At 38.2% G+C, this 288,358-nt stretch overlaps 1 protein-coding gene and 1 long non-coding RNA gene across 2 annotated transcripts; one reads left to right on the top strand and one right to left on the bottom strand.

Annotated features, from left to right (window-relative positions):
* Window positions 1-112,988: 112,988 nt before the first annotated feature.
* On the bottom strand, window positions 112,989-129,746 carry LOC107651706 (uncharacterized). Its single transcript, XR_001628556.2, has 2 exons — window positions 129,572-129,746; window positions 112,989-113,203 (listed from the first exon to the last, which is right to left on the bottom strand). It is a non-coding gene; the product is annotated as an uncharacterized LOC107651706 (long non-coding RNA).
* On the top strand, window positions 126,990-210,045 carry SFRP1 (secreted frizzled related protein 1). The gene is made up of 3 exons (XM_007476947.3): window positions 126,990-127,914; window positions 135,375-135,452; window positions 205,825-210,045. The coding sequence occupies exons 1-3, from the start codon at window positions 127,371-127,373 to the stop codon at window positions 206,145-206,147; spliced, it is 945 nt and encodes a 314-aa protein (XP_007477009.2). The 5' UTR covers window positions 126,990-127,370; the 3' UTR covers window positions 206,148-210,045.
* Window positions 210,046-288,358: the final 78,313 nt, after the last annotated feature.

Raw genomic sequence — 288,358 nt, 5'->3', positions numbered from 1 at the left:
TGAGGCCAGATTTGAAACTAGACCTTCCTTATTCCAGGCCTGGATAGTCTCTTGACTGGGCAATCTTACTGCCTCCAAATAGCTAAAATTTGTAAAATGCTCTATGTTGTTGTTATTTAGTTGTTTTCAGCCATGCCTGATTCTGTGTGACCCCACTTGGGGTTTTCTTGGCAAAAATACTAGAGCAGTTTGCCATTTCCTTCTCCAGCTTATTTTACAGATGAGGAAACTGAGGCAAACAGAGTTAAATGACTTGCCCAGGGGTCACTCAGCTAGTAAGTGTCTGAGTCTAGGTTTGAATGCCTGAAAATGAGTTCATGACTCCCGACCTGGTACTCTATCCACTGTACCACCTAGCTGCCTGATATAGTCCATTAATGCTCATTATTATCATTATTCTAGGTTGGCCCATTGCATCATTGCTTTCAGAGATGATTTTCTACAAAGGAGGCAGAAATATTCACATGGGATCTGGTTATAGTGGAGTAGAGCAACTGAGGAGATGTCATATTCTGGGCAGTTTTTTTTTTGTGTGTGTGTGTCTTTATAGTCCCTTATTTTTTGGGTGTTCTCAGATGAAGAAATAAAAAAAAATACCTATAGTTGTATGAAAAAAATGCTCTAAATCACTATTGTAGAGAAATTCAAATTAAAACAACTTAGGGATACTATCACACTTATCAGATTGCCTAAAAAGACAGAAAAGGAAAATGATAAATGCTAGAAAGGATGTGGGAAAATTGCTGTTGGTAGAGGTATTAACTAATACAACAATTCTGGAGAGCAATTTAGAGCTATGCCTCAAAGGCTATAAAATTGTGCATATCCTTTGACCTAGGAATATCATTACCAGGTCTATATCCCAAAGAGATCATAGAGAAAGGAAGCTCTCTTTGTAGCAGCAAGGAATGTCCCTCAGATGGGGAATGACTAAACAAGTTGTGGTATATTGTTACAATGAAATATTATTGCACCATAAGAAATGATGAATGGGATGATTTCAGAAAAACTTGGAAAGATTTGTATAAACTAATATGAAATGAAGTGTGCAGAACCAGGAGAACATTATATACAGAAATGGAAATATTGTATGATGATCAGCTGTGAAGGACTGAACTATTATCAGCAATGGAATGACCCAAGATAACTCCAAGGGACCCATGATGACAAGTGCTATCCGTAGCCATGGAAGGAATGCTAGAGTATGTATACAGATTGAACCATGCCATTTCTTACCCTATTGCCTTCATGAGTTTTTTTCTTACATGCGTGATAAATATTTTGCTTCACAACATGAGGAGTAGGGAAATTTGTATTGTATGTTAACACTGGACTAACCTAAATCAGATTGTTTGTTTTCAGGGGAGTGGGGAAAGGAGGGAGGGAGAATGAGAATTTGGGTTGCAAGAGGTCAGAAAACAATTGTTAGACAATTGTTTCTACATGTAAGTGGAAAAATAATAAAAAGGATGAGCTGGTATTAAAAAAATCCAGTGCTCAAACCACTGGGCAACTTGACTACATCTCAAATCAATTAGGTCACTCTGTAATTGTATTTTGAAGTTACTCCTTATAAAATACTTCTAAGCACCCAGAGTTGCTGCCTCTTCCTCCCCTTACCCCAGCCAACACTTTGTTCTTTGTTAAGATTTTTAGGAGACAGGAGGACTTAATCTAGCTTTAAACCTAGCAATACTCTCTTGTCCTATTTAAATTCAAGACTTTACTGTCACTCTCTCATTGGCATCCCTACTTTGACCAATGCTTGTAAAATATGATTGGCATTTCCTTCCATTATTCATTCCTGTATTCCTTCCTGTATTCAGGGGATCTGAAGGCAGGGGGAAAAGAAATGATATCACCTCTTCATTAAAGAGGTTGGAGATATTAAGAAGTCATATTTCTATAATGTCAGGTTTCAAAACACTTTTATTATAGCTACTCTGAGGTGGACAGTTTGCAGTTATGATTCTACGAGTATCCCTTCCACATCATGGGAGGTAGGGATGTAGTGCCCCTATAATCTGGAAAACCTAGGTAATAGTTTGGCCTTTCATACCAGAGAAGAAGTCTGATTTTTTTCTTTTTCCTTTATGGGGTATTTACAATACCTTATGTTGCATTGATATGAGGTACTAAACTTTTTAAGATATCTCTACATTTCACACCTTTGTGTATCATCAGCTGGCTTTCAGGTTCTTTTTGCAAACTTAAAAACTTTTTACTTATTTTAACTTTAAAAAAGAAATTGGGTATACTTATGATATTGAAAGAAAAAATACTATGTTTTACAATGCTGTACATATGTTTTATACATTTCTGAGTTTTAAAATTTTTTCTGTCTTTGTGTATCTGTGGTTTCTGCAAACCTCTCCTCAAATTCCTATTTAATTTTTCATGTTGACCTGTGATATGTCAAAACTGTGATGGGGAAAGTTGTGATGTAGAAGGAATATCTATACTCATTTTATAGAAAAGGAAATTGAAGCTTAGTGAAGTGACTTCCCTGGGGCCACTCAGGTAGCGAGTGTCACAGCTCAGACTCCAACTTAGGTCTTTGGACTCTAAATCTAGTACTCCTTGAACTATACTAGAGTTGGCAAAGACATGGCACATGCAGAGCCAGCACTCAGGGAGCTGCTTTGTTCTCCCTCTTCCCAGAGCCGGAGGACATTTTTTGCATGCCCCACCCTTCTGTCCAGTAGCCCAAAGCAATCACTCTCTTCCTTAACTCTCTTGTGGGGCTCTCAGACAGCTTGAATTTTTCCTTTGGGCACTCAAACTCAGAACAGGTTCCCCAAGGAGGAATTTTACCATGCCATTTTGTGGTAAAGTGATTCCTTAACATTTACTTAAGAATGAGCTCTGGGAAGCAGCTAGGTGGCTCAGTGGTAGAGCCAGACATAGAGATGGGAGGTCCTGGGTTCAAATTTTATCTCAGACCCTTCCCTGTGTGATCCTGGGCAAGTCACTTAACTCCCCCCCTTCCCTGTCTTTCCTGGCCCTCTGCCTTGGAATCAATTCACAATATTGATTCTAAGACAGAAGGTAAGGTTTTTTAAAAATGAGTTCTGAAGTGAAAGGCTTTGTGCCTCTATCTCTGGGCATGTGGGCTTTGACTAAAAGCTTCTAAAATGAATAAAGTCTATCTTACAGTTAGAAATGCCAAGCTGGACTCTCTAACTGCAATGTCTCATCAGAGGGGCCCCCTAAGAGTCTTCCAGGAACTTTACAAGAGAAATCCAGCGTCCTCTTATCTTTCTGAAGTATAACCCTCTTTGCTGTTGCTGACAGCTGTTATCTGAAAACAGTCTAGACTTCAGAGCTGAACCAGCTAAGAAAAAGGAAAATGAAACATCTCTTGACATTTGAGGGAGGACACTGTGAAATATTCCCATTCCTGAACTCCAGGGCTGTCCTCCTGCACACTCAGCTGGGGCCCTTATGACTTGGACAGTGAAGTCCCATCACATAGAGGATGGCTGCTGTCTACTTTCACAAAAGATTTCTGCTGAAAACACTTCCTCTGGGGCAGAAAAAGGGGGGCAGGCTGGGGAAGAAGGCTTTTAATCTTGCCTGTTACATAGCTAGTTCCCATTTAGGAGTAAATGTGACAGGGTTAGGATGATGGGCCTCTGAGTGCTGTATAGCAGCTAAGTGGGATGGGGGTGGGTGGGTTAAATTCTATTGGAAGTCCTTCTTTTGAACTCATTTCAAAATTAAAACACACACACACAATTCTAGTCTCCCAACACCCTTTATCCCAAAACTCATCACATTGAGCACTGGGCCAGAAATGAATTTTTTCCAAAGTTTATTCAGTATGTTCCTTTTTAGATCTTACTTTAAAATCAACTTCCTTTTTGTAGAAAATTGGCCAAGAGCAGCAAAATAGCCTAATAACTTTTCCACTTTGACTCCTATGTTAGCAAAGGGCACCTTTGTCTTTCTGTTGGAGTTAAGGAGCTATGTGTAGGAAGCTGCAGCTATGGTGGAAAGTATGTTGAACTTAGAGTTAGGAGACTTGGATTCAAATGTTGATTCTTCTCCTGAACTAGCTGAATGATTGTGGACAAGTCACTTTTCCTCTCTTAGTTTCTTCATGTGTAAAATGAAGGCATTCAGACTTGTACTACTTGCCTTATAGAGCTATTGTGGGGAAAATAATGTGCCAATTTTTAATTTCAGTTTATCCATGGTCTCATAGCTATGGGTCTTCTCTTCAAACAGTCAATAAGCATTTATTATGTGTTTCCTATATGCCAGAAGCTGTGTTCATCTCTGAGGTTCTAAAGAAAAAATGAAAATAGCCTCTGCTCTCAGAGCTTACATTTAATGGTAGAGGGATAAGTCCTGTACCTGTGATCTCACTGGTGGAAAGAACCCTAGGATGAAGAAACTCCATATATCAATACAGACAGCATTTTCTCTGCAATTTATAGCTTTACAGAGTTACTTGGGGGCACTGAAAGATTGAGTGACTTGCCCAGAGACCCACAGCCAATATGTGTCGTTTTCTTGGCTCTCCATTCATTATAACTCAGTAGTCCCTTGGGCCAGACAACATTTAAACTTGTATCTGTACCCAAGATACATAATATACAGATAATAATTGTATTGTCTCCCAGACAGAAAGCATGTTGTAAACTTTAGGTTGCTTTATAAATATATCTACTGAGCTACTAGGTGGCTTTTAGTGGATAGGGAGAAAAGCCCAGAGACAAAGGGTCCTGGGTTCATATCTAGATATAGATACTTCCTAGCTGTGTGACCCTGAGCAAGTCATTTAATTTCAGTTGCCTAGCCCTTACTGCTCTTCTGCCTTAGAACTGAGAGAATCAATTCTAAGATGAAAGCTAAGAGTTTAAAAAAGAATAAATGTATCTACTGTATATATAACTTTATTTTACAACTAGAGGATGAAGGACAAACACGTTTGGTGCAGTGACAGTGAGGGGAGAGACACTGGCGATGCCAATTAGTGACAATGTGAATGAGTCAGGATCCCACCCCTCATCCTGCATTTGACCTTATTTGTTCCTTCTCTGAAGATCAGAAATTACAGAAGTGTTTGTTGTGGGTGGAAATTAATTTTTTTAGTGCCAAGGAAGATATCATTATTATCTACCAATAGTTGCCACAGATTTCACTCTGGAGATGGGAGTATAGAGGGAAACCAGGGAAGGAAACAAACATTTATTAAGCACCTACTGTGTGCTAATCTTTGTGCTAAGTGCTTTACAAATATGGATTTCATTTGATCTTTACAACAACCCTAAGAGGTAAGTTCTATTATTATCTCCATTTTATAGTTGAGGAAATTGAGCCAGACTGAGATTGAGTGACTTGTTTAGGGTCACACAGTTAGTAAATGTCTGAGACTAGAGCTAAGCTTGGGTCTTCCTAATTCTAGACCAAGTGCTTCATTTACTGTACCATCTGGCTGTTTCTACAGTGTAGATAGATTTTGTTGTTGTTGTTGTTGTTTAATCATTTCAATTTTGTCAGATTCTTCATGAACCCTTTTTAAGGTGTTCTTGGCAAAGACACTAAAATGGTTTGTCATTTCCTTCTGTAGCTCATTTTACAGATGAGGACACTGAGGCAAATAGGCTTAAGTGATTTGCACAGGGTTACACAGGTAGTTGGTACCTGAAACCAGATTTGAATTCAGGAAGATGAGTTGTCTTGGTTCTAGTCCCAGTACTCCAGGCTGCGCACCACCTCACTTACCTGGCATATGTAAAAGTCCTTGTAATTATAAGTACTTCAATATAATTTCATCATTGTGAATTGTCTTTCAGTCAGTCTGAACATTTATCAAGCAATTACTATATGCCAGGCATTATGCTAAGATCTGAGGATATAAAGAAAGGCAAAAGATGGTCCTTGCTCTCAAGGAGTTCTCAGTCTAATGGGGGAAAAACCATGTGCAAACAATTATTTCCAAGCAAATTAAAGATAGGATTAACTGGAAATAATCAAGAGCATGATTTCACTAGTGGATCAGGAAAGACTTCTTTTAGAAGGCAAGATTTTAGCTGGCATTTGAAAGAAGCCAGGAGGTAGAGATGAGGAGAGAGTGAATTCCAGGCATCAGGGACAGCCTGGGAATTCACCTATATAGATATCCCCACACCTTCCCATACCTTAATAGATGATCTTCAGGAATTTTTGTGACTAAAAGAATCCATCACCTGCTCTGTGTTTTATGGATAGAAATCATTATTGTCATGCACATATTTGTATTTGGCAAATAGTTATGCTTGTCAATAGTAATAAGAGAAGAAAAAGAAATAAAAGGGATCAGGAATGGGCAAAGAAATACTAAAACTATATCTGCTGATGACATGATGATATATATAGAAAATCCTAGAAATTCAACTAAGAAGCTGAAATTATCAATTTTATCAATTTTAGCAGTTATTTAGCAAAATTATCAATTTTAGCAAAATAGCAAAATATAAAATAAATCTACATAAATCATTAGCATTTTTATATATTACTGACAAAATCCTACAAGAAGAGATAGAAAGAAATACTTTATTTAAATAACCACAGATAGAATAAAATATCTGAGAGGACCTGCCAAAACAAACCCAGGAACTCCATGAACATAATTATAAAACACCTTTTACACAAAATAAAAAGATTTAAGTAATTGGAGAAATATTAATTGTTCATTGGATGGGCAGAGCCAATATAATTAAAATGATAGATCTACTTAAACTAATCATCTTATTCAATGCCATTCCAATTAATATACCAAAAATTATTTTGAGTTAGAAAAAAATAATAAAATTCATTTGGAGGAATAAAAATCAAGAATATCAAAGGAATTAGTGAAAAAAATGTAAAGGAAGGAGGTCTAGCAATACCAGATTTTAAGTTTTATTATAAAGCAATAATCTTCAAAACTCTCTGGTAATGATTAGGAAATAGAAAAGTAGATCAATGGAACAGAAAAGACATATAAGAAACCTCAATAAAAGATGATAGTAATCTTACATGTGACAAATTCATAGATCCAGGTTTTGTAGAAAATAAATCAGTTTGGTAAAAATTGCTGAGATAAGTGTAAGCTAGTTTGGCAGAAGCTAGGTATAGATCAATATCTAATATTATTGATGGCGTTTGGGGGTAAAAGAGAGAGAGGGGCAAGATTACACACAAACTTTATCTCCAAAATGTAAGGACTTAATGGGATGCTGGTATTTCGAGTCCTGGAGAGAAGATTCTAATTATACTGTGCCAAAGATGGCATGCAGAGCACTCTCTATGTGGGCACATGGGCCATGGTCCCACCAGTTCCTTACTAGAATGGCAGAGGCATTCAGGTGGAGCTGCTCTCCTCCCCCTCTCTACATACCCAACCCTCCCTCCCCTGCCTGGTGTAGGTGGGCTGTGGGATGTGGCATGGCACTCAGTCTATGGGGGTGGGGTTGGGGCAGGGCAATGGCATTACTGGGTCTGTTTCTCAATAAGATAAGGGAAAGAGGAAAAGAAGCCATATGTACCAAAATATTTAGTATATGATGGTGATGGAATACTACTGGGTCTTAAGAAATAATGAATAGATTGATTTTTAAAAAAAAAACGAACAGTGAAATGAGTAAAATAAGGAAAATATTATATGTAGCCACAGAAATAATGTTGGAAGACTAAATTATAAATGTTACCTCCAGAAAGTGAATAGATAAGTGAAACATGACAGACTTAATTTTTTTGTATATTAGCCTTTTTAACTATCTTTTGTGATGAGGAGTGGGTGAGGATAGGATGAGACTTTTGAATGGGATTTATTATGTAGATATGAAGAAAAGTAAGCTAAATATCTAGGAGGATTGTGATTTTATTTGTGTACTATCTTCTTTTTCATTGTATATGGAAATGCTTGTTTTATTTGGTTTTGTAAAATTTGGAACAATAAAAAAAGAAAAGAAAAATTGGCAATTGGTTCTCAAGAGTTGGGTTAAGGCTGTCCCTAGCATACCCCTGGTACCAACTCCCTGTCAGTCATTTTATTGCATCATTTCTAGTGTAAAGGGGAAAAAATAAAATAAGAACTCAGTTTTAAAATAGTTATGCTTGTTTAGGCCCAAACAGAAACAATTTAGTTGTGTTCCAGAAACTGCTCAAAATGATATGGCCCATCCGTTCCTAAGTGAAATGTTAGGCACATTCCCTCATTTTTCGACATCCATCCTTTGATTTGGAGATAGGAGGCAAGGAGGGAATAGAAATTTCCTTTTTCTTTTTGTAGCCTTTGGAATGTCCAGAGCTTTGAAGCTGAAATTTTACAGTGATAATATAGTTTTAGAGGCTTCTAGGTGGTAGGATGGAATCAGGAAGAACAGAGCCAAAATCTGACTTCAGAAACCTGCTAGCTCTGTGATCCTGCTACACTTCACCTCTGTTTGTCTCAGTTTCCTCAATTGTAAAATGGGGATAATAATAGCACCTATCTCACAGGGTTGTTGTAAGGATTAAATAGTATTACTTTTGTAAAACTCTTAGCACAGTGCCTGACATATAATAAATGCTAAATACATGTCTATTCTCTCCCTTTCCCCTTATTTAGGGTGATTTTATATATATATATATATATATATATATATATATGTATATATATATAAATATAATATACAAACACACATATATCTGGGTGTGTGTGATTGGTGGGGTGGGAGAGGAGGGAGAGAGAGAGAGAGAGAGAGAGAGAGAGAGAGAGAGAGAGAGAGAGAGAGAGAGAGAGAGAGAGATTTTATCTGTTTCTAGACTTTTGAAATTCCAGATGTTGGTAATAAAATGTGATCACTAATTCATGTTAGAGAGAGAAAATGCTTCTGGCCAAGTAACCTGGACTCACTTACAGAGTGTGGCAGATTATTTTGTAGTCCTGCCTGTCTACTCACCCATGGCACCAGAGGATGCATTAATTGTACTACAGAGTGAACATCCAGAAAAAAATTCTTCCCCCTCCTTTAGGACAGCTGGGCATGATCATGTCCAATGAACCAAATCCACTTTCTAGGAAGAGAAAAAGAGAATCTCCCATGAAAGGAAGCCACAGAGGTTGTAAAAAGAAATCCCTGACCAGCAGAACCCCACTGGGCTGAATTTAATAACAAAATTTGGATTAAAAATAAAATGAAAGCTTAAAAATTTCCTCCCTCCTTTCTTGTGTTATTTGCTAGTGACATGAGCAATTTCTTAACCATGTCTCCTTCCAGAGGCCATAAACCAAAACTTTTCTAAATGATGATAGGGATTTGAAGCCTTTCACTGACAGTTTAGGTCCCATAAGAATATTGTCCAAGGTTCTCCCAAAAGTTTGCCAGAGAGGAGTCAACTCAAGGTGCTCAAGGCCTTCCTTCTTTTCTTCTAACTTGTAGGCAAATGTCAGTAGAGCAGTTTGGCTCTTTAGATGACTCTGAAAGACAGAATGTAATTTATTACCAATTAATGTGGAAGACATGGCCAGGCATTGTACTAAGTTCTGAGGGGAAAAAAAAGTGTAATGGTTACTGCTCTCAAGGAGCTCACATTCTATTTTTTTTTAAAATTTTTATTTGGTCATTTCCAAACATTATTCATTGGAAACAAAGATCATTTTCTTTTCTTCCCTTCCCCCCTCCCACCACCTCTCCCATAGCCCACGCGTAATTCCACTGGGTATCACATGTGTTCTTGATTCAAACCCATTTCCATGTTGTTGGTATTTGCATTAGAGTGTTCATTTAGAGTCTCTCCTCAGTCATATCCCCTCCACCCCTGTAGTCAAACAGTTGCTTTTCATTGGTGTTTTTACTCCCACAGTTTATCTTCTGCTTGTGGATAGTGTTTTTAGATCCCTGCAGGTTGTTCAGGGACACTGCATTGCCACTAATGGAGAAGTCCATTACCTTCGATCGTACCACAATGTATCAGTCTCTGTGTACAATGTTTTCCTGTTTCTGCAAGGAGCTCACATTCTAATGGAGGAGCCAACATGTACATACATAAGAATATAAAAGAAATAATATCTACAAAGTACAAATGTGGTAATCTGAGAGAGGAAGGCATCAGCAGCTAGATGGACTGGGAGATGCCTCCTGCAGAATGTAGCAATGAACCACATTCTGTCTTCTATCATCCAAGCTTCATGCAAATCATCTTGTCAGAAAAGAACTTCTTCCTCTCCACTGGACAATCTTCCATAGCTATGGGGAATTGAACAGTCATATAGGGTCAGATATGTGGCTCCAAAGTTGAAGCTGTATTTTCCTTCCTGATTTATTCTGGAACTTGTCTCTAGGGCTGTACAGAATACAACCATGAACCATGCTAGATATCCAAGGACACACTAGCATATCCAACATGAGACTGCTTTCCCTAGAGTTATGGGAAGGAAAACTTCAAACCATGACAGCTGAATCAGTCAATAAATATTAAGTGCCCACTATGTTCCAGGCAATGTACTAAGTTTTAGGGATACAAAGAAAAAGCAGAAGACAATCCCTGTTTTCAAGGAGCTCACAGTCTAACATGCAAATAATTATGGACAAACAGGCTATATACAGGATAAACAGGAGATAAATAACAGAGGGATGGTATCAGAATGAATAGAGATAGGGAAAAACTTCTGGAAGAGGGTAGGATTTTATCTTTTATTTTTAAAAATCCTTTCCTCCTGTCTTAGAATCAATATTAAATATTGGTTCCAATACAGAAGAATGGTAAGGGCTAGGCAATTGGAGTTACTTGTCCAGGGTCACAAAGGTAGAACATGTCTGTGAGAGAAGAATTTAACTGGGACTTGAAGAAAGCCAGGAGGTGGAGATGATGTCTAGGTCTGTGGAAACAATTAATGAAAATGGCCAGTCTGGAGATAGAGAGCTTTGTTTGAGGAACAGTATATAAGCCAGCAGTGATAGCAAACCAATGATACAGTGCCAAAGATGGTGTGCAAAGCACTCTCTATGGACTTGTGGCTGTGCCCTGCCCCCCTCCCTGGGGTTTATTAGTAGAAAGGCAGAGGGACTTGGCAGAGCTGTTCCCCTCACCCTCTCCACCAGGACTGAGGACATTTTTTTCACATCCTCCACCCCTCTACCCAGCTGCCCAATGGGAGCACATAGTGGATAAGATGGGCAGCTTACAGGTGGCAGAGCCGGAAGGGAGCAGAGAGCTCCAGCTACTATCCTCCCTCTCTCTACACTCACTGAGGACATTCCTCACTCATCTGCCCCTCCCCCCCAGCAGCCCAATGGGAACGCTTCCTCTATCTTCTGTGTGGCATAAGGGGAGGGCCATACCCAGCATGTGGGAAGGGTGGCCACTGTATTGGAGGGGTTATTAAGTTGTAATCAAGTGGTTTGGTCTTTCAGTGTAGAGAGGGGGAAAGAGAGGAGACCCCCCTTCTCAAAAGTGGGGTTCAGAGGAGACAGCTGATGTTTAAGGTTGGCTCAGAGAGAGGAGAAGGGGTTTGAAGATTTTCCCCCTTCTGCCTTCCCTCCTTAGCTAAGACTGATCTCCCAGATTCCCACTTGTCCCTCTTGTCCCCCTCCACTACTTGAGACCAAAGGGTCCCCCCTTGATCTATTCACTCACACACACAGCTTGGGGATAACTATTTTAATGTTAACTCAGTCAGGGTAATACAAAAGAATAACTGGCAGGGAAAAAATGGGAAAGGAAGGTGGGAAAGGGGGTCCTTATCTCTATCTAAAACCCTTTTCCTCCCTCCTCAAGTTTGGGGGGGAACTCAGGCTTTGGCAGCCTGAGCAGCCTGAGCACCCTGAGAGAAAGTCAGGTTGACTCACCCTGGATTTGGTCCCTTGGCCACAGTTCAGACTCAGGCAACAGGAGCTAAAGTAAAGTCTGACAGAGATTTAAAATGTCTTTCTCAGGTTTCCTCTTTAATAGTTTTTTCAATTGGGAAATGTTGGGGGGAAAGATTTCTAGTCACAGACAGGAAAAAGTGAGTAACCCTCAGGAGAAAGTCTTTTTCAACCTTCTCTCTTTGGCTTCTCCTGACTGAGAGTCCAACTCCTCTACCAGCCAGAGTCTTCTCCTCCTCCAGATTCCTCACTCCTGGGGCCCCTCCCTATCGAGGTGATCAGTTCCACACACTCTTCAGCTTGGCATTTTTCTTATGTGCCAACCTCTGTCACACCACAGCACTTGGTGGGTGGTGGGTGGGGTGGGTGGGTCCCAGAACTCCATTTCTAAAAGGTTCATCACCACTGTATGCCAGCATCACTGGAAAATATATGGTGGTGGTAGGAGCAGAATGGGAATAGTATAAGGTGTAAGAAGATTGGAAAAGCAGGTGGAATGGATTGTGAAAGGCTTTGAATGCCTGAGGATTTTATATTTGATCCCAGTTATGATAAGCTTGTTGGAAAACCTTTTATACTATCCTTTACCTCACTGTCTCACACAGTACACTAATTATTTTTGAAAGAGGATGGGTTAGTTTGTCCAGAGTACACCAGCATTAAAGCTAATGCAAAATGATGTTAAAACCCAACTTCTTCCCTAAATTAAGTATGGATGGAGTCCATGATACTCATATATTATTTTCTTGGTTAGTGGAATAAACTAGAATCCTGAGTCTTATTGAATTCTTCTTTGGTTCTATTTTTTTGAGTTTTTCAATCTTCTTGGTTTCCTGATATTCACTCTTGGAAGGTCAATTTCTGATGATCAATGACGACGCCACTTCAGCAGGCCAAATACCTGTCCTTCTTTCCTGTCCTCCAGCTACCCAAGGAGTGGAGAGAGCTCTATGGCTTAAAGTTACACCTTCCAGCCCAGGGTCTTTTCTGCTGAGCACCTATGCCTCATTACCAGTTTTTGCATACGGTCTTAAGGGCAAAACCTATATGAGTCTGGAAACTTCTGCCTATACTCATGCGGTCTGAACTTTGGTTGAGGTATGCAAGAGAAACATGAAGGAGCTATGTAAAGCACAATGGAAATGCATCCTCAACAGACCATGTAATTTGCTGAGGAAATTGAAAGCAGGCACTGGGGGGGGTGTTGCTGAGTAGAGGAAGGGAATTGAATGGAGTGCAAGGGCCAGGATGATGGGACAAGGTAGCAAGGTATTGACTAGGCAAATCTTCAAGGGTAGATTAAAAAAAGGTACAGTATAAGCTCAGAGAAATCCAGGCACATTGGTCACCTTTCTAAGGTAGGGGCCATAATCATTCTCCCTCTCCAACCTTCCCACCCCTTATCCTCAGTCTCTTGATTTTAATTTATGCTGGAACCATAGTTGGTGGGTCAAATACTTTTTTTCTCCACTGCTAATGATTTAGATTGCATTTACATTTCTATATTACATTAGATCTTTCAAAAGGTATAATATTACTTTTTCACCATAATATCAGTAAGATTTGAAATAACAAATTATTTTTCTATTTGCTTGCTTCAGGGGTTATATCTAAAGTTCTGTACTCTACTCTCTCTTCTCTCCTCACCTAGCCACCACACTAGTTCAGACCTACAACACCACTCACCTGGACTAATTAAAAAAATTTTTTTTTACCTTTTACATGTAATAAGTTTTCCTAAGTTATAGTATTGAACTTGTTTCCCTCTTTCTTTCCCTTCTCTTCCCCCTCTTGGACCTGGTAAGTGATTTGAGCTGGCTTTTACATGTATTCTCATTCAAAATATTTCTATATTGTTCATTTTTGTAAGTGAACAATAATATAAAATCAAAACCCCAAAACATAAACCCAAATAAACAAGTGAAAAAAATGGCATGCTTTCATTTGCATTCTGACTACAATAGATTTTTTCTCTGGACCTGGATAATATTTTTTGTCAGAAATCCCTCAGAATTGTCCTGGATCATTCTTTTGTTGTGAGTAGCTGTCTATTCTGGTTGATTATTCCATAATATTGCTGTTACTGTATACAATGTTCTCCTGGTTCTGCTTATTCACTCTGCATCAGTTCATGTAGGTCTTTCCAGCTCTTTCTCAAATCACCCTATTCATTATTCCTAATAGCACAGTAGTATTCTATCAGCACCATATACCACAATTTGTTGAGTTATTCCCCAATTGATGGACATTCTTTAATTTCCAATTCTTTGCTACCACAAAAAGAGAAGCTATAAATATTTATGTATGAATAGATCCTTTCTCCCACTTTTTAAAAATCTATCTCTTTGGAATATAGACCTAGTAGAGGTATTATTAGATCAAAGGATATGCATTGATTTATAGCCCCTTTGAGCATAATTCCAAATTGTCCTCCAGAATGATTGGATCAGTTCACAACTCTACCAACAATGCATTAGTGTCCCAATTTTGCCACATCTCCAACATTTATCATTTTTCTTTACTGTTACACTGGCCAATCTGATACATGTGGGGTAGTTATCTCAGAGCTGTTTTAGAGCGTTTAGAGCTGTTTAGAGCGTTTCTCTAATCAAGAGAGTGTTTCTCTAATCAAGAGAGTTTTAGAACATTTTTTCATATGATTATTGATAGCTTTGACTTCATTTGAAAACTGCTTCTTCATATCTGTTGACCATTTATCAATTGGAAAATGATTTGTATTCTTATATATTTGGCTTAGTTCTTTAATAGATTTAAGAAATGAGATCTTTATCAGAGAAATTCTCCCCAGTTTGTTGTTTCCCTTTTAATCTTGATTACATCGGTTTTGATACACCTGGGCTATTTTTTAAATCTTATTTAAAAATTTTTTTTCAGTGACACGTAGAAACAATTTTTGACAATTGTTTTCTGACATCTTAGGATGCAGATTTTCTTTCTCCCTGAGGTGGTAGAGTGTCTGATATAAGTTATAGTAGTACCTGGACTGTTGTAACAGAATCTAAATTGGTCTGCTTAGTTCCATCCTCTTCTTTCTCCAATACATACTCCATACTTCTTCCTAATATACAAGTTTGATCACATCACTTCCATGCTCAGAAATATTCTGTGGTTTCTGGTTGACTCTAGGATTAAATACAAACTCCTTAGTCTAGCACATAGAGCTTCCTGCAATTTGACCTTGATCTATCTTTATATTCTCATGACACTCTGCTATATTTGGCACATTATATAGTACAACCAAACTGGGCTACTACCTCTTCCCCAATCTTGGCCTGTTCTCTCCTTTTTCGGTGCAATTGTTTTAGCTATTTCCTCTACTAGCACTCTTCACATTGACATCTGTTAAAATCCTTCACTTTCTGTAAGACCCAGAGCAGGGAGTTACCTCTTTCATAAACCTGCCTCTGATTCTTCCAGTTGAAAGTGGTCTGTCTTGGTCTTCTCAAAATTTCTCCAAGTCCTTTAGATATCTTCTTTCCCTTTTTCATATTCTACCTTGTATTATGCTTATTTGAGTATATTTTACATCCTTTTCATTAGATTGTAGACTTAGGGTCTATATCTTATCGCATGTAACTGCTGACTAAATCCCTGAACTTTGTAAGTATTTTGTATATGGTTGATGATTTCTAAAAACCCTACCTTCTGCCTTAGAATTGATACTAAGTGTTGGTTCCAAGGCAGAAGAGCAGGAAGGACTAGGCAATTGTGGTTAAATGACTTGCCCAGGGTCACACAACTAGAAAGTGTCTGAGGACAGATATGAACCCAGGTCCTCCTGACTCTAGGCCTGGTGCTCCATTATATCCATTAGTTGATGTTTAATACATATTCATAGACTTACATATTTGAAAGGGTGGCATATGGAGAGATGAGATCACCATATTCAGGAGGGAATTATTCTCTTTGTCCTGAAGAGGTAAGGTCATAGTAATGGTAGACTTTATAGCAAGGCAGATTTTGTCTTGATGAATGTAAAAAACTTTGGAATAATTACAGTTTTGAATGAGTGAATGAATGAAAAGGAATTTACTAAGTACTTTGTATATTCTAAGAACTATGCTAAGCACTGAGGATAAAAATAGAAAAATGAGATAGTGCCTGCTCTCACATTCTAATTAGGGAAAACTAGGCAATATAGAAGAAGAATCAACTGCAGGGCAAACAGAATGGCTCTGTGGACTTTGGTGTGTCATGACATGGTGACTGGCAAGACTCAGGAGTCCTGAAAGTACATTGATAGGTCAGATAGAAACATCTGGCAGTTTGGACAATGTAGCTGAAAGTAGGTGGTAAGACCCTATGCTATTTAGAGTACTTTATCAGGGCACATGGCAAGGTTTGATGAACCTCCATTTTATTAGAAGGATTGTAGTTGGTGACTCCCTTCTCATCCAAGAGGTATGAACATCCATGTGCATCCAACAGGGAGGAGGAGTTATGCAGGGATGTAACTTTAATTCTTGGGAGGGAGATGAAGTGAGATGAATAGAAGTGAGCTCTGGATTCCCTCATGAGAATGTGGGGATAGAGGGTCAACATCCAGCCTTGAGGGGGGATAGGGAAGAAAGATTTGGCAGGAAAATTGAGAATTACTTTCACTGCTCTACATTGAGTTTTCTGGTGCCTGGTGGAATTTGAACAACAGTTGGGTTGGGGTAGGGGAGAGTGGCTATCCCAAAGTAGGATAGACTTCTTTGCAAAGTAATAGATTCCTCTTTACTAGAGGTCTCTAGACAAAAGAGAAATGACTACTAGTCAGGTATGTTGTAGAGGGAATCCTTATTCAGATATGGGTTTGACTATATGGTCTCTGAAATTCTTCAACTCTGACATTTTGTGATTCTGTGATACTCTACCTAGGTCAAATCTTATCTGAGATACTGTAGTCGGATATGGGTACCAAATTTTAGGAAGGATATTGAAAAGCTGGAAATTATAGAGAGGAGAGGGAGCAGAATAGTGAAGGCTTCAAAATCACACCATTGGAAGATTAGTTGAAGAAACTGAAAATGTTCACCCTAGAGTAGAGACTCTTTGAGGACATGAGCGCCATCTTCAAATTTTGAAGGCCTGCCATGTGGAAGAAGGGTTAGACTTACTCAATTTTGCCCAGTGGGCAGAACTAGAGAAAATGGGCAGAAATAGCAGAGATGTTTTTGAGTAACGTAAGGAATAAATCTCTAGTAGTTAAGAGTAGCAAAATTTGAAATGTATCTTCTGTGGAGGTATTGGATATCCCCTTCCCAAAGGTCTTCTTGTGGAAGGTGGATGCTTGCTTTTTAAAAAACTTTTCTTTTTAAAATCTTTATTTTCTGTCTTAGAATTGATTCTAAATATTGATAAGATGGCAGAAAATGGTAAAGGTTAGGAAAATTGAGGTTAAGTGACTTGTCCAGGGTTACAGAGTTAGGAAGTGTCTGAAGTCAGATTTGAACCCAGTTCTTCCTGACTCCAGGTCTGGTGCACTCTATTCACTGTGCTGCCTAGCTGCCCCACTAAATGCTTGATGGGAATGCTATAGATAGAGTCATTGCTTGTTTGGGTGTTAGTCTATCCAACATGGCCTTGTCCAAAATCTTGTTGGATTCCTTCAGAATTATAGGATAAGAGAATCTCCTATATCACAATATAGGAGAATCACAATAAAGGGGGAAAAGCACATTGGTTTTATACTCAGGGGAAATGATGTCTAGTATGCCTACTTATTAAATGGGTGATTTTGGGTCTCTTCTTCCATGAAAAGAAGATTGAACTTGGTAAGCTGGAAGATACCTTAGAAATCTTTATCAGAACACATGGAGTTATATGCAGGCTAATTCCTTCATTTGGCAAATAAAGAAAACACTTAATCAGAAAGAAAACACTATATCTTGTTCTTACCGCAGGGAGTTATCCTGTATTTCTTTTCCTTAGTATATAAAAATGAGAACACCACACAACTGGACCATTCTCACAGTCTTACTATTCAGTAGTTTTTATAAATCATCTTGAGAATGTAAAGGATAAGTAGTAGGTGGAATATCTAACTTCTAATACTTTATTAATCATTGAAAAAATGCAAGATGAGAAATTCTTTAGTTTTCTTTTTGTTTTATTGATTTCTTTTGTTTAGACTACATTCTTTTCTAAGCCTGGTCTCCCCAAATCCCCGATTCATTGAACCTTCCTTTGTAACTAAGATTAAGAAAAAAAAAGGAAAAACAAAGTTAAGCAAAACTATCACTTTGACCACTTCTGATAATACATGCAACACTCCACACCCATAGCCCTTGACTTCTGCAATGAAAGGAAGGAGGTACATTTTCCCAGCTCTTATGCTGTAAAACTTGATCATTATAATTAGTGTTCATTTTCATTTTAATGTTATTTTCATTTATGTTGTTGTGGTTATTGCATAAATTATTCTCCTGGTAATGATGTACTTCACTGTGAATCCATTTGTAGGTCTCATATTTTGCTGAATTTCTCATATTCATAATTTCTTCTAGTAAGATGATATTGTATTACCTTCTTGGGCCTTAGTTGGCCTAGCTATTCACCAATAAATAGGCACTTACTTTTTTCTAATTCTTTGTTACCACAAAGATGCTGTACGAACATTTTGGTTTATAGGATCCTTTTCATTCTATCTTTTACATCCTTGGGGGAGGGTAATGCTTAATTAGTGTTGTCCAAGAATATTGTATTTTCAGGCACTTAAAAGATAATTTCAAGTTGTTTTCCAGGATTGTTTGATTGGTTCATAACTCTATCAATAATATGTACCTCTCTTTCTCTGCCGCTTCTACATTGACTAGATTCATCTTTTGCCATCTTTTTCAACTGAATTTTCTCTATGTATGAGAATTCCTAAAGTTCTAGCTACAACACTGTTCTGAATAGACATGTACTTCTCTAAACTGTAACACCGTGGAGGACTGATGAGAACCAAACCCTTCTATAAGAAGAGGAAGGAGGTGACCAAACAATGAGCAAGAAGCATGGGACTATTGGAGAAGGTGTATTGGTGGTACTTGACCCATGGTGATTAGTGCTTTTCCATCTATAGAGTCAAAAATTGGAGCAGTTAGGTAGTACAGTGGGTAGAGTGCTGAAACTGGAGTTGGAAGGACCTGTGCTCAAATCTGGCCATGGAAACTTCCTATCTGTGTGACCCTGGGCAAGTCACTTAACCCTGATTGCCTAGCCCTTGCAACTCTTCTGTGTTAGAATTGATACCAACAGAAGATAAGGGTTTTAAAAAAATGAAGACTAGGTTTCATTCCTTGTAGTTGAATTTCCTTATTTACCTCCTTAGTGACTTTCTAATACCTGGCCTATAGTAAGAAGATATTTAATAAATGCTTGTTGATTGACTCATTGATTGATAGGCAGAATGTTGCAGACTCTGAACTAAAGCACAATTTCCTCATCTGTACAATGCAAGTGTTGGACACAATGATCTCTAGTCACTTCTAGCTTCAAATCTTAGACCTATTCATCAATTAACTGCCTGTGTTTCCTACCCACTGTGTAGGAAGCAGGAGAAGTCCAGTATGGCTAACTGAGAACTGAGACCCAGAATACTCTGCTGCTGTGGACACTTATCTCCCTCTCCTGCTGAGTGACTTTTTTGTATCCTGCTCCTGCTGGGATGTGAAGGTGACAGCTAGGATCAGTGCTTCCTGCCTCCAATCCCAACCCCAGGAGACACATGTCAGGAGGAGGCCATTTGGGGAATGAGTATAAGAATGATCTAAGTTGATTTAACCCCTTGTTGTTTACCTTTTCCTTTATTTTAATTAGATGCATTTTGTTTTGAATCACTGTTTCTTTTGGCTGATGTGATAAATGTGGAATTGGTTGAGCTGGTGAGTTGTAGTTTTAAGTGGATGCTGATCCAAACTATGCCTTGAAACTGGGGTAGATTTTAGGGCTTACCAGAATCGAGGGGGGCCTAGGCTATATTCCAAATTCCTCATATTCATTTTTCTGATTATACAAAAGCATTTCATTATATCCATATACCACAATTTGTTTAATCATCTAATTGATATGTTTCTTGATTTTTGCTGCTTCAAAGAAGCATCACTAGAAATATTTTGATATGTATGGAACCTCTCTGTTACCAATGATCTTTTCATTTCTACATACTGTGGCCTTTTCTTAGTCTTCATCCTCTTTCCATTTTTGAAGCTTTTATCATTGTCGACTTATCCTGTCTCTGAACACACTCTCCTTACTTAGCTTCTGGGGATGATGATCTTCCCTGGTTCACCTCCTACCTCCTTGATCACTCCTTCTTAATCTTTTTATCTAGATCATTATCCATCTCCCATTCTGTAATCTGGAGTGCCTTCTAAGGCTCCTCTTTTCTCCCCTAATTTCTCTTTCTTTTATTGAGCTCTTCAATTGCCATGAGTTCAATAATCATCAATATGTAGAGGATTCCCAAATCCATATATTCAGACCTAATCCTCCTAAATATCAGTCCCATATCTCTAACTACCTGATAGACATCTCTGGATTGGCACCTCAAATTCAATATATCTTAAGTTGTACTCATCTTTATTCCTAAATGTGTCCTTCCCCTATCTTTTTCTTTATGTTGAAGATACCACTTTCTTCCTTTTCACCAAAGCAATTAACACAGATGTTCTTAACCTGGGGTCTCTGGACTTGTTTTTTTTTTTTTAATTTAAAAATGTTTGATAACTTTATTTCAACTTATTTTTTCTGTGTAAAAATGTGTATTTTATTTTATTCATTTAAAAATAGCATTCTGAGAATTCATTGACTGCTTTAGGGAAATGTGACGGAAAAAATGTTTAAGAAATCTTATCTTATCCATTTCTCCTTTTCCTTATCCCTCAGTATCTATTCAGTTGCCAAGTCCTTTGAGTTCTACTTCTGTAACACTTTTTATATCTTTCCCCTTCTTTCTACTTAACCATCACCCTAGTTCAGGCCTCATCACTTCTTGATGAGACTATTGTTAACAGCCTCCCCATTAGTCTTTCTGCCTTTAGGTTCTCCCTTCTCTAATTTCTAGATTAAAGACTGGAGGCAGTATGATATAGTGAAAAGACTGTTGAATTTGTAGTTGGAGAAGCTAGGTTCAAATACCAGTTCTGGGCTGCATTACCTATACGATCCTGAGTAAATCATATGCCTGCTCTTGGCCTCAGTGTTCTCATCCATAAAACTAGGGGCTCTCTAAACTTATGATCCCATTATCCTTTAATTCTACAAAGAATCCTGTCATTCTTCTTATTCCACTTTGTATGCCCAAAGCCTTCTGGGTAGTAGGTGCCTAGGAAATGCTTATTGAGTGAATGCATGCCCCAAATCTTTCAATCCCAAGCATATCTCATTGGGAGATTTAGAGGATCAACCCTTCAAAGAAGGGGTTAATAGCATCCAATGGACTTTGCACTAGATAATCTTTCATTGATGCTTAATACTGCTCTCTTCCCCATATTCTCCAAGGGGAGTATCACTTTCTTCTGGGTGAAACCCCAGTGTTTGTGAGACCTGCTCCATAGGTGGTATCCCTGGTTGTAATTTTATTCTCACTGCATATATGGTAGCCAGTCTGCTCATAGGGAGAGACAGTCCCCTTCTTACTATCTGCTGGTCCTCTTCTTACCATCTGCTGGTCTCTTTCCCTTGTGGCCCTCTCCCGATTCTCTCCCCTGGTTTATTCTCACTCTGTGTGCCAAGCACTTTGTAAATGTGATAATGATGAGCCTAATTTGCCTTGCTAACAGATAAAACAAGGGAGCTGAGTGGGGGTGAGCAACTCAGCTGCCTGGCTAGTCAAATGTGAGCTGTTGCTAATATGATTTGGGCAGGCACCCATTTCCCTCATTCTCCCTCTCCCTCCCTCTTCCCCGAAACACCTCAGCCTGAATTAATTAGGCCCCAAGCTCCACAAGGCAACCTAATAAACACCTAATGGATGCACTTGAACAAGCAAGCCTTTATGGGAGCCCAGAGGATTCTTCAAGTCCCCCTCATCCCTTATCCCTTGAAACCACCTAAATCTTGAGCCCAGACAGGTGAAGCCATACTCAGAACTCTCTCTTGGATGCAAATGATGAAGGCTGAAAGGATGGGAATGGGGAAAAGAGAACCCCATTACCTGGACTGATTCCCTCCAACCCACAAAAGGATGAACCATTTCCCCAGGATAAACAACTGAGGCTTCTGTATCCCAAATGATTAAAAAGCAGCTGCCTGTGCTGTCAGTTGTGATACCAGCCAGGCGCTCCCCTCTACTTGTCTCACCTGATAACAGGAGTCATGAGGGGGCAGGATCTATCTCCCTTCTCCCTCATCCTCTCTATCCCCCCCTCCCCACCCCTGCCAGGGGCACCCTGCTCTGAGAATAATCTGTTTCAAAGATTGGAACAGATGGATCACATTTTCCCAACTTTTAGCCAGTTCCAATGTGCAAATAGTTAAGATCATAATGTTAACATTTTCTCAGATGTTTTATATGCATATAAAATATTCTGGAAGAATGTGCTTTTGAATGCAAAGTTTGATCCAATTACAATTTTACTAGAGTTTATAAAAACATAAAAAGTATGTTTTCAGGGTGTCTGAGACCCTATTGGCCTTTACAGTAAACTTGGACGCTTGTAAGGGAACATAATTACCACAGCATTGCAGATAGGTCTAGGGTGCTCATGATTGGGAGCACATTGTGTAAATATGGAAACATCCCATTGTCTCTCAAGGGTGAATGAGATACTGATGAATGGAATTAAAAACAACCATGTGGTCTAGTGGCAGATTGGAAACGGTTGTTGTTTTCTGCCTTTGAAGAACAAGGAAAAACCTGCAATCCAAACTGTTGAGGTTCAGTGGCATCAAGGAGCATCTCTGTCTGTCAGCTGGACAGGACAGAAGAGGTAGCTTTAATAAGCTGAGGAGTAGGGGACAACTATAAGATATTAGGAAAAATTCAAAATAGTAATAATAATAATAAAATGATACTGACATTTATGTAGCACTTGAAGGTTTGTGAAATACCTTGCAAGCAGTATTTCATTTGAACCTCAAAACAACTGCCCTTTGAGTTGCACTTCTCCTCCTCCTCCTCCTCCTCCATTTAACAAATGAACAAAGTGAGGTTCAGAGACCTTAGGTGACTTGCCTAGGACAACACAGCTAAATGACTAAGTTGCAGTTTGATTTAGTGGATTGAGAATTGGTCTTGTGGTGGGAAGATTTTAGTTCAAGTTTTATGTTTGAAACATACTGGCTGTGACTAGATAAGTCATTTAACCTCTCAGTGCCCCAGGTAACTTTTGACTTGTAATAAGGGACTAGGATAGGTTGCAAAGTTGTAAAGAAGGTACCTCCTGAATTGGTAGAGATGTCAAACTGCCTTGGGAGTTCCCTGTGCCAATGAAATAACAGGTTTAGTGACTATACCTTTCCCTTATAAATCTAGTGCTCTGACCATCAGAGAATGTGGATTGTGAGAATGATGGGGAGGGAATGGGGGGGGAGGAGGAATATGAGACAGTGGTATAATGAGGAACAAATATCTAGGTCTCCTGATTCTTAGTTCTGTGTTCTCTGAACTCCATCACATTCTCTGTGTGACCTTGGATAAGTGACCTCAAACACTCAGTGACTGACCATTTTCTTTGTTTGTCCCTCATGTCTGGAATTTCCTGCTTCCTCATCTCCTCTCCAAGGATTCCTTTAAGTCTCAGCTAAAATCCCACCTCTACAGGAAACCTTTCCTGATCCTCCTTAATTCTAGTGCCTCCTCTCTTGATTAACTCTAATTTATCTCATTATGAAGCTTGTTTAGATAGTTGCTTTCATGTTGTTCCCCCCATTAGACTGAGAGCTCCTGAGTAGAGACTTTCTTTGCATTCCCAGTGTATAGCACATTGCCTGGAACAAAGTGGGTGCTTCAAAAATGTTTATTAACTGCCTGGCTTTCTCTTCATCTTTATAATGAAGGAATTGTACTAGATGATCTCTGTGTTATCTTTCTGTTATTCATATCAGTTATTAGCTGTTGGACTATATAAGACAAGTAGTCAACATTCTATCTGGGATCCTTTGATTTAAGAGTCCATACTATGTGTCCTTTAATTAGAAGTCTTTGTTTAATTTTTGGAAAACAGTTACTTAATAGACTTGTGTCTCAATATGTTTGCATTTTCTGGTTTTGTCCATAATTTGTTCATAATTTTAACAATTTTTTCCATTAAGTGATATTGAGGTATCCAGAAACAGAAATATTATAGGATGATCAATTGTAGAATCCATAATGAAAAATGCTACCCACAGCCAAAGGAGGAACTGTTGGAGTCTGGTTGCAGATTCAGTTATGCCATCTTCCACTTTATTTCCTTCTTGAGTTTTTTTTTTGTATGTGTGACATGTATCTTCTGTCACAGCATGAGCAATATGAATTGCATGAAAACACTGATATAACCTGGATCAAAATATTTACCACTTTGGTGGAGGCTAGAAGCGAGGGAGAGAGAACATCTGAACCCTAAAGCATCAGAAAACAATTGTCAAAAATTGTTTCTACATGTAACTGAAAAGCTAAGCAAATTAGACAATTAAAAAAAAGAGAGAGAGATTGAGGAGGAATAGCTACTAAACTTGAGGCTACATGCTCATGGAATGGCAAATTGTGATTCCCAAGGGAATGGGAACCAGAACTTCTTACCAAGAGCCTAGCCAACTGTGGCATGTGCCTTGTTGATCTTTCATCTCAGAGTGACAATGTGATGTCATATTATACATGCCTGGTAGGCAGCTTCCATTCACTGTAGAAAGCTTTCCAATATGGAGATCTAGGGTGATTTCTACTTCTTTTCCAATGCTGATGTTTTCTGTTTATAGATAAATGATTTGGAGACATAATTATCATCATCACTGTTGTTTATAGAGTGTTTAAGGTTTTATGAAGTATGTCACAAGTAGTGTCTTGCTTGATCTTCACAACAAACCTGGGAGGTAAGTACTATTATTGTCTCCATTTTACAGCTGAAGAAACTGAGGCAGGTAGAGGTTAAGTGACCTCCCAAGGGTCACTAAGTTAGTAAGTGGCTGAGGCTGGATTTGAATCGAGATCTACCTGATTTCAGGGCTAGCATTCTATCCACTATGCCATCCCTAAGTGATAGAATACACAGAAAGAGAATTTTGAGCTTTGTGTAGACCTTATGGATCTTCTCTATTTTAGGATCTTCATAAGACACTGAGAGGCTGGTCAACAAGACTCAATCATATATAGTCACTCATCCATATAAGAAGTGATGATGATGTGGGCAGGAAGTTAGAACATGAGATTTCACTCTTAGCTGTGATAATTCCCTAAAAGGTTTTAGAATATAGGCAATTCTCATTTGAAAAAAAAATCATTCAAAAACTTGGAAAATTTCAAAAGAAATAAAGAAAGGGATACAATTAGAGGGGCTCATTTAGTATCTTGAAGGATCTGGGATTTCATCATTTTTTCTTTTAATTTTTCAACTAGTTTTTTTAGTTGATTCTCTAAGTATACCACCATTTCATCTGCTAAGAGTGATAGTTTAGTTTCTTCATCTTTAATTTAATTCTGCAATCTTTAATTCCTTTTTCTTTTCTTATTGACAATGCTAGCATTTCAGTTGTTTTTCTATGAACAATCACAAACTATACTTTCTACCAATAATCACAAACTATACTTTAGTAGACAGGCTTCATTAGTTGCTATAGGAAAAAAAATCACCAGTATTCATACTTTTAATAATGAACTTCTTTGAACTTAGCTAGACTGGTCCTAACAGAACAGAAAAACAGTCCATTGTCAGATCACTGACCCATTGAGGGTTATAGTAGTCAAGGATCAGTCTCCAGTTCCTCCTTATCCTAGATAATAAAGTCAGACTTTGAGAATCCTATTTTTCCCAGGTACATGGAAGCTGAGACATGCATACCCTGGGTTAGTGATCACTACTGTTCAGTAGTAGGGCACATACAATTTACACTATCAGATAGGAAGGGACAATTCATCTGACATGGCAGGGGCAGAATTTTTCAGTATGTCAGGCTTTGCACAGACATACTTGCAATGGACCTTCCTGGACCTTTATATTCCTGGAATCTCTCAGAATCCTGAAAAGGTTTGGGGGAAGTGGGATTTGCATAATTATGTTGAGATAACAATAGGTAAAACTCCCTTTTGCTGATTCTGATATTCTGAAGCATGCTGAAATTGCCTGAATAAGGGAAATTTCCACTCTGTTTAAGTAGCATTTATTAAAAAAAATTTTTTTTGAACCCTTACCTTCCATCTTGGAATTAATACTGTGTATTGGTTCCAAGGCAGAAGAGTGGTAAGGACTAGACAATGGGGGTTAAGTGACTTGCCTAGGGTCACACAGCTGGGAAGTGTCTGAGATCAGATTTGAACCTAGGACCTCCCGTCTCTAGGCCTGGCTCTCAATCCACTGAGCTACCCAGCTGCTCCCTATTAAAATTTTTTTAAAGATAAAAATTATTTATTTAGGCCATACCAAACACAAGCATAATAATAAAAGATGAATAAAATTCTCAACATTTGATGCAAGTAAAGGAAAAGAACTTAAGGTCCCATATAATTTTTTGATCCTCATGCAGAGAAATTGATGTGTCAAGTAGCTGCTGAGGTCCCCAGTGGTTGAGTAATATGGTCCAAGTATTCTTTACTCATATTCCTAACTATATGGGAGATGATTGATGTGATGGTTATGAAATATTCTGATAGGAAGGATTTGTCTCAGATGTGAAGGTGGGAGTAGGGATGAAACTGATCCTATTGTGATGCTCCTGTGACTTCAGAGAGGCATTCATGATGATAACCACCACTCTGGGAAATGCTATGAAGAAGGTGTCCTACACATGTATGCTGAGCCTTCTTTACTATGGACACTGCTGAAGCATGAACTTAGTCCAATAGTGCCAGTATCCAGCTGCCCACCATTTCAGCCATCAATTTAAGTTGCCTTTAGAAGGAAGACCTATACGGAAGTGCAGTTTATTCTCCCCTTGTCAGCAGATATCAAAATACATTTATTTATTTATTCATTCATTTATTTGTTTATTTATTCATTCATTTATCCATCTGTCCATCTATCCATTTCCTGGAATTTAAAAAATTAAATATCTCCTAGATGAAATGTGAATATATTGCCTTGAAAACTGGGGCAGATGCCAAGATGAATGCTTATTGGCCCAAATATAAGCTTCCTTTTTCTTCCAGGTTTGACCTATATAAAACATAAGTATGACTGATAATCATTCCTTAAGTATGATAGAGTCTTCTAATATTAAACTCTTTATTTCCCAATGTATAAACTCAATTTGTTGACTATAGTGAATCATCCATTGACATTTCATTAGTAGAGAAAAAGGCTCATGAAAGATAAATGAAGATTTTACTCATATGAAAAATTGAACTTATTTTCATATGCATTGTTCCAGTTTATAATATGCATACATATATATGTACACACACACACACACACACACCTTTAAAATGGATCTTTTTTTTAAAGAGGAAATGGAATCAGACCAGTACTATAAGGCAATATGATTCTGGTTTTCAAGTGGCACCAAGGGCATCACAGTTGCCAATTGTGTCAGCACCATGGCCAGCAGCTTTCTTGGTGGTATATCCTTTGCCCAAATTCATTTGACATTGGGTTAGAAAGTTCAGATGAAAGTTGATGGCTACCGTGGGGGTATACTCATAACTCTGGTATGGGTAAGACAATAGAACAGGAAGGAAGATTGGGAAATTGGAACAAGTCAGGAAGTACAGAGACTTGGCTACAGATCGGCAAATCACAGCCTCAGGAACAGAAGGTCAGGGGCCACTTCTATGCTCAGGGAGCAGCTTCTAAGGCAAGTCAAGGGCATTCTCCTAGAAGATGGATGGAGAAAATTCTATTCCAGAAGCTGGAGCTGACAAGCTACTTTCCAGAACTGATCTGCCAAACTAAATGTAACATGTCAACTCTGATGAGGTGACAAGCCACAGCTTGACAGAGTCAGCAGCAGGAGGGAATGGAGAACTTTCAAATACCAAAACTATAAGTGACTGAATAAGGTTGTAAATAGCTCAGGATATGTAATCTTTGAAACTTAAAAGGTCTAAGAGGAAGTCAAGTTTCAAAAAATTATGGCATATTAGAGTAAGAAGGAAAGTTAGAGATTATGAAGTCTTACCATTTCATTTTGTGTATGGGGAGCAACTTGAGGTCTGGAGCAGGGAAATGTCTTGTTTATGCTCATACCACATATGAGTAGAAGAACTGGGTCTAGAATTAGGTTATCATCTCAATCTACTGCTCCTTCACCATACTATTTTGTGAGGTTATTAGGAGAATTATAACTGAATCAAGTATGTAGAGTACCTAAATATTGTACTCTTTAAAATCTTCAAATAGTATATTATCTTATGGTGTTTAGGTTTTTTGTTGTTTAGTCATTTTAGTACTATCCAACTGTTACCTTACTTGGAGTTTTCTTGACAAAGATACTGGAGTGCTTTGCTAGTTCTTTCTCTTGCTCATTTTATAGAAGGGGAAACTGAGGCAGATAAAGCCAAGTGGCTTGCCCAGTGTTACACAGCTAGCTAGTCTGAGGTTAGATTTGAACTCAGGTCTGGTGTTCTATTTACTGTGCTATATACTAAATGCCTATATAGGTAGATACAAAGAATATATAATTTATATAAATCCTTTAAATAAACATCATATTTCTTTAAAAGTGGCTTCCCTTGGTTTCTCAGCTGATTACATCCAAGATTCATGGAAGTCTCTTTTGTTCCCTTCATAATAAGCAACAGTGACTTTTTGTGAACTGTAGTTAGAAACTTCATGGGGGGAACTAGGTGACTCAGTGGACTGAGGGTCTGAAGATGGGAGATCCTGGTTTCAAATCTGGCCTCACACACTTCCTAGCTGTGTGACATCATAGTTTTCCATAACCAATACTGGTAAAGAAATTTCCAGTCCCTCCAGTCCCTTCCATTCTCTCAAAAATGAACACCATCCTTCAAATGTGGTAGACTAGGCCAAATGACAGGACCATCACCTCCCTTGTTCTAAACTTCTGACTAAACTATGAAAAAACTTAAAGAGTGGTCCCCTTTTTAGGAGTCTTTGCATTTTAAAGGGGATTTTTGAAGACAGTAAAGACAGTAAAAAGGAACTGGGATAGATTTTAGGGATTCCCATGATTAGGTTGGGGGAACCAAGCTTTACTCCACATTTCTCATATTCCTCATTTCTAATGATGTAGCAATAATATGCTTTTACATTTGTGTACCAAAATGGTGGATTTTCTGGGCAAAATAAGGGTATTTTAAGGTATGTGTGTGGGAGCCCCACTACTTTCCCTCAGGCCACTTTCTAGAGGAAGCCACCAACTCCGCCTATGAGTTGAGCCAGTGCTGGCTCCTTTACAAATGAACTGGAGGGTGTTTAGGTTAAATCACTCCACAGGAAATTGGAAAACAAGTTCTTGGAAACGTTGGGAGAAGCCAGCAAGGAGGAGGTGAACAGAGGGGAAAGTGTGTTATTTTAAAAGGAGGAAGAGGAGGAGTAGGGGATGCTTTCATTTAGTCTATAAAGACAAGATAAGCAATTAATAGGTTTAAGCTGCACTGAGGAATGTTTAGATAACAGCAGTTGATAAACTCCCTATCCAGATGATGTTTTGGACCGTAGAGGAGGCTCTTTGCATCTCTCCCCATCAATTTTCATGGCACTGTGGTTGGAGGGTACAAGGTGCCCTGTGATAATGGAAAATAATTTAATGAGATTTGAGAGGTCTGTTTTGGCTAGGGAATTGTGGGATTCAACCAGAATTCTTTGTTAGAAAGGAAATATGTTAATTATCTTGGGCTTCTAGAACCCATTGAAGAATGCTATTATCTTTTCTCTTGGTATTCACACTGTGACACCAGGAAATGGGAAATATCCAATGCTACAATCCATAATTGACTAAGGTTAATTGGCCACAAAAAGAGGTGACCAAGTCATTGTGTCTTAAAATTCTTTACTCCCTCCCCACTCCTACCCCTTGCTACCTTGAGATCTGCCAAGGAAACATGGATGAGGAAAATGGAAGGTTTGTTCTACAGCAGAATTCTGTAACTCCTCTTCAGTCTGTTTTGGTTTCCTTTTCAGCTTCTTTTCTCAAATAAAATTGAGCCAATATGAGTCCATGGAAGGTAGAGTAAGGGGGTTGGAGTCAAACACTCATACTCAGATATCTGGTAACTCCATGAAATATGAGGCATTGGAAAGGAGATTGAATTTGAAGTCAGGAGATGAGGGACAGGATCCTGCCTCTATGTCACTATTTTTCTATGCTTTAGTTTCTCCATCTTTAAAATGAGGAAGTTGGACTAGATGACCTTTGAGATTTCTGTCAGGTCTGAATCTTCAGTTGTGACTTCTACACCTAGCTGTTCCCAAATAAATTTGTTCATGGTGCTCCTTGTTGGCTGGTATTATTTCTCTCTTTCCACACTCCTTACCCTGACTTGCTTCTCCACATCCCCACTCCTGGCACACCCCATCAAAGGATCATGGCAACTATAATGAATGGAGTTTACTGATCATATTTTGTTTCTAGTGACTATGACCTGACCTTGCAGAGTGAAAAGAATGCTAAAATTGGTGTCAGAAGACTAAAATTTTAACTTAGGCTGTGCCACTTACTATATGTTACTCATGGCATACCATTTAACCTTTCAGGACCCATTTCCTCATCTGTAAAATGAGGGCATTGAATAAGATGAGCTTTTGTGATAGATAGATCAAGCCTGTATTAACACTAACTACATGCCCGATATGATGCTTAACATTGGGTACACAAATACATGTAAAAAGAAAACTTAAGGATTTTTTATTTTAAAGGAGGTAAGGGGAGACAATACATATAGGAGTCCTTGAATTAGTGGAGAGGAAAGGGTACTTGATTAGGCAGGCAAAGAAAAAGGGTTGTAGTTTGGAGAGATTCCAGGTGAGAATGTAGTAAAGCATGGATGAGATCCTAAAATGCTGATCTGAGGGAGGGAGTCACCAGTGATGAGCAGGGTGGGTGAATGGTTCTGGGGCTTTAAGATTCCTTTCAGTTCTAAAGCCTGTAAATGTGGCCCTAACTAATTTGGGAGAATGGCTTTTCCCTACAGCTTCTGGGAATAAGGGCAAACCACTCACTCTCTGCCTCTTTTCCTTAATTTACTCTAAACCTCTGACTTTCAGGCTTTCCTCACTTCTCCCCTCTGTCTCTTTTATTCTACTAAGTCAGCTCTCTCATCAGATTTTAGAATGACAGAGTTAAAAATGATTTTCTACTCTAGCAATCTTCATCCCTGCTCATTCCATTTCAGAACCTCTTGAGTGTCCCAACCCCCTGCCCCCCCAACTTCCTTAAGCCCCCACACACTTCTGCATGAGAGTAATTTGAACCTGTATTGTTGGATAGCTCCATCTGTGTTTACAGAGAAAAAGACAAGCTGCAAGAAACAGGATTGGATTTGTTATTCTTAAGTCAAACCAGCTGTGAGCTTTCTATCCTTCCCAAATGTTAGATATCACTACTGGTTGGAGCCACTTTTCTTCATAGGGGGCTGCTCTCTTTTCAGTTTCACAGCCACCCCTGGATCCCATTATTTCTACCAATTGTTCTTTCACAAGGTGTTAGTTTGTTGGACTAGGCTCATCCATAAATACGTATGTTATTGGAGCTGGAAGGTATTTTAGAGGTAATTAATTCCAGAGTCCCACACCTGAATCAGAATCCATGCCTCAGCCTCTCCAAGAAGCTCTAATCCAGCCTCAACTTGAAGACCGCCCCCCCCCCCACTGATAAGGAAAGCATTCCCTTATGAGGCATTCTATTCTGCTTTTTGACTGCTCTAAAGGATGTTTTTACTCATATTGAGACAAAATTTCCATCCCTCAAACACCCACCCATTGATCATGCTTTTGTGTTCTGGCACCAAACAGAATAAATCTAATCCCTCTTCCACATGATAGCCTTTCAAATACTTGAAGACTGTTATTATTGCTCCTGTCTTTTATCCAGATTGGATATCCCTAGTTCCTTTAACCAATCACTCTTTGGCATGATCACTCATTGGCATGATGTCAAATCCTCTCATCATCCTGTATCTCTCTTCTGGATATTCTCAAGCTTATCAACCTCCTCCCTGAAATGTAGTGCCCAGAATTGAACTTAATACTCCAGATGTACTCTGATGAAGGCAGGATTTTCCTTATTCTGGACACTATGATCTTTTAATGTAGTCTATGATTGCATTACCTTTTTTGGTTATCCTTTCACACTTTTGATTCAAATTGAGCTTGCAGTCCATTAAACTCCTAAAGTTTTTAACAATTATTTACTGATGTTCTTTTATTTTTACATTAGTATCATTTCACAATGATTAACCTGCTCCTAGAGCTGTCCTTTGTAAAAAGTAAGTACAATTTAAGGAAAAAAAGTCAATACATTGGCCTTGTCTGAAAATTTATGATTTATTCTACAACTGTAGTCCACCCTTTATCTGCCTGGGAGAGGGAGACATGTTTCACTGTTGGTTCTCTGACATCACAACTGGTCAATGCATTGATCACAGTTCTGAAGTTTTTCAGCATTGTCTTATGTGGAACACAATACTGTAGTCATTGTGTAGACTATTCTTTTTGTCTTTTTAATTCTCTCTGTATCAGTTCATATAAGTCCCAAGTTCTTCAGAGTTCTTCATATTGATGATAGATTTTAGTTCAATATTATCATATTACATTAATGTTACTTTCCTTCCAGTTATTTTTGCTGCTACAAAAAGTGCTGATATAATTATTTTTGTCAGTTATGAGATTTTATTTCTCTCTAATTCACCTCCTTAGGGATAAACCTATTAGTATTACTTAGTCAAAAGTCTGATACAGTTTGTGACTTTTTCTTTTGGCCTAATTCCAAATCATTATCTGGAATGGTTGGACCCAATTCATTATCCCACCAACAGTGCATTAGAGTGTCAGTGTCTACTTCCCATATCATTTCACCACTTATCATTTCCATTTTCTGTCATCTTTGCCAGTCTGATACAGGTTGTGATATGAAACCTAAGTGGTTTTAAATTTGCATCTCTCTTATTATTAGCGAGAGAGAACATTCTTTTGTATTTTGATAGCTTGCATTTCTTCTTTTAAAAACTATTAATATCCTACATATTGGGGAATTTTTTACTTTAATTATCTTTACCATTTTCTTATCTATGTTGCTTATAAGAACTTTATTTATAAATATTTGCTTCAAAGAATTTTCCCAGCTACTTGCTTCTATTTTTCCTGCAAAAGATTTTCATTTTTATGTAATTAAAATGACCTATTTTAGTTTTATAATCATGCCTACCTCTTGATTAGTTAAGAATATCCCCCCAGCCACAATTATACAAAGTATCTCCTTCCATTATCCTCTTTATTTTTATGATATATTTTTATGATATGACTATTTATATAAAGATCACATATCTGTTATAAAATATTGGCCTAGATAAAGTTTTTATCAAACTATTCTTCATCCCCCCTCCCCCCAGAAGTTCTTGTTAAATAATGAATCTTTACTCTAGTAGTTTGTATTCTTGGGATTATTAAAATTAGACTACTGTATTTGATTGCCTCTAGGTCTTGCTTACCTAGTTTATTTTTTTTTTTTTTGCAGAACCTTTTTATTATTAACTATAGCCAAATAGTTTGTTTTATAGTGTAGTTTAAGGTTTGGTATTGCTAAGTTCCTTTTATTCTGATTTTTAAAATTATTTATCTTGAGATTCTTAACCTTTTGTTTTTCCAGATTAATTTTAAAATTATTTTGTCTAGTTCTTAAAAGTAAGCCTTTGATAGTTTGATTGATATGTTAGTAAATATGTAAATTAATTTAGGCTATATCTTTATTTTTATTATGTTGGCAAGGCCTAGCCCTGAACTATAAATATCTCTCTAATTGTTTTTCTTCTGTTCCTGAAAAGAGCATTTTATAGTTATATTCATATAAATCCTTAGTCTAGGTGACTCCCAGATATTTTATGCATTTTTGTAATTATTCTGAATGGAATTTTTTTCTATCTAATACTGCTGAATTGTGTTAGCAATCTACAAAGACTAATGAGGTTTGTGTCTTTATTTTATTTCAATATGTTATTAAACATTTTGATCAGTTTTTATTGAATTGTTATTGATTTATATTTCATTAAATCTCAGCGATTTAAATAAATCATCATACAATGTGCAAATAGAAATAATTTTTCTTTCTCTTTACCTATTTCCATCAATTCCTTTTTTTCTTTGGAATCTGTTTTCCAAACCCTTTACTTAGTAAAAATTATTCTTCCCAATATCTATTAATTCCCAAATCTAAGACCATTTACTTCCTTCTGTATCATTTCCATTTCATAACTAGAGGGTGTTTCCTCTCTGTTCAATTCTGAAAAAAAAATGGAAACAAGTCTTAAGTTTAAATCTAAATAGAATGAATGTAGGGTGATTTTTTTAGAGGACCATCTTTACTGACATTCCTGATTCTCATATCCATATAATGATATCCCAAAATAATAGGAGCATTGGTAATTAGTAAATAATACCTTGTCTATGATAGTCACTTAATGACTACTTGTTGAATTGAATTGGGGAGCAGGTTTGGGTGAGGGGAAGCACTAAGCTCAGTTTTGGATATATTAATTTTGAAATACTGGTGGCACACACACCCAGATGGAGATATCCTGAAGGGAATGGAGATGCAGATCTGAAACTTATAAAAGAGACTAGGGCAACAAATTGAAATTTTGAAATCATTAGTATAGAGGCTGTAGTTGAATCTATAGGAACAAATGTAATTACCAAGGGAGAGATGATAGTGAAATGAAAAAAGATGAGAGCTAAGGACAAATCCATATTAAGGAATATCTAAATTATGACTCTGGAAGAGGATGAAGTACAATATGAAGATTTAGAACATCATTGGTAATCATAGAGAGTGCAGTTTTCCTAGAACAGTGAAGACAGGAACTGAAATGAAAAGATTTGGGGAGAAAGTGAGTAATAAGGAAGTGGAAACGTGAAGGTTAATCAGTTTTTTCCCCAAGTTTAGCAGTGAAACGGTGGAGAGAGAGAGGAAAGAATGACATGAAAGGATGGCAAGTTAAGGAAGAGATTTTAAGATTGAAGAAGGGAACACATTGGGAGGCAGATGTAAGGAAGCTTTGGGAGAGGGAGAATGGAAGATTTGTAAATGCAAAATGGAATTATTGTTAAAGGTTTTAGGACTGACAGGAAGGAAAGAGATCATGGATGAAGGCAGTGGAGATTTTACCTTAATGATTTATATCCAAGGAGAAAGAGAGAATGGAGGAGAGAATGAATGATGAAGCAAAGAAGTTCAGAGGAGGATAGGTGAATGCTAGGAGCTCACAGCAGATAGCCTCCTGCATCCCTGAGAAGACAGTCAAGTCATCTGCTGCTGTGAGTGTGGGGGTGGAAGTGCAGTTTGCGTCTTGAGAAGAGAGAGAAGGGTTTGGAATGTTTTCTAAAGTCACTGTAGGGAGTGAGATAGGGAGTTGATAAAAACAGAACCTAGGGCAGAGGAAGGTCAGATCTAAGGATTTTCACTCTAGCTAAACAGGGCTATACAAACAACTGAATCACAAATGAACTTTTGGAATCCAGACCCTTCAGAAGTTGGATGCTGCTTGTACTTTGGTTTCAGACATGAATTAATCACATGCTTAGCCTCTTCCAAATTGATGTCTCAGCTAAAGTAGTATCAGCCTTCCCATTCATTTTGTTGAATATTTTTTTCCGGTGGCAAGTGGGAGCAGGTGGGGGAGGTGGGAAGCAGATGGAAAACATTTGAGAAGTACTGCCTTACGCCACTCACAAACAAGTTAGATTGGACAGGGAGTAATATTAGTCTTCCCAGAAATACTTTTCTTTGGTTTCCAGTGACTTCAGGTGGTTGGAAATATGCTTCCTATTTCCCCAGCATTTCAAGGTTAACATAACAGTTAACTCACCACAGCATTGTGAAATAGATAGTACAACTATTATCACCCCCATTGTACATAGAAATAATGATTACAGAAGTTAAGTGATTTGCCCAGGATTACACAACTAATGAGGGTCTTAGCTAGAGCTTTAAACTCAGTCTTCTGATTTCAGATCTGCTGTGCTTTCTGATATTTAGTACATCTTTGGACTATCCAGTCCATTCAACTAAGGTCTTGATGAAATGACTGTCTTACACTTTTCAATGCAAATTAATAAATATCTATAGAATATCTAATATGTAGGAGCTTAAATGAGGCTGGCATCAATGAAAAGTCCCTGGACTCCAATTTAAATATGCCTGATGGTAAGTTAGGACAAATGTGTATACTCAGGAAAAAATATGCCTACTGTACCATCCCAGGTAGCGTGGAAAACCAGATAAATCAGAGGGTATGAGGCCTATCTCATAGGCAGTGCCACTGAAACATGTATGTGTTCATCATTTATCACCCCTGTCACAGATAATTAGCTAAAACCTATTCTCCCATAAATAGAATAAAATGCCTGGGAATATACTATATTAAAAAACCCCAGGAACTACATAAAGATAATTATAAAATACTTCCTATATAAATAAATTAATATTTAAATAATTGGAGAAATATTGATTGTCAATTGGCAGGCAGAGCCAAAATAATAAAAATGACAATCATTCCTAAATGAATCTACTTATTCAAAGCCATCCTAATAGGTTACCAAGATATTATTTTATTGAATTAGAAAAAATAATAACAAAATTCATTTGGAAGAACAAAAAAAAATCAAGACTCTCAAAGGAATTAATGAAAAAATTTAATTGACAGATGTCTAGCAGCACCAGATTTTAAACTGTATTATTCTCATAGATTTTTGATGCTATTGTTCTTGATTTACTCACCTTTCTCACTGTAACTTAGGGAGGTATCTTCAGAATGAAAATTCTGTATACATAACTAGTGATGTTCACATAGGACTGAATGAAAATGAAAATAAATACTTCTTTATAGCCACGAATCCATCCTTCAACAGGACTACTGAATGAGTAGTAGATTTGCATAGATTTCTCTGGGTTGATGGTATTAGGGCTTTACATGAAGGAAATTAGTTCTGTTTTAAGTTTCTTTGGCAAACAAGGACACTTGGGTATGTCACCAAAAAAGCAGGCACAATAAGAAAGCCAAAGCAGCTAAGGTTTGTGATGGCAAATGCATCTGCAAGCAATACTTATCAGACCATAGGATCATAGGTCTAGAGTTGGAAAAGATTTTCAAGACCATCTAGCCCCACCTACTCATTTATAGATGAGGAAGCAGGCCCAAGAACATGATTCTTTTTCACATTCAGGGATTTCCAGTACAAACCTACTGGAAAAATAGTCAGTTTGGGCCAATCCCCTTGGTGACTGTCCTCTCCAGTAATCTTAGAATAGTTGCTAAGGACTCCTTTCTTGTTGTTTGATGCTTGTTCCTGCAGCTTGATGAAATTCATTCATCTCTAGGTATCATAGAGCCTCTTTACCTAGAGTTGGGGCAGCTAGGTGGGATAGTGCATAAAGCACCAGACTTGGAGTCAGGAAGACTCACTTTTGTGAGTTCAAATCTAGTTTCAGACACTTACTAGTTGTGTGACTTTGGGAAAGTCACTTAACCCTGTTTGCCTTAGTTTTCTCATCTGTAGAATGAGCTGGAGAAGGAAATGGCAAATTACTCCAGTATCTTTGCTAAGCAAACCCCAAATGAAGCCATGAAAAGTTGATCATGAAATAATTGAACAATAACAACCTAGGGTCTGTGAACTCATTTTAAAGATATTTTAATGATTATATTTCAATAATAATCAGTTTCTTGTTTAGTCTTATGTATTTTATTTTATGTATTTGAAACATTCAGAGAGTCTATGGCTTCATCATATTGTCAAAGGGGATCCATGACCCATATAAGATTCAGAATCACTAATATAGATAGATACTTGTTTCTAAAAGATAAGGAAAGAACATACACAATAGAGGCAGCCCAAAACCAGACTCAGGTTTGCCTCACAGGACAATTATTCATGTATTTATGTTCATATGGAAGCCAAGATAGGGGAGATGGCAGGCCACCCATTCCTATACTCTCCCACTGTAATAGGTGGGTTAAAAGAAGGGTTCAAAACTAACTTTATATGTAAAATGACAGGTTTATTTAGTTAAAGGGAGGAGAGGAAAAGGGAATTAGGAGATACCTAACTTCTAACCCAAAAGAGATTAAAACCCTTATATCTTCATAATTATTCTAAATAAAATTAGCCTTAGCTAATGTTTTGCTAGACACATTGACAGAAAGCCAAATTAGGGGCAGTCCCTTTGGCATAAAAGTGTACATTTACAATAAATGTTCAATCAAACTTCAGTTCAATCAACCATATCCAAAATTCATTCTTGATCTTCTTGATGTAGGGTAGGTTTTCTGGCATCTTTCTGCAACAGTTCATTCTCTGGATTTAGGAGTTAGCAAGCTTCTTCCTTGAAGATCTTTTCTCAAACAAAATAAAAATCTTGGATTTTTATAAAAATACAATCTCAAACAAAAAGTCAAAAGTCTTGGATTTTATATTAAAATATATTCCCCCCTGAAGTAGGTGTTAAAAAACATCCAGTTCAGCTCATGATGCAATGTTGAGTTATGGGAGTATATGAGTTAATTATCAAAAGAAGAGAAAAACACAACCAAAAACATAAGGGAAAAAAAATCAAAATAGGCCCTTGTATAGGTCCAATTGAAAGTAATTTCTATCCCACAAGTCTATAGGACAGAATGCAGTGATATTTCACTTACCTATTTGCAGCCAAGACTACAGGAAGTTGCCATAATATAAGAAGGAAGCGAACTAGAATTCTATTTTGATAGGGAAGTGTCATTACCTCATCTGATTTTTGACATTCTCAGGGATATAGGAAGCCAGCATGATAGTCAAATTTTGTACTTGTATGAGTATTTAACAAAAAGTGTAGATATAAAGAAGTCCTACGACTTAACATGTCAAGCGTTGCAACCTCGAGTCTCACACTAATTTCAACTTCTTCCATATTGGCGTAGAAGTTCATCAATCCCACATGGATTGGTTTCATTTTGACCTGTGTACTTTTTTTGGCACTTTTCAGGATAAGTCTGTGCTCCTTATTTTTATCCCATTTCTTAGAATCAGACACAAACATTTATCACAGTCCCATAACATTTTATCAATACATGGCAGGTTCCCGTAGCTTAAAGCTTTTGGGTATGCATGGATATTATAGCAAGTATATATATATAAAACTTATATTACTGCAGAAAAATATTGATTATATGTACCTTTAGTACAAGAAATGAGAAAATAATCAAAATAAAAGAAAAAGCAATAAAAAATAAGGAAAAAATCAGGAATTCAATGTGTTCTCGAAAAACAGCATCCATTTGTCTATGGATTATTATCTCCAATGCATATGTACAGTCAATCAGTCTCAAAAGAAGATGCTTTACATATGAGCAATGGAGCTAAGAGTCCTTCTCTCCAACTTTTATAGATGTTGGAGTAGTTAACAATATTTGGAATGGTCTTTCCCAGGAAGGCTGAGTTGCTCCAGTACGCTTGAAATTCTTAATATACACTTTATCTCCTGGGTTCAGGTCATGAAGAGAAAAATCTAGTGGTCTAGCTTGTACTGCAGCTCCGGATTCATGAAGTTCATGTAGTTTGTGCTGTAATTCCTGTACATAGGAAGTGATAGTAGTATCTCCCCCTAATAATGATGTATATGCAGGGGAGAAAGGTTTAGCCTGTATAGGCGGATGTCCAAAAAGCATCTCAAATGGTGAGAAGTGTAGGTCTCCTCTAGGCCTGCTTCTAAGATAAAATAGGGTCAGAGGGAGAATTTCAGGCCATTTCAAATGCATCTCAGCGCATAATTTGCCAATCATAGTTTTAAGTTCTTTGTTCATCCTTTCAACTTGGCCTGAGCTCTGGGGATGATATGAAACATGGAATTTGGGAGTTATATCCAAGCAGGAATATATCTGATTTAAGACAGAATCAGTAAAATGACTTCCTCTATCTGAATCAATACATGCTGGTAGGCCAAAGTGAGGAATACTTTCTTTTAAAAGTATCTTAGCAACAAAACCCTCTGTGGCTCAGGTCCCAGGAAATGCTTCTGGCCATCTGGTCAGTTGATCTACTATGACTAGACAAAATTTATAACATCCAGCCTTTGGCATTATTATGAAATCTATCTGTAGATGTTCAAAAGGTGTGTAAGCCAGAGGACACCCAACAAAGGCTTTTCCACAAAATGCATGTTGGTTATATGCCTGGCAGGTAGAGCAGGCTGAACACACTTTAGAGGCTATAGTAGTTATACCTGGGGCTATCCATACTCTCTTAACAGAGTCCATGATGCCCTGGGTGCCAAAGTGACCATTTTTATGAATAGATTGGCAAATTTGGTGATAGAAACTTCTAGGGAGCAGGGGTTTTCCTTCAGATGACACCCATACTCCATTAATCTGTTTTGCTTTGAAATTTTTCTTCCATTTTTCCACTTCCTTTTCATTATTGGAAAGTGATAAATTTAAATCACCAGTGGTTGTTAATGTTAAAATTCATTCAGGTCCTTCTATGGCTGCTAGCTTTGCAGCGGCATCTGCTCGATCATTTCCTCTAGAGACAGGGTCAGTGCCACCTGTATGGGCAGAGCAATGAACTACAGCTAGGGCTTCAGGCAGCTGTAGAGCAGAAAGAACTTCATTAATAATTTCTGCATTAGCTATAGATTTTCCATCTGAGGTTAAAAATCCACTCTGGAGCCATAGCATTCCGCCTGAGTGATAAATGCCAAAAGCATATCTAAAATCTGTATAAATTGTTATAAATTGTTACCTTTTTATCCTTGGCAATTATACAAATGTGCTTCAGAGCTATGAGTTCTGCTCCTTGAGCACTAATGTTAGAGGGTAATGAAGCTGACCACTCAGTGGCAAATTCTGAGACTAAGGCAACTCCAATGTAGCATATGCCATCCCTCATAAAAGAGGAACCATTAGTAAATAAGATCCAATCTGGATTGTCTAAGGGAGTGTTCAAGAGATTATCTCGAGGCTTTTCTGCCATGGACACTAGTGTTTCACAATTGTGTAATGGTTCTCCTGAAGTTGGTAAATCTGGAAGCAAGGTGGCAGGGTTAAGGGTTGTACAGCATTTCAAGGTAATGTTTTAGCTATTTAACAAGGTTATTTCATACCTTGTAATTCTCTGATCCGAGAATGCCTGTGTTCTATGCTTTAGCAATAATGCTTCTACCTCATGTGGGCACAGAATTGTTAATGGACATCCCAATACTAGATCAACAGTTTTTGTCACTAGTAAGGCTGTAGCATCTACTCCTCTAAGACATGGTGGTGCTCCTGATGCTACTGGGTCCAGTTGGGCAGAATAATAAGCAATTGGGCACTAAGAAGGTCCCAAAGTCTGAGTTAAAACACCTGAAGCTACTTCTCTTTGCTCATGTATATACAAAGTAAATGGCTTGTTGTAATCTGGATATTCCTTGGGCATCCCCCTTAAGGGGGCATTAACACCTCGAGTATTTTTTGGATGAGCACCATTTCTTATGTATTGTTGTTGGGTATTATAATTTTCTTTATTTGGAGCATTGTCATTATTTTCCCAATTCCTATTTCTATAATTTTGGTTTCTAAAGTTCTTATTTCTATAGTTATTATAGTTATTTCCATAATTTCTAAAATTCTGGTTTCTATTATTGTTATCATCATTTTTATAGTTATTATTTCTAAAGTTGTTATTAAACTGAGTATTCCTTCCAATAATCTTGAGAAAAGTTCTACATTCTATCATTCTGTGGCCCTTCTCACAGAAGTGGCAGGTTACTGATTTATCCATGGATTCCCGCAAAGGGGCTATGGTCTCTCCCTTATTTTTCAATTGTCTCTTTAACATTTCAATTTCTTTCTTTAAGTCTTCCACTAACGTATTGGGTTCCTCAGGTCTTTTTACATGACCCTTATAAACATAGGTTGCTACTCTCCTCAATTCTTTGAGGTCCATAGAGTCCCAATTAGGACAGCTAGTTTTAAAGTAGTCTTTTACCACTGAATAACAATTCTCAATGAATTGCCTATGTATTTGCCTAATGTCCCTTTTACTGGATAAACCAAGGTCCATATACGTATTTCCTATGTCAATAAGTCTGTCCATAAACTGGGAGGGGGTCTCATCAATTTCTTATTGGGTTCTTTCACATTTTGACCATTTCCAGGTCTATCAGAGCATGCTCTCATAGCTGTCAATAATGCTTCTCTGGCCTGGTTTAGTTTTGTGTGATCTAGTTCAACATTGGGGTTCCAATGTGGATCTTCAGTTGGCCAATAATATCCTCTTCTACCTTGTTTCTGGTTAGCCAGAGAGACGATATTGTTTTTTTCTCTTTTTGTTAAAAATGTCTCTAACGAATTTTCAACATCCATCCAAATGGGGTCAAAAGTTCTGAATATGTTCTCTAATTTTTTTTATAATTAATATTGGTTCTTTCTCAAATGATGGAAGATTTTCCTTAAATTTATTTAAATCCTCAGGGCTAAAAGATGTATGATGTCTTAGAGATACCAAGTTCCCATCTTTATTCAAAGTGGGTACTTGCCTTAAAGGAAATAACTGATCAGAATTTTTCGGTACTCTTATTTCTGTTTCTAGGCTTCTTAATCCATTCTCAATGGGGTAGGTATGAGAAAGAGAAGGGTTGGGCACACTGATGGAGAGGGTTTGTTGTTGTCCCATAGTGCCAGAAGGATCAGAGGTGGGAAGGATATGGGAATTGAATTGGGCAGGGTGGGAAGGAGGGGCAAAGGAAGAAGTATTAGTAACTGGGGGGAAAGATACAGAGGTGTTAGGGTTGAAGAAATGAATTGGGTGTGAACTTAGGGTGGAGGCATTAGGATGGTCAGTATGGGTGGGGTGTGAACTTAAAGTGAAAGGTGTGGGATCAGAAGCATGGGCAGGGGGAGGTGTGGGTTGGTTAGAAGTAGGGTTTTCTGAGGCTGAGGGGGCAGGGGGAGGGGTTGGTTGGTTAGGAGCAGGGGGTTCCAAGGCCGAGTTGGCAGGGGGAGCAATGGGTTGGCTAGGAGGGTTAGTGTCCAGAGCAAGTTGGGACAGAGATTCTGATAATGTTCTTAACTCTCATTTAATGTTTCTCATAAAAGCTATGATCTCCCCCTGACTTTCCTCTATAAGCTCAAGCCGAGTATTTATTTCTGCATTTTATTGAGTAGTAGAGGGAACACTCGGTTGGTTTGACTGAGAAATGAGTTCTTCAAGGAGATCCAATATTACAGCTACAACAATCAGAAACTCAAGGGAAAGTAGTATGTCGATTAGATTTTGCCATAAATTCCATGGGATGAGCCCTTTCAGAGAGACAAGGAATTCTGTATTTACAAGATTGGTCATGCAGCTGATGAGCCAATTGTTAAGTAAGTTGCAGAACAATGTTTGTAGTAAAAAAAAAAGAACAAAGTATTTACTGAAAAGCCAGTTGTTAACTAAGTTCTGAACTGGCTGTAATCCAATATTTCTAAAGTAAACATGTGGGGAGCAGGACAAGGCCAAAAACTCTCTCCAGATTTCCCTTAATCCTAATCTAGGCAGTTGTTCTCTAAAGGAAAGGATATTTAGAAACAGCTCTCCTAGCTAGGACCTTAGGGCCCTGCTGCTAAGATTTAAAACAGCTGTGTTCTATTTAATTTAAGGAGAAATCTAAATGTTTTTTACTCACCCGCTCTTGCAGCTGTGTTTTGAAACCGAGTTAGCACGTTTAAAAAAGACTGACTGACAGAACAAGTAATAAAGAGTGAAAGGAAAGATTTCACAATGGACAGGAAATTCAATCATGGATAAAGAACTCAGGGGCAAAACAAATAAGAGGTATATGATTTTTGCAACTAGACAAGCCCATCCTGCCTAGAACATTATTCTATCACATGTGCAATGCAATATACATGCACAAGGACAATATGGAACCCAAGCTGTGATTGATTCAGTGATATGATTTTGGACTGCACCAGGAATATCCTCATATGCCATAAGGGTTTGTCAAAAATGTAAAATTTGTATGCCGTTCAATCAGGGAGTTTATAAGACCACAGGATTAGGAGGTTATTCCTTAGCATATACTCCATTTGAATGCCAAAAGTATTGCCTTGTCATCATAGACAGACTGACTAGATGGCAAGAAGTTTTTACTACCAAAAAGAAAAATGCATTGTTTGTGGTCAAAATCCTATTAAAAGAAATCATCCCTAGATTTGAGATTCCCACAAAATAGGATTCAGACCATGGAAGTCACTTTACTCAATCAATATTAAATGAAATTTATAAAAATCTAGGAATACAAGCAACATACCACACACTGTATCATCCCCAAAGTTCAGGGCAAGTGGAGAGATTAAATAAAGACATCAAAACATTGATAGGAAAATTTTGTGCAGAAACACACCAAAAATGGACAGACATTCTGCCATTAGTTCTGTTCCATCTTAGAAAATGACCCAGTGGAGATTTGCACATCTCTCCATTTGAGATGCTATAATGGACTTGTAATTTGGCAAGGAAGGAATTGTAAACCAGTTTACATTGCAATGATAGGTGAAGATTGTCAATTAACAAAATACATACAAGCTTTACACACAAGAATAACAGAGTTGCACAAAATGGGCTTGATACAACAAACAGTATTCCTGTATTACAATTTGCACAACATCAAACCAGGAGACAAAGTATACTTAAAAATTTTCAATAGAAAATTGACTATAGACATAAAATGGACTGGACCACATGAAGTATTGCTTACTACCCCAACAGTTATAAAAATTACAGGGAAAGACTCATGGTTCCACTGTTTCCACACAAAACCAGAAAAAGTTCAACATCACTGTAACAGACAGAAGATAATTAGAGAAAAGATAGTGCTGAGAAATGAACACAAAAACTGATTAACATCAAAAAGTACACCACAAAGAAATAGTGACACATAATATTCAAGACAACAAGATCCTGGCAGTCAAGCATACCACAGCAACAAGGAGAAGACAAGTTTCCAGCCCAGAAGAAAAGCATCAAGAAAAGCTGCTAGAGAGAAGAAACAAAGAGAAAAGCTGAAATGGACAGCTAAGACTTTGAACTTTGTAAATTTGTTCAGTAGCTACTAGAGAGAAGAAACAAAGAGAAAAAGCTGAAATGGACAGCTAAGACTTTGAACTTAGTAAATTTGTTTATATAAGTAGAGGACAGATGGAAAATGAGACTTATATGTAAGACTAAGTATGGCAAAATCATAAAACAAAATTAATTTCATATATTAGGGAAATGGCTTGCAACACTACATAACTAGAAAGAAAGAAGAGATCCATCAGTCAACATGAGAAGTGAAAATCTGAAGAAACTTGATTAGTATTCATTCAACACAACACTATTATACACAAAATACAAAATCACAAACTGGCATATATTGGGAGATCTTGTTTAAATAAAAAAGTGTCTGAAATTGCATTTATGAAAAATGTAAATATGTATATAGTTAGTTATAGATCTTTCTATTTGACTGACATCAGGATGTGGGAACAATGTATATTATTGTATTATATTGTATTATATGTAAATAATCTCTATAAATTATGTATATACTATAATTAGGTTAGTAACAGTGATAGGGTCTGTAAAAATGTAGCATACTATGTATATATGTTGTACATAAGATTAGGTTATAGATTATACTAGGTACTTAGAGAATAGTTATAAGTAGGGAATAGATTAGGAGTAAGTTAAGCATAGCATAGACAGTTAATTATACTTAGAAATAGACTTAAGCTGCATTTGCAGATAGCAAACTTTTAATTGTTTATTGTAAAGCAGATGCTGAAGTTGTGTTTAATGGAAATATGTATAGATAAAATAGTTTGCAAATAATTATAGATATATAAAACAGGAAAATATTTGTATTTAACTTAGCAAGAGTAAGTAGTATTAGCACTAAGATTAAAATTTCTTTGTAATGGTTTTGTTCAAACATTTATTGTATTGAATTTATTGTGAAACCCTAAAACTACCTTTACCCAAACTTTCCTGCATAGAATTCCTTAGAGTAGATATAGTTAGCATAGAATAAAATAGATAGAGTAATTGAGGGAAGTTTATTATTTTTGGGGGAGTAGTTAGTAATTGGATTTTGTAGATTGGTAAGTATGATAAAAATAAGTGACCTTGGGAAGGTAACAACAAAAAAAGGGGACAATTGTGGAAAGGAAAACTGAAGAATGATTTGGACTTTTTGCCACTTTTTGGAACAAACAGCAGCTGGAATGTTAAGAGTGAAGATATTGACAAGAATGATCATTGGTGGGGGGAGGGGTGAGTTGGAGAGTGACAGTTGGTCTCCTGGCTCTTTTTCCTGGCCCTCAGACTGGAAGGAGCACTCTTTCCCTGTCTCTGGATAGAAGTATCTCTATTCCTGATTTTCCCAACTGTGCACTCTACCTGGATTCCTGTGATCATGTCATTGAACAAAAGGATTTAAGGGGAGCAGTTTGAATTGTAAATCCAGTCTTTAGGCGTGTCAACCTGAAGAGACAGACCCAAACAGCTCTGAAGGTAGAACCTTTTCTTCCTCTTGCTGTCTATTGCTAAAGATTTAGAACTTAAGGAAACTAGCATAGATATACAATAGACAGAATAAAAGAAATCCTCTACCAGCCTGTGAGACCTGGCCTCAGCTCAAAAGCTGAGAGAGACTCAAACCCTATCTAGGGAAATTTTGATTCCTTCTTCCCTGATACCTCCCTAATCCAAATTTGTTATTAAAATTCATCTTTATTTAAATAACTGCAGTCAGATAAGAGGGCTATCATTTCAGAGGAATATAGAGGGAACTAACCCTGAAGACAGCCATTCAACCATAAACGGTCCTTATTGGACCCCTGCTGGAAGAGCTTGGTCTGGGGGGGTGGCTTATCCCTCAGGAGGGTCCGTGCTTACCTGCTCTGGGATATCTTCAACATCAATCAATAGAGAAGACATCCCCTCAGGCTATCATAATTGTCCCATTTTTCGGGAACCCAATTTTCAAAGATAGCCTCTCAGCAGGGGTATCTCTCTCTTTTTACCTAACCAGCATTCATCTTCCCTCTATCCCTTCAACTCCTCCATTCCCTGTTACAAAATCTTCCATATCCCCTATACCTCTTCAATCCTAAACAATCCCTTTAAAAAATAACAAAGGGCATGGTAGACAAGAGCAAATCCCATCACATAATGATGATCTGGAGTTATTGGACAAAGCTTTATGGGAGAAATGAGACTTGAACAGAATTTGAAGGTTGGGTAAAACTTGGAGAGGTGGAGAGGGAAAATTAAGGCATTTTTATCTGGGAAACAGCATGAAGGAAGTAATCAAGCATTTGTATAGTACATATTTTGTGCCTAGCATTGGGCTAAGCACTTTACAAATGTTATTTCTCATTTGATCCTTATAATCATCCTGGGAGGTAGGTGTTAAATATCCATCCTTATAATTGAGGAAACTGAGGTAGCCAGAGGCTAAATTGCCCAGAGTTACTCAGCTAGTAAGTGTATGAGATGGGATCAGGTTTTCCTGACTAGTTTCAGAACTCTATCCACTTTGCCTCCTGGTTGTTACTCTTGTATGAGCAACAATGTAGAGGTGAGAATAATTCTGGTAAGCATATGGACAGAATGGAGATTAACCTCTACAATTTAATAGCACTTTCATTTAGTTGGTGAACTTGAGATGATGTGTAATTTTTTTTCACCAGAACACAGGAAAAGTCCTTTTTATTTTTCTTCCATCAAGATGGACAGGGGGCTTTTCAGTCTTGAACTAGAATCTAGAAATATGTTCCCTGGAAACCCCAAAGTTCCTGTTTTGTGCTAGGAAACAGAACCTTTGAGTGCTTTTTAAAGGTTGGACCACAGAATTTGATCTGACATTGAGGTCCTTCTGGTATGTGTGGTTCTTCTCCTAAACCAAAAGTTGGATCACCAAAGGGTAGTCCAGCTTCCAACATCAGTAAATGGTTCCCAATCCTTGCAGCTCCATGGAGACTGAAAAGGAGGTAGGAGACCCTAGGACAAAGGTTCATTGGGGACCACCTAGCATTGCTCATATCCCAGAAGACAAATTGACTTTACAGGCATAGCGGAGATCCTGAGATACGCCTGTGAAGCCAATTTGTTCAATTTTATAGGCCCAAGAGAGTCTAAGCCAGGGCTCTATGTATGGTTTGAATTAGATCTGGAGAGTGGCTCCCTGGCAAGCAAAGGATTCAGACTTCTCTTATGCTCACTTTCAATCAGCCAGAGTCATCTCAAGCTTCAAGAGGGATTTAGAACAATACAACACATTTATGCCATGAAGTTCCTTCTTCTCTCTCTCTGTCTTGTCTTTGCCCTTTTGTCTCTCCATTTCTGTCTCTATCTTTCTCAGTTCTTGTTTCTCTTTGTCTTACTCCATCTCCCTTTCTCTTGTGTCTCTGTATCTCTCTCTCTCTCATTTGTCTCTGTCTTGTTTCTATCTTATCTGTCTCCCTCTGCCTACTCTCTATTTTCCTCTTTTTCTTGCTCTACTGAAAATAGATAGAAACAGAGCAAGAAAAAAGAGGAAAGATAGAGGAATCAGAGTTATGCCTTGAAGAAGGCAGACCATTTTTGTTCCTCTTTATTCCTGGCACACCCTCTTATAGGAGGAAATAACTTAAAAGGATGTGCTTGTTATACTATGGTGTGTGTATGTGTATACATGGGAATCTTTTGTCTGAAGCTCCAGGATTTCCTACAATGTTTTTAACAATGCCATACACATCTGGTTCTAGACATGAGGCAAACAGAAGGAAAATGACCTAACATGACAAAGAGCTAGAAATTGTGGTGTAAGGAGGGAGTTCTAGAAGTGGTGGAAACAATCTGCCGCCTTAGGAAAGGGTTTTTCTCCCCCTTGAAACTGAAATCTGTAGCATTTTGTTTGGAAAATAAATATACTTCCCTTTCCTCCATACTTCACATCTCTTTCAAATGGTTTTGACACTCATCTCTTTTGCCTCCACACTCCCCAGTACTTGGCACTCAGAGTGGAACTTTCATAACCTTTCTTCCTGGGCAGCTAATCCATTTTTAAGTTATGGGGAGTGAATGTGCAATGAGCTTAGATGAACTCAATCAGTATAAAACTGGAAGATGTGTTGTCTAGATGACTTCTGGGAGTCCTTTCTACCTCTAAACCTATGATGCCATGAGTTTACGTGAGACTTAGGGGCTCTAGAGATCACCCAGTCTTATTCTCTCATTTTGATTTAGGCCACATTTGTGCAGACTGTGTGCTGAGCACCTCTATTACATAAGAAATCTTTCCTAATTCCTCTTCATATTGGTACCTTCCCTTTTTAAATTATTTCCTACTTTTCTCAAATAATTTAGCTCTAATTTCAAAGATACATTCCTTTACCCTAAACCTAATTTTGCCTTTTTGCTACTTCTACTCTTTGTTAATTGTTCTATTTCTCTAGAGCCATGAAGAACAGACCTAGTCCTTTTTCTAGGTGATTGCCTTGTAAATCCCTTTTTCCTGATATAATATTCTTTTTAAAAAAATATATATATATAATACCTTCTGTTCTTATGTTATCCCCATTTCCAAATGTGTACCTTCCCCTCCCCTACTTCAAAAACTATACTTTGTAATAAAGAACTAAAAAAAAAGAGAAGAAAACATGAAATTCAGTAAAACTGATCAATATATCAATTCATTCTGACAATATATACAATATTCCCTACACATAGTATATCATCTTTGGAAAGAAAGGTTGGAGGTAAATTTTCTCATTTCTTCTTCAGGGACAGACTTGATAACTATAGTCATACAATATTCAGTTTGATTCTTTCTATTCTTTCCATTTTTGTTGCTGATTCATTTCATATAAAAATTCCTATGATTTTTAGAAATCTTCCTATTTGTAATTTCTTTTGGTATAATGTTATTCCATTGCATTGGTTTATCATGATTTGTTTAGCCAATTCCTAATAAAGAGTTGCATACCTATTTTGTTTTTTAGTTCTTTGCTGCTACAAAAAATGCTGCCATAGCTTTTTGGCACCTTTATGCTTTGATTCCAGGGTCAAAGAGTATGTAAATTTGGGTAACATTTTTAGCATAACACTAAACTGTTTTCCAAAATAATTGGATAAATGTATAGCTTGATCAGCTAGGCATTAGTGTATCTATTCTGCCACCCTTCAAAATTGATTACTTCTTTCTTTGGCCATCTTCACTAAGTTGCTGGTTGTGAGATTATGTTGATTTAAATTTATCTTAATGCTTGTTGTTTAGAGTAATCTTTCAAATGACTATTACTATTTTGAATTCCTTCTTTCATTAATTGTTTGTTTATATACTTTAAACTTTTATCTATAGGGGAATGGATTTTGGTTTTAAATATTTGTATTTGTTAACTATATGTCATATATCAAATCTTATTCAGTTATTTGAATCAAAGGTTTTGTGGAAGAGAGAGAGATTGGAAAAGAATGCAAAAAAACAGAAGCAGCTGAGTGATGACCTGTCATTCAAATGAGAATATTCTGATTTGGAATGTTACTGGGATAAGCAGTTGGAAGAAAGGAACAGACTAACTGAAGGGTTATGTCTTTAACTCTGAGGACAGAAGAGAGATGTGGTCTCTGATTTTGAAGACAGAAGAAAGACAAAAGTCCAGATATCTCCCTGACCTGCTCTGTTGTGATAGTGACTAAACATCCAGACCTATCAGCCATTTCTCCCAACTGAACTATAGTTCACCATCCTCCAACCTAAGACTCATTGTAGTATTAGGGAAATCCCCAACCCTCTTACCTCCATTCCTTATCCCTTCCTGTCTTCCCCAAATAAACCCCAAACTTAAGATAAAGTAGAGAAAGAGTATTTCATTTGAAACATCATAAACTCACCCTGAATTGATTTAGAAGAAGAAGAGAGAAGAAGGAAGGGGGGGTGGGAGGAAAAGAGAAGCTGAAGGGAGGGAGGTAGAGGGAGGAAGGAAGGAAGAAAGTAGGTAACAGCCTGATCTTTTAGTTATCAATTACCAATCAATATAGTACCTTATTACTACTTATTACAATTTGGCACCCAGACTGACTGAATTCACAATTCTTAAAGGCAAAGATGTTCAAGCAGATGATCTGTGGGGTAGTAGTACTGGCAGCTATTGCAGGCTATTGGATTTATAATATCTTATATAGCAAAATGACAAATATGACTGTAGATTCTGTAGAATACATAAGCAACACCACTATGTTCATATTACAGATGCCATTTCGAAAAGAAGCCATTCTCTGGCAAATTCTGACACTGATCTACATCATTTCCATGACTGCAATACAGATGATGACCTATCTTAAGAACTTTTACAGATGTGTGATTCCTAAATATACAGCACAGATCATGGTAGTGGATACAAACTTAGAGACTCTAGTTAAGAACATGTTTGAAGAATTCCTCAAGGCAAAAGGGCTAGATCAGATAAAGAATAAGGGAAATGGTCAGGCAGATAATGCACCCAAGGAAAAAGACAGAAAGGACAAGAAAGCAAAAGCCAGTGCACAGGGCAATGACAGTGACAAGGACACTAAGGCAAATAGTGAAGCTGAGAAAATTTTTCCATTCAAAGACATTTCCAAGATTTCAAACACAGCTGGTGTGTTGCATTTAAAGATTCATAGGCAGTTTACTACCCAGGAATTAGATTCCCTGAAGAAAAGGTTCCCAAAGTTTATCTACAAACCCTATAAAACTCATAAAGAGCTGAAACATGCTTTCCAAATTTTTGAATTTAGTTTTCAGGATGGGGAATTTCTTTTGGCAGAACTTTTTAGCCCCCATGAGCATTGCCAATTCATTGATAAGACTAGGTCAGAAACTGCACTGACAATTTGGCCTATAGAGGAGCAATGGGAGGACTTTGATTTCTCTAATCCCATCAGCATGACCTATCTAAGGAAATGCAGGGAGGACTTGCTCCAAGCCATTAAAATGTGTTGCTCAAAACCAAATGCTTGGAGAAAATTTGACAGATTGGCGCAAAATAAAGAACATCCAGCTTCCTTTATTGATCACCTGTCTGAGATGGCTGAAGCTATAATGGGTGTAGAAAGGGACACAGAAGAGTCTGTAAGCCATGTTAGGAGACAATTTTTGAAAGGATGCATACCACACTTAAAAAGCTTTTTCAAACATTATTTTCCTAAATATGACACTGAGTTTAATTGAATTAAGAGATGCTGCATCATATATATTTGAGAGTCACACAGATCAAAGTAAACAGATGACAGATTTACAGCAAAAATTGGAAGAATCACAGAAAAATTTAAGAGACAAGGAGATTGAAGAAATTAAAAGTTGAATACTGTTGGAACATACCCTAAAATTGTTTATAAGCCAAGAAATGTACAGAGAGAGACTAGGCAATGTTTTTTTCTGCCATTAAGACAGGCCACCTGATCAAAAACTGTTTTCTAAAAAAGAAGTATGAAGTTAGTAACAACAAAAGCACAAAAGTAAAATACAATATGCAAAAGCCCACTTGTGTGCATTGTATGTTGAAATCCACTCAACATGCAGTAGATTTGCAGGGAATGAAAGATGCTATAAAATCAGGTACTAAACCCAAATATACAGACATGGTTAGAAGAGAATTATGAAGCCAGGATTATAATGTATGTAGTTTAGTACATGGAGATGGAGTAAATAGCAAAAGACAGACTGCTGTTATATTAAGGGAAAACAAAAGAAACAGCGAAATGGTGGTGCACGAAATTATATCTTGAGTGATGGAAAATTCAAACCAAGCAAAATGATAGGCAGAGACAAATACTACAGCTTGACAAAGAAGTTGAAAACATTTCTCAAATAACAACAGAGATAGGAGACTTAGAGAAAAACTGTATAGTAACCACACATGAAAGAAGTAGAAATTAAGTCAAAATATACTTAGAGAACCTTTTTCAGTGCAGATTGGGCACAGGGATTGAATTTTGTAAAAGAAAAAGTCAGAAAAAGTCACATAAACTCAAGCAGGAGTTAGTGAAAGATACAGAGAAACAAAATTTCAATTCCCCTCAGCAGAATGATTGTAACAGAAAATCAAAGCACAAATTTACTGTTACAAATGAGGTTACTGTTACTAGAGATGTAAATACTTTGAAAACATTCAGGGATTTTCATAACAAAATCCCACAAAACTCAGTTAATTCCTCAAATAGTTATATGGCACAGATATCCTTAGAAAAACATTTAATCTGAATCCTGAAGCTGAAAGGTTCCAGCCTACAATGACTAAAGTTAGAAAATACAAAATTTAATGAAAATGAAGCTAACATTACATTTGAAAATAATAATCATATTCAAAGTAATGGAGGTGAAATAACAGTTAAATTGGAACAGATGAATGGAACAAAAGACTTAGTAACTGATAGAATAACCAAGGATTCAAATGGCAGAATTGAAACCAACATTCTAAGTGGAAGAAGGGGGTCTGACCAAGTAAAATTATATGAGATAAACCATAGATATGATTTGAATTCATTTTCCAAAGAAGTAGAGGATATAGTAGAATCAACCTCAGATGAAAATCTTATAGGAAATTATTGAAATCAAGAAGATTTAACTGATTCAACCATACAGCTGGCAGAGGGTAGCAAAGAAATGAACAGTGATTCAATAGCAATAAACACCTTAGCTACACAGTAGCTAGAACCATATATATGAATTAAAGTGGGCAAGAAAAATTATAAAGCTCTCTTAGATACTGGTGCTTCAAAATCTGTCCTAAAAACATATCCAGGGGATACTGTAATATTATAGAGAAAGACGGGTGGATATGAATAACAGGGGATATGGAAGGTTTGTAGCAGGGAATGGAGGAGTTGAAGGGAGAGAAGGAATATGGCTGCCGGTGAGGCAAAAGAAGAGAGATGCCTCCTGCCGAGATGTTATTTTTTAACAAAATGGACTGTCCGAGAAATGGGCCACTTATGATAGCCTGTGGGGATGTCTTCTCTATGGATTGATGCCGAAGATGCCCCAGAGCAGGTAAACATGGACTCTCCTGAGGGACAAACCTTTCCCCAGACTTTGGTCACCCAGGAGGGGTCCGATAAGGACTGTCCTGAGGTTCAGCTCCCTCTATGCCCCCTGAAAAGATAGTCCTCTTATCTGACTGCGACATTCAAATAAGATAAATTTTAATAACCAGTTCAGATTGGAGAGGTATCACAGAAGAGGGAAGAGGGATTTCTGGAGATAAGATAAGGTTTGATTCTTTCTCAGCTTTGGAGCTGAGGCCAGGCCTCACAGTCTGGTGGAGGGTTTCTCTTATTCCTGTCTATACTATATCTGTGCTAGTTTTCTTAATTTCAAAATCTTAGCAGTAGATAGAGTTAATTTTAAAAGTCTCCATCTTGGTATAGCACCCAAAATTTGTGCACACCCACACTACACAGGCATGTGCTAGTCAATGACAAATCAGAAATAACTAACTGCTCACCTGGGCTGTCCTAAGTCAAGCTAGAGCCAACCATTGGCACTTGTGAGGCACAGGAAGTGAGGTAGGGAACAGCCTCTGGAATTCGCTCACTTCCTGTGGAGAGAGCTAGACGGGAGTTGGTGTTAGAAGCTTGGACATTTGTATTTTCTTATTTCCTTGATTTCTAATAATCTTTAATAAACCTCTAAAGATATAATATTTTAAGAGAGAAACTAATTTAACTGTTATACTATGCACTGTAATTCATGCAAAAGGACATTACGGAGCGCAAGGGATTTTGGATACCATACAGAGGTTTTGGACAGCACCAGGAATAACAAATGCAATTGGAACTTACTTCTCAGGCATGTGAAACATGCAAAAGTTATAATCAAGGTCATTTTAAGAACATAGCATTGGGAGGTAGACCACTCAGCTATATGCCTTTCCAATGTATTCAAATTGATTATATCAACATGCCTAAAGACAAGATACAAATATACATTGGTTTTTGTGTATACACTGACAATATGGGTTAAAGCATGTCCATCCAAGAAAAATGACACAGCAACTTTTGTGAGATTTCTATTAAAAGAGATAATACCTAGACATGGCATTCCTGATACCATAGACTCAGACATTTCACTTCCCAAGTTTTGCAAGAAATCTATAAGAACTTGGGGATTAAATGCAATTATCATTCAGTTTATTGACCCCAAAGTTTCGGACAGGTCGAGCGTATGAACAAAGAATTGACAACAAAAATAGGTAAATTCTGTTAAGAAACACACTTAAAATGGACAGATGTTATGCCTCTTTCTTTGTTCAACATAAGAACTAGACCTAGGACTGACTTGTAAATACCACCATTTGAAATGCTATATGGTCAGCCACTTTGGCATGTAGGATAGTAGAGCCACCATACTTGTCCATGTTAAAAGGGGAATATGTACTTCATGAATATTTAAAACAGATACAACATAGACTAAATGAACTAAGAAAACTGGATTTGCTTGTGCAAAGAATACCGCTAGATTTTCATTGCATAAGATAAAACCAGGAGATAAGGTATATATCAAGAACTTTAATAGAGAATCTCCTACAGAACCAAGATGGATTGGTCCAACAACAGTCGTAATGACAACCCCAACATCTATAAAGGTTGATCAAAAAGATCCATGGTTCCATGCTTCACATGTAAAATTGCATCACACCCATAACCTTGACTAGCTCTAACAAAAAAATCAACAATAGTCCTTATGAATGAAAGCCTATGAATGGAAAGCTATGAAAGGAAAGCACTTGAGAGTAAGAATCAACAGAAAAGCTCTGCTAAAGCAAATAGAACAGCTCCAGAAAGAAATATAGCCAGTAACACAGACAAAAAGAAAATATGGATTAAAATATTAGCTCCAAAGAAAAGTCTCTACATAATCTATATACAGTCTCTGTCAACAATAGTAACAGCAAAGAAAGTAACAAAGTTATTTCAAATGAAAACATAACTCTATCACCAAACGAAATACATCATATCCAAATTCTATCTCCAAGAGATATCTAAAAGACATCAAACAATAAATCCCCTTATGAAAATTCAAACATCAAAAGATAAGAAAACTTCAAATTAATATTCTTAACATAAATCTAAGAACTTATATATTATACATGCACCCACTCATGAAGATGATCATATGTAAAAGCTTATTTCCACACATGAAGAATAATGAATTCTGACAAGCACTCATGAAGAATTCATAGCTTACTTCCATGCACAATAAAAAGTTTCTATCTTACATACATGCACATGTAAAAACCTTAAACACATGCATGTTACTGATTGTTCCAGTGTGTTCCTGAATATTAAAGAACACAGGACTACAATCAAGAGCGACAACAGACAAAAAGTGGCATGCAGCACAGATGAAGAGAGATCAAGACACACAGTTGTATACAATCAACATCAAAAGACATGGATGGACTTTGAAATTTTGGACTTGTGATCATGAGGTTATGTAAGAATGTGACATACATGTTAACATCACATAAACACATACATATGTTACACATAAATACAACGTCGAAGAAATCTCATGGATTGGGTAAGTATATAACATATGCATAATTGCAAAACACAAAATTCACACTTATATATAAATTTCTGTGAAAAATTCAAACAAAGAAATTTCTTATCTGCATGAGTTTGTACAGAAATCAAGAACAATGTATTATATTTGCACATATGTAAATCTGTATAGATATAAGTTATGTACATGTGTGAATACTAACGTACTAACAAACTAACTATATTAGAATAATTTATTAATGTTCTAATAACTAAACTATAGGAACAGTTTAGAAAAATTTGTTCAAAGTCTTAGGGAAGTAGGGACAGACATAAAAACTACTTAAATATAGAAGTTAGATTACATTATGATTTTAGGTTAGCAATTGTTAGTAATGGAAATTTTATTTAGTGAATTTATAGACATTAGGAGATTAGATAGTTACATATTCAAAATTGTTGAAATTGTTGAAATTGCTACATGATTTGTTATTATGTTCAAAACTGTATTCATGTAAATTCATTACTTACTTAAAAGCATTTTCCTATACCCAAACTTAGCACAGAATTAGATAGACAGAATAGCTAAGATAGATTAAGATTTCTTGTTTTGGGAGGGTAAAGGAATACTTAAAATAGTACAGGGTTAAAGAATTAGATAGTTAGAAACATATATATATATATATACACACATATATATATTAAGTATCATTAACAGATACTGGGTGCATCTTTTGGAAGATGAAGAGGGAGAATTGTGGAAAAGAGAGAGATTGGAAAAGCATGCAAAAAAAACAGGAGCAGCTGAGTGATGACCTATCATTCAAATGAGACTATTCTGATTTGGAATGTTATCAAGAGAAGCAGTTGGAAGAAAGGAATAGACCAACTGAAGGGTTATGTCTTTAACCTTGAAGACAGAAGAGAGATGTGGTCTCTAATTTTGAAGACAGAAGAAAAAAAGACAAAAGTCCAGATATCTTTCTGACTTGCTCTGTTGTGATAGTGACTGAACATCCAGACCTATCAGCCATTTCTCCCAATCGAACTATATTCCACCATCCTCCAACCCATGATTCATTGTAGTAGTAGGGAAATCCCCAACCTTCTTACCTCCATTCCTTATCCCTTCCTGTCTTCCCCAAAGAAACCCCAAACTTAAGAGAAAGAAGAGAAAGAGTATTTCATTTGAAATATCATAAACTCACCCTGAGTTGATTTAGAAGAAGAAGAGAGAAGAAGAAGAAGGGATGGGAGAGGGGAGGAAAAGGGAAGCTGAAGGGAGGGAGGTAGAGGGAGGAAGGAAGGAAAAAAGTAGGTACCAGCCTGATCTGTTAGTTATCAATTACTAATCAATATATACCCTTATTACTACTTATTACAGTTTTCCTCCCCAATCAACAACTTCTCTTCCTATTGTAATTGTATTCATTTTATCCAAAAGCTTTTCAATGTCATGCAATTAATATTGTATGTTATCTTCATCCATGTTTGGTTAAGAATTCTTCCCCTAGTCATTTATGTGAAAAGTATCTAATTTGGCTTGCTTCTTTTTTTTTTTTAAATGGGCACAGATCCATTTTGAACATAGTATATAGTATGAGATATTAATTTATACCTAATTTCTTTTCTTTAAAACCCTTATCTTCTGTCTTAGAATCAAATCCTGTGCATTAGTTCAAAGGCAGAAGAGTGGTAAGGGCGAGGCATTGGGGGTCTAGTGACTTGCCCAGGGTCACACAGCTAGGAAATGTCTGAGGCCAGATTTGAACCCAGGACCTCCCATCTGTGGGCCTGGCTCTCAATTTACTGAGCCATCCTGCTGACCCCTATATCTATTTCTACTAAATCCCTTTCCAATTTTTTCCCTCATATGGAATTCTTCCCAAGTAATTTATAATCTTGGATTTTTAAAATGATGGATTATTAAATTTAGTTGTTTCTGGTTTATTTTCATGTAGCTTTATTTCCTGATATGCTTAAAACATTACAAAAATCAGAATCAAATAGTTTTGATAATTACTTCTTCATAGCATAATTTGAGGTATGGAAGTATTATAATCCATTAAGTCCTACTTTTTTCATTATATCCCTTGAGATCTTAGATCTTTCATTTCTCCAAATGAATTTTATTATTTTGTCCAGCTCTATAAATTATCCCCTTGATAATTTCATTGGTACTGCATTAAATATGATATTTGGTTAAGGTTGTGTTATCATTTCAATTACATAATATAACCTAACCATGAACAATGGAATACTTCCAATGACTAAAGTTCTCCATTACTTCAAAAAATATTTTGTAATGCTTGAGTGTGCCTTTGTAGATTGACTTCAAAATATTTCATGCATTTTGTAGTCATTTTGAAGTGTTTCCTTTTTTATAATTTCTTTCTGAATTTTTCATTGCTATTTAGAAATATCATTGATTTGTGTGGACTTACTTTATGTGTGCTATTTTACTGAGACTATTAATTGTTTCATTAAATTTCTACTGACTGTCTAGGGTTTTTCTAAGTAAAGCATGCCAGCAAATTGATGTAATTTTATCTACTTTTCACCTATGCATCTGCCTTTAATTTATTTTTCTTGTCTTCTTGCTATTGAAGACATTTCCAGATCTCTGCTATATATAAGTTAATTATTTATTTAATTTATTCCTAATTACATTAATAAAAATATTATTTTATTATAATTAATTTTTCAATCAACAAAAGTCTGTGATATTTTCACCTTATCTTCCCTTCTCTACACTGAGAGAGAAAAAGCAAAACTATTAAAAACATGTATGGATAAGTAAAACTAATACCCCCACTGTAAATGTTAAAAAAAAAATCTCATTCTACACACTGAGTCCATCAATTCTTTGTTAAGAGATAGGTAGTATGTTTTTTCATGAGCCTTTAGAACTATGGTTGGTCAGAGTTTTAAAGTTTTTCAAAGTTGCTTGTCTTTATAATAATGTGGCTATATAAATTATTCTCTTGGTTCTGATTATCCTGCTCTGCATCAGTTCATATAAGTCTTCCCAGGTTTCTCTGAAACTGTCTCCTTTGTTATTTCTTATAGGATAAATAGTATTCTGTGATATTCATATAACATAACTTGTTTAGTCCTTCTCCATTTGATGGGCATCCCCTCAGTTTCCAGTTCTCTGTCTCTGCAAAAAGCACTACTGTAAATGTTTGGTACCCCTAGATTTTTTTCCTTCATTCTTTGATCACTTTGGGGTATATAATAATGGTATTTCTGGTCAGTTAGGTGGCATGGTGGATAAAACATCAGGCTTGGGATCAGGAAGACTCATCTTCACAAGTTCAGAAATGGTCTCAGATACTTTCTACTAGTATGATCCTGGGCAAGTTATTTAACCCCGTTTGCCTTAGTTCTGCATTTGTAAAAATGAGCTAGAGAAGGAAATGACAAACCACTCTAGTATCTTTGCCAAGGAAAATCCCAAGTGTAGTCATAAAGAATTGGGCCCAACTGAAAAATAGCTGAAAAACAAAAATTTCTAGGCCAAAGGGTATGTACAATTTAATGATTTTTTTTTTTAGCGTATACTTCAAAATTATTTCCCAGAATGACTGGACCAATTCATAGTTCTGCCCACAGTGCATTAATGTATCCATTTATTTTACAACCACTGGAGCATCTATCATTTTCCTTAACAAAAATAAACCCCAAATTTTTTGCCAATCTGATAGAGCTTCCAAGTTATTTTAATTGTATGTGTTTAATTAATGATTTAGAACATTTTTTTTCACTTAGCTATTGATAACTTGGGTTTCTTCCTTTGAAAATTGCCTATTTAATTCCTTCAACCACTCATCAGTTGGGGAATGGTCCTTATTCTTATAACTTAAATAATTTCCTTATATATCTTAGATATGAGATCTTCATTGGTGAAACTTTCTACAAGGATTTTTTTTTTATCATTTACCTACTTTTCCAATTTTAGCTACATTGGTTTTTGTGTGTGAAAAAAATTTAAGTTTTTTGAAAACAAAATTGTCTATCTTACCTCCTGTGATCTATCTAGTTTGCCAAGAACATTTCCCCTATCCATGGATCTGACAAGAAATTCCTGCATTGTTTTTCTAATTTGTTTATTTGTCATTCTTATTGTCTAAGTCACATATCCATTGGAGCTCCTCTTGGTATTGTATGAGGGAAAGGACAGAAGCAATGGAAAAATTTGAATTTGACAAACTATCTCAGGAGAAGAGGAAATGGAACCCCAGCTACTTTGGGGGATGGTATGGGACTTTTCAGCCAAGCTCAAAAGGGAGCAGTTGGAAAACTGGAAGAGGTTCTTTGCTCCTGGACCTGAGGGGAGAAGGAACTGACCCTTTGCTGTGAAGATACCCATTTTCTCAATCCTTTTGCCTGAGCCATAGAAGATCTTATCTTTCAACTGGTGACACTTTTAGGATAAAGACTTTTGTCCCTTCGGGGAACCTCAGAGCTTATCCTGAAGAAGACCCTAATTCAAATCCCCCAGATCTACATAGGAAATAGCTAGGGATTTCCTTTTCCTCTGTCCTCATTACCCTTTCAACCCGTTATGCCTAAATAAATAGACATCTTGATTTTAATAGAGACTTCAATCAGACTCTATGTGTTAGGAGGGGAACTTCGAACAACATCATTTAAAGAAAGGAAAGCTAAGGGGAAGTTTACTTACCCTTTTAGTCCAGTCAAAACTGACTCCATTTGTTAACAGCCCAACATGGGGGAAGGGGAGAAAGGAAGGAAGTGTTACCTTATATTTATTCCCCAAGTAGTTGGAACTTTGGTTCCTTCTTCAATTTCCCCACTAAATAGAGTATATGGTGTGAGATGATAGTTTTTATCTATTTTCTTTGTTTCAGTTTTCCCAATAGCTTTTGGTGAGTGTTGGTGAGTGTTCTTGCTTCAATAGTTGGAATCTCTGGGTTTATCCAACAGTAGGCTGCCATGTTCATTTGCTTCTGTATCCTGTGCATCTAAAGTGTTCTCCTGATCAACCCATTTCTTATCCAGCATCAAAAGGTTTTGATGATTATGTCTTCCCTTTCCTACTTTGGTCAACATTTCTCTTGAGAGACTTTCTTTATTTTTTATTCCTCCAGATTAATTCTATTATTATTTTTTTCTAGTCTTAGAAACTATCCTAGCCACAGCCTACCTTTCTGGCCTCATTTACTCTTCTTTCCACATTGTGTGATCCAGCCAGACCAGTCTTTCAGTTCTTAGATACAATACTCCATATACTATTGCCATTCCTTTCTTTCCCCTCCTGGTTCTGTTCCTTACTTTCCAAACTTTGCCTGAATGTCTGAGCTACCATTTGTATCACCCTGGAACTTCCCTCACTACTTGTTACTTTCTTGCCCTGGAATGTTCCTCTACTATGCTGGGCCCCTTCTTCCACTAAGGAATTGTTTCCAGTACCTCCATTTTGAGGAGAGGTGCAAACCAGTCAATCTTACTTCTCTTCCAGACTCTGTTTATGATTTTCCAAAATTTGATACCAATACTTCCACCCTCATCCCTTCAGAATTCTTTGTGAATTGTCTTCCTTCATTAGACTATAAGCTCCTCCAGGGAAGAGGTTGTCTTTATTTTTGCTTGTCTTTTTATTTTTAGCACTTAGCAGTGCCTGGCATATGATAAGCACTTAATAAATGTTTGTTGCTTTGCCTTTGTTCTGGACATTCCACATATTTGGAATTCATTCTCTCTTAACCTTTGCCTAATAAAGTCATTCTCTTCCTTTAAGATATAACTCAACTTTGATCTTATCTATGAAACCTTTCCTGATGTCCCCAATCTCTAGTGCCCTCCCTCCTAAATTATCTTGTATTTAACTATTTTGTATTTATATTTATTAAGTTCATGTTTATGCCACATATCTTTGTTTGTGTTTGTCTTCTCCTTTATGATGTAAGCTCCCTGAAGGTGGGGATATTTTTTTTTTTATCTTTGAACTAGTAATCCCATCTCCTAGCACAGGTCCTGGCATATAGAAATCACTTAATGAATATTTGTTGATTGACATAAGCATGTGGCTTGGGCTATTTTTTAAAATATAACTATGTTTCTTATGTTTGAATATTGAACTATATTTTCTCCTTGGCATAAGTCCAATTTGGTCATGCCAAACAGTTTTTTCTTTGATACCATATTCTTTTTTTTTTTACTAGTATCTCATATAAATTTTTAAATCAGTATTCATTAGTAGTATTGGTTCTCCTTCTTTGCTTTATCCTTCCCAGGGTTAGACTATACTTGTGTCATAAAAGGACTTGGTAATAGATTTTCTTCTTAATTTTTGATAATAATTTGTACAAAATAGATATTAATTGTTCTTTAAGTATTTTAATCTCTATTCAAGCAATATAATTCATCTTTCAATATGGACTGCCCATGTTTTCTTCTTCTTTAGTTTCTTTAAAGATAATTCAATTTCATTTTTATTTTAAAAAATTGAATAATTTAAGAATCTCTATTAAGAGTTTTGTCAGTTTGAGTGATTTACACTTTTGTAGCTCATTGTCCATTTCTCTTTTTCTTACATTTTTTGAACATGTAACTACTGGGTATAGTAGATTCTGATAAATCTTTTAAATACAGGAAGAGAGTACCATTCTTCTCTTTTCCTAGAGAAATGTCCATATCTATGTAATGGGAGCCTGCCCTAGGGATCTTCATCTTCTGAATATGTGCAGCATGTTCTACACATTAACAGTCCATGCAATAGGAGCTGGAGAGCCTGCCTCTGGAAAGGCATGCTGATATATAATGGACTTCCCTACTCCTGAATTTGGAGCATTTGCTATGTGGTTTCAGTCTGCTGGCTACATGATGCAAATGCTCTTGATTGGCTGGTGAGCCAGAAATGGGGTGAAGGCATGAATTGATCCGGGTGGGTAAACTATCTCTCCCACCCCAGCCTTTTTGCTAAGCTATACTGTTCATAACTTGGAGTCAACCTGAGCTCTTTTTTCTTTCCCCTTGTCACCCCCTACCCATATCTAGTCATTTTTGAAGTTGTATTAACTTTCTTACATCATATTTCTTATATTCATCCCTTTTTCTCCACTTGAATGACCACCACCCTAGTTCGAGTCCTCATTATTTCTCATCCTGACTACTACTAGACTACTAGAATAGTCTTCTAATTGGTTCAATTGCCTCTAGTATATCTGATCTGCAAACCATTCTTCATTCATCTGTTATAGGATCATATAATATAATAGATTTGAAGCTAGAAGGGAACATAGAAACTATCGAGTTAATCCTTTCACTTTCCAAATGAGGAAACTGAGGCCCAGAGAGATTAAATCACTTGCCCAGGTTTCATAGTTAGAAAGTGTTGGAGGCAGGATTAGTACATACCTATGTATTTTAGACTCTAGGCCCAGAATTATATCCACTATGCCACTCATTCCTGTTAAATTGATATTTTTAAAGCCCAAGACTGATTAAAGAACTCCGTAGTCTTCTCTTGCCTCTAGATGAAAAGCAACTCTTCTATCTGGCTTTAAAAAAAAAAAAAAAACCCTGTGTATTGGTTCCAAGGCAGAAGAGTAGTAAGGGCTAGGCAATGGAGGTTAAGTGACTTGCCCAGGGTCACACAGCTGGGAAGTGTCTGAGTCCAGATTTGAACCTAGGACCTCCTGTCTCTATGCCTGACTCTCAATCCACTGAGCTACCCAGCTGCCCCCTTCTATATGGCTTTTAAAAGTCTTTACATTCTGTCTCCAGCCTGCCTTTCCAAACTTAAAGTACCCTAGCTTCCATCATAAACTTTCAGTTCTAGACTAATTAATTGGCTTCCTTATTGCTGCCTGTAGGCTCCCCATTTTATCTCCTATCACTGTGCCTTTGGAAAATCTGTACCACATTCCTGGAATGTACTCCTTCTTTGCCTCTACCTTGTTATATACCTAGCTTTTTTCAAAACTTAGCTCAAATCTCACATCCTTTTGAAGATTTTTCTCTATACTTTTTTACTTAGTGACCTCATTAACTCCATAGATTCAAGGACCATTTCATGCAAATGACATTGAGATCTCTATCCTTAGGTCTAGTCCCACATTACCAGCTTTGGATTGGACATTTCAAACTGAATGACCCATAGGCATCTCAAACTCATCCTATGCAAAACTGAACTCATTGTCCTTCCTACAACTCCTCTGCCCCAGTCAATTTCTCTTCTGAATTTTTAAAAATTATCTTTTTAATTTAACTTAAAAATTATCTTTGAGTCCATCATTATCCTTCTAGTCACTCTGGTTTGCATCCTTGGTGTAGCCTCTACCTCCTCACTTTCCCTCACCACATATTCATAAATTGCCAAATCTCATTCTATTTCTTCTACATCTCTTTTGTGTGTATATTGTATAATTGAAAATCTATTACCCTAAAAAAGAACTCCATTTCCCCGGAGTCCACTGACTTCTTGTCATTATGTACTTCCTGGAGATAGGGAATATTAGGTGGGGGCATGGAAGGTCCGTCCTCTTTACTTCCAGTCTCAAGCTTGGTGATGGTAAGGTGAGTGTTTTAACTGGCTTATCAACCATGGGGACATGGTCTTTATTTTGAATCTTCTTTATGCCTTGATTTCTAATGATCATTAATACATCTCTTAAATTCTAAAATCTCTTAAAATATAATATTTTTATTAACAAGATTTAATTTTAACTTTTACATTGAGTGTGTGTGTGTGTGTGTGTGTGTGTGTGTGTGTGTGTGTGTGATGCCATTCACTTAGCCACCATTCCAGTTCAGGTCCTCATAAGCTCTCCTTTGGTCTATTGTAATAGTCTCCCATTTGGGCTTTCTACCTCTAGCACCTCTTGATTCCAAGCTATCCTTCACAGTCACCATTGATTTTCTTTACTAAAGCATAGGTCTGATAGTGCTATTACTCTATGCAATAAACTTTTGGGGTTTTTATTACTTGTAGGACCAAATGTAAACTCCTCTGCTTGGCATTTAAAATTCTTCCCAACCTGGCCCCTTTCTGTTTTTCCAATCGTCTTATATTTTACTACTTTACGTGTACACTGTAATTCAACCATACCAGCCTACTTTAAATCTGGTCTCAGGTACCTCCTAGCTGTGTGACTTTGGGTAAGTCATTTAACCCTGATTAGCCAGCCCTTGCTGGTTTTCTATCTTAGAATTGATACTAAGACAGAAGATAAAAAAAATGTTTTAAAGGCAAGGTTGAGATGACCCTAAGACACTGCTGGAATTAATTTTCTTGGGATTATTCATTCTTGCACCAGTTTCTGTGCTCTAATCACAGACAATTACATTTAAATGAATTATTCTTCTTTTTTTTAACCCATACCTTCCATCTTAGAATCAATACTGTGTATTGGTTTTTTAAGGTAAAAGAGTGGGAAGGGCTAGGCAATGGGGGTTAAGTGACTTTCCCAGGGTCACACAGCTAGGATAAATGAATTTTTCTTAGAGTAATTCCCTTATGGAACTAGAAGGAGGTTCAGTCTTGAGTGAGATTCTACAAAACAAGTGGAAGGTAATATTGTAAAAAAGTATGGTATGATGAAGAGTAGGACCTCTGAAGTCAGAGAAACAGGCCTCCAATGCTGTCTTTGATAATTACTACCTACATAACCTTGAGAAAGTCAATTCCGTTTCCTGAGTCTCAGCATCCTCATCCTTCAGGGTGGCCGGACTTTAGGGATGTTTAGGCCTCTTCCAGCTCTCAATCTGTGACTCTGACTGCCAAGTATTGGTAGGGATTGTTACAGAGGGACACATTTAGGTGTGATGAAAGAAAAAAAAACTTCTTAACAATTAGAGCTAGTCCAAAGTGGAATGAATGGCTTCAGGAAACAGTATGAATAGATTCACTGCCAACAGCTGTCTTCCAACAGAAGCTGGATTACCATATGTCAGGGATGTTGTAGATCATATTTTTGTTCATGAAAAGCATCTGAGCAGATTACTCCTAGGGTTTCTTCTGACTTGATAAAATTTTGTGATTAATAGAGCATCAACTCTCAGATATCTGGACAGGAGCACCAGCTGACTGGCAAGTGGGGCCCCAGCCAGGAAGGGGGAGAAGGTTTTTTAAAACATTAGCTTGGAACCTTTGTGACATAAGACTACGATTAGCTGGCAACAGTGTAGACTATGATGAGCTAACACTGAAACATTAAAGAAAGTACTTCTCACACATTGTGTGGTTGTTTCAGTTGTGTCCAATTCTTTGTGATCCCATTTGGGCTTTTATTTATTTATTTATTTTTGACAAAGATACTGGGATGGTTACCATTTCCTTCTCCAGCTCATTTGACAGGTGAGGAAACTGAGGCAAACAGGTTTAAGTGAGTTGCCCAGGGTCACACAGCTAGTAAGAGTCTGAGATCAGATGTTTTTTAGACCCTCTCCTGACTTAGAATCAATACTCTGTATTGGTTCCAAGGCAAAAGAATGATAAGGGCTAGGCAGTTGAGGTTAAGTGAGTTGCCCAGGGTCACACAGGAAGTGTTTGGGGCTAGAATTGAAGCTGGGATCTCCTGTCTTTAGACCTGGCTCTCAATCCACTGAACCACTTATCTGCTTTCCGAGTTCAGATTTGAATTTAGGAACCTGGTGCTCTATCCACTTAGCCACCTAGCCTCCTACCTCTCTTACATAGAAGGTGCTTAATAAGTGTTTGTGTGGTGATATGATGAAGATTCTTCTTTGTTTTCCCCCTCTGGAGGTCCCTGCTACCCTATACCCATTAATAGCTATAATGAGGAAGAAGAGTTAGCAAACTTATAGAGTAAGGTTATATAAATATTTTTATTGCATAAATGTGACATGTGTTTCAACTGCTGTTTGAAGAGGTAGCATAGTGGCTCAGGGTTCAAGAGTCAAGCAATGTGACTGAAACAAATCATTTCCTTGCTGTCTCAGTTTCTTCCTCTGCAACTAAGTGATAGAGCTCTGAACCTTGGAATCAACAAGACTTACATTCAAATTTTGCCTCTGACATTTACTAGCTATGTGACTTACTCTGAGATGGCTGTGCTAGGCAAGTCATTGAATTTCTGCCTGCCTCAGTTCCCTCATCTGCAAAATAATCAGTCAGTACTAGATGATCTTTAAGATCCCCTCCGGCCCTAAAATGCTATGGTTCCTAGAAAATTAGAAAGAGAATTTATCAGTAGGTCAGTCAACAAGTGCTTATTAAGTGACTTCTGTAATCAATGGTTCCAGATATGGTTGGTGCCAGGAGGACTAGTGGAGAACCTGTTTTCTTGGTGTTAACTATCACATCAAAATTAGCCCCAGTGGTAGAGGATCAATCCATGCTCTGTTGTATCTCAGTCTCAGAGGCTCATTAAGAACATAATCATCTGTGAACAGAAAGTCATGTACCACCTCTTTATCCACTTTAGTCTTGGATTGTGGCCAAGCCATTGATTACAGCAAATGAAGAAATTTTGAAGACTGGGTAAGTTCACTTACCTTGAAAGTATACTTTCTAGAGATGCATACATAGATGATGAGGCTGATGCACCCCCAAACCCAAAGAATTTAAGTGACTTGCTTGAGGTTGAAGAGGAAATAAGAGGAAGAGTTAAGGACTAGAACCCAGGACTCTTTCAAATTTTTCATTTTATAGAGACATGTATTTGAGAACTAATTTTCTCCTTCCTCCTATTTCTTTCTCTAAGAACTTCTAAACCTAGTTCATCAGGCAAACTTCAAATTTGAATCATTGCTGCCCTATTAAATCTGACGTCAAAAAAGTAATTTTAATGGCTCATTTCAGTACCACCAAAATATACTCATAGCTCCAACATTATTTCTGACTCAGCGTTTATTTTTGGAATACCTGCTATTTTCAACTACTTCCTTTTTTTCCTTCAGATAAATCTGTACTTCTTTCACTGTTTTCTACCTTCTTCCCCCACACACCCCAAACTTAATTTTGCCATATCTATTCAAGCAACTTCCAATTAATTTACACTGTTCTCTAAAGGCCTGCTGGCTCCACATGTATTTTCCAAAGGCCTCATTGTTTTTTAGAGAGGCCTAAAATCTTTATTTCCAATGACTTATCTGCACTTCTGCTCACATTTTGTTTTCCAGATAGTTGGTATAGTTCATACTGATTTCTAAAACTTTCTGTTTTTTTCATCTTCTACCTTTCCTGTCTCTTGTAGCTGTTGTTAAATTTCTTCCTGACCCTGAGAACCACGGCATGCCAATATGGTCTAGAAAGTTGTTTTGGAAAAGATAATGGAGTGGTTTGCGATTTCCTTCTCTAGTGGACTGAGGCAAATGGAGGTTAAGTGATTTGTTCAGGATCAATCATTCACATAGATAGTAAGTGTCTGAGGCTAACTTTGAATTCAGGTCTTCTTGAATCCAAGCCCAGTGCTCTATTCCTTGTGTCATTTAACTGCCTTGGGATTCTTGCCTATAGAATAATAGTAATAAAATAATTAGGATAAAATGCTTCAACTGAGTTATCTCATTTGCTCCTCACAACAACCCAGTGAAGTAGGTGCTATTATTATTCCCACTTTATAGATGAAAAACAGAACTACAGAGATATGAAGTGACTTGCCCAATATCACATAACTAAAAAAGTGTCTGAGGTGGAATTTGAACTCTGGCCTTCCTGACTACAAGTCCAGAATTCTATTCACTATGACACCGAGTAGCCTTTGTGTAGACATTGCTTTGGGTTTGGAATGGTAGTGGTCATAGAGACATTTTTGTTTTCTTAGGCAAGTCATTAGTATCTCATCTAGTATGCATTTGTATCCTTCTTCTCTCAAAATGTTTTGACCCAAGAAATGGGTTAGAGATATTTTTTCTTCCCAGTTTTCCCAATATAGGAACTATGATCATGAAATCACCTTTGTATATAAGAGGTAACGTGGAAGAGAAAATTCTGATTCTACCATCATAAGCTTTGTCTCTTGCCTTTCTCTCCTGACTCCTTTCCAGCTCCAGTCAACTTTCTAAAACTATCCGTTGCAAAGAAAGTGCAATCTTTGTTGCCAGAGGGAATTTTGTAATCCAGGTAGCTTTCAGTGGAAACAAATGTCCAGTCTCCAGTAATATGATAATAGCTAGCATTTTTATGGGTAGCTAATTGGTGCAGTGGATAGAGTGCTGGACTTGGAGTCAAGAAAATCTGAGTTTGAATCTGACCTTAGACACTGATTAGTTATATAACCTTGGCCAAGACACAGTCCTGTTTACTTTAGTTTCCTCATCTGTAAAAGTGAACTAGTGAAGGAAATGGCAAACCACTTCAATTTCTTGCCAAGAAAATGACTTAAAAACAAATCACTTTAAAAATATTATCTCCTTTTATCCTCACAACACCTCTGGGATATAGGTGTAATTAGCATCCCCATTTTATAGAAGAGGAGATTCAGGCAGATAGAACTTAAGTGACTTAGTCATCATCACACAGCTAGTAAGTGTCTGAGACTAAATTTGAATTCAGGTCTTCCTGACTCCAGATCCATTCTCTGTCCATTAGGCCATCTAATTTTCCACCTAATTAATACTAAAAGCCTTCATTCTCTTCTCTTCCCCACCACTGTTATTATAATAGCTTTCCCACTTCTATATCTTTCTGCCTCTAATCAGCATCCAGGAAGCAGCACCCAGCCTCATCTTCCTTATGTATAACCACAATACTGTACCATAGCAGAACAGGGCTGATTCTGAAACCAGGAATTCTAGCTCTGACATTTACTGACTCTATGATCGTGGTCATGTTAACCTTCCTGAATCTCATTTTCATTATGTGGGAAATGGGTATGATAATATTTGTATTGCCTGCTTCACAGGATTTTTGTATGGAAAATACTATAAACCTTTCCAGATTTTTCTGGTGGTTCATATGTTTTTCAGAAGTGCTCAACTCTTTGTGACCTCATCTGAGGTTTTCTTAGCAAAGATACTGAAGTGGTTTGCCATTTCCTTCTCCAGCTCATTTTACTGATGAGGACATGGAGGCAAACAGTGTGAAGTGACTTGCCCATAGTCACACAGCTGCTAAGAGACTGAGGCTGGATTTGAATTCAAGTCTTCTAGACCCCAGGTCTGGCAGTCTAACCACTTTACTACCTAGCTGCCTGATTTCTCTTGTTCCTGTCTTCCAAATATTCTCAGCTCTAGGCAAATTAGACTAATTATCTTACATAGCTCATGCTTTTATACCTTTACTTGTATAGTTTCTTATAGCTAGACTTCCCTTTTTCAGTTATTCCCTTCCCTTTCCCAGTTATTACCTTTCTACCCTACTTCAATACTCATATCAACCATGTGCCTCTATTGTCCTTTGAGTTTCCTGGGTATTTTGTTGTTTAAAGCCCATCTCAAATTCGAACTCATCCTCAACCTTCCCTGCCCTCCACCTCAACCAATAATGACCTTGCTACCAATCCTCATAGAACAGGTCTTTGTATCTCTCTTACCCAGAATTCTTTCAGTTGGTATATATTTACTGACTAGAGTTCAAATTCCATGAGGCCAGGAGGCTGTGTCATAATTAAACTTTGTTTTCTCCCCAGATTTCAGTACACAATAGATACTTTAAGTGTTTTTTTTCCTTCTTAAGTTGAATTTAAAGAAATAAGTGATTTACAATATTTATGTGTCCCATAAAATATAATTTCCAAAGAAAAGGAGAAAATATATAGACACCAGTGGTAAAATGCTAAAAAAATGTGTAGGCTATGACAATTTATCGGGGACCACAAAATAGTAAAACTTGTTCATTGAATTTTGACTGATTTGATGGACAGATTAGGATATAAACAGGCTAAATTCTGTTTGTCTAGCTTTGTATATGATAACCCAGATGCAAAAGCTAGCTCAATTGCAAATAGGTCAGCCTACCCGTAAGCTAGCAGAAAGGATCTGAAAGAACTTGGACAAAAACTTTTGGGTTCAGTGCTCCAAAAGGAATTCAGTTAATAAAAATGAACAAATGACACTTTTGTTGTTTAAAAAAAATGAAGCCAATTAAAGGAAGTTCATAAATTTGTTAGTGAATTGGGAAATAATTGAGTTAATTAAAAATAAGTTAGAAAAAAACTTTTTTTAGTTTCCTCTTATATAAAAATTTGCCTTTAAAAATGTTTTATTTTCAATGCAATATTAAGGTTTTCTTTGCCATTGGTCACATTCAAATGTCTCTGAATATAACAAGGGCAGCTAGGTGGTACAGTGGATAGAGCTCTGGGTCTGGAGTCAAGAAGACCTGAGTTCAAATCCAGGCTCAGACACGCTTTAGCCATGTGAACTTGGACAAATCACTTAGCCCAGTTTTTTGCCTCAGGTTGCTCATTTCTAAAATGAGCTGTAGAAGGACATAAGAAACCATTATCTTTGCCAAGAAATTGCAAATGGGGTCATAAAGAATCAGACAAAGTAATCCCGACTGAATTGCTTGTCAATTCCCAGAATGGGGAGGGAGGCAACATGAATCATATAACTTTGGAAAACTTATGTGGAAATTTGTTATTAAAATAAAATAAAGATAAAATATTTTAAAAAATAAAAAATATTTTGGCTTCAAGGAGAAAAAAAGGATCAGACACAACCAAAACAACTGAACAATATCACATGAAGTTTTAAAATATGATTGTGTATAGTAAAATTCACAAAACAGCTTTGCTTTCAATACCCAATACTGAGCCTATAAGGATGAAAGTATAAAACAGATGAAAATGTTGTATAACTTTAGCTTGTTCTATCAATGTAAATTAGTATTAGAAATTATTACTTATATTAATTTGTTTTACCTTCATTTAAAATTTTTTTATATTGATTCAGAAACTATATCTTGAGCATCTATTTTATACAAGGCTCTATTCTAGACCCCGAGGAAGGGACAAACATCATAAAGACATGGTCTATGCCTCCATGGAATCATCTATGAGTACGAATATTAATTTTATGGACCTAAAGCTCAATTCCTATCTCAACCTAAATTTTGTAGGTTCTGCTCTGTACAGTGAAGGGTTTGGAGCTCCCACAAGTTCTTTCCTTTTCTGTTTTGGCCTCCTAAAATTGTCATTTCTTGCTTTTTAATTGGACTTGATTCTCCAAATTTAAATGGCCTCTAAAATTATGCTTCCTTCAAGACTCAATTCAAATCCTACCTTCTATAGGGAGCCTTTCTCAGGCCCTTACTTCCTACTTAATTATCTTTCCTTTGAGAGAACCTTCCTTCCACTCTTGTATAAATCTTGTTTTGTTGTTGTAGTTATTTAGTCATTTTCATTTGTATCTGTCTCTTTATGACTAGATTTGGAGTTTTCTTGACAAAGACTGGTTTGCAATTCCCTTCTCCATTTTACAAACAAGGAAGTTGAGATGGATAGAGTTAAATGACTTACTTAAGGTCACATAGCTAGTAAGTGTTTGAGGCCAGGCTTGAACTCTGGAAGATAATCTTTCTGACTCTAGGACCATCCCTTTATCCACTATGCCTCCTTCCTGTCTCATGGTGGTTTTTTTGTTTGTTTTTTTTTGTTTTGTTTTTAGACCCTTACCTTTTGTCTTGGAATCAATAGCGTGTATTGGTTCCAAGGCAGAAGAGTAGTAAGGGCTAGACAATGGGGGTCAAGTGACTTGCCCAGGGTCACACAACTGGGAAGTGTCTGAGGTCAGATTTGAACCTAGGACCTCCTGTCTCTAGGCCTGGTTCTCAATCCACTGAGCTACCCAGCTGCCCCCCTGTCTCATGTTTTTCATAAGGACTTGGCTATTTATACATTATAGACACTTGTACTTTAATGGGAGAGACAACCTGTAACAATATATATCTTGTAGTGACATGATTATTTACAGGTTGTTTCTCCTATTAAATTATGAGTTTCTTGAGGGCAATGACTATGTTTTTGCCATTTTTTTCTCAAGTGATGGGAATATAGTAAATTCTTAAGAAATATTTGTTGATATGAGTGACTGATTAATTCTAGGAAAGTAGACCTGAACTTCAATAATGCTAACAAGAACAGTAATCAGTAATTGCTTGCAGTTGTTAAAAAGCTATCTCTTATTTCTAATTCTTGACCTGGAGTTAGGAAGACTTGAGTTCAATCCAGCCTCAGATACTTTCTAGTGTTTATGATCCTGAACAAGTCACTTAACCTCTGTCTGCCTCAATTTTCTCATTTGCAAAATGAAGATAATAATAGTACTTACCTCTCAGGGTTGTTGTTAAGATGAAATGAGATAAGAATTGTAAATAATTGCCTGACACACAGTAAGTGCTATAAAATGTTAGTTATTATTATTGTTTTTCTGGTTTTCCCCTTCCATTTTTAGGAATAAGAGGACTATCCCAAAAGAATGACTGAGGGTATTGAACCTTGGGGCCAATGGGAATTTATAGTATTCTACTTTCTTCACTTGACTAGCTTCAATAGGAGAAATGAGAACTTGAAAGAAGATGAATCACAGTCACTAAAAATAAGAAAGAATTCCTCCCTTCATTTCTTGTTCAGTTGTTTCAATTACATCCTAACTCTTGAGGATGCTATTTAGGTCTTCCTGTCAAAGATGCTGAAATGATTTACCATTTCCACCTCTAGCTCATTTTGCAGATGACGAATTGAGACAAAAAGAGTTAAATGACTTGCTCATGATTACACAAGCTAGTCAAAGCTTGAGGCTAGATTTGGACTCAGGAAGATGGATCTTCTTGACTTCAGGCCCTTCATTTTACAGTTGAGGAAATAAAACTAATCAGTCCTATTCAAATCCACCAGTATTTATTAAATGCTTACTAAGCACCAAGAGTTGGGGAATAGAAATACAAGCAATAGTTCTTGCCCTCTAGGAAGTTACTTTCTAATGCAGGAAGGCAACACATAAAAGAGTAGCCGGGAGGGCAAAATGTATATATACATATATATGGATAATTAATTTTTATTTATATATAATTATATAGGGTATTAATATTAATTATATAATAATAATAATAGAAAGGTCTAGAAAGTCAGATAAGGTATATGACTTGTTCAAGGTAGCTACAACCCAAGTCATGAATATTGGCTTGGTACTCCATTTATCACACCATGGATCTATCCACTAAACAACAATTGTGGATTGAGTAGGAATGAGAAAGTTAGATGGGGGGTGAGGTCTATGGAAAGTATTTGTGGGTCTCTGTTTTTGTATTTTGCATCTTGGGAAATGTTTCTTCACTCTTTTGGGCAAGAGAGATGGAATTAATCACAACCCCCTTTGATTCCAGGCAGGACAGAATGTTCATTCAGCTCTGGTCCCTTTCTTGTACCCTTTTCTCACCCCCGGCATGTATGTGTGAGAGAGAAAGGAGAGGGGGAGGAAGAGAGAGACAGAGACAGAGACAGAGAGAGGGGGGGAGGGACAGCAATGTCACTGAGTTTCCCAAGTAACAAACAACACAGGTTGCAAGAAGGGAACGGTTATGGAAGTGGTGATAGGGGCAGAGTCACAAAAGTGCTTTGTATAGATTTGAGATGATCTAGTGTGGATTTGAGATGCTGTTCTGTTGAGAGAAAATAGGGCCTAAAGTAAGGATTTGGGAGGGTCGTTTTGTGGTCATAATCTGAGTTCATGTGGCATTTAAGATGTTTTATTCCCTTAGACTTTTATTAGTGATAAAAGTCTATATTTTGGAGGCAGCTAGATAGCTCAGTGAACTGAGAGCCAAGTCTGGAGATGGGAGGTCCTGAGTTCAAATCTGACCTCAGATACTTCCTAGCTGTGAGACCCTGGACAAGTCACTTAATCACCATTGCCTAACCTTTACCACTCCTCTGCCTTAGAACCAACATACTATATAGAATCAATACACACTAAAATGGAAGATAAGGGTTTAAAAAAGTCTTTTTTATTTCTATATAATGTACATATGTGTATATAATATATAAATAAATATATATATAAATTATAACTTGAGACTTTATAATGTACAAGAGTGCTGAATTCTCCTGAGCTTTTAAACCCAGATTATTAAGGATTATGAAAATAGAGTCAGAGATATTATTATAAAATAATAGATTCAAGGAATTTCATTCTGTCATCATGGAGAAGTTTCATTATGTTTGGAAACTCCCTCCACCAATGCAGATTGCAACTCTTGCAGATGTAATACCTTCATGATCTAGGAAATAAGTCATAGGGATTTTTCTGATTCCAGGTTCTTCATTTCTGAATTAAGAAAACAAGACCAATCAAGTCTAGTCAAATCAGTTCAACAAGCATTTATTAAATATTTAGCACACAAAGGTTAAGTGACTTGGCTAAGGTCGTAAAGGTAGTAATTGTCAGAGGTGAGATTGTACTCGAAATCTTCACTCCAAGTTCAAAGCTCTATCCTCTATATTAAATCCTTCCTCTTAATTGTTATACAACCCTGGACAAATCACTTAACCCCAGTGCATTTTAGGCAACCCCCTAGAATTTATGTACTAAGTCAGTCACAGAGGCATTGTATGCAGTGGAAGTTGAGATGAACAAGGTTAAGTGACTTGCCCAGGGTCACACAGCCAGTTAAGTGACTATGACTGCTACCCGATTTGAAGTCAGTTCCTTCTGACTCCAACGCCAGTGCTCTATTCACCATACCATTTAGCTACCCATTACATTCAATCCTTTATTTAAGAGGGATGCTTGGATTCTACATTCTAATAATTCTGATAAAGAGTTCATTTATGAGAGAAGCATGCTACATTCTGAGAGTTTCAGTATTTTTCAATTCAGTTAGTCTGAGTTTTATGAGCAATTTTGCTTCTTCCTCACCAGGGGATCATGATTCCTCTTTTGAGTTCACTTCAATAAGGATTGATTAAATTTATTTTATATGCAAGGGACTACAAGTACAAAACAAACAACACAATGCATACTTGGTCTCTAATGTGTCTATTAAAGTGTTATGACTTGTGATCTGTAAAGTAGAAAAAGGAATATACTCTTTTCCTTCCCATCAGTTCTACCCAGGACACATATAAGCACACAGCTCCATGGGACAGTCAGAGTAGGAAGTATGAATTTACTTTCATATTTTTGCCTGTCTTTTCATCAATTTAACTTGTTTTTAATTCCTTCAAGCCTTCATTCTGATGTAGATAATGGAATTTGACTTGAATGCTTTCAGGGATGGGTCTCTCAGGACTACCTGTAGCAGGGCAGAATTTTCTCCTATGTCCAAAGAGGTTTCCCATCCTAACCTTGGCTTCATTGAGGTAGCATTAGACTTTATGGGACTGGGACCTGGGTCCCCAGGAATGGGAGGAAGGTTGGTACAGAAATAGAAAACAGTGGCTTCTAGATTCAAGACTATGCCAGGTGACCAGGGAGCCACTTTATAAACCTGTAGCTATTATAGATTTTGTTGACATCAGCTCATAACTACTCTTCTCTTAGGGCAATAATCATTGAATTTTAGGGAAAGATAGCATATAGTGGATAAAGGACCAGCTTTGAACACACACAATCTGGGTAACCATGGGCAAGTAATAATCTTTCTGTGACTCAGGCAACTCTTTTAAGTTGCAGAGGAATTGCCAATTTATAGAGGTGGAGGGCATTTCCACAGCAGAAATTTTCTATAACCAGTGAAACCATAAGTTTGCACCCTCTCCCCAGCCCCTCCAAAAGATTTTAGACATTCCTACACCAGGAATTTCCTGTATACAATGAAACCACAAGTTTGTATCCTCCCCACAACCTCCCCAAAAGATTTTTAGATGTGTCAAAGACATCAGAAACCATTAATCCTAACCTACTTGTGTAGAAATATCCTCTATATCATCTCTGACAAGCAGTCATAGGTTCCACTCAAAGACTTTCAGTGATGAGGAGCTCACTACTTTTATAAGATAATTCATTGAAGTTGCTAGACAGCTCCAAACCTTATATTTAATAGAAATCTCCCTCACTGAAGCTTGCCCCAATTGTGGTCTATTCTATTCTGTTGACCCAAGCTATAACTGAATAGCTCTTCCTCAGGACAAACTTTCTCTCCCTAAATTCTATGAAGGCTTAGAGATCTTAGGAGAAAAGTTAGTTAGTTCTCCACCCTTCCCTACTACTTGCTCTTTTTTCACTTATTCAAGAAAAGGGTAAATCCAGAAAAACCCAAAAGGCATTTCACACAAAGGAGGACATCTTCCTTCCACTTGGTTCAATTTTGGGCCAAGAATCCGCACATATCTAAGCAACTTTGGGCAGCCATTAAAATTAGGCCAAAGAGAAGGGAACTAGGTGGAGACTGCTTGGCATCACTTGGTTGAAGAGAGTTCTCTGGTTGTTAATAGAATAGAAACATGTCCTGGGTACTCCCTCCTTCCTTCTCCACCCCCCCCCCATCCCCTTCTTCCACCTCTATGCTGCCAGTAATACAGGATGTGTAATCTCTTTTTGAAACACACAATTACAGAATTTTTTTAAAGGAGGCCAGAAAAGAATAATTAATTTCTGCTTCCTCATGCAAATCCTTTGGCCAGCCATTTAAGGCTCAGGAGCAGGACCAATTCAGTTCCTAGTGCAAATTCCTAACTGAAGGCATTTAAAAAGAAGATGAAGAAGAAGAAGAAGAAGAAGAGAAATTGAATGGGTTTACTTTTTCTAAGAACTAGAATTAACAAAGGTTCCATTTTCCATGGTTATACGTCTGGCTAGACAGACCTCACTGACAAGCTCTCCAAACACATGTGCTAGCCTGTTGAAAAGGCTTCAGTGTTGACTGACAGATAATTGAAGTGACAAATTGTTTCATTGTATCTGGCAGGGAGAGTGCTGTATTAGATAATTACGGAGAGCAGAGAAGCTCTGGGGTCTCAGGTCACAAGACATGCCTGACCCTATTTTCTCAAAACTCTGAATGGGGTTCCCAGTCTCAGAGGACCTGAGTGTGATGCAAGTCTCTGATTTTGGGGGGTATTTTTTTTCTTTTCTACTTTATGCCTCCCCCTCCTTCCTCCTCTCCCCCACCCTCTTTTTCTGATCTAATGATTAAGAGCTGAAGAATATAGAGACCTCCTGAGCTGAGGGACCAGCCCCCCACCCCTTGCCTTTTAGGAAAATAACTTGTCGATTTTTTTTCATGGTAACAGGTTTGCAAACTTGCTTTCCTGGAGACACACATGGTGTCCAGGAAGGAGGTTGGAGGTTTTCGGTCTAAAGGTGATGCCTAGGAGAATGGTTCTGTTCTAGGAAAAGAAGACATTATGAGGTTGCCCTGCTAACCTTGCCCCAATAGCACTTTCCCCTGAATAATACATTTTTAGGTTCATAAAATAATAATAATAATAATAGTAGTAGTAGTAGTAGTAGTAGTAGTAGTAGTAGTAGTAGTAGTAATGGCTTACATTTAAAGAAAGGTTTCTTTAAAATAAGGCCATGAGGTAAGGTTTGCAAATATTGCAAATATATTTGCAAATATTATATCCATTGCACAAAAGAGGAAACATAGGGGTTAAATAAACTAGCAAGGGCTTGAACCTCAGGTCTCCTGACTCCAAGTCCAAGACTCTTTCTACTACCCTGCTGTTTCATCCTATATAATATTTTCTAAATAAGTTCTGATACGCCCTGTACCTCACTTTCAACTGTTAACAAATGGACCAAAAAAAAAATATATGTCCCTCCACCTCCAGCAAAGTTTAGGTTCAGCTTGTTTGCCAGGGAGCATGAGGATCTGGCTTTTGAAAACCACCTTCCAGTTCTTAAGATGGGTAGAAACCTATCATTGGCTCCTGTGGGCAAGGTGGAAGCAAGCTCTTAGCCTGGCACTATGCTGGGTAGATTGGAGGAAATCACTGAGATAGACTAAATCCGGGAGGGCTGGGAGTGGGAGGGAGACAGAAAAAAAAGAGGGGTGGGAGCTAAAAAGTTCTTTAAAAGTCAGGAGAAGAGAGAACAAACAGCAAAAAGGGGCAACAATGAGACTCTTGTGCCTCAAGCCCCTGGCCCTGGGAACCAAATTGAGAGAGAAGAGCCTCCCTTGGGGCGGGGTAGGAGGAGTGGAATACAATCTAGAGACAGTGGGAAAAACAATGGCCTGACTACCCCTGAACAAGTGAGGCAAGGAAGAGCATGGATGGAGCTCCTCCTCAGTAGAAAACAAAAAAAAACCCCAAAAACCCAGAATGCCTGAAGAAACTGGCAGGTGCCAGAGAGAAAATGTTAGCTGCCTAGCACTCTTTCTTTACATAACATATGTATTTTTAGGAGATGCTTTCACCACAAGACATGTTTACAGTCAAATTTGAGAATAGAGGAAAATCTCAAAGTATTTGTGAGGTTATCTACAGAATTTAGGGATAAATAAAATTCCCAGAGGGGATGGGAACAGATCAATATTGATGGAAAGTGTTCAGGATGAAAAAGGCAGAGAGGGTGAAATATTTTTGTTGACAAGCCTAGGTCTACTTTTTCAAGGATCAGAGTCTCAAAGAATGGAGAGTCCAACAGGAAGCTAAGGTCTTAAGAGAGGCAAATCTCCCCACAGTTCACAGATTAATGAAGTCTAAATGAAACTCTTTTGAAGCTAGATTGATGTTCAAACCCCCAAACTTAGAGTGATAAATTAAGGAGTGATTATTCTGGAAAAGAGGATAGAGTGCAGGGAGTCTGAGTCTTGAGTTCAAATTTGACTTCAGACAGTACCTATGCAATCCTGAGCAAGCCACATAACCATGTTTGCCTCAGTTTCTTCATCTATAAAATGAGCTAGAGAAGGAAATGGCAAACAACTCACAGTATCTTTGCTAAACAACAACAACAACAACAAGCAAACCCAAATGGGGTCCTGAGGAGTTGCACTTGACCAAAAAACATCTGAATAACAACAAAATATCAGAGAGTTATTGGGAGGATCAAATGAGGTAATAAGTAAAGCACTTTGCAAACTTTAAAATGCTATTTAAATTCCAGGTATTATTGTTATGATTACTACCAGTATTACTATGAAATGATTTTTAGCTCCAAAATAAAAGGAATTTGTTATTGGCTTCTCAAAAAAATCATAGAATATTGGAATTATTTAATATCATTTTTTTAAGAGCCAGAAGGTTTTTTGGACACAATCTTATCCAGTTCTCTCTTTTTACAGTTGAGGAAACTAAGGCTTAAAAAAAGGTTAAATGATTAGTTTGAGGTCAAACATCTAGTCAGTGGCAGAGCAGGGAGTCCTTCCTATTCCAGATTTCTTCCTTTAATATTAACTCTGTGAGGGAGTATACTTTTTAATATTGTAAAACTAAAAATTTGTAGGAGACTTTATAATCTCTTTACAGAAGTAAACTAACCAATTTAGGGTTTTTCAGTATAAGACAATTTCATTGAGCACTGGCTTTGTGCCTGATCATATGTGATGAAAGGAAACCAAAAGATAATTATTCTATAGGTGTTAATAGTCTAGTTGAGGAAATAGAATGGAAACCTCACAAGTGAATTAGGAAGCAATTCATAGGCTATTTAATACTATTCATAACTCAAGGGGAATCCCTGCAACAACATGGCAAGCCATCACTCCAGTTTTTGCTTAAATATCTCCAGTGAAGGGAAGCCCAACGCTGTTCATTCTACTTTTGGGTAGTTCTCATTGTTAGGAAAATTTTGCCTCTTTGAGACTTGTAAACAGTATTCCTAGTTCTTCTGGGGAGAAGCTGAACAGGTTTATCCTCTCTCATGTTAGCCTTGTGATTCTGAGATGCTGAGATATCTGCATTTCCTACCAGCTCTGAAATACTATAATAACCATGAAAGACATATTATACACATGAAATAAATAGGAAAAATATGAATGAAAAAGGCTCCACCCCACTGCTACATTTATCTTCTGTAAAATTAAGAGGTTGGTGGGGGCAGCTGGGTAGCTCAATGGATTGAGAACCAGTCCTAGAGACGGGAGGTCCTAGGCTCAAATCTGGCTTCAGCCACTTCCCAGCTGTGTGACCCTGGGCAAGTCACTTGACCCCCATTGCCTAGCCCTTACCACTCTTCTGCCTTGGAGCCAATACACAGTATTGACTCCAAGACGGAAGGTAAGGGTTAAAAAAAAAAATTAAGAGGTTGGACTAGATGACCTCTGAAGTCCCTCCCAATGCTAGATCTGTGATCCCCAGGCCAATGTCTTTTCCACTGCCAGAGCAATCTTCATAAAGCACAGGTTGGGCCACATCCCTTTTATTTTTATACTCCCTATTACTTCTAGGATCAAATTCTTATACAATTTGGCCCCTTTCTATCTTTACTTCCCTTTACATGCTCCATGACACTAGCTTCTTTGCTGTATTTTGAATAGGGTGTTCCATCTATTGCTACTGTCCCTTTTCATTGGGCTTCCTTCATTCCTGGAATCCTCTCTTTCCTCCACTCTGTTCTCTGGCTTCTCTGACTTCCTTAAGCTTAAACCGCACCTACCTTCCAGAGTTCTTTTCTTGTTTTCCCCTAAATCTCAACATACTAATGTCTTTACTCTAAGATTATTTACTTCCTATTTATGTTGTACATAACTTCCCATGTATATAGTTGTTAATAATAATAATAACTAGCATTTATATAGAGCCTACAGTATTCCAGGCAATTGTTCTAAGCATTTTATCAATATTATCTCATTTGATTGCCATAACAACTGTGAAATGTAGGTCCTATATTATTGTATTTTACAATTGAACAGAGGCAGAGGTTAAGTGACTTGCCCAGGATCACACAGCTAGTAAGCATGTGAAACTAGATTTGAACTTGTTTTCCTGACTCCAGGACTAGGACTCTATCTACCTACCTGCCAACTAGCTGATTGTGTGTTGTCTCCCCTATTAGAAAGTGAGCTCCATGAGGGCAGGGACTGTGCTTTTGTCTTTCTGTGTATCTCTAGTGCTTAGTATAGTGCCTAGATGTAATATGTAAGTCTAGTAAATGCTTATAAAACTCTTATTGACTGATTGGTGCCATGATCCCATCTGTCCTTTCTGAATTTCCCTGGTCCATTTGTCATTAGATGCATCTTATTACAGGGCAATAGAGGACCCCTTTTCTGCTCAGTGCCAGATGTTACTGTACCAATTTAGACGGGGCATATCCTTTTCTCTGGAGCCATCTTCTAGGCCTTGGATTATGTTGTAGCTCTCTAAAAAAACCCGAAAACTCCTCCACTGTCTGTTGAGCACAAATAATAGTTATTAAGGTCCCTTTCCCACTACAGAAATAAAATACAGCCAGGGGAACGTGAGCACAGCCACTCCATTGAGAGCTCGCTAAAGCAGGGTAATACTAATAATTCAAAACAGATGAGCAGAATGGCAATACTATGGGCTTAGTATCCCAGCCTGACCTGACCTTTGAAACTTGTTGAAAGTTACTCTTGAAACTCCCCAGAACTCCTTGGGTAACTCCTGTAAAAGGGTTTTTTATCACAAAGTCATAAATAATATTTGCTAAATATTTGCTCCATCTATCTCCAAAATGAATTAGGTTAGAGAACATTTATGGGTCCAGGTTTGAGGTAAGTTTTTCTGTGGCAGAGGGGTGAAAGGGGCAGGATGGGGACTCATGGGAAGAGTGTACATACAACCCAGAAATTATCTCAAGATGCCCCTTCCACAGGGAAAGGGTGGGAGATAGGGCTCAAGGAACTTAGTTTTGATTCATTGGTTTTAAATGTCATTGTTCCTGTTCAGAGGTGACTGCATGGTAGTGGTGAATGATGTGGGTAAAATAAATAGACTAGTACTTTCACAATTCTGTGTGGGGATGCACAAGGATCCCTACCCCCCTCCCCCCCAAGCAAAGAAGGAAGGCTATTTCAAGATCACCCACTGTGTTGGTGCGGGGTGTGTGTGTGTGTGTGTGTGTGTGTGTGTGTGTGTGTGGTGGTAAGGTGGTTTTTAGGAGCCTGGGAAATGGTGGCGAGGCTCACTTACACACAGGACAATGGAAGATGAGGAGTAAAACTTTGCTGGTGTCATGTTTAGCCCTTGTTCTTTGTTCCATAAGGCCAGGGGCATCTGGTATTTGGAGTTAGGAGTACTTTAAGCATTTCCTCCTTTCTCCCCTGAGCAGGTAGTTAGGGGATCAGCCTGCTGGATTTATTTGCATTTTCAAGTAGAGCTTCAATGGCTTATGAAGCTGAAACAAAATGAGAATAGAGTTTATTTTGTCAGATTTTTTTTTTTGCTTGGGCTCTGAGACAGCTTGGTCTAGTGGAAAAGAATTCTGAACTGGACTTAGGACAGCCATATATTGCCTCCAGCATGCACTAGTTATGTGACTATTAGGTAAGCTACTTTGTATTTCTAAGACAGTTTCTTGAGGGATAAAATAATACCTCTATGGACTGATTTTACCAGAGGTATCATAGCCTTATGGACAGAGTATCACTAAGTCACAAAGGGCCGGTGTAATAATATAAATGTTAGGGTTTATGCTAAATATGAGAATTCTAAAGTAATATTTTGGTTGCTGATTTAAAGATATTATAACTGAAGGCAAAAATGACTTTAGTAGCTTTATTTACAGAGGTAGAAAAAGTGAAAATTAGAAAAGGTAGCTGAAGAGACAGGTTTCAACAAGTCTACTAGCCCTTCTCCAGTGAAGTGAGGCTCAGCTCCACAGGGTCTTCCAGACATCTGGTGGTGTCTTCAACTAGAGTTCCTGTGGACTCCTCCAAAACCAAGGCAGGAATCTCTGGAACCAATCTCTCCAAAAGCCAGGAAAGGAAGGCCAGCTACTTACTCACACACGACAAACTCCAAAGAAGAAGATCCAGGAGCAGTCCTCTAAGAAGCAGTCCAAGAGTCAAGGTCCCAAGTCCAGGTGAAGATCAAGATGAAAGTCTCCTGGACAGGAAGTTCAGGACCTTTTAGAGTCATTTTTCCAAGCCACTTCCTGTCACTCCACTTTATGGGAACCAATTGTAGTCTTTCAATTTGCCTAGCACTGCCCAGGGACAGGGCAATGGCCTCTGGAGTTGTCACCCACTTTAGAAGTGACTTGTGAACTCTCTTACTTAGTGTTAAGTAGGGATGTTTAAGTTTTTGATTGATTAATTTAAAAATCATTGATTGATAGACAAAGAAAGTGTCACCTCTGAAACTTATTGACTGTATGACCCTGGGTAAATGACTTAACTTTTCGGCACTCTAAGAAACAATACAAGACTATCTAAGTTGCAGAAAAAAATACCAATCTGCACTAGAGAGAAAGTTTCTTCACTTAGGAGTTTCCTATACTGTAAAAATAATAAGTGAACTGTAAAACTAATAGAGTAATGGGTTGATTATTAGTTTATAAACTGATTTAGATACTCTGCTTGCTGTGCTTACAAAATATATTCAATATATGAGTGAAGTGAAGCTCATAAGTGAACTTCTATTCAGGGCCAGGCACAAGGATGCTAAAGAGACTCTTGTTATAAAAAAATGAAATATTTATTGAAAATATAAGGATAAAAAAGGATTTCTAACTCTAAGGGATTCTAACTCTACCCAAATAAAACTCCCTGGTTCCGCAAGGAACTGCTTCTCTTGTTTCCACAGGCTACACTGATCCTTCCTGATCTGACTAACCCTAATTTTTACTATTCTAAATAAACTAACACTATTATCCTTATAATTCTTAACTTCATCTCCAAGCTATAAAAATAACAAAGGTTAGTTGGCTGAGTCTCAGCAAGAACTAAGTTAGGATTCTGAGCCTCAGCAGGCTCAGAGTCCAAACCAAAGATAAGGTCTTTCTTTGGTCTTCTCAGAGTTAAACAATCTATAAAAACAGCAATAGATAGTCACCAGTGTTTCCTAAGTTGGAAAAGGAAAACACTTAACTCCTTCAGGTCTTACCCTCTTTTCTTTCTATGTCAGACAGTGAGAGAGAGAGAGAGAGAGAGAGAGAGAGAGAGAGAGAGAGAGAGAGAGAGAGTGAGAGAGAGAAAAGATGTTGCCTCATCCAAGCCTTCAGAAAAACTGTGACTCAACTCCCTCAGAGCAATAGCTAAGCCCCTAGAGAGTAACTGTCACTCCCAGAGACCAACTGTCACACACAGAGAGCAAATGTCACAGAAAAAAACTGATAGACTTGAAACTGACACTCTGTCTAAGCCATTTGAAACTCCAATTCTTTCTTAAACCAGCTTCTCTACTTCTTATCTCTAAACTAATATAATAAGACTTAATTTCTAATATCATCCTTATAATTTCCCTCCTTCAAGTATATGGAGAGAGAAAAATCTCTCCCATATGCTTGCTAGTCTATGTAATTCTAAAGCTATACCCAACATTATTATTATATACCCCCCCAATAGTCTTATTTTTATGCTTATCTTATCCTTATTGCTACCTATGCTAACTTGCACTAGGGATATAAGTAAAAAAAAAAAAGAAAATTTCAATGAAAACAAATAATCAATGAAAACATACTTGTATGAATGCAAGTGTAAAACATACAATTACAGAATTTCAAAATACAAAATGCAAACTTTTGAAACAATAAAATAGTTACATAAAACAATTTAACTTATGGTTCACAAAAACTAAAGTCTATCTAAAATAATAAGTATGCAAAACTTATGCAAACTACAATTTAGAAATCTTATTTGAACAATTCAAACAAAACTCTTTACTATGCTAAGACTGTATCTTATTGCTAATACAGAAAACGAAAGCTAACTACATCAGAACTCAAAATCAACTTGCTATACTAATAAAATCAAAACTTTGTAACAATTTAACCATATACACATATATATAAATTTACAGATACATACAATTTCTTCACTTATGTATATGCTATGTAAAAATTATTTTAAAGACTATGTACATAGTATTTACAAACTATTTACATTTTGCAGGAGGAAAATAAACTTCTTCCCTTAAGATAGCCTCAGAAAACCTTAAAGATTTTCTTTAGAGAGATATGTATGTTCTCCTGATATTAACTCCTAGCAACACAAAAAGTGTTTCTATGAGATAAGATCTTATTAATTTAATATGTGCAATCATTATTATCTTCCCAAAGTGATTTATCTGTTTTTATTTATTTCTATGAATACTCATCACCTGGTTATGATGTTGCAGAGTTTGTGAGAAATGTGTCCTATATGTGTATGTTATTTTGTAGTGAATACTTGCCAAATCTTTAGTCATCTCCTCTGCTACTGTCTTCTGTCTTTGTGCTGTTACTATGTAGTGTTTGTTTGCATCTATAGTAAAAGTATGTAATGTTAGAATGGTGTGGAAATCTTACGCTTCATGTCCATAATCAGTCTATGTTCTGCTTCTCCATGTTGATTTTCTGCAATGTCTTTGTTACAGTTCAATTGTCCTTTCCACTGTCATCCTCTCTGTTTCTTCTATGTTTTCTTCTTTGTCTTGATCTTGATCTCTGTCTCCATTTCATTCTTCTTCTTCTTGAATAATTTCTTCTTTTGATATCTTTTTGACGGCAGCCATGTTGTCTGATGTAATCTCTTCTGCTGCGGTTGCTTTTTTCACATGTGAGCAATGCAGCCTTATTTCTTTCTCGAATACATGAATAGTTGATGGTGTTGTCAAAATAATATGGAAAGGTCCTATCCATAATGGTTGTGTTGCACTAGTTCTATTAAAGTTTTTATGTAAACTGAATCCCTAGGTTTTATTGTATAGAGTGCATAATCTAATGGACTTCCCTGAGTTAAAAATTCCCATTTCCTGTAATTCTCTAGCCCTTTTTTGTAACTCTGTGACATATTCAGCAAGTGCAAGATCTCCTCCCAGCATAGATCATAAGCTGTCTTTAAACTTTTTGCCTGCAATGGTGAATGTCCAAATAACATTTCATATGGTGAGATATGCACATTTCCTCTTGGGCTAGTGTGTAGATAGAACAGAGCTAGAGTCAAAATCTCTGGCCACTTCAAATGAGTTTCTGTGCATAATTTCTCAACCATACTTTTGATTTCTCTGTTTAATCTCTTCATCTGACCAGAAATTTGTGGGTGATATGGGACATGAAATTTTGATGTGATACCCAGATTCTTATGAACTTGTTTTAGAACTGAATCTGTAAAATGGCCACTTTGTCAGAATCTACTTTCACTGGTATACCAAATCGTGGAATGAACTCTTTCAACAAGATGTTGGCTACAAAGCTTGATATATTTTTGCTAGATTGGAAAAACTTCTGGCCATCTAGTTAGTTGGTCCATTATCACTAGACAAAATTTAAATTGTCCTGATTTGAGCATGTTGATATACTATATTTGCAAATAAATGCTCAAATGATATGTGAGCTAGTGGATGACCACCAAAAGCTTTTTGCTTAAATATGCTTTGATTGAATTGTGCATGCATAGCGTAAGCTGAGCAGATTTTTAGTAGTTTTGTATGTCTGCTACTCTCTTTTGGGAAATGCTTCTGGATCCCTCAGACAGCACCAACCCTAAATACTCTATGCAAGGAAGATACAATTAAAGTTTAGCTTTTGATATTTTGTGTCCCCTCTTGTAGAACTCACACAGAAGATGTTTACTATCATGCAGGTGCACTTTTGCAGATGATGATGATGCTAGAAGTAGATCATCTACAGAGTGAATGAGTTTATTGTCCTTGAACTGAATATTTTTCAAATCTTTATTTAAGATTTGGGAAAATAATGAAGGACTTTCACAGAATCCCTATGGCAAACTGGGCCATGAATATTGATTTCACTGCCACTTGAATGCAAATATCTTTTGTGAGTCTTTGTGTATAGGTATTGAGAAAAAAGCAGAACATAAATCAACCACAGTAAGATATTTTGCATGACTTGGGATAGATGAAATGATGGTAGCAGGACTTGGTACAACTGGGTAAGATTTTACTACATAATCATTAATAGTTCTTAAATCTTGATAGAACTGAAAGACTATTTGTCCTTCAGCATATAGTCTGGGTTTTTTAAAAGGTAAAATTGAGGTGTTATGCATGGTATTATTATGCCTTGCTGCAATAAAGAGCTTATAATTAGGATGATCCCATCAATTGCCTCTTTACTAAGTGGGTACTGTGGAATGCATGGTGGTGGACCTCCTTTAGTCAGTACTTTAACAGGGGTTGCTGATTTTAATAAACTTGCATCTGTAGAATCTGTAGCCCATAAGCCTACTGGAATATCATATGCTATCTGATAGATGTTATTCCCTTCCCCCTCTGACTCTATGGTATCCAGGAATAATACAGGGAAAAGGTTTAGGGATTCTTCTGGGAGTTTCAAAGAAATAGCTCTAGTTGGTATACACACTATGGTTGCTCTCAATTTACAAAGAAGATCTCTACCCACTAGATTCATTGAGGAATTTGGCATTAAGAGGAAAGAGTGTTCTACATTTAGAGGTCCAAGTGAAACCATTCTTGGTTCTAACTTTTTGAGGTTTTCTTGTCACACTTACAACTTCCATTGAGCCCAATGCTTTGCACTCTTCAGGGGATTTCTGTCAGCATCTGTCTCTAAGAGACAATCATAAACTTAGGTTCCTGTTTTTAGGGTTACATGGGGTTCTGTGCTATTTTCTGGAGAATGGATAGGTATTACAAGAGCCAACACACTAAGATCAGGAAAACTTAACACTCATTCCTGTTCCCCATTCTCTAATTCTTCATTGATTTCTCCTTATAATACTAATGAAATCAAAGGTTCTGACTGTACTGCTATCTATTTCATAGGCGTCCTCTGAGGGTCGTATTGTGGCATATTGGATAGGGTGCTAGACTTTGGAATCTTGTTTTAGACCTTTACTAATTGAATGTATTTAAGTAAGTAAAAAATCTCTACAACTCTCAGTTTCCTTCTCTGTAAAACTGGGATCATACTTCCCAGGCTGGTAGTAAGGGTCAAATAAAGTGATGTATGCAAAGTGCTTTGCAAATCTTAAAGAATTATACAACTGCTGACTAATATTGTTAGCAAATGAGATGATAGACATAAAACACTTTGTACCTCTAAATGGGTTATATTAATGTTAGCCCCTATGTTTCTTTTGGGGATTTCTTTATTTATTTATTGTCTCTACTGCATTTAGTTTAGTGGCTGGGATAAAATGGCATTTGATTATAATCTTTTTTACTTCAAAGGGACCTTAATGATTATTTAATTTGGGGTCTACCTCTCTCTTATCTGAATATTTATGATTTGACCTTCTCATACTCCTGCTTGATAAAATCCAGTGGTTTCCTATTATGTCAAGGATCAAATATAATTATACTAAAATGAGGGGGTGTCCCTCGATTGGGGAATGGCTGAACAAATTGTGGTATATGATGGTGATGGAATACTATTGTGCAATAAGGAATGATAAACTGCCTGATTTCCAAATGAGCTGGAAAGACCTCCATAAACTGATGTGGAGTGAAATGAGCAGAACCAGGAGAGCTTTGTACATAGAAATTGAAACATTGTGGGATGATCATGTGTAATCAGCTTTGCTACTAATAACAATGCAATGATCCAGGATAATCCAAAGGGATTTATGAGAAAGAATGCTATCCACATTGAGAGAAAGAACTATGGTAGTAGAAATGCAGAAGGAAAACATTTAATTTATCACTTATTTATATGGGTATAGGATGTGTGGTTTTGCTTTTTAAAAGATTATTTTGTTACAAAAATGAATACTATGGAAATAGATATTGAATGATAATACATATATAACCCCGTGGAATTGCTTGTCAGCTCTAGGAGAGAGGAGGTAAGAGGGGAAGGAAAGAATATGAATCATGTAACCATGGAAAGATTTTAAAATTAAATGTATGTATATATATATGTATATATACATATATATATATATAATTCCACTGTTTGGATTTTAAAACTCTTCAGAACCTAGTCTTTTCCTACCCTTTCTGTCCTTTTATACCTTAGTCCACTCCATGTATTGTTATCCAATGACAAAGGCCTCCTTACTGTTCCTTGAATACTTTTATCTTCTGACTTCATGTATTTTCTTATTTCTTTCTTCCTTTTCTTATTCTTTCTTCCTTTCTTTTTCTTCCTTCTGTCCTTCTTTCCTTCCCTTACTTTCTGGCTTAGTAACAGCTTTAAGATAGAAGGGCAAGGATTGGGCAAACAGTGTTAAGTGACTTGGCCTAAGGTCACACAGTTAGGAATTGTCTGAGGTCACATTTGAACCCAGGTCCTCTCAACTCCAAGCCTGGCATTCTATCCACTGTGTCACCTAAACTGCTCTGACTTCATGTATTTTCACTGGCTCTTTCTCATGCCTATAATAGTCTCCCTTCTCTTTCCCATCTTCTGGCTTCCTTATATTCCTTAAATCTCAGATAAAACTCCCTCCTTCTTCAAAAAATATTTTCTCATTCCCTTCCTTCTGAGATTATCTTCAATTTGTTTTTGTTTTTCTTTGTGTGTGTGTGTATCTATATCTTGTCTATACGTATTTATTCACCTGTTTAGATTAGATCATGAGCTCCTTGAAGACAATGCCAATTTTGGTCCTTTCTTTTTATATCCAGAACTTGGCATAGTGCCTAGGACATAATAGACAATAAATATCTATTTCTGGCAGCAGCTGGGTGGCTCAGTGGATTGAGAATCAGTCTAGAGACCAGAGGTCCTAGGTTCAAATCTAGCCTTAGACATGTCCTAGCTGTGTGATTCTGGGCAAGTCACTTAACCTCCATTGCCCAGCCCTTCCCCACTCTTCTGCCTTGGTAACAATACACAGTATTGATTCTAAGATAGAAGGTAAGGGCTTAAAATATATATATATATATATATATATATATATATATCCATTGCCTTGACTTGACTGTCCCTGCTCCAAGTCTTCAGATAAATCTCTTCTCTTCCTGAGCTTGAGATGAACATCAGAGAAACTTCTCAACAGTATAATGTTGGATACCCTGAAATACTCACTTCCCCCATTTGACAGATGTTTCCTAGTTAAATAAACTGGTCTAGCAAATAGAAGGGATTGCCCAAATGAGATAGAGTCAGATCTTCAACTCTTGAGACTGCTTGTCCAATCTTCTTTCCATATACCAGTATATTTCTCGTCTCCACATTGTTTCCAATCCTATCCAACAAGTAATTTTTAGTGTTCTGTGGGAAGTACTATGCTAGAGAGGGCAAAGGATATTAGATATAATGGGGTGATAGAATCTACAAGACAGTCACTGATTTGATATGTGTGTGAAAAAGAAAGAAGAGTTGAGAATGAACTTCTAGAACTTATATAACATTCCAGTGCTCTCAAGAGAAGGAAGGAAGTTTGGAGAAGGGGAGAGATATTGAGGGGACAGGATATTAAGTGATGCTTTGTACATACTCAATTGAAAATACCTGAAAGACATTGTATCCAGTTGGAAATATTGAACAAGTGAGTGGTGAAGTGGGACTGGAGCTTTGAAAGAATATTAGATTTAGGATATATAGATGTGAAAGTCGTATACATAGTGATGATAATTGAACCCATATGAGCTGAGGTCACTAAGAGAGGATTTGAGAGAGAAATGAATAGGGCTCTGAATGGAGCCTTAGGGGATACTCACAGTAGGTGGTAGGACACAAAGAATCTTGAGACAGTACTGTTGAACAAGTAGGGTAATTATAATAATCTTATTATTAATAACAATGAGCATTTATATAGCTCTTCAAAAATTTCAAAATACTTTATATGTGATAACTCATTATGCCTAGGACAAACAGGAGCAATCAACCTTACCAAAATCCAGAGGGAAGGAAGATTTATTAACGTTGTCAAGTGCTGCAGAAAGTCAAGGAGGATGAAGTATGAGAAAAGGCCATTGGGTTTAACAGTTGAGATCATTTGGAAAAGAGCAGTAGTTTTAATTTAGTGGGGAGATACAAAACCAGATTGCAAGGACTTGAAAACTGAATGAAAGTTGAGGAGGTGAGGGAGGTAAAAAATGCAGACTACTTTGCTTAGGAGTTTGTGAAAATGAGAAAAGATACAGTATAATAGTTTAAGGAGATTTTTATGGTCAGAGAAGGCTTTTTTAGATTTGGGAGAGATTTGACCATGTTTATAAGCAACAAGGAAGGAATAAGTAGACAAGGGACTGAAAGTATGTGTGTGTGTGTGTGTGTGTGTGAGAGAGAGAGAGAGAGAGAGAGAGAGAGAGAGAGAGAGAGAGAGAGAGAGAGAGAGAGAGAGAGAGAGAGAGGAGAGAGAGAGAGAGAGAGAGAGAGAGAGAGAGAGAGAGAGGGAGGGAGAGAGGGAGACAGAGACAGAGACAGAGACAGACAGACAGACATAGGGAGGGAGGAAAGAGAGGAGATGATTGAAACAAGCATGAACTTGGAAGAGAGGTGTTCAAGGGCATGAGTAGAGGTATTAACTTTGGCAAGAAGGGCAATTGTTCTGTCAGAAAATGGAATGAAGAAAAAGTCTGAGAGATTATATTGAAAGGTTTTGAGATACTGTAGGAGAGAAAGAGTTAAAGACAGAGAATCTCTATTTTATTATGGCCTCTATTTTCTCATTAAAGTAGGAGGTGAAATTATCTTCTGGGGCTGTGGATGGGGTGGGATGTGAGGGTAAGTAGAAGAGTAGAGTTGAGGAAAGGCTTAGAAAAACCTTTGAGGGGGGTGTGTTAGAAGGTCAATTAGTAAAAAATAAAGGGCTTGTCATATATCAGAGATTTCCTGGTTAAAATTAGATAACATAAGCTTATACTGGACCCCATCATTATGATTATATGACTCCCCCTCCTACCCTCCAATGTTGTCCAGTAGCATGCTTGTAGGAGCAGAGAAGGCAGATGGTGGTGATAATCCAAGGTTAGAATTAAGCAAAGCATGAGTGCCAATAGAACTAGGGGCAGGGAGATGCAAGGGCATGAATTTTCATTCAAGAGGTGAAAAAAGACTATTAGTCATTCTATGGGCTAGTCATATCATGATAGTACCAGATACCATATGGACTATTCCTGTGCTCCATTTGTGCCAATGTATTATATAATATGTAAATATATGTGTATACTTATATGTTTATATATGTATATACATACATACACATATATATACACATATATATTTGAACTTGTTAACTATAGGGTCAGATTGAAGAAGAAAAAGAATTGAGGCTAGTGAGGTTAAACAGGCATGAAGACCTTGGGGGGAAGAGACAAGGAAAGAGAGACCTGGAGTTGTGGAGAGCTCTTTCTTTGGTAGATAATATTCTGTTTTGAACTCTCAGTTTTTTCTGAGATATAGCCAATTATAGTAGAATTCTGAGAATTCTTTTTAGTCTTTTTCTCATGTGGTGTATTTTGTTTATTTTAAATTTTATTGATTTGAGATTAGATTACTTTAAATCCTTACTTGATGTTTTCTTTCTAAAAGTTTTATTTTATTTTTTATTATACACTTAGAAACCATCAATAACAACAAAAACATTGAAATATATACCAAAAAAAGTAAATTATTACATTTAGTCTTTACCACAACCCTGTTGTGTAGGTACTATTATTAATGCCATTTTATAAATGAGGAAATTGAGTCTTTGAGAGGTTAAATGACTTGCTTAGAGGCATACAACTAGGAGTGTCTTAGGCAGGATTCAAACTTACATCTTTTTGAGTTAGTCCAGTACTCTATCCACTATGCCAACTAGCTGAATTCTGAGCAATTGAAAATGCCATATATAGCAATAGGAAGAGAAGATAGAAATATTTCCTTACAATATAGAATCTTCTGAAATAAAAACAGGGAGCCAAAGCTACCTGAAGCCTCACTCATCCTAATCATTCTTAGTTCAGTCTATATGTTCTTCATATACCCAGGACAAACAACCTATTATACTAGTTTCAAGTTTAGATTGTAGTAGATTCTTTTTTGTCCTCTCAAGCAATTACTTAATATAAATTCCCAATACTAGAGAATAGTAATAGTGACCAGTAATTGTCAGGAAGAGGATAAGAACATGAGGAGAATGCATAATTATGGCAGTGTGCTGAAGATGGCTACAGGGTAAAGTACTTTCCTCTTTTGGTTTATCTTTTCCTATGGAAGCAGAGGACAAAAATGCAGAATCTCAGCCTGAAAGAAGCAAAGTCAATAGTGAGCTTCAAAGAAAGAAGGAAAAAAGATGGATCAAACTAATAAAGAATAGGGAAAATTTGGGTTAGTCAGAATATTAATGAATATTAAGGGAGGCTTATCCAAAAAATGAAAAAAAGAAAAAGACAAATCCCAGATATCTCCTAGAGATGATAGACCTAAAATCTCTGGAAGGTTCAAAAGAGAAATAAGAATTTTAAATGAAGAATTCTGGATGAAAAATAAACTAGAAATAAGTTAGTTTAAAGAAGATACCAGTAATATTAAATAAGAGAAATGACAATGGATTTTTTTAATAATTGAAGAAAGGACTTATTGCTTCTGCATACTATAAGGATGATATTAGAAATTAAGTCTTGGTACATTAGAGGTAAGAAGTGGTCAAGGTGGCTTGAGAAAGAATTGGAATTTGAAACAGATCTGAGATAGAGTTTCAGTTTTGAATGCTGACAGTGTGTGTGGGAGGTGTAATAATTTTTCTGTGGTAGTTACTCTCTCTGGATGTGGCTGTTGCTCTGAGAGAGTTGGTAGTTGCTCTCTCTCAGAGTGCTAGGAGCAGGTGATATCTTTTCTCTCTCTTCTTACTGTCTTAGGTAAAAGGAAAGAAAGAAAAAACTTGAAGGAACTAAGTGATTTCCTTTTCCAACTTGGGAAACATTAGTGACTGTCTATTGCTGTTTCATAAATTGTTTTATCTCTGAGAATAACTAAAAAAGACCTGGTGTTGGTTTTGGACTCTGAGTCTGTTAAGGCTCAGAGTCCTAACTTGGTTCTTGCTGAGGCTCAGCGAGCTGGCCATTGTTATTTTTATAACTTGGAAACAAAGTTGAGTTATGTATTTCATATGTAAGGATAATAGTATTAGTTTATTGTAGAATAGGGAAAATTTGGGTTAGTCAGATCAGGAAGGATCAGTGTAGCTTGTGGAAACAGGAGAAGTGGTTTCTTGAGGAACCAAGGAGTTTATTTGGGTGGTTAGGATCCCTTAGAGTTAGAAATCCTATTATACACTTTTATTTTCAATAAATATTTTATTTTTGTATAACAAGAGTCTATTTAGCATCCTTGGGTCTGGCCTTGAAGAGAAATTCACTTATGAGCTTCACTCATATAAACTGAAGAAGCTTTGTAAGCACAGCAAGCAGAGTATCTAATCAGTTTATAGCCATAATCAATTCATTGGTTATTATTTTTACAGTTTTGGTGAGTTAAATAGGACAAAGAACCAGAAAATCTGATTTCAAGGGGCCAACTATCAACTTGGGCAGTTGGAACCATTATCACAGCAGGGGGTCCATTAAAGCAGTAGCAAGAGCTGAAAGTTTCACTGTGAGCTATAGTAACAGTGAGCTGAACTCTAGGTGGTTCCAAAACCCATCTCCCAGTCAACTTGACTCCAAGGCTCTGTGCTCTCAGAAAAGCTGATGAATTAGCTATGTAAAATCACTGTGGGGCTTTTTCTGTTAGATATAGCTTTTCTGTCAAATCTCTTTTTTCTCTGTTATACCAGATTATATACAAAATTCACTTGCCTATGACTTTCTAATGCCATTACTCTCATTGACACTCCTGCAACTAATCTCTTATGTCCATGTGCTAGTATTGATTTTCTTGTGCTTTTACATGATGATCAAATCTTTGGCAGTCATTTTTAAACATTTAAAAGTAAACATCAAGCAAGCTACTGCAAAGAATGATCTGATGTTAAAATTAACTATCTAGAGACTAAACTAGATAGAATGGAAATTCCATATGAGGAATTACTCAAGGGTAAAGGGACAATGGCAGAAAGCAAAGACCATGAAAAAACTAAATTAGAGGGTACAACTAAATCAGATAAACCAAACTAAAATAGAAATGGAAACTGAAGCATTAGAAAGCACATCAGCTCATATGTTTCCTTTAAGGGAGGTACCCATAGGGTCCCCAGAGCATGGTATATTGAATCTCATATGCCACAAAAGGTTTACACAGCTGATATAGACAGTTTTAAGAAAAATACCCCAAAATATGAAGAAGAACCAATGGGAGTTGTAAAGCAGTTCAAGCACTTAATTAAGCTTTACAGTCCTTCTTATTTTGACTTTGATATCCTTATGGATGAATTATTGACAAAAAGGGAGAAACAGCAGATTATAGAGGACACTAATAGGAACCCCCAAATTGACAATTGGCCAATTGAGTATCCTGAGTGGGAAGCTAACTCATTTGTGGGATACAGAGACTTAATTACATCCAGGGAGGCAATAATTGAAACTATGGAGCAAAATTCCAGATGCCCAGGAACCTGATCTAAATTTGAATGCCTAAAGCAGGAAATGGGGTAGAATTCCTTTCTTTCCTTTCCTTGATAGAATTTCACTTTCCTTGATAGAATTATTGACTGTGCTGAAAAATGGATTGGGTTGGATATTTTAACAGAGGAAAACATAAATCACATTCACAGGCAATTTGTGAATAAGGCATGCCTTATGATCTGAAATTATTTTTGGATTAACTGTCCAAATTCATTTGATACGGGTCTTGATGAAATTTGGAGAATTGCTAACTATGTTTTCCAGGATGAGAAAGATAGGCAATCAGAAAAGAAAAACAACATAATTGATAACTTAATCAAAGAAATCATAGAGCTTAAATAAAAACTGAAATCCAATGAAGTGCAGGAAAAAACAGCAGCTTATAGACAACCCAGAAATTATTATAACCCCACACAATACAGACAAACCCCAAGATGTTATTTTTGTGAGAGACCTGGTCATCTCATGAGAGAGTGCAGATTTAGGGGACAATTCTTTGGACAAAACTTCAGGGGAAACTGAGGCAATAGGTTTAATTGCTTTTATGGATTTAGGCAAAATGATTATGGAAATTATGAGTTTAACAACATATTCAATAATAGGTTTAATAATTCATTCCAGTATGGGAGACCAAACTACTCAAATTATTTTGATACTGGATGCCACCATAATTCACAACAAGCCCCAGGCCTAAATTCCATGCAAGACTATATTAAAGCAGATGCTCATCCAAAATATTCCCAGGTACTGAGTAGGAATCCCCCAAAACTCAAAATACATAAAGGACAGTTCAGTTAAAGATCTAGTATATGGAGAAAATGGACTAGGAAGTATGGGCAATGAAATAATGACTAATGAAAATGATGAAAAGATTTTTTAAAAATGACAAATTGGTAGATGAGAAAGCAATGAAGAATTGGAGAATGAGGAATAGGATCAAGTGTTGAGTTTTCCTGATTTTAGTGTGTTAGCTCCTATAATGCTTGTCCAGAAAATAGCACAGAACCCCATGTAACCCTAAAAACAGGAACCTAAGTTTATGATTGTCTCTTAGACACAGATGCTGACAAATCTGTGTTGCAGAAATCCCCTGAAGAGTGCAAAGCATTGGGCTCAATGGAAGTTGTAAGTGTGACAAGAAAACCTCAAAAAGTTAGAACCAAGAATGGTTTCACTTGGACCTCTAAATGTAGAACACTCTTTCCTCTTAATGCCAAATTCCTCAATGAATCTAGTGGGTAGAGATCTTCTTTGTAAATTGAGAGCAACCATAGTGTGTATACCAACTAGAGCTATTTCTTTGAAACTCCCAGAAGAATCCCTAAACCTTTTCCCTGTATTATTCCTGGATACCATAGAGTCAGAGGGGGAAGGGAATAACATCTATCAGATAGCATATGATATTCCAGTAGGCTTATGGGCTACAGATTCTACAGATGCAAGTTTATTAAAATCAGCAACCCCTGTTAAAGTACTGACTAAAGGAGGTCCACCACCATGCATTCCACAGTACCCACTTAGTAAAGAGGCAATTGATGGGATCATCCTAATTATAAGCTCTTTATTGCAGCAAGGCATAATAATACCATGCATAACACCTCAATTTTACCTTTTAAAAAACCCAGACTATATGCTGAAGGACAAATAGTCTTTCAGTTCTATCAAGATTTAAGAACTATTAATGATTATGTAGTAAAATCTTACCCAGTTGTACCAAGTCCTGCTACCATCATTTCATCTATCCCAAGTCATGCAAGATATCTTACTGTGGTTGATTTATGTTCTGCTTTTTTCTCAATACCTATACACAAAGACTCACAAAAGATATTTGCATTCAAGTGACAGTGAAATAAATATTCATGGTCCAGTTTGCCATAGGGATTCTGTGAAAGTCCTTCATTGTTTTCCCAAATCTTAAACAAAGATTTGAAAAATATCCTGTTCAAGGATAGTAAGTTCATTCACTTTGTAGATGATCTACTTTGTAAGAAAAAAAACTCTGCTTACAGATATTGTTCCAGGGTGAAGGGAGGAAGATGCACAGATGGGCACTGTAAGATTTAGCATGCTTGAGGTTACCTAGAACCCTCTCCCCTAAGAAATCCTTTCTCCCTTCAGGGCCCCCGCACCCATAAAAAGATTATCTGACTACATTTAATTAACTAAAGATGTTTTAATAACAAATTTAGATCAGGAAGGTATCAGGGTAGAGGGAATAAGGATTTGCTCTATACTTTGGCACATATTGGGTTTTGAGTCTCTCTCAGCTTTTGAGCTGAGCCTTGGCCTTATAGGCTTGTGGAGGGTTTCTTTTATTCCTTTCTATACTATGTCTATGCTAGTTTTCTTAAGTTCAAAATCTTTAGCAGCAGACAGCAAGATAAAAAGGAGAATTTGATCTTCAGAGCTGGTTAGGCCTGTCTCTTCCAGCTAATTCCCCCAAAGACAGGTGTTATGGTTCAAGTCATTCCTCTTAAATCCTTTTGTTCAATGACACAATCCCCAGGAATCCAGGTAGAGCAAACAGTTGGGAAAAATCCAGGAATAAAGATAGTGTCTTTTCCGAGAGACAGGGAGAGACCTCCTTCTAGTCCCGAGGTCCAGGAAAGAGTTCCACTGGAGAGCAACTATCCTTCTCTCCCATCCCCTTCCCCCTCCAACTGCTTTCACTGTCAATCAATCTTCACTCTAACATTTCAAAACCATTCTGTCCAAAATTTCCCCCACAACTTCTAGCCTCACCATCTGCAAAAGTGCACATGCATGAAAATAAATGTCTTCTGTGTGAACTCTACAAGAGGGGACACAAAATATCAAAAGCTAAACTTCAATGGTGTCTTCCTTGCATAGAGTATTTAGGGTTTGTGCTGTCTGAGGGATCCAGATGCATTTCCCAAAAGAGAGTATCAGACATACAAAACCTGAATGCCCCTAAGATCAAATGGCAACTCAGAGCCATCTTAGGAACCACTGGTTTTTGCAGACAATGTATACCTAATTATGGTGAACTTATGAAAGCACTGACTGCTTTAATGAAAGACACTGGGAAAGACCCAGTGAAGCTAAAACCAAAGCATTTGCAAGCAATTGCAAAGTTAAAGGAAGCAATATTATCAGCCCCTGCTCTTTGTATCCCTAGTTATTCAAAACCATTCTTATTCTATGTCCATGAGCAAAAGGAAATAAAGTTAGCTTAAAGAAAATACCAGTAATATTAAACAAAAGAAATGACAACTGGAATAACAATGGATTTTTTTAATAATTGAAAAAAGGATTTATTGTTTCTGCATACAAAATTAGAAGAAAATTGCTAATGTAAAGCTTTTTTTTTTAAAAGGTCAATACTGCATGACTCCTGTTCTATCAAAATGTTGTGGAAAACTCACTTTGTTGCCACCAAGAATAGGGAATAGTTACATTCTTTCCAATTTTAACAACAGAACAGAGCCTTTCATTTTGGTATTTCTCAACACAATTAATGAATTTCCCAAATGTGGATCTAAGCTCATCTTCCAAGGAAGTATTTTTTTTATTTTTTGCCATTTTTTCCTTGTGAAACATTTCTTATATTTTACTTTGTGCTTGATTATTAATTCCATAGGTGATATGTCTTTATATAAATATGATCTATAAAAAGGATGCATAGTGTTAAATTTATTTGAGGTTGGACTGGAATATATTATAATTGGTGGTTGCCAGGGATTTGATTACTAAATCCCAAAATTAATTACTAAAGTAAAATGGAATTAATGGTAATTTTGTTTACAATAGAGGGAAGATATTAAAGAATGAGAGAGAGAGAGAGAGAGAGAGAGAGAGAGAGAGAGAGAGAGAGAGAGAGAGAGAAAACTGCAGCTTCCTCTGAGCCATGTAGAAATTCTAAAGTCCTAATCCGGGAAAAGAGTCTCAAGACTATTGGATTTTCTCGGAGGTTCACACCTTCAGAAGGGCAGGGAAACTAAGTTGGCCGGTATACTCTGTAGTCCTCTTTTTAAAGATCTTTATCTCTTGTGTCACCTCCCCTAAATTTCACATCTACCAATCACAGCAGATGTTCTCTCCAGGACTGCCCACTCTTTAGTTCATACTTTCTTTGATTAGATTATACCATTTTTTGTTAGATCACACCTTTTGTAGTTAGTTTGCACTTTTAGTGGTTAGTTCACACCTTTTTGTGGTTAAAATGGGTAGATTTACTTCAAATGCTGAGTTATCACTTTTTGGGGATTAAAATCTAAAAATAGATTGTGGATTACAATTCAATCTTCCCAATAAAGGAAGAGCTAAGTATCTTCATTGTTACAATCAGGAGATAACTAAATCCAATCTTCACAATAATTATTCCCCACCCCAAATCCTGAGTTTCTGCCATAAGATTTAGTTAGAAAAGTCAAAATGGTCCAAACTACATATGTAAGTATTGGGTTTATTTAATAAAAAGATACCAATTTGGCTGTGTACTAAGAGTTCAACATATTTTTTAAAAGATTGCTTTGAAAATTTGCAAATGGTTTCATATAAACATTGACCCAACCCTAGCCCCACAATGTTAAAAAAAAAAAGCCAAACCTACACAAAACCCAACATGAAATGACACAAGGAAGAGACCATCTAATATTACAAAATAACAACCAATATGAAAGGGAGCAAAGTGTAGGAAGACTGTGATGGTGAGAAGGTCCCAGGATAGGAAGGTTTTTAAAAGCCAGACTGGATTTTATATTTGATCCTGGAGGTAATAGGGATTCACTGGAATTTATTGAGTAGGGAGAAGTTGTTTGAATGGAAGGAAGGGAGGTAAGAATGAATGAACAAAGCATTAATTAAGAGCTTACTATGTCACTGTGCTAAGTGTTCAGGATACAAAAAATGAAGGAAGATAGTTCTTATTCTCAAGGAGCTCACTTTCTAAGACTGACAACCAATATAGAAGGCTACAGCTGCAATCAGATGGAAAGGATTCATGTTTCTTAGGGTACAGTGGCAAAACAAATGTTAATGCTTCTTTAATGTCAATTAAGGGATACATCTCCACTGAGGAGAGTTGGAGAGTTTTTACCCAGCTTAGCTGTGTGCATAGAAGGGATAATAATTTCTTTGGTCTCTTGATAACTGTGGAAGGCTATGAAAATGTAAAGTAAGAGAGAAAGGGGGAAAGAATTGAAGTTGGGTGAGAATGGGAGGCTGATTCTGCTATAAAGGAGGAAGCGGAAATGATGCAGTGCCACTGACAAACATTTTCTTGGTAAGGATAATAGGGGTCCCATAATAAGTTTTGTTTAGGGAGAATTAGCATCTTTGGAGACCATCTTCTCTATGTAAGAGTTGTGCTACATAGAAGTAAAAGAAGGCAACTAAGATTTGGAAGACTCCAGTTTCAGGTTGTCTGAGCAGTCACATATATCCCTCTGTCATGTGCTACTGCTACAAATTGCCATTGATCCTGGTGCTGCAGAGAAATCCCTTTCCAATTTACTCACTACGATTTCAAAGGAAGAGAAATCATGTTAAAAATGGCAAGCATCAATAAGGGCAGAGCCATCTCATAGATTAGTCTTATAGGTTACAGAGTGGGGCAGTTACTCTGATAATAGTCTTCCTCCTAGTTCTCAATTGCTAGTAATCAAAAAACAGCCCCATTTACTAGGGACTAATCAGAAGGGCTTTGTGTCTCCCAGTAAGAGGTTAGAATGCATGTTTATTCTCTATAGGAAATTCTCACTTCTAACTATGCTCTACAGCAATTTCATCAGCTTTCTTAGGAGATTTATCAAGGATTCTCCTTCTAACCACTGCTACAACAGTTTCCAAGTGAATAAGCCAATTAATTATAAAGGGTTACTTCATAAATAAAATTAGAGGAGAATAGGAGGATATAATTTTCAAAACTATGGGTAGGGGAAGAATTTTAACCAAAGAAGGAATAGAGGTGATCATACAAGGGAAAACAATTTCAATTACATAACTTCAAGAAAGCTTTTACATTATTAAAATCAATGCTGCTGAAATAAGAGCGGACATGATCAAGTAGGGAAAATATTTTCATCAAATATATTTGATAAAAAGTCTGATAAGTGAGCTATACAGAGAACTAAAACAAAAGTTGACATGTTGATTTTGGAGTGAGTGACCAAATGGTATTTGAATGTAATGGAATATTTTTACACTGGACACAAAGATAAAATTTTGATTTCAGAGACTTGGATACATGCATGAACTGATGTAGTGAAGTGAACAAGAACTCCAGAAATGGACATGAAAAGAACATTAAAACTAAGTAAAAAATTTGAGTAGCTGTAATGACCAATCTTAGCCCTAGAAAACAAATGAGGAAATGCATCTCCTTTCTTTTGATCAAGAGGTGAGGGACTCCAGATGTGGAATGTTGCATATATTATCAGATGTGGTCATTGTGTTAGTTTATTTTGCTTGAATAGTTTTCTTTCTTACTGTAGTGCTCCTTGTGTGGTTGGGGAGTATATGCAGAAATGTCTCTGGGATAAAAAACAAAAGGCATCAATAAACTGTGTTATTTTTCTTTAAATAATCAAAACTGGTCATGATCTATAATTCAGAGGTATTCCAACCAGGCAAAAGTACAATGGGATATCATGTCCCACATTCTGAACATGAGTTTTTATAAATTCTGCTCAAAAATTGCATTTGATATTTTAACTTCTATGTCACTTAAAAAAAAAAACTTATATTGAGATCATAGTTCATGAAAAACCCAAATTCTCCCCACTAAATTGGTGACCCTGAGCTGGGTGGAGATACTCAGCTTTCCCCTAAAGGGTTGGAAGTTTCTTTTGTGAACCACTGAAGCAGGGCATCGTTAGTGAGCAGAGAGGAGGAGAGAACAAAGAGCAAGGAACCCAATTATTAATAAGGCAGCAGTCCCATCCATCTTAATGAGACAGGGCAAAGAAAACAGCAGCCAAGCAGGCAGTATACAATTACAGGCCTTATTGTCCTATAACAAAATTTAATTTAATTGAAAAAAAATCTCTAAAACTAGAAAATAATCCCTAAACCTCCATCTTTTTGATTTCTCAAAGATGGTGTCACTATATGTCAAAGCTATGCTTGCTTTTAAACTATTCAGTATATAGTGACCTTTAGCTGCTCTTTAGTACGTATTTACTAAGTGTTTACCTTGTGCCAGGCTGTATGCTAAGCATTGGGGATACAATGACAAAAACAAAAACAGTACTGCTCTCGAGGAGCTTACATCCTACTGTAATAAATTGTCTATGTTGACCTATATCTGGATACAATGTGTGTGTATGTATGTATGTATCCATCCATCTTTTCATCTATCTATCTCTACATACATATTTATATACCTGTATAATATCATAAATACATATATGCATACATACTATATCTATATTTTATCTACTATCAAGAGGAAACCAAATGCAAAATATATAAAAAGTAAATAGAAAATAACATAGAGGCTTTAGGGTCTTATAAGTTGGAGAAGCTAGGAAAGACCTCGTGTAGGACATGACAGTTGAGCTGAGCCTTCAAGGAAGCTAGGATTCTGAGGGCTGAAATTCAGGAGAGATTATATTCCCAGTGTGAAAATGGAAATGAATGTTAAGCACAGAAATGATCCATGCAAAGGCATGGAGATGAGAGATGGAATGTTGTTTTTGAGGAATAACAAATAGGCTATTGGCTGGAATATAAAGTATATGAAGGGGAATAATTTATGATAAGCCTGATAATGTAGACTGGAGTTAGATGAAGTACTTTGAATGCTAAGAAGAAGTTTTATCCTAGTGGCAATAGAGGTCATGGGAACTTCTTAAAAAGGAAAATGATTTTGGGAACCTCAAAATGCTATAGGAATCTCATTTTGGCAGCATCTGGGAAGGATGGATTGGAGATGGGAATGCCTGGTAGAAAGGACTTCGACTAGAAAGTTACTGCAATAGTTGAGGTGAGAGGTAATGAGGGACTGAATTGGGTTGGCAATTGTGTTATAGAAAAGGAGAGATGAAAGAGATACTGTGGAGGTAGAATCAATGATACTTGGCAACTGACTGGATGAGAGAAAGTGAAGGTTGCAGTCTTGGGTGACTGAATGGATGATGGTGTCCTCAACAGAAGTAGAGAAGTTAGGGGAAAAGGTGGATTCTTGGGGAAATATAATGAGCTCCATTTTGGACATGTTGAGTTGAATATGGGCTATCTGTATAGAAATGTCCATCCAGGACCAGAAGTCATCTGTATAGAGATGACAATTGAATCCATATAAATTGATGAGATTACTTTTGTGAGAGTATAGTGCTGAAAGAAAGAAAAGAATGGGGCAGCTTCCTAGGCTTGATAAGATTTATTGTTGGAAGGGACCTTAATATCATGTAGTCTAACTCTCATTTTACAAGAAGTTGGACATAATCTTTGGTTATCAACATTTCTGACTGTTTTGGATGGGGGGAATCAAAAGGAAAGATTTTATGAAACTAGCACATGTCTAGACACAGTGGTCATTGAGAAGGGAAGCAATTTGTACAAGATCACACAGAGTAGGAAAACTGAACCCATTTGGGCTTTTGACTCAAAATCAAAGAATTTTTGCAAAGATACCATAAGAAGTGGTACTGAGGCCTCTGAATATATCTTTTATCTGAAACCTTCAGACATGACTTAAATGAATGTGATCTGATCTGGGGCTTAAAGACTCACCCAGGCAAGGTATAAAGCTGAAAAATAGGCTCAAGGTATTTACACTTTATAAAATCCACTGACAGGAGAGTATTAGTCCCTTGACACTGGTCCCTTTCCTTCCTTCTCTTCTGTTTAGCTCGGGGCAAAATAGGGTGGAGGCCAATAAAGAGGGCATGAGTGTTAATTGATAATGTTCAATGGTTAGAAAGATGGGGTGGTGAATCTGACAGCATACTGGAAAGAGTGATTCAACTTTGCCCATTGTGCCAGATGTCTGGGGAGGCTTGAAGGGGGAGGATGATGCAATGATGGAAATTACTCAATTCATACATACACATACTTAGTTCTTCTGGGGAGGTTAGGTCTCATTCCATTAGAAGATGGATCATTATCTATGGATGCTAGCTAACATTTATGACTTGTTCCTTGGGAAATGAAATATGAAGATTTCATGGCACCAACACATGTCCAGACATACTGGGGTTCCCTGCACTGCTGATCCTCATTCTTGTCCCTGCCCTTTACCACTGTTGTTGAATAAAACATTGCCTGCCTTGTGTTGCCCTGGAATCTATGCCTCTGCCTGGTGTTTGCCGGAAACTTGGGCATCTGAAGAACATGTTTTTGCCTTGCAGCACCTCTTGCCATCTCCACCCTTCCTGGGACAGAGTCCAGTCCTACAGAGGAGGGTACATTTTAGATGGCAAGTTATTACAGGATGATAAATACCTATGTACTTCCAATGAGCGGCTGCCAAAAAGTTCTCTCCTGGTATGACATGGTCTATGACCATCTAATTCTTTCTGTTTGGCACAGTTCTTAGACCCAGAGGATTACTGCAAGCAGCTATTTAAATAGAAGATAATATAGGGGATGTAGGCATGAGATGGAGAGTCAAGAGGACTAGCTGTTGTCTTTAGTTTCACAGCTGACTTACTATGTGATCTTGGGCACATCATTTAAATTATGTGAGCATGTTTCACTGCCTGCCCTTCAGGGGTTCTTAACCAGTGTGTATTTGTGTGTGCATGCATGCATATGTGTGTGTGTATGTGTGTGCGTATAATGGACCTTTTTGTTAATCAGTCTGGTGAAGCTTATGAACTTCTCAAAACTGTGTTTTTAAATGCACAAAATAAAGTACATGGGGTTACAAAGGAAATAAATTATTGATTTTATATGTTATTACATATATATCAATATAAATGTGTACATATATATTTATCAAAATATTTGAAAACATTTCAGGGACTCTAGGTTTAAAACTCCTACTTTAGAGGTAATGGTGAAAATACTTTGTATAAACTCTTCAGGTATTATTACTATATTTTTTAGAAAGATAGTCCTTTTTGGTTCTAAATCCTATGATCCTATGAAATCTAAATATGTCTCACTTTTGCTCAAAAACTTTTAATAACTCCCTATTGCAAACAGAATGCAATGAAAGCCTTTAGACTTTCATGCCCTTATGTATGTAAATTAGGTTTGAACTTGCCTCTTCAGACTCATTCCAAGGCAGTCTCCTTCACACACATGGAACCCTGATCTCACTCTGTTTACTCCTGCTTTTGTAACCCCATGACAAAAAATCCTGCTTTCCACCCATTGACTTCCTTTTCTTTTTTTTAAGATGCAGCTCAGAAATTGACTCCTTCTTGAAGCCTGTCTCCTTATTGCATTTCTTAGCCCATTCCATTTTACCTCTTCTCTCCACTGGGCAGCTCAGTGTCCCCAGCACTTAGAACAAAGTAGGTGGTTCAATAGCAGTTAGGTCACACAATGGATAGATGCTGAGCCTTGATTCAGGAAGACTCATCTTCCAGAATTCAAATCTGGTCTTAGATACTTACTAGTCATATGACCCTGGGCAAATCACTTAGCCTTGTTTGCTTTAGTTTCTTCATTTATAAATGAGCTAGAGAAGAAGTAAATCAGTCTAGTATCTTTGCCAAGAAAACTCCAAATAGGATCACATAGAGTTGGACATGACTTGAAAAATGACTGAACAACAAAAACAAGTTCATTTTATCCTGGTTTCAGAAGACTTCTCTGACCACAGGTCCCTGTGTGAGTATTTCCTCTTCCCACTCCTCTACTCACTAGACTATAAGCTTTTTGTTTTTTCATGTTGTTCTTCTCATTTCCTATGAAACTGAGTAACAGAGCTAGAAAAACTTTTGAGGCTATAACATACAATTCATTTATTTTACAGATGGGGAAACTGAGGCATGGAGTGCTTAAATGACTTGGCTAGGATCACACAAATAATAGATTGTCTGAAGAAGGATTCAAACCCAGGTCTTCTGGATACCAATTCCAGTTCCCTATCTTCTACATCATATGCTGCTTCTCTATTGCACACTTAATGATTATTCCTTGAATTGAATTGAATTGAATCGAGATCTAGCCATAGAAGAGTCAGGGCATCTCCCAAGTTATCAGATTTTAGGGGGAACTGTGCTTAAAGTATAATGCAGAATCTTTAGGTCTCCTTTCAGAATGAATAATATTGGACAATAAAGAGAGGAATATGGTAGAAGGCATCCAGCAAGTGAAAGAAAGAAAGAGAAAAAAGAAAGAAAAAAGATAAAGAAAAAGAAAAAAAAGAAAGTGTCCAGGAAATGATTATACTAGGCACATCATTCAAATTATTTGAGCATGTTTCACTGCCTGCCCTTCAGAGGTACACTATACACTATTCTCTTAATGTTGGGGAGCTGACCATGTTTATATGTGTATGTGAGGGTGAGGGGAAAAGTTGCTTATCTCCCTGTTCACATATGCATTTTCACTGTGAAATTTTGCCAGTTTGAATCTAGGTCCTGATCTAGACTGTGACTTTTTGTGATACAGCTAGGAGGCAAAATGGATAGAGCTCTAGACTTGTAGTTAGGAAGTCCCAAGTTCAAATTCTGCCTCAGTCATTTACTAGCTGTGTGACTCTGGGCAAGTCATTTAATTTTTTAACTTCAATTTTTCCCATCTGCAAAGCTAGAATAATAATAGCACCTACTACCTTACAGATTTGTTGAAAGGATTGAGATACTCATAAAGCACTTTTCAAACCTTACAGTGTTCTGTAAATGCTAGTTATTCTGATTTTGATTCTTATTTCTGGTACTTGCAAACATCTCAGGGCACAGGTTTTCTATAGCAGAAGCAAATGTCAAGGAGTGAAGGGCAAGAAACAATGGTCAGAGGACCAGAGGACTTGTTTATAGTTTGAATCCATGTTAGTGGATTATCACTCCAGCCTTGTTAAGTCAAGTTGTATGTTCACCTGTGTGTATCCTTCCTTCCTTTAAAGACATCCACAAATACCCTTGAAAGAATAAAGATGAAATGATGCTGGCATTAGCTAATTGTTCTCAGGAGAGTGTTTTGAGTTTGAAACAAGCTTTGTGGTTTGATATTCTCAGAGTGGCTTGTACCTGAGCTTCAAAACTTTCCTGAGTCCTTTCAGGGAGAATAATCCAGAATTGGAAGCACATAGATATCTCAGGTAGAGTTTGAGCCTAGGGATCTGTTACAAGCCACTTTTATATGCTCCTAACCCTGCAACTGAATCACTAGACCCTGGAGAATACCCCTTTGTCATTGGGTTCATGAGATTTTCCCATCTGCAGCCCTGAGAAGACATTCTTTGGTGGTCCTGCCTCTTGCCTAATGAACTAAAATCAGTCATTTGGTAAAAATCATCTCAGTTGCTGCCATTGTCCTTAGAGAGGTAGCACTGAATGGAGCAGGAGGAGGGAGGGAGAATTGGAGAAGGGAGATGGATAGGGGAGGGCCAACAAATACACCATACAACCAGGACAACTAATATATTCTATTATGCTCCTTGAGTCTGACCTTGGAAGAGGGGAACACTTTTAATCTGAAGATTTGTGAGGAGAGACTCTACACCAACCTGTCTCATACGATCACCTTTGAAAGCCTTCTTAACTCAGAGTGATTGTAGATCTGGAAGGTACTTTTAAGATCATATAGAATAATCTCTTCATTTTATAAAAGAAAATCAGAAGTTACTTGTTAAAGTTAAAGAAGTTACTTGCCCTCAGCCTCACAGTCATAGGACTCTGGATCTGTCAATGTTGTAGTCTTGTAAGACACTCTCAAGAAAACCCATAAGAAGGATGAACTGTCCTTATGGAATTTGCAGAGCCAGTGGAGGGAATAGTTTTTCAGGTAGCAGAAGAGGAAGAATGGTTTCAGGGGCCGGTTATGGATGGTATTGATTTAGGAAAGCATTTTTGGACCAAGAGAAAGGATGTCAGAGAGTCCTTTGGGAAGTCTGTCAGGTTCAGAAGTGGAAAGGTGGCAAGTGAATGTGGATGACAAGGATGAATAGGCTGATGAAGGCATGTAAGGAGAAGAGTCAGGCCTATTGGATCTTACCTGCCTGAACTCATCTCTCACTCCCCATTCTTCCTACCTTATAGCTCAAATCTGCAGTGAACTGTGCTGTCTGTTTCTGCTAGCCCTCTCTCTGTGCCCTAAGGCCCCCACCCCCCAGGTATACCTTGAAGTCTGACTCCACCAGAAGCATTCCTCTGCCAGAGAATAATGGGTGGGAGACAGTGTTCTGCACAGCCCACGGATCTCACGTTCCGAGGCTAGTTATCCTTGGAACAATGAAAATATTACGTGTCAGAGACAAGCTGAGAGAGTGAAAGGACTTGGAGAGCGAGGGTCATGTTCTCAAGCCTTTATCATGCCCTTTCAACTTAGGAAGGGGGTATTTGCTTCCCTGTTGTTTTTTTTTTCTCAGCAGTCTGGGTCAATGCACATAGTTCCTTTCCCCCGCCTCCAATGCAACTCTCAGCGCTAAGGACAGTGCCTGGCACATGCTAGGTGCTTAATATTTATTGATTGACTGACTGTCAGATTGGTAGACTTCTTTCCTAAAGGCCTGAAGAGTAAGAGAGTACCCACATCTTCCTGCAGGCACAAGTGGCAGTAGCTTATAGTCTTCTATCTGGATGCCAATTCTGAAGGCAAGAGGTAGAATTTAACCATTGGCTATGAGAGAAAATAGCCTTTACACTTGACTATGGAACCATGTGGTTCAGAGAATGGGATAAAGTATTGCCATAACTCCTTACTAGTCTGAAGCAGAAGAGGAGTGGGAGGGAAAGAAGAGTCTCTGCCTTTGTATTCCATATTGTGAATAAGGGAATGGCCAAAAGCAAAGGAAATCTTAAATTTGAAGAAGATGCTCTAGGAGGGGCAAATGGAACATTCGGAGGACCTGCTAGGGATGGGAGAGTTCCAAGTTCAAAACAGTTGGAGCCAGAGAGAAATTTCTGTTCTTCTTATCTAGGACTCTAAGGGAGCAGGATAGGAGAAGTATTCATCTCAAATCCCTTTGCCTGAACTGAACTGAATGAAATTCTTCATGCCCAACTGAAGACAATCTTTGGAATAGAGACTATATTTTCTTTTCCTTAGGAGAAAATTCAGAGCCATATTCCCTGGAGAGAGTTTTGGTCAAGCCCTCAAAAGTTGCCATAGAAAAGAGATAGTAGGGACTTTCCTCTTTTCCCTCTGCCCTTGCCCTTCTTTTCAAAATAAATTAGATATTTTGAATTATAACAGAAATTGATTCAGAGTTTATGTAATAGAAGGGGAATTTCCATCCATCAAATTTAGAAGGAAAGTTGCGGGGAGTAGACTTACCCTCTAGTTTGATTGACTCCATTAGTGGCTGCTTAGCTCAGTAGAAAGAAAGAGGAAGTGTCACACAGAACTCAGTTCCCCAAAACAGCTGCTCTCTGGTTCCTTCATCTTTTAAGTTCCCCTCGCCATTACAATTCAGCACTCCAGGAAAAGCCAGAATCCATCCCAGGCAATTGAAAGGAGGTTGTCAGTTGGTAGCCATATTTTGAAGGGCTAGGACAGAGGAGCTTGGAAAAGAAAGCATGATGCTGCAATTGATGTTTTGGGCATTTGTGCTAATGGCATTAGTGATTTACTGGGTGTATTATATTATTTACAATATTGTGACCAGTGTCATGATGGATACGGTACAACTAATAACTAACACCACATCATTCATCACCATGATACCATTCTCAAATGCTGTAGTTTGGCAGGTGGTTACTCAAGTCTACATGATCCTCATGGCCACCATCCAGACCCTCTCTTACCTAAGAACTGTTCTAAGGATGCTAACACCTAGGAAGGCTGCACAAATACTTGTATTGGACAACAAATTAGAAGACTTGGTTCAGAAAATGTGCAATGAATATTTGGCTAAAAGAGAAAAGGACAATGCTAGGGAAGGGGATGAAACAGTTAAAGATATGGGTGGGGACAGAGTTGCTTCAGGGAAAGATACAAACAAGACAAATGACACTATGGCTAAGGACAAGGTATCTGACAAGACAGAGGACAATACCAGACAGGAAAACACATCAACTGAGGTCATAGGGGCTCATAAAATCCTGCCTCTTCGTGTGTGACATAAATTACTGATGAAGCTGGTGTGTTACACTCTAAAGTACACAAGTCTTTCACAGCCCAAGACTTGGACTCCCTGAAAAAAATGATTTCCGAAATTCATAAATGAGCCCTATAAATGTGTTAAAGAGCTGAAACGTGCCTTCAAAATCTTTGAAACCGATTTTGATGATATTGATTTGATTATGGGAGAGGTATTTACCCCCCATGAACAGTGGCAGTTTGTAGAGAAGACCAGGCAAGATGAGAGCTTAACAGACAGGCCTAGGGCACAAGAACAGGAGGACTTTGATTTCGCTAGACTGGCTAACTTCTCATACTTAGAGATGCAGAGAAGACCTTCTGCAAGCAATAAAGTCTTTTTGCTCAAAACCAAATGCTTGGAGCAAATTTGACAAGATGTTGCAGGAAAAGAACGAGCACCCTGCAACTTACATTGATAGACTGGTGGAAAACATAGAGTCCATTATGGGAATTATCACTATTACAATATGTACCAACATGTGTGGTATAATGGAAAGAAACTAGGTTTGAATCCCTGATCTACCACTTTTCCTAACTGTGCAGCTAAGGGCAAGTAAATTCTTTAGCCTGATTTTCTTCTTTTATAAAATGAAGAGATTGAACTATAGAATCTTAGAGGTCCCTTCCAGATCTAAAGGTGGGCTCCTCTACCACATCAGAGCCCCCTTGCCTCTTCTTCCTCGGCTTGCTGAGTTCAGACCCAGCTATTACAAGTTGAAGTGGAATCCAGAGTAGAGGTGGGGTGATGTCGAGGGGAGGGGAAAAGGAATAACAAGGAACGATGTGCAGTGACCCATACTGCTAAGAAAAAAAAACCAGGGAAGTAAATCCCTCCTTCCTAAGTTGAAAGCACATGGTAAAGGTTTGAGAACATGTCTGTTGAAGAAATACATATTTCTGACTGCTTCATAGAGCAGGCTGCATTTGAACTAGGTCTTGAAGGATGGATGGGATTCCAACAGGGGCAAGCACAGTGAGGGCTCCCTTGAAGACTATCATTTGGCACTCTTCCTAGAGTTTTAATATTTTGCCCTTGTCTTGATGGTAGCTCAGATGAGGGATGGAGGAAATATATTTTCTAAAATGGAAAAGGAAAGCAGATGGTTAGGTCATTCAGTAATATGTCCTCTGTATATCTCATCTTCCCAGGTTGACTGTACATGAGCCTTTCTCCCATCTCTTCCACACCCCTATGGATTTGTTGGACTTGAGACGTCTAGATCTGCTAGGGACAGATTGCTAGTAGAAGAAATACTTGCACTAGCTGAACCTATTTTGGCTACCCCTCTCCCCTGGCCCCATAATTAACTGACCTTTGCCAGTATTTATCTTCTTTTGTTCTTCATTTCGAAGGCTTACTCTGGACCCTCCTCTAATGTGGTACAGTAGAAAGATCCAGGGGATTTAGAATAGGACCTGCTTTTGAATTCTAATTTGCTTCTAACTTGCTGTGTGACTTTAGACAAGTTTCTCCACCTATCTGGGCTTCACATTCCTCATTTCTAAAATGAGTAGATTAGACTGGAAAATCTTTAAGATCTCATCTGGTTTCAGACCTATCAATTCTAGAATCCTAGGTCTCTTCCTCTCATCTACCTTTTCCATTGCTTACTGATATCTGATTTTCTCTCGACAGCATCACCACATTTATACGTGTCCTTTGTACTCATCAGTTGTAGAGGCCTTTGAAAGTGTTACTCCTGGGGGCAGCTTGGTGACTCAAAAGATTGAAGGCCAAGTCTAGAGATGAGTAGTATTGGGTTCAGATCTAACCCCAGATACTTCTTAGCTGTGTGACCCTGAGCAAGTCACTTAATCTCCATTGTCTAGCCTTCACCACTCTTCTGCCTTGGAACTAATAATTGATTCTAAGATGGAAGGTAAGGGTTTAAAAAAGAAAAAATAAAGTGTCACTCCTATTTTCTTTCTCTTCAACCCCTTTTTCTTAGACTACCACACATCTTGGTGCCCTCTCTAAGGCTTCTCTCATACCATCCTTTGTTTTCAAAGAGGACCAACATCATTGGGTGATGTTTTGATTTGCTCATAAGTCATATTTAAGTGTGGCAGAGTTGCATGAAGTCATAAGCCTCACAATCTCTTCCAGAGTCATCAAAGTCCAATTGCAAGACAGAAGTCAAGAGGACTGGTGATGGCCCAGGATGCAGTGGAGGACATCCATGTCCTCTGTGTTTGACTAAGCTTTAAGTACTCCATACATTAGCCTTAGAACAAATTGTTCTCATTCCACTGGGGGAAGTCTTCACATGGTTGAGGTAGACATTCCCTTAACTCACTAATAGGTTTGAAGCTTGTCTGTTACCCTAAAAATGAGTTAGCCTGTCTCCCTAGTCTGTTTTACTGAAGTGTGGTCACTGTGAATGCTACAGCTTTTTGGAGTCACAGGTGAGTTAGACCAAAAGTGGATGAACAGCTATAAAAAGGCTCAGCCAGATTTCACATCAGAGGAGCTAGTCCTCCCTGAGCATGTCATACACTCCACCTTCGGAGACTTGGGGCTAAGAGGAGGAATTGTCCTATTTCTTGCTTCCTGATGTCATTTTTAGACCTTACTCCTATTGTTTAACTATAACTTCTTCACCATCTTGTCTAGATCTTTGTTATCTCTGGCCCCAGGCTCACTTGCCAGCCTCTCCAATAGGTTCAGAAACTGACTCACTGTCTTCTCCATCATGAGTGGAATATCCTAGTTTCCTAGTTCCTTGACTTCTTCAGCTAGCAAAATCTGTTTCCAATGTATCTTAACTACCCACATTAGTGACCACAGACACTCCTCTTCTATCATTCCTACCTCAGGCTAAATTTAGCCTACTTATCTGCACTAGTTTGATTCCAGTTAGGCAGAAACCCAGACTGTTAGGAAGGGATTTTAGAAAACACTAAGTTCTCTTTTACAGAAAAGGAAACTGAGGCTTAGAGGTGAGTTACAACTGAATTATAGAGCTTTTATATCATAAAATTGGAAATTAATTTAAAGAATATTGACTCCAACCAATCAATTTATAGAAGAGGAAACTGAGTCTAGGGAGATATAATTATATAAGCATCATGACTAATGTCCAGATGACCTGAGTACTATTCCTGCATTCTTTTCTTTTTCTTAAATTCAATTCTATTTCTTTCAATCACAGTAGCTTATGAACTCATTGGCATGAGGACATATTTTTTCTTTTTAAAAAAAATCTCTAGAACTTCACACAGTGCCTAGAATATAGATGTTAAATAAATATGAGATGACTGAATGAGATTTTTCACTCCCTCTCACTCCCCAGCCCCTTACACATTTGAAAAAAAAAAGAAAAAGAAAACCTTTATAACAAGTATGCATACTCAAGCAAAACAAATTCCCATATTGGCCATCTCCATGAATTGGGGAATGGCTGAACAAATTATGGCATTTGAATGTAATGGAATATTACTATGCTATAAAAAATGATGAAAGAAATGAATTTAGGGGAACTGGGGAAAACTAGTATGAATTGATATGGAGCAAAGTGAGAAGAACACGGAGAACAATTTAAAGAGTAATTAGAGCAACATTTTAAAATCAACAACAGATGGTAAAATGAACATCTCTGGAAGACAATAATTCCAATCAATGTAATGACCAACCATGATTCCAAAGGCCTAAATATGAAGAATGCTCTCCATCCCCCGAGATTGAAGTGTGATGTATGAAATTTACAGAATGAGGTACATATTTGGATGTGGCTAGGATTCTCTTAACTGTATCTCCTGCTTTTCCAAGACAGGAGTGGGAGAGAGGTCAAGGTTAAAAGGAACAGACCAGAAATACTCAATAATTCAGTAGCAATTCCAGACAGGTTAAAGTTAAACCTAGATGCTGGAAAAGTAGGGTCCGTTACAATTATGGCAAATGCTACAGGATTTCAAATTTCAAAAAGAATATTTTATTCTCCTCTCAAGGGGCCAAGGATAATGGCAATAAAATAAAACATAAATGATAGTATAAAGGATTATACTGTAATTTAAGAAGCAGCTAGTTATATATTTATGGACTGAAATGATTGGAAAAGCCTTCACATTGGAGGAGTTAATGTAAGACTCAGAAAAAAAGCTCCAAGGCTTAGTGTTTCTGTTTGGGAAGTTGTTATTTATGAGGCTTTATATGGTGTTGTAAGCAATTTGGTGGTCTAGACTGTAATAAAAAAGCAAAAAGCAAAAAAAAATCCTTATTGAATAAATTAGGTTTTGAGGAGGCTTTTTCCTCCAATGTTATGAAGGATTTGATAAAAAGCAATGTTCTTAAAAATGCAGATATTAAATATTAAATCATTGTTGACTTAGTAGTAATACAAGGGACAGAACAACATGAATATTCTAAAATCATAGACAGAAGGGAGAACAAGGGCCACAGACTTACAGGCTTTTTGAATTGGAAAAGCTCCTAATCCAACCACCTAATTTTTTAGAGAAGAAAACTGAGTCCCACAGAACTAGTGATTTATTCAATGTTAACTAGTGTCAGAGTTGGACTAGAATGCATAGTTCCTGATGTTGTGGTAGTTTTCTATTTCTAGGAAGAAGGAAAGAAGTATTTAATGAGAGCCTGCCATGCCTAGGTTCAAATCTGGCCTCATACACTTCCTAGTTGTGTGGCCCTGGACAAGTCACTTAACCCCCACTGCCTCAACCTTTCTACTCTTTTGCCTTGTAAATAATATGTAGTATTGATAAGATAACAGGTAAGGATTTTTTTAAGAGCCTTCCTTGTGTGACAGGCATAGCACTAAGCACTTTACAAATATTGGCTCGTTTATTTCTCAAAACATTTCTGGGAGGTAGATACTATATTTACCCCCAATTTATAGTTGAGGAAACTAAGTCAGTCACACATCTACTAAATGTCTGAGGTAAGATTTGAACTATATTGGAAGGTGTTATACGCTTACATAAACCCTATATAAAAGATGGTTGCTCTCTTATAATCAGAGAGATGCAAATCAAAACAACTCTGAGGTATCACCTCACACCTAGCAGATTGGCTAACATTACAGCAAAGGAAAGTAATGAATGCTGGAGGGGATGTGGCAAAGTAGGGACATTAATTCATTGCTGGTGGAGTTGTGAATTGATCCAACCATTCTGGAGGGCAATTTGGAACTATGCCCAAAGGGCGACAAAAGAATATCTACCCTTTGACCCAGCCATAGCACTGCTGGGTCTGTACCCCAAAGAGATAATGGACACAAAGACTTGTACAAAAATATTCATAGCTGCGCTCTTTGTGGTGGCCCAAAACTGGAAAATGAGGGGATGCCCATCAATTGGGGAATGGCTGAACAAACTGTGGTATATGTTGGTGATGGAGTACTATTGTGCTAAAAGGAATAATAAAGTGGAGAAGTTCCATGGAGACTGGAACAACCTCCAGGAAGTGATGCAGAGCGAGAGGAGCAGAACCAGGAGAACATTGTACACAGAGACTAATACACTGTGGTATAATCGAACGTAATGGACTTCTCCATTAGTGGCGGTGTAATGTCCCTGAACAACTTGCAGGGACCCAGGAGAAAAAAACACCATTCATAAGCAAAGGATAAACTATGGGAGTGGAAACACCGAGAAAAAGCAACTGCCTGAATACAGAGGTTGAGGGGACATGACAGAGGAGAGACTCTAAATGAACACTCTAATGCAAATACTATCAACAAAGCAATGGGTTCAAATCAAGAAAACATCTAATGCCCAGTGGACTTACGCGTCGGCTATGGGGGGTGGGGGAGAGGAAAAGAAAATGATCTATGTCTTTAACGAATAATGCTTGGAAATGATCAAATAAAATATATTAATAAAAAAAAAAGATGGTTGCTTATGTCACTGTATATTGGGAACATTTTTAAAATGGCAGTTCAGTTTAACTCAGAATCAAGCAAAGGAAGAGATGGAGCTGGTGCTTATCTGTCTTAATCTGTCCAGGTATTTCCTTAAGAGCTTCTTTGGAAACACTATGAGTACCTTGTAGAGTTTAATTTCTTGGTAGAAGTATAATCCCCCGCCTCCCACCCTGAACCTTCCACAACTAGATTATTTTTGTAAATAGGGTATCTGAATGATGTATGCTCCTGGAAGATTTCTGACCTTTGGGAGCTATGTGTATCCTTCTGTCTGTGTGTGTAAAGTAGAGCTTTTATAGATCCCTTCTAGTAAGCTATTTTGAGACTAAATTAAGACTATTCCATTGACTCCTTTTTGCCTTTAGGATCAAATATATATTTTAATATAATTTAATTATTTTTGTAGAAACAGATCCTTTCTCATTTTTTATCTTTTTGGGTTACAGACCTAGTAGTGGTATTACTAGAACAAAAGATATGCAATATTTTATAATTTCTTTGGGCATAATTCCAAATTGCCCTCCAGAATGGTTGAATGAGTTCACAACTTCATCAGCAATGCACTGATTATACAGTAGATTTAAAAATTCCATTTATATATTTATTTGTTTGTTATATTAAAATTCCTAGGTATATCCCTCTTTCCCTACCTCTCCTCCCAAACTAGAAAAGGCATCATTTGACAAAAAGATAGAAGTATATATAAAACTATAACGTGCTTTTTCTATTTATCAATTCTTTCTCTAGAGGGGAGCATAAACAAGTCATTCTTCAAATAACATTTCAGTGGCCATATATAATGTTCTCATGATGCTGCTCATTTTTCACTCCTCCCAATTTCATATTGGTCTTTCCATCTTTTTTCTTAACATTTTTAAAACTTTTTTTCTTAGTATCAATTCTAAGACAGGCTGACAAAAGGCTAGGCAATTGGGGTTAAGTGACTTGTCCAGGATCATACAGCTAGAAAGTGTCTGAGACTAGAAGTGAACCCAGGTCTTCCCATTTCCTTTTTTTTTTAAAAACTAAAGTTGTCATTTCTTATGGCACAGTAGTATTCTATTATAATTATATGCCATAACTTGTTTAGCCATTCCCCAATTGATGGGCATTCCCTGAATTTCTAATTCTTTGCTACCTCAAAGAGAGCTATTATAAATATTTTAGGACATATAAATTATTTTCCTTTTCCACTGATCATTTAGGAAATACACCTAATAGTGGAATTATATTAACCTGAGTCAAGTCAGTCCCAGCACTCTGATCTCCTAACTCCCAAGCAAGTGCTTTCTTCCCTGTGCCATGCTGATTCTCTCATTTGCTAGTGTCTCTTTGTTTCAAGATGAGGATAAGTTATGAGAACAGAGACTGTACTCAGAGCATTGTCATATAGATACTATCCATATTTAGGGTTGTGGAAATAAAAGTTTGTGGTGTAGATAAGGTTCCTTTTACCTTGCTATTCAGTGCATCCTCAGTCCCCCAGTCCATGTCATCCATGACCCCACCCCCCCATTCATTCCCCTGCTTTGGGGTCAAGACCTATCTTCCTACTGTTTTCTCTATCAAAACTTACTCAGTAGACTACTTGCCTGAATCAACTCCTTAAATTTTTCTAGCCTGGAGTGTAAATTGCTGATTATGTCTTAGTGGATTACTTCTTAGCAAGGAGTAGGGGTGGGAGTAGAGTTATAATATAAGGAGCATGTCTCAGACTTAGATCCAAAATAATGATTCTGGTGTCATTTCAACCATGAATGATGGTGTGGGAGAAGATCAGTGTATATTTGCATTTGTGTGTGTGTGTGTGTGTGTGTGTGTGTGTGTGTGTGTGTGTGTGTGTGTGTGTGTGTGTGTGTGTGGTGGTGGTGGTGGTGGTGGTGGTGGTGGTGGTAGTGGTAGGCTCTTGAAGTATTCCTTCAGTCACATCCTGTAGACAGTCTTGCTTCCATGGCCATTGGGATGAAATGTATCCCTGGTAGGGTGATGGGTGAGAAACAGAGCAACACATTTTTGCCCCCCAAATCCCACTCCTCTGCCCTCCCACCATAGCTAGGTCCTTTGAGAAAGGCCAGTGGAGGCCAGGGCACTTCCCTGCCGTGAACAGGTTAGGTAAACAAGCACCAGGCTCTGTGGGGAATGCATCTAGGCTCCTAGTCTCCTCCCTGCAGCCATCCTGGAAGATTTATGGGCCTCCTGTCACTGAAGCATGTGCTGCTTCATTTTTGATTTCCTAGAGCTTCCCAAAGTTGAAAGAGGTGGCTGATCTGTCCTACTGGATGTAAAAGGTCTTCTTTTGCTTCTCCTGCCACTCTGGAGACAATACTAGGACATCTCCCATTGTGATAGAAAGGATTCCTCATCCTTTTCCTCGCCTCCCCTGAACCTTTTATTAATGATATCTACAACTTTCCTTAGGAAGCATAAGTATGTCTGTTTCTGAGCTCCTGACTCTCTGACTTAACAGTTAACAATATGGGAAAGATTGGAACCTCATTTGAAATGAACAAAACTTCAAGTTTAAAGTTCTTTCTTTCTTCTTTTTCTTTCCTTCCTCTTTCCATCATTCCTTTCTCCCTCCTCCCCTCTCTTCCTTCCTTCTTTCTCTCTCCCCCATCATCCCAAAGAGGAGAAAGGGCTTGATTCTCAAATTTGGAATTCTCTATCAACATAAAAGAAAATCCCCCAGAATTTAGAGTTATGGAATCTAACCTCTAGTTGAGATCTCAAAATTATCAGATCCAACTCTTTTATTTTACAGTTGAAGAAACTGGGGCCCAGGAATGAGGAATAACTGATTCTAGGTCAATATAATCCCATAGAACCATCTGTAAATATTCTTTCTCCTCTCTTCCCTTCTCTCTACCTTTCTCATCATTCCCCCCACCCCCATCCTCTACTAAGGAACAAAAAAAACTGAACTTCTACATACAAAAATTGAGCAATGCAATGTGGCAATTCATTGTGAATCATAGAATTTTCAAGATCTGCAAGGCAGCCTAGACTTAACCAAGATTTTATCCTAATGAGAGGTTGTTTAGATTGCCTGAAGACCACCAGTGATGGTGAACTTTCTCCCACCCAGGTACTCCACTCTTTAAAAAAAATTCCCATCCCAGATTACATGTGGATACCATTTTTAATAATTATTTTCTGACATTTTGCTATCTATATTCTCTCCCTCCCTTCCACCTGTCTCCTCTCCACAGGATGGCAGGTAATAAGGTTGCACATGTGTTATCATACAGTACACATCTCCATGTTCATCATGTTTTGCAAGAAGGTACATATCACTTACATTAGAGAAAAATTCATGGAGGAAATAATGTGAAGAATGGTATGCTTCAATCAACATTCAGACTCTGTCAGTTCCTTCTTTGGTGACGTATAGAATACAGATTACAATAGGATCCTGTCACAAGTACATACCACAAATTGTTTAGCTATTCCCCAACTGATGAACATTTTTTCAGTTTTTAGTTTTTTGCTAACACAAAAAAACCTCTTACAAATATTTTAGTCCAAGCAGGTCCTTTTCTCCTATTTTTTGAGATACAGATCTAGTAGTAGTATTGTTGGGTCAAATGGTATGCACAGTCCACTCTTTTGGAACAACTCTCACTGTTAGGAAAGATGCCCTTATGTTTTCTTATGTTAGAAAATTTTTACATCTTCACAAAGAGAATAAACACTTATTCTAAGCACCTATTCTATGCAAGACACTATTCTAAGTGCTTTGCAGTTATGATCTCATTAATTAAGAAAGTAGACATATTAAAATGAAGAGTATTGATCAATCAAGCAATAAGCATATACCTTATTTTTCAATGTATTATTTATTTATTTATAATAGTCATTAAAAAAATTCAAGTTCCAGATTCTCTCCTTCTAGTCCCTCAAAAGCAAACAGTATAACATCAATTATATATGTGAAATCATGCAAACCATATTTCCATATTAGCTATGTTGCAACAAAGCAAGAAGATAAAGTGAAAAAATGATACTTCAATTGCATGGTACTTCAGAATTCCTCAGTTCTCTCTCTGGGGGTAGATAGCTTTTTTAAATCATGAGTGTTTTGGAATTGTCTTGGATTATTGTACTGATCAAAGTAGCCATGTCTTTCACAATTGATCATCATTACTATACACAACAATTTCCCACTTTTCACTTCATTTTACATCAGTTCATAGAACTCTTCTCAGGTTTTTCTGATTATATCCTGCTCATTATTTCTTTAAAATTTTAAAAATTTTTTAAGTATTTTCCCATGGTTACATGATTCATGTTCTCTCCCTCCTCTCTTCCCTCACCCACCTCCTGAAGCTGACAAGCAATTCCACTGTTATATAGGTATTATTACTCAATATCTATTTCCATATTATTCATTTTTGTAATAGAGTAATCTTTTAAAACCCAAATCCCAAATCCTATACTCATATAAACAAGTGATAAATCATATGATTTTCTTCTGTGTTTTTACTCCCACAGTTCTTTCTCTCTATGTGGATAGCATTTTTTTTTCATAAATCCCTCAGGACTGTCCTAGATCATTGCATTACATTAGTAGCAAAGTCCCTTACATTACATTTACATTACAAAGACCAAGATCATCCCATAATGTTTCAGTTACTGTGTATAATGTTCTCCTGGTTCTGCTCATTTCACTCTGCATTAGTTCATGGAGGTCTTCCCAGTTTTTATAGAAATCAAGCAGTTCATTATTCCTTATAGCACAATAGTTTTCCACCACCATTATATGCCACAATTTGTTCAGCCATTCCCCAATCAAGGCATAACCTCTCATTTTCCAATTTTTTGCCCCCACAAAGAACATGGCTATAATTTGGAGGTACAAACCTAGTAGTGGTATTGTTGGTTCAAAGGACACACAATCTATTAAAACCCTTTGGACATAATTCCAAATTGCCCTCCAGAATGGTTGGATCAATTCACAACTCTACCAGTAATGTATTAGTGTCCCAATTTTGCCATATTCTCTCTAACATTTATTATTTTCCTTTACTGTCATCTTGGCCAATCTGCTAGGTATGAGGTAGTATCTCAGAGTTGTTTTGTTTTGCATTTCTCTAAATCAAGAGGGATTTAGAACATTTTTTCATGTGATTATTGATAGTTTTGATTTCTTTATTTGAAAACTGCCTATTCATATCTCTTGGCCATTTGTTAATTGGGGAATGGCTTGATTTCTTATTTGATAAATCACTAGAGAATTTTGTCATAAAATCCCCCCCCCCCAAGTTTATTGCTTCCCTTCCAATTTTGGTTGCATTGGTTTTGTTTGTACAAAACCTTTTAAATTAAATTTAATCAAAATTATTCATTTTATATCTTGTAATATTCTCCATCTCTTACAGGTCTTAAATTCTTCCCTTTCCCATAGATCTGGCAGGTATACTATTCTATGTTTCCCTTATTTACTTATAATTTCCCTCTGCTCATTATTTCTTAAAGCATTACAATTTTATGTATAAGCAACAAACATCTAGTAAGTGTTTACTGAATGCCAGGCATTGTGCTAAATGCTGAGGGCTACAAATAAAGGTAAGAACGGTGTCTATTCCCTCAAAAAGCTCAAATTTGAAGGAAACAATATGTGAATAACTAGGTATATGCAAGATATAGATAGAATAAGTGGAAGGTAATCTCAGAGGGATGGACTAGAGGGAGGATAGAGAGGCAAGACTTCCTGCAGAAGAGGGAATTTCAGTTGAATTCTGAAAGCAGCTCAGTAGGAAGAGATGAGAAAGGAGAGTGTTTCGGGCATGGGTGCAGCCAGGGAAGAGATACAGAATGGATAGTAGAATGTTTTATATGGGGAAGGGCAAGAAGCTGGATAATGGAGTATATGCAGGGAAGTAAAATGTGATAAAGCAAGAAAGATAGGCCAGGTTGCAAAATACTTTGAATGATAAGCAGAGGGGTTCACATTTGATTCTGGAGATAATATAAACCCACTGGAGTTTTTCAAGGTTGGGGCTAGATGTGATGTGGCCAATCTTGTATTTTAGGAAGATCACTTTGATAGATGCGTGGAGAATAGTCCAGGTAAGAAGTGATAAGGGCTATTGTATGAGTGGAGAGAAAGGGACTATTCAAGTGATAAATGACAAGACTTGGTGACAGATTGGATATGGAGAATGGCATGAGTTAAAAATTGATGATGACACTGAAGTTACAAGCCTAAACCTAAGAAGATGGTGGTGCCTCAACCCTATGGATAAAGCATACCAGTCAATCCAGCAGGATGCAGCCCTCCCTAATCTGTCCTCCTCTGACCCCTGCTATAGGCTGATAGTTCTCTACCACTGGGAATTATATTTGGTAACAATGGGATGACCATATGGATGGAGACTTCTAGAACAGGACAGGGGTTTCCTAAGTATCCAGAATAGTCCTGAGTTTGAGGTTTTGTGATATTGCTTGATGAGTCTTCAAAATTGGGGCACAGAGACCCTCTCCCTTTGTCCTTGATACAATTGCATCCTACCACTGCTCTGAAGATCTAGTGCTAGGCCAATAAGAATGTTTGGAAGGGAATAGGAGTGTTGTGAAGTGTCAGACCTGAACAAAAGTTCAAGAAAGATTTTAGCTGGTATGTCATTGACTACATTGGCCTTTGAGACAAAACCTAAGAAAAGCTGGGGATCTTGAGGAATATACCTTGTTCTGAAGAACTCCTTAAGATTTGATTCTGGTTAAGCTCTACTCCATTTCCCCCCACCACTTTAATACTATAATGGAAATAGTTGTAGGGGGTAAGGTGCTGATTGTCAGGATCAGTTTTTTTTTTTTTTTGATCAGGAAATTTAAGGCTGGGAAAATCATCCATGGTGACAGAAGAGAAATAAAATTGAAAGTCCAATGAAACCCAGATTGGTGAAAAAAGTGTATCTATCTACAAATGTATCCCTCTCAAATATTCATTTAGCAAATAATTTTGATTTGGTTCTAACATTAGACCAAATGTGAGAAATATCTCAGAAGCAAACAATATTTTTTCTCCAAATGGTCCCTGAGTTACGGCTAGGTAGGAATATGACCCTATGCACTCTTGAGATAGAGCATTAGCAACTATTTCAGGATTAGCATTCCTTTGATCAGAAGAAGACTTAGAATACTCCATATCTAAACAATTGAATCTTATTTGTATCATTAGAAGTGCTATCTCTTTAAGAAAGGAGCTTGATTGCTACACAAGTGCCATAGTTTTCCTTGGAATCAGTCCAAGGAGAAATGAGGTCTGTGGGGTTGAGACCAAGCTTCCCTGAAGCATTATGGAGTTTAGCAAACAAGCTAACAGAGCCAGGCTGAATTGCTGCCATGCCTGTCTTAGTCATTCAGGTTCTTGAGTCCTTTTGCCAGGTGAGGTGGCATCATGCCTAAGAAGAATGCTATAGTGGAAAGGATGCTGGGTTTGTTATCAGAAAATCTCGTTTGCATTGGAAGCTCTGCTGTTTACTTTTGTAAAATGTAGAGGGGGGTGCTAGATAGCCTCTGAAGGCTCCAACTCTATAATTCTATGATTCTTCCAGCTCTAAATCCTTTTATTCAACTGGAACATATATATGTATATATATATATATATACACACATATATATATATATATATATGTACTGGTGAAGTGGAAAGAGTTTTGAACTCATGGTCTCATGTTCTTGCTCTGACACTGTGACTATAGGCAAAGTACTGAACCACATTGGACCTTACTTTCTTCATCTGTAAAATGGGGATGATAATCCTGGCATAACCTTCTTCCCAAGGCTGTTGTAAAGATCCAAGAGGAACATATATATTAAAGGTCCATGTAGATATAAATTCAATTTTTCATTTAGAGGTCTTCATCAATTACAACTTTCCCACCTTTCTTGTTTTCCTATCTATGCTTTACTCTTCTTTACATGTGCTTCAATCTAGCAATGCCAGCCTAGTTTTCAGTTTCTTGAACATGTACTCCATCTTTTTTTATTCCTCCATGGTGTCCTGGAATGCTGTCCCCACTTATCTTTAACTCAGTTTCTCTGAATTCTTCAACACTCAGTTCAAACTTTGGCAAGAAACCTTTCTTGGTTTCTTAACTGCTAGTGCCTCCCTCTCTTTTCATATCACCTTCCATCTTTTTTTTTTGTATATATCTTTTATGTACCCAGACTTTTGCATATTATATCTCTCCATTAGAATATATACTCCTTGAAGGCAGGGGATCTTTTTCCTCCATTTTCTTTGTATGAACCCAAAAATAGTATTTCACAGAGCACTGAAATCCCCCTGGCAAACTTCAATATTAGTTAAGAGAAACTTTCACCAGTCCTGTATGAAAGTTGGCACATTTCCAAAACAAGAAGCATGTCAGCTCTAACCCCCAACATCTGACCAGAAGGTGGCTTCAGAAACTCAAAAGTTATTGGAGTGGAGGAATTAAGAGAAATCTGAGGACTGTTCTTTTGGGAAATAGTCAGCATCCTTTCTAAAATATTTGTCCACATATCTCTCTCCTCACACTCTGGGGCAGCTCGGAAGTGGCCAGGCTTCCAAGGAGCTGCAGAAAACAAAACCTAGAACTGAGTTAGCAGCCTGGTGCTCCAAGGTCAGTGGTTTAGAAGAAGAATAGAAAACGGACCAAATCTCAGATGTCTGTAGGAATCCTAGAATCCTAGATTTAAAGCTGGAAGGGACTTTAAAGGTTTGTCAATCATTAAAATCTCCTGCTTTTCTGCAAAGACTCAGTTAATTCTAGCATTAGACATCTGATCTCTCTCTCTCTCTCTCTCTCTCTCTCTCTCTCTCTCTCTCTCTCTCTCTCTCTCTCTCTCTCCCCCCTCTCGTTTTGTTTTAAGGGGTGTTGACTTGTATTTAGCTTTACCAAACTGAGTCCTCTTGCAAGTGAACCGATTGGTTAATTGAGACCGTGACTGACATGGGGGAAAGAGTGCAGAAAGGAGCAGCTCGGAACTGATTGGCTGAGAGGATAGACTCTGAGGGTTCTTCTAACAAGAGCACGGGGCACACTCTCCAGCCTGCAGCCTCCGGGAGTTGGTGCTGTTCACCCCGCGGGCCAGGGAAGGAAGGAGGGAAAGACGGACGGACCGGGCTGTATTGCCTCCGCTCCCTTCCCCTCTCCTCCCCACCCATTGCCCACCACCCACCTACCCCCAGCAGGAAGAGTACAAGGTTTCCTGGGTTGGGCAGGAGTGTTCAGCAACTGTGTGGGTGGGGGCTAGGGGTGGAGGAGGCTTCTTTTGTCCCCGAGGATCACTGGCAGGAGCCTCCAAACTTTCTGCACAGTGAGACCTCTCTGAGACCAGAGAGAGCAGTGACAAAGTTGATCTGAGTGTGGGTCAAGGATGGGTAGGGCGCACCACTCCTGGGGCTGCTGCTGGCCCCCAGTGGGGGTACTAGTGGCCTTTGCTGCCGGGCTCTGGGCTGGTGGCATGGCCAGCGAGTATGACTATGTGAGCTTCCAGTCGGACATCGGCTCCTACCAGAGCGGGCGGTTCTATGCCAAGCCCCCTCAGTGTGTGGACATCCCAGTGGACCTGCGGCTGTGCCACAATGTTGGTTACAAGAAGATGGTATTGCCCAACCTGCTGGAGCATGAAACGATGGCCGAAGTGAAGCAGCAGGCGAGCAGCTGGGTGCCACTGCTCAACAAAAATTGTCACATCGGCACCCAGGTCTTCCTCTGCTCTCTCTTTGCCCCGGTCTGCCTGGACCGGCCCATTTATCCATGCCGCTGGCTCTGCGAGGCTGTGCGGGACTCCTGTGAGCCCGTCATGCAGTTCTTTGGCTTCTACTGGCCAGAGATGCTTAAGTGTGACAAGTTTCCAGAGGGAGACGTCTGCATTGCTATGACCCCTCCAAACACCACGGAGGCCTCCAAGCCTCAAGGTAAGGCGAACAGCCCTCCTTCCCGTCTTCAGACCTGTTTAATTTTCTGACACACTTTGGGGCTGGTTGTAGGGAAAGAGGCAGGAAGTGATAAAGTTGGACCCTGGAAGAAGGTAGCATCCCAAGTCTACCTTCCTCCATCACCTTCCCAGGAGGAAGGTAGACCACTTACTACGACGTTGCCTTGAAACTTTTTCCGAATAACTACAAAAGCTATTTTCTCCTGGAGCTAGAGATAGTGCATGTCTAGTCTCTGCTTTGGCTCCCATACCCACACTCGTCCCCTTTCACTGAGTAAACGACAGCCCCATACCCATTTCTAGCACAGGGTTTCTCAGAGACTGAGTCCTACTCTCACCCTCGCCTCCCACCCCAACAAAGCCTGTAACCTTTTAGTGAAAGGAGAGAAACCTCTTGCCCCATCCTCTGGGAGGGTTTAATGTTTCCTAGGAACAGTTATTTTTGTTTGTTTGTTTGTTTTTTAAATAGAAGGGTAAAGCTCCCAAATGAAAAGTCAATTTTGTGCATGTGCGTGTGTGTGTAGACAAGTTTCGGGAGAATGCTAAGAGCTATTTTGTTTATTTTCTTAGGTACAGTGAGGCTTAAACACCATCTTTAGCCAGTCATTCAGCAAAATAGCCCCAGGATAGCAGTGAGGCTAGCTGGAAAAAAAAAAAAGTTTAGAAACTGCTGTGATTTCTTCCCCTCCCCCCTTCAGGTTAGGACTGTTAATCTGGGGCTGCGAAGGGATCTTTCTCTCATCTTTGGATCCCTCCACTCCCCGTCACCGAACAGTTACTCAAATCCCCAGGTAATTAGTAGGAGGAAAAATGTAATTAACTCATTGTCTTTTGTCTCAATGGGGGCGAGCATTCGCTCTGCTAACTCTGAATTTAAAATCCTCCCAGATGACCCGTCTATTCTCTCTGAAGCTTTTAGCAAGTGTTTCCTCTCAGACTTTAGAGGCAATTCGTGGTTGGAGGTGTGTATGAAGCGGGCTGGGGGTGGGGAGAGAATGAGGAAATAGAGAATTCTCTACATTCACAGGTTTAGGAAAAAGTTAGCCGAAGTCTTAAGAATGGATTTTAACAGCATATTGGCTAGCCTCAGGTGTAGCGTGTGTGTGTGTGTGTGTGTGTGTGTGTGTGTGTGTGTGTGCGTGTGTGTGTGTGTGTGCGTGTGTGTGTCTGTGTGTGTGTCCGGAGATTCTGAGTGGAAGGATTTTTACTGGAGGGAGGTAAAAGCGGGTGCTTTACACATTTACCAGGCCACCTTGAAGTGTAGTGACTTTTACCTCCTCACTCCGAGTATATTTTTCAATAAATAGTTCAGGAGGAATGGGGGCAGGGGGGGGAGGTAGTGTCACTTAATTTCAAACGTACATAAAGATGAAACACTCCCAATTCAATGGGGGGGGGGCGTTGGGCGCGGTGTAATTTAATTTCAAACAGTTGATTGTTTTATTGGGATATGGAATAAGGGGGGAAAGTATCGTGAGAGATACTGTTCAGTTTTGTAAGTCTAGGACTAGGGGCTCTGGGAAGTCTAGGACACAATGAAATGAGTTGGGGGCAACCCGGATTGATGCTCCCCCTGGCTACACAGGGTTAACCTTACGGGAAATTCAGCTCCTTTCGAGAGCCAGCCGAGCAATTACCTTGAGCAAACAAAGCACGTTGTGTTCTGCCCATGTGGAACCGACCGTCCCCTGCAGCCTGGGCAGGCTTTTTCCTTCTCGCCTTCTGCTCTCCGCTGGGGGGACGAGCCCAGCGCCTGCCCTGGCAACTACGCTTGCCGGCCCGCCCGCCCTGGTGTTATTATTGCATACAGCCCTCCTCCGATTACCATGTAATTGCCACTTTTGGGGACCGGAAGCGGACACGACCTGGGATAGAAGAGCCGGGGCGGTGGAGGGGGCAGCCACTGAGAAAATAGCTGTGAGGCTGATGATGGGGCAAGTGGATGGATGAACTGAGAGAATGTCCTCCTTCTCTCCTTCCCTCATTGCCCTCCATCTGAGAGAGAGAGAGAGAGAGAGAGAGAGAGAGAGAGAGAGAGAGAGAGAGAGAGAGAGAGAGAGAGAGAGAGACAGAGACAGAGACAGAGACAGAGACAGAGAGAGAGAGACAAACAGACAGACAGACAGACAGACAGAGACAGAGACAGAGAGACAGACAGAGAGAGACAGAGCCAAAGACAGAGAGATTGAGATTCAATGACTTCTAGGTTCCTTTGTTTTGCTCAGTGCTTCTTTGGCAAAGTTGTTCTTTTAAAACCCAAAAGATTTCCCCCATTTTCACTACTCTCACCTCCTTGTCCTTACCTAGAGGGCTCAGGTAGTTACTTTCTCCCTGTTTAGTCTAGACTGATCAAAGGAGGTGGGGGAGACTGTGTTCTACAACTGGAAATCCAAGAAGGGAGCTTGGTTCCAACATTCACCCTCTCTGTTCCCTTGATAATCTTGACTTTCTTGAGACTTCTTTTTTCCAGCTGTCTACAGATTTTGGGGTTTGACAACAATCTGGCTTCTTCTTAGGTGTATGGAGTGATGAGTTTGATTTTCTTGAAGTTAATGTATAAAACGACATCGATGTTAAGAGAGGGAAATTCTAAGCTGTTGACTGTTGGGGAATATAACACTGGTGGTTTTTGGATAAGAACAATCACAGGTAGGACTTTCACAAAATCACTATTAAGCAAGGTTGGTGCTTTGCAAATGGCAGAAGTGATACTAGCCATGTAACTGTTAGCTGTCATTCAATTAATCAATTCAATCAATAATTAAGTGTATACTACGTCCCTGGCATTGTGCTAAGCATTCCAGGGGCACAAAGAAAGGCCAAAGATAGCTCCTGCTCTCAAGGAGCTCACAGTCAAATGGTGGCGAAGACATGCAAACAACTGTGTACAAAAGAGCTCTATATAGGGCAAATTGTAAATAGTCAACAAAGGGAAGGGAATAGAATTAAGAGAGTCTGGGAAAAGTTTCCTGTTGAAGATTTTAGCTGGGATTTGAAGGAACCAGGGAAACAAGGAGGCATAAATGAGAATTTCTGGCTTGATGTTCTGTCAGATGTTTTATTATCCACCCAGATCTATTGCTACACTAGACCTCTGTTCCTATCATGTATGAGCATGTTTGAATACTCAAGTATACACACATGAGTGTGAGCACATATACATCTTTTCACTCTCTGGACTTTGGGGATGGGGTTAGCCTGACCCATGTTTTCCTTCACTTCAGCCTAGAACCACAGAACATTAGAACTAGAAAGGAACTTAGAGCTGATGTTGTCTAACTCCTCTCAATTTACAGATAGGGCCCTAGATTTCAGAAAAAGAAATTGAGTTTGCACAGATATTGTGTGACCTTATATAAAATAGTCCTCTGATATTTTGGGCCAGGATTTGAACACACCTCTTCAAACTTTAAGGCATGCTTTCACTTTTATCCTAAATTGCCTTGCTTGCAAAAGACTCCATAGTTTGAAAGTCACCTTTCCTCAGAGTGGATGCCAGGCCTCTGTGGACTATTTATTATTGGACAAGCAATTGCATACTTTATAGAAGAATGGTTTCTCAAGCACTTCAATCCTATCAACACTGAAAACCCCCAAAAGCCACACTTAAAAAAAAAAAAAGTTTTACCAGACTCAATTTTGAAAAACTCATGCCCTTGTTTCATTTTTTTTTGTTTAGAAACTTTAGCATGAATATGGATATATATGAACTATCCAAGCAGATTTCCTTTTCTTCCATAAATTGTAGTTGTATAAGGGCCATCATCACACATTTCTTGGGTTCTCTTTCCTATGTGGTTCTTCCAGGAGGATAGTGGGTACATGTGTGTGCTCTTTTCATCAAAGGACAGAAACTTGAATGATCTCTTCCTTACTCGAGTCTTCCTTGAATGAGAAAATGAAAGACTGAATCCTCTAAGATGTGCCTCAGCTTTTGAAACCCTGTCTTTTCACCAAATGAACGTTCTCAGAATTATGCTTTTTAAAATGGCTTTCTCTTCCTCCTGTATTTGTAGTTAAGAGGCGATACATATTATCTGAATTTTGTCCTATCTGCCTTTTGTATATGTGTGTGTTACTCTGTGTGTGTGTGTGTGTGTGTGTGTGTGTGTGTGTGAGAGAGAGAGAGAGAGAGAGAGAGAGAGAGAGAGAGAGAGATAGACAGAGAGACTGAGAGACACAGAGTAACCAAAAGAGAGAGTGTGGGGGGGGGGGCGGGGGAAGAAAGAAAGTTCAGAGTTCTGGTATATATACATTTTAAATTTACTTAAAGAAGATCCTAAGCCCGGTGTTTGGTTTTTCCTTCATGCTTTACTACTGCTATTATTATTATTGTTATTAATAGTAACACTACTACTCTGCTGCTGCTATTCCCAAATCTTTCAGAATTTTTTTGCTTTTAAAAAGTTAAAAAAAACTAAATTATTATTATACTCTTTCAAATTGGAGCTTGGTTCTACTTTCATATGGATGACCTATTGCATTCCTCCTTCTTCTGCAGTCTGTAGGGCCTCCAAGTACATATCAGGGGAGTCACAGATTAATATTGCATTACACATTCCTTCTTCTCCCCTTGGAATAAAGCTGCTCCAGAATTTGCCCATAAGGAAATAGCCATGATGGAGGAAAGTGATGTGGAAAACACATAGAGGTCACCACTTCCACACTTGCTATTTTCAGAAGTAGTAAACTGACCTCCTAGGGCCAAACTTCACACTCAGGAACCTGCCTTTCCCCTAATTTCCAAGAGTCAGTTTTAAGATACCAAGACCTCTGGACAAAGCAAGGCACAGAATTTGTACCCAGGGAAGACAAGTGTGTCAGAGTAGATTCCATGCCTCAGACAACCTAACTTTTGTTCTGCTTTTTGTCCAGATTCTTTTCTTATAACTTTGCATTAGGAAGGTTTCTAGTTTGTTTTTTTAAGATACATATAGAGAACAAACTTGAGTACTCCATCCTTCTAAGACTTCATTGTTACTTGGAAAGGGGCAGTGGCTTTTCTAGCAATGAGAAAGCATTTTAGCACTGCTTCCTTTATTTGTGCACTGAGCAGTGCTTCCCTCATCCTTCTTCAGCTATCCTTTCCTCTCTCAATACACGGCGATTATGGCCAAAGCATGAAATTCTAAGCTAAATCTGGCCCTAGTTTATGAGATACTAACAGCAGTATTCATTCCCCAAATCCTATGTGAAGAGCAAACTGTAGACCAGCCTGACAGATCACTGTCCGTTTCTTAGTTTGCAGGCTAGATTCTGACTATTTTGAGACTGCTGGGCATTTACCAGATAGTTATGCTCATTCTTATGCCCATTCTTAGAATGAGTGGACATATGTGCCTGCTCCTTGGAGCAATTAAATATGTGTGTGTGTGTGTGTAATCCTTCTGTAGAGGATATGTCTAATGGACTTTAACATAAACTTCCTCCAGCTTGTGTTGGAACCTTGCTTGGAATCAGGGAAGAGATTACATGCTACTATGTACCATATTGTCTCCCGATTGCTGACACAGCATTAATCCTCCCCAAGCTATAGTGTGTAGGTGCTCTGAGTGCAACATTAATGTGTTTGGAGAAGTTATTCATCATCCTTTCAAAGTATCCTCCTTCTCTCTTACACTGTGTGTGTGTGTGTGTGTGTGTGTGTGTGTGTGTGTGTGTGTGTGTGTGTGTGTTTGGTGGTGGTGGGAGCAGGAAGCTACATTCTTCTCACTATCTGTGTCCCATGCTGGGGAGTGCCTTTGATCTGTTTGATGAGGGAGGAGAAGCTGCAGGCCACTCTCATGAGGGGGGATGGGAAGAAGGAAAAAAGGTTGGTGACATGTTTCTGAGCAGAGGACGCATCCACCTGGAACTGGCACTGGCTCCTTCCTGAGTAGTTTGAGGTTTGTCATCAGCTCCTTAACATGGGTCTCCACAAATTCACCAGCACATAGGACAGTACTAGAAGGGACCCTTAGGTGTTCTCTAAACCAAATACGATTTGAATCCAGGCCTTATGACTCCAAAATCCTGAGTTTTTTTCACTGTACCAATCCATGTCTCCCTCCCAGGGCCATGGTTTTTCTTTAGGGCAGATAGTAGGCTGCAGAAATTGCCCTTGGAAGCTTCAGTCAATATGGCTGTTTCTTGGGAAGAACATCTGGCCTCCTCTGCCTTGACTCTTTCTGGTTGAGATACTTTACTTCTATTAGGTCCTTATACACTGTTATGACTTTTATTGATTAAATTAGTCATTCTTTAAAGACTTACTTGATTTTTCTTTTTATTGGGTGGTAGGAAGGGAGATGAGGGAAGATTTCATTAAAAAAAAAAAAGTGTCACTGAGTTAGACCTTGAAGGAAGAAGACTAAGATTCTGAAAGGAAGAGGTGAAGAGAGATTGCATTCCAGACATGGGAGATGGCTTACATGAATGCTTGGAGACGGGAGATAGAAGGTGGAGTTTGAGGAGCAGTTCATTACTAGCTGCTAGTAGTTACAGTAGCTTCATGTCAGAGTAGGAACCATTCTGGATCAGTCCTCAGAAGTTCCTTCCAATGATGGTTAGCTCCTCCCCCAGTACTCCTCACCTTTCAAAGCTTTTTACAGGCATTCACTAATTAAAGTCACTGAAATACCTCTCCCCACCAATTTCTGCCTTTCCATTTGGCAGTTCTTTCTGGTGACCCCTCCCCACACTAAATCCCCTCCTTCACTTCCAAGAAATTCTCCCCTTTGCATAGTAATTCTGAGTGAGAGTAAAAGTGCCTTGGGGAAGGAGTTTATGTATAAGATTGTAATTCATTCTTTTTTTTTTTTAAATCTACCATCATCCAGGTTCAGTATATCCTGGAGAATGAGTTCTTGGTCAAATATGTTGGCAAGGTCATGTTAGAGAAAGGGTTGGGTAAGGGGAAAATAAGAGGGTCTGCTTTTTACTATTGATCATAGTAATGAACAATCCATGTTAGAAAAAAAGTAGAAAGGCCCATAAAATAGAATACAACCAGTATTTAGAAGGAAAAACAGTGCCTGAAATAATCTAAAATTCACCAGGAAGTGAGTTATTTTGACCATTCCCCTTCTCTTTAGACAGTATTGATTTAATCAGAGCCACAAGCAATGCAGAACTTGGACTAAGAGCAATATTTCCTCCTTACCCTGACTAAGAGATCAGGGACACATTCCCTTCACAAGATCATAGTTTTAGAGATGGAAGGAACCTTAGAAGTTGCCTAGTCCAAACTCATTTTGCAGATGAAGAAACAGGGCAAAAGGTCAGAATTTGAAACCAGGTCATCTTACACCCCATCTAAGGCTCTATCCACTGTACCATGTTGCCTTCCTCACATGGCTGCAGTGATTGGAACTAACCAGGTTAGACCCCCCCTTTCCCATCTCCCCTTCTGTACTTTCAAGCTGCTGATTACACTTTCTCTTGTTCTTTTCCCTCCCCTAGGTACAGCTGTGTGTCCACCTTGTGATAATGAGATGAAATCTGAAGCCATCATAGAGCATCTCTGTGCCAGCGAGTTTGGTAAGCATATCATTATAAACTTCACAGGTTTGGAAATCTACTTTATGGTCCAACTGGGGTCAGCTTCCCTTGATGTAAAGCTGCCTACAGGTTCCTCCCTTTCTTCCTGGGGAGCCTAATGTTTCTGAGGAAAGAGGCAAATCTGCAGAATCGACTCTTCCATCCAAAGATTCTTGTAAGAATGTGGAAGCCAGAAGATCAGCTATGCCTTTTTTCTAAAAGGGAAGTCTGGCCCCTCTGGGTTTCTGCAGGAAGCCCAATGGATTTGTGCAAATTGTTCGTTTGAATGATATTTAGATCTGCCCCTAGGTGTCAGTGTTACTCCATAGAAATGTGAAAATGCTTGTCAGAAGGTAACCTCCCCAGGGATGGAGACTAGAGTGTACATGTGGATGAAGAGTGCCAATCTCTCTCTGATTCAGGGTAGCCCAGCCCATGGAAGCCTTGCATCATAGTGGGTCAATATTTTCTTCTTTTTCCATAGCTCTAGCATAAAAAGAACTTAAATTCAAGGAGATTGGATGAGTAGAGAGATCTTTGAATTTCTGAGTTACCACTTCCTTTGTGGGATGGTTTCCTTATAGTCTTATCCAAAAGCTAGGAGACCTAATTCTATATGCTGCCTACATCTCACCATGACTTTCTCATTCCATCCAAGTACATCTCCTGGGTCAGTTCTGTTCTCCATGGTGTTAGTCCTCAAGGGCTAATGTGTATCTTCTGCCCATGTGTGGGATGATTCTTTTTCAGGTAAGGATGGGAGACTAAAGCATCTTCCTCTACCACCTCATGTATTCTGCTCAAACTAATCTCCCACTAGGTGGGGATGCAATGAGGCATTTGATTTTTCTTTTTGAACTAGAAATATGTGGCCCCTCATTTTCCCCTGCCTACAGAGAATACAAGAGGCTCTTTTCTCCATTTCCATTGTAGTGGTAGGAGTTTGGGAAAGATGAAGGGTCATAAAGATATGACTTTTAGAACTCCAAGGATTTTGGAGTTCAAGTTTATTCCTCATTTTTTACAGGGGAGGAAATGGAGGCCAAGAGAGTGTGAAAGTGATTTGTCAGAGGCTTCCTAGTGAGCTTCTTCAGATCCAGGATCCGGATTTCCTGACTCTTAGTCCTGGAGTTCTTGTGACTGTATTGTATATCGTGTGGCATTGCTGATTTCCCCTAGTCTAGTAGAATCATTCTTCCAGGAAGGGAATATTGAAGTTTATATTTAATTTGATATACTTATAGCCATTATCTTGCTCCTCTTTGTCTCTTTGTTTGAAGGAACTACCAAATTATGGGTTTTGACATCCTGATATTGTCATCCTGGGAATCTATTCCTCATATACCCCAGAAGGGTCACTCCTTATAAACCCACCCCCTGTGATATGCTTTGTAAGAGAGAAAATAGAGCACTAAGTTCTCTATCATTCACGATGCTTTTGGCCTCTGAGTTTAAACTTTTTTTCTTTCTTTTTTAAAATTATTTGCTCTGTTTTTTAAAATTTTTATTTAATTAGTTAATTTAGAGTATTTTTCCATGGTTACAGGATTTATATTCTTTCCCTCCCCTCCCACTAATACCCTCCCATAGCTGACACATAATTACAGTGGGTTTTACGTGTGTCATTGATCAAGACCTATTTCCATATTATTGATATTTGAACTAGGGTGATTGTTTAGAGTCTACATCCCTGATCATATCCCCATCGACCCATGTGATCAAGCAGTTGCTTTTCTTCTGTATTTATACTCCCACAGTTCTTCCTCTGAATGTGAATAGCATTCTTTCTCATAAGTCCCTCAGAATTGTCTTGGATCATTGCATTGCTACTAGTAGACAAGTCCATTACATTTGATTGTACCACAGTGTATCAGTCTCTATGTACAATGTTCACCTGGTTCTGCTCCTTTCACTATGCATCAATTCCTGGAGGTTATTCTAGTTCACATGAAATTCCTGCAGTTCATTATTCCTTTAAGCACAATAGTATTCCATCACCAAAATTTGTTTAACCATTCCCCAATTGGAGGGCATCCCCTCATTTTCCAATTTTTTGCTACCACAAAGAGTGCAGCTATGAATATTCTTGTATAGGTCTTTTTCCTTATCTCTTTGGTATACAAACTGAGCAGTGGTATGGCTGGATCAAAGGGCAGGCAGTCTTTTAGCGCCCTTTGGACATAGCCCCAAATTGGCTTCCAGAATGGTTGGATAAGTTCACAACTCCACAAGCAATGCATTAATGTCTTATTGTCCCAATTTTACCACATCCCTTCCAACATTTGTTACTTTACTTTGCTATTATGTTAGCCAATCTGCTAGGTGTGAGGTGATACCTCAGAGCTGTTTTTATTTGCATTTCTCTGATTATAAGAGATTTAGAACACTTTTTCATGTGTTTACTAATAGCTTTGATATCTTTAACTGAAAATTGCCTATTCATGTTCCTTGCCCATTTATCAACTGGGGAATGGCTTGATTTTTTGTACAATTGATTTAGCTCCTTATAAATTAGAGTAATTAGATCTTTTTCAGAGGTTTTTATTATAAAGATTTCCCCCCAATTTGTGGCTTCTCTTTTAATTTTGGTTGCATTGGTTTTGTTTGTACAAAAACTTTTAAATTTAATGTATTCAAAATTATTTTACATTTTGTAATTTTTTCTAACTCTTGCTTGGTCTTAAAATCTTTCCTTTCCCAAAGATCTGACAAGTATACTATTCTGTGTTCACCTAATTTACTCATAGTTCCTTTTTTATATTCAAGTCATTCTCCCATTCTGAGTTTATTTTGGTGTATGGTATGAGATGTTGATCTAAACCTAATCTCTCCCATACTGTTTTCCAATTTTCCCAGCAATATTTGTCCAATAGTGGATTTTTGTCCCAAAAGCTAGGCTCTTTGGGTTTATCATAGACTGTCTTGCTGAGGTCACTTATGCCAAGTCTATTCGACTGATCCTCCTTTCTGTCTCTTAGCCAGTACCATATTGTTTTGATGACCACTGCCTTATAGTTTTTTCTTTCTTTAGAGACTAGGTCTTTCTATCTTTTCTAGAGTAGAAGTGAAAGGGTATAATCCTGGGTCCAATTTCAAAACTAACTGACCCAGAAGCTTTGATCAGTTCCCTTTCAAATCTGGATCAGTTTGACTCTGCTTGGGTAACCTGGTGCAACATGCCCTATTCTTGCAAATTCACTATACTGATATCATACTGATGCCTGGGGCTCTTTCTATCCATAATGTAGACACTTGATTTAGTACTCACTTAGGTGCGCTCACTCACTCTCTCTCTCTGTCTCTCTCTCTCTGTCTCTGTTTCTCTCTGTCTCTCTGGCTCTCTCTCTCTCTCTCTGACTCCTTCTCTGTCTCTCTCTGTCTCTGTGTGTGTGTGTCTCTCTCTGTCTCTCTCTGTCTCTCTCTGTCTCCCTCTGTCTCTCTCTGTCTCTCTCTGTCTCTCTCTGTCTCTCTCTCTGTCTCTCTCTCTCTCTGTCTCTCTCTGTCTCTCTCTCTCTCTGTCTCTCTCTCTCTCTCTCTCTCTCTCTCTCTCTCTCTCTCTCTCTTTCTCTCTCTTTCTTTCTCTCTCTCTCTCCAAACACCTGATTTGAGCCCTAATTGAATTTAGAACTTCTGGGCTCAAGAGATCTGTCAGCCTTGGCTTACCCCACTAGAAAACAGTAGAGATATGTGCCATCATGGCCAGGCCATGCAGAGCTTTTAAATGGGAACAAACAAGGACAGTTATATATATTTTTCCTCATTCATGTTCATTCAGACCTCCCCATTATCTAGTTCCACAAAAACAATTTTGGGAAGGAAAACAGCATTTATAACCAGGTGTAAGTAGTCGCCAAAGCATTGGAATTACATAAAATTAGAGGGGAAATAAAAGCTTGGTCTGTTTTCTAAAGGAGGGATTGTGGCTCCTTGAGAATGACCAGATTTACTTGAACTTTATGCATTTTAATGAGTTTCTCTTCCTTCGTTCTTGTTTTTGCTAGAAATGAGCTTTTCCTAAAGGGCTTGTTGGACAAAGTCCATTATTTATTTCTCTGTTCTTGAAGACTTGTCCTTCTTTCCTATAAGTACTTCAAATCCCATCAAATCACTCAAGATGCCACTTTGCACCTGAATTAGATACGCAAAATCCTAGTACCTTTTGTTATGTCTCATGTTGTAACAGACAATCTCAGAGTATAAGCTGTTAGGGGCAATATGTTGTAGTGGATAGTGTTGGATTTGGAGTAAGGAAGATCAGGGTTCCATCTTGTCTGAGATAGTGTAAACTGAAGCCATGTGAGTTCTAACAAACCACTTAATCTCTTTGAGGTTCATCTTCCTTATCTGTAGTCAACTAATAAGGCCAACAAATAAATAAGCATTTATTAAGTGTTCACTGTACCAAGCAGGGGATATCATGAAAGGCAAAAAACGGTCTTTGCTGTTAAAGAACCCACAATCTCAACAGGAAGACAATATGTAAGCAACTATACATACAAAGTAAGTTGAAGATAATCAACAAAGGAATATTCTAGATTTGAGGAAGATTGGGAAAAGGCCTCTTAAGCTAATATTTGAAGAAAGCCAGGGAATCCATGGAAGAACATTCTAAGCCTGGGGGACAACAGTGAAAAGGCATAGAATAGTAATGAAATGGGGCATCCTGAATGATGAAGACTAAGAAGGATTGTGCTGCTAGATCATATAGTAAATAGAGAAGAGTAAAATGTAAGAAGACTAGAAGGTGGGAAGGACCCAGGTTGTGAAGGGCTTTAAAAGCCAAACAGAGACTTTATATTTGTATATTTGATTTTTTGATATATTTATATTTAATCTCAGAGGTCCTATCCATCTCAATCCATAATCCTTTGTTACATTTTCAGATGCTACAAAGGTAGGCAATTAAATTCAATACATTCATTTGGTTCCTATCATTTGCAAGGTACCATGACTAAGTGCTAAGGGGCATAAAGACAAAAATGAGGCATTCCTGTCCTCAAGAAACTTACATTCTACTGGGGATAAGGCATGAACACAAAGTACAAGGGAAATTGTTGAGGGAAAGTGAGCTAACAACTAAGGGTGAGAAGGAGGAGAGAATTAAGGAAGACCACGTGATGAAGATATCACCTATTGTTATTCTTCCCTCATTTTCAAAGGGGACCAGTGGCATCATGGGGTGATATCTTGACTTGCTCATGAATTGCATTTAAGTGAGGCAGAGTTGCACAAAGTCATCAGCCTCGCTTTCTCTTCCTGAGTCATTAAAGTCCAGTGGCAAGACAGAAGTCATGACAATTGGTCCTGGGATGTAGTGCATGGCCTTGGCATCTTTGATGTCTGACCAAGCCCTAGGTGCTCCACAGTACTTGCTTTAGCCACCTTCAGGGTGACTGGAACAAATTGTTCTCATTTGTCCATTCTGCCAGGAGAAGTCTTCACATAATTGAGGTAGATACCTCCCTAACTCACAGACAGGTTTGAGACCTGTCAGTTATCCTCAGTCTGGTTGATTCCATCTGCTGAGATAGTTTTACTGCACATGCTACAACTTCTTGGATCCACAGGTGAAAGCTGGATAAAAGGTAGACACTAAAGATGAATGAACAGCCTGGACAAGGGCTCAGCAGGCCCTCACACAAGAGGTACTGCACCACCCTGAACTCCCCATACAATCCAAGGTGTTACCTAAATTAGCTCTGGAATGAATGCAAAGGCTTTGAAAGGCAGAGAGGAGATGGCAATATACCCCAGGCATGGAAATAGGCATGACTTACATGTTAAATGCCCAGAGGTATAAGATGGAAGGTTGAACTTGATGAGTAGTTAGTAGTTTAGTTTTTCTGCAACATAGTATAGAAAACAAGGGTGGAAAGGTAGTCAGATCCTGCTATACCTCTGATAAAGCAGTCACAGAATCTATTATAGAGAAGGAAATGATGAGTGCCCCTAGACCTTATGCAGAATAAATTTTCAATAACACAAATTCATGTGAGGCTTCTTTCCAAAGATGAACTGTTTTTCTTATAAGAAACAAGAAAGTTCCATTAAACCTTTCTGCCTATGAATTCCCAACTGGATGCCTGATGTAGTACAGCCATCAGGATGAAGAATATCACTCAGCATAGTCTCTGTGAAGAGAAAAAAAGACAATAGAAACTGGAAAATGACTGGAAATTTGAAATCTTTAAAAGACTACCTTAGTAGATAATTATTGATTGAAATTGATATTTGCATTGATGACTGACTTGGGCAGTCTTTTGGCAAGAATATCATGATTATAAATGATTTTCAATTGGGTAAGGTGACTATTGAAGTCAGAGAAAAGTAGAAAAGCCCAGCTCTAAAAGAAAAATTAGGAAATCTTTGTGCAGCAAGAAGCAGGAAGTTTGCCATGTTAGTTAACAGGGAGAATAGACATTGGAAACCACATAGCACTGCATATCTTATTTTTAAAATAATTAATTACATTAAAATATTGTTAAATCCTTACCTTTCTCCCCTCTTCCTATTCAAGAAGGCATTTGGTAAAAAGGTATATGTATATATAAAACTACGCCTTACTTATTTCTGTTTGATCAGTTCTTTCTCTGGAGATGGAAATATACAAATTATTCTTCAAACAATATTTCTGTTGCCATATATAATGTTCTTTTGGTTATGCTCATTTTACTCTTCATACTTTCATGTAGGTCTTTCTATGTTTTTTGAAATTAACCTGCTCCTCATTTCTTACAGCCATAATATTCCACCACAATCATATGCCACAACTTGTTTAGTCATTTCCCATTTGATGTATATCCCTGTTACAAATGTTTTTAAAAATGTAGGTTCTAAGGGGGCAGCTAGGTGGCCTAGTGGATTGAGAGTCAGTCCTAGAGATGGGAGGTCCTAGGTTCAAATCTGGCCTCAGACACTTCCCAGCTGTGTGACCCTGGGCAAGTCACTTGACCACCATTGCCTAGCCCTTACCACTCTTCTGCCTTAGAAACAATACACAGTATTGATTCTAAGGTGGAAGGTAAGGGTTTAAAAAAATGTAGGCTCTTTTCCTTTTTCCCTAATCACCTTAAGAAATAAGCCAAATAATGGTATTTTTAGGTAAAAAAGTATACATAATTTTATAACTCTGTGAGCATAATTCCAGGTTATTTTCCAGAAGTGTTAGATCAATTCACAGTTCTACCAACAATGTAGTAGTATCCCCATTTTCCCCACAGTATCTCAGTTTTAATAACCATGGAAAATGAGGGGATGAGTCCAGTGATTGTGTTTAGTATGCAGGTAATCAACAACTATATGTCTACTAAGTTCATATTGGTTCTTTGCTAGAGGAAAAGGTAAAAGAGCTTGAGGAAAGTCTTTTTTCCTCTTTGGGTTATCAAGAGAGGAAGATGGCTTTCATGACAGGATGGAAGAAATAATTTAAGTGGGAAACAAAGAAGAAAACAACTAAGAAGAAGAAGAGTGGAATTCTGTCAGGATGTGAGAGGGTAGATACGTGTGATACAAAGAAAGCAGGAAAGAAGAAAAACTTATGAACCTAATAAGTATTATCCATTTTTGGTGATTCATATGGAAATAATGATACTCAGAGAAAGAATCTGGAAAATGGTTATGAAGCCTTGGATGGGAAATTGAAAGATCTGGGAGAATGGGTGATTTCATTGCTACTTTCCTTTGAAGGTAGTGATTTTAGAATGGAAAGGAGGATATGAGAAGCAATCAGCCATCTGGGAAGATGGTATAATAGGAAATAATTTGGCTTTCTGAACCTTGGCTTAAGATAGAGGAACTACAAACCCTTTGCCAGGGATGGTGTATATCTAATGTGGGCCAAGAAAATATTTCTACCTGGAGACTTGCTGATCTGATAAATAGATTTTTAAACTGAAAATTGAGAGGAGAGGAGGAAACTTCTCAGATACAACTGCTAAATCATATACTGTAGAAAACTATAGGTTTTATGGGGAAAGAAGAGTAACCAGAAAGGTGTCTAGTAAATCACAGGGAGATAACAACATAGAAGGGAAGAAATGCTACTCATGGCCTCTTAGATGTCTATAAACCAATTGACAGAGTATATAGAGTAAACATAGTAATTACTCAGACTTAGTAGGATACTATTGAATATGACAATGGAAGGGACTATTGTATTCAATAGGAATAAATGATTTAGGAGGAGGGGGTAGCATCATATAACAAGAAGAAGTTATAGGAGCTTGGCAGCACAGTAGATAGAGTGATGGAACTGGAATCAGGAAGATCTGATTCCACCCTAGATTCTTACTGGCTTTGTGACCCAGGTGGGCAACTTAACATTTGACTACCTCAGTTTTCCCATCTGTAAAACAGGGATAGTGCTTGCACCCAACTTTCATGGTTGTGCTGTAAGGATCAAATGAAGTAATATTTGTAAGATTCTTTGCAATCCTTAAAACAAAAGGTTTATATATAATTATATATAATTCTATAATGATGATGATGATATACATCTTTATAGAAATCTACAAACCTAGGGGAGGAAGTATGGTATAGAGCATTTTCATGATGACTAAAGAGAGAGAAAAAAGAAGTGAAATCATAGTGGGAGACAAGGCCATTTGGCCACAAAAAAAGGAATTAGATGATGAATTTCTAATACAAATCACAAAAATTGAAATGGAAACAATATAGGTATGAAGAGGTATGTCTTTGAGCAGTCTCTTTCTGTCAGAAGCAGAAAGCAGAGCAGCTGATAAATTCTTGACTCACCTTGAATTCAAGTTCATGTTTCAAAAAGCAGAAGTGTCAAGATAAACTGGTTTTCTAGATATGTCTTGAAGCAGTTGTAAATAACTGGTAAATGATATAGAAATAATGAGAATCTAGGGAGAAAACTATACAATCTTAAAGTTTTTAATAGCTACAAAAGAGAAGATGGGGCAGGGTCCGATGTTTCCTAGACTTTAGGAAAGTAAGTTTCAAAGAATTCAGAGAAAAGATAGGGAAGGTCTCATGACCTGAGGGAAGTTGACTGAAGAAGGATGCGAGACTCTAAATGTTTTGGAAGAAACAAAAAAGAATGAAGGAAATAATTGAGGAGACTGATGTGGTTGCACAGATAACTCTTTAGTGGGTTTAAATATTAAAAGTATATGTATGGGAATATGAAGATGAATAATGAAGGATAAATATACAAGGGTGTCACAGGCATATAATAACAGTAGCTGATGGGAAAGCTAAAACCTGTGAATTGAGAGTTATGTTTGTGCTAAAGAACACAACAAATACAGCTTTAAAAATTTTTGGTATAGTCATTAGAAGACATTATTGCTTAGGGAAGATAGGATTATAGAAACAGATGATGCTGAGAAGATTAGAACTTTTATTTTGTGTTTTCTTTACCAAGGGGAACAATTTGGAGGTTGATGAAGATAGATAAAAATGGTCAACAGGACACTGAGAACCAAGGTAGTGAGGAGAAAGATGGTAATGCTTTACCTGCCCTTGTTGAGTTTAAACCATCTGGTCTGGACAAATTACATTTGGAGAAACTGAAAGAGCTTGTAGAGGTTATAGCTACATATCTATGCTTAGCCATGTTTTTAAGGCATCTGGCAGAATGGAACACTTTTCTAATGACTGGAGATGGGAAAATAATTTCCAATAAAGTGAAGATGGTGAATTCTTCAGGCTGGTAAGCTTAGCAAAAATTTCTAGAAAAATAATAGAAAAGTTAACAGGATCATAGATGTGGAGCTGCATGGAACCTCAGAGGGTTTCTTGTCTAGACCTATCATTATATAGACTGGGAAGTTGAAACTTAAAAGATTTTAAGTGACTTGTCCAAGGTCAAGATGGTTCAGCTTATAGATTGTAAGCATTAGAGATAGATCTTCTAATACTGGAATGATACATTAGAGAAATGTCATTGACAGAGTATACCAAGCATTTGACAAAGTCATTCATGATATTATTGTATACAAGAGAGAGAAATATAAACTCAGTAACAGTACATTTAGACAGAGGTCTAGCTGTTTGACTGGTCAGAACCAGTGTCCTTCAATAAATTGTTGTTATTTAGGAGGAAAGTCACTAGTGGAATCCTGAAAAGCTCTGCCCTGGTCCAATTCTAGTGAACATTTTTGTCAGTTACTTGGATGAAAGCATGGATGGAATGCTTAACAGGTTTACAAATGACACAAAACTTAGAGGGATAGCTAATATTGTGATTTATAGAATCGAAATGGAAAAATGTCTGGAGGCTAAAGTTTTTGGTCTACATCTAACAAGATGAAATATATTAAAATGAATGTAAAGTTCTAGATTTGTGTTTAAGAAGTCAATTGCACAAATACAGGATGAGAGAACATGACTAGATAAGAATCTATATTAAAAAACTTCAGAAATTTAGGGGATGCAAGCTCAACTTAAATCAACAATTTGTGACATAATACCTCAAATTATCAATGTGGTTTTGGGCTGCATTAATAGGTCTAATGTGAAGAACAAAGGACATGGCAGTGTCACTGTATCCTGGTCAGACTACATTTGGAGTTTTGTGTCTTGTTCTAAGCACTCCAGTTTAAAAGGGACAATACAAAGCCAGAGCAGGTTGAGAAGAAGAAAACTAGGATACTGAAGGGACTTGAAATTACAAGATCAATTGAAGGAATTGGTGATACTTAGCCCAGAGTAGAGACAGCTTAGGAAGGGATTACTGTTTTCAAATATTTGGGTTAACACATAGAAGAAGGTTTAGAATTGTTTACTATATCCCTGAGAGCAACAGCTGAAAGTTATAGGATATTTTGACTCAATATGAAGAAAAAATTCATAATTTATAATTAGAGCTATACCCAAATTAAATAGGCTGCTACCTTACAGAGGGTAGTGAATTTTCTGTTAGTAGAGGTATTCAAAGAGAAGCTAGATGACTATCAGGAATATTGGAGAGGATATTGCTGGCAAATTTTAACAATTTTCTCTGAAAAAACATATAAAGTACACACTTTTAAGTTTAATTTGTATTAATACTTTTGCATCACTTTCTTAAGTTTAAACAGTCAACAAAACAATAAATCAAGTTCTAATTTGTAACATTTACCAATTTCCAAGGGGTAAATGCTCACTAAAATTTTAGCAATAAGCTCTCTGGCTAGATTAAATCTGGTTCATCATGCCCTTTTCAAATTCTTGAAAAGAATATGGTTCATAAAGTCTGGAGCTTCATGTATGGTGGTATGTGTAATAGGGGATTATTTGAGTAATAAATGATAACTAAGATCAGAGCTGCCAATCTCCTCCCTCCCTTCTTCCTCCCTCCTTTCTCCTTTTACCCTCCCTTATTCCCTCCCCTTCCAGTTGATTCTTTTGTTGGTCTCTCTAAATTAACTCAGGGTGAGTTTTATGATGTCTCAAATAAAGTACTCTTTCTCTTCTTTAAGATTAAGAAGTTTATTTGGGAAGAAGGGAAAGATAAGGAAATAGAAGGAAAGAGGGTTTGGGGTTTCCCTAATACTAGAATAATTCCTAGGTTGGAGGATGGTGGAATAGAGTTCAGATTAGGAAAACTGGTTAACAGGTCTGGAAATCCAGTCACTGTAGCACAGCAGAGAAATCTGAGAGAGCTGGACTTTTGTCCTTCTTTCTTTCTGACCCCAAGCCAAGACACCCTTCTTCCTTTCTGTCCCCAAGGCAAAGAGACCCAGATTTCAGTTTATCTCCTTTCTCAACAGTATTTTCTGGTCATCATTCCAATGAGAATGTTCTCCTTGAGTGACAGCTCAGCAGTCCCAGCTACTCCAACTTTGTTGCAGCCTCTTCCCATTTTCTCTCTTCTACAACATTACATATGGAAATGCCAGGCAGGTGATTAATTGAGAAATCCACCTTTATTTTCCTTCCTTCCTTCCTTCCTTCCTTCCTTCCTTCCTTCCTTCCTTCCTTCCTTCCTTCCTTCCTTCCTTCCTTCCTTCCTTCCTTCCTTCCTTCCTTCCTTCCTCCCTTCCTCCCTTCCTCCCTTCCTTCCTTCCTCCCTTCCTCCCTTCCTCCCTTCCTTTCTTCCTCCCTTCCTCCCTTCCTCCCTTCCTCCCTTCCTCCCTTCCTTCCTTCCTTCCTTCCTTCCTTCCTTCCTTCCTTCCTTCCTTCCTTCCTTCCTTCCTTCCTTCCTTCCTTCCTTCCTTCCTTCCTTCCTTCCTTCCTTCTTCTGTTTCCTCTCTCTTTCTCCCTGACTTTTTCTTCTCCTCTTTCCCCCTTCCCCATCACTTTCTTAAAATAAATTTATTACCTATTAGATGTGAGAATTTCTTGTCCTATTGAAAACTAACTTATTTTTCATATCAACCTTATGCCAAGTCAGCTGAATTTTTACAACTCTTATCACTTGTTTATTGGTTAGGCTTCCTAAATCTTTATGAATTTCATTAGTATTATTAGCCCCTTTAAGAATCTTTTAATATTGTCAACCACTTTAATAACTCATTAATATCACTAACCCCTCTTTAATTTCCTAACTTGGTAAATTGGAGCCAAAGGGACTCAGGCACACTGTGAGTATTGATGATGATGGGAGAATTAGAATTATTTCATTGCTTCCCTTTTTCTGCTTACTCTGCAAAGCCTTGCTGTATCTGTTTCTATATTTTGTTCAGAACCCACCCACGTGGAATTTTGGCTTCAGTTATCTTCCCTGAGCCCATCTCCCATCACAAATTTTGGAACCCCTCAGGCCTTGTGGCAACCAGACAAGTTGGATATATCCCAGGGAAATACTGTAATAGAACTGAGTCTTTGGAAAGGCTTGGAATACCACCATAAAACCTAGTAAACTTACCAGGGTATGTGTGTGTTTCTTACCTGATTCAAATTATATAATGGATTTGAAGGTCACAAAGAAGAACCTTAGGGTGTTCTGAGAACAAATATCAGTACCACACCATATTGATGAGTCAGGCAGAAAACTGCCATCTTTCTTTTTACTAGAAGGGGAGTCAGGTCCTAATTTGATAAATAGTAAAATTTTGGTTAATCTATGTCATTAGCAGTTTGGAGCCATGGTTTAGGACAAAAGAAAGGGTTTTTTTTTCTGCTCATGGAATCATGGGAAGCAGAAGTTGGAAAGGGTATTGGAGGTCATTTTATCTGGCCCTTGTGTTTGTAGAAACACCCATATACTAGTAGCCCTACTTACATCAGGAAGTCCTTTCCAGCCCTCCTTAATCTTAGTACCTCCTCTGAGACCCCTTCCAATTTATCTTTATTTCTTATTGGACAAAGTTGTTTGCATGTTGTCTTTCCCATTTGATTAAGTTTCTTGAAAGGAGAGACTGTTTTTTCTTCTTCATTTCCCCATAACTTAACATAGACTCTGGCACATAGTAGATGCTTAATAAATGCCTGTTGACTGACTCGCAGCTAGAGATGGTACCTGTCCCTCACTTTTTATAGTTCCTGCACACATAGTAGGCACTTAATAAATGTTTATTGACTATGATATTAGAGTTTCTTTTTCATATCATCATGGAACAGTAGGATTTCATTGAATTATTGAATCAACCTCAAAACTTGGAGCTGGAAGAAACCCTCTAGATATCACTTGATCTGACCTCCTTTATTTTGTAATGGAGCAAACAGGTCCAAAGAGGAAAAGTAATCTGCCTAAATTTACATCACTAGTAAGTAGCTTAATCTCGACTTCCTACTGGAGTCAAATTGTGCCCTTCCAAAAGGATCCTCAAATTTGGATCAACAGTTTTTATTGAGACATTCACATACCAGCACCATCATGGCTTGGGTAGCTACCCAGCCACCTATTTCAATAGGATTTGTTTGGAGGGAGGGAAAACCAACCCAAGTTCACACATAGCAAGGAGGAAAAAAAAGGAATAGTATTTCTTTTTTTCATCAGCTCCAACTTAGTAATAAATGGACCTGACATCCTAGAGGGGAAAGAGGATGTAAGTTTCCTGGAAGACTCTCTGAAAAATCCTAGGTCCAAAGGTGGACATTCCTTCAGGGTTAGCATGCTACCTTGTTTTTCTGCCAAAGCTTCCTCAGGCCCGCCAGCCTCCAGGGCACTCAGGCATGGCCAACCCCTCATTAACTTCTTTTCTGGAAATGAATTCTTAACTCTCTTGCAGGTCTGTATGGCCACAATATCCTTCCCACTAGTACTCCCTCCCTTTTCTCCCCCAGTTCCAAGCACATTTTTTTCCTCCCAAAAGGGAAAAAGACCAGCAGGAACACCTGCGTGTTGCTGCTTAGGAATGTGGCTGGATTGGCCCGGATCAAGTAACAGATGTTAGAAGCCAAAAGTTTGATGGTGCACAAGCTCTGAATTCAACATGGCAGCTGGCCTGCTTGCCAGGCTCAGGCTGGGATGCTCTCCATTGGGTTTGTTTTTCTCACTGCTTTTGTTCAGGTGAAGAAATGCTGCCCAGACTGAAGTCTCCTTGTTCTATTTGCTCTTTTGAGTTGCTCTTTGCCACAGGACTTATGGATTTCCCCCTTATAAGAGAGCTAAGACAGATCTCTGGCCCTGGCAATTGTCTTTCTTACTGGCTAGTTTGTTCCATCCAGGTGATATGATGTCACTTGTGGTTCCAATGAGAGTAGGGTCTCTCTGCTCCAGGCCACAGATTCATGCCTCTTTTCTTCTATTTGGTATCTCTAAATTCCCTTAAGCTCTTCTGTCACAATCAGACTTGGCAAAGCAGTGCATTGGTTCCAAAATATTTAAGTTCCCTATTTTTTATTTTATTGTTTTGCTTCTGAGAGATTTCACATGGCAACTTCAGTCTGTCACTTTCTATGGATGAAGACTTTCTTTGCTCTTAGAAACCTTCTTGTCTCAGAGAAGAAAAGCCCATACTTTTATTTATACTTTCACACAATCTTTTAGTTCAATTCCACTGATACTTTTTAAGTGCCTGAGTTTTACAAGGCATTTTCCCAAGATCCTGGAAAATGGTGCACATTTCTATAATGTTTTGGGGTTCCCAGTCCTTGCAACCACCAGGATATATCGCCATACCTAACACATAGCAGGTACTTAAATGTTTTTTGTCTGACCAGTACTCTGTGAGGGGAGAAATTAATGTTAACTTCATTTTATAGATGAGGAAACTCAGTCTCAAGAGAGGTCAAAGGACATGCCTATGATCCCAGAGCTAGTAACTGGAGGTACTGGTGTTTGAACTATGGTTTACTAATTCTGACTCTGGCACTCTTGGAGTTATTCCAGACTTGATTTTAATTTCTTTTTTCCAAAGTGACTTGGTTACTTTGCTATCAAATAGTTCAATGTTTAGTCAAAGGGTGCTTTGTCTGTTTGTCTTTGAGAAACTGAATTCTAAGATTCCTTTCTATTTGTAAGACATTTGGGAACTTTCACCCCAGAGATGAAGATATTGCTAGCAGTTGGTTCAATAAATATAGTTCATTTAATTAATTGTTCAATTAATTAGTTATTTGTCAAGTTTTTGGAGGACAGAGATTATATCTCACACTGGTCTGTGCCTTGGCTGTGGGAAGTGATTAATTAATATTTATTGAAACAAATGCCATGATTGAGAATGGTGGGGTTGGATTGAGGGGAATTGAACTTAGTTTCTACCAAGGAAAGGGCTCATTTCCAAATTAATATGCACCATTTGTTTAAGAAAAAGAAAAGCTATGAGATTTTGCTTAGGGGTTGACTTTATGTATATGTGTATATAAGGAAAAAAAAGCCTATAATCTAGAAATCTACTTCAGTCAAAGTCAAATTAAATAGACATGGGAGAAAGAGCTGTTACCCTGGAGTGGATTTGGCAGCCTGAAAACAACTGGTTTTTATTGTTATTGAAGATCTCTAAAATACATATCACATCTACAGATATTTCAGTGTTTGGAATGAGTATAGCATTTTGTTTGTGGGAGAGCATAGGACTATTTATTTGGTAAGTGAAATTGATGTTCAAAAAACATACTTGTAGTTAATGTCCTATCCTAAATATTCTTCCCATGTCTTGGGTTGAGTTTTATAATTACAACAATGTAAGGCCAAACCAAAAATATTCAAACCTTGGAATAGATTTGTGAAATAAACTATCTCCCCTTCCTGTCCTTTTCTCTCCCCCACCCCTTTCATTGGTTCCAACCCTGTGATTGTTACAGATTGTGGAATTCCTGGGAAGAAACTAGAACTTGTGGTCCTGCCTATAGATGCTCAATAAGGCCTTAGGCAGTTTGGGCTGTGGCCACAGGATGGTCATATTACAATCTGACCCTATGTGGGGTGTCCTTGTGGAAGGGATGGACAAAGCTAGTTTGGCCAAGATAACAGGAAAGCCAACCTTTCCTTTCCAAAGAGCCAGATTGAACTGTTCTCTATTTGTTTCTCTTTTTGTTATTGCTGTGGCATAGAAACACCTTGAAAAGGTGATTTTTCTCTTTAAAATATATCTACAGGAGGAGTAAGCATCTTAGAAAGATGGAAACTTAGAGATAGAAGAGATCTCAGATATCATCTAGTATAATTTCTAATTTGAGAAAGAATCCCTAGCATTTGGTCATTCAGTGTTTGAAAGGTGGACCTTCAGTGATAGACATCTTACTTTTTCTGAAGCATCTCATTCCACTTCTGGGAAGTTCTCTTTGCCAAAATTTTGAAGTAATTTTAGCCTAAGTCTGTATAAATTAAAACATTAAAAGCAACATGTATGACATTCATGATCCTTCCACTCTAGGATTTTATTTCAGATGGAGGGTACCAAGGTGTCCAGAGGGAGGTTGTATTTGCTCTTCATTGATCTCAGACTCCAAAATTCTCTCAATACCTTCTTAAAATAGTAATCTTATACCAAAAATCATATGATTATCTCAATATCTGCAGAAAAAGCCTTTGACAAAATAGAACATTCATTCCTATTGAAAACACTAGAAAGCATAGGAATAGAAGGGCCTTTCCTAAAAATAATAAACAGCATATGTCTAAAACCATCAGCAAACATCCTCTGCAATTGGGGATAAACTAGAAGCCGTCCCAGTAAGATCAGGAGTGAAACAAGGATACCCATTATCACCTCTATTTTTTAACATTGTACTAGAATCACTAGCTGTAGCAATTAGAGAAGAAAAAGAAATTGAAGGTATTAAAATATGCATTGAGGAGACCAAGCTATCACTCTTTGCAGATGATATGATGGTCTACTTAAAGAATCCTAGAGAATCAAATAAAAAGCTAGTAGAAATAATCAACAACTTTAGCAAAGTTGCAGGATACAAAATAAACCCACACAAGTCATCAGCATTTCTATATATTTCTAATGCATCTCAGCAGGAAGAGTTAGAAAGAGAAATTCCATTTAAAATCACCCTAGACAATATAAAATACTTAGGAATCTATCTGCTGAGACAAACAGAGGAACTATATGAACACAACTACAAAACACTCTCCACACAATTAAAACTAGATCTAAACAATTGGAAAAACATTGATTGCTCATGGGTGAGATGAGCTAACATAATAAAAATGACAAAAAATCCTACCCAAATTAATTTACTTAGTACCATACCCATTGAACTACCAAAAATTTTTTTTTACCAAATTAGAAAAAAACCATAACAAGGTTCATTTGGAAAAACAAAAGATCAAGGATATCCAGGGAAATCATGAAAAAAAAATGCAAAGAAAGGTGGCCTTGCAGTTCCAGATCTCAAACTATACTATAAAGCAGTGGTCATCAAAATAATTTGGTACTGGTTAAGAAACAGAAAGGAGGATCAGTAGAATAGACTAGGGATAAGTGACCTCAGCAAGACAGTCTATGATAAACCCAAAGATCCCAGCTTTGGGGACCAAAATCCACTATTTGATAAAAACTGCTGGGAAAATTGGAAGAGAGTATGGGAGAGATTAGGTTCGGATCAACATCTCACACCCTACACCAAGATAAACTCAGAATGGGTGAATGACTTGAACATAAAGAAGGAAACTATAAGTAAATTTAGTTGAACACAGAATAGTATACATGTCACATCTTTGGGAAAGGAAAGATTTTTAAACCAAGCAAGAGCTAGAAAAAAATCACAAAATGTAAAATAAACAATTTTGAATACATCAAATTAAAAAGGGTTTGTGCAAACAAAACCAAATGCAACCAAAATTAGAAGAGAAGCAACAAATTGGGAAACAATCTTCATAATAGAAACCTCTGACAAAGGTCTAATTACTCAAATTTATAAAGAGCTAAATGAATTGTGCAAAAAATCAAGCCATTCTCCAGTTGTTGAATGGGCAAGGGACATGAATAGGCAGTTTTCAATTAAAGAAATCAAAACTATTAATAAGCACATGAAAAAGTGTTCTAAATCTCTTATAATCAGAGAGATGCAAATCAAAACAACTCTGAGGTATCACCTCACACCTAGCAGATTGGCTAACATGACATCAAAGAAAAGCAATGAATGCTGGAGGTGATGTTGTGAAGTGCACATTAATGCATTGCTGATGGAGTTGTGAATTGATCCAACCATTCTGGAGAGCAATTTGGAACTATGTCCAAAGGGCGCTAAAAGACTGTCTGCCCTTTGAGCCAGCCATAGCACTGCTGGCTTTGTACCCCAAAGAGATAATAAGGAAAAATACATGTAAAAGAATATCCATAGCTGTGCTCTTTGTGGTGGCAAAAAATTGGAAAGTGAGGGGATGCCCTTTAATTGGGGAATGGCTGAACAAATTGTGGTATATGTTGGTGATGGAATACTATTGTGCTCAAAGGAATAATAAACTGGAGGAATTCCATGGGAACTGGAATGACCTTCAGGAATTGATGCAGAGTAAAAGGAGAAGAACCAGGAGAAAATTGTACACAGAGACTGATACACTGTGGTACAATTGAATGTAATGAACTTCTCCATTAGTGGCAGTGCAGTGATCCTAAATGACTTGGAGGGATCTATGAGAAAGAATACTTTCCACATTCAGGGGAAAAACTGTGGGAGTAGAAACACAGAAGAAAAACAATTGCTTGATCACATGGGTCGAAGGGATATGACTGGGGATGTAGACTCTAAATGAACATCCTAATGCAAACACCAACAACATGGAAATAGGTTTTGATCAAGGACACATGTAATATCCAGTGGGATTGTGCATCAGCTACAGGAAAAGGGGGGGGAAGGGAGGGAAAGAATGTGATTCTTGTAACCAAGGAATAATGTTCTAAATTGACTAAATAAATAACTTACAATGAAAAAATATAGTAATCTTACTGAATTTATCTGAAATTTTCTTGAATATATAGGTACACAAAAATATACATATATGTATACATTTATATGTATATGTATTTATTTAGAACCATCTCTTGGTCCAAGGATATAACATAATTCCATTTCAAATTTGTCCCATAATTCCCTTATTCACGATTTCAATCTGGGCATAATTAGATCGGGATTGCCTAATGACCAGCATAGAGCTTTTCTCATTATACATCTTTGGTTGGAATAGGCATATTTAGATTTGTAGACACTCAAAGCTAGAAGGAGCCTTAGAGATCTTTTAGTTCAAATCCTTCATTTTACAGATTAAGAAACTGAATTTTAGAGAGGAATGAAGACTATGATTATCTTCCTTAGGCTATGGTTTGTATATCAGGCAATTTCTCAGCACATTTTCATCATTTGGCATGTGTGAAATTTTCCTGAGAAAGAGAGAAGTGGAAGAGGATTCAGATCCAGTTGGATCTCAGCGGGGGTGGGGTCTAGATTGTGTGTGTGTGATGGTGGTAGTTGAGAATGCATTTGCATCTCAAATTCAGAATGTCTACTTCACTAGGCATCTACTCTAACATCTCCCTCCATTATCTCTCCTATTTCTAGTTCCCAGTGGTTGCCTTTGTGACTCATTTGGCTCCATTTCCCATGTTTCTTTTTTGTTCATATGTGGACAAATGAAGTTATTTCTCACACCCACCTCTTTTCCATTCCCTCCTCTCCTCTCCTCAATCAGTTACCATTTGGTCTGGTAGCTTCCTTTAAGAGGAAGAAAGATGTTTTTCTTTTTCCAAAAAAGTGATTCAGGATAAAAGAGATGATGGATGATTTTAGGAGTTATAGTTATTTTTTCATTCATTCGGCAAATATTAAATTCTCACTATCTGTGAATCATTGTGCTAAACACTAAGGGTGATTCAAGGAAAAATAAATCACTTATTGTCTCTGTCTTCAATGACCTAATAGTCTAGTATAAGAGAGGTAAGATGGGTATACTGACTACAATTTAAATAGTGTATAAATGTATTAGAAAGACATCAAGCAAATAAAAGCTCAGAGGAGGAAGAAATCATGCCCAACATCAGGAGGACTGAGGAATTTGACACAGAGGGGATAGTGATTGACATAGTTCTTGAAAAATGGAAGTAGAATTTCTTTATTTTAAATTAAAACAGGTAACGCTTTATTGATGATGTTATTTTTTTTTTACATTGCTACATGAACCTACCAATTAACACACTTATTTAGCACTTATGATGGCACTGTGCTAGGCTTAAGACATATAAATACAAAAAACAAAACAAAACCAAAAACCAATCCCTACTGTTCATGAGCTTACATTTTAGGGTGTGGGTAGGGGAGAATGCCTCAGTGTTGAGAGACAGTTTGTTAATGTTATGCTTAGGGACTGGACCTGTGATTTCACTGATACAGGGAACTCCCATATGAGGAGACTATATACTAATGCAAGTTGATACCTTCTCTCCATAGGATCATAGCATCTCTGGTTAATGAAAGTTTAATTTTAAAATACTTTGGTTTCAACTCATATTGTTGAAGGTTTTTCTAAAGCCTGCACTTATGGCCTTTCTTTCTTTAGGACAGTTTTGGGGGAACAGGATAGAATCTTCCTTTATAATCTTAGAGGTGATCAGGCTTTTCTGAAATCATTTGTTCTTAAACAGAACAAGTGGAGAATGGTGGAGAGTAGGCTGAATAGGCACAGATCCTAGGATATAATCTAGTTGTGTGTGTGTGTGTGCACATGTATAAAATGAGGAGCTGCAGATGTAGGCAAGTGTGAGATATAGTACAGCAAACAGACAACATGGATGAGGATGAAAGACCTAAGTTCAAATTCTACTTTGTGTGTCCTTGGCTAAGTTGCAAATTCCTTGGGTAGCAGCATACAGGTAAATATTAACTATTTACTTTCCTGAGGAAAAGCATACTTCTACGTTTATTCTGTACTATTAAGAGTTTTCTCCATCACTTTTTAAAGTCTAGACAATCAACAAAACAAATCAATTCCTGATTTGTAGTGATTACAGATTTTCAAGGTGTAAATTTTCAACATGAAAAATTTAACAGCAATGCCTATAACAGCTGACACCAGGGCCCCTTGTCTCTAGGTCTCTCAGTTTCATCACCTGTAAATTAAGAGATTTGGACTCAAAAGCCTTTGAGATACATTCCTGCTCTTGAGATATGATCCTTTGCACCTAAGATGGAAATTTGGATTCTGCCTCTTACTGTCCAAGTGATCTTGGTCAAATCCCTATTCTGGGCCTAAATTTCATAATTTGAAAAATGAAGATATTGGATTCTCATTGATATTTAAAGTAACTTAGAACTCTATATCTCATGATTCTTATTTGAGCTTTTTTTTTTTTGCTTCTGATTAATTGATTTGGCTGGGTTCCTTCCTCTGCCTCCCCATCTCCCTTTTGTTTTAATCACAAGAGTCCTGGATTATATGCCAAGAGACTTGAGTATTGGTCTTGTCTCAGTCTCTTTCTAGCTCTGTGACCTTGGGTTAGCTCTGTGACCCTTTGCTTCTTGAATTTCCTTATCTGTAAAAAGTTTTCTTATCTATAAAATGCAGGTGTTGAATTAGATCAATCCTAAGGTCCCTTCCCAGATTTTTAAGTCTAGTCTGAAATTCCTGACTTTTTATAATATTATTACATGATTCAAAGTAGAAGGAATTTTATAGATCAAATCTATTTCAAATCCCTAATTTTACCAATGGGACCACCGAGAAAGTGAATGATCCAAGGCTATGCTGCTAGTAAGTAGCGGAGGCTTCCATGGCCTACTTTTGGACTCAGCTTAGCTTACTTTCAGCTTTTTGAGGAAGGCCTTTATAGGTCTACTTCTACCCTCCCTTCCTTCCCACATTGTGTCTTCTCTGAGTTTTCGTCCCATTTTTAGTATATTACTCTAGATTGTACAAAACTTTCTGCATGTTTTCTCCAGTAGATTGGGAGTTCCTTCAGGGTAGAGAATGTGTTTTGCCTTCTGTATCCCTAGCACCTACCATGGTGCCCAGCACATAGTAGGTGCTTAATAAAGACTTATTGTTGATGATTATGAGCTTAGATTTAACTCCAAATCTGATTGGCCTTCCCTCTCACTGTACAAGCCTCTCCCAAGACTTTCTGAGGATTCCTGACATTTGCCCAATGTACTCTGGAATCTAGTAACCAGTAAGCAACAGATACACATGGTTTTTTCTTAATTGCTTAAATTCTGTTTAGTTTTGCAGAAATTACCCAACCTATAGCAATTTTTTTCCTTAAAAGGGGGGAAAATGGCCAAAAAAATGCCAGCATGCTCAGGACCTTGCCCTAGCCCAACCTGCTCAGAGCAGCCAATTAAAGATGCATTAGCTTTTGGAAAACTTCTCAAAGGGCTATAGATTGCTCTTGAAATCTTTGTTTAGTCTTTCAGGAGTACTGTCACACGGGTGATTTATCAAAGAAAGTTGTTTATCTGGCAGTAAAATAAACTCCCAGGCTGTTCAGACTAAGATTTCCCGTGAATTTCTACCAAGGTAAACATTGGTAACTGGCAGGTTGCAAATTCCGTGTGAAAGCCAGACGCATATGATAAATATTTAAACGAAAGCTTTGCTTGTGTAAGAGGCCCCGGCCTGTCACTAGAGCTGTCATTCTGGCTCTGCCCAGGAGGACCCTGACACCGGTCTGGCGGGCTTTGCTTATCTGCGCAATTAGGAGGGAGAGCAGCAAGGGCCCTTTGCCAGGCCCAGGAGCCGCCAACGCTGACGTGTGGGCCTCTTTCCAGGCTGAGGGCCACGCTTTGAGCTGGCAAACCAAGACTTCCTGGTTCAGAGAAAAGATTTAGAATGGCTTCCTTAAGTACCAAACAAAACAGCCTTGGGATGAGTTATGGGGGAAATTAGCCAGAAACAGGCAGCTTAGGTTTCCCAATGATGTGCATTGATAGAAGGGGAGAATTCCAAGGGACTTGACACTATAGTTCAAAGGTTCTGTACTGGAAACCCACTGACCCCTAAGAGGTCTTCACATAGACTTCATATAGATTTTAGAAGAGAATCTGTGAACTTGAATGGGAAACTTATTTTAAAAAATTTTTGATGTCTTTTGACTTTCTTTGTAATTCTATGTATTCTGAAGAGGGGTCCATAGGCTTCACTAAACATGTTGAAGAACGGCTGATCTTGTCTAACCTCAGATTTTTATAGAATGTGGGTGGGGGAGGCAGGCAAGACCCATAAGAATTGGCCTAAGTGACTTGTCCAAGGTCACATAGGTAGTATAAAGAAGACTCTGGATTTGAACCTGGGTCTTCTGAGTCAGAATCACAGCATCTCAGAGTTGCAGGAGTCTAACTCACACCTGAACAAGAATTTTCACTGCAATATCTTCTGTGAAGGGGAACTCACCACCTTATCAGGGCCACCTATTCCCTTTCATTGTATTCTATTTGTGAGGAAGTTCATCTTGATATCAAGTCTAAATGTGCCTAGAGAATATATTCCATGTCTGCCCTCTGGGACCAAGCAGAGTGAGTCTAATAATCCCTCTCTGATGTGATATTCCTTCATACACTTGAAGTCAGATCTCATGTACCTCTAAATTTACTCTTCTTAGTATTCCCAACTCTTTGAACCTGCCCTCATTTGGCCCTTCACCATCCCAATTATCCTCCTCTAGAGATTCTCTAGTTTTTTTTAACATCCTTTCTGAAATGTGGGAAACAGAATTGTACAGTCCTCTAGTCGTGGTTGGACCAAGACAGAGGAGAATAGGACTTCCACTTGCCTAGCCCCAGACATCCCATCTTTCTTCAGAGCCTAATATTGCTTCAGCCTTTCTTTAGGCAGACCACTAAACCATCTAGATCTTTTTCAGGAGAAGTGATATCTCATTACACTTCCTCCATCTTTTCTTTGTGAAATACGAATTTCAATGTCCTCTCTATTACTTTAGATTCTCATTTGACTAAACTGGTTTTGATAGGGGACGGAAGGATATAGAAGGGTTTGCATTTGTGGGACAGGGAGTTCGAAACATGGACTAGGAAATGAGATCACCTTCTGGGTGTTGCCAAGTTTGAATATTATTTCAGAATGACTTCAGGTGAAGTCTTCAGAAATAGAAATGGGGCAGTTTGACTAGTGGATAGACTATTGGACTTGGGGTCAAGAAGACCTGGGTTCCACACACATTTCTGTGTGACTGGGAAAATCACTTAACTTTTCAAAGTCACAGTTTTCTCATATGTGAAATGATAGGGTTGGATTCAATTGCCTTTAATATTCCTTCCATCACTAAATGTATGATTCTATGACAATAAGTCAACTAACATTTATTAAACACTTGCTATGTACTAGGTACTATAATGATAGTTTGCATTTGTAGAACACTAAAATTTGTAAAGAATTTTATATAGTTTCTCACTTGAACCTCACAACTACTTTGTGACATTGGTACTATAAGTGTTCTATCCTCCATGGTGCAGATGTAGAACCAGAGGTTCAGGGAAATGACTTACCCAAGGTTACATAGCTGTTGTGGTATCATATTTACCCCGCCATCTCTCACTTATATATGTTCACCACTTTTTCCCTTTTGAACTATTAGTCTCACACTGCCACCTTTGTGCTGAGTATCTCTACCTAGATGTCCCATTGACATCTCAAAGTCAACATGTCCAAAATAGAACTCATAATCTTTCCCTTTTAAACTACCCCTCCTAAAAACTTCCTGATCACCTCCCCAATCTATTAGTTTTGTAAATCCCAAGTAATTTTTTCAATTCAATTCAGAAAGAACATCTTGTTTTCCTTTTCAACCAAATTCAATTAATTACTGAGCCTTATGAATTTTATGTCTGTAACATTTCTGATAACTTTTGCCTTTTCAATACACACAACTACCATCCTGAACTCATTATTCTTGCCTGGGCAATTGCAATGGCCACTTTCTTACTTCTCTTCCCTTCTTCAATATATCTTCTTCTTGGATTTCAAAATAATTTCCCTGAGATATAGGGCTGATCATGACCCTTCCCTGCTGAGATGCCAGTCTCTATGATAAAAAGAAAACTCTACAATCTGGCATTTAAAGTCCTCTAACACTTACTGCAACCTACCTTTCAATCTCATTTCATATTATACCCCTTACCCACTTCAGTTACTTTTCTGTGCATATATTCCATCAGGAGACTATTAGTTCCTTTATTGAAGAAACTTTTTTATTTTTAATTCTGTTTGCATTCTGTCAATCAGAAATAAAAGTAAAATAAGATGAGATCCCAGGTGGTCTCATAGTACAGTGAAAAGAGCACAGCCTTTAGAATGAGAAGGACCTGGTTCCTATATTGATACTTATACTTGTGAAATTGTATATAACTTAAAATTCTCTAGGCTCTAGTTTCCTTATTGATAAATTAGAATGGTTGATACAAATGGCTCCTGAAGTCTCTTATAGCTCTAGATTGACGATCCTTTGAGCCTAGAAGAGAAATTTATATTGTCTTACCTCTGAAGTATGATTACTTTTCATAAAATTTCACAAGGTCAATTTGATCCAATGAAGGTGTATTAAGCATCTTCTTCTGTACTTCCTTTCCCTCCTTTACCAAATTAAGGATTGGTCTGGATGATCTTTAGGGTCCTTTCTAGCTCTGAAAAAAATGTATATTCATTGATTCCATTTGGGTACAAAGCTATAGATGCCAAAGGGGAGATGCTAGTGATGTCAGTAAAGCCACCATTGTAGTTTGGGGTAAACTTCTGGCTCCATTAGCTGTGGGAAGTAACAGATTCTTCTTGTGGCTCACGCCACCGGGAAACCTTTGTTTTGGGTGTGTTGAGAGGGCATCCAGAGCATGTAATCAGCCTGTACCTCAGTCACCACAGAACTAGTTATTACCAGGAGTAGTCATCATTAAAAGCTGTCATAAACCTCCCATGGCTTTTCTTTCCAGGCCTTGTTAGTGGCCAAGGACAGCAACCAATGCATAACTTTTGTAGTTAGTCTCATGATTTCTGGATGTGTAATGGCATTTGCGAAGGACCAATGGGACTGGGGCTAGTTCCAGAGATTGTTGTATTGAGGGACTGTTTATTGGAGTCAAATGTAGGCTCTTTTGGCGAAGAAGAGGGAAAAAAGAGAGAGTAAGAGAGAGGGGGGAAAGTCTGTGAGTCTGTACCTTTCAGGACAGGAGACACTGTGTGTACGCACACATGTGTGTATGTGTGCTAGGTGAGAATTCAGGATCTGATCACATTTTATTAACATAGCATCTGCTGCTTAAGATTTCTTTACAGCCTCTCCTCCCCAGGTGTGTATGGTTTTCTAGGGTAGCAATGAGTATGGATGGAGAGTTTACTAGCTGGGGATTGGCTTTATTTCTATTACCCCTTTTCTTAAGAGGTTTTAGAGAAAGAAGAATTTTAGGAGTAGTTATTCTGGTGTGTCAATGCTAGCCATAGCACAGACATCTTCAGATGGCTCCCATGGTTCTGGGAACTTGGGTTCTTGCTACTTCCGGGGTTCACTGTATTGTTTTGAGTTAGCATCTCTTCAAATCCATGACTCTGAGCTAAGTGGTAGCACAGTGAATGGAGAGATCAGTGGGGCCTAGAGTTAGAGAGACTAGAGCTCAAAGCCAGCCTTAGACAGTTACTTGCTATATGACTTTAAGCAAATTACTTGACCTCTGTTTGCCTTAGTTTCCTTAACTATAAAATGGAGATTATAATAGCCCCTACCTCTCAAGGTAGTTGTGAGGATCAAATGACAGAATATTTGTAAAATATTTAGCACAATACTTAGCATGTAGTAGGTGCTTAATTAATGCGTGTTTCTTTTTCTCCTTCATTCGATTTAACCACTATGCTAGATCAGAACAAATATTTTAATTAAAAGCAAAAGTCATTAAATTTAGATGGAAGGTCAAGATAAATAACTCAGAATTGAATCACATTGAATGGCTGCCAGATTCTTTGTTTATTAACTTCCCCTTTCAGCTTTATAGTCCAGGGAGCACTTGTTATTGAGTTCTCTGAATGAAGAGAATGAAGAGAAACTTCCCATTCTATCTCTCTAAACTGCTGTCCCATTTCTCTGTTTTCTTCTATGTCTCTCATTCTCCTTGGCTGTTGCAAAACTATATCTTTGCCACAGCCCACAAGTACACCCATTCTCTTTTAGAATTGCACATACTGGAAGCACAACACCCAATCAGCATTCATTTTAGGTGATATCATGTGGTGAAATGTAAGCATAATCTTGGAGAAGTAGTCCACGTAGGATTTCTCCCAATGACTGAGGTTCTCCTGACTTAATACGTTGTGGGAATATGGAATTCAGGACCACATCTCTTATGGCATTAGATAGGTCTTTAAGATTAAAAAAAAAGTGTTTGCTTCATTATATTTTCCAATGGTACAGACACATAGGAAGTCTATAGGAGTCTTTTGTCCTAGTCCTGAACCTGGGCTTTTCTGCACATTAAACAGAAGCTGTTCCAGTCCTCTGTGGTCTTTGAAGTTTGAAGTAGGTCTTTTGAGTATATCCAACTCCTTTGTCTTGGATCTCTTCTATAGTGGATTCCAGTGGTGAGCAATGATCCAGTTAAAACCAGTGACATTCCCTACCACTCCCATATAACTGGCCCTTGTAGTTTTCTCAAGTGAAATATTCCACTGCTTTTTCAAGATGAACATTCAAGATGAACCTGAATAGAAACTGAGTCATAAGAAATTATATATAAGATGATGATAACTATGGACATCAATTTGATATCAAAGATTCAAATCCATTTCTAACTAGGAAATTGGATTCTGGTGTAGAAAAACATGGATTATAAACAAGAGTTTTTACTTCTTCTCTGTTAGCTAGATAAATAAGTGAACAGATCATATCCTACCTTGAACATTTTGGTAAGTTAAGGTTTCATTAGTTTCCCAAGTATGATTAAAAAAAAATCTTTACTTTCTGTTTTAGTAACAACTCTAAGACAGAAGGGCAAAGGGTAGGCAAATGAGGTTAAGTGATTTGGCCAGGGTTACACAGCTAGGAAGTGCCTGAGACCAGAGTTAAACCAGGTCCTCCTAATTCCAGGCTTGGCTCTCTGTCCACTGTGCTACCTACTTGCTCTTTAACTATGAACCACTAAGCACAAATGTATATACATAGAGGTAGGTAGACTTTACTTAACGTTTATAAAATGCTTTCCAAGCAACAACCCTATGAGGCAGAAAGTACAAATATGATTCCCATTTCATAGCTGAGTAAACTGAGGATTAGAGAGATATCAGCTTGCCCAGGGTCAGATTACAGTAGAATTAATTTTGGATTTGTAATCAGACAATCCACATTTGAATCCTGGTTCTGCTGCTTAAAACCTACATGACTTCAGACAGTTCATTTAATAACTTCAGACCTTAATTTCCTTATTTATATCATGAGGAATAGGAATGGATGACCTCTATGTTGTCTTCCAACTCTAAATCTATGATTGGCTCTGAGTCTTATAATTTAGGTAGCTCAAACATCTGCTAAGTGTCAGAACTAGAATTCAAATGCAGATCTCCTAATTGCACACCTACAGCCCTTCCTTCTACTATACCAGATGGTGGGTATACTGTCATAGGCCAGAAACATGGTCTTTTCTTAAATCTCTTCTGTCATTCTCTTTTGTTCCTCTGAGAGACTGGAAACAAGAGCATAGGTTTGCTGGGAAATGTTTAATAACCCATCTAGCTCTTATGGGAGGTGAAGGAAGTGTCCCCATGTCAGACTTTTAAGTTTAATCTGTATTATTATTTTCTACATTACTTTCTTAAATCTAGACAATTAACAGCATAACAAATCAGGGCTTGAATTATAGCATTTGCGAATTTCTGAGTGTAAGTGCTCACACTGAAAATTTAATAATTAATTTTCACGAGTCAATTTAAACTAGTGCCAGTACAATGCTGAAACAAAGACCAATTAGGAAGTAATTACAATAATCTAGATAAGAGGGCATGAATTAGTGTTGTGGCCATGTGAGTGACCAGAAGTAACACTGACAAACCTTGGCAATAGATGGGTATGGAGAAAGGTAAGGGAGAAAGAAGAGTCAAACATGACTCTCAGGTTGTTAGCCTGTATACCTGGGAGAGAAGAGAGATGCTGTTCACTGAAAAAGAAAAAAATTAATCAGGAACAGGTTTAGGGAAAAGATGACAAGTTCTTCTCTGAATATATTATTTTATATGCCTATGAAACATATGGGTAGAGATATCCAGCAGGAAATTGGTGATGTGGAACTAGAGTCCAAAAGAGAGATTAGGACCAGATTTGTGGATTTGCTAGTCGACTGTGTAGAAATGAAAACTGAACAATTGATATCACATGATGGGAGAAAATTAAAAGTCTGATGACAGAGATCTTAGGGACACATATTTTAGGGGCAGAAGATAGATGATGAGCCTTCAAATGAGGAAGAGAAATCATGGAAATAAAATGACACTGCCCAGAAAGAGACAGTGGTTGATAGTATCAAAAACTGTGTAGAGGATCACATTGGATGAAGACTGAAAAAAAGCCATTGGATTCATATATTTACTGCCGATCCTCATTTTTACTTTTGCTTTAGTGACTGTGCCGATTCAGGGCAATATGCAATTGAAAAAAAAAAGATTGTGCCTCTCACAGTTTCTAAGCTTGAAGGGTTGCTTGGCATAATTGACCAACTGGTTAGAAACTTTGAGGTTGCTGATCCCATCATGACTGCAACTTCAGTGTTAAATGTCATCTTGCCTCTGTGGCACATGAAGCAAATGTCACTGATGAATTATTTCAAGTTGCTACTTTCTTCATAATCTCTACTGCTCTCCACTATCAGTGAAGGATAGAGTGCTAGAAGTAATGTTGACACCTAGCCAGTCTAGACATCTTCCAACAGAAGAGACTAAAGTCTCAGCAACCTCATCCTTGGTTTTCAGAGAGTGGTTAAGGTAGAGAGATTTGCAGCAATATAGTATACAATACAATGCCACACACTTCCATCTGATACAGTGGAAGGTAATATTCAAGTTAAAAAATGTTTTAGTTTTAAGTATTTTGTTTGCTTGAAAGTATTTATGGTACTATAGATATAATGTGTTATGCAAAATGAATATTGTCAAATAAATATTTTTAAAACAGATGTTAGTACACAGAGTCACAGAATCTAGGGAATTATTAGGGAGAAAAATGTTTTTCATGTTACCAATTTTATTTGTGTATTTCATTTTATGGGTTATTTCATGGTTACATATGAGGAAAAATGATTATCAGAAGTGAATGTTTTGCTATAAAGAATTATATTTTTAAAAGTTTAATTTTAGCAATCTTTAGTGAAATATTACAGTTTTTGGTGGTTGCAGAAACTTAACCCCCTATTTTGGTTCAATGTATTAAATCTCTCTCTTTTTTTTTTTTTACTTTTGCTCCATTTCTAGAAACATCCCCATAAAAATTGAGGATTGACTATACAACATTGATAACATTAGATTCAACACTTTCTCTATATAGGAAAGCAAAATGAATAGTTAGTAATTTTCTTCCAATTCAGACTTGCATCTGGTCAAGTCACCAACTCTTCAATCTACTTCCCAAGAGGACAGCCCCTTCCTCCTCTGTTTTATTCATTTCTAAGCCTGGTTTTCAATCCACTGACTCCCTCAGCTGCCCCTCAATTACATACCTTTTCTATGTTTCTAGTGCCAAGTCCCCCAAGGGCATTCAGTGAATACCTAATGAATATGAACAAAGGCTTCCACTATGGAATAAATGAAGGAACCACTGCCTGGAAGTTTTAGTCCTCCCTCTGATAGTAAGTAACTATGTGAACTTAGGAGAAGAGAAGAGATATTTATTAAGCACCTACAATGGGACAGACACTGGGCTTAGTGCTTTCTAAACATTTTAAACATTTTCTACAATCCTAGAAAGTAGGCACTATTATCATGCCCGTTTTTTAGTTAAGGAAATTGAGACAAACAGAAGTTAAGTGACTTGGCCAGAGTCACATGGCTACTATCTAAAGTCTAATTTGAACTTAGATCTTTCTGATTCTAGGCCTATGAGCCAAATAATTTCTTCAAGAAGCAGAAAAGACATTTTCATTTCTCTAGATATTAGTTTCTTTTTGAAAATGGGGGATTTAAAGTCTAAGAATCCTGAGGTTTTGTTTTATCTTTAAAAACATTTGCTTTTTTGCTAGTTCTGCTCCATAATATAAAATGAAAGAATTTGGGAGCTAGATGGAATGTTTAAAATCATCTGGTCCAGTCTTCTAATGTGAATGAGTAGAGTAGTTCTGAGAGTAGTAGCGACTTGCTTCCAATTACACAATAAATCTGTAACTATTTAGAATAATGCTCTTATCACCAGCACAGTAGATCCAGAGTACAAAGAATGGGCTTACCAAGTAACAATTTTGTTATATATATTTATATATATGTGTATATATATATAAATATATATACACATATATATACACACACACACATAAATTTCTACAAGTTACAAGATCCTAATAGTTGGGGTGGGAGGAGGTTTGTTGAGTTGTGAAATAAGGAAATTAATGGATGGTCCAGATAAACTCCTGGTATCAATTTTATGCCCTAATTTCCCAGCAAGGACAGAGGCTATTTCAAGGTGACCAGTAGAATTTTAGGGGACCTTAAAAAGGGGTACAATGATTGTTTGCCAAGAGATTTGATTGGGAATTGTTCTTTGTTTCCAACTTTTTCCTTAAAGTCTATAATTATAGGTTACCCAGAATGAGGAAGATATGTAGATAATTTCCTCATCAGATTGGGAATGACCTTAAAGGGTGACTCTAGAATTTAGGTTGGTGCCATAATTTGCTTTTCTAGCTTAGATAAGAGAAAGCTTGCAAAGAACACAGTCTCTGTTTCTTATGGAAGATGGGCTCATTTAGTTCTATTTGGTCTCAGAACTAAGAGCATTAAATAGGTCAGGCATAACTCGGCTAGTCTAATGGTTCAGGTTCAAGACTGGAATCAAAGGAGACACTCACCATTTATTTTAGTTATAGAAGATTGACCTAGGTACATTATGGAAGGGCAATTCAAGATTATAGTACTAGCCCAGCTAGACTCATCCCTCCTTTTTTCCATATAGAAATACATCTGGTCAAAAGGATTCAAAAGGATTCATTGACATGAAGGGCCATAGGTCATATGTCAAGTCTGAGGAGGCAGATTCATGAATGAAATTCTTATATCTTTCATAAACTACATGGTAGACTGGATAGCACTAGAGCTAAAGTCAGGAAGTCTTGAATTCAAATTTGACTTCAGATTCAGCTAGCTGTATTAACCTGGACAAGTCACTTAATTGCTGCCTGCCTCAGTTTCTCCCATCTGTAAAATGAGGACAATAATTGAATCTACTTCCCAGGATTGTTATGAGGATGAAAATGAAACAATCTTGCAAATGTTAGCTAATTATTATTAGTAGTAGTATTTTTCAAAGAAGCTATGTAAATAGCTCAAACTTTAGCCCTCAAGTCTCAGGGACAACTTCTGTCTCTTTTAGGGGAAAAGAAAAAAAAATCCATCCTACATAGTAGAGGAATTGCTTTCCTTACCACATATTATATAGCTGTTGCAGTAAAATAGATTTCAGCTAAACATGAAGAAGAGTTTCCCAAACATTAGAACTCCAAGTGAATGGGGCTACTTTGGAAGGTGAAATATTTCTAGTCACTAGAGATCTTAAGGTAAGAGGTAGTAACTAACTGGCTAACTTATCTGGGATATTGTTGAAGGGATTCTTTCTTAGGTGTGTGTTGGACTGAGGAGCTTCTGAGCTCTCTTCCAAATCTGAGATCTTTCAGGAATGTGTAGAGTTTACACTGTAGACTGAGAGGCATTGCAATTAGAAGGACATAAGCAGTTCTTATAGTACAGAGGGGAAATGATCACTAGCAGGAGTTCTTTACTTTTTCTGTATCATTATCTCAATTTGTTAATTGGTAAAAACCTCTGGACTCTTTCTCAGAATCCTGCTTTTTGGTCTCTAAAATGAAGTGCATAGGATTACAAAGGGAACAAAACAGACTAAAATACAATTATCAAAACATTTTCAAAAGTAAGTTCACAGAACCTAGGTTAAGAACCTGTGACCTACAGGGCATTAATTGAACAATTAGGTGATTTTTGGCAGACATGGGGATCCAAATCTTCTTGCCAATGCCTTTTAGTTTGCCCAGCAATTGTGCCAGCTGAACCCACAACCTACCATTTGTCTAGAACCATTTCAGCTCAGCCCAATTGACATGCCTTTGGCATTCCCAGCCACCCATGTCTAACTCTGACACCCAGGGGCATCACAGGAAGCCCCTCAGCACCTAATCACAGTGGAATCTTGCTGTCCTACTTGGAGAGCCCCAGGAAAGTCTTTCTGTTCCATTTGAGGTTGCCCGGATACCCAGTAGGGCCGTTGCCCTGGGTATTTGTGCCAGCAGCCCACACACTCAGCCTCTCTCTTTTCTTTAAATGGCATTAATGTATTTTGCAGACACACCATTTCTGGAACAGGATTGTAACAATAAGGTCTCTCTCCAGGGAGCTCTAGCTGGTATAGAGCTGATTAAATTACCACCCAACCTGACCTCTGACCATTCTTGTGAATTTGGAAGATGGATGGTTTCTATTCGCCCAATTTCCAGGTGAAGAAACTGAGGTACAGGAAATTGGATGATAGAGAATGTTTCCTGATGAAAATGCAGATTGTGGATTTCAACATCTACTTTCTATTCAGGCCTCAAGGAGTTATCAATTCTTTCAACAGGATCTGGTGCTCAGTTTTCATTGGTGCTATGAATATGGTGTAGAGAAGAGAGTGCTGGCTTTGGAGTAAAGGACTTTAGTTAAGTCATGGCTCATAGACTTATTAGCTGAGTGACCCTAGCTATAACTTCTGCTCCAATTTTGGATAGATTTGCAACCTGAATTTGTGTATTTCCTTCCAAATTAATAAATTCATATAAATCTAGTAGAGGTGATCAGGATGGTGAGTGGTCTTGAACTGGTGCTGCATCAAGAGGAATGGTTTAAGAAATTAAGGATGTTTAACAAGAAGAAGAGAAAATGGGGGCAGGGGGTTCTGAGCTCACTTTTAAATATCTGAAGGAGATAGTCAAGAGATAGAAAGGCTTTCAGGGGTCAGTCAGTCAAATGCCCACTTGAGGCATAAACAAACACATCTTCTATGCTCTGTACACATATCCAGCCCCTGTATACTTTCAGAGGGAAGAACTAGAAACAACAGTTAAAGTTATGGGGATGTCAATTTGAACTTGTAATAAGGGGTGGGATCTTTAATGTAGATAGCAGGAAATGGAACTGATTACCTTGTAAAGTAGTAAGTTATTCATCATTGGAGATGTTCAAGTAGAGGCTGTACAAATGCTTATCAGGGATACTATAGAGGAGATTTTAGGAATCTATGGGATTTAAGGTTTTCCTACCATTCTATGATTTCATCTTTCTGCTGCTACAACTAATAACAATAATAACACTAATTAATAACACCTAGCAATCATAGAGCTCTTTAAGATTTTCAGAGTACTCTACAATTATCTAATTTGATCTTCACAACAATCCTGAGAGGCAAGTGCTATTATCTCTATTTTACAGAGGGAGGAAAAAATGAGGCAGACAGAGGTTAAATGACTTGCTCAGGTTCATACAGCTCATAAGCATTGGAGGCCGCATTTGAATGCACATCTTCCTGATTCTAAATCCAGTACTCAATCCACTATCTGCCTCATACTGGTACTGTTTACCCTAAAAGTGGATGCATTTGATTGGCTGGGGCATAAGGTAATTTGTTTCTCTGGGGAGTTAAGAAAGGATACACTTGAGGATACATTGTATTATTTATATATTTTACAACTTTCTGGGAGCTTGCTGAATTTGACCACAAATCAACTGCTAATACTACAGTATTAACTTGGGTAAGTCTGTGTTAACCCGAGAAGAATGGGAAGAGTTCAGAGCCCTGAATATATATATATATGTATATATATATATATATGTTGCATTCAGATGGCTTGGTATCCCAGGGATGATAAGTTACATTTGTTAGTGCTTTAAATTTTGCTAAATACTTTACATATGTTATCTTATTTAATCACTGTAACAATTCCATGAGGCAGGTAGTACAGGTATTTATGTAAGTTATTGGAAATTTTAAAAAAGGGAAATAGATAACAGAAATTACATTGACACCAATCATAATAATTTAATATAGAAGTTAAGGCATTATAAATTAATTGTGACAACAAAGAAACTAGAAGAGCCTAGGAAATGCCTAAGTCAGTAAACATTTGACTTACTTGCCAACTGGAGAGAGATAACTGCCAAAGGCAACATTGGGATAGAATATAAACTTGTCTGTAAAATCTTACAAAAAGAAGATGATAGATGATTATGAGCAGAATTGTCTCATAAAGCAGAGAAAAGCAATGGAGGGTCAAACTTCATAAAAGTGGGCAAGATATTCAACTAAACAAAATCATCCCAAGGGCAATCAAGGATCAAATGGGAAGAAGACTATAAACAGAAGAAAAATGGAAAATATTTGCAAAAATTATTTCAATGAACAATTTTTCCCCTTCATTAAGAACCACCATGCTTGAACCTTATCATCAAAATCCCTTTGGTGCTTATAGAGGAAGTTGGAATGGAATTAAAGAAGACAGAAAAAGAAACTAATTGGATCAGGTATATAGAGAAGAGATATGTGCTGTATGTCATTCAGTTATGAGAACATTGAAGGACTGATATACAGTATAAGGTCTTTGAAGAAGGGAAAAATATATCAAAGAAATGAAATAAACCTCAAACCTTGTCAGTTAACTGAAAAAAAAGGCATCAGTAATAGCTGCTTTATGCTATTCTCCCATCTATATAAAATCTTTATGAGACTATTCAATTTGTGAACTGAAAGCATCCTTGATGGCATTAGTAGGGAACAAGCAAGCTTTCATATGCAACATTCAGCAATGGATCACATTTGTATCCTTTCACAATTGATTGAAGGTTTGGAGATTATAAGATTTCGTCATGCTTAATGTTTGTTGATTCTAAAAAAAACACAAAAACATTTCACTCAGTAGAACAAAATGTTAGATTCTAGCCTCTTTTGCAATAAGGTGTCTTCCATCTATACCAAGATCATTCAAGATACTTTTGGAAGCTGTAACAACAGAAATAACTCTGTTAACCCTATTTTCCTCAGTTTCCTCATCTGTAAAATGAGCTAGAGAAGGAAATGGCAAACACTCCAGTTACCTTTGCCAAGAAAATCCCCAAAATGGTGTCATGAAAAGTTGGTCACATCTGAAATGACTAACCAATAAAAAGCACTATTTGATAATAAGTATTATGTGAGGCATAAAACAGGGATAGGTGTGCTTACTAGAAATATTTGCTGCTGTGAAGACAGACATCTAGCCCCAAACTGAAGAAGGAATTATGTGTGGATGGTAAAGTCTTTCAGATGCTCCTTTTCTGTGGGTGACCATTGTTTTAACTACATCAAGCTCCAAATCATGGTAGAAATTATTGAAAGAGGCCTATATAATCAGAAGTCTGGACTGTCCATCCACACAGGAAAGACAAAATGGATTATCTGGTGTCCAATTTCAACATGAATCTGAATAGATTCCCTAGTTGGGGCTTGTCCAATAAATAGTATCTGTGTCTGGGGACAAGCAATTTAGATAAACAATGAGCTGGACCCAGAGTTGATAAAGAAAATGGGTTGCATTGTTTTTAGGAAAACATGAAGTACTTTTATTGATCTAAAGCTTTCCATGACTGCAAAATCCCATCTTTTCAATACAAACATCTTACAGAGGTTCTTTATAGAAATGATACCTGGAATATTGCTATTTCTGAGGAACTAATGAGAAGTATTTCTTCTCATTACCCTCAGAGGGGGTAATAGAAAGATGCACAGAGGCAGATGTCTAAAGGCTATAACATACCTAATGAAAAACTCTGAAGAGCAATCAGTGTAAAGGTTGTCATCAAGGAATTGTATATATGGGTTGATCATGTATTGAGAGTGAGGAATAAGAGAAGGGGAGCTGAGATGTTTCATTGGTAAACTCATGATAGAAAGCAACAGAGACTTCCAGGACTTGGGTTGGACCCCTACATGACAAACTTTCAGAAGGACTTGATCAGATGTCATATAGTATAGGGAGACATGACATATGATCTCCATTATTGGAAGAAACTCCCAGGGTGATGAGTCCAGAGGTCCATGTGGGTATTCACTTAGTGTTTCACAGTTGAGGGAACTGAGGTCCTGAGCTTCTGTGATTTGTCCAGGATAACATGACTAAGGATTGCTAGAATCCAGATTTATATTCATATCTTTTTACCCTGAGCCTGGTGCTCTTTGCCACATCATAGGGCTTGCCTATTTAATTTATCATCCAATTTTCCAATGAAGCCAGTGAATGAATTATGGAATGAGATGTTGCCACTAGAGCAGGCCTTAATTGCTCTTCTTCAGCCAACTGCCATCCCGTTTTCTTCCTCCCTTCCCCCACAATTTTGCATAGCAAGAACATCCATTCTCACCCCTCACCCCAGGATGGAATTAGCCCATCTGCACAGTCTTTAGAATGAATTCTTCTGGTGATTTTGTTTATTGTTTTTTCTGTTCCCAGTTTGGGGGAGGGGGTAAAGTACAGGGGTGCATATGTGTGTATTTGGGGGAAGGGAAAAGGGATGCTGAACATGAAGCTTCCCCTGCCCTGGAGAAGGAGAAAAATCAATATGGTCTGTTTATTTTTCCCTTTGACTGACAGGTTCTTGCCTGCAGCCTTCTTCTCTTACAGTCTTAATGTGTCTTCTGGCAGGTTTCCTTGTTTTGAGTGATCATTATAGGAAAGAACAATTAGGCTTAAGAAAAAGAAGAGCTTTCCCTTTCTTCTCTTCATCTCCCCACTCCATTCTCCTTTTTCTCAGGGCATTGGAGAACCAGTTAGTGCATACAGTAGACCTTTTGAGAAATTTGACCTTGCAAGTCTCCCCATATAAGTTTCATGTTCTTTATGAATAGCACCAGGAATTCTATGTGTCCTGTGGCTGGAGGCAAACTTGGGGAATCTTTTTTATTTTTATTTTCGTCCTTATCTTCTGTCTTAGAATAAATATTAAGTATCAATTCCAAGGCAGAAGAGTGGCAAGGGCTAGGCAATTGGGGTTAAGTGACTTGCCCAGAGTTGTACAGCTAAGAAGTATCTGACGTCAGATTTGATTTCAAGACCTATAATCTCCAGGTCATCTAGATGCCCCTTAGGGAATCTTTTTGCACATCTCTTTGGAGGGAGCAATTAGCTTGGAGTCAACTTTAAGGCACAAGGATCACAGAAAATGCTTCTAGGATCATAGCTGGAAGAAACCTTGCAAGACATTTATTTCAGATCTGACTGTCACTCCTTATCTCAAACTTTCATTGGATCCCTTTATTGCCTTTAGATAAAATATAGACTTACTAGCCTGGTGTTTGTAATTTCTACTATTACCGTACTAGTCTTCTTCCACATTACTCCTTTTAAAGCACCCTTGGTGCTAGTTATACTGGCTTGCTAAGTATTCCCCACACATGGAAGCATTCTGTTGTCACCTCTTATAGCCTCTAGATCCCTTCAAGGCTTAATTCATGTCCCTTGAGCCCCTAAAAAAGACCTTTCCTGACTTTCTCAGTCATTCATTTCCCTCACCCCCATTATTTTATATATATTTTCTACTTATTTCTTAACTGTTTTTACTAACGAGAATGAAAATTCCTTGGAGGGAGAAAATGTTTTATTTTATCTTTGTATCTTTATATTTGTAATTTTATCTTTGTATCCCAGCATAAGCACACAGTGACTAGTATACAGGAGGTGCTTAATAAATGTTTTGAATTGGGTTGAAAGTCTAGCCTTGACACATTTTCCCAAGTGAACCTCATTTCTGGAATATCCATGCTTCTCTTTTTTACTTTATAGAATTCCTACCTACTCTTCCAAGCCCACTTCAAGGACTACATCTTATATGAGGCCTCTCCTGATTGCCTTGGTCATTAGTACTCTTTTCCATAGGAAATTATGTTGAATATATAATTAATCTTTACTTATCTAGTTAGTATACATGTTGTATGGATCTCTTTAGTTGAATAAATTCTCTGAGCATATTTCATTGTTGTATTTGGAACTTTAGTTTCTACCACAATGCCTGAGAATGCTAGACCCTGCTTAACTGTTTGCTGGATTGAATAGATTCAAGGGATAAAAAAGAAACTGAGAACACTGAAGAACCAAGAAGTGATGTGACTTGTCCAAGGTCACAAAGTAGTAACAGAACTAGGATTTGAACTCAAGCCCTCTGACTCTAAATCTTCTAAAATAGTACCAAGTAATGGTAGTCCCTTCCTGAAGTAAGAATAATGGGGGCTTCCATAAGTGATAAAGGTTGCTGAATTCAGGACATATTTTAAAAGTAGTATTTATAGAACTGACTTATCCTAGTCATATTCATAAATCCTACCTATTCTGGAGTGTAGCCTCCAAATATCTATATTGGAAGGGATGCTCGTGGGGATGGTTGGTCAGGAGATGAGAATACTGGGTAGGAGAGAGTTAGGATCACTTCAAGTATTTCAAGGTCCTTGATAGGGGAGAGAGGTCTGATTTTTCCTTGACTTCAAAGGGGACCTGAAGTAAGGTTAATAGTTAGAAGTCACAGGGAAGCAGAATTCAGCTTAATTTAATAATATGGTCTAATTATCAGAATTTGTGCTTAAAGAAAGTGATTTTTCAGTTGTTTCAATTGTGTCCAACTCCTTGTGATGTCATTTGGGGTTTTCTTGGTAAAGATACTGGAGTGGTTTGCCATTTCTTTCTCTAGCCCATCATTTTACAGATGAAAACTGAGACAAACAGCATTAAATGACTTACTCAAGATCACATGTCTAGTGTCAAAGGCCTGATTTGAATTTAGGATGATGAGTCTTCCTGACTCCAAGCTCAGCTGTCTCCCCACTTTGTTGCCCAAGGAGATGATAAATTCCCCATTATTGAGATTCCTCAACTAGAGAATGCATGATAGGGAATGCTATGATAATAATAGCTAGCACTTTTAAGTTTGCAAAGCATTCCACAAATATCATCTCATTTACAACAACCCTGGGATGTAGGTGATGAGGAAATTGAGGCAAATAGTGGTTAAAAGACTTGCCCAGTGCCACACAACTAGGAAGTATCTGAAGTAGGATTGATTCAGACTTGGCTGCTATAAGAAGGGACTTTTCCTTCATTCAAGGAGTGGCCCTAGATAGCCTCTGAGATTTTTCTTTTTCCAACTTTGAGATTCTGTGATGTTGTGCAGATCTGTAATCTCTGCTATTAAATGCCTTCTAGCCTCAGTTTGAGGACCTCCAACAACTGAGGACTACTGGTTTGTGAGGAGAATATTTCACTTTCAGATACTTTTCCAAAAATTTTAATTACTTATCTCTGTCCTTACATTTCCTCCTCTTTAAAATGACTGGCAAGGGGGCAGCTAGTTGACTCAATGATTTGATAGCTAGACCTAGAGGCAGGGGGTCCTGGGTTCAAATCTGGATTTAGACACTCCCTAGCTGGTTGACCCTAGGCAAGTCACTTAACCCCCATTGCCTAGTCCTTACCACTCTTCTGCCTCAGAATCAATACATAGTATTGATTCTAAGATGGAAGGTAAGGATTTTTATTTTAAAAACTAAAAATAAAATGACTGGTAAGAGAAAGAAGGGAAGCAAACATATAAATCCACTTCTCACTAGGTCTCAGTTTTTTTCTGTTAAATGAGGGTTTTGATTAAATGATTTCTAAGCCTCCTTCCAGTATTAAAGCTGGAGTCCACAAGGGCCAAGAATACTGGACAGTTAGAGCAGGAGCAGTGAAGTCCCTTTATGTGTTTGTCCATAATCTGGTCCCTCAGTGGGTAGGAGAGACATGGGCAACTTGCCTAGCTTCATAGGATCATGGCCTGAGACCTGAAAGGGTTTTAGATGCTATTTATTCCTCCACTTCTTCCCCACTCCTTTGTTTTATTGATGAGGAAAATGAAGATGGGAGAGCTTAAATGACTAGCCTAGAGTCACACAGGGATTCAAACCCAGGTCCTCTGACTTCATTCCTGTCAATGTACCACTCAGTTCCTTTGCTCCTACCTCCTTCCTGGCCTCTTGGTGCCTCTAGCAAGAGGAGCTTTGGGACTCACAGCTTTACTATTGCCTACTGCCATGTTTCTCACAGGAAATGATCTTTCTGATAGTGAGATAGATTTAGACTGTGCAGGCTTATGAGGGGATTCAGCTTTCTAGTTTTTGGCAGCCTATACTGGCTCTGAGACAAGAGTCAATGTGCTGGTATTGAGTTTTTTTCCCCCCAGAGGAAGTAAATGGGTGGATTCTGAGCTTGGAAACTTTGGAAGGCTCAAGAGGGCAAGGATACTTAATGCTCCTATTTCTGAGGAAATAAGTGAGAGGGAAAAACACTAGAGGAATAAAGAGAGTGAATGGGGTCAGAAAACCTGGGTTTTGGTTCTTCTAACTAACTTTTGACATTTTGGGCAGGTGACTTACTTTCTTAGTTCCCTCCTCTGAAAAACAATGGGCTTAGATGGTTTCTAAGTCCTTTACTAGTTAAGTCACTTCACCCTTGTTTGACTCATTTTCCTTATTTGTAAAATGAGCTGGAGAAGGAAATGGCAAACTACTCCAGGATCTTTGCCAAGAAAATCCCAAATGGTATCATGAAGAATCAGGCATGATTGAAAACAACTCAACAGCAACAAAAGACCTTTACTTCTGACTTTTGGATTTCTGTGTTCTAATGTCCCTTTTGGTAATGATCAATTCAAGGCATTACCAAGTATCTTCTACATGTTAGGCACTGTGGTGGGCACTGGCAATAGGAAGCATGTTGTAAGACTGGCCCTCCAAATTCCTGAGTATTGCCAACATCCTCTCCGAAGTCTTCCATCTCCAGGTTTTGTCATTTTCCTGCTCTGTATCTTTTACTTAAAAACATATCCTTAAGGCAGACGATGAAGCAGCAAAGTGGTCACATGAGAGCCTCTCTATAAAGTACCATCTAAATATGGACAAATGTTACTATAACTAGTATTGTAGGAAATTGATCAGGGATGACTTGATTAAGTCCTCCTGATCCACTTGATGAAATTATAGGAACAGAAACAATGAACAGTAAAGGAGAATCTGCTTCAGGTTTGGAGTGAGCTAATTTTTAGGTTGTAAGACTTTGTAGACTTTAGGTAAGACTTTGTAAGACTGTAGACTTTAGGTGATCATTTGCATATTAAAAAATCAGAGAAAAGGTTATAGATTGACAAAGACAATGAACCTTCCATATGTCCCTTTCTCTGCCTAATCAGAGTGGGTAAAATAGTGGCAGTAAAAAAGAGAAAAAAAAAGATGAGTTGGCCCTGTTGGCAGATTTGAGATAATCACTGAGATGGGCCTCTGGAAGAGCATAGCAAAGTGCCCCAAGCTTCCAGTGTAGCCTAAGCCAACGTAAAATGTAATTGGGAAATACTTTACAAAATAAGTAAAAATATAGTAGAACATAGATAATATTAACATGTGGTTTTCTAAGTCAATGTGTAACAGTCTCCAAGGATCTTTATGAAAGGTATAGGGGCCCCTCTTTCCGTTTGAGTTTGACATCACTTCTGCAAAAGAAGAGAAAGGGGATTTCTCTCGCTTCCTCCTACTCCTTTAGCAATAATGTATGGCAGTAGGGGCACATAGTAGCATTGAGTAGAGTAAAGTCAAGTCAAGTCAGTTCAAGTCAAGTCAAGTTCCCAGCAAAAGAAGAAATAATCTGAGGTGGCAACTGATGCTTGGGAGATGGTTGTCCTCAGAGCTGAAAATGAGAGCAGAAAGTCAGGCTGATTCTAGAGTAAAGGCTCTGGTTATTTCTAGAAGCAATAGAAATGGTCTAGGCTGAGATTTCTGAGAGACAGAAGCTGGAGATGAAGTAGCATCTATGTGGGACTGAGAGACTAAGGTCCCCAAGAGCAGTATGAGGGCATCAACATCCCTGAAGCATCAGAGGTCTGAGGTGATTCTTTTCACCTAGGCCTTGAGTAAGTATTTAAGAAATACACATAGGTAAGTATTTAAGAAAAAATGATGTGAGGCTTTAGCAGTAGCTGAGTATTTTAGTTAACAATAGAATAAACAGAGCATTTATTAAATGCCTACTGTGTACCAGGCATTTTGATAAACACAAATACAGGAAAATATGATGGTTCCTACTCTCAAGGAATTTGCATCCTAATGAAGAAGACAAAATATAAAAAGGAGTTAGAAAACTGTGGTGTAAAGATTAAGGATGTGCTGGAACCAGCTCTAACCAGCTCAAGAGAGCTGACTTAAATTTTCAGTGTATTTATACTTCAAAAGTCTGCAAAAACCATAAATCTGGGCTTGATTTATTGTTTTCTTGATTGCCTAAGAAAATGAACAATACTGATTAAATTTAAATTTAAATTTAAATTTAAAAGTGTTTCTTGCATATAATTTCTCCAGGTGGGATAAAGGAAAAGTCATCAGTTGCCAATGAAGAGACAAAGTATTTTTTTCTTTTTAAAAACCCTTACTTTCTGCCTTAGAATTAATATTAAGTATCAATTCCAGGAGAGAAGAGTGTTAAGGGCTAAGGAATTGGGATTAAATGACTTGCTCGGGGTCATCCAGTTAGGAAGCATCTGAATTCAGATTTGAACCCAGGTCCTCTTGACTCAAGGGCTGGCACTCTATCCACTGAACCACTAGTTGCTCTATTATGAATGTATTTAAAGCAAACCTTTTTAAAGCACCAACTATGTATAAGACTGTGTTTTGTTTTGGTCTATCTGGCATGAGAGGTATTTAATAAATGCTTCTGGGATCAATGAAGACACCAGTGATGCAAATAAGAAAAATGGCATAAACTCTGCCCTCAGTGAACTTATAATGAGGGAGGACATGATATATTTAAATATCTCTACAAATAGATAAAGATATATAGCTATACATATATACATACTCAAGGAACCATAATGCAAAGGAGAATGGAATATGTACTATGGAGAGGTCTGGGCAAAGAGTTATGAGAAATATGAAGAAGAAAAAAACCCCAAAGATTTTTAGCTGGGGGATGAAATCAGAGAAGTCTCCATGGAGGAAGTAATACTTGCCTTGAAGAAAAAAAGGGAAGGTTGGATTTCAGTATGGCTGCAGGGAGCATGCTAGGAGAAAGCATGATTCAAGAGCATAGAGGAAGGAGAAGAGAAGAGGGACAATGAGTCATCTATTTCCATTGGAATAGAGTATATGAAAGGGAAGAAGATAAGGAGGGTATGAGTCAGATTGTGGAAAGTCTTGAATGTCACAGTCCAGGGTTTTGAACTTTAATTTGTAGGCAACAGGGAGCCTCTGAATGTTCTTGCATATGGCAGTGCTAGGATGATAGTATTTTGCACACGTGCATGCACACACACACACACACACACACACACACACACACACACACACTACATATATATCCTTTTCCAAGCCTCCTGTACTACCTCTTGATTCTGGCTTTTCCATGATTCCATAATACTATGTTTCTCTTACCATTACTTATTCTTTTTAGAGAAGCAAATAGTACCATCTAAGTAGATTGGAGATATTTGCCAATTTGAATGATGGGGATTTGTAGGATCTTTCTTCTCAGTACCTCCCCTTCCCACCCCCCACCCCCGCCCAGTTAGCATACCTGAACAACTTCTCTGCCTTGTTTAGATCTCATCTCTTTTGTTCTTAAAGGCTTTTTATGTGGCAGCTGTTGCATTGCCCATGTTATAACCAGAGAACAAGTTTGTAGAGTGCCTTACATAAAGACTACACACAATTGGGCATGGAAACCTGGTATCCAGACCACCAGACCTTATCTATATTTGTGCCATCTGAGTTTGGTCTAAGGAGAACTCTGAATAAAAAGGGCTCTTTTCCCTAAGAGCCTGATCCATGAGGCATAGCCTCAATAAGGGTTTTGGAACTAGCCCCTCAGTGAACTCCTCTTGACTAGCCGTTATCCAGAATCCATTATGAGCCAAGACAAATGTCAATATTTAGGAACCAGCATCCTTTTCTACACTGTTTCATGTGAGCTATAATCCAACTGGGCATCTGTATGCCTCTGGCGGCTCATTGTCCATGCTGATGATAACTGAGCCATGTGCCCTCTGTCAGCTACTTAGGTTCTTTGTAGTAAGGGCCAGAGCTATGACTTCCCACTGATGGGAAATGGCAATGAGTATGTAAAGTTGGCCTGGCTTAGGGATCCAGATTATTGTTGCTGCCAAGGGGTAAGACTCAGAGCACTTGGCATGACATGAGTTGTCCAAACCTTTCTGCTATTAATTTTCATTTCAGTATTTCAAGAAGCCATGATTTGATAGAAGTGGATATTCCCTCCTGTGATGCAGATAGACAACCTATACAGGCTTTAGGACATAATCTTCATGAGTGGTTGTAACTGGATAAAAAAGATTTGTTGGCTAAACTTCTATTGAGAAGTCTCTCCAAACTTAGGTAGATCTGTATTTAAACCCCTAGAAACCTACAATCCATCTCTGTTACAGTATATTAAGACTTTCCAACTTGGTTAAACTGCCAGAGACTGTATTCTGATCCAGACCAGAGCTCTTGAACAACCAGGCTTACCTTCTTTCCACAAAGAGCCATTGGAAGCCTTTAGAGAATGCCTAAGTGCAAGGAACTGGGTATATGTTTAGCATCTCAGTTCTGAAGAGTAAGAAATAGCTTACATGTCAGTGTGATTTGAGCATAAATGGATGTTGAGATAAGAGTAAGAGGTTGGTTCAGATGATGGAGGGATAGCTGCACAAATGAAGTCTGAGAAGCAGATTTTCTGGCTTCCTCTTTCTGGATTACTTGGTCCTTTTGCTTTAGGGTTAGCTAAAAGAATATTGAGACAATTATAGCTAAGAGTTGATCCTTTCTACCTCTGAATCCTTCTAGTCTTGGAGTAGCCCTGGGAGTCTAGGTAAGAGGATGGAATGGTCATGGAATCTCAATGTTGGAATGGTCCTCAGAGACCACTTAATCCAATCAATAGCTGAACAAGAATTCTCACTAACAAAATCACCAATTAATCCTTCAGTCTTTGCTTGAATTCCTCCAGTAGGAGGACCTCCTGAGGCAACCCACTCCACTTGGGGTAGCTCTGTTAGGAAAATTTTCCTTAAGTCAAGCATAAAAATCTTTAGTCCTTATTCCATGTGCCAGTTATTTAATTACTTGAAGACAGCTATCATGTCACAAGTCTTTCTTTTCTTCTCTAGGCTAAACAGCTTCAATTCCTTCAAGTATTATTTTGATTTTGAAGCATTTCATCATCTTGGTTGCTCTTCTCTGGATGTTCTCCATTTATCAGTGTCCTGAAAATGTTGCTTGCACAACAAAAACAATACTTAAGATGGGTCCTGATTTGGGCACAGTACAATGGAACTAACACTTCCCTACATAAGAATGCTATTTATGCCCACCTTAATGTTGCTTAAATTCAAATTAACTTTTTTGACTGCCACAGTCCACTGATACTGAGGCAGTGGTGTGTGTGTGTGTGTGTGTGTGTGTGTGTGTGTGTGTGTGTGTGTGTGCAGGATTTATTGATTTATTAATTTAATTTTTAAATTTGGAAATTTTTATTTAATTAATTAATTTAGAATACTTTTCCATGGTTATAAGACTCATGTTCTTTCCCTCCCCTCCCCCCACCCCTCCCATAGCTGATGCACAATTCCACTGGATTTTACATGTGTCATTGATCAAGACCTATTTCCATATTATTGATATTTGCACTAGTGTGATTACTTAGAGTCTACATCCCCAATCATATCCCCATTGACCCATGTGATCCAGCAGTTGTTTTTCTTTGTGTTTCTGCTCCCACAGTTCTTCTCTGGATGTGGATAATATTCTTTCTAATAAGTCCCTCAGAATTGTCTTGGATCATTGCTTTGCTGCTAGTAGAGAAGTCCATTACCTTCGATTTTACCACTGTGTATCAGTCTCTGTGTACAATGTTCTCCTGGTTCTGCTCTTTTCACTACGCATCAATTCCTGGAGCTTGTTCCAGTTCACATGGAATTCCTGAAGTTCATTATTCCTTTGAGCACAACAGTATTTCATCACCAACATATACCACAATTTGCTCATCCATTCCCCAATCGAAGGACATCCCCTCATTTTCCAATTTTTTGTCACCACAAAGTGTGACTATAAATATTTTTGTATAAGTCTTTTTCCTTATGATCTCTTTGGGGTATAAACCCAGCAGTGGTATGGCTGGATCAAAGGGTAAGCAGTCTTTTAGTGCCCTTTGGGCATAGTGGATAGTGCAGGTTTTAGAGTTGGTGCAGGATTTAGAGTTAGAAAGACTTTGTTTCGAATCCCATCTGTGATACTTAAGAACTCTGTGACCCTGGGCAAGTTATTCAATCTTACGTGCCTTATGTAGCTTTCTATGACAATCTACTAAATTCATAGGTGGGCTTGTGATATATTTTGGTGGATAAATTCCCACACCAGGAGTTCTCCACAGAAACCTTTTTCATTTGTACCCCAGTGGGGTGGGGAACCAGGAAAAATGCTTGTTGATTTTAGAGAGGTGAATTGATGTTTTACCTAAGGAAAAACTTTCTAACAGAGCTAACCATTAAGTGAAGTAGTGGGTTGCCTCAGGAGGTCATGAGTTCTCTGTATATTGGGGAAATTCAAAGCATGGATGATTACTTGGTGAATTTGCTAGAGGGAATTCTTGTTCAGCTATGATTGGATGAGATGGTATTCCTGAACATGATGATAAGTCACAAATTGTTTGTGTATTCCTATTTCACGTTAGTGAATCACATTGAGCTTGAAGTCATAGATCTTTTTCAGATAAACTGCTATGAAGCCATAGTTCTCCTATGTTATTAATGAAGTTGATTTTTTTAAGTCATAATTTTTTTTACTTATGAATTATTCAATTTCCTCCTATTTATTTAGGCTCTGAATTTTAGTTAACTAAGATTTTTTTGGATTCTGACTTTGCAAATTATATAGCAGGAAAAGTAGCTATTTTTGATGACAAATCTAATAAGCACACCATCTAAGCCCTTAGCAAAGTCATTTTGAAAAGTGTTAAATAGCATAAGACCAACTACAGTTGGTGGTAATGCTCCCTTGAAGGTCTGTTTCCACATTGACATCGAACTATTAATGATAGCTTCTTTAAATCTGGTTATTTAGCCACTTTTGAATCTATTTAAACAGACTACCATCTTGCCAATTTCTTTCCATATTTTCTTTTCTTTTGTAAAAATTAATTTGTCTATTTTTAAATAGAATTGATTCCCAGGGATCACTATTCCTCTCTTCCTTCCCCACATTATGAAAAGCATAATCCAACAAAAAGATATGAATTTATAAATTATGTCTTTTGTATTTCTCTTTATCAGTTCTTTCTCTGAAGGTGGACATTCACAAGTTATTCTACAAATATGAATTCTACAGCTGTATATAATGTTCTCTTGGTTCTACTCATTTCACTCTTCATTATTTCATATAGATCTTTCCAAGGTTTTAAAAAATTAGCCTGCTTATTGTTTCTTATGGCATTATAGTAGTCCATAAAAATCATGTACCACATTTTTTTTCAGCCAATTGATAGACATTCCATTGATTTCTAGTTCTTTGCTACCACAAAGGAGCGACTATAAATATTTTGAAACATAGATTCTTTTATAATTCTCTAGGTATAACTCCAAATTGCTTTCCATATCTTTTCTAATCAGTCAATCAACAAGATTTTTTAAATGCCTACTATATGTCAGGCATTGTACTATGTGTTAAGGATAAAAATGCAAGAGGGAAAAATCTCCAAGAGACTGCCAAACTTTGATAAAATCTAGGTAAACTATTTATAGAATTCCCTTGATTTACTATTCTAGTATAGCCCTGTTAATAAAAAAAAAAACTGTGAAAGAACACTATCTGCATTCAGAGGGAAAACTGTGGGAGTAGAAACACCGAAGAAAAACAACTGCTCAATTACATAGATTGAGGGGCATTTGACTGGGGATATGGACTCTAAATGATCATCCCCAGTTCTGATCAAGGATACATGTAATACCCAGTGGAATTGCGCGTCAGCTACGGGAAGGGTGGGAGTAGGGGAGGGAGGAATAGAATATGATTTTTGTAACAAGGAATAATGTTCTAAGTTGACTAAATAAAATTAAAAAATAAATAAAGGAAATGTGGTTAGTCTGTCATGATCCCTTTTTGAGAGCCATGTTGCTCACTGTTCCTTTTCTAGTTGCTTGCTAACCATTCCTTTAACAATGTTCTGTATTTTGCAAGGAATCAAAATGTATTTCATGGCAGATAGTAAGAATTTCTCATTAAAATAAAATACTGAAAATAGATTTTCTGAGCAAACTGACTTTATTGAGAGAGCTACAGGTCTAGTAAGGGTCTAGAGGCATACCTAGCATAGTCTGAGACCCTGCTCATCACAACTGACAGATATTTATAGCTCTAAAAGATCTTACAGCAAGATGTTTTATGTCATTGCTTTCTTTCTCAAAGGGTGTGGGGGGGTACAGGTTTTTTCTCAGGTCTTCGCTTACAGAGGTCTGTGACATGCCATACCATATCATGCATTGGCAATTTGAGCATTATAAAATCATAATAAGGTTAGTCTTACAGGTCTCATATCAGCCTGTTTCTATGCTACATCTTGTTATGTAATTTTACAGTCATCTTGTAGCATTCTCCAGGATGCTATGGCAAGATAGCTGATACTATCACCAGACATTGAGACAATATAGTAATCTCTAGTTAATTTGTATAGCCTGTTCTCTCTTTTAGGGTCAGAAGGTTATAATTGTGAAGTTAACCTATTTATATTTAATAATCTATTCTTATCATTTGATTATATGATTTATGGTAACTGTCACAATTATTTAATCAACTAATAACTAGGACTATTACTATAAAATCAGTAGTTACAGTTTAACCAGATTAACAAGAATAAATGCTTTTTTTGATTCATTGATTCTCACTGGCTTATGTGGAATTTGCTTATTACAGATTACATTTTCTTTCCTTTCTTGAAAATCAGGACATCTGTCCTTCTTTAGGCCTATAATACCTTCACATTTTTCATAAATTGTCATAACTTACTTCTTGCTTCCTTCAGTACTGTGGGTCCTGGGAACTGGGTACCTAGTAGTTCATCTGGAACTTGGACTTATCAAGACCAGTCAGGTGATTTCTTAGTAGTTATTTTTTGAAAGTATATTTTCTTTGGCAAAGAAAACAGCAGCAAAATAAGAGAGAAACCAAGAGATAGAGTCTGAGACAGCAACAAAGAGAAATATGAAGACAGAGACAGAGAGATGTGAAGAGAGAGAGAGAGAGAGAGAGAGAGAGAGAGAGAGAGAGAGAGAGAGAGAGACAGAGACAGAGACAGAGACAGAGAGAGAAAGAGACAGAGACAGAGAGACACAGAGAGAGACAGAGAGAAAAAGAGAGAAAAAGAGAGAGAGAGAGCAAGCGAGCAATTTAGGACAGGTGGCATCATATTTACCAATTATAATATTTTGTCATGTTCTCTTTCTGTTGGTCTACACTTAATTGCTCTTCACTCTGTAGTCTGAGTTTCCTTACATGGGAATATTTTTCTCAGTATATAATCCTACTCTGCTATTTTCTTTTACCTATCCTTTTCCTTTTTAATAAAAATATTCCTTTCCATAATCACATTCTAGTAATGGGCCTTATCCTCTTCAAATCTCAGTGATAACTGTGATGTCAATTTCTTTCTTGCTTTGTATTTTTGGGTATAGATATATGAGGTCATGAATTTTATTTTTGGCTCTCTTCACAAGAGTTTGCCTTCTATGAATTTCTTGGTATCTTTATTGCTAATCTTCCTACATTGTAGTAACTCTCTATGTTAGCTGTATTGGTGGGAAAATATATGCAACTTTCTCTTTTTCTGTTCTTTTTTAGTTTAAAGTTCATTTGATTAGATTCGCAAGACTCTTAGTGAATATATTCTTACTATCATGCTTTGTGTATATGTGTGTGCAGTCCATCCCTACCAGGTAGCTTCTCATTCCTCTATTTAAGTCTACAGTCCAGAAATATAAATCTTATTCTCAGATACCATCTTTTAAACCAACTGTTCTCTTTCTAAAGCTGCCTCTAGGTTAAGTCCATGACTTTTATTGCCAACCTTTATGAAAATACCAACTATGCACATATAATCTTCAATTTCTTGCCCAAGAATGAGTGAGAGAATCTTTCCCTTTCTTACCCAGACCTAGGAAATGAACTTACATGATTGAAAAAGCCCTTCATGAAGAATCAGGAAAAGACAGAATAACTAGAGCTAGAAGAGTACTTGGGAATCACCTAGGCATGTCTTGGCATTTCATTCTTGGACTTTTTCTATTCAAAAGTTTAAATCAATGACTTGGATGAAAAGCATGAGTGACATGTTTATCAAGTATGTGGCTGACATGAAACTGGCAGGGATAACTAACATGTTAGATGGTAGAATAAATATTAAAAAGGATCTCAACATGCTAGAATGATGGGCCAAATCTGACTACTATAATTCAGGAGAATCATGATGTCATTGGTGTGCATTCTCTTTCCAAGGCTGCAATCCATGTTATTAAAGGCTAAATCCGATAAGATGAAAGTTTATTGGGATAAATGTAAAGTCCTGTATTTAGGTTAAAAAAGATTCAACTTTATAAATATTCTACAGGAGACATATGGCTAGACAACAATTACTGAGAAAAAAATCTCTGGGGGATTGTGTGGGATTAGCTCATTATGAGTCAACAATAGGATGTGGCAGCCAAAAAAACCCATTACAAACATAGGCTTCACTAGTGGAAGCATAATTCCTGGAGGATAGAAAATGTTCACCTTGTTTGTTGCCCTTTTCAGACCACATCCAAAGTTTTGTGTCCAGGTCTGAGCTATATGTTTTAGAAGGAAGAATAATGAGCTTGAATGCATCAGGATGGTGAAAGATCTCAAAACTATGCCAAATGAGGATTAGTTGAAGGGCCTGAGAGTACTGTTCTGGTGAAGAACCAAGGGAAAAGAATGATACCAATCTTGTAGAATGATGTTTTCATGGAGAAGAAGGATTAGATCTTCTTGGTCCCTGAGGACAGAACTTGGGTTAAAGATGTAGAGAGGAAGGCTTCTGCTCCTTATCAGGAAAAATCTCTTAATAATACAATTGTCCAAAGAGGATGAGTTTTGCCTCATAGGGTGGTGAGTTCACAATTACTAATTACTCGTCAAGGGTGTTGTAGACTAGATTCACTATTTATATAGGAGCTGGTCTAGATCATTTGTAGGGTTTCTTCCAACTCTTAATATTGAGGATTTGATTTTTTGATATTATTCAACTCTCACCTTTCATTTTCTAGATAGAGCTATTCAGGTTCTGGTCTCCCTTTGCTATTAACAAGCTTTATTACCTTAGGCAAATCACCTGGTTTCTGGGTCCCATTTTTATTTCATTTGTAAAACCAGAGGTTTCAAGGCAATGTTTTCTATAGTACCTTCTCATTCTGATTATGTAATGTAGAGTCTTTTTTAAAAATTCTTACCTTCTGTCTTGGGATTGATACTAAGTATTGGTTCCATGCCAGAAGAGTGGTAAGGGCTAGACCATTGGGGTTAAGTGTCTTGCCCAGGGTCATACAGCTAGGAAGTATCTGAGGCCATATTTACACTCAAGACTAAGATCTCTCTCCACTATACTACCTAGCTGCCCTTGTAATATGATTCTAAGTTCTTTAAGGAGAGTTACTGTGTAACTTCTAAAAGTGTCTTTCCAAATTTTTCAGTCACATCTACTTTTATACAGAATGGTGGACTTGGAATCCAGAAGACCTGGGATCTTACCTATCTTTGTGATCATGAGCAAATCATTTAGCCATGCTGAAAATCAGGCAACTTTCTGAGATTATCAGTTACTGAGAGATTGCCATAGGTATTGGTGGAATCAGTTCTCTCCATGAGAGCTTTTACAACAACAAAGTCACATGCCTTTGATATATTGACATATATCTGTATATATATAAAGTTAGGCACCTCCCTCTATCTCTATGGTTATGATCACTTCTAATTTCCTAATTAAAAACTATCCAAAGGATCTGACATCAAGACATGATGAGGATATCTTCACAACACAGTTTAATGTATTAGGGTCATAGGATTTCAATCTGGAAAAAGTCTGAAAAGTCTTATCTTTTAAGTCACACAGTTAATATAGTCTGGAGTCGGGAAGACCTGAGTTTAAATCCAACCTCATCCATTCATTAGCTTTGTGACCCTTGGAAAACTAATTAACCACTACTTGCTTCAATTTCCTTACCTATAAAATGAGGATAATTACATCTACCTTCAAGAGTTGTTGTGAAGATGAAATGACATAATATTTTTAAGTGCATAGTATTGTCCCGATGCATGGTAAGAACTATATAAAGGCTGGCTATTATTATCAAACAGGGACAACTATACCCCAAAGAAGCTAAATGATTTGTCCAAAGACATCAAATAAGTGGCAAAATTGTGGATGTGAATCAAGCTTTCTAAATCTAGAGACAATGTCCTGCCCACTATAGCTTACTACTTTCCTTGTAGCACACAGGTTAAGAAAGCATGGTTGAATATAAACCCAAAAGTGTTTGACATTTTTAATCAATGTCATCATCTTCCTTCTCCACTGACCTGCTGTCTAACTTTCCCTGTCTCTGTGGATGGTACCTTTATCTTCCTATTTGCCAAGACTTTAAACTTTAGTATCATCTTTGAGTCTTTTCTCTCCTTCATCCCTACACACAAAATCATCTGTCAGCTTTTCTTTGGCAAAATTCTTCATCTGTTCCCTCTTTTCCATTCATATTGCCAATATTTTATTTTGGCTCCTCATCACTTCTTGCCTGGATTATTTATTTCACTAGTCTCCTAACTGGTCTCTCTGCCACCATTCTTGACCTCTAAGGTCCTTTCCTTAAGTCTGGCCTAAATTTATGATCTTATGATCTCCCTTCTTCAGGTTATCCTTCACAAATTGGCAAAAGAATCTTCCTGATCAATAGATAGCTCCCCAATGGCTGAAGGCTTAACTGTAAACTTCCAAACTTGGCCTTGGAGGCTCTTGACAATCTGTCTCCATCTTTCCTTTCCAGCCCCCCTCCCACATGAACCCTCCTCCCTTCCTCCCACCCCCATTAACACTATCTGTGTTCTAGCCAAACTGGGCTGCTTGCCTTTTTTGGATTTCATCTTGTCCTCTTATGCCTCTATTCATTCATGTAGCTTCTCCACCCAGGCCTGGAACATGCTCCTCTCCACCCCCCCCCCACTTCCATGTCTTAGCCAGTTGAAATTCTTTTCTTCTTTCAGAACAACTGAGGTCCTATCTCCTTTCATGAAGTCTTCCTTGATCCCACTAGAGTAAAGGGATCTCTCCCTCCTGAAGTTTCTCATGACATCCAGTCTGAAATCCCCTCTTTTGCCCCATCTCATTCTATTTCATATCATACTTTTTTAATGCTTATATCATACTTCTTCTAAATCATGCACATTCCAATGTTAGGGACCATATTATTGTTCTTCCTTTTTAAAAATCTCCTTCAGTACTGAGTACTGTGCAATGCCCACAGTAGGTGATTAAGAAAAGTCTGCTGAGTTAAATTGAATAGTGATGCCTTTTTGGGATCTCCAGTGGTATCTTTATCTTCTATTCATTCCTGAAGAGGGATCCCAAACTGTTAACATGGTGACCAAGTAAACAGAACCAGAATCAGAATGTAATTTAAGCTGAAAGTTTATGATGTCTCTTCAGTTCAGTGGCAGAGCTCCTCAGATGACTGGTTTTAGTTACTGTCCAACGATGCCTCTCTACAGCCTATCTGTTCCCTATGGCTGTCATTACCTTCCTCAGTGGATCCCAGAGGTTTAGAGCAGGAAGAAATCATTGAAGTCATCTTGCCTGCCTCTCTTATTCTGAGGATTAGTGCATTGGAGCCCAGAAAACTGAAATGATTTGTCCAGCCTCAAGTGAGTAGTTAAGCCAGGACTCACATCCAGTCTTTTGGATTCCAAATCACATTGTCTTTCCATGATGTCATGCTGCCTTCCAACATTTCTTGTCTTTTCAACTAAATCATAATTGGTTTGAGAGCTAACTGTTTATTGTATTTGTTTTGTATGGTTTTCTTCCACAGCATTATTTCTTAGTTCTATTTCATAGCATTTGATCCAGTAAGTGTTTAATAACTATTAGAGCTTTTCAACAATTTCAGATTACTTTGCAAACCTCCATAGGCACTTAGTGATGATGGAAGGAGTATTGGCGACCAATTTCTCCCCCTTTTACATACACAAAATAGAGAGGCATAAAGCCTGGAAGTTTGTCCAAGGTTACACAGTGGGACAGACCTCAGAAGAGAACCCAGACCTCTTTAATCATTGCCAGTGACTCTAGTATACCATCTGCTGCAAGGAATATTGTACAAATTATTGTGTCTTAAAACTAAAGTATTTGTATTTAGCTACAAGAAAATAGTCAAACATAAGAGTAGCTGTCAATGCTTGGCCAGTCTTCATGACTCTTCTTTTTTTTCAACAAACCTCTCAGGGCCTATTAACAGACAGACTTATTTATTAAAGCCAGAAAAATTGTTCTTTCCTCCCTTCCTCCCTCTCTCTCTCCAGTGGGTTGAAACTCGGAATTTACATTTTTTTTCTTGTTTCTTAATACTAGCTCACTGTTCTGTAGCACTTCACAGTTTACAAAGCATTTGACTTGGTAAAGACAAGATAGAATCCTGGGGAAGTAGGAAGCGTAGGTATTATCACCATCATTTTATAGATGAGGAAACTGAGGTTGAGAGGTCTTCAATGATTTGCAAAGAGTCACATGGCTAGTAATTCCAGAATTATGATTTGAGCCCAGGCTTTCTGGCTAGAGTTCTCCTGTTCTTTTTGCCATACCACACTGTTTCTAAGAACCAGTATAATCAAGCCTAGGATCACCAAACCCCAGGGAAAATAGTTCCAGGAAAGCCATCCTTCTGGGAAAGACCATCAATTAGTTGCTTAATGGTCTTGATTTGTTGGAGCCTATGAACAGGGGGTTGAAGTTACTTTCGACTTCCTTTTACAAAAGACTTCAAGGAAGGATTGGCAAGTATGACCTTATTCACTGTCTGACTTAGGGCTTCCTGACTAATGTGTCAGGACATAACCATTAGGTTACAGTGGCCTTATGTTGCCACCATAATAGGCTAGATTTTCCCTTTTGGTTTTGTCTTAAGTTACTGCTCCAATGAGTTTCCATGAGGACCACTCTAGACCATGAACTTGACTTTCTCTCCTTTCCCCATAGCTGCCTTTCCCTAATCTCACATTTGCTTGACAATAGAATGAAAACAAAATGGAAGAGGTTGTGCTAAATTCCTTGGGGTAGTGGATGCCCCAGCTGTTATTGGTTTATCTAGTGTCACCTGGCCATCATATTTTAAAGCCATCAAACATTAGAGACCAGGTAATCTAAACCTGTTTTTTAAGATGGGGCAAGGAGAGCCACAAAGAGGAATTAATGTGACCAAGTTTATATACCCAGTTACAGAGCACCCAGGGTGGACTCTACACCCTAGACTTAAGATCATAAGTTTATTCAACAGCCTTGGTTTTTATAGTACTCATTAAATGCATAGTATTGAGAGGCAATAGGGCATATTGTATAGAGTGCTAGTCCTGAAATAAGACCTAAATTTTATACCATTTCTTGTACCTATTAGTTGGGGAACATTTGGGCAAGTAATTCAGCTTCTCTAAATATATTTCTTTAACTCAAATAGTAATAACAGTACTTGTACTTTCTATCTTATAGATTTGTTGTGAGATTCAAAAGAGATGATTTAGTTTAAAGCACTTGAAAATGTTTCAGTGCTAGAGAAATGACAGTTATTGTCACTCTTGCTATAACTCTATGGTCTTGATCTTATCTCTTGAGTGAAGTTCAGAGAGAAAGGGTACTAGGTGTAAAATTTAAATTGAAATCCAATAATCCCAAGTATTATATTTTATAAGATTTATTAGTAATCACTTGAAGTAGAAGAAATACAAGAAAAAAAAGTAAAAGGGTGAGTAAAGCCATGTGAGTAAAATTCTCCTGCCTGGCACTCACCCAACTACCACAGCCACATTCTCGGGAAGAAAAGCATGAGAGGGAGGAGCTACATTCAAAATATATCCTCCCTACGTTAGCATGTGACATGAGAAAGAACATGGGAAGCTGGGAGAGAGAGTTCTGGGAAGCAAATTCTAATTATACATAGGACAAGTTGTGCTCCAGCTATGATCCTTAAATATTTTGTATTTTGTAGACAAGTGTGTAGGTGGATAAAATGACTACTTTTTGTAATTGAATGAAAGTCTTGGTATGTAAGCTTATGTGCACTCACTGAAAACATCTTTGGGACAACTCCAGTAGCAGACAGAATGACAAGCATAATATGTACTTCATCCTGTTTGCATGTGGTTTTGATTTCTTCCAATAACTTTTCATTTTACATAGTTTAGAGAATCTGAGTATTTGGTACAGAGACATCTATTAAAAATACTGTTCTTAAATTTTTATGGACTGATGTTATGTCTGGTCTACCATAGGCAACATTTTTATCTGTGATAATAATAACAATAACAATTAACATTTGTATTGCACTTAATTATGTGCCAGATACTGTGCTAAGTGCTTTATAATTATTATGTCATGACATTCTGTGATAATAGTCTGATTCCAATGCAGTTTATTTTGGAGTTCTCAAATATGTTTTGAAGTCTACATTTAGAATATAGAGATATATTGTGTGTTAGTTTGTGAAGGAAAGTTATTTTGTGGTGTATAAGTTTAGCCATTCAATTGTATCTCTTTAAAAATGTATATATTTTTCAATTTGCATATAAAATAATTTAAAATATTCATTTTTAGAATTTTAAGTTACAAATTCTCTCCCTTTCCTCTTTCTTCCTTGAGACAAGCAATTTGATATAGATAAAACTTGTTCAATCATGCAAAACATATTTCTGTATTAGCCATATTCTGAAAGAAAACATAGACAAAAAAACCCCAAGAAAGGTTAAAAAAAAGTATGCTTTTTTTTTCAGACTCCATCAGTTCTTTCTCTGGAAGTGGATAGCATTTTTCAACATAAGTTATTTGGAATTGTCTTGTATCATTGTGTTTCTGATAATAACTGAACCATTCACAATTGATAATCTTACAATATGCTATTATAATGCATAGTATTCCTCTGGTTCTTCTCATTTCATTTTGCATCAGCTCACATAACTTTCCCTAGGTTTTTCTGAAGGCACCCTGTTCATCATTTCTTATAGTACAGTAATAATCCATCACAATCCTATAACCCAACTTGTTCAGCCATTCCCTAGTTGAAGGACAAGCCCTCAATTTTCAATTCTTTGCTACTACAGAAAGAACTATTATAAATAGGTCATTTACCTCTTTCTTTGATGTCTTTGTAGTGGAGACCTAGTAGTAATATTGCTAGGTCAAAGGGTATGCATAATTTTATAGCCCTTTGGGCATTGTTCCAAATTGCTGTCCAGAATGATTAGATCAATTAATAACTCTACCAACAGTGCATTAGTGTCTCAGTTTTTTCCTCAAACCCTCCAACATTTGTCATTTTCCTTTTCTGTCATATTAGCTAGTCTGATAGGTAAAGGGGTGGTTCCTCAAAGTTGTTTTTATTTGTATTTCTCTAATCAATAGTGATTGAGAGCATCTAAACAATATAACTACACACATATTTGATTAGTTAGTCTGAAAACTGCCTGTGCATATCCTTTGACCATTTATCAGTTGTGGAATGACTAACATTATTATAAATTTGACTCAGTTATATTTAAGAAATAAAACCTTTAACAATCCTCCCCCAAACTCTTTTCTGCTTTCCCTCTAATCTTGGCTGCATTAATTTTGTTTGTGCAAAACCTTTTAAATTTAATGTAATGAAAATTATCCATTTTATGTGCTGTAATGCTTTCCATCTCTTGATTGGTCATAAATTCTTCCCTTATCCATGGAACTGACAGGTAAAATATTCCATGTTCCCCTAATTTGCTTATGATATTCCCCTTTATATCTAGATCATGCTCCCATTTTAACCTTATATTTTTTTAAATGGAGGCAGTAGCAAGACAGAATATTAGTGCTTGAAGGGAAGTCTTCCTGATCTAACTCAATGCAGAATTTGTTGTGGGGCTTTTTGACTGGGAGAGCCTTTGGATTCTGGTGGAAGTGAAAAGAAGAGGGAATAACATGGGGAATAATCAGGGAATAACATGACCAAGGCCCAGAGGTGAGAATTGCAGTATTTTGTGTCTGGCAACTTAGGCTTTGGGTTATTCTAAGAAGCTGTGAGAAAGAGAAGGGAGAGGTCACTTCCATTTGGGATAAGAAAGGTGAAAGAATCAGGGGAGGTTTCCTGGGGCTATTGAAGGATGTCAAAAACAGAGGATAGAGAGCAGAGCCATATTTGGGATAGGGCCACTGGGGATTTACTAAAGGGTACCTACATTCTGTAAGGAAACTTTCCTCCCTTGCACCTAGGGGTGAGCTAGTAAATACTTACAAATTGGCTTTCTGGGGAGAAATGTACACAGAACACACTTTCAAGTTTAATCTGCATTATTAACAGTTTCTTCATTGCTTTCTTAAGTCTAGACAATTAGCATTTGCCAATTTCTGAGGTGTAAATGTTCACACTCATAATGAACTGGTCTGAGCTGGCTCCAGGAGGTCTTTGCTTGCTAAGGGCTAGGCAAATGGGGATTAAATGACTTGCCCAGTATTACACAGCTAGGAAGTATCTGAGACTAGATTTGAATTCAGGACCTTTCCTCTCTATGCCTGCCTCTCAATCCACTGAGCCAGCTAGGTGGCCCCTTGTTCCTTTACTTTGCAGTCTTTCATACCCAGGGGCCCTGTGCCAAATAGTATGACATTTCCTTCTCTAACCCTCTTCTCCATCCTAGTTACCCTTTGTTCCCACTGTCCTCTGTGCCACTGACCCTCTCCCCTCTCCTCCTTTCCTTAATTCCTAGTTACATTTCTGGGAGAGCAAAGACAGTATCCAACACAGTGCTTAGCATAGTAGATGTGTTTAATAAATGCATATTGAGTAAAGCACAATTGGCTTAGAGTCAAGCCTAGAAAATCGAGTGTAATTGTTAGAAAAAGTCGTTTCCTCAGTGTTCTGCCAGTAGAAAGTCTAGGAGTTTGGGATGGGCGCCTCTCCTGGGAAAAAGTGACCTATAGACAGCTTTGATAACACAATTCCCCTGAGTCAGCTCATTGTATCAGGGACACTTCATGTGATAGTCCTGCTGACTTAAGGCTGATTCTACTCTTAATCCTTGAAGAGCTGCCCTGGGCTAGCTCTAGACTTAGCTCATCTGTCACCAAGCCTAATTCCCCGATGTGCACCCATGGTGAAAAGCCAAGGTACCAGCGTTCCCCCAGCCCCCACTATACCCCTCCCCTACCGTCCCCACCAAACCAAACTCAGAACCCAAGCCCCTGAAACATTCCTCAGAGGCCTGAATAGCTGATCCCTTTTCCAGTTCATTGGATCCCTGCAACGCTTAACCCTTTCCCCGCTCCCTTCCACGAGGGCTGATTTGAATCTCTATTGCCACTGGATAACTGTGTGTGTGTGTGGAGGGGGGGGGAGGGAAGAGGTAGGAGGCGGGGTGCAGCTTGGGTAATGTGGTTGAGGATGGAAAGCAAGAGCCCTGATGGCAGAAAAAGCTGTTTGCCTTGGCAGCCCAACCTCAGATCCAGAGCCAAGGTCCAATCCGTCTTAATGATTGACTTTCTTAAAGCACTGGGCTTTCTATTCTCCTTGGCTCTGTCTGGGGGTTAAGGTGTTTATTGGGAAGGCAAAGTGCTGAAGCCATTACTTTCCCTAGACCCAGGGCCCCGGTTCCTTTTGCCTCAAAAAACTAAAGTCCATTTTCCCTCCAGGAAGACCACAACACAAGAAGCTTTGTTTTCTCGACCCACCACACTATTCGATTATTAAGGGGGCAGGGAATGGAGCGCACTGAATCTCCCCCATCCTCCCAGATTAGAGCAGGTATTTGCTAAGAAAGGAGGCTGCCCAGGGAGGGGGCATCCTCCTACCCTTTTCCACCTTGGTATTCCTGCATGGCACAAGCCCACCCTGCTCCCTACACAAGTATCTAGGGTCAAGCTTAGAGGCTTTCATCTGGGCTGACCGAGAGGAGTAGCTGTCCAAGGAGGGCTCCTCCTACATTCTTGCACCCCTGCAGAGGGCTACCCCACCCTGCTCCACCCACAGATGGTGGCCAGGGTCAAGCCTGGGAGCTTGCATCAGGGCAGACCTTCAGAAAGAGGGTTGCTCCCCATGTTCCCTGAGCGCCATTGCCCCTCCCAGCCCCATTCCAGCCTCCTCTGCACACAGGTGGCTAGGGGCTGCAGAAACAGCTGGGCTTCCATGAAATAATCCGCCCCATCTGAGCCACCCAGGAGCCCTTTTGGCATTTGAAGTGTCTGGTGAACAAGGTGAGAAATGGAAAGCTGCTTCGGATTCCCAGTCTGTGGATGGTTCCTGCCCATGTCTCTTTAGTAAATCAGGCAACTCAGCGAAGTATGCATTTGTGGTTTGTGGTCAGGAGCCGGGAGGGCAAGTAGGGAAGGGCCATAGCTATTGCCACAACCATGGAGTCGGGAGCCTGGCTAAATGAATTAATAAGCCTGCCGCCCTTCCATTTGCACCCCCAGCTGGGACTAGTGCAGTTGGCTAAGCTGTGCCTTTGTTCACCTTCCTTGTTCAGGACCTACTGCCTCAAAGCTAGCTCTTCCACTGGCTCGGAGGCAGGAGCCCTCTGCCGTAATTTCACAGGGAGTCTGCCTGCCCTGATGGCCAGCCCAGGGTCTGTGAAGTGCTGCTTGCCAAAATGCATTTGCACAGTTGGATTGGAGAGGGGGACTGGCATTTCCCCGACCGAGATGTCCCGAGGGTTGACCTTGCCCACCCAAGTGACTCCTCCAAGATAGCTCCAGGAGACAGAATTTTTGCCTGCCCAGTTAGTTCTCTTTTAAAAACTTTATCACAGCTTGGGATTTCTGTTAGGGAGCCCCAAAATGGGAATGAGGGAGGGGTTTGGGGGCAAGCATGACTGTTTCTAGCCCCCAGGCCCCTTTAAGACTGACAGGCCTGACAATAAGGGGTCTGTCCCAAGCAGCTTGGTCACATGCCATGTCTTAATGAGAGATTTGCACTTTCCATCCCTGGCAGTAGCACAACTCCCATGCCCTTATAATCCTCTGTTGAGGGGCTTTGGCCCTCTTGAAAAAGTAATGGAATTGGATATCAGACTGAGTGACATGGATGGCCGGCTACCAAGACCATTTTATCAAGGCCATTTGGAGAAGATATATCCAGGTCAATCGTCCAAGTGGTCTTGAGTTCTAAAGGGGCTTATCAGCTATCCCTGTTGCAATCTTCTCCAGGAAGAGCATGGAATGCTAAAAAATGACCTGGGTTGTGATCCTGACTTTATAATTAACTTGCTATATGACCCTGAGCAAGATACTTCTCTAGGCCTCCATTTCTATATTTGTAAAGTGAGGGGGATTAGGTTAAACATCATCTAGTTTATAATTCTAAGTCTTATCTTGCCTAACTGGACCATAAGTTTCTCAAGGGTAGAGGCCTTCTTTCCTTCCTTCCTTCCTTCCTTCCTTCCTTCCTTCCTTCCTTCCTTCCTTCCTTCCTTCCTTCCTTCCTTCCTTCCTTCCTTCCTTCCTTCCTTCCTTCCTTCCTTCCTTCCTTCCTTCCTTCCTTCCTTCCTTCCTTCCTTCCTTCCTTCCTTCCTTCCTTCCTCCTTCTCCCTCTTCTTCCTCCTTGTTTTTCTTTTTCATTTTTACATTGACTCCATTTTCTCCTTTTCTCCCTCTCTCCCTCTTCTCTCCCAAAGAGCTATAACTTTTAAGAACAAATTTAAGAAAGAAAAAGAATTTTTTCAGTAAAACCAATCAAAGATTCAAAGTCTGCTATTATAAGTAATGTTTTCTATCTCTTGGATCCCACTTCCACAAAGAAGTAAGGGGTCTTCTCCTGTCTCTTATTTTAATCCAAGTTTAGTCTTTATAACTTCATAGCATTCAATTTTGTTATTTTTGTTCTTTCCATTTACATTGTTATAGTCATGGTGTCAACTGTTTTTCTGGTTCTACTTTTTTCATATTGTACCAGTTTATGATTTTTCTAAAGTCAGATTTTTGGACAACGTTAGAGTCAGATTTAGGGCCCAGTTTTCCTGATGTTTGGGTCTTAACTCCAGTTAAGAAAAACTTTATATTAGGTTTCTTTCAAAGTCTGAGGCTCCTTCCACCATACTCATGCAGAGTATATATATACATATATATATATATATATATGGTGTGGGTATTTCCCAAATAATACTGTTTTGAAGTAATGTTACAAGGAAGCTCTCTTTTAATAATTGCAAAGTAAAAAGGGAGAGGATACAAGTAGGGGAAGAGAGGAAATGAAAGAAAGAGGAGGAGGAGGGAAGGATTGAAGGAGGAGAAAGGGAGAGAGGAAGAGAATAGAGAAGATGAAAGGGAAAGGAGAAAGAAGGAAATGAAGAAGAAAGTTTCCAGAAGGAAAGGGGAGAAGAGAAGACAATGTAGGGGAGGTAGGGTGGAATGGGGTTGAAAATTCTTTCAAGCTACAAACTACAAACTCATTTCCCTCTACTCTCTCCAAGACTGTGTCCTTTGTCCAGTTGTTTTACTTAAAATAAAATTCTCAAGAATATATTTTTGACATTGGTAGGGTGTGTATAAGGACTGCTGGGTAAAAAATGTAAAGCCAGATAGATAGGTCTCATGGCTGTGACCATGGTTAGCAGCTGATAACCTGTGGCTTTGAGTCTCATTATCACACATTGTTTTTATGTTGATTGAGAAGCTTGAGATGCTTCCAAAAACTTTTCTTTTTCCTCTCCTAACAGGGAAAGATGCCGAAGAAACAGTTGTTTGTTTAGAACTATATAAATGGGAAGATTATTGTGTGGTTATGTGATTATTATTTGTTATCCGTAGAGCTCCAGAAGCTTTCATTCTGCACTAAATATCAACTTTCCATGACTGTCACATGCCTGAAATTCCACCATTAGTGACTCAGTTCCTTGGGAACTTGGGAGATTTCCGGTCTATTAAAACAACAGAGATACTCTTTTATCTTCAGGGATTCTTTTATCAGATCTGTTCGTGCAAGGCCTTATTCTCACTAGTTGTCAAGTGTAGAAAGTACATGTCAGATAATGATTTGGGGCAAAGGGTGATAGAAAGATAATAGAACCATAGATTCAGCTTTGGAAGTGATCTTAGAAGTCAACAAATACAATGCCCAATTAGATTTGTAATAGCAACCAAATTTTACAGATGAGGATCCTTAGGTAGATGTAATAAGAAAGGAATAAGAGCTCAGAAAGAAGTGGCAGAAAGCAACAATAATAATAATAACTACCATTTATATATTTATATAGCACCTACCAAGTATTAGGCACCATGCTAAGATCTTTACCATTATTATCTCTTTTGAGCCTCACAAAAACCCTGAGAGGTAGCTGCTATGATTATCTCCATTTAATAATTGAGGAAACTGAGGCAAACAGAGTAAGTGACTTGCCCAAGGTTATACAGTGTATGAGGGTGGATGATAAAACTTTGCCTATTTCAAAGTTATACTTGAAGCTGGATCCACTTACACGCCTGTGAAGGTTCTGTTATTGGCTCATTTCAGTCCTGTTTGCTTCTTTGTGACCTATTTGGGTTTTTTTTGGCAAAGATACTGGAGTGGTTTGGCATTTCCTTCTCCAGTTCATTTTACAGATGAGGAAACTGAGACAAACAGGGTTCAGTGACTTGCCCAGGAGTACACAGAAAGTAAGTGTCTGAGGCCAGATTTGAACTCAAGGAGATGAGTCTTCCTGACTCCAGCCCAGTACTCTCCACTGTACCACCTAACTGCCCCGTTATAATCTGCATTTTGCAGATGATGAAAATGAGGTCCAGAGAGTAAAGGATTCAGAAGACATGAGTTCATACTATTTTTTCCTAATTACTATATGCAAATCTTAACCTTTTTGGATCTTAGTTTCTTCATCTGTGAAACAAAAAGTTTTGGGCTAAAAGACTCCTAAGGTCCTTCCAGTTTGATATTTATAATCCCAGGAGAGCAGAATGGGACTTCTTCAGGTCATGCAACTCATTACCATCAGAACCAATTCGTCGAACTCAGGCCTACTTTCCCCATTACACCCCCAGAAGCCCCTTGTTGCTCTCTCCCTTCACGTTTCCCTGCTTCATGAAATGAACACCACAGCCAGGTTCTTGAGCACTATAAACCAGAATCTCTTCCAACATGGCGAGGAGGCCAGCTGAAAAGTGGGAGAGTGTAATAGATTGCAAGCTGTTCAGCTGTCAGACCAGAATGGTTCTCACTATACACTATACTCCCCATGAAGCCCCCCACCTTTGTCCAGCATCAGTCCCCTCCCCATGTTGCAATGGTCATGGGTTCAGACATATCCATAGGGCAGAGGACAAGCAACCTAGGACACCTAATTGCCTAACCAGACATGTTCCCAATCTACATCTTAAAATAAACCCCTGAAAGACAGAAAGATGTTAGTAATTTCTGGCCATATGTACTTCCCCCTTTTGCTCTCCACCTCCTACCCAAAAGAAAAAATGGGTAGAGCCAAATGGCAAGGAAAAAAAAGATTTTAACGCACAACACATTTTCATCATTTTATCCCCCTGCCCTCCCTACCCCCTCTCCCACGTAAACTACATTCCTCTACATGGTCATGGCAAAGGAACATTAATTTCTGATTCAGGTTGTGATTAACTTATAAAAGCGACTCAATCAAAAGGGTGAAATAGTTTCCACTGAAGTAAGAGCATAGTGGTGGTGGGGGGGAGAGTAAGGGATTTGTAGTCAGAATGATTAATCCCAAGGTTCAAATTGAAACTTTGCTGTTTACCATCTCTGTGGCCAGATCACTTCCCATCTTTGACCCTCAGGTTTTTCTTCTATAAAATGAGAATATAGGACTAAATGTCTAAGGTCCTTGCTAGCTCTTAATTTTATCACATATTAAACTGGATGTTTCTATTAGAAGGAGGGAAGTTGCTACATTTGGTATGTTAGCCTAGGTATAGACTCCTTTTCAAATCCTACTCCTCCAGAACAACTATTGGTTTTCATCAGGCCTGGTTCACTGGTTGGGATAGACTCATTTCCTGCCCTTGAGAGGGAAGCTTTGTGGTACAGTGGATAGAGTACTGGATCTGGATTCAGGAAGACCTGAATTCAAATCCAGCTTTAGACACTAGCTGTGCAATTCTGGGCAAATCGCTTAATCCCATTTGCCTCATTTTTCTCATCTGTAGAATGAGCTGAAAAAGGATATGAGAAACTAGGATCTTTGCCAAAAAAATTCCAAAACGTGGTCAGGAAAAGTTGGATATGCATGAAGTGACTGAACAACAACAAGGATCTTTGAAAAGCAACCTAAAACTATCTTTCCCAGAGAAATAAACCATCCCTTTTGGATTTTTTAGGGGAAGATGAGGTAGGGTAAGGAATGTAAGAGCCTTCTTGATGACCTTTTCAAGCCTAAAGATCTATGATATATAGATATTAGAAGGTCTTTGAAATATTGACATGGTTAAATCACTCAAAACAATTGAATGGTTTTAGAATATTTAGCCTATATATAGATATTTAGCCTAGAAAAGGGAAAGCTAAGCATATCAAGGTATCCTCAAGGATTTAAAGATTTGTCATAGGAAAGCTTAAATATTCTGGCCACATAATGAGAAGGCAGGGCTCCTTGGTCAAAGACCCCAGTGTCAGGAAAGATTGAAGGCAAAAGGAGAAGAGGATAGCAGAGGATGGGATAGAGAGATAATGCCATGGAAACAATGACCATGAATTTGGACAGACTTCGAGAGACACTGGAAGGCAGAAGGATCTGGTATGCTCTGGTACATGAGATCAGAAACACAGAAAGGGAGACAGAGACAGAGAGACATAGAAAGAAACAGAGAGAAATAAACTTTGGACTGAGGCATAATAATAATGCTTGTACTTTTATAGAACAATAATGCTTACAAAATACTTTTCCCATAAAAGAGGAATTACAAATGTCATTATTTTCATTTTCCAGATGAAAATGAGGCTAAGAGGTTAAGTGACTTGTCCTTGTATATATAGCTAATAAATGCCCCAAAAGAATTTGAAAACAGGATTCCAGACTCCAATACCAAGGTTCTTTTCATGACACCATAGCTATCTTTAAGAAGCTGAATCTGGTCCCCAGATCAGAACATTTGGGCCACTGGAGCTCAATGTATGAAACTCTATATTCTTGAAAACAAAACAAAAACATGTTAGTGGCCATGGTAGGTGTGCTAGGGAATGTCTAGACCAGAAATATTAAAGTGGGGCTTGAATCAGGCAAGCTCTCAGGAATAGAAACCATTCAGGGTTGTAAGAAAGAAGTAAGAAAATATCTAGTGAAGTGCCTTGTGCATAATGGGTATCCAGATAGATCTTGACTTTATTTAAAGACCTCATGTTCAAGTCTTTCTCTAATACTTCATGACATGAAAGTGGCCCTGGTTTCTTAATTGCTGTTCCAGAAGAAAGGAAGGTGAAGGAAACAAGCATTTTTTTTAAAGTGCCTACTTTGTGCCAGATGCTGTGCTAATAACAGTAATGATGGCTAACATTTACATAGAACTTAAGATATGCCAAGAACTATGCTAAGTGCTTTATACTTATCTCATTTGATACAACAAGGTTGGGTGCTATTATTATACCCATTCTAGAGTTGAAGAACCTGAGATAAACAGAAGTTGTTGCACAGCTAGAAAGTGTCAGAGGCTAGATTTGAACACAGGTCTTGTTCACTCATGGCCCTGTTGACCCATGGCCCAAAGAACTTTTCACTGTACCACCTAGCTGCCAGAAGACAAGCTCCAGAAAGCCCTACCAACCTCCAAAAACTTTGTGGTTTTGGTGATGGGCTGTGTGTTGGACATCTGAGGATCAGCCTAACTCATATTCATGGAATTTTATCTCCAGGAAGTTAGTGTGGAAGGATGAATTACTTTGGCTTCAAGAGCTCCTGAAGATCACCAGCTAAAGACCAAAACATACTATATTTGATTTTTTTCTCCTTTTTTTTGTTTGAGATCTCTTCCACAAAATGAGTAATATGGAAAAATATTTTACATGATTGCACATGTAAAATCTTTATCAGATTGCTTACCATCTTAGGGAAAGGGGAGAGGGGGAGGGAGTGAGACAGGGAGGTTGGGAAGGAGGGAGAGAATTAATGTCAAAAATATTTTTACATGTAATTGAGGAAAAATAAAATATTATTAAAAAAAAAAAGATCATCTGGTGAGGCACAGAGAGTCTGAGGTCGGCATCTGGGGAAGGAGGGTCCACACTGACAAATTGTGGATCTAGTGAAATCCTGAAGTTTGGAAATATAGGCAAACATAGTCTTGCCCAACAAAGGGAAAAGAATATTGTGTAGGGGGAGAAAAGGGGCAAGGGAGACAATCTCCTTATGAAAATCCTCACAAACACTGATTTAGGTAGTGGGAATCTGCTTTCAACTGTTTATAGACTCTCATAAGGTAACACTCATTACACGAATGCTCACCCACAGTCCCTGTTTCAGTACAAGATGTAAGGAACAGAGGAATGACAACAGAACCAATGATAACAGCATTACCTGCCCATTGACACTTTCTCCATCCTTCATCCCTTTTATTCTTTCAGCATTACAGGTGTGGGGAGAAGGGAGGGATGAAATGAGCAGCAAAACCTTCTCCAATCAATCATTCAACAAACATTTAGTGTTTTCTATATGCCAATCATTTTACTAAGCCCTGAGGGTACAGATAAAAAAGGGGAAATAGTTCTTGTTATCAAGAGGCTTACATTTAAATCAGGAAACACCATTTCCATAAATAGGCATTTGTAATAAGGTATAAAAAGCTTACATATTTTAATTGGGGAATTGTGGTGAGGAAGGCTATGACAGCTGAGGGGATGGAGAAACTGGGAAAAGTCAGAAGAGGGCATTTGAATTGAGTTTTGAGGGAAGTCAAAGATCCTAAGAGGGAGGAGGAAGGAAAAGAACAAATATTTATGGAGTACCTGCTATGCGCTGGGAGCCTTCCTAAATGCCTTCTAAGTATTATCTCATTTGATCTTCACAATGAATCCTGGGAGGTAGGTGCTATTACAATTCCCATTTTATAGTGGAAGAAACTGAGACAGAGAGAAATTGAGTGCCTTGTCTAGGGTCACATAGCCAATAAGTATCAGAAGACAGATTTGAACTCAGGTCCTCCTGACTCTATCTACTGCATCACTTAGCTACCTAAGAGATAAAAGTGAAAAGGATATTACATTCCAAGTAAGAGAGATTCTTGTCACACAAAAAGAGAGAGCTATTCAGTTGTCATAAACCTAGGGGTGGGAATGATTGGTGGGAGTGGGGAGCTTATAGTAACCAACACCATGTTTTACATCAAAAAAAGCACATGTTTCTTCTAAATTTCCATGGCATTTGTCCATTATCTTTTAGTTTGCCTTGGTGGGCTCAGGGCTGGACAGTAAAATTTCCCTCCACTGTAGTCCTAATTTTGGTTGCTGGTTTATAAGAAAAATTCAAATCTAAAATAGTTTCTTTTCATTTTTTCTCCCCCTCCCTTTTCTTTCCTTTTCTACTCTTCCCTGCCTCTATAGCACTGAGGATGAAAATAAAAGAAGTGAAAAAAGAAAATGGAGACAAAAAGATTATCCCCAAGAAGAAGAAGCCACTGAAATTAGGACCCATCAAGAAGAAGGAACTTAAGAAACTCGTCCTATACTTAAAGAATGGGGCTGACTGCCCTTGTCACCAGCTAGATAATCTCAACAATCATTTCCTCATCATGGGGCGGAAAGTGAAGGCCCAGTACTTGCTGACGGCCATCCACAAGTGGGACAAGAAAAACAAAGAATTCAAAAACTTCTTGAAGAAAATGAAAAATCATGAATGCCCCACATTTCAATCAGTTTTCAAATGATTCCCTCCCAAAGGGTGGGTTTGAGAAGGGGGAGGGTGGGCTGGGGTAAGGGGTGGGGGGAGAGCATAGTCCTGGAACCTTGGTGGTTCACACATATGGCTCCTTCTATTAGTAATGGATGTTGTGTCTGTTGATTTTGTTTGTGTGTTTGTGTTTGTGTGTGTGTGTTCTGTAATTCCCTTCAAAGCTTCCACTTCTGTAACTTCCCCCTTACCTACCTCCCCTTCCCCTGAAATGCCTTCCCCTCCATCATTATCCCAACTTCTGAGACAAGTCATTATTGAAAATTAAGATATGGGGTCTAAGAGGGACAAATGAAAATGAAGATCTGCATCATCCAAAGCCCCACAGGCCCTAGCTAAAACCAGGTACAGATCCATTTCCACCAAGAAGTTTAGGAGGAAAGAGTCTGCCAGGGAAAAGGATGGTGGTGGTGGTTGGTGGGGAGGGGAAGGGACAAAAGAGAAAGAGAGGTGAAGCCAGATCATTTTTTGAATTAGGCAACGAGAAAACCCTCCAAATGCCAAATTCTACAACTTTGCTCATTTAGCTGATAAAGTGCTCATGAATCCATCAGCAAAAATCTACCCTGGGGGATGAACCAATTCTAGCTAGTTAATAAATCACATTGCACCTAATTATAGGTTATTTTCCTTTTCTCTGTTTCTGTTTATTTTTTTAACTTCAGACCAATAAAGAAATATTTGCAGAGAAGAAAATCTTTAAAGTACAGTTTGTAGGTCCCTCAACCCTCCCTCAAACTAGCAACAAAGCCACATCAATGCATGCCCTCCCCAAAAGTTTGGCCATGATTTCTTCCATCACCTTTCGAAAGAATTTCCTTCTTTCTGCATGCCATGCCATTCACAGCCACTCTCAGTTCCCTTCTTTGTAATGCTTCAGGAAGGGCCAGGTTGCATGGGCGAAGGTCAGATTTTCCTGTGCTTCCTGTCAAGCAGAGGCAGTACCGTGGGCATGATGCTGCTGACATGAAACAGATGATGTTTTTTCAGTGACAGCACTTTCAGACAGAGCCTGAAGGCAATACTTAGCGGTTCCAAAGAAACTTGTTTAAAGGGGGGAGGGGGCTGGAAAGCTGTTTTAAAACAGCTTTGCAAATAAGTACTCACCCAGCATAAATCACAGGTTAGCCTGGGTAAGGAGCCCAGGGCTCTGATTTCACCAACCATCCTGTTTATGTACCTCCTAGGGAGAAGGAGATCTGGCAGTTTTGGGGTTGTTTTTGCATTAGTTTATAAGGCTTAAAAAAATCAAAACATTTCTCTCCATCTAACCCTCCCTCTATTTTGTGGTTCAGTGCAGAGGAGAGGTAAAGACAGACCAAGATTCCTAGATTGTTTTTAGACTTCTTTCCATAAGAGTGGCATTCTGTCTAGGAAGTATTGGCTGGTTTTTGCATCCAATCATAATAGTAATTGCATTCATATAGGGCTTTAAAGTTTGCAAAGTGTTTTCCATGTAATTTTGTTTGATTAAAATGAAATGCTGGGGAGAAGAGAGGGGTTTGACAAGGCAGAATCACTTTGTTTGGGCACATCTTTTTGGTTCCTTTACACTTTGGCCTCAAAAAAGCAAATTAAGAAACACTCTACTTTAAATCCCTTGTTCTACTGTGTGGAAGCTAGTTATTTGAAGTTAAGATCCTTTGGGTGGCTCAACAACAAATGTCGAACTAATCTGCCCATCTCATCCCTCCGCTTTTTCAGGCTCTCATTTCTGCCCAGTGAATTTTCAGCTAGCCACGTGCAAAGAACACAACTCACCATGCCAACAGTTTTTCCTCAGGCCCCTCAAGAGACTTCTTAGAGCCAAAGTGTTTGAAAAATTGTGTTAATGCTTCACTTTAAAAAGGACCTTCCTTTTCCTGGAACCTTCTAGAAAGACAGTTATTTTCCCCCCTTGTGTTTTCTCTGTAACCCCACTTAGATTAGTCACAAGACTTTAAAAAGTGAGATCAGTTATAACTTCTGAAGTCCCATTAGATACAGAACTTCCTGGGAAGATGCTGGAAATACAGTCTCCAGCCTGTGGTAGAGTTGAGAAGCCAGGCACTGGTTACACAGGCCAGAGACAAAAGCAGCCAAAAGCCATTGAAGTCTTTCTAAGAATTCCATTCCAACCCACAATCTGCCCCTCGGGTTGCCTGCTTAAGAGTTATCAGTCACCATAATATAATTAATAAGTGATATTATCTTTTGAACGTGTGGCTCCCCTGTCCCTGATAAAGTTTGGAGAGGACAAGATAGGGTTGATATGATTTGTATGTGATATTTCAGATGAGGATTTTGTGTTTTTTATTGATTTTTACACATGTATGTACATTAGTTGATTAGAATTAAAAAAAAATTTTCTTGTCATCAATTAAACTTAAAAGCAAGTCCATGACTTACATGGAATAGATTTTAGATTTGATAATTGATTGTAAACTCAGACATTCTTTTCTGGTTTGCCTGACATTTTTGATCAAATTGATACACCCAAGAAGATGTTTTTACAAACAAAATGTGACAGAGACTTCTTTCCACAATTATCTCGAAAAAAAAATTCTGAGATAATAGTTGATTCTAGTAGGTGAAAGAAATTTATGGAAGAATGAGAGGTTACATCTTGCTAATCTCTATTTAGTGAGGATTCAAAGACAGCTAAGTTAGGAAAGAGCTAAATAGTAAGAAAATGTGGTTTTCTATTTCTTATTATTTTCTTTAGTCTACGAATGGCATCTGCTAGTGTGACCTCATCCTCCAAATTCCTGGATTTGGGGCTTTTACTGTGCATATTACAAAGACTTTCAGTTATATATAGCAGCCAGCCATGTCTGGGACCCTGCAGCAGTTTCCAGAAAAGATGGAAGTTTGGCAAACTTTTCCCTCTCCAAGGGCACCCTTTCCATCCGAGATTTGGGCATTTCCTGAAGCCAGAGCAAACTCAAACCAAACCTTTGAACAGAACCCTTGGTTGTATCCCCAAATATTTCCACATGGAGCTGCCCAGGATGAGATGTGACACCTTTTGCAAGTTGACCTAAATGCAAAAAGTTAAAGCAGCCAAAGTTTAAAAGTCAATGTAACCCCCTTTTCCCTGAAATCACCAGCCTTGTTTTGGTAATAGGCAGGACTGAGAGCAAGCTCATAAAAAAATCAGAGCTAGCACCAGAAGAAGATGGTCTGTATGGTATAAAGGGGAAACTGGTGGACTCCTTAATGGAACCTTGGTTCTATCTCTTGGTACCATTGGGGAACTCTTTTTCCTTGGGCAGAAACCACCCAAAATGTTTGACCCACCTACAGTAGTTCATGCCAGGACATGGTCAAAAAACCCCAAGCAGCTTAATTTTCCTTGTTTCTTCAAATTGCAGATTTTCTACCTTCATTAAAAAAAAACCAAACAACAACAAACAAAAAGAAAAACCTACAGACCAACCAAAATAGATTCTCCCTCTCTTCAGGCCTCCAAATAGCTAGAAGAGTGGCTGCTACCATCTCAGGAGTTTCTAAGCTTCCTTTGGTTACTGTCATTCATATTTTCTGAGTATCTGTTTGCTAAGCAGTCTTCAGGTAACATAGCAGGAAAGGACTAGCAGCACCTACTCACCATCTGCCAGCAACTGCATGGGACACAGTGGAGAAATCGTACGTCCCTCTGGAGTCCTCAAATTCCCTTCTCTTATACTCCATATCTTATATGAAAGCTTTGAATACTGTGAAGATGTTTTCTATTCCATCTCATTTCAGCATGTTTTTTCAAACTGCATTACTTTACCAGATGTTTTGATGTTATCACTTATGTTAATAGCAAGTCCAATATTTGTTCATCTTATTCTCATGCTTTTCCTGCCATGTATCAATATTCACTTAACTAAAATCACTCAATTAATCAATGGCAATGTCATTTTTTTTTATCCACCAATTCCCACTCCTCAAAACAACCTGACTCTGTGTATTCTGTGTTTTTTTTTTTTGTAAGATGTTGATTTCTGCTCTTAACTTCTTGTCTTTCCAATGTGGATTGGAAACTGGGATGGGTTTGAATGAACATTTGGGATCTACTGCAGGATGAACACTCTGTGTATTTAGACCATCCGCTGCTATTAATAACTTCCAGAAGTACTTCTCCTGACTACATGTGTGTTTCAGTTCAGAGAACATCAAATCCATGCTCTGCAAGAATACATTATCCAGACCTGCTAAGAGTTTCTTTTCCATATTTTTGCCTTTACAGTTTGCCTTCTCCCCCTCGATTATACTCTTTTCAACAGTTTCCTTTGATTTACCCTTTGCCCAGAATCACAGAATCTCAGTTGGAAAGGACCTCCAAAGCCATCCAGTCTAACCCATCCCTGAAAAAGAATGCCCCCTCTACAAAATACCTATCAAGATGCTCAACTAGTCTCTGATTAAAGATCTCCAATGGCAGGGAATCCATTCCCTTTTGAGGTAGCCCTTTCCAGTTTTGGACAGCTTTAATCATGATGCTTTTCCTTATGTCAAACCTAATTTTGCTTTCATGCAACACCTACCAATTTTTCCTCATTCTGTCCTATGAGACCAAGCTCAACAAGGTGAATCCCTCTTCTCCATGACTGCCCTTGAAATATGAAAGCCAGTTATCATTTCCTCCCTTAAGTCTTCTTCTGCAGGCAAAATTCTCTAGTTCCTTCAACTAATCCTCAAATATTTAAGGATAATTGCCTTTTCTAAACTGTGGCAATTAGGACTGGATGCAATAATTTAGAGAAGGTCTGATCAGATCAGAATTCAGAAAGATCTCCTTGCTTCTGGAAGCTATTCTTTTCTTAATTCAATTTAAGATCACATTCTTATTTTTGACTGCCAAATTGTTTAAAAAGAAAAAAAGGGGGGCATTGCTAAGTGGAGAAGTAAATAGAGCCCTAGAATTGGAATCTGGAAAACTCATCTGCATGAATTCAAATTTAACCTCAGACTAGCTGTGTGGCCCTGGGCAGGTCACTTAATTCTTTTGCCTCAGTTTCTTCATCTATAAAATGAGCTGGAGAAGGGAATGATGATTCAGTAGAGATTCCAAATGATTTCTTTGCCGAGAAAACCCCAAGATGGGATCACAAAGAGTCAAGACATGACTGAAACAACTGAACAACAAAGAATTGTATATGCCTTGTGTTTGCTAAATGTTGCCTCCTTGACTATCCCCAAGCTGATGGAAGTTATATTTAAGGGATGTTGGTACCCTAGAATGAAGTAAGGATCCCATTGTAATCTGGCCCATGGTCACATGACTTGCCTCACCATGGAATGCTGATGGTCAATCCTGGGTGATATCCATTTGATGTCAGTAGTATAGGTGGAAAGCTGAAGCATTTGATCAGTCATATATTTGTTTAATAGTGAACAAATGAATGAATTGAAATCATGAAATGTTGGAACCAGAAGGTACATGGGAAATCACCCAACCTACTCATTTACAGAGAAGGACATTGAGGCCCCTAAAGAGGAAAGCTACATAATGAATTTGGTGGCAGAGATGAAGTGAGAACCTTGGTCTTATTAATCTAAATCCTGCAGTTATAAAAGTCTATACTTGTTTGGACAAATCTGTCCCATGCTAGACTTTGCTCTAACCTGGAGAATTTTCCAATGCCATGGTCAATTCCCCAAAATACTTAGTAGCAACATCTCTGTGAGAATAGTTTCCTAATTAATATAGAAACCTTAAATTCCAAACCCCTCACTTTCAAACAGTGAAAATAGTATAAAATAACATTGGAGAAACTCCCGAAATGACCCAGAATACCTTTTCCACTTGACCACACTGCTCCTATGCAAAATTGTCTGCAGACTGGGATACTTAGTGACTTGGATGGAAGTTTTGCAGGTCAGCAAGTTAAAACATCCCCTTTTCGCTTTAACTTTCATATGTTTAGCAGCTCTTTCCTTAAGTCTTTTTTCTCTCTCCATCATATGGGAATAGAGGCAAGTTTGAGTTCCAAAGGCAGGGGTCACAAAGCATAAGCAATCAGAGTGACCACCCAGGACTGGCCATTAGCATTCCATGGTGAGGCAAGTAAGTCATGTGGCCATGAGCTAGACTACCATGGGACCCTTAGAGTACCAATATCCCTTAAATATAGTCTCCATCAACCTGAGTATGGCCAAGAAGGGAACATTTAGCAAACACAAGGTTCATACCATTCTTTGCTGTTCAGTTGTTTCAGTCTTGACTCTTCATGATTCCATTTTGGACCCCTCCAGTATCACCATTTCCTTTTCCAGTTCATTTTGTAGATGAAGAAATGGAGGCAAACAGGATTAAGTGCCATGCCCAAAGAGGCACAGCTAAGTGTAGAGAGCCTCATCTCTAGAAGCTTGGGCACCAGATGAGGCATTTTGAACTACTGTGACTCGCAATGTCCATCTCCTAAGGCATGAAGGGACAGTAGTGTGCTGAGGCAAGCTCTAAGAGGTTTGGGAGAGTTTTTTCAGTATGACAATTATATACTCAAAATCAGCAGTGCTAGGAACTGGATGTCCACTGGTTAAGAGTGTTGCAGAGGGGAAGGATTCCTCTTCTGATATAGGTTGATTATATAGTCCTTTGGAATTTTACCTACTCTTGAAATTCCATGTTTCTGCCTCCTGTTTAATACTACCATAAAAAAGAAAATATTTGCCCCAATACAAAAGGGCACATAAAATTTGAAGTTGAGAAGGAAAGGGTTTATTTTTTGTCTTCTTTTTTTCTTAATTCATAATTTACTTTCTTTAGCAGTTTTCATGATGAAATAGTAATTATTCTTATGACTTTAAAATATTTATAGGATTATTGACAGAAGGGAGCTAAGAGGACATCTAGGGCCAAAGAGGTAGTAAATAGTAAAGCTATGATTCCAAATCAGGCCGTCTGATTCCAAATCCAGCTCTTCATCTACTAAACTATACTGTCCCTCTAAGGAGTTGTGGTGGTTGTTAAAAGTAGCAGGATTAGATACAAATCCAAGCCATATGGCAGGTCCCTAACCCTTTCCTGGAACTAGAACAAGGACCACAAGATCATAGATAACAAATTGTTTGGGAAATTAGAGGTCCAACCCCATCCTCCATTTTGCAGAAGGGAAAACTGAGGCACAGAGAAGTTAAAATGACTTGACTCAGGTCACATGAAGGAAGACCCTTGCAAAGACTTGAAATTTTAACCAAATTCTTTCATCAATACTACATGATTGAAGGCTTTGAACTGTTACTAAAACACATATGACTTTAAAACATTCATTCAGGACATTTACTAGTTCCTTATTGTATATAGGCCACTCTGCTAAGTGCTGGAGAAATTACAAAATTTAGATGGAACATGGTCTGGATTGTCATTCTTGAAAGAGGAATAAAATACGTAGACACCTATTGTAACCCCAGGACTTTGGATTAACAAAGACTGCATTTAATCATTGGGGGTGGGTGGGCTGAATAAAGAAGGTCAGACTTCTTTAGCTCATTTCTCTTACCTGCAGTTTATTCCATGAAAATCTTCAAATATAGCCACCGATGTGGTTGGCAGGTTCCTTAAAAGAATTGGAGGTAATAAATGTATACTGACTATAGGACAGACTTTATTCATTCCACTGAAATTCCAGAAGGTACAAAGAATTCATGAGAGCCCATGTACAGATGAAAAAGGCACATAAGATACTTGAGTCATAGGAGCTAACCCTAAATCCAACTAAGCATGCATAAAAATGACTCCTATGGGAGTGGGTGGGGAACTCAAGATCTCTTTTTGCTGGTGGTGGTCAAAGGAAAATATGCTCTTGAGATGGTTTCTTAGAACAAAGAACAAATCATAGAAATAATTGAAAATGTTATTAAATGTAATGATAATAGCCCTAGCCCTAAATCTAACTGTGATCCATAAAACAGAAAAGGAAAAAAAAAAGCACAAGATACTCAAAGACTGTAGAATGATAGATTTAGAGCTGGAAAGGACCTTAAAAGTCTTTGAGTCCAACTTCACTTTCCAGATGAGAAAAATGAAGCCGACTTGCCTAACATTATACAGAAAGCAAGTGGCAAAGCCAAGATTTGATCTCAGGTCATTTCACTCCAAATTCAACCCACTTTCCAACCTACTATGATATGATATCATTCCCTCAAAAAATAGTCTAAACTTGGAATTGCTGGTGAGGCAACATTGTGATGAATCTCCGACTCCCCTAGAGGGTCCCACATACTCCCTCCCATATTTGTGGGATCATCTATAAATTAGACTTTCCCCAGAAGGCACATAAATGCTGTAGTCCTCCTGTATAGGCTGTTATATTTGAATTAGATATGTCCTGTCCAAATAACTGGAATATCAGGAAGTAGCAAGATCCTGCTGTATCCACTTCCACATGCAATTTCTTGATGTGATGGTGGAAACTAGTAAGAGCCCAGCTCTTATGAACATGAGCAGCATGCTAAGTCCAATGCCATCCCCATTATGTACATCAATCTTCTATGATGGCCTCCTGTCCACTTACTCTTTGATGAAGAAAGAGCCTCTTTAACTGACCACTGAGATGGAACTGAGCACGAATACCAATGACTCCTGTGGGGCACAGCTCAAACTTTTATACTCGAGGTGGCAGTCAAAGGAAGACATGTTGTAAGACAGTTTTTGTTGGTTCAAAGAATAAATTATAAAAATAAGAGAAATGTCACTAAACATAATGACAATAATGAAACAACATTCCAAAATTTTTGGCATGCTGTCAAAACAATTCTGAAGGGGAAAACTTACATCTCTAAATCCTTTAATGAAAAAAGAAAAAAAAAACAGATCAATGAATGGGAACATTTAAACATACTAGAAAATATGAAAATTTAAAAACATCAATTAACTATCAAAATATAAATTCTGAAAATTAAAAAAGAAATCAACAAAATTGAAAACAAGAATCACTGAATTGATAAACAGAACTAGGAGCTGTTGTTAAAAAATGCAAGGGATAACTAGGTGGCTCAGTGGATAGAGCACCAGGACTGGAGTCAGGAGGACCTGAGTTCAAACTTGGCCTCAGATACTTCCTGGCTATGTGACCTTGGGCAAGTCCTTTAACCCACTTTGCCTTGTCCTTGCCCATCTGTCTTAGAGTAGTTACTAAAACAGAAAGTAAAGATTAAAAAAAAATGTATAAGCCTTTAGCTAACTTGATTAAGGAGAAAGTTGGAAATAAAATCACCAGTACCAAAAAATGGGGGAAAAAAAGAGAATTTATAACAAATGAAAAAGAAATAAATGATGATATTAGAAACCATTTTGTCAACTATATGACAACAAAACCAAAAACTTTAAATAAATAAGTGAATATATTGCTTCAATTCTCTATTTCATGATCAACTATTCACTTGAGATTTGGTTTTCCTCTTTCTTTTTAACCAAATTAGCTAATAGGTTGTGTTTTTTTTTAATCTTTTTGAATGGTTTATATGAATATGAATATATTTATTTATCTCCAATCCCCCCAAACAACAACAAAACCCAAACCAAATAGCCCCTACTTTTATTTACCAGTTCAATAGTTATTTTTAATTTTTAATTTTATTAAAGCAGCTGTTGCTATCTCTTGACATGGGAAAACCAACTAATTATTGGAGAAGTCTCTTCTTGGGCCAAATGGGTGAGTAACTGTACCTTCCATATACTTGTGCTAAGGCAGCCACTATCATTTCCTGAAAAGAAGTCATTTCACATGCATAGTTCTTTTACTCTATCCCTAGAAATTGGTTCCTCTTTATCTTAGTCTGGGTCTTTCTCCTTTGAACAGGGAAAAGGTAGAAAAAAAGGAAGAGCCATGAGCTGTTGGTAGTTTTCCTTTATAGACTGGCACAGAAGGACAACTCCTTCAGCAAGAGTCTTTCATCTTCAGCTGAACAATTGTGTTGGATATTGACTGTGAACCTGAAAACCAGTTAGGAGTTGAATGAGTCCTCTTAACAAGGCACCAATGGAACTGTTCACACTCTACATGGGGAAGTGCCCATCAGCTGATTTAAACAAAGGTTCATGCCCTGTAAATTCATCAAACTGGTCAGGGAACTCCCCAGTCCAACCCTCCCACCCAGCTCCTAAACTATAAAACACATGATCATATTATTAAACACAATTATTAAAGACGATATCATATTACTACATGTAAACCTAGGGATTAGTTTAATCTTTTTTTAATCTATCCAGTAAATTCCAATGGCTCCCTAGTACCTACAATATTAAATATAAAATCCTTTGTTTGGAATTTAGGATCCTTTACAACCTGGAGACTTCTTCATTACCTTAACCTCCTTTACTCATTCTGCATTCTAGCTACTCTGATTTATTTGCTGGTCCTTATACATGGCACTCCATTACCCACCTGCTGTCCCCCAAGATTGGAATGCTTTCACTCTTCACTTTCACCTCTTGGATTCCCTAGCTTTCTTCAAACATCATTTCAAATTATTTTCCCATATGTTTATATACCTAATTTCCCCCATACATTTATATACCTAATTTCCAGGTATATTTTATGAATAGTTCCCCAAGTTCTTGTCCACTTGGTCCTTTCCCCCTAGTGTTGGCCCAACCTTTCCCCCCCAGAATCTGATACTTAAGTCTCTAATATTTTCCTCGACTCCTCTGGAAGGCCAAATGTTGGAATGCTCATGCTCATAGGTTGGTTTTTATTGGCAATGTTAATGCCTCTTGATAAGGTCAGCACCTGGAAATTCTTTGGGGTATAAGATCTTTCATTGAGAGCTGGGGAACTAGAGAATGACTACAATGAATACAACAATGGAAAACTATTCGGTTGGCCCACCAACAGAGGTAAGCAATGGAATGGATATTGGGGCAACTATTTCCAGACAACCTCTCTGATGAAGTTATACCTCCTTTGATACAAGGCACTGTAGCTAGATTATTTCCATTCAGGAGCTGTTATTGCTAACTCGGTATCCTAAATGAGAGTTCCCTCAGTCAAGCTTTTCCTCTTCTATCTCATCCAGTCTTACAGCAACATAGGGGATTTCTTTGCCCAATTTGGACTCCTCTCTAGCAAAGAAATTGCCCTCCCTGCACTGTCAATGCTGCCATTAGGATTAAGAAAATCTACTCCACTGGGAAAACCTGACATCCCTTCCTTAAGTGTTTTACCTTGACAGTTAAAATAGAACTAAAAATCTGATAACAACTGGAGCTTCTCATTGTGACATCTGTTCACATCTGGATAACTTCACGCTTGATGGGAGAAATGAATTAAATGGAACTAGTAGAAAAAGGTCAAAAATCACAAGACCATATATTTTTGATCTGGGAGGAATCTTAGAGGTCTCCTAGTACAACCTTCATTAATAGATAGACATTAAAGTTTAGGGAGGTTAAGTAACTCACTCACATAGGCAGCAAGTAAGACTCATCAGGATTTTAACTTCTACTCTGATATACTCTTCCTACTATATACTGTGTTGTCTACTGAAGATTTTTTTATTTAAGACACTACTGGAAAGAATGGGTGACCACATCACAGATGATAAGGATACCACCTTAGTGGTGGTTGTGGTAGCAACCTATCGAGAGAGGATAGAAGACCTTGGAGGTTGAGAACAAAACAGAACAACCTGCTGTCTAAAAGGACCCTAAGAAAGGTCCCAACCCCGATCACATCTGTATGTCATTTAGATAAGAAGTGATTGCTCAGAAAGTTGTTTGCTTAAAAAAAAAAATAGAAAGTTGTAGTCTCCCTCCCCCCTTAAGGAGAGATGGAGAAAGAGGAGAAAAGTAGAAGGGAAAAAGAAAGGGGTCAGGGGTTTTCAGCAGCAGAAACTTAGACATGTGTTTTTCATTTGGATGGCATCCTTATTCTCTGGGAAGCAGGGCAGAGGAAGAAGGTGAGAATTCCCCATTACTGGAGGTCTTCAAATATAGACTCAGTAGACAATTTGGGTGAGATGTTGTAGAGGGAATTCTCACTCATATAAAGATTTTCTCAGATTAGTAGAAAGACTTCTGGATTTGAGGACAGAAGTTCAGTCATGTCTGACTCTTTCTGACCTCATTTGGAGTTTTCTTGGCAAAGATACTGGAGTGTTTTGTCATTTATTTATCCAGATAATTTTACAGATGAGGAAACCAAGGCAAACAGGGTTACATGACTTATCCAAGGTCAAACAGGTAGTAAGTATCTTGGGCTGTATTTGAACTCACAAAGAGGAAGTAAGAAAACAATTGTTACAAATTGTATACTTAGAATAGGTTTAGGTAGTGGTAGTTCAGTTGCTATGATAATCATCTTCTAGTCTTTCTTTCATTGGGCATGGATAGGATTTTGCAAGTCCAGAAACCTAGTGATTATTTAATTTCTTCTCCTCTCTGAGTCTCAATGTTCCCATTTCCTAAATGGCTGTGGCTGATCTGCTTTGATACAACATAGACTCATAACAATGAAAATATATTACTTTCTGGCAAAATAGATCAGCACTGGACTTTGAGTTAGAAAGACCTGAATTTGAATCCTGTCTCAGACACTTACTAGCTCTCCGACTTTGGACAAGCCACTTAATCTCTCTTTGCCTCAGTTTCCTTATCTGGAATCATCACCACCACCATCATCATCATAGTTAGCATTTATATAGTGTTTTGAGGTTAATAGCACCTATCTCCCAGGGTTATTGAGAGGAAAAAATGAGATATTTGTAAAGTGTTTTGTAATATATATATATGTGTGTGTGTGTGCGTGTGTGTGTATGTACATGTATATATATTATATTGAAGCCCTATATAAATCTGGTTATCATTATTATAATGATAGACATTAATATATTCTCTAACTTCTTTAAGTTGCCTATTTCTATTTTCTGACAGCTCATCTTCTGTTTCTTCATCTCTAAAAATAAAGAGAAACATTTAGAGGTGTCCTTAGAGAAGGTTTAAGTTTATTTGCAGCCTGGTGGTATGGTGGATAAGAACACTGGACTTGAAATCCAGGAAGATTCAAGTTGAAATTCCACTTCAGACACTTACTATAGCTAATGTGACCCTGGGAGAGTCACTTAACCCTGTTTCCCTCAGTTCATCTATAAAATGATCTAAAGAAGGAAATGGCAAACAGCTCTAATATCTTGGCCAAGAAAAACCCAAAAGGGGTCATGAAGCAATACTAAAATGTGACTGAATAACAAGAAGAACATAGCATCTACCTTCCAGGACTGCTAAGAAAATAAAATAACATCTCTAAAATGCTTTGCTAACCTTAAAGCACTATAAAAATGTTAGCTATGGTATATTTCGAAGAAGGAAATGACAAGCCATTTCAGTATTTTTGCCAACAAAATCCAAAATGGGATCACAAAGAATCAGACATGACTGAAATGACTGAACAACAAAACTGTAAGTTTGCCCAACCTTAAGAAAAGTGATTAAATACAGACTCATAGAATGGAGGAGAAGCGCGAGCCTCCAAAGAAACTGTCGTCTCAGAGTGATGTTTGCTGAGTATTTCAGAGTTAACTGAATGGCACCATGGTCCAGTTTCTCTTTTAACATTTCTTGGCCTGGGGTCATTGGAAGAACCAAGTTTGGTCAAATGACTCCTGGCCGGTTACTTGGTGAACTCTGGAAACAGAATTCTCCTTACAGTATGATAAATCATGGCAATTGACCAAGCTCAGATCCAACAGAAGTGGAGGAAAGAGAGGAAAGACGGTAGTAGCTATGCTCTAAAATAAATATTAGGATGTAAAATTAGTAGAATGTTAACAGAGTCAGTCTGCCATAGTGGATAGAGAGTCGGTCTCAAAGCAGGAGGCTTGGGTTCAGTTCCTCTCTGACACCTATTGATTGTGTGAACCTAGGCAAGTCACTTAACATCTTAATGCTCTTACCTAGGCAACTCTGAAGGACTATAAGTAGCTGAGAAAATGCTGCCTCACATTAGTAGAGGGATTTTCCTCAGGTCTGGTCTTTGGGTGACCTTAAGAACAGATGGGATGACTTCTCATTGCCTTGGGTTCTCCAGGGCCATGCCAGCAGCACCCTGACAATGACAGGCCCTATCTAGGTCAAAGAATAAGCCCCATTGATCATCCAAGGACTGCCCAGCTCGGTTTAGAGAGGTCAGTGATCAGCTGCTGATTCTCTTTGATCTATGCAACTTCTGAAGATGGTCATCTAAGCTATGTAGAGGCTACAGTCATCACTGGTGGAACAATGAAGTCACGTAACTTCCTAATCTTTGCATCTGGGGGGCAGCTGGTACACAGTGGATTGAGAGCCAAGCCTGGAGTCAGGAAGATCTGATCCAAATTCAGTTTCAGATACTTACTAGCTGTGTGATGCTGGGCAAGTCACTTAACCTTGTCTTGCCTCAGTTTTTTCAATTCTAAAATTAGGGTAATAATAACATCTACCTCCCAAAGTTACTTTGGAGACCAAATGAGATAAAAATTTAAAATCATTTAGCACAGTACCTTGGGATATAAAATACCAGACCTAGAGTCCAAAAGTCCTGAGTTCAAATCTGCTCTCAGACTCTTTCCAGCTATGTAACTCTGGGCCAGTCACTTAATACTGTTTGACTCAGTTTCCTCATTTGTAAAATGAATTGGAGAAAGAAATGACAGACTATTTAAGTGTCTTCAACAAGAAAACCCCCAAATGAAGTCACAAAGAGTTTGAAAATGACTGAACTAACAAAATCATCGTTATTATTGTTGAAGGAAGTATGTGAAAAGATAGTGAACATTAACATAAAACTTCCTTTGACCTACTTCCTTTTAACTCCCTCAAGCTACCTTTAGTTATTTTCTGACAGCTCATTCTCTGTTTCTTCATCTATAAAATAAAGGGAGAGGTAGGCCTAGATGATTTCTAAGGTGTCTTTGCAGTCCTAAATTATATGATCTAAGGGGCAGTAGGGGGCACAGTGGATAGAGTGCTCCAAGCATGGAGTCAGGAAGACTATTCTTCCTGAGTTCAAATCTAGCCTCAAACACTGTGTTGCTCTGGGCAAGTCATTTAACTGTGTTTGCCTCAGTTTCTTCATCTATATCTAAAATGAGCTAGAGAAGGAAATGGCAAGCTTCTCCAGTCTCTTTGACAAGAAAACCCTAAAAGGGGTCATGAGGCAAGGAAGAGTGAACATGACTGAAAAACAACTCAACAAAAACATTATTTAAGGTTATGTATACATGGAGTGTGCACAATTAAAGGTTATTATCATGAACTGAAAACTGAATTGAACTGGGATTGATTAGAAGTGTACATATGAGTTTTGGACTGTATTTGCATTTAAGAAGTCATCTTTTGTGATCTTAAATCCTGCCTAGGTATATGTGTGAACCCAAGTCAGAAGGAAAAAAAAGATAGTTATTGGGATTCAAGACTGGAGCTACCCTACAAAAAAAAGGAAGATCCTTGCCACCAGCCTTCTAATCCCTAAGATATTTCAGACACAGGATGAATTGAGCTCTGATCTCATTTTATGTATTTACTAACTGTGTGATCCTAGACAAGTCCTTTAACATTTTCCTGCCTCAGTTTCTTCATCTATAAAGTGAGGGGTTCAGACTCAATCATCTCTGCTGTTACTTTCATTTCTGAAATCCACTGTAGGATTCTACAGTGTTCCTGTGACATTATGACTCCAGCTTTGGTCATTTACTTTGCTTGGAAAGTGAACTTCAAAGTCACAACATCTTCCTTTTCCAGCCCAAACATTCCTCAGTACCTTCTAGATCCTGTCCAGAGTCAGTCCAAAGGAAGTCCCTCTCTCTCTCCCTCCATTCCTTCCTCCCCTAGTCACCATTTTCTCCACGTCCCAGTGGAAAGAAGCGCTTCTATTTGGGAGAAGTAGTTTTACTGGAAGGGGAGAGACGGCAGATTCCCAATCGAGACAAATGCAGTTCATATGCTGGAAACATGCACGGGCACACACGCTCCATCTCTCACTTGAAGTGGGGAGAAGGTCACAGCCCCCTCCCTCCACAGGCAGAACATTCTTTCCCAGCCAGGAACATTCCACGGCTTAATTTGTTGCTATCGTTTTTTTATAAGTGCTGTTGTGTGTTCAGATGATTATGAGTGGCATTTGGAATGTGCGTCCTCGTGTAATCGCTTGTTTCCTACTGAAATTTTGATGTCAGGCTTTCTTAAGCTGTTTTCCTCCTCTCACACAGGCTTCCTGACAAGGGAGAACCAATCACAGTCTAGGGTTGGTATTGATTATCAGAGCATCGATTGCTGCTTTCCCAGCTGTCAGGCGCCTGCCATGTACTAGCCCACAGGAATTCCAGAATGTTCTTTATCCTGGGTCAGTTGTGGGGGTGGAGGGGTGAGAGGAAGGGTAACGGTTGGTGGATGGGGACTTTGTTGGGCCAGAAGGTAGCTAAATATCAGAAAGCCATGGGTCCAGCCAGCTTCTTGAGGCTCCCACATTGTTCTCAAAAGGTTTGGGGCACCAAGAGATTTTAAATGTTCTCACACTCCTGTCTAGTGTGCATCAATACTCCAGGAAATCCAAGATTCCATTGGAGTGTTCCTCTATTCAGTAGATTTTAGAGAAAAAGAATCTCAGTTTCAGACTCATTTCCATATGGAATTCCTCAATATGTTGATATGCTCGAGATATGTGACATATAGAAAAGATTTGGGGGTCCCTTCCCTAAGCTCTCTTTTCCTTCTGTGCCCCCCTCCCAAGAAGTCTTCCTTTCTGAAATGGAAACCTGCATTCCATGAAGAAAGAAACTTGAACCTTAGAGGGGGCCCGTGTTGAACCCGTGGAATAAGAATGGGCTCTAAAACTGGACAAAACATGTACTCCCCAAACCTAATCAGAACCACCTGGACTTTCTCAAGGCCCAGTAACTGGCCAGGAGGCATTAAGCAGCTGAACTTGACCTGTAGTGAAATGAAGCCAGGTTTTACAGAAAGCAAGGTTCATCGTCAGTTTACAGGAATAAACTTCTATCTCTGGAGAGGCAGTGTAGTGGAAAAAGAGGCAGGAAAGAAGGAAATAAACATTTATTCAGTTCCTACTATGTGGTATTTTACAAATATGATCTCATTTGAGGCTCACAACAATCCTGGGAGTAGATGCCATTATGATCCTCATTTGACAATTGTGGAAACTGAGGCAAATGGAGGTTAAAAGACTTGCTCAGGGTCACACAGCTAGTAAGTACTCGAGGCCAGAATTCAGTTCTTCTTGACTCAAGACCAGCAATCTAGCCATCGAATCACCTAGTAAACAGGAAACAGGATATTTTCCATTTCTATATATTTTCAGTTTCTGTTTAAGTACCCGTGTGTAAACTACAAGACCTTGGATAAGTCATTCAGATTCCTTTGCCAGAACTGCTGGGAAATGTACTCAAAAAATGAACTTGGAATAAGAATTATAAAATACCTTAAATAATTTTTAAAGATAAATTTTGGATTTTTTTAAAAGTGTGGTAGGAGATCCATGGATAAGGATAATTTGATCTAATGGCTTTCTAGATCAACTAATGATTTTTGCTAAGGGTCATAAGGCATAGTTGTTTGTTTCTATGCTTTTAAAAAAACACAGCCCTTATCTTCTCTCTTTATATCAGCTCAAAGACAGAAAAGCAGCAAAGACTAGGCAATTGGAGTTAAGTGACTTACTCAGGGTTACACAGCTAGGGAGTATCTGAGGTCAAATTTGAACCCAGGTCTTCCTGACTCCAAACCAGGCACTCTATACACTATGCTACCTTGCTGCCCCTTTTTCTATGGTCTTTAGTATATATGGTCTATAGTAGCCTTGGCATTCTAGCACTCTGTAGGAAAAGCCCTGTTACCTCTTCCTCCTTTCAGCTCTGATCCTGAGGTCCAATTTTCCCATATGTGAAATGAGACATTGTTTTAAGGAAAATGTTCTGTAAATTCTGAAGCACCATAGAAATACGAGTAACTATCAATCCCTTATCCTCATCAGCTATGGATAATAGCAAAAATGCTGGCAATAATCTTTTGGTTTGGGATTTCTTCCTTTTTATGGGAGAAACATAGTCATTTGTGAAGGCAAGTTATTCCTTTGAAAAACTCCCCAAGCGCTCAGGAGCCATTTTAATGTTTAGAACGGTGCAAAGCAGGTTTCAACTGGGAAATGACAGAATCTGACTGTTACAAATTAGGCCAGGAATATTCCCTCAAATCTCCTTGATTCTTTTATAAAACTCTTTCCGGGGGGGGGGGGGGGGAGCTCTTTGTTTTTCTATAAATGATAAGGTTCCATTTCCAGGTCGTGTTTGTTTTCAGATTGTGTTACATCACTGATTGCAGCACAAGGATTCATGGGTAGGAGGAGGAGAAACTTCTGGGACCCCTCAGCTCTCCTTCAATCTCCCTTACTAAGGGCCAAAACAAGGGAGAAGCCAAGTTAGAGTATAGGGTTGAGAAGAAATGGACAAGAATGGGGGCATAGGCAATGAGGGACACTTTTAAAATATTTATTTTATAAATTCACATAAAGCTCCAATCTTATGGAGGAAATCATCCAACACTTCTGACTAGGACCAGTGTGGATTCATGCTGTCCAGATTCACCTTGGGCAGTGAGGTGGTACAGTGGATAGAGAACCAGTCCTGGAGCCACGAAGACCTCAGTTCAAAGCTGATCTCAGACAATTATTAGCTGTGTGGCCTTGGGCAAGTCACCTGACCTTCTTTGCTTCTGTTTCGTCATCTGTAAATTGAGCTGGAGAAAGAAATGGCAAATCATATCTTTGCCAAGAAAGCCAAAAACAATAGGGTCACAAAGGGTTGGACATGACTGAAACCATTGAAGAACAACGATGACAACAACCTTACCTTGGTCCTTAGCATTACATAACATAGTATGATCATAGATTTAGAACTGGAAGGGAACTTATAGATCATTTAATCCAACCCCCTAATTTTATAGATGATGAAAATTAAGCCTGTAAGACTTAAATAACTTGGCTGTAGTCAGCCAGGTATTGAGTGGCAGAGCTGGGACTGGAAACCAAGTCCTCTGACTTCAGGAGTTTCTGTTCTCTTTTAGAGGCAATAGGGAGCCATCGGTGTTCATAACGTTAGAGCTGAGAGAAAACTTTAATGCCAACTAGGCTAGATCTTTTATTTTACAATTGAGGAAACTGAGGACAACAAAGATAAAAAGACTTAAGGTCACAAAGATAGGAAACAGAGATACAATTAAGTCCTAGTCTCTCTGACTCAAAATTCATCCATCTTTCTATTATTAATCCCTAAGTCATATTATACTCCAGGTAGTTCCTGTTCCAGATTTTCTCTTTTTGAATCTCCAGTATACCTCAAGCCTGTCTCTCTCTGAAGATATTGTTCAGTCATTTAGTTGTATCCGACTTTTCCTGACCCCACACACCATAGTTATCCATGGGGTTTTCTTGGCAAGGATTCTGGAGTAGTTCATCATTTTCTTCTCCAAAATTTTATGCAGAGGATTGAGGTCACACTATGAGCTCCTTGATGTCCTCTCCTCCATATCTTGAAACCTCTCCATCTATTCTCTCTCCTTTCTCTGGGGGTAATTCTCCTCTTTTCTAAGGATAAAATCTTCACATTGGTCTTTCCTTTTGAACCCTGCTCTCCTCAACATGACCCATTACTTATTTTCTTCTCTACTAGCTCTTCTTCCTTTAAATATGGTCAGTTCTCACTTGTCCTCAAATAAAAAGAAGCCTCCCTTTGACTCCACTACTTTCTTAAGAGGTTGTCCCCTTCTCCTCATGGCTGAAGTTCTCTAAAGAGTAGTACATATTCTCTGCCTCCACTAACTCACTGTCTGAGCACTCCAGAGGCGCCTGCAATCTACTGTCTTTAGCCTCCATTGCTAGGGATCTCCAAGGTTCCCTCAACCTGCCGCAAGTTCGCACATTTCCCATGTTCCTGGGTTCTCGTCTCTGGCTATGAGTTTGCATAAAGGGGAAGAAGAGGATGCTCAAGGACATTGCAGTGCAGTTGTGGTGAAGCCATAAGTCATTTGAGCATGGCATGATGCTAATGACCAGGGGAAAGGAATGGTAGGGATGAACCAAGGGAGACCTGTGGACTGAATTGAACTTACGTTGCTGAACATGTTGGTTGTTGTCCTTTGTATTTGAAGAGGACCAAAATGACATCACTATGTTGGAGCCAATGTACAGTGTGTCCAACCATGGCTGATCAGAGGCCAGGCACGAATATCCCATATGAACATTTGGGATGGAATAAGTGTGGAGTGAGGGGAAAGCTCTCTTCCCTCTCTCTCTCCCAGGAGAAGTGGAATGTCTCTATTTTCTAGTCTATCCCTTGGGCTTCATGCTTCCATTGTCCCTTCTAGCCTTTTGGAGTGGTAGGCAGGATGTGAGACCTTTGTTCTCTTCCTAAATGTTTATTTTCATGCTTGAGCCACTAACTTATGATAAAATGTATTAGCCAGCAAAACTCGAGCTATTTTCTGGGTTTAGTCAATGTACAAAGAGAGATAAAGGAAAGAGGAATTTTCCTTTTCAGTGAAGACAGACAGACTTTTACTCAACAAAGCTGAGCCAGGAACAGAGCCACAGAGGGCCAATGTTACCTTCAATGACTTCTTGCAGAAATACCTAATACCAACATAGGAAGAGACTTCTAGACCTTATTTCCTTCCCCTTTATAAGAAAGATTTAAAAAAAAAAAGGGAGGTAGATGGGAAAGCAGAGGGGAGAAAAAAGTTATTTTCCCTGTAGTCTGAGAAGCTTTGAGGGGTAGCCTTTCCACATATGTTTCTTTCTTTCTTTTTAATTTTTTTAAAGCCTTAAACTTTCGGTCTTCCCAACTCCAAGCTTGGTACTCTAACCACTGTGCTACTTAGTTGCCTCTTTCCACATGTGTTTCAAACCTCTAACTCTTAGGTGCTGGGTGGGAGGGGAAAAGAGAATTTTCAACCACATGCAATGATTTTGTTTGTTGTTGAATCTTGTCTGACTCTTTGTGACCCTGTTTGGAGTTTTCTTGGCAAAACTTAGTCAAGAAAACCCCAAATAGTGTCACAAAAAGTCAGACATGATTGAAAACAACTAAACATCCACAACAACAAAACCCCCAAAACTAAATACAAGGTAATTGAGATAAGTAATGAGAGAGAATATAGACACAGATGAGAAAAAGGAGTCAAATTAAATAAATTAATAACAGTGTACCCTCAAAGCCTCTCGTGGACATGGGAGAACAGGTATCTTTATCCCTTGCCTAGGGAACATATGTACCTTATCCATCCTCAGACATTATTTGGAATTCTAATCTTCTAGACTGTGTGCTGGAGCCAGCTCTGACCAGCTGAGGAGCCAAATACTCAGTTTTCACTGTGCGTTTATGTTGGAAATCAGCAAACCACAAAGCAGGGTTTGACTGTAATATTCTGTCAATTGTATAGGTCTAAGAAAGACACGAAGAAAATACAAATAAGGCAGTTTAAATTTCAAACTATCTTGCTTTCTGAGAGATGGTTGTTAAATATTTACCAGCATAGCCTTGATTTTAATTCGCCTTTCTATAGGGATGTGCAACTTTATTAAGGATTTTCTTTGGGTAATAGCCCAGGAATGCCAGCTGAGTCTTCTCCACTGACCCCCTATTTTATAGATAAGGAAACTCAAGCTTAGCTATTAAATGGTCTTGGAGTAGCTGGGGTGGCCCAGTAGATAGTCAGGTGTAGAGAGAGGAGATCCTGGGTTCAAATTTGACCTCAGGCACCTCCTAGCTGTAAGAATCTGGGCAAATCACTTAGCTCCAGTTGCCTAGCCCTTATTGCTCCTCTGTCTTCCAAATGATACTTAGTATTGATTCTCAGACAGAAGGTAAGGGTTTAAAAATTAAATGTAGTGACTTATGTTTGTATAGTCAATAGTGGGAAGATTCTGGTCTTGGAATCAGATACAAGCTCTGAGTTCTTTCCTATGTCATCTCTTGTACTGAACAATTTAACAGACTTGAATACTGTTTCATATCCGGCATGTAAAACATATATACAATATGCATTTTTATATATACTTCATGATTAGTATCTTGCCTTCCTAACTAGACATTTAGCTTTTCCAGGGGAGCAACTATTTTTGGCTTTTGCTTCCCCTCAAAGGACACTTAGTCGCCAAAGGACACAAAATCGTCACATTTTTACAAACATTTATTAAGCACCTACTATTTTCAAGATAAAGTAGCTAAGTGGCACAGTGGATAGAGTGCTGGGCCTGGAGTCAGGAAGATTCATCTTTGTGAGTTCAAATAAAACCTCAGACACTTACTAGTTATGGGACCCTGGGCTAGTCACTTGACTCTGTTTGCCTCTGTTTCCTCATCTGTAAAAGAAATTGGAGAAGGAAAGGGCAAACCACTTTAGTACTTTTGCCAAGAAAACCCCAAATGGGGTCACAAAGGGTCAGACACAACCGAACAACATTTTAGAGCTGAGGAAATTTAGGCAGATAGTGGTTAAGTGACCTGTTTAGAATTATACTGCTAGTGTCTGAAGCTGGGAATTGAACTGATGTCTTATCAATGCTCTCTCCATGGCATCATCTAGCCAGAGGCTGCATTTGAATTCCAGTTATTACCTGTATAACTTAAGAATAGTCATTTCTCCCTCTAAGAACCAGCGTAATGAAGCAATTGGATTCAATGATCTTCTGGGTCCTTTCTGGCTCTAAGAATTTCTGAAATGATTACAATAAACCAAACCCATATTCAAATACCATTTCCTTGTCAGTGAACAGTTCTGAGATGCAGGAGTGTGCTGAAGACAGCTCTTACCAATTATTACATTTTCAAGGTGAGCATTTATGCCTTAGAAATATGGCATATGGTACACGAAACAGGACTTGTTTTTTGTTGATTGTCTAGACTGAAGAAATGATGGAGAAAATGTTAATACTGTTCCTTCCTGCCCTCCCCTTTATTTTCCCATCCCCAGCCTGGAGTTGTTAAACATTTACCAGCACACCCATTTACCTGCACACCCGGGTGACTGAGATATTTATTGCTGTATATGGGAGAAGACGGAAAAGAGAGATGAGTAGAAACAAGCCCAGTACTAGGACTTGATTTGTATTTCTTTGTTCTGTATGGCAAATGGAGAACTGGCCTTAGGGGTCAGAGGTCTGAACTGAAGTCTAGAAGTCTAGTCTTTTCATTTAGAGGAGAAAAAACCTGGGAAAATATGGTAGCTATCTACAAGGATTTAAAGAACGGTCACGCTGAGTAAGAGTTAGACTTTTTAAAATCGGGGTGTGTGTGTTTGTGTGTGTGTGTGTATTGGGGTGCAGGTTAGCTAGGTGGGGTTGGAAAAATTCATCTTCCCAATCAAATCTGGCCTCAGACATTTACTAGCTGTGTGATCCTGGGCAAGTCACTTAATCCTGTTTGCCTCAATTTTCCTCATCTATAAAATGAGCTGGAGAAGGAAATGGCCACCCACTCCAGTATCTTTGCCAAGAAAACCCCAAATGGGTCCAAGAATAGTGGGACACGACTGAATAACAACAGGTTGGGGTGGGAAGAGGAGGAGAACTAGGAGTAATAGGGGAAGTGACAAAGAGGCAGATTTCAACTTGATTCAGGGGAGAACTTATAACTATTGAAGCTATCCTGAAGGGATATACTGGCTCCCTTGGGAGAGAGGGGGCTCCATCTCACTGGAGGTCTATGAGTGAAGATAAATGACCAGTTGGTTGAGGGATTTTGTGAAGGAGATTCTGGTTTGTACATGGGTTGAATCAGGCAGCCTCTGAGCTCCCTTCCAACTCTGAGAGTCCTGGCTCAGATGCTTATGACTATTGTGATATCAATCAAGTTAATTTCCACATCTGTAAAATGGGGTTAAAGCTCTTGCATCATAGGCTGGCTGATAAATACATAGATAAAGCATTTCTTTTATGGCATTTATTATGTACCAGGTGCTGTGCTAAGTTCTAGGAATACAAATAGAAGCAAGAAGAGAGATAGTCCCTGTCCTCAAGGAACTTATATTCTAATAGAGGAAGACAAAATATATTAAGGGGAGCTTAAGAGGGTTGATGGAGGGGCAGGGGGTGAGGACAGAAGAAACAAGAATGGAGCCAGGAGAGGACTGAAGTGGTTGTAAAAAAAAATGCTTTGTAAATCTTAAATTACTTTGGAAATGTGAGCTATTATATTATTCTTGAAGAGCACATATTTGGGGGCTTCCCAAGAAAATCAAGTAGCTTCCCCCAAAGACACTATGCCCTCTGCCCTCCACTGATGGCATCTTGGATTGCCTGAGCCCCTAATTAACTTGATTGCTTTTCCCTTATGAGAGGGAAAACAGTGAACTCATTTGAGGAGATTTGGATGGATTCGAGATTGCTCCTGTCTCACAGATGGTGCCCATCAGTTGCTGACATACAAATGAAATTAGAGGAAATCTGGTTTCCCAGTATTTCTTTGGCAAAGGATGCAGAGGCTGACACTGGATCAAAATTATGGTGCAGAAAGTAGCAGGGCAAGACCCTGAATTCCTCATTCTTAGGAGATGCTTTCAACTTCTTATCTTTTTTGGAATAATTAAAGACGTTGGTTATTGGAAACCGTTCTGTTCAGGAGTATTTAATGGCTGTCTGTGATATTGTTTTCTACTCAATGAACTGTGAGCTCCTTGAGAATAAGGACTGTCTTTCTTGTAAACTCATGTAGTAGGAGATTAATAAATATCTCTAGACTTACTGACTACAGATCATAGGACCTCTTCTCTTTAAGACCAAGATAACAATTTGGACACCATCTAAAATTAGGTCGATAGAGCACACAGAATGTGGAAACAGGAAGGTCTGAATTTGGATCCTAATTTGGACATTTACTAACTGTGTGACCATAGGCAAATCACTTCTCCTGTATTTGCTTCAGTTTCCTCTTCTGTAAAATGGGGATAACAGTAGAGTTGTGAGAATCAGATGAGATCATATTTGTAAAGTGCTTTGCAAAATTTAAAGCACTCTATATTTAAAAATGCTAGGCATAATAATATTTTATTTTATTTTTACTTGTTATATTTACTATTATTATTATTATTACATACTCCATAAGAGTCTAATGAGGAAAGAATTTTATAAACTTTAAAAGTTCTAGAAAGGGAAGCCATAGTTTTTTCTGGGAGTCCTCTTTGTAATAGTATCTAGGAAACAAAGGTAGACATGCTTGGAGTGGAAAACAGGGCCACTTCTCTTCTTCTAGTTCCTGGGCCAAGAGAAGTTTTTCAGAATGGGAATATGTGAGTAGGAAGCACTGGGTGGGGTTGTCTTGGTCCTAATTTCACTTACGCAGTTTCGTGGCCTCTCAATGGAAAAGTCTTCATAGACAGCTTTTTCTCCTTCCTTCTGTTCACCACACTGAGGATTAGAAGAGAGGGGGAGAGAAAGAGAGAAAAAAAATTCTACCCAAATCAAGTGATCAGACCTCTCGCACAGGCAAGATTTTCCAGCAGCCCCATCCTTGTTCCTCTCATGCTCCCAGTTTGCCCTTCCTCTGCAACCTCCTTATCCCAAGATGCATTAACATTTCCACCAAACTCAGCAGAGTCCCTTCAGGGCAAACTGACTGTGCTTTCATCTACAAGCCTGCCCAAAGAGTGGGAGACAATCCTGTATCCCAGATCCTCAAACTGGATCCATTTTTTCTTGGCCTTCCCAGGAGTTACTGATTCTGAGAGAAGAGGGCTCCTCTGACTCTCCTTGGTGGCCATGTTTGAGGGTCAGGCTTTGCACTAACTTAAGCCTGATGCACTCAAGGCAAGTGTAAATGGTATTGGAGGCACTTTGCTGGTAAGGAACTCTTGGAATAGGAAAGAAAAAAGGAAAGAAGGAGCAGAGGAAGAAAGTGAGGTTCCAAGTAAGAGAGAGGGGGGAAAATAAGAGATGAAAGGAGGGGGAAGAATAAGAGTGAAGGAGAAAAGAAAGAAGAGAGGGAAGAAAAAAAGGAGAAAGGGAAGGAGGGAGGAAGAATGAAAGGGAGGGAAGGAGGAAAGGAAAGAGAAAGGAAGGGAGGGAAGGAAGAAAGGAAAGGAAGAAAGAAGGGAGAGAAGGGGGAAAGAAAGGAGAAAGGGAGGGAAGAGGGAAGGATAAAGAGGGAAGGGAGAGAGAAAGAAAGAAGAAACACGGAAAGAAAGAAGAAACAAAGAAAGGGAGGGAGGGAGGGAGGGAATATTTATTAAGGGTCTACTATATATCGGATGAAGCACTTTGGAAACATCTCATTTGATAAGGATTATTTCCATTTTACTTTCCTGCCCTCTACTCCCTGAAATTTCTTCTCCCCCTTTTCATAAAATGCTCTTGATAGAAGGGATATTAGTGATTTAGTCCAAATCGTTTATTCTGTAGAGTAAGAAACAGAGGCTCATTCACATAACTGTGCCCAGAAAATGTAAGCACTGCGATGAAGCTCAAAGTGTACAGCGCAGTGGTCCTCAGCTCGCTCCTGTATGGTTGCGAGACATGGGCACTGTACTGGAAGCACATGAAGCAGTTGGAGCAATTCCACCAACACTCTCCCCGGTCAATCATGAGGATCCAATGGCAGGACTGAATCACCAATCAGGAAGTCCTTATTTATATAAACTATATATTTATACATATATATAAACTATAGGCAATAGCTTTATAATATGTTTATATATAGCATATATAATATATTATAGATAGCATAATATATAACTATATATAATAAAATGTTATTCAATATCATCTATATTATAATGATAGTTAACTTTTATATGTGCCAGATGCGATACTAAGCATTTATATATATTATTATACTAATATACTAATAATTATTATATTATATTATATTATTATACTAAGCATTTTACAATCTTATTTGGTTCTCCCTACGACCCTGGGAGGTAGGTGCTATTGTTGTCCCCATTTTAAAGATGAGAAAATTGAAGCAAACAAAGGTTAAGTGACTTGCTGAGGATTATACAGCTAGTGAATATCTGAGATTAGATTATGAATTTAGATCTTTTTGACTCTAGTCTGGGCACCATATTCATTATACTAGTCAGCAAAGTCAATATCAGACAATTTAGGGATTGGGGAGGGAGGTACTAGCAACTAGGACCCAGGGATCAGGAGAGGATACTTAGGTGGAGCTCTGAAGGAAGTTACAGATCCCAAGATTTAGAAATGAGGGAAGGAATATATTCCAGGGAAGTGGTGGAGGATAATCAGTCTATATAAGGCATGGAGGTAAGAAATGGAAAAGGAGTGTGGGAAGAAAGCAATTTGGTTGGAATAAGCACATTGATTTCTTCTCTTTCTCTCTCTCTCTATTTCTCTCTCTCTCTCTCTCTCTCTCTCTGTCTGTCTGTCTGTCTCTGTCTTTTTTCTCTTGCCATTTTTTCATTGTGTCTTCCTCATTCCCTTCCTGAGTCTCCTCCCTCCTTTCTTCCCATGTGACTACAGATGATAGTAGGAGATAAAAATCCTTGGCTTGAGGAATTTGCTTCAGAGAAAGATACCCAGAACCCCCTCCCAAGAGCTAGACAGCAACTGAGAGCCTTAGGGCAAGCTGTTTAGTTCTGTTTGCAGGAAGTCTGTTACTGTTTTAGAAAGGTCAGAGCCGCCACCTTTTGCAAGGCAAAACTCCACTTTGGGCTTTGTATCCTCCTGACATTCCTCAGTGGTCATTCCTCTGTGGGGCCAGTTTTCATTGCTTTTTGACCTGGAGAAAATCAAAGCCGTGGTAGGATAGAGACCTAGGGAGTCAGCTCTGAGTCCATAGGGAGGAAATGTCCAATGGGTAGTGTGGGCATGAATGCCCCTAGGGCTCTGGAGCTGTCCTTGGGAACAGGAACCAAAACAAAATCATAGTTGTTTTGCAGTTGGCTGGCACATTCCTTCCACAGCTCATCACCCTGTAATGGAGCTCCCTTCCCCTCCACACTCTGTGGTGGCATAAACAAAAGTGGTTTCCTTTCACACAACACTAAGTTGCATACTGTCTGTCAAGTAGGTTCCATGTCTCTGGATAACTGGGATTTTGGTTCAATAGCAGTGGGACTAAGATAGAGGAGAGGAGGCTTCCTGCTTGTCTGGGACAGGGAGAAGTTGTTCTTCCTAATTTCCTAATGGGGAAAGAGATGGTAGATGAGACAGAGATTCAGAAAAAGAGGTAGAAAAACAGTCAGAAAGACTTATACCCAGAGATACGGTATCAGTACCTTCTGAGAAACAAAACAAAACAAAACCTCAAGGAGTAGAAAATCCCTTCTTTTTGCTGTAGGATTCTAGAAACCTTGATAATGACAAATTGTGTGACCTTGGAAAAATCACTTCCTTTTTCCAGTCTTCAGGTACCTCCTCTAAAGTGAGAGGGTTGAATCAGATGAACTCTATGGTCTTTTTATTCTGTAATTCTATATGTAGTTTGGGCTCTGGCACTCATTCTTAACCCACTCAGTGAGGTAAATTGTATGCAGGCCCCAGAAGATGACTAGTTATTGTTCTCTTTAGAGATAATCTCCAGGGTTTGGAGTTCTTAATGTTATTGTTCCTGAGAATTTATCTATTGTGTTTTCCACTCATATCACCTAGGCAGTTAGGTGGCTCAGGGGATATAGAACTGGGTCTTAAGTCAAGAAGGTGTGAGTTCAAATTTGACTTCAAATGCTAGATACGTGACACTAGGCAAGTCACTTAATCTGTTTGCCTACATCCATTGGGAAAGGAGATGGTAAACCACTCCAGTAATTTTGTCAAGAAAATTCCATGGACAGTATTAGCATGCCCAATTACAGTCGGACATGAAAAAACAACAACAAAAACATTATCAATGAACCAATTAACATTAACTGTTATAGCCAGGACTAAAACATGGCAAAGTCTCTTTCATCTCTAAACTTCAGAGCATTCTCCCCTCTATATAGCTACTCTGTTTCTGGGGAGAGTGGATTCAAACTTTAAATGATTGCTTCAAAACATTCGCTTCCCCTCCATGGTGAGAATGATACTTCCTGCCTCGGGGACTCCTTTTCTCCGTTTGAATGTCTTTTTTCCTTATAACATAGTTGCCATGCTTATCTTGATTGTTGGGTTGATTCACTGCTGGTTTAGCTCAAACAGGTCACTTTTCTGTCTCGACTGGACTTGATTGCTGCAGCTATTGGAAGGCTCTCCTCTTGATTCTAGTCGCTGGACTTCCAAGGCTCTTCCAAACACCTGTACTTCACAAGATTGTAACCTGGTTATTCTGTCTTCAGATCCTATTTGCCCCAAATCAGTAAAGAATAAAGAAGAGAGACAGAAGGAAAAGGTGCTGTGCATCCTGGGTAGAGAATCATGATAGTGAGAGGGTGGAGTTCCCCTTCCTAGCAGTTCTATCTAGTTCTTCCTCTGAAAGCTCTTAGAGAAGATTGGGAGAATTCTGATTTAACCTTTTGTATGCACACTGAGATCCATTTTAGCAGCCAGTTAAAATGCTGTCCTAGGTGGTAAACTGACAGGAAACAGAGGATTCAAAGTGTGCTCTGAAGTGGAGAGGGAGAAAGGTGCTTTAGCCATGCATTCTAGAAGCAGGCTCAGCAGTCCCTCATATGGGTGGTACCAAGCAAAACACACTGCACATGCTCTATGGTTTAAGACTCCATTGGCCAGTTTTCTCATGACATGTAAGAAGCCAAATTGAAACCGGGTTATCGATGTAATCCAACACAAGGTAGCTGGCAGCATGGAAATAGCATTGGATTTAGTCACAGTACCCGAGTTCGAATTCAGTCTGCTATTTACTATCTGTGTGATCTTAGGCTTCTCTTGGACTGAATTTCCACATCAGTAAAATAAGTTGTACCTCTAGATTCTATAATCTTGTGAAAATATCTCTTTTCTTCAGGTCCAGACAGATCCTAGGGTTTATATTTCATAGTATGACCCAGTATAACATCAGGAATGTAATTACTGGCTACTTGAGATGAGCATCATGGAATTACTGGGCTGGCTTATCTAATCTATATCTCTGCCTTCAGATGAAGAAACTTCAAATTTTCCTTGAAAGAGACTAGCTGCTCTTTTACTTAACAGTGCCCATATTTTTCACTCAAGTCTCTTCTGGGTCCAATCCATCATTCGTACAGCTGCTAAATTGATATTCCTACAATATAGGTATGGTGATGCTAGTCTCCTGCTCAAAAATCTCTGGTGGCTCTTTCTTCACAGCAGGATAAAATACAATCTCCTCAGTATGGTATTTAAAATCCTTCACAATTTCTTTACTTTTCAAGGTACGGTTTTCTCTTTTTCATCCATATTGTTTTCAAGCTGGTCTATTTGCTAGATGACTCATTCACAACATTCCATCTCCTATCTCTCTTCCTGTAGTTTCCCCTCAAGAGAGGGTAAACACCTCGAGGTCAGGGGCTATTTCCTTTATGTCTTTGTATCCCTAGCATCTGGCACAGTGCCTGGCACATGGTTGGCACTATAAATGCTTGGTGAAAAAATAAATGAAGAGTTGCCTAATTTAAATTCTCCTTTCAGACAAATAACTTCTAGATAATAATACTTTTGGCAGAGTAATTGTGATTACTTTTTGAAATTAATTTCATTATCTTCAAGTCAATTCAATAACACTTCAAAAACAATCATTCGGTTCCTTTAAATTGTAAAGCAGTGTGCTAGATATCAGAGAAGGTAAAAAGAGGACAAAAAACAAAGTTATTTCCTTCTGATTGAGTGGAAGCAAGAAGATACCGTGAATCAACATACAGTGTGATGGAAAGTAGAATGAGATAAGGACAGAGAGATGATACAAAGTACTATCAGAAATTTGAGGAAGGAGAGATCATTTTCAGCTTGGGGTGGGGATGAGGAGAGAGGGAAAAAAAATTGGAAAACTTTATGGAGGAGAGGCCATCTGAATGGAACTTTAAAGGAGAAGGAATGTTATTACAGATGGAGAAATGGAGGGACTTTTTTTCTTCTAACAGAGGTTTTGTTGCTGGCTCATTTTAGTTGTGCCCCATTCTTTGTGGGGTTTTCTTGACAAAAATACTGGATTGACTTGCCATTACCTTCTCTAGTTCATTTTACAGATGAAAAAAAAAACCTGAGGGAAATAGGGTTAAATGATTTGCCCAGGGTCACACAGCTCATGTCTGAGGTCAGATTTGAAATCATGAAGAAGAACCTTCCTATTTCTAAGTCCAGTGCTCTATCTACTGAACACCTGGCTGCCCTATAAATAGAGGCTAGCCTAGGGAAATACTCAGAGAGGAGAGTTCAGGATGAGATAGGGGAATATTGTTAGGGGTAAACTTAGGGGGTTTTAACTGAATGTATTATACTAGTGGTCACCAGGGATTAATTCAAATCCTAATAAAAATACTCAAGTCAGATTGGGAATTTTATGGTGGTTTAATTAATATAGAGGGAAGGAATTAAGAAGAAGGGAGAGAGAAAAGGGTATAAAATTTTCTCTGGCCTAGCCTAAGCCAAGGGAAGTTCAGAGAACTCAGCCATGAGGCCTCCTCAGAAGATTTAAACTAGCTCGGCTTCTATCCACAAGGTCTACTCTGAGATGAGGGGCCTTCTAAGAGGATAGTGCTTTTAGGAAGTAAAAGAAAAAGGAATCAGCCTAAATTATTCACCCAGGTCGCTTGGGAAAGATGCCTCACCTAACCCACCCTACAGAGCTTCTCCCAGTTACCTCACCAGCAAACTGCAACCCGCCAAACCACCAAGACACCCAGTATACTGCCTTGAGCCACACCAGCCAGAGCGAGAGTCATGTCTCCATGAAAGAGACTGGAGAGAGGAAGAAATGCAAAATTATTAGACTCTTTTTTACATCACTTCCTACATCTCACATGTACCAATGGTACCTTAAGCTTGACTAAGAATAGCCCAGGGGGTCCGTCAGTTGTTTCTTATTTGTCACTTGCTAGCACATGTCTCTCATAGGCCATCCTCCTCAACACTTAATCCTTAAGTAGGGGTGTAAACATTCCTGGTTGCTAGACTAAGTAAGGTGGAGTAAATCTAAAATTCACAATATCTACATAGTCATGGAGCTGATTGGGGAAAAATATTTGTGAAGGGATAGTGTGATAACTGTAATGTAAAGTGGTTTAGGAGATGTTATTAGAGGTTTAAATGTAGGGCCAGTATTAGAAGAATAATTTTGGGAAGGCCAACTGTGGGCTGACAGGCCCAGTCCAGGCAAAGCCTGTCCTGAGGTAACAAACACAGTCCAGGTAATATCAAGAATAGATAGTGCATTTATTAGTCAAGGGAAGGTGAAAAGGAGATTTGGATAAATCTAATCTAATGTAAAATACCTAAAACCCTCCAGATCTTAATGTCCTGTAACCAGGAGTCTTCTTGGATTCAAACTACACTGAACTATCTAGCTGTCTAAAGATCCAGACCTTAATCTAAAGAGACCTTCACTAACCAAAACCAACCCCTCTTTTGGTGATATTAGAGGTAGTGGGTTTGGCAGTTAGGCAGGACAGGGCCCAGGAAGAGGTCCTAGATCCAAAAGGATTCGGGCCTGGTCTCACAATTACTACAGTTGGTTTAGGATCACCAGGAAGTTCTGTAGATATCAATCCAGCCAGTAGGGAAGCAGGTAGGATGGAGAAGACCAAATAGAAAAAAGCCAGCAAGGGAAGGCAGCCAGTCCCCACCAGGTAAACAAGAGACATAGCTCTAGCACAAGGCCCAACTGTCCCTTAGCAACAGCTTAACTCTCCCTTGCAGAATTCCAGAATCCCTTACTCTGCTGTCCCATGCCTCTGCCCTCTGCAAACACACACTTTCCTCCTTACCTTAACTTTTCCTTATAATATAACCAAGAAGACTTTCAAGATTTTGGATTTCTGTGAAGTCTCACTTGTAGCAGTCTAACTCTGCTCTAGACATTTAATAAAAATCCACAGGGTTTATCAACCTGGTGGCCCCCATGGTGGACATACGGAAAATAAAAACAGAAAGGGCATCTATGGCCATCATTCATACCTAGAGTGGGGCTTGGGAAGCGGTGTGGGGAAAGATTTTCTTCCTCCCTTCTCTGAGGAGTAGAAAATGGCAACTTGCAGGAGAAAAACAGGGTACATTGCCCCTGCTTGCCTGAGAAAGCCTGAAAGGAGAGTTCTTAGACCTTCAATTCCAGGCTGCCTTAATCAGCTTTCCTGTTTCTTCATCTGAGCCCAGGCCAGAGACTGCTCTCAGGGTTAGTTGCAGCAGGAAATAGAGTTGTTGCTTCAGTGAGAGCAGCCTTCAAGGAATATGAAGGCCTGTTTTGATTATAATCACAGAAAGTTCTGGTATGAATTTAAGTTCTGCTCCATCTCCCTAGCCAAAATTCCCCCCCCAAACTAAACAGCTTTAGAAGGGATGAAGGAGAAAGGTTCATTTCAGGGACTACTCTGGCAGTGCCTTGGCCCCTGATCCTTAGGGGACTGGGAAATATAGCACTAGGAAAAAACAGAGAGATGTTTAAGGGTGGGCACCGCTTTTTATCAAGAAGATATGGCTTAAGTTCATAGCTTTTCACAGCTTTTATATAAGTAACATTTGCCTAGTTCTCTAAATTTTGCAAAATGTTTTATATATTTTATTTGATCATTTGATTTTTCTAATTACCCTTTGAGGCAGTTGCTAATAGGATCTCCATTTTACAGATGAAGGAACTGAAGCTCAGAGGGATTATGCAACTTGCCTAGAGTCACCTAGCTAGTATGTATCTAGTCCAGGAATTAAACTCAGGCCTTCCTGATTATCTATTACATACACAGCTCTCTTTTTGATGATCATCTTCTCTAAACCTTTCATTTTATGGTGAAAAAAATTGAGGCCTGGAGAGACTGAGTGATTTATCCAGGGTTATACACTTAGTGACAAAAACAGGATGATAACCCAGGTCTCTTGACTCCCAGCACAGGAGTTACTCTTAGGTTGCAAAGGATAGAGGTTCAACTATAGTCCTCAGTGAGCATTTGTAGGCATTATAGGGAGCTGAGTGAACAATGAAGGGTTTTTGCAGAGGGGGACACATCAGAAATGCACTGAGCTCTGGTGAATGACTGGTTTGAAGCAGGATATAATTCAGGAAAATCTGACCTTCTTGGATGACTCTTAACCAAGAAATGTTGCCCTCTAATAGCACCTAAACGTGTCAGGACTTTCTGCTTTGCTAGCTGTAGGGTGCTCCTAGTTTCAGATTATTTTCTGGTCAATTGCCTTACGATGTTTATTCAGGCCCTGCCTCTCCTTGTTTACTCACATTCCATTAGTCAACAAGCATTTATTAAATGTTTACTATATGCTGGGTGCTCTGAAAAATAAAGAGGCAAAAACAAGATCTCTGCCTTTGAGGAGCTCACATTGTAACGAGGGAGACAACATGTAAAACACTGTGTGTGTAGAAGAGCTAGGAAGAGTAGGTGGAATTTCATCTTAGAAGTAGAGTTGTTAACTTGGTAGGGATAGGGAAAGGCCTGGGATAGGCACTGGGCCTCTAAGAACTAGGCAATATAAAGAAAATCCCCTAATAAAAAAGGCCCTCACCCTCAAGGAGTTTTAATTCTATTGGAAGAGACAGCATGCAAACAATTATGTATAGGGATTAGATGGACCATTATCTCAGAGAGGAGGTACTAGGGTGGGAGAAAGAGGGAAAGTAGAAGGTCAGGAAAGGCCTTTGTCAGAAGATGGAACTGGAATGGAGTGTTGGAGGAAGCCAGGGAATCCAGAAAATGGTGGGGAGGGGGGAGAACATTCCAGATGTGGGGAAACACAGTGAGAAGTCACAGAGTTTGGAGATGGAGATTGAGTTCAAGTAACTACAAGGTCAGGGTTGCTAGAACCCTGCTATATGGTTGGGAATAAGATGTAAAAAGACAGGAAAAAGAAGAATGGGCCACACTGTGAAGGGGTTTTTGAAGCCAAATGGGATATTTTATATTTCGTTTTGGAGGCAATAGGGAGCCACTGAAATTTATTGATTAGGATAGGAATATGGTCAAATCTTCACTTCAGGAAGATCACTTTAATAGCTGAATGGAGGATGACACTTCGTGAGAAGAAACTTGAAACAGGAAAACTATCTGAAGGTTGGTAGTAGTCTCAGTATTCTAGGTGTGAGATGATAAGAACCTGCCACCAGGGTTGTGGGTGTGTGGGTGGAGAAAGGGGGACACAGATGGCAGATGTTGTGAAGGAACAAATGTCATGACTTGGCAGTAGATTGGATATATGGGATGAATCAGGGATGATGCCAAAGTTGTGAGCCCAGGTAATTTGGAGTATGGTGGTGCTCTTGTTAGTAATAAAGAATTTCTGAATGGATACTATTAGGGATGTGTTGAGTTTGAGATGTCTACTGGATACTCAGGGAGAGACATCCAAGAGGCAGCTGGTGATGTTATTCTGAAGGTCAGAAGAGAAACTAGGGCTGAATCTATCAGTCTGTGACTCATCAGAACAGAGATGCTACTTGAACACATGGTTCCTGAAGACATCATCAAGAAAGACAATATAGAGGGCAAGGAGAAGATGGCCCAGGAGAGACTATTGGGGGAAATCCAAGGTTGGTGCATGTGACCTAGATAAGCAAAAGATACTGAGAAAGAACTCTGAGATAAGTAGGAGAGGACCTGGGAGAATATAGTGTCATAAAAGCCAAGAGAGGAGAGAGTATCCAGGAAAGGAAAATAATCAGCAGGGTCAAATGCTGTAGAGCAGCAGTTCTCAACCTCTCAATTTGTAGCAATGAGAATACATAATGCATATCAGGTATTTACATTCCGAATCATAACTGTAGCAAAATTACAGTTTTGAAGTAGCCACCAAAATAATTTTTTGGTTTTGAAAAGTCAACTTGGTTGAACAAAACTTCTATTAAATATATTTCATAGACCATAGACCATAGAACATGAGGAACTGTATTGCGGGGTCACTGCATTAGAAAGGTTGAGAACCACTGCTGTAGAGAGTCAAGAAGATTAGCTTTGGTACCTAGGGAACGATCATGCAGCCTTTAAGGACAGAGGGAAGGAATAAACATTTATAAGTAATATACTATATGCCAGGCACCATTGTAAGTGCTTTACAAATATTATCTCATATGATCCTAGCAATAATCCTGTGAGGTAGATGCTAATATTGCCTTCATTTTACAGTTGAGGAAACTGAGGCATACAATAGTTAGGTGACTTGCCCAAGGTCACATAGCCAGAAAATATCTGAGCTGGATGGATTTTGAACTGCAGGCTCAAAACTGTATCCATTTCTCTATTGAGCTGTCTTAGAAAACTCTTCCTCGAGGAGTTTTGTATTTAGATCTTGCTATCAAATTTTAAGAATAGTTGGCAAACTGGACTGCATTAGTCGGGAGAACTTAGGATATTGATGATGTCTTCAAAAATTTGAAGGGCTACCATATTAAGAAGTGATTAGCTAGAGTCAGATTGATGGGAACACTTATTTGAACTGATATAAGAGTGAAGGAGTGACAAAAAATAATAACATACAGAATAATTCTAAAAGCATAATTGAAAAGAACCGCAAAATTAATTCAGTGTAATAATCATGACCAAGATAAGTTCCACAGAAGTGTTGAGAAAACACATTTCTTCCTCTTCATTGCAGGAATAGAGGTCCTTTGAGTGTGGAATCTTACATATAGTTACACTCTTGATGAGTTAATTGGCTAATTTTGTTGAATTAGCTCTCTCTCTGTCTCTGTCTGTCTGTGCCCATCTCTGCCTCTGTCTCTCTCTCTGTCTCTTTCACTATCTCTGTCTCTTTCATCTCTAGCTTTCTCTATCTCTCTGTCTGTCTCTCTGTGTCTCTCTGTCTTTGTCTCTCTTTCTGTCTCTGTATCCCTTTCACCAGAGAACTGATTATTAAATTGTCTGAGTATTTAAATCTTGGAAGTAAACAAGTGCTACAAATTAAGGCTTAATTTATTGTGATGTCAAGTTTCTAGACTTAAGAAAGTGATGGAGAAAATGTTATTAATATAGTTAAACGTAAAACTGTGTCTACTATACTTTTTTTTCTCTTGAGAGTTGATTATAAAACATTTACCTACACTCCACTTAAAAAGATGGCTTGGGGGCAGATAGGTAGCAGTGTGAAAAGAGCACCAAGCCTAGAGTCTGGAGGACCCTGGTACAAAACTGGTCTCAGACACTTCCTAGCTCTGTGACCTTGGGCAAGTCACTTAATCCAAATTGCCTAGCCCTTGCCCCTCTTCACACTAAGACAGAAGATAAGCATTTTTTAAAAGAAAGAATGGCTTATTTGATAGTGGAGAAGGGAGATAGATTCAGAAACAAATGTACTATATTTCACATGATGAACATGGAAATATGTATTGTATGATAACACATATACAACCTACATCATATTACTTTCCTTCTTGGGGAGGGGAGAAGGGTAGGAGAGAGGGAGAGAATATGGATTGTGAAATATCAGAAAACAATGATTAAAAATTGTATCAACGTGTAATCTGGAAAAAATAAAAATAATTTAAACTGTGATATAAAAGATAAAAGACTGAAAAAAACACAATTTAAAATATTATATGGTGAGAAAGGGAGGGAGACTTGTTCATCTTGTTTCTAGAAAGTAGAACTGGAAGCAATGGAAACAAGTTGTAGTAAGGCCAACTGAGGTACTAAAATTTAAAAACTTCTAAATTAAAAAAAAAATTAAATAAAGACTTTCTGATCGTTGGAACTTTCCAAAAGTGCAATGCACTGTTTCAGGATGAAGAAGAGCTCCTCATCCCTAGAGAACTTTAAAAGGAGGTTTTCCAATTTTTCAGGGATATTCAATTTAATTCTATTTGGCAAGCATTTATTAATGGCCTGCTTATTATATGTCAGATATTTTGCTAGGCTCTGAAATTACAAATCAAAAAAAATAATTTCCTGCCTTCAAGGAGCTTAAATTTTACTTGGAAGGGGCACAGGATGTTATTATAGCTTCTACACGGATAAGTAAATATATAAATTGATGAAGAACAGAGAATTAAAAATTAAGGGTATTAGGAAAGACTTCTTGAAGTATACCATATCTGAGATGGGTCCTGAAGGAAGTGAAGATTCTAAGAGACAGAAATGGGAAAGGGATGCTGCCTTGACATCTGGATTGGTTGGTGGTTGTGGTCCTCTGTACTACTTGAAGAGGACCAAAATGATACCACTGGATTTAAGTGAGACAGTTTGCACAAAGTCATCAATCAGCCTCCCTCTTACTCTTTCTTCCAGAGTCATCACAGTACAGTAGCAAGACTGAAGTCTGAATGACCAGCATTCTGTGGATGACCTTGCTGTCTTCACGGCCTAACTAAGCTCTAAGCATTACAGTACCTGCTTCAGCTGCCTTCATGGTGGTTGGAACAATTTGTTCTCTTTCACTCCTTCGGAAGGAGGAATTCCTCACATGCCTGGGGTGTGAGCATGTGGGACTGATTGAGCAAATCACAGAGAAGAGGATGGAATGCTGAGTTGAGGAAACAACAGGTAGATGGGTAAGACAGTTTAACTGGAATGTGGTGTGAATAAATAAATTTAGAAAGGCAGATGCTTCCTATAAAAGGCCTCCTTTTCATTGGGAAGGGTGGATGGGATGGCCTTTGGGGTCTTTTTCAATGCAGATCCTGTTGTCTGTTTTCAGACCGTTTTTTTCCCATTCGCCATGATCCTCAGAATTGTTGTCCAACTAATCATTCTAAAATATCAATTTTATATAGTTTCTGTGTTCAGGAATCTGGAATGTCTCTTTGTTTCCTACTGCCTCCAATTTAAACTCATCAGCTCAGCCTTTAAGACTCTATGTCATCTTGCTCCATCAGATCTCTGCCCTAGTTTGCTCTGCTTTCCAAGCACACGCCCATTGCTGCAGAAAGATTGGTCTCCTCCCAGTCTCCTAAACATGTCATGAACATTTCTCCCTTGGTGCTTTTGTTCACGCTGTTGATTCTCTTTGGAATGCCCTCCTCTCCCATCTCTGCCTTCTAAATCTTACCTATCCTTCCTGCTCTACCTAGAATCAGAGTAGAGTCCAGTTCATCATCACAGAATAATGCCCACTATAGCATCTTGGAGAGAGAAATTAATTTCCGCCAAGACAGTCCAGCATTACACTTTTGTGTGCCCTTAATTATTGGAAAATGGTGCTTTATATCAAGCCAAAATCTGTCTCTCTGAAACTGGAACCCACTGCCCTGAGTTCTGCCTTCTCAAGTCAAGCAGAGCAAATCTAATCTCTCTGCCATGCTCATTCTTGAAGACAGATTTATGTACTCCATGAGTGAAACTTTCCTGATGGTTCTCTCATAATATTCTCTCATTTTTCTGAAATCTCCATTTGTTTTTATAGCCAATATCCCAAGTTTCAACACTTACTTGTTCTAGATATTATATTCAATTCAAAAGGCTAAGGACACAAGGTTTAAAACAGCCCTTGTGAAGGAGAAGTTTGCAATTTCATTCATGGAATAAAATATAACTATACCTATGCCTATACCTAATCTCTCTCTCTCTCTCTCTGTATCTGTCTCTCTCTGTGTCTCTCTTATTCTCTCTCTTTCTTTCTCTCTCTGCCTCGCTCTTATTCTCTCTCTCTCTCTTATTCTCTGTCTCTGACTCTCTTGTTCTCTGTCTCTTTCTGTCTTTCTCTGTCTCTCTCTATCTGACTGTCTTTCTCTGTCTCCCCTTCTCAGTTTTAAGCTTTAAGTTTTTTGAGGGAAGAAACCATGTCATACATACTTCCATAAGGAGATCACCAAGAGAGATTGTATAGATGGCAAAGAGAAGAGGACCCAGGGCAAATTGTTGGAGGATACTCATGTTTGGTACATATGACTTGGATGAAGAAATAGCAAAGGAGACTGAGAAGGAGATGTTAGATAAGTAGGAGAACTATCTAATACTGTAGAGGGTCAAGAAGATTGTAGATTGAGAGTACCTGAAGTTGTTGCTGCTTCCATCACCACCACCTAGTCCTACTGGTGTTTCATCCATGTGGGCTCTAGGTCAACCTCACCCCTGAGTCATAAGTCTCTCTTTCCAACCTCCTAAATTGTCTTGGACAGGACAAGTGTTTCACTCTGACCTTTCATTGGCTCTTCCACTTCAGAATTCTATTTGAGGTGTTAAAGCTGTTTGAAGGGAAGTATTGAGGAAGTTTGGCTGAGTGCTTTTTCTACTCTGCCAACTTGGTTTTGACCCCATATGTCAATAGTTATATTTATGTAATACTTATGCATTTTATACATATATGCATGCATGTGTACATATATGTGGTATAGGTTTTTCTTGTGTATGTACGTGCACATGTATACTGATAGATGCATACATATGTGTATGATATTTATATGTCAAAAACCTAATATAACCATCCTTGATCATACCCAAGGTCAGGTGCAAAGAAACTTAAAGAAGGACTCTAATCTATTGAATTTATATGTATCTAGATGTATGCATGTATTTGTATATATGTGTTTATTATAGGAATGTGTATGTGGGCATTATATATGTGTACCTTGTTTGTAAATATGTTTCATAAAAATTTACACGTGTATGTATATATGTATGTGTAGGTGTAAGAAAGAGGATTTCCCTGTTTGAGAAAGGAGATGTTTGATTTAGATATGGGAGAGAGCTGAAACCAGATACTACAGGATATAGTACAAGGCGGAAGGTTAGTGATTTCAGTCAGTCCTAAGCCTGGCCAATGTAGTTGAAGTAGTTGAACCCAAGATAGTCATAAAAGCCTTCCTTTCTTTATTTCAGCAAAGGCATTCCTGAACTAGAAACAGTCTGTGGGCTCAAAGTGAACAGCTTCTTTTAGTTTAAAAAGCTCAGAAAATATGTTCCTTTTTCAGACTTGAAGTAGTATTTCAAAAGAAAGTTAATATGCAGAATGGGCTGAAGTAGACCAACTTTCTTCCTTTCTCTTAGCAGGCAGTGCTTTCAACTTTCAAGAGAACGCCATGCTCCAGAAGGGGAGGAAGTTGCTCCAAAAGTTTTGTCCATGTAACAGGAGAAGGAATGAGTTAGCTCCTAAGGCTCAGAAGTAATTAACAACTTGGTCTGCCTCACTCACTTGAACTACTGGGCGGTTGTACTATCTTACAGGTTGTTGTGAAGAAAAAACTTGGTAAGCCTTCAAAGACCACAGGAACACCAGTTATGTTATTACCAGGAGACTTGTCAGGGTTAAAGTTACAATCTGTGAGAAGTAAAAGAACAAAATAAACTAGTCCGCACACTATTCTGACATCTTTATTCTGTGTTCTGACTACCTGAGACAAGCACCCATTCCTCAACAACATCACGGTCTAGGGCCATGTTGGCAAACCTACATCACATGTGCCAAAGGGGGTGCCCCACTCTCCCTTCCCACACATGCCTGAGGACATTCCTCACTTCACCTGCCACTCTGCCTAGCAGCCCAATGGGAGTGCTTCCTCCTTCCCCTGTCTGGGGTAAGGGGGTGGCTCACATGTGGCATGAGGGTGCAGTTTGGGCACTCAGTCTCTAAAAGGTTCACCATCACTGATAGGGTAACTCTCAATCATGGCTCAGTCTGATGCAGTCGTGCCTTTAGTGATTTTGGAAGCCTGGCTGAGCATGTACAACAGACTATCCTGTGGTGTTCGAAATTTTCACATCCTAAGCAGCTACATTCCTTTTCATCAGATAGGTCCAGTCATAATACACTGGTCATTAGCCAGAACAGAAGATTGGAAAGAGGCTTGGGGACTGCATAGCAACACCTATTCTTTTTGAGGTAGTACCACAGCATTCCATGAAAACACCTATCTAGTTTTCTTCCTGGGAGTCACTGCTCCCTCCCCCATTCATCTTTTCTTTAGGCTAAACATGCCTAGTTCTTTCAGCTAGTACTATTCAATCCTCTTACCAACCTGGTAGCCCTCTTGGGGCCATGACTAGCTTGCCAGTGTCCCACTTACAATATGTGCCCTGAATAGAATACAGTTTTCCATATGTGATTGGCTCAAGAGAGCAAAAAGCAGGATTATTCCCTCCCTGTTTACTTTCTACATTGCAAAGATCACATGAGCTTTTTTGACTGTTTCATATAGCCATTCATTCATACAGAGCTCAGAACTCACAAACATTTCTGTGATTCCCCAATTTCACACAGACTGCTTTCTAGCCCTTACTCCATTCTCCTGTGCTTGGGAAATAATTTCTTTTAGCTCCAGTATTCAGAATTTGGCCTAGATCTGTGAATTTATTGTAATAGAGAACTCCTGATAAAGAAACCCCTCATTTCTATATTTGGAACTCTTCTAGTTAAGTGGGGATTAAGTTTGAACTTGGAGTCAGGAAGATGAGTTCAAATCTAGCCACCGACACTAACTAGCTAGCAGGGGAACCAGGGCAAGTCACCTAATCTTGTGTCTGCCTCAGTTTCCTTAATTGTAATAGCACTTACCTCCCAGGATTGGTATGAGGATTAAATGAGATAATATCTGTAATGAAAATATTAACACAGTGCTTGGCACATAGTAGGCATTTAACAGATGCTTCTTTTCTTTCTTCAATCTTCCCTTCTATAACTTACATCTCGGACAACTGTCTGGAGGCACTTAATGATTTAATAATTGTCTCAGGGTCATACAATCAGTCTATGTCAGAGATTTCCTAACTCTGAGGCCAGATATCTCTAGTCACCATACCAGATTGCCTAACTTTTAATTATTATCTTTATAAAATTTTCATCTTCTTATATTCTTTTCTTATATATGTTTTAGCCTATTGAGTATTTTTTTTGTATTGGGGAGTGGGAGGGAGACCATAAGCAAACCTGATAAGCATATCCTCTATCAAATGAAATATATAAATACAGCCAAAAACTAGAGTTTTCTGATCAAAGAAAAAATACTGAGAAAAGCAAGAAATTGAGAATTCAAGTACCCATGAGCCATCGTCAGGATCATATAAGATTAAGTAGGTACCACTTGAAAGAACAGAGAGCTTAGAATAGAAAATTCCAGAAGGCAAAGGATAAAGACTTATAACCAAGAATAATTTATCCAGAAAACCTGAATAACATGCTACATGACTGGGAGAAAGAGGAGTAAAATGGAAATTCAATTAAATAAAGGGCTTCTAAGCATTCCTAATTAAAAAAAATAAAGTTGCATAGAAACTTTCAAACAGGAGTAGATTCAAACAGGAGTAAAAAGAAACATAAAAAGGCAAAGTTGAATAAACAGTGATAAAGGACTAAACAAGGATAAACATTCAAATATATATGTGTTGCATGAGTCCTCTTGTAACATATCAAGGGCCAAAGAGGGCATTCAATCAGATAAAGTCTGGAGTTAGCTCTATTATATCATGATAATCATAAGAAAAGTTTGGAAAAAGAAGGGAAAGGGAATTCACTGGACACAAGGAAGAAAAAAAAGAAACAAAGAATATTATTTCACATAATCAGGGTCTATACAGCAGCATCTATACAAACAAGAAAGAGAAGGTGTCAGAGAGGCTGATACAGAAAATTACTCTCATCTGAACTAGTCAAAAGGAAAAAGAATAGAAACACAAAGTTAGGTACAGAAATATATTTTATTTAACAGGGAAATAAGAGTGAAAGTGAGGAAAGGGGAGGAGGAATGAAAGGGAGAATATAAGGAAGAGTAGTCCTAAACCAAAGAAACTCTGAAGATATATAAAAAAAAGTATAAAGCTCTTTTTGAGGTAGTTAAGAATAGTGCCTATATATTGAGTAACTGATGAGCAATTTATAATATATAAATATGATAGAATTAGGGAACTATTGTACTGAACTCTACTGAGGATAATGAGAAACCACAGTTCCAGAAGAACAATGATTTAATATGCTTTCTACCTCCTGAAAGGGTCAGAATGGAGAATAATTCAGTTTTTTTTTTTTTCCTGGACATGATCGATGTGGAAATAAAGAGATGGATAAATAGAGAGCTACAGTAAAAAAAAAATAGAATATCTTGTGGATGAATCATACCCCTCTTAAATTATAAGTTCTATGAAGACAAGGAACCATGTCATCTATTTATCCTGGTTGTCAAACACAATCTCTTATGAAAAGTGAGTCCTTAAAAATGCTATGGGTCATAGTGTTTAGATCTAGAAGGGATATTAAAGCCTATCTAATTCAGGGATCAGTAAACTGTGACCTGAGAGCCAAACCACGCTGAAAGCCTGGCTTTATAGGACCAGTGGGCTAAGAATATTTTTTACATTATTAAATACAATAAAACTTTAAAATGCAAAAATCATTCTTATCTTTGAGCAGAACAAAAGACTAAAGTTTGTTGAGCCCTAATCTAGTCTAACACCTACATTTTGCCAGTAAATGAAGCAAGTTGTCTAAGGCAATACAAGTTGTTAATAAAAGAGATGATATTTTTATTACCCTTAATAGAAATCTCTTCCTCCATATCCCAAGGAACCAACTGCACCCATTAAAAACATATCTTTTAATACCCTTTTTAAAAAAAGAACTTTCTATTCAAAGATTTCTACATAATTACATTATATGTAATTACAAAAAGACAAAACTGGAAACAACCTAAATGTTCAAAAACAAGGAGAATGTCTAGATAAGTTTTGCTACATTAATGGAATGGAATATTATAAAGCAATTAAGATGGACAATTGTAGCTAGAATAAGATGGGCAAAGAAAGTCTTTTATTAAATAATGCAAAGTATAAAAAGAACCAGAAGGAAAGAGTACACTAAATATAATCACATGAAGAAAAATATGTTATCATTTATGCATTGGAGTTAATTAATTTAAATGCAAATAACTACTAAGAATATAAGTTGCTGTTCCATCATTTTTCATTCATGTTGGACTCATCGTGACACCCATTTTGTGTTTTATTGGCAAAAAAAACCCCAAAACTGGAATGCTTTACCATTTCCTTCTCCAGCTCATTTTGCAGATTAGAAGACTGAGGCAAACAGAGTTAAGTGACTTTCCCACAGCCACCTAACTAGTAAATGTCTGAGGGAAGATTTGAATTCAGGAAAATGAGTCTTCCTGATTCCAGGCTCAGCACTCTATCCACTGTGCTACCTAACCAATGGTTAATGTTTTTAAGAATTTCTAAATCTAACTGAAAGCTTAATAATGTAAATCAAACATCAATACTCAATCATTACTTTCCAGACAGAATCCTGATTTAAGCCCAGAGATAGAGCGGTCAGCCTATCCTTAGCTTTATCTAGCTCCCATCCTAGATACTTGCAAAGTGTGCTCCGCTGCTCTATACAGTCTAGTTTGGTGTGACTATAAATGTGAAAGGAAGAGAATTACAGTGTTTATGCCTGCCCTCACCACACTTAAGTATCTGCATTCCCCCTTCTAAAGCACCATAAATTTCTATGGCTCTTGTCTAACCCTGAATCAGTTCTGGAATAAGGCAGGCTATGCTCATAACTTACTAAGCTCTAAACATCCACTCAGGGACTATAAATCTGAATGATTCTGCCACTCTCCAAGAAAGGGTATTAATTAAGGTACTCAAAACCAGAGCATGCTTGCTTCCCTGCAGCCAAGAAGCCAAAGAAACATCCCAGGACTAAGTAAGAGACAGGAGATACAGGCTCGAATTCCAGCTCTGCCATTAACCAGGAACAAGTCATTTTACTTACCTGTTTCTTCATTTCCAAAGTATTTTAAGGTTTATAGAGTATCTTCTTCATAATAATGCAGAGGAAAAAAAAAGAAGCTGGAGTATTGAGTATCAAGATAAATAAACCTATAAAAGTCATCGCTGTGCTAGGTGGTGGGAAAATAATCCCTTCACTCAAAGAGCTTATAGTCTCCTGAATTTGATAGTAACCAAAGACTGGTCACTGGGACGAGTCCTTGTAAGTGTACTCAAAGTCCTGTGAAGGCAAGTCCCTGCCTAGAAAAAGCTGGGGAGCCTGCTTTCCAGAAAGTAGCAATGTTGAATAATGAAACTGACTTGGAGAAATTTTTGGAGCCTTCATAGACATCTTGTAACTGTTCCTTGTCTGCTAACCTTACCATGGAGGAGCTTTTGGGATTGACTTTGGGTGCATTTCAAAGGTGGCAGGAGAGGCAGTGTTGAGGGCAATTGTTCTTTATCCAGGTGTGGACATCTATTAACACATCTGTAGAAATTGAAATTCTAAAGCTTTGCTCAAGTTTAATGGAAGTCTTCCATCAAAGGATTGCTGTCCTTTCACTCAAAAAGTATTTCTTGAGCATTTCCTAAGATGGTGATAAGTGCCTGATTCTGAAGCCAGCTTTCTATCCACTATCTCATACTATTTCTCTCTCTGGAGATATAAAAACAAAATTAAAAACAATCTCTGCCTGCTTTCAAGACACTTATAACCTACATGACCTACTATGTACCCATAGTATAATTAGGCATTGTGGATGCAATACTTCTTAAGGCTGGGGCAGTTAGATGGCAAAGAGCATTGGGCTTAGAGTCAGAAAGACCAGAGTTTGAACCCAGTCTCAGACAATTTCTTATTGTGTAGCTTTGGGCATGTCACTTAATTGCTCTTTGCCTCAGTTTACTTAACTGTAAAATGAGGGGAACAATATCTACTTCACATGGTTGTTGCAAGATTCAAAAGATATAGTAGTATATATAGTGGTAGTCTCTCGGTGACTGAGAATGACTATTGTCTTTGTGTAATTTCATCTACAGTGTACCCTCATGTGGCTTTGGAGTCCAAAGACTGAGGCGCAAAGTTTGTGACACATGGGACATGGGACTCCAGTTGTTACATGTTTGTAAAGCACTTAGCACAGTGTCTGGCACATATTAAGTGCTTAAATGTGTGTTCCTTCCTTCCATCTTTTAGGGCTGCACAATAATTCCCAGATCATCAAAGCTAACTTTCTTGACCCTTCTTGATACATGCATTTATATATAAAAATGCACAAGTATTACATAAATATAACTATTGACATATGGGGTCAAAACCAAGTTGGCAGAGTAGAAAAAGCACTCAGCCAAACTTCCTCAATACTTCCCTTCAAACAGCTTTAACACCTCAAATAGAATTCTGAAGTGGAAGAGCCAATGAAAGGTCAGAGTGAAACACTTGTCCTGTCCAAGACAATTTAGGAGGTTGGAAAGAGAGACTTATGACTCAGGGGTGAGGTTGACCTAGAGCCCACATGGATGAAACACCAGTAGGACTAGGTGGTGGTGATAGAAGCAGCAACAGCTTTAGGAGTTCTCAATCTAGAGACAGTAAGGGAATTTGATAAATAGTCAGAAAGAGATTATAGGGGCTCCATGTGCCAGCACTTGATGCATGATCAGACATTGTTTGGCAAACCCAATGCCTACATCCACTTCTGAGGGAGAAAGGGGCACTTTTGGTTGAGGGAGGAACTTTGAGAAGCATTTTCACTTTTGGTCAGAAGGGATCAGAGACCTTGAGGAATGCTATTGCTTCTTTCCCCAAGGCAGCAGGGGCCCTGAGAAGCAGTATAAATTCCAGGCCCAAGTGATCAGGGGACCTTCCTGGGCAAGGACCAGAATGTAAATCAGGACAGCAGTGACCTCACCTCTCTCCAGATCATACCACTTTGGAAGTACTGAAAACTTCCAAACCCCCAAAACTAGCTCTGAAAACAGCAGCATGAAACATCCTGAAGGTTAACACAGGGCATCTCCACCCCACCCATGCCAGGAACAGAACCCAACTTTAACATAATGTTAAAAATCAAGAAATAGATGGAAAAGGATAAAACTATATCAAAAAAGAACCCAATCATAAAAATATAAGAGGGTGATAGTGAAGATCAAAACACAAACTCAGAAGAAGACAATGAAATAAAAAACAGCAACAAGCAAAGACTCAAAGGGAAAAAAAGTGAATCAGACACAAGCCCCAGAAAATATTCTAGAAGAGACAAAAATGATTTTCAAAATTCATGAAGAATAGTAAAGGAAAAATCAGGTTAAAAAATAAGATCAAGTGGAGAAAATTATGAAAAAAGTTAAAAACTTGGTAAAAGAGGCACAAAAAATACTGAAGAAATAATACCTTAAGAAACAGGATTGGTCAAATGGAAACAAGAGGCTAAAATCTCACTGAGGAAAATAATTTTTTAAAAATTAGAATTGGACAAGTGGAAACTAATTATTCTATAAAACATCAAGAAACAACAAAACAAAGTCAAAAGAATAAAAAATAGAAGAAAATGTGATATATCTCATCATAAAATAACTGACCTGGAAAATCTATCAAGGAGAGATGATTTAAGAATTATTAAGCTACTTGAAAGCCATGAAGAAAGAGTCTAGATATCATAATTCAAGAGGTTATCAAGGAAAACTGCCATGACATCCTAGAATCAACAGGTAAAATAGAGATGAAATGAATCCACTGTTAATCAACTTGAAAGAATCCCAAAATGCATTCTTAAGAATATTACGACCAAATTCCAGAGCTCCCAAGTCAAAGAGAAAATACTTCAAGTAGTCAGAAAGAAAACATTAAAATACTATGAAATCATAGTCAGGCTTATGCAAAATTTAGGAGCTTCCCTGTTAAAGAAGGAAAGGGCTATCTTTTATTCTGGAAGGCAAAACAGCTGGGATTACAACCAAGAATAATATACCCAGGAAAGCTGAGTATAACCCATCAAGGGAAAGAAAGAATATTTAACAACATGGAGGACTTCTATGCATTCCTGATGAAAAGATCAGAGCTGATTAGAAAATTTGACTTTCAAATACAAGATTCAAGAGAAGAATTGAGGGGGCAGCTGGGTAGCTCAGTGGATTGAGAGCCAGGCCTAGAGATGGGAGGTCCTGGGTTCAAATCTGGCCTTAGACACTTCCCACCTGTGTGACCCTGGGCAAGTCACTTGACCCCCATTGCCTAGCCCTTACCACTCTTCTGCCTTGGAGCCAATACACAGTAGTGACTCCAAGATGGAAGGTAAGGGTTTAACAAAAAAAAAAAGGTAAACATGAAAGAGAAATCATAAGTAAGGGCAAACATATGTCAGTTATATTCCTGGAGTAGCTTACATCATTCATCCAGACTCCATCAAGTTCTTAGTTATACTTAGACCTTCCTAAAGTCCCAAGTTCAGAATTACCACCTCTGCTAGCTTGATCTTTGTTATCTGTTCTCCATAGCTCTCTCATATCTGCTTCCTACCTGCAATAGCTTCTTTCTGTTTCTTGTTTTGTTAGATCCATGCTTCTTCCATCTACAAGCTCTCTTTAATCCACAGGGTCAGAGTCAAGGACAGAACCTCAGACTTTGGTTCATTCTCCACTCAATGGATTAGTTTTTTTCCCCAAGTTTCCTTGCAGCTGTTTCTGGGTATTGCCACAAATGGTTTGTTAGGTATCATAAGCATTATTATACCCATTTTGCAGATGAGAAAATGGAGACCCAGAGAACTAGACTGACTTGCCTTTGTTCATATTGGTATACTATCAGAACAGGGATTTGAATTCATATTTCCACTATCAAAGTCTAATTTGTCTTCCTTTATACCAATAATTTAAAAAGTGTAATCTTGGAACCTCTAAGATTCTCTAAGACTTGTAAAACTATTTTCATAATAACATCAACATGTTTTCATTTTTAATATGGGAAATATCAATAGATAAATCCACATAAACAAAAGCTCTTTGGAATGTCTTCAGCAACTTTCAAGAGCATAAAGGGGTCCTAAGACTAAGAAATTTGAGAATTGCTGCATTATGGTACAGCTTCCTTATAAGAATCATAGATCTTTCAACAGCTCTCTTTATCAGTGGCAATTTTGATGGTAACTCTCAATGCCTATTTTCACTTAGGGAAAAACAACTCACACTGCATGAGATGGTTCCTGGAATAATAAGAATAGTTGACACTTATGTAGCACTTTGTGTTTTATAAAATATCTTATATGCTTTATCATATTTGTCACAATGTTCTGGAGGTAGACATTAAAAGCGCGATTAGCATCATCTTTCTATAAATGAGGAAACTAAAGCTTTCAGGGGAGTTAAGTGATTTGCCTCGTCACATAGTAAGTTTCATAGACATACTTTGAATCTGGGTTTCATCTTCTGTCTACTATAGCACAGGTGTGTATGAGATGTTCAGGGAGGGCTAGCATCTTTGGTGTGAGGGTTTGCTGAGCCCTATTCAGTGCTGTTTATCCACCTTTGGTGTCTACCTTTCACTCAACTTTCAATTATGGCTTCAAGTAGCTGTAGCATGGACAGCAGCCACACCTCATTAAAAAACCCTCTTGGCAGATGGGCTAAACCAGGTTGAGGGGAGCCAAAAGGCCTCAAACTTATCAATGAGTTTCTACCCCAAGCATGTGAAGACTTCCCTTGGAGGAATGACCAAATGAGAATAATTTGTTCTGAGAGCCATGGAGGCATTTAAAACAGACACTGTGGAATGCTTAGAACTTGTCCTGGTGCTGAAGAAGTGAAGGTCATCCGTTGCATTCCAGGCCATTGCTACTAATCCTAACTTTTGCCTTGTCACTGGACTTTGGTGACTCTGGAAGAGAGAATGAGGCTGGCAATTTTGTTTAACTCTGCCTCACTTAAATCCAGTTCTTGAGCAAGTCAAAAGATTACCCCATGAAGTCATTGGTCCTCTTTGAAAATGAAGGTTCAACAATGGTAGTAATAGCAACAATTACAGCATATCACTTTTCTAGGATCTTAGGAGAGTAAGTTCAGTAATTTTATGTGCTAAGGGCTGTGTTATTTAAAGATAAGAATCAAGGACAAGTAGTTTCTGTCTGTCACTTTTGCTTCTTTCCCCATGACAGCTGCTCTCCCCACCATCTTCTTGCCTACATTCTGCTTCTGTGATATATCAGTGGTCAGACATGGCTTTTCACAGTTAGCCCGTGGGCTCAAAGCAGCCAAAACAGCTCTCTTCTCCAAAGAACTATTTGCAGATATGGTAGAATTGATTGAATCTTTCCCAGGAGCTGACTTTTCATTTCATGGTATTGATTTGGGAAATGCTCCCTCCACTCCCATCAGCTACAGATATGGGCAAATTCCATAGGAATGTTCCCTTTCCTAAGGGGAGAAGTTGAAGCCCTCCTCTAACACTCCCATTTCTGCCCTACTTACTTTCTTAGGCACAACTCATAGCTCACAGCGACCACTGACAAGTCTCCTCAATGCTCCCCTTTCAACCCTCTGCCTTTCCCATTACCTCTCAATATGGAAGGAAAGAGGCAATAGCCTCCTTTGTCCATTGTGACTCTGCTCTCTAATCAATAAATCTCAGAGTCATCTCAGTATCAGAATCATCAGTCCCTCATTATAGCCTCTCCAACAAGTGACCATCTAGCCATTGCTCGAATACTTCTATTTATGGGAAGCTCTTCACTTCCTTGGGTAATCCTCAAAGCCAACAAGCTTCATTTTAAAATGTGTTGAAATTTGCTTCACTTAACTTCCACACATTGCTCTTAGTTCTTTGAAACAAGGTAATTCTTATTTCTCTTCTATATGATTTCCTTTTAAATACTTGAAGATAGTAATCATGTACCATTTTCCCATGGAAACTCTTATTCCAGCAAAATTCCTACATGTTTTCCAGCTGATTCTTCCTCTAGAAGCCTCACTGTCCTAGATGTCCTTTGGGAATATCCTTCAGTATGAAATTTGGGATCTGAAGTGACCCCAGGCATCTTTTACTCTCAATAAGAGAGGTTGAAACTTGTTGAAGGTCACACAGGTAGTCAGTAGTAACCCAGATTCAACTCCAAATCCAGTGAGAATTTTACTAAACTGACTATCTTGAGAAATAGAACAACTTAGACTTAACTGAGTTGGGTCCTGAACTTTTTGTCATTTTATGAGCTTTTGCAATTTTCATTGACCCATTTTCATTCTCATCAGGCATCTGTTTTCAATAAATAAGTGCCAAATGAGCAAGAAAAACCTATAAGTCATATTATATTGACTGCCTTATTGGGTAACTGGGAAGATGGTGGGGTCCCAACAAAAACAGGGAAGTTTGGCAGAGAGGAGGAAAAGAAGCATTTTAACATGTTGAATTTGAAATACTAATGGAATATCCAGGAGAAGGTAAATAGCGTGTAAGCCTGGGGATCAGGAGAGAAAGAGATTGGGGCTAGATATATAGATTTGAGAGCTATCTGTGAATGATAACTGAATCTATGAGATAAAATGAAATCACTGAGGGAGTATAGGGAAAGAAGAGGTTCCAAGAAAGAACCTTGGAAGACACTCCCACTTGGGGCAGGAGATGGTTTATGAGCTAACAAGGTGTTTCACAGCGATGATATCACTGGGAGGAGCAGAGGGGAGCAATTATAATGCAGACACCTCATGGCCCATGGTGATGGAAAGTACAGGAGAAAGTGCATCGAGCATTGAAGAGCATGTCCAGGAATGGTTCTTATGAGAATGAGGCTTCTTTGAAAGCCTAAAGATGGAAAGAGTGTGAGCAAAGATGTAAGATGAGGGGGTTTGTTATAACTGGAATGTGGGAAGTGATTCGAGAAAGAGGAGAGTCAGGAAAGATCAGGGTCACATAAGCCATGGGAGCAGAGAATATCCAGGAGGAAGGAATGATTAAGTGTTAGAGATGAAAATAAGTCAAAGACGAGAACTTAGAAAAGAGTATTGGATTTAACAATTAAGAAATGATTTGCAGCCTTTGAAAGAATTCTTTCATTAGAATGATAGGTAAGGCCACAAGCCAGATTTACAAGGAGCTAGGAAGAGAATGGATATTGAGGATGGAGAGACAAGTGCAAATATTCCTTTCTACACTCCAAGGGTTGGTGGTGAACTGGAGGAGAGAAAGTCCATGAAGTTCACCTTGTTCAGGAAAATATTCAATTGTGTCCATAAATCTTTACATATGAAGATTTGGCATGGGGAGATGAAGAGGAAAACTGTGAGCTAGATACCCTTAACAAAGGAAGGAGAGTCATCTGGAGGTCAGTTGATTATGGTGACAAGTATCTCAGCTAGGGATATAAATGGAATTATATTTTAAGGAGGGGAAGTTGCAGAGTAATAGTACCAGAGGGAGAGTCAGGAAGGAGAAATGAGGTGTAAGCAGGATATGAACAGATCATGGTTCAGCGTATTGAGGAGTAGAAGAGAAAAGGGACTTAAGAAGATGTCCAGGTATAGTTCTGACAAGAATCAGGTTTCAGTGAATGCCTGAAGATGGAAAGAGTGTGAACAAGAGATCTAGGATGAAAGGATTTAATGATTGAGGGAGTGATTCTGGAGCAAATAAAGGAAGATGAAAGGTGAATGGTGGGGGGGCAGATGGATGGAGATAAGAAGACAAGGAAAGGTATTAGGGGAGAAGAGTTTTTACCTTAGCTGGTGATCATGATTAGGAGAATTAGAGGTGACAGTTTGTTATTCATATGTCTAGGGAAGTACCAGTTGATCAGGGTCCCTGATTTACAAGACTATAATTATAGAAGGTAGTTTTGGTGAGGGGGAATCCTGCTGTTACCCTAGACATATTCTCTCTCTGAATATAATCTTTTAGCCTAGAACCAAAGTTCAGGACTTTATGTTCAGTCATGCTGATCATTATTTAAAAATCTCTATCTTTGACTTCTGCCTTCATGCAGATATTCTCCTGGGAATATCAGAATTTAGCTTGTGTCTAGGCCATTTGAAATGTTAAATGATTTAGTGTAACCTCCTAATAACAAAGAAGTTCCTCCTAAAGGGGATATGAAGTTCATTTGGCCACCCTTGCTTTCTACCAATGAATTTACAGCACTATGCTTGTCCACAATAGGGATGACTTCAAGATAGGATTTACTCTCAGCCTTGGTGCTTCCAGTTTATAATCTAAGAGAAGGAAACACAAGGGGGTCCCATTGGGTGGGAAAAAGCACGATACTTCTTTGGATACTTGCTTAGATAGACAACAGCAATAACTGGGGAGTAATTCTTCAACTACACTTTAATAAGTTAATAAGAGGGGGTATAAGGTATCCAAGGAAGACTACTCTCTCTGGTTTGAGGGCTTGCTGAGTCTTTCAGGGCTGCTTTCTTCCTTTGGTATCCCCCTGCCACCCAGTTCTTACCTGTGGCTCTAAGAAGCTGTAGTATATGCAGTGTCCATACCTCACTAAACACTGTTAGCAGGTAGGCTATACAAGGTTCAGGGTAATCAACAAGCCTCAAATGGACTCAAATGGTGAGTTAGTGGGGTAACTACTCCAAGCATGTGAAGACTTCCTCTAGAGGACTGCGTGTAAGAGAACAATTTGTTCCAATGGCCAGTAAGATGGCTGAAGCAGGGAGCACTTAGAGCTTAGTTACATATCAAAGAAGCCAAGGTTGTCTACTGGATCCTAGGCCATCACCAGTCATCTTGATTTGCCACTGGATTTGGATGATTTTGGAAGAGAGAGTGAGGCTACTAACTTTGCACAACTCTGCTTCACTTAAATTTAATTAATGCACAAGTCAAAAGATATTGCCTATTGTTGTCATTTTGGTCCTCTTTAGTACAAACAACAAACAAATAAAATACAGAGAATATGGAGACAAATGGTGTGGGGAAGTACAAAGGCAGATGGGGTATAGAGAGGAGTGATGAGATAATGGAGGAAGGTAGGCAATTTGGGGAACAGAATGTGGAGGGATAGGGGCACAAAAAGCCATTTAACAGTTTCTTATTGGGATATGTCTTGCTTAGTGTTCATAGTTACACATTTGGCCTTCACACTGAAAGCCATGTTTTGATGTATCCACTTTGGCTGATTGCAACTTATGATGGATAATTTCTTCTAGGGAACATGATTTTAGAATATTTCTCTGACCATCTCATTAGGTCAAATAAGTTGACAATTAACTGCATGAGATCTTGAATTAGCCTCAATCTTTAACTGGGTGAAGGTCAAAGGGGGAAAAAAGACCTGAGGAATTCAGCCATTTATATGTGAATTATCTGTATATAAACATGCCTTTTGTGGAGGGAATTGTAATATTATTTCAGAAGGCAGTTAAATTGTCTTGGCCACGTTTTACATGCCAAGCATTCAGGAATTGTTTACATGAAAATATTGGCTAGAAGTTGTGTCTTGTGGTCTGGAATTGATTCTGATATCGAAGAAGTGATAAAGGAGTATAAGACATGCTCAGCTACTCAGAGTAAATCACCAAAAGAGTCTTTTTATTATTACTTTTTCATGAAAATTGATGTAAGATCCTGGCTAAGATATACTTTGCAGTGATTTTCAAGGGAAAAAAACTTTAAAAAAAATTGAAGTAGACCCTTTTTCAAAATTATTTCATGTACTTCTGGTACCATCTTAGACAACTGTTTCAATAATCCCAGCTCTAGTTATTTTCAGTACAGATGGACAGACAGTCTCATTTCTGACAAGGTCTTTATTTACTTCATGTGAACACAAACATATTTTGTATGAGAATTTAAAATGCAGTGACTACCATATTGACTTTTAACCCTCAAACAAAGAGTCAGAGTGAAAGGAAAATACTGACTGTTAGAAATTCTCTGAAGTGGACTATGGGAAGAAATTGGCCAATAAAGTGTGCCAAATTCCTTATTGTTCAACATGTCATTTCTTTTCTAATAACAGAAGTGAAGCTACTCATGACCCTTGGGATGAAATTTGAAGTCTTTTTCTAAGCTAAGTCCATTCAATTTTAGGCAATGATTTATAAGACAAATAAGAAGACATTTTGGCTGTCCTTTCTTTGAATCACACCTTTTTGCATTTTTATCATGTTAGTCTTTAAGAAGGACCATGAACGTGGACTATGGTAGATTTCCACTAATGTAATTGGGGTCATGGAGTATGTGTCTGGAAAAACAGAACAAAGATATGCCATTCACCATGTTGATATGTTGTGCAAAAATTATTCAACAAGTCAATTAGAAATAGGTTATTTGTAGTTTTTTAGTATTTATTTTTAATTTTTTAACATCAAATAAATTATTTTATTTTTCACCAATTACATATAAAAATAATTTTTAACATTCATTTAAAAATTATTTTGAGGGTCAGTGAGGTGTCTCAGTGAGTAGAGCCAGGACTAAAGATGGGAGTCCTGGGTCAAATCTGGCCTTAGACACTTTCTAGTTGTGTGACTAGTTGTGTGTATAAGTCACTTAACCCCTATTACCTAGCCTTCTGTTTTACAGGACAATAAAAATAAAATAAAATAAATTCAAGTCCCCAGTTTTCTCCCTTTATCCTTCCCCTTCCCCCTTACTGTGATGGTAAGCAATATGATATAGATCTTACATGTATATATTTTCTCCTTGACCTAAGAGTTCTGGAATTTGGCAATAATTTATCTGGGAGTTTTTATTTGGCCTCAGACACTTCCCAGCTGTGTGACCCTGGGTAAGTCACTTAACCCCCATTGCCTAGCCCTTACCACTATTCTGCCTTGGAACCAATACACAGCATTGATTCCAAGATGAAAGGTAAAGGTTTAAAAAAAAAAAGATAATGGTTAAGCTTTTTTTTTTTACCATGATTTTTAGGTAGTACAATAATTCTTAGATAGTTTCTCTTGAATTTATTTTCCAGGTCAGTTGTTGTTCCAACAATATTTTACTTTTTTTTTTACGTTTTCCCAGTCTTTTGATTATGTTTTATTGTTTCTTAATGTCTCATGGAATCATCAGCTTCCATTTGTCAAATTCTAATTTTTAAGAAATTATTTTCTTCTTTGAGCTTTTGTTCGTCCTTTCCCATTTGGTCAATTCTGCTTTTAAGAAGTTCTTCCCTCCAGTGGATTTTTGAGAATCTTTTACCAATTGGCTCATTCTGCTTTTTAAGCTTTTTTCTTTCAAACTTTTTTGAGTCTTCCAATCATATCAAGTCAGGCTTCACTTCAGCAAGGTAGTAAAGTCCTTGGGGGTGATTAGTTTTGCAACATCAGGAGTTCTCAGCCCACATAGAAAGTTATTTTGTTGCCTGGGAAAACTAAAACAAACTCGTAACAGTATAACAGAGTCAATATTACTGCCTCCAAAGACTCAAAGAAAAATGTGAATTGGTCTCACACTCAAAAAGTATTCCTTGAAGAGTTAAAAAAATATTTAACGAATCAGACAGAGTAGAAGTCACTGTGTGATGGGCAATACATTTCTATATTGAGTTTCTTTTGTTTTTGTTGTTTACTCATTTCCTCAGCCTTTTTCTTGACTTTAACTTAAAAGAAACACCTATTAAAGTTGAGCTCTGTTCCTGTGGTGAAGGGGGCCTCTATCCCAAGCTTTAATTTCTTTGTGTAGCTATTTCAAAACTATCTCTGGGGATCTGTAAATTTTCAGTTCTTCCAAGATGGCACTATGTAAGGAGAGGTATGTTTAATACTCTCCCAGAATGTGCTCTGGTCTATGCAGCACCACAAGCACTATTTTTTGCCCTGGAACTGCAATCAGGATTTCTTGCTCCCCTGTAATCCCAGATACTGGTGTGCTAAAACTCCACTTTTTCTTGGAATTTTGACCTTGGAACTGTAACTTGGGACTCTGACCTTCATCTGAGGATGGACAATGCAATAGAGTCCTGAACCCAGAGCCAGTAAAGGGATCCCTGTCATCTCCTTCTGACTAGTTGTCAACCCCCTTACCATCCATGGGCTGAGAACTCCTGAAGTCATTGTTACTTAGTTAACAGCCCTAGTGCCTTAATTGGCTTGTTGAAGTGGATCCTGACTTGCTATGATAGTCTCTGTTCCACCCCCATGCTGGTGTGATAGTCTTTTTATGCAGAACACTTAAATTGTCATTGGTTGAAAAATTGTTCCATCCATTCTTTTTGTGGATTCTGGATCACTTCAGAATTCATTTTGAGGTGTTATAGCAAAGTTATCTGGAGGGAAATTTGGAAGAGATGAGGAAGAGTCCTGTTCTGTCTCTACCATCTTGGCCACTGTAGTAAATTTTTAGGTAGAGCTCCTGAAGACTCACCAGAGAAATGTAGGTAATGAAGCAATTCTACTTCTTCATTGGTCACTACAACTATTAAATGAAGTCATGGGTAATTTATACCTACTAGTATAAGGTAGAGATATTCTTAGGAGTGTGTTTGTAAATTCTAAACAACCAATTTAAAAATAAAAGTTCTCAGGGCACACTTTTAAGTTAAATCTGCATTATTAACATATTCTCTTATCACTTACTTAAGTCTGATGGTAGTGGTGTGTTGGAGCCAGCTTGAACCAGTTGTGAGAGCCACTTGTTAAATTTTCATCATAAGTCTCATATTTCAAGTCAGCAAATGTTACAAATCAAAGTCTGATTTATTATTTTTTAATTATATAGACTTAAGAAAGTGATGCAGAAAACAATTCAAATTACATTTAAAAGTATGTCATGAGATCATTTTGGTTTTGATATTTGGTTTTTAAACATTTACAAGCACATTTCGGTTATTGGATATTCTTGCAAAAGGGTACATATTAGTTGGTTAAAACATTGTGTTAATTGGGTGAGTGATTATATGTATATCTTTAGAATCACAGAATCACAGTATCAGAGCTGGAAGTTCTAATCCAACCTATAATTAACAATTCCTTCTAGGGATTCAATGCTAGAGTTTTTCTATTATGTAGTGTCAGTATTTTCATTAATTCTTTATGTATGACTTGTAGCATTCTTTTTGAGCTCTCAGATTGTAGGTTACAAAGATTTTATAAGAATGCTAAAGTTGTAAATGTTCTCAGAGATCTTCACATTGTTACAAAGCTTCTCTATCTCAAGCATTCCTAGCAGTGCCAGCATTACAAGCAGAAATGTTCTAGTTTTTGGAATTAGGGAGTGAGGTCAGTGCAGATTAATTTATACCTTCCTCTAACTTGGTTCTGTCTAGCACAAGAGTGCAATCTAATAGGTCATGGATGAAGGAGAGAGCCTTCTATTGTGGATAGACATTGAAAGGTGATGCTTTTGGAAAAAAAGCACATGAGTTCCCTTGGCTTAGCAGAGCTGAGAATAAAGGAGATAAAATACTGCATCAGTCTCCAGGGAGGAAATGAGGATCAGTGTTGGATCCTAGGAGAAAGGGACATGACTAGGAGAAAATGACCAGACAACTAGCAGTAGAAGGTAGGAATTCTAAATGCAGGTCTTCTGGAGTCTCCTGATTTTGCTGTTTTGTGCCTTCTGGTTAACCAGAAGCCTTTTGACTCTTCTAGCCTAGCCTACTTTCTTTTTTTTTCTGGTTGAACAGAATAAAAGAAGACTGATCAATCTTGCTCACATTCTCGCTTAATCTCCCTTTTCCAATCTATTCTCTTGGGATGAACAAAGAAGCAGAGAGGGGTGGTCCTGTCCTTAAGTTTTCTGCTTCCCTCTTTTCTTCCTATTGGCCAAAGGAACATATAGAATCTCTGTCTCTGCTGGTTCGAATGCCTGTCTCCCTCTTTCTGCCTCCTCTCTGTCTCTCTCTAAAGGAAGAGAGAACAAGAAAGAATTTAGTGACACCTTAATTTTTCTTCATACAATGGGGAATATAAAATGATTTCTCAAGAAGGGAGAAAAGTAACTAGTGGCATTTCCTCCTCACCTTCCCCCATTTCTACCTTTTTTCCTCTCTCTCTCTCTCTCTCTCTCTCTCTCTCTCTCTCTCTCTCTCTCTCTCTCTCTCTCTCTCTCTCTCTCTCTCTCTGTTGGGTAGCATATGAGCCCTCATGTCAAGGTAGAAGCCCCTGGGCATAGTATGTGTTAATCCATTCTAATGTACTTTCCAGGAATAATTGTAGACTTTTTGTACTAAGACTTCTATATTCAAGGGAAGTAATCAGAGCTAGGAAAACATTAAACACAACTGCAACCATATGATTTTTTGTTAAAGAACAGCAAAAGAACAGAAAATGAATGTAGTGAGATTGTGAAGACCAGGTTGGCCACAAAGATGAAAGAGGAAAAGACATTCTCCCAACTCCTTTACAGAAGTTGGGGGTCTGTGGGAGAGGAACAATGCATACAATGTCAAATTTTTAGTGCATTTATAAGTTTTGATGACTTCCTCCCCTTTGTCTTTTATTTTTAAATTTTTTTTGTTATAAAGAATGGCATTTGGGGGGAAGAGGGAGGTATAATATAGGGAAAATTCAAGGTAATGCATAAATGAAAGATATCAATAAAATCTATAAAAAATAATTCTATGTTTATTTTTTTTGGAGTATTATAGAGCCAGATGTTTATTATTAAGTTCCTAATTCTCTTTACAGTCTATGAATTTCCTGGTTGTTATCAAAGACTTCTCTCTCACTTTAGAGTTGGTAAGGCTTAACTTATAAGTGCTTTGAGGGTTAGTGTTTAAAAACTCCTATTAGAGTACCGACTCTCAAAAGATTTGTGTCACAAAAACAGTTCAGTCTTTATCTGAAAGATGAATCTCCTCTACAACAATTATCAATAGTCAATTTTAAGGTGTTATCTTGAGCAGTTTTTAAGGTCAAAAAGGACTGCTATGTCATAAGAGACAAGGCCTACATATTCCTTTTCTCATACCAATATTGTAAATAACATGATAAAAGATTTAAAACATAATAGGTGGAAAATATTTATGTTGGGTCAAATTTTTTTTGTGTCTCTTTCTGGTATCCATTATTTTTCCAGTGGAGACATTTTTCAAGATAAAAAAAATTCATCTTTCAAATGTGTTACAATCTTATACCTTCCAGTTTATAAGAAATAAGACCATGTAGGAAAAGGGACAAAAATTACTTACTCAGGACTTAGCATTAAAGAGGTCAAGGACACATAAGTTATAGGTTGAAGGGACCTCTCAGAGGTTATCCAGTCCAACTTGTACTTGAATAGGTTGAAAAAAATACCTTTTTAAATCAATAACTTTGCTACCTGATCATCTAACCTTTGTTTGAAGCCCTCTGGTTAAGGGGTACTATAAGGATGATGTCCAAAATTAAGTCTTGTTATATTAGTTTAAAGATAAAAAGTAGAGAAGCTGGCTTGAGAGAGAATTGGAGATTCAAACAGAGCTGAAACAGAGTGTCAGTTTCAAGTCTAACAGTTTTTTTGTGTGGCAATTGGTCTCTGGTAGAGTGTCTCTCTAAGAGCTTGGAAGAGGTAACATCTCTCTTCTCTCTCTCTCTCTCTCTCTCTGTCTCTCTCTCTCTCTCTCTCTCATCTCATCTCATAAAAGGAAAGGAGGAAAAGACCTGAAAGAGCTAAGTGTTTTCCTTTTCCAACTTAGAAAACACTAGTGACTATCTATTGCTGTTTTTATAAATTGGTTTATATCTGAGAAGACCAAAGAAAGACCTGGTCTTTGTTTTGGACTCTGAGTCTGCTAAGGTTCAGAGTCCTAACTTGATTCTTGCTGAGGCTCAGCCAGCTAGCCTTTGTTATTTTTATAATTTGGAGCTGAAGTTACAAATTGTAAGGATAATAGTGTTAGTTTATTTAGAATAGTAAAACTTTGGGTTAGTCAGATCAGGAAGGATCAGTGTAGCCTGTGGAAACATGAGAAGTGATTCCTTGCAGAACCAGGGAGTTTTATTTGGGTAAAGTTAGAAATCCTTTTTATCCTCATATTTTCAATAAATATTTTATTTTTTATATGGTGTCTCTTTAGCATCCTTGTGCCTGACCCTGAAGAGAAGTTCACTTATGAGCTTCACTTCACTGATATAAACTGAAGATATTTGTAAGCACAGCAAGCAGAGTATCAAAATCAGTTTATAATCAATAATCAATTCATTGCTCATTTATTTTTACGGTACCCACTACTTTCTAAGGTGGTCCATTCAACTTTTGGACAGCTTTAAATTATTATGTAGTCTTTCTTTTAGAGTTGAACCCATCTCCCTAAATTTTTACCCCTAACTCTATGTGTAGCCTTCTGGGACCAATGAGAACAAGTCTGATCCCATTTCCATATGACAGATTCTAAAAGTCTTTGACAAGCTTGACATGCATTGATACATTGTTGGTGGAGTTGGGAACTGATTTCAACTGGAGGACAATTTGGAACTATGCCCAAAAGGTTATAAAGCTATCGTAAGTACCCTTTAACCTATCAATACCACTACGAGGTCTATATGCCAGCAATTTAAAAAAAGGGAGGAAGGACCAACTTGTACAATATTCATAGCAGCTCTTTTTGTGATAGTAAAAAATAAAAAACTGAGATGATATATGTTGGCAATGGAATACTATTGTGCTATGAGAAATGATGTGCAGAATTTTTTCAGAAAAAACTAGAAAGGCCTTCATGAACTGATGCCAGGTGAAATCACCAGAACCAGGAAAACATTGTCCACAGTAACAACAATATTATACAATGATTGACTGTGAAGGACTTGGCTACTCTTGGCAATGCATTGATCCAGGACAATTCTGAAGGACTTATAACAAAGACCGCTATCCATCTTCAGAGAAAAAAGTGTGGGAACTGGAATGCAGATCAAACCATACAATTTTTCACTTTAGTTTATTTTTATTTTTATTTTGTGGTGTTGGTTTTATATGAGTATTCTCTTACAACAATGAACAATATGGAAATATGTTTAGCATGATAATACATGTATAACCCAGATCTAATTGCTTACCAGCTCTGGAAGGGGGGAGGGAAGAGAGAGAGGGAGATAATTTGGATCTTATAACTTCAGAAAATGTATGTGGAAAATTGTTATTACATGTAATTGGGAAAATAAAATATCTTGAGAAAAAAAAAGAAAGAAAAGCTTGTGATGTCTGTTTTTCCTCCAGGCTAAAAATCTTTTGTTCAATTTATTCTCTTTGTTCTCTAGTCCTAGATATTGCCTTGAAGTCTTATTTGTTTCTCAGAATGTAAGGTATTGATCACAGAATGGTGAGAGAGTATGAATTGATCTAGCAAACTCATCCCCCCTACTAGAAAGAGCAACTTAGAGCAGTAATAGTTCCATTGGTTCATCTTTGCATGGGAAAAACATAGAGTGTTAATCAAAATGCTTCCTTTTCTCCTGATACTTCTGAGAAACTCAATTCTGAGCAGAGGGAATTCTTGTAGTATTTTGAAGGACACCCACACGAAGAGACTTTCTCATACAGATTGTATAATTATATTGAGACAAAAGTTAAGGGCTTCAGTCCCTATAACCAAACACACATGTTCCAGACTTCAAATGGGCCTTACCAATAATGTGTAATCATCCAAATGTTAAATGTTTTTTTCAGCCATTTTACTGAATGGTAAAAATAACTGATTTAGAGAAGATTGAACTTTCCTTTTGGAAGATCATAACTTGTTCAGTATGTACTAGTAAAATACAGTTAAATTTTTTCCCTTCTCTAATTCACTGGGATTTCATTTAGCAGAAGAGAAATTGGGACAAAATTTCATTTCAGAGGTAAAAGTTAAAGATATCATTTCTTGTTGTTGTTCGGTTGTTTCAGTCATATCTGGCTGTGACACTATTTGGAGGTTTTCTTCAGAAAGACACTGAAGTCGTTCACCATTTTCCTCTCCAGGTGATTTTACAGATGAGGAAATTGAGGCAAATAGGGTTAAGCGACTTGCCCTGGGTTACATAGCTAATGAGTGCCTGAGGTCAGGTTTGAACTCAGGAAGTGAGTCCTTCTAACTCCAAGGCAGGCACTCTATCCACTGCACCATCTCGTTGTCATATTAGTTATTGCTAATCTGGTACAATTCCCAATGCATATTAAGATCACTGGGATCCCTGGAGTATATTTTTTTTATTTTCCTAAGGAGCTGTCTCATGAGAGTTGACAGATGTTTACAAGAAGATGGCAGAATAATGTAGGATCACCTTCCTGAGAGAACAGAAAGATTTTTTTTTTTGCCTGTTAAATTATCCATCAACTAAGAGTTGGACACAGTAGGGCTCTATAAAGGTTTGTTTAAGGAAAACTTAAATGAGGTGCTACTAGAATCATAGTACTAGAAGAACTGGAACTAGAACAACCTCAGAGGTCATGGGGTTTATTCATCTTCCAGAGTAGGAAACTGAGATCCAAAGAAGTGATTTAGGAACATAGAATTTATAATTGAAGTCATTTAACCAAAATAAGGAAGCTAAGACTCACAGAGATGAACCATGAAGACAGAAAGTAGAAGAATAGGAACTCAAACCCAGGCCTCCTGACTTAAAATTCTGTGTTCTTTCCCCAACACCATGCCACTTCATTTTGGGGGCTAGGTCCTAAAGAAGAATATTATATGGTTCCTGCCCTCCAGAAATTCATGCTTTGTCTTATTTATGAAAGCAAATGTAGATGAGTCCATTCAAGAGTACCCAAGTGTTAAACTGTATTATCAACTGTATGTATAATGGTAGCACAAACCAGAAGGGGGGCAACTAGGTGTTGGGAGTGGAATGAGTACCAGGCATGAACTCAGGAAAACTCATCTTCATGAGTTCAAATCTGACCTCAGACTATCTGTGTGGCCATGGCCAAGACTTTTAGGCCTGTTTGTCTCAGTTTTCTCATCCGTAAAATGGTCTGGGAAAGGAAATAGTAAGCCATGCTAGTGACTCTGTCAAGAAAACTCTAAATGAAGTTATGAAGAGCCAAACTCTTCATGACTATCATGAAATGACTATCAACAAACAGCAAGCACAAATCACTGTTGACTAAAGTAGTCAGAGTCCCCTTAATGGAGTACTTGTTCCATCCAAGATGGACAGAATTTGTAAAGGTGGGATAAAGCTCTTTGGGGAATGGGTTGAGGTAGAGGAAATTCTAAGCAGTAGGAACAAAATAAACAGGCATGGGTTTGGAAAGGAGTGGGTGTACAATCATTTTTATTATATCTCTATATTATATCTCTCATTTATCCCTTTCCTGGACTCCCACAGCTACCAATCTAGTTCATACCCTCGCCCCCTCCCCAGATTATGACAATAATCTATCGAATGGCCTTCCAGCTTCTAGCATCTTTCCCATCTAGTTCGTTCACCCCACAACTGCCCAATTGATATTTAAAAAGTCTTAAAGCCCAGGTTTGACCAAGTGACTTGTCTGTTTGAGAGTGGTTGTAGTGGTTCCTGATCGCCTCTAGGATAAATGACCAATTCTTCCCTTTAACCTTATCCAAACTGTCTTTCCAGATTTCTTATATGACACTGCCCCTAGTGTATTTTACATTCTGGCCACACACTACTTCTTGATTCCTGTCCTCAACACTGTCTCCTGTCTCTGTGTGCTTCCCATGCCTGAAATGCTCTCCTTCTCTTCTCTAGCTATTGAAATTCCACATGGCTGCCTGCCTATAGGAGAACTTCCCTGGTGTCCTCAATTGCTAGCACCACCCCCTCCCCAATTACTTGAATGAGATAATATTTGAAAAGTACTTTGCAAGCCTTAAAAGTATTACATAAATGCTATTGTTATTATTAATAATAGTTAACATTTAAATAGCATTTAGTAGGTGGAAGACACTATGCTAAATGTTTTACAATTATTATTTCATTTGATCTTCAGCACCCTGGGAGGTAGGTGCTGTATTATCCCCATTTTATAGTTGAAGAAATTGAGGCAAACAGAGGTTAAGAGACTTGCCCAGGGTCACATCACTAGTGTGTAATGTCTGAGGTTGGATATGAATTTAGGCCTTCTTCCATTTTTGTATTTACTTACCTATGTAAATGTAATTAAGCTTCAATAGGATATAAATTCCTTGCAGTCAAGAATGGTTCTTATTTTTGTCTTTGTGTCCTTCATGCCTAAAATATAGACTGTAATTAATACATGTTTGTGGAATTGAATTTAATTGAATGGTGTATTAGATAATTGTAGGTAGGCCAGCAGTGAACAATACTGTGGGATAGAAGTAGTGGGGCCAGATTATGGAAAGCCTTGAAAGCTAGAGCAAGAAATTCAGACTTGTTAGCAATAGGGAACACCAGACCCTAGAAACCTAGTCCAGGGATGACTTTACTTTTGTTTTAATCAAAAAATTCCAGGTGTTGGTAATGTTAAAAAAAAAAAGTTGCAGATATGAGCATGTTAGTCCATCACTGAAGAAGCAGCATTGACTATGTGGCCAATGTCCACGTGGTCTTAGGCCTGAAGGATATCATCTTGATTGAAAGAAAATCAGGTGTTAGATTTTATACTGGAGGGAGAACTAGAAATCTTCGGTCCTCATGGACATATTTCAGAAGTTGCCTTGAACACATTAATTAATTCCCCAAATACTGAACACCAGTGCTTAACAGAATCCAAATGACTCCTTGACTGGTATTTCTGCCTCTGAAGACAAAAAAAGGAGGAAGGTAGAAGGGGATATCTCTTTTTTAAAAAAATTATGATGAACTTCCTCTTTGTTTCTTTCTTTGTTTCTTTGTTTCTTTCTTTGTTTCTTTCTTTGTTTCTTCCTTCCTTCTTCCTTCCTTCCTTCCTTCCTTCCTTCCTTCTTCCTTCCTTCCTTCCTTCCTTCCTTCCTTCCTTCCTTCCTTCCTTCCTTCCTTCCTTCCTTCCTTCCTTCCTTCCTTCCTTCCTTCCTTCTTCCTTGCTTCCTTCCTTCTTTCCTTCTTTCTTCTCTCACTTCTATCTTTCCCTCCCAGCTATTACTATGTCCTCTTAAGCACAACCCACCCCACATTTATAACAATAAGTGTTAAATCCACATATTGGCTATGGCCAAAGAGTTTGTTTCTTTTTCTTTGTCAGCACAGTGTAATGGAAGGACTATTTGATATGGAGTGAAGCTTTATTTATGACATTTGTGATGCCGGGTAAGTCATTTAACCACACTGGGCCCAAGAATTTTTCAATTGTTAAAATATAGTAATAATAATAACAGCCAACATTTATATATAGTGTGGTTTCAAAGTTTGCAAAGCACTTTTAAAATATCTCATCTATTTAAAAAAATAGAGTGGGGATTTGGACTAGATGATCTCTGAGATTCCTTGCAGCTTTACACCTTAGGTTGTCATTTAAATTTTCAGTAGAGAAGAATCATGGATGGATATAGTACATGTGCTTTTTCAAAAGTGGGTCCAGGAGTGAGCAAAGCCAAAGAACATGCATGGTAGTATAATTCAATCAGCAAGCATTTCTTAAACATATAGAAAGTAATAGAGGAGGGATTTTTGAAAAGGAAATTGATTCTGAACTTCTAGAATTCTCGCTCTGCTTGCTGCTGGGAGGCTAATGGAGAAACTAGAGTCTGAGCCAGTCTCCAAAAGAACTCTATGGATATATGGATGCTATCTTGCTTTGCTTTACTGCCACTCTTTTGATTGAAGTCTTACTTTGAATGTGTAGATGAAGTCTTTTCTGATTCCTCCAGCTCTCTCCCACTCAAACTACTTTTCCAAACTACTTAACCACTTTCAAATATTTGTATTTATTAACCGTATATTTATACTATAAATACCCACAATGTATACATGCATACAATGTATACATAATACTATATATACACATAAAGTATACATGTGCTATGTATAACATATATATGTACACAATGTACACTGGTTGTCTCACTTGTTAGAGCAAAAGCTGCAAGCAGGGGTCGTTTCTTTCTTTTTTTCTTATTTCCCCATCATCTAACACAGTGCTGGGAGGATAGTAGGGACAAGATAAATGCCTGTTGAATGAATGAATCTTGATGGAATGATTGGAGACATTTCCCTAAGTAGGATGGAGGCTGAACCATTTGATTTGATTAGGTGTCATAGATCCAATTTAGACTAATATGAAAATATTGATGCCACCCACAAAGTTGTAAAACTAAGGGGTCAGGAGCAGTTAACTTCTCTGAGACCTCAAGAAAGGAACAGAAAGTTTATGGATGCCCCAGAGGACCCTCTAGAGCTGGGTGATGTGTACAGCAGCAGTTGGGACCCAGTGCTTGTGTGATAGCCATATACTTGGGTTCCTGGCTGCTACATTAGACCAGAAGTATTTCCTCTCCTTCCTCTCATCTGTTACAAATGAATTAATCCCTAACAGAAAATTTATGGCAAATCTTAGCCATTTAACTTAAATTAGTTTTTTAAAAATATTTCTACAGCTTTTTGAAGCCTCTTTGACTATTTCTACTCAAGTATGTCCTTTGTTGAATTAATAATAACTTCTGTGAGGCAGCATCATGTTCTATACAGAACAGTAGACTGAATTCAAATCACAGCTTGGCTCCTTAATAGTTGTGGGATTTGGGGCAAGTCATTTGCTTTTGTTTTTGGTCCCTAAATCATAAAATGAAAGAACTGATCTCCAAGTCTAGTGCAATTCTAAGACTCTTTGATCCCTAAGATCATAGCATATCTGAGAATCTCCTGAGTCTCCTTGATACAGAATTGGGTGCAAATATTTTTTTTCTGCCATTGGATGACACAGGGAGTGTTTTTTTTCTCTTGGATTTTTCCCTAGAAAAATTACTGTTGGAGAATGGGCATCTTGGAAATTGGCTGTGATATCACCAATAGTTTGATACCAGAAGCAAACAGAAACATGAGAACCACTTCCCCAAACACCTTGAAACTCTTAAAAAGTTTTATTGTTAACCCTTGTTTTCACATCACAGTGACTTCTACTTAAATGTTGGCTGTTACTACCCCACCTCCTCCAACATCCTTTCCCACAAGTACATTTAACCTTTCTGGAAAACAAAAAAAAATAGTTAAGCAAAGCCAATCAACAGGGTAACTGTGACTTTTCTTTTCTTTTCTTTTTGAATGATAAGCATTCAGATAAAGTTGGGAACCCCAGAAGCTTTGTCCCAAGAAGAGTATGGAAGGAGAACAACTCCCCTAAATGCTTCCCCCCTCCAACCATCAAAGTGTTTACATTATCTTTTTCTATTTCCCAGCTCAGCCTCCTCAGTCATCCCAAATGTTTATTTAATGATGCTCAAAGACCTTTTAAGCTTCCTGGGTTTAATGTTTGCTAAACACCCTGTCACTTCCAGTTCTACTGATCATTCCCTGGCCACAGCTTATGGTCTGTCTCACTGCTCTTGATAGAATGCCTCCTCAGTGACCAATACTCAAAATCCCCAAATAACCCATATAGTTCAGCCCTGGGGACCAGGATCAATTTTTTTGATGCCAGAGGACTAATGACAGATGTGATTCAAAGACTTTTGGCCAGAAAAGCTCTGCCTGAAGCTACAGATTCTTGAAAGTGATCAAAATTGGTGTCTATCCTGGTCAGGTACTAGTGGGTTCAATCTGAGTGCTTCTCCTATGCTAGTCCAAAGATGGTGTCCTGGCCACATCTCAATGCTGGAAGATGTCTTGGTGGTGGGATAGCAAGGAAATAGAGAGCTATATAAGGGATTTACATATTTAATGCTTGACCAAAATCTTCAATGAGCTTTGTCTCCATGATTCCTGTGATCTAACCTTGTCATTGGGGTTTGGGGGGTGGGATTTGGCCATTTGGACATCACAGTTAAATTTATGTAAATTTCCAAATTTTACAAAACTCTTTATGAACATTGTGCCAATTGATCTTATGAGGTAGTTGCTGTTGGTCCATGAAGAAACTGAACATCAGAGAGGTTTAAGTGAATTGTTGCCAAGTGACAAAACTACATAGCTAATCAAAGCAAGAGTTGTGATTTGAACTCGGGATGCTTCTGACTGTAAAGCTCCCAATGTTTTCCCCCTCTACTATGCTCCCCCTCTCACATGTCTCTCAATTACAGTTTGACTATAGCTCTTAGCCAGAGGGGTGACCCAACATCTGGAGAGGGTCTAGAGGGAGGGCTCTATACATGGTTTCTAGCCTAGGATGAGTTCACTCTTCAATCAATTCCAAATTGACCATGTCCAATTGAGAACTTGTTCCCTGGTCCTTATGGAACAATCATAAGATTTCATAGTTACAAAGATTTCTAGAGACCATCTGTCTAGTGGGACAACATGTGATATGGTAGGGAAAGTACTATATTTATTTGGAGGTAGAGGATCTGGGGTAAAATCCCAGCTTTGTTATGTAGTAACTTTGGGATGTTGGGAAAGTCTTTTAACTACTGTGAATCTGTTTCCTAAACTTTAAAATGAATAAGGTGGCCCAGCTGATTTCTAAAAATTATAGCAAGCATCTGTATAGAACTTTAATGTTTGATCTACTTTACTTTAGTTAGTTTGATCCTCATAACAATCCTCTGAGGTAGGGGCTATTTTCTCTATATTTCAGATGAGAAAACAGACAGAGGGAATAAGGGATTTGCTGAGGGTCACATGCAGGGAAGTGATTAAGCACTTCCTGCTATGTGCCAGTACTGTGCTGAGTGCTTTACAAACATTATTTTATTATATCAAAGGCAATATTTGATCTCAGGCTTTTTCAGAATACAACACTCTATTCTACCACCTAGCTGCCTTGAGGAACTTTCCGTCCATCTCTAAATATAAGATCCTCAATTTTAGTCTAACTCTCTCATTTTATTTTATTTTTAAAAATCAATTTAGCTTCTAAAAATGAACAAAAGTTGACTTTCCCCCTCTCCCATAGAGCCCTCTTTTTTCCTCATTTGGTAACAAATTTTTATTGATATTTTTTTTAACATCACCAAATTTTTTCCACATCCCTTCCCCTCTCCTCTCTCAGAAAACCATTCCATGTAACAATTTTTTATTTAAAGAAAGAATTTTTATTCATTTTGTTAAGTATAACTCTTTTACGTGTAAGTAATTCTTAACTTCCATGCCTTATTTTTAAAGAGGAGGAAACTGCAGCCTGGAGCAGGAAAGTGATATGGTCATGGGCATGTAGCTAAAAAAGGGCAGAGTAAGTATTTGGGTAGCTGCCTTCCCATTCTCCATCCAGGTTTTTTTCCATTATACTATCCTACCACTCCAGGACCTTAGTACTGTCTGACCCTAAGCATGAATTCATTTTGTCAGCAAATATTTATTAAATACTGATAATTAGCACTACATTTAAGAACCAAGTGGGAATTTAAAAGACATCTAAGACCTGTTGCTGCCCTCCAGAAGCTTGCCATTTAGTTAGTGAGATTGAATGGTACTTACATGAAACAACTAAGCCACTATGCAAAGGGAAATGCAATTAGGTTTCAAAATAAATCCTAGAGTTAGTAAGTGCCATAGAAGGTCAGAGAAGGGGGAAATCAGTGAAATAGCTGAAAGAGCACTGCATCCAGAGAAGGAGAACTCCAGTTTTTGTTCTGTCTCTTACTACTTGTGGCCCTCCACCTCCATGGACTTCAGTTTTCTCAAATGTAAAATGAGTAGAGTTGGATTAGATGATCTCGAAAGCCCCATATATTCCTAAATCCCATGATCCCAGTCTGAAAGACTCCATGGGGGAATTGTAACTTGAGCAGGTTCCTGAAGGATGGGTAGACTTTGAATAAAGAGAGAGAAGAAGGGAGAAGAGTTCCTCCTGCAAAATGCAGTGACATAAAGAGATGGATGGGAGTGCTGACGGGTATAACATCATCTTTTTCCATGCCACCCGGGGCTTCTACAACCTAGAAAATACTTGAAATGACCCTGAATGGTCAATCAGCTTTGTTCAACTCAAGCCCCCAACCCAGGCCTCTTTCTCTCCCAGACACGATGTCCAACCTGTTAGGGCAGCCCACACAGACACTTCTGGGAGAGACTTTTTCCCAGGGAAGGGTTAGTTCCCTAACAATGCCCAGGGCACAATGAGCTATGGGGGTTGAAATTCTGCCTTGCTGCCTCCGCTCATTGTTGATGGCTGGCTGCCTCTGAATGGCTGCTAAGTCTCTGTATTTCCTGCTAACTGAAAGGGGCCCCCCAGGGGCCTTTGTGGAGAGAGAAGACAGGAAGATCCTTAGTTGGACTTAGGTGTGTAGCTCTTGGGGCTCAGAGCCTGCTTAGTCCCACTCCCAATCTTCTGAGTGAGAGGTCTGTGCCTCTCGGTGGTTTCCCCTGAGAAAATCAGCTCTGAAGATGGAATGAGCCGGTCAGTCCCCCCATTAGCTCAGTTGCAAAGACTTCAGCCACATCTGGGAGTATAGATTCCACCAGGATGTCTCCTACCCAGATGTGCTCTCCCTGCTCTCCCTCTGTGGTCCTGTCTCTCCTTAGTCCCTCGTGAGCTCTCTTCCCTTCCTGGTGAAGCGATGATGGAAGAAACTAACAAAACTTTCTTGATTCGATTTCACATGTCACTGAGGAAAGACATCTGCTTGCAATTACAGCCCCAAGCAACTGAGCAGTGGACAGGCATGGCTGATTTTCTAAGCTGATAGGAAATGTAATCGATCTTGAACATCCCCAGAGCCCAAGAGTAGGTCTTGGTCTGATCATTCATCTCCTTATCAACTTAGGGGAGCTCTCTAGCCCCAAGGTGATCTCAGCACTGATTACCAGCTGGTGAGAGCAGGTCTCAGAAAGAGAGTGACAGAGACTTAGAATCCATTTTTCTATCCCCACAGTCTGACTCCAGCCAGAAGACTATTTTTCTCACTGATGAGAACTTGGCATCTAAACCAGTGGAAAAAACTGGCTGGCTCTCTCATGTATCTTTCAAGTACAACAGAGACCCCAACTAACCCATGTGGAAGCCGAAGGACAGCAAGAGTCTTTTCAGGAGCAAATGATATTTCCCTGGGATGCCAAATCCTTACTGAAAAGTCTGCCTGTAGCCAAGAATGACTGAACTCTATTTGTGCTTGTGAAGTCCTGCTATGGAGGGAGGGAGGAAGACACTGCTCTTTTCTTCTTGGGTCAGGTGGCCCCTGACCTCTTAAACTCCTGGGAGACTCTTATTTGAATTTCTCCTATATTTGCATTCAAGTGGGGCTCCCAGAGGGGAAATGTAGAGTCATAAAATGTCAAATCTGGAAGGGTCCATGGAGACCTTTTAGGACAACTCCCTTATTTTGCAATGATTAGTAAGGTACGTTATACATAGTATTACATAATACATAGTATTATTACACAGGTAGTAAGCAGCCAAGCTGCGACTTGTATCCAAATTTCCTTATTTCCATTCCAGGGCTTTTTCCATCAAATCATGCTGTCTCATTTTTCTACTTGAGCACTTGAAAAACTATCTATTCCATCAGAGTGACATTTGTAGAACGCAGAATAGGAGATTTGAAAGAAATATTAAGGATGATCTAGACCAGCCCGTGCATTTATGGATTAGGATACTGAAGTCTATTGAGAAAGAAATAACTTGCCCAAGGTCACATATATATGCTATATAGCAAGTGTATAGAAGAGCTAAGGCTAGAGCTCAAGTATTTAACTCCTAGTCCAGTTTTCCTAAATACTACACTGCCAATTGTACACGAAGCTATATGCTAGGGGTGGAGACACAAGGAAAACAAAAAATACCTGCCCTCAGGGAGTGTACACTCTAGTAGGGGACCATACCATGCACAGATGAGTAAATATAAAGTAAATTTTTGAAGCTAAGTGTTGATAACTATAGAGTTTGGGGATAGTTTCTTGGAAGAGCTGAACCTTGAAGGACTTCTAGGAAGCAGTGATGAGGAAGATATTCTAAGTGTGCGAGATGACACAGGCAATTCCGGAGATGTGGGCAATGGAGTATCACGGTCAGAGAATGGACATTAGTCTAGTTTGGTACATGTGAAGAGAAATCATGTGAAATAAGGTCGGAAGGATAAGTTGGAGCCAAAGAGTATAAAGCCTTAAAACTAGGATAAGGAGAATGTGTTTTATTCTTGCAGACAAGAGAAGCCAATAAATGTTTGTTAACAAAGGCATGATGTGGTCAGACCAGTGCCTTATTTTGGTAGTTATGGGGAGGGTGGATTGAAAGGGGGAAACACTGGATGTGGGGAAATCAGGAAGTAATTGTAATATTCCAGGTGAGAGTCAATGAGGACCTGAACTAGACTCATGGCCCTGAATGGGGAAAGTAAGGATGTGGACACTACATGTGCCTACATGGAGATAGAATCAACAAAACTTGGCAAGTGGAAGGAAGAGGCCAAGATTTACTATGAAGCTAACAAACTAGTGACTGAAAATGATGAAGGATTCTATTTTGAACATAATGAATTTGAGAAGCTGATGGATCCAAAGGTATGGGCAGTTGGTAGGACTAGATTTAAGTGTATCTTTTGGGGAGAGGTGACTCTGGATTTTTTATTTTTTCAGAATAGGAAATTCCTGCCTCAGACACTTCCCAGCTGTGTGACCCTGGGCAAGTCACTTGACCCCCATTGCCTAGCCCTTACCACTCTTCTGCCTTGGAGCCAATACATAGTATTGACTCCAAGATGGAAGGTAAGGGTTTAAAAAAAAAAAGAATAGGAAATTCCTATACTTATGTAGACTGGCAACTCAACTGTCACATCTAAGAGACAGTGTAGAGTGGCCAGAGTCCTGGGCTGAGAAGTCAGAAGGACCTGGATTCAAATTCTGCCTTGGGCATACTAATTAGTAGACTATATGATCCTCCGGAAGTCACTTAACTTCTCTGTATCTTAGTTTCTGCCTTGTCAAAGTAGGAGGTTAGACTAGATGGCCTCCAAGGTCCCTTCCAGCTTTGAATTCATATCCTAAAATTTAATTTTAGAGAGTTTCTGGGACACTGAGTTGTTAACTGAATTCCCCATAGCCTCATAGCTAGTATGTGTTAGAGGTAGGATTTGATTGTAGACTTTCCTGACTACAAGGCCAACTCTCTATCCGCTATGCCAGGACATATTTATTGACTTAGGAGTCATCTGTGTGGAGATAATAATGGAGCCCAAGGGAGCTGATGAGGTCAGAGAAAGATAATATAATCATTCAGTGAAATTACTGAAAGGAGATAAAGGAGCCCAGGACAGAGTGCTGAGGAGACACCCACACTTTGGGACTGGAAGATGGATGATGAATCGGAAAACAGAGGAGTAATCAGACAAGTAGAAGAAGAATGAGGAAAGAACAGTGTCATAGAGGCCAAGAATACCCAAAAGAAGTTTTTCTAGTTACTTGGCAGTGAGAGGGGAGAGGTGAAGGACAATAGTTTGAAATCAAAATTCACTTAAGTTAGGTTGGAGTGACTTTTTTTAAAGCTGGGGAAAAACTGGTCATATTCTTAGGCACTACAATATTTAGTAATAATAATGATAACAATAGCTAGTATTTGTAGAGAGCTTTAAGATTTATAAAGTGCTCTACAAATATTATCTTTTATACTCACATCAGCAACCCTGGAACAGGGGTACTAGTATTATCTCCTTTTTACAGACGAAGAAACTGAAAGAGACAGAGAATAAGTGACATGTTCAGGGCCTCAAATCTAGTAAATATCTGAGCCCAGATTTGAATTCAACTTTTCCTGATTTCAGGTTTTTCATTCACCACCTACAGCAGTTTGAAATGAAAGCTTGGTAATGAATGATCTTGGACAAATTTCTGGAAGAGTCTGGAGGGTATGTGGGAGCAGTGACACAAATAGTGGGGTTAACCTTGGAACAAAAGAGGAATAGATAGGTGAAAAAGGTAGAGTAGAGAAGACAAAGGAGCTAAAAAGTAGGGTAATCTAGAAAGGACACTCGTAGGCGGGAGCACCTGAACTGAGCCTTAAAGAGAGCTAGAAGTTCTAAGAGACAAAAGTGAATAAGGAAAACATTCCAAGATAGGGATACAGTCTTCAAAGAAATGTAGGAAGGAGATGGAATATTCTATCCAAAGAAAAAAAAGAATAGGGTAGTATGGCTAGATTTCAGTATTTGAGGTGAAGTAATGTGTAATCAATCTGGAAAGATAGGCTCAAGCCAGACTTAAGAGTTTTAAATAATCAACAGAAGAGTTTCTATTAATAGGAAGCAATGTAAGCTTCTAGAATTTATCTTTGTTGCAATAATCTACTAGACTTCAGGTTACTCTTCTTTTAAGAGAGAATTCAGTTCCCAGTTCATTGTCTTCCTTTCAACCTCTACTCTTATTCTCACACTTGGGACTTCAGTATAGATGCCGAGGTCTTCTTCAATAGTTTGTCCTCAACTCTCATGACCTATGTCTTCAATCCTTGGCCTCAATGGCATTATGTGACATTAGAGGAGGGGCAACCCGTACTGGAGAGGGTGGAGTGGGGTGTACTTGCTTCACTAAATCTGAAGGGATTTCAGAGGTCATCTAATCAACCCATTGCTGAAGAATCTGCTCTGCAATATAGCAGACCAGTGGTTAATCAACTTCTTCTTGAAGACCTCCAGTGAGGACCAGCCTAGCAACAATCAGGCAGATCATTCTTTTTTTTTTTAACAGTTCTAATTATTGAGGAGTTTTTCCATATGTCAGATCTAAATTTATTCTTTTGACATCCAACTATCTATCACTCCTAGTTCTGCCATCTGGGGCCATACAGATTTTCTCTGAACCCTCTAAATATCCCCACTCCCTTTTGACCTTTATTCATAGTGCAAGATATGAAGACTCACTACCATTGCCCTCCCCTGGACAATCTCTAGCTGATCAATGTCTTTTCAAAAATTCTAAATTGAGTCTAGTTGGAGCAGAGCACAGCAGAATTCCCATCTCTGTTGACATAGATACTATGCCTCTCTTAATGCAGCTTCAAGGGGCATTAACTTTCTCAAAGCCAACTCATATTGATGAAAACCCCTAGATCTTCTTCAAACACACTGCGGTCTAGCTACCTCTCCTCCATCTTATATTTATGTGGCTGACTTTTTGAAATCAAATGTAAGACTTTACATTTATCCTGATCAAATCCCATTGTCTTAAATTCAGTTAAAATATTATATCCTGTAGATACCCTTCTCTATCCCCACTGTCATCCATTGTATTTGCCATTCATTGCAGCTCTGGGTCATCCACAAATGGGGTAATCATGCCATTTATACCTTTGCTTATGTTGTTGATGACATTTTGATTATCACAGAACCAAAATCAGAACCCCAAGGCACTTCACTAGAGATCTCTGTTCAGGCTGACACTATGAATATTATTATAAGTGACAGTTCTTTGAATCTGGCCATTCATCCAGTTTTGAATCCACTTGATTGGCTGACTTGTCCATATTTCTCCAACTTATCCACAAGAATGATAGGAAAGATTGCTCTCAAATGCTTTGTTAGAATTTTAGTGGACTATGTCTGCAAACTTCTAACCTGGAATTTGAAACCATTTGTTGTCTGTAGGCAATATGTAGAATAAAGAGTGTGTTCATCTTGTAGTCAGGCAATGTGGGTTTTGAATTTTACCTGTCACTTAAGTGTGACCTTGGACAAATCACTTAACTTTTGTGAACTTCAGACACTTCATCTGCAGGCTGGGGATAATATCACCTGCTATCATCTATTAAAACAATTGATAGAGCAGAATGGATTAGAATCCAAAACCCTACCATATGTTGTCTTCAAGAAACACACATGAGGCGGGTTGACACCCACAAGGTCAGAATTAAAGGATGGAGTAAGACCTTCTGGGCCTCAACTGATAGAAAGAAGGCAGGAGTGGTAATCATGATATCTGATAAAGCCAATGCAAAAATAGACCTGATCAAAAGGGATAGGGAAGGTAATTATATTTTGTTAAAAGGGACTCTAGACAATGAGGAAATATCACTAATCAACATGTATACACCAAATAATATAGCACCCAAATTTCTAATGGAGAAACTAGGAGAATTGAAGGAAGAAATAGACAATAAAACCATACTAGTGGGAGACTTAAACCAACCATTATCAAATTTAGATAAATCAAATCAAAAAATAAATAAGAAAGAGGTAAAAGAAGTGAATGAAATCTTAGAAAAATTAGAATTAATAGACATATGGAGAAAAATAAATAGGGATAAAAAGGAATACACCTTCTTCTCAGCACCACATGGCACATTCACAAAAATTGACCATACATTAGGTCACAGAAACATAGCACACAAATGCAAAAAAGCAGAAATAATGAATGCAGCCTTCTCAGATCACAAGGCAATAAAAATAATGATTAGTAATGGTACATGGAAAACCAAATCTAAAACCAATTGGAAATTAAACAATATGATACTCCAAAACCGTTTAGCTAAAGAAGAAATCATAGAAACAATTAATAATTTCATCAAGGAAAATGACAATGGCGAAACATCCTTTCAAACCTTTTGGGATGCAGCCAAAGCGGTAATCAGAGGCAAATTCATATCCCTGAAAGCTCATATTAACAAACAAGGGAGAGCAGAGATCAATCAATTGGAAATGCAATTGAAAAAACTCGAAAGCGATCAAATTAAAAACCCCCAGCAGAAAACCAAATTAGAAATCCTAAAAATTAAGGGAGAAATTAATAAAATCGAAAGTGATAGAACTATTGATTTAATAAATAAGACAAGAAGCTGGTACTTTGAAAAAACAAACAAAATAGACAAAGTACTGGTCAATCTAATTAAAAAAAGGAAGGAAGAAAAGCAAATTCACAGCATTAAAGATGAAAAGGGGGACAGCACCTCCAATGAGGAGGAAATTAAGACAATCATTAGAAATTACTTTGCCCAATTATATGGCAATAAATACACCAATTTAGGAGAAATGGATGAATATATACAAAAATACAAACTGCCTAGACTAACAGAAGAGGAAATAGAATTCTTAAATAATCCCATATCAGAAATTGAAATCCATCAAGCCATCAAAGAACTTCCTAAGAAAAAATCCCCAGGGCCTGATGGATTCACCTGTGAATTCTATCAAACATTCAGAGAACAGTTGACCCCAATACTATACAAACTATTTGACATAATAAGCAAAGAGGGAGTTCTACCAAACTCCTTTTACGACACAAACATGGTACTGATTCCAAAACCAGGCAGGTCAAAAACAGAGAAAGAAAACTATAGACCAATCTCCCTAATGAATATAGATGCAAAAATTTTAAATAGGATACTAGCAAAAAGACTCCAGCAAGTGATCAGAAGGATCATTCACCATGATCAAGTAGGATTCATACCAGGGATGCAGGGCTGGTTCAACATTAGGAAAACCATCCACATAATTGACCACATCAACAAGCAAACTAGCAAGAACCACATGATTATCTCAATAGATGCAGAAAAAGCCTTTGATAAAATACAACACCCTTTCCTATTAAAAACACTAGAAAGCATAGGAATAGAAGGGTCATTCCTAAAAATAATAAACAGTATATATCTAAAACCAACAGCTAATATCATCTGCAATGGGGATAAACTAGATGCATTCCCAATAAGATCAGGAGTGAAACAAGGATGCCCATTATCACCTCTACTATTTGACATTGTACTAGAAACACTAGCAGTAGCAATTAGAGAAGATAAAGAAATTGAAGGTATCAGAATAGGCAAGGAGGAGACCAAGTTATCACTCTTTGCGGATGACATGATGGTCTACTTAAAGAATCCTAGAGATTCAACCAAAAAGCTAATTGAAATAATCAACAACTTTAGCAAAGTTGCAGGATACAAAATAAACCCACATAAATCATCAGCTTTTCTATATATCTCCAACACAGCTCAGCAGCAAGAACTAGAAAGAGAAATCCCATTCAAAATCACCTTAGACAAAATAAAATACCTAGGAATCTATCTCCCAAGACAAACACAGGAACTATATGAACACAACTACAAAACACTCGCCACACAACTAAAACTAGACTTGAACAATTGGAAAAACATTAACTGCTCATGGATAGGACGAGCCAATATAATAAAAATGACCATCCTACCCAAACTTATTTATCTATTTAGTGCCATACCCATTGAACTACCAAAATACTTCTTCACTGATTTAGAAAAAACCATAACAAAGTTCATTTGGAAGAACAAAAGATCAAGGATATCCAGGGAATTAATGAAAAAAAACACATATGATGGGGGCCTTGCAGTCCCTGACCTAAAACTATATTACAAAGCAGCAGTCATCAAAACAATTTGGTACTGGCTAAGAAACAGAAAGGAAGATCAGTGGAATAGACTGGGGGAAAACGACCTCAGCAAGACAGTATACGATAAACCCAAAGATCCCAGCTTTTGGGACAAAAATCCACTATTCGATAAAAACTGCTGGGAAAATTGGAAGACAGTGTGGGAGAGACTAGGAATAGATCAACACCTCACACCCTACACCAAGATAAATTCAAAATGGGTGAGTGACTTAAACATAAAGAAGGAAACCATAAGTAAATTGGGTAAACACAGAATAGTATACATGTCAGACCTTTGGGAGGGGAAAGGCTTTAAAACCAAGCAAGATATAGAAAGAATCACAAAATGTAAAATAAATAATTTTGACTACATCAAACTAAAAAGCTTTTGTACAAACAAAACCAATATAACTAAAATCAGAAGGGAAACAACAAATTGGGAAAAAATCTTCATAGAAACCTCTGACAAAGGTTTAATTACTCATATTTATAATGAGCTAAATCAATTGTACAAAAAATCAAGCCATTCTCCAATTGATAAATGGGCAAGGGAAATGGATAGGCAGTTCTCAGATAAAGAAATCAAAACTATTAACAAGCACATGAAGAAGTGTTCTACATCTCTTATAATCAGAGAGATGCAAATCAAAACAACTCTGAGGTATCACCTCACACCTAGCAGATTGGCTAACATAACAGCAAAGGAAAGTAATGAATGCTGGAGGGGATGTGGCAAAGTAGGGACATTAATTCATTGCTGGTGGAGTTGTGAACTGATCCAACCATTCTGGAGGGCAATTTGGAACTATGCCCAAAGGGCGACAAAAGAATATCTACCCTTTGACCCAGCCATAGCACTGCTGGGTCTGTACCCCAAAGAGATAATGGACACAAAGACTTGTACAAAAATATTCATAGCTGCGCTCTTTGTGGTGGCCCAAAACTGGAAAACGAGGGGATGCCCATCAATTGGGGAATGGCTGAACAAACTGTGGTATATGTTGGTGATGGAATACTATTGTGCTCAAAGGAATAATAAAGTGGAGAAGTTCCATGGAGACTGGAACAACCTCCAGGAAGTGATGCAGAGCGAGAGGAGCAGAACCAGGAGAACATTGTACACAGAGACTAATACACTGTGGTATCATCGAACGTAATGGACTTCTCCATTAGTGGCGGTGTAATGTCCCTGAACAACTTTCAGGGATCCAGGAGAAAAAAAACACCATTCATAAGCAAAGGATAAACTATGGGAGTGGAAACACCGAGAAAAAGCAACTGCCTGAATACAGAGGTTGAGGGGACATGACAGAGGATAGACTTTAAATGAACACTCTAATGCAAATACTATCAACAAAGCAATGGGTTCAAATCAAGAAAACATCTAATGCCCAGTGGACTTACGCGTCGGCTATGGGGGGTGGGGGGGAGGAAAAGAAAATGATCTATGTCTTTAACGAATAATGCTTGGAAATGATCAAATAAAATATATTTAAAAAAAAAATAATAAAACAATTGATAGGCTTGTGTGGATCAGATGAGATAATGGATGGAACATGTTCTTCAAACTTTAGTATTAAATAAACAACAGCTATTGTTAGTTGACATTTTCAACCTGCCTTTCCAGATTTATTTCATTGTTCTCTCCTTCAAACATTGTGTATTCTGTCCAAACTGGCCTGTTAGCTATTCTGTGAACTTGGCATTCTTTCTGTCTGTCTTTGCACAGTCGGTTCCCTGTTCCTAGACTTCACTCCTTCCTTACCACTGCGTTTTGGAACTCTTAACTTTGTTTAAGACTCAAATTCCATTGTCTCCTCAATGGAGTCTTTCCTGATTTCCCCTTCCTCAAATGATCTTGGGTTTATTTTTCTATATAACTAAAGTTTTCTCCCAGTAGGATGCAAACTTAAGGGCAGAGGTCATATAATTTTTATCTTTGTATCTTGGCAACTAAAACCATGCTTCACATGCACTGTAGTAGAGGATTAATAGGTGTTTATTTAATAGAACTGAAGTGAGAACAAAAGATAAAGTAGGACAAATGATCAATACTCAACTAGAGAGTCTTCTGAATTCTGGAATTAAAGTCCTGGGATGATGTTAGTAGAGGCATAACTAGGATTATTTTAAACCCTGGGCAAAAATGCAATAGCACAAAAATTGTTTTGGGGGGAATAGCTGTGGTTATAGAATGGGGGATGCAATAGTGAGAACAGAAGACATTCCAGCTATAGTGCATTCATGCAGAGTGGGGTGGTCTATCCCCTCCTCTTCACTCTGTCTTCCTACAATCTCACTGTCTCCCCCTCTTCTAGGTCCCACCTCTCCATTCAAATTCTATGCGAGCACAGTCCATTATAAGACACAAGGCATCA

This window comes from Monodelphis domestica, chromosome 1 (assembly GCF_027887165.1).
Source record: "Monodelphis domestica isolate mMonDom1 chromosome 1, mMonDom1.pri, whole genome shotgun sequence".
Taxonomy (NCBI): Eukaryota; Metazoa; Chordata; class Mammalia; order Didelphimorphia; family Didelphidae; genus Monodelphis; species Monodelphis domestica.
Note: the sequence above shows the minus strand (reverse complement) of the source record. Positions and strands in the feature narration are given on the sequence as shown.

Coding starts and splice junctions, on each gene's coding strand:
- SFRP1 (XM_007476947.3), top strand. CDS start 127,371: ATGGGTAGGGCGCACCACTCCTGGGGCTGCTGCTGGCCCCCAGTGGGG. Junction 127,915..135,374: donor GGAGGCCTCCAAGCCTCAAG/GTAAGGCGAACA, acceptor TCCCTCCCCTAG/GTACAGCTGTGTGTCCACCT. Junction 135,453..205,824: donor TCTCTGTGCCAGCGAGTTTG/GTAAGCATATCA, acceptor CTGCCTCTATAG/CACTGAGGATGAAAATAAAA.